At 39.0% G+C, this 266,015-nt stretch overlaps 3 protein-coding genes across 3 annotated transcripts; all 3 read left to right on the top strand.

The window, feature by feature from the left end:
* Nucleotides 1–33,839: 33,839 nt before the first annotated feature.
* LOC131684026 (uncharacterized) lies at nt 33,840–250,033 on the top strand. Its single transcript, XM_058966495.1, has 11 exons — nt 33,840–34,590; nt 61,909–62,450; nt 146,953–147,469; nt 148,129–148,173; nt 189,102–189,266; nt 191,641–191,761; nt 202,503–202,650; nt 202,968–203,401; nt 215,788–215,943; nt 243,444–243,582; nt 243,722–250,033. The coding sequence occupies exons 3-11, from the start codon at nt 147,405–147,407 to the stop codon at nt 244,495–244,497; spliced, it is 2,049 nt and encodes a 682-aa protein (XP_058822478.1). The 5' UTR covers nt 33,840–34,590; nt 61,909–62,450; nt 146,953–147,404; the 3' UTR covers nt 244,498–250,033.
* Nucleotides 90,417–92,003, top strand: LOC131680613 (uncharacterized protein K02A2.6-like). Its single transcript, XM_058961327.1, has one exon. The coding sequence runs from the start codon at nt 90,417–90,419 to the stop codon at nt 92,001–92,003; it is 1,587 nt and encodes a 528-aa protein (XP_058817310.1).
* Nucleotides 250,034–254,369: 4,336 nt separating the features above from the next.
* On the top strand, nt 254,370–258,454 carry LOC131684025 (centrosomal protein of 152 kDa). Its single transcript, XM_058966494.1, has 5 exons — nt 254,370–254,917; nt 254,981–255,781; nt 255,841–256,804; nt 256,861–257,757; nt 257,813–258,454. Exons 1-5 carry the CDS (start codon nt 254,628–254,630, stop codon nt 258,008–258,010), a joined length of 3,150 nt encoding a protein of 1,049 aa, XP_058822477.1. The 5' UTR covers nt 254,370–254,627; the 3' UTR covers nt 258,011–258,454.
* Nucleotides 258,455–266,015: the final 7,561 nt, after the last annotated feature.

Raw genomic sequence — 266,015 nt, 5'->3', positions numbered from 1 at the left:
AACAACTGTACCGCGTAAACGACACATGGAAGTTGTGCTGCACCGGGTAATCGCCAAAATTTGGGAGGAGGAGACTCTTCCGGAGGAGTGGATGGAGGGTGTCGTTTGCCCAATCTACAAAATGGGTGACAAGTTGGATCGCTGCAACTAACGCGCGATCACACTACTTAGCGCTGCCTACGATCACACTACTTAGCGCCGTCGATTGTCACCATTTGAAAAGGAGTTCATTGGGCACTACCAAGCGGGATTCATGGGTTCCCGCGCCACCACGGACCAAATATTCGCGATTTGGCAGGTTCTGCAGAAGTGCTGCGAATACAACGTGCTCACACAACATTTGTTCATCGATTTCAAATGCTGTTCAACATTGCGTTATAAGGTGTAATAGGGAGAGCGGGGATAGACACGAGTGGCGCGATCTTCAGGAAGTCCGCCCAGTTTCTTGGTTTCGCCGACGACATTGATATAATGGTACGACGATGTCGGAAACGTACATCAGACTGAAAGCTGAAGCCAGCAGGATTGGACTTGCCATCAACGTTTCGAATACAAAATACATGAGAGGAAGAGGTTCTAGAGACGACAATGTGAACCTCTCATCCTGAGTTCGAATTGACGGTGACGAAATCGAGATGGTCGACGAATTCCCGTCTTTGGGCTCACTGGTAACCGCTGACAATGATACTAGCAGAGAAATTCAGAGACGGATCTTGGCGGGAAATCGTGCCTACTTTGGACTCCGAAGGACGCTCCGGTCGAACAAAATTCGCCCGCCGCACGAAGTTGATTAACTACAAGACTCTGATTAGACCGGTGGTCCTCTACAGCCACGACTGGACTATGCTCGTGGAGGACCACGAGCATTTGGAGTTTTCGAACGAAAGGTGTTGCGTACCATCTATAGTGGCGTGCAGATGGAAGACAGAACGCAGGCGCAGGCGAATGAACCGTGAGTTGCATCAGCTGCTGTAAGAATCATCCATCGCGTATACCGTAAAAAAGGACGTTTGCGGTGGGCTGGACACGTTGTAAGAATGTCGGACGACGACCCGGTGAAGATGGTTCTTGAGGGCGACGCTACAGGAACAAGAAGACGGAGCGCACAGCGAGCACGGTGGATCGACGGGATAGAGGACGACCTGCGGACCCATCGAAGACTGCGAGGCTAGCGACAAGCAGCAATGGACCGAGTGGAGTGGAGACGGCTTCTGCATACTGCAAGAGACAATAAGGCCTGAGCAGTAAGGTAAGTAAGGCAAGTGACATTGGTGGCTACGGGCCCTTTACGAAAGAGTACAGAGTATATGTACTAACTAACCGGGTTGAAGTGGACGGGGTCGTTTGCGACTCAAGTTTGAATTCCGCGGATTTACTGATACATGGAGTTGGCTGTTTTAAAGACAGCATGCTTCACTCAGTAAAGATACTGGACTGCAAACGTTTGCATTCAGCAAGCCGACGGGAAGTACGCATATGCCAACTCAGATTCTTATCGGGTGACCTTCGCAGGGTCTGCTCTACCCAACTACCTTTGACATGGCCCGTTTGCCTTTTCGCCTTTTTATGCCGCGGGTCATGAACAGTACTAATTGCAAACAAAGGGCACACATGTCCCGCGGACAATCAGGAATCAGTAGCGACTTCCTCAAGTGGCACGTTCCTTGTGTTGATCGGAGATTTGTGCCATGCCGTGATTTGTCTTTTCATCATTTCCTGATAGGAAGGATTGGGGAAGTGGTAAGTTTAGGGATAAGGAAAACAACGACACAGAGAACATACACACCTAGAAAAAATAGTGTAAATTTACGTCTCCTGACCCTGACATATACGAGCATCAAAAATGACTTAGTTTTACGTTTGATTTTAATTTTACATGACGTTTAATTTCGTAAATCATGTAATTTTACTCCACATACAGCGTTTGTTCTGAATGGTAGCAAGTGTAATTTTATGTTATTGCGCATGTAAAGTATATGTTTCGTGTAAAATTAAACGGAACACGGTAATGTTCCGTCATTTCGTAAATTACGGTTTGCTGAATTGTGTCATGTTTGCAATTACGTCAACGATAAAATTCAGATTTTTTTGGTGTGTAGATAATATGGAACTCCCAAGAGAATAAAAGACACTTCTCGATGAGCGAATTTATCAACGCCCCCGAGAAAATATTAAAGAAACAGAATGACAACACCTCCGAAGAGATATTGTCATTCAAATACGGCTTAAACTATAGCTCTTTACCACACTTGGTTAGGACCAATATTTTTAATAAAGTCATGCGTTTCGATTTCGTGTCATCAGAAAACGACACTAACTTGTTGTCGGAATACCATATACTTGAGTTTCAGCTCTCTGTATATACCCGGTCAAAAAATGCGGACGAACATGGTCAGGCGATTTAAACAGTTTGACGTTTGACTTAACTCGGCTGCGCCAATTGCCCCTAGGAACAAATGAAATTTGCGAATGCAATTTAAAGGCAATTTCAACACTTACACAATTTCAGGCGGCTGAAATGGACTTGGTTGTTTTTTGCGATTTTCAGACCTGGCGGTTCATGTTTGGCTTAAGCTTAAAATTGTTTTTTTAAACAATTTTAAGCTTGTTCTCACTTGTATTTTGTTTGTTTAGTGCACTTCATTTCGCCAACGATTGTGGGAAATTGTGGAATCCTGAATCCTGTGTAAGTATAAGTGGAGCAAGATCTCTGACCTAAAAGTCTTAATGAAAGTCAGATTCTGGTAAGTTTTGGTGTGCAATCGATTCTTCCTATAGTTTGGTGGTGATTACCTAGTATACTGATAAGTTAATGTTAGTTTATAATGAATCCGAAAATAAGTATTATTTGTAATTTTCATATTAGTCAATAAAGGGCGATTAAATGGCGCGTTTCCTGGGCGATTTAAGGGCAGGTAGAGCAGCAAAAAATGACAGCGGCAAATCGCCCAAATATTTCATTTAAAATAGCTCCCTAATTTCCAGCAATTTGCTGGCAAATTAAAGGGCAATTAGCGCATCCGAGTTGGCAACTAGGAGGCTGTTAGCCAGCAACTTGCCCTTTTTGACTGGGTAGGTTCATCTATGTATGGAGAACCAAAATCTGGATACGAAAATGCAATCCTACAGAGCTGTTACATATCAAAGCTCCGTAATCGGATTCACAAAGATCACACGATTAATACTCAGCACGCTGAATAGTAACCATATGATAATTAAGTTTTCAATATCCAGACAGTGCCCTGATTAGAATACTGCGATTGTGTTTGGAAAAATACAGCAAATTCGTTGACATTTTCGGACTAACATCCCGCAGAAAAGTCTTTGTTTGAAAGCAAGTTTGCAAGCTACGCCAATGGTCGTCATGTTCGAATGCAGCCCAAGAGCAAATCTTGTGCTTTACCTGACTTATCGAAAGTGGTAGAACTGGTTCTGGACTAACGAAGTCAGTCGCAGCACCCGCTCTAGCTAATTCGTCCCATTCATTTCCAGTAATACCGGAATGCGTACCTACAGAAGGTAGATAGCATTTGAGATGCTAAGTTCTTCGAATTAAGATCGACACGTGATTCCTAATTTCGATCTCAACTCTATCGAACTAAGTGCTTTCAGAGCAGCCTGACTGTCAGAGCAAAAATAGATTCTTTTACCTCAAGTTCCCTGTTGAAGTCCCGATTGTACGCCACAGAAAATCGCAAAAATTTCTGCTTGGAATACTGTGCAGTATCTGTTGTAATGCTTCGTTGCGTGAAAAGTACCATTGATGTTTTATTTGGATTAACTTGAACTAACAACATGAAGATATAATTGCTCAACAACACATAAAGTTTGTTGCATCAAATCAAAAAGTGTGTTAATGCAAATACCGATTATCATTACATGATAATCATCGGTAAAACCATATGCCGGAAACCCAAGCTCAGTTTCCTCAACAAGCCATTGGAAAAAAGATTCCACAGAAGTGGTGACAGCAAACCACCTTGAGGACATCCGCAGGCAATCAATTTCCTTATCTCATCTTAATGAAGAGCGTCGGTTGCTAAGCATTGCGTGTATCCAGTCCGTGGTATATAAAGGTACTCCAAGAGCTCGTGCTGCTTCCAAAGACACTTTATCCAGAGCACCTTCAATATGAATAAAAACTCTTAGGATCGATTGCTTTTCCGAAAAAAAACTTTTTCGATGTTGTAGACAACATTGTGTAACAGGCTGGTAGCAGACTTCCTCCGCTGATATGCATGTCACATTGCACGCAGCGGGAGCTCGCCAAAGATAACAGCCCGAATGTAGTGGTCGATTAAACGTTCCTCTTCTCTTTGTCTCTTCATTAATCACGCGACCTCTTTTGGGAATGAATTTTACAATTACTTCCTGTATGTATCCTATTGCAAGTTTACAAGTAAGATATGCTTGAAGTGTTCATGTCCGCTTCGAAATGGCTCTGGAATGGCGCCCGGAATGTCACCTTGCACTCTTCTCTTGCTGACTCAGGTCTTATTTTCTAAACGCGTCTTCTGGCTTTTCAGCAGGCAGCACGGAGGATGGTGAATACTTTATTTTGCATTTCCGCTCGCCAGTCCTCATTCTCATGTCGTTTTCCATTGAAAAACACCGTGGCAGTGGTTTGCACTAGTTTTACACTTTCTAGCAGTAGTGGGAATGAAACACGTCTAGTGGCCTGCTCTTCTGCTAGAAAATGCAACACCAGTGCAATCCGCCGCCCCGGGGTTTTTCAATGAAAAATCCCATCAGTGTTACAATGCAATTCCGCCGACCAATGGTCTGGTGGATCGACTGGTGGTCGATATGTGTGTACTTTTCACTAACTCGCAAGTTCGTATTATCCATAATATTATTATTATTTTCTATAATCCGCAGAGTGACATTTCTCAGGCAATTTAATATTTACGACTTTATGATTTCTTCCACCCGTAGAAACCTTCAGATATCATTCATCTCACTCTGCTGAAAAGCTAGTGTTGGCTCCCTCTATACGATAACATGTGGAACTAAAATGTTTTAACCAAAACATGACTCGTATTATTTGCTATAATTTTTCTGTACATACTACTCAGCTAATCTAATTATTTCACAAAAAAATTATAGTTCGTGGGAATCGAGTACTGATACACAACCATGCACTGCTAGGCCGCATGCAAAACTAACTCAGACACCACTTCGCAGAAAGTTTAATAACTTCTTTTAACGAAATCGGATTGACTAGCAGTCTTTGGCAAAGTTGTAGACAATTAAATTATCTTTGTAATTTTCGCTACAGTTATAATACGATGCATCCAGTGCCACCTAGCGATGAAAATGCGAGTTAGTGTGTTTTCTCCATGTAAATTGTCAGGAAATCACATACACACTTCAGGTATGTTGGTCCGGTAGCTAGACTTGTCCGATTTGCTTTAAATTTGGTGTAAGTACTGCTGGTAGGACTAGAAATCGACTCAGGAGTGGGTCGATCGAGCTTTAAAAAAAAATTTTTTGGCAGTCTAATGTATACTGTAAAAGCTTTCGTCGGAACTTTAGAACCACAATACAAGAGAGATTTGAAGAATGTGTTATCCATACCATTACTTTATACATAATATTATTTCCAAGTCTCTTTGCCGATCTGCACATAAAGTCTAGATACCGTTCAAGCCTTAGTTGGGGTTGTAGGCTCTGGAAACTGAACTTAAGCTAAATGTGACACATGATAGCTTTCTGAAACGGCAAAAACTTTATCAGCCAATTAGTTGGTCTGCTGCAGAAAAAAAACCGTTGCTCTATCTCGAATGAATTCAGAACGAAATCAAACATAGACCAAATTCTACACATACCACTTTTAACTCAGTTCATAAGCTTGGATAGCGTTCGTTGAAAAAACACCATTCACTGTGCAGAAAGAGTGTCAATCGTAAAACGATTCAATTGCCTGAGTTGAAGAAGTGAATGAATTTGTGGCATATCCTTATGAATTAGTAAGTCTATTACCGAACTGTAGAATGGACTTTTTCGTGCAGTTTGTTGCATTGAAGAGCCACGGGTTGCGTTAAATCGATACTTTTGCCAACAAACTTGTTCCATGATTCAATAGAAGAGAAGAAAAGACTCGTCGAAAGTTTGTTACAGACAGAGAACGAGGCAGAGGAATAAGTTTTTCTATCAACCAATTTGCCATTAGTATAATATTGGTACTTTTTGTGGAACGGGTTTTCCAAGTGTTTACTAAGGGAATCAAACTCACCGAAGTGAAAAATTTCATCAATATTTATGTTCGTTTAGAGTTTTTCTTGCTTCCATCGATCTGCATCCTGTATAAATTGACGAATCGTTTGGCGTAAATATTTCTTAAAACAGGCCTAACCAAACTCTGGTACATCATTGGTTCATCGTGCTCGCAAGGAACTGGATGGTTGTTCTATTTAGTTGTATGTTTGGGACTGAAAGCCTTCTTCATATACTGAGTGGGAACGCAACTTCCCATGTACACGTCATCATTTTGAAATAATCTTCACACAACTCGAGCCGAAAACACATTAGAGTATTGATGTAAGAAGGTTAGATATGTGGTAGCATTAAACAAACTATTCGTCTAAAATAATTTTGAAGTTGTCTGAAGACTATTTCAGTTTAAAATCAATACCGCAAAAGATATAGTAATAAAGTTTTTCTGAGAAACACTATGAAATAACCTAAACCTTGATTTAAAATTGCTTGTAAAATGAAAAGTAGGATAAATAGAGCTTACATGTCTTCAGCAAACTTTTCTAAAATTTGTTGTTATGCAACTTCACTGAAAGTGGTATGGCTCTATATAGAATGATTAAAAATTGATCTTTTGATCTTGGTAAAATTAAGCTATCTTGTTTATTTTCAGTATAAATTTAAAATACCCGCAAAATTAGCTTTGTGGACCACTGTGCAATGATTACGTTGATTTTCTAGTGAAGGGTTAATTCAATAATTACTAAAACCCAATGGAAGAAAAGTGGCCCGGCTTACTTCTACATACATTACTCAATCAATTGCGTACGTTGACATAAGTCCCATATTTTGCTATATATTGTTCAATGCTAACAATCAAAGTACATCATACTAAAGCAGGTGGACAGAAATAGCCACAAGAAAATATGGAGCTTTTCCAGAAATCAGCCATATTAAATCTATTGAAATTAGATTGTAAACAATTCAGAAAAACGAAAAATATGTTTTAATGATTATTCTGACATTTCTTACAAATTCAATTAAAAATTCTTACCTTTTTAATTGCAAAAAATTGATTTTTTTTACTTCATCTGAGAGAGAGAATATTTTCCCATATTTTCATAGAGATACGAGAAATAGATCTACAGTTACAGCGCTTCGAAGTACGCCATGCCTACCAAGAGCAATGGTAACTTTAAACTCAATTAGAGTAATATGCCTATTTCGCCATCATTAGGGAAAGCGCCTACTATTTTTTGAACAACTTTTAAATAAAGCTATATTATCTATAACCTTTCTCAGAATAAAGTATCAATGTACGGTTTCTTAAACATCGATATAAAGCTTATTTAGAAGAAATATCTTTATTCTCAGTACAAATAAAAATATATGTTCTGATCTGTGTATCCATTCTCACTGCAACGATCCAATTATCGCCTTCTAGGTGTGCCAAATTTGACCGCATCACAAAATCTGGTTGAAAGGCAATGCCTTTTATTTCATTTGTGTCGTTTCTAACTAGGTATCCAGATCATGGACGCCAACGCGTAATTTGTAAAACTTTTTTAGCTGATAAAAACAATCGTAAACATCACGTACCTGAATGAACCTCATCAGCTGTTCGCGCCCAGCATTTTGCTCGCAGAAAAAAAATCATGCGAAGGCTTACAACTGATAATGACTACTATGCTATATTTCACCCTAAGGAGGAAAATTTGGTAAAAACCAAAATTTCTCACTAGGGTCATTTTCATATTTGTATTTGGTTTGACGACGTATTAAGTGTTTTTTTTCTTTACTTTTTATGTTAACGAGACGATTTATTTTACCGTCACGAAAATAGATATAGGTTAAAATTTATATGATCTGCTCGATTTCTGGGCTAAATAAAATGTGTCCAATGTTACTCACATATTTCTAAACAAGTTAAGAAAAGCTTTAACTTCTACATATGTCATTTGTTTCTATAATGTTACAATATACAATTCATTTTTGATTTTTGACGTCAATGTCAATACCTTTTTTAAGTTTTTGATAATTTCAAACGGAATAATTAACTTAACTTACTCATATTTCGATTTGTTATTTCGTTGAACATTATCAATAATCTGAATAGTTTACAAATAATTTATATCCCACGAATAATCATAATCATAATAATGCACTTCTTAAGAACCGTCAGTAAAATGATTGCACTGACTCCGAAGTTCTCTGTCCACTTAAATTGATTGCGAAATTTATTGAAACAGAAGATCCCTAAACCTAATCTAAATATAGGCTTGTGTTACACAACGCATTTCGTATTTTTCTTTTTTTAAATTGTTAATCTTTCCTTCTTTACAACATGAACTGTTCTTCAAAGGTCAATGATTTGTTAATTAAATATAACTAAAATATCTCCCCCTGTCTAAGTACAACATTGACCCACCATTTATATTAGTCTGACATTAGATTAACATAAAAATTGTCCCTTAATTTTAAATATAATTAAATTTACAATTGTAACCTTCTACTTTTAAGATATTTAAAATGTATAACGCAAAATTGGCACCGTCAAGCTTCACGGTACCGTGCCTTGCCGAATAAACGGATTGAATAAAAATAAACGTGACTAGTAGAACTTACTAAGTGTTGCCCAAAGCTATAAATTATTCGAGTTATTCCGTCGTGAACGGTGCACAAACCTAAATCAACAAACACTAACTTTAAGTCTTTTTCTAGTTTCGATAATTGCAGTTAGAAGAGTAGCCATCTGAATAGTCGGTACAGGAAAAAAAATCAAACACCACCTGCTCTCACAGTAGCGGACGGACGCGAGAAAACTTTTCCCTTCGAAGTGGGATCAACAAACACCGCCTGTCATCGCCTCCACACGAGACAAAGTTGTCCAAGCAGCGAAAGAGTGACACGCAAATGCGGCGCAAATTGAATGTGTCCTCTTATGAAGCGAAGTACACTCAAGTTCTTTTTTCGCGGGGGATGCAGGCTGCGTAAATGAAAACCGCGTAAATATCAAAATCCGCGTAAATAAAGACCACGTTTATTTAAGAATCCGCGTTAGTGGAAACCTCGTGAATGGATACCGAGTAAATTCAAAAATCCGCGTAAATGAAAACCGCGTAAATTTCAAAATTCGCGTAAATGAAGACCGCGTAAATTCAAAAATCCGCGTAATAAAACCGCGTTAACAAATACCGCACAAAAAACCGCGAAAAAAAACCTGAGTGTGTTGAAGTTGCAAGTCAAGTTCGGCGGATACTTTTCCCGATGAAGATAGACGACTTTAGTGTAACGCAAAACCGATAGTAATGAGGTGATGCTTTCGGAGAATAAAAACAAAGAGTAAGTCAACTTTATGAAACTTTTACCGACGGAACCGCGAATTGTTTTTCAACTATCGATTGGAGTTTCTAGCGCTCTTTCATTCTTCCGATAGGTACATCGTAATACTTTTTAATTCACTGCAAATGATTCATTGAAGTTGATCACCTGTGCAGGAAATGATACAAATGGTGTAAAAACAATGCCGCATTTTAGCTGCTAAGCGGTTTATCGAAGAGATAATCATGCAAGTTTTAACTTATGCTAATTTTGTGCTTGAAAAAAAACGTGCTACCGCCGGTTGTGTAGTGAGCTCATGAACATAGAAAAAGCTATTACTAAACACGTATGAGAAATTATTTGGTCAGAGGTAGAATCTACCTCTGAACAAATCATTTCTATCTATCTATTATGAAAATTATTGCGTAGAGCTACAGGTTAATCAATCAATCAAACAGATTATACGAAGAAAACTGGTCAGATACCTTTCAATGAATTTTGCATTTATTGTAAAAACAAACAAAAACAAATGAACAGCGGTGGTTGTTGTGTAAATTACCTTAAATCATACATTTTCGTACATTTTCAGCTTCATACGCTTGAAAACATCGGCCGCTACCCGCATAAATGTGTACCATATGCCAACCATTGCATCCATCATTTTAAAACCATTTTCAATATGGTTCATTCAACGATAGATTAACCATTGCCTAGTATAATATCGAATATAACCAGTGTCGTTTTTCCATACTCGACCATACAAACAACGGGTTGTTAAGAACAGTCACCATACCAAAATGTGCTGTTTTCCATATACATTTTGACAACATACCATTCAAGAACCATAGGGATTATAGTGACATGCATATTTTAGGTCTAGAGATGCATAAAATAATATTAGCTGGAGAAAAAAATCTCTTCCCCTTCACATTTCAATTCTATCGATTGATGAAATATTATTTTGCACTCGCCATCTTCTGAAGAATGTTTCGTTGACACTAAGTGGACTGACACTTTATCCAATTGAGCTATCTCCGTAATATTGTTAGACGGGGTTTTTGACCATCTTAAACTACAGATTTTTGGAGCAGGGTAAACAGATATACGAATAACAAAGCCCACCAGAGCAATATTAGCCTCTGACGCCAAAGGACAATGTAGTATACAAATCTCCAATATAGGATACACGGAAGGTATTGAAAATTGTAACTAAAATGGATATGGTAGTATAACAGTTCTATTATAATGGTGAAATATATCAGTAGTATTCCCAATATGGTGAGCATTATACGAATAGTTTGGAAATGGTTCCGAAGATTTCTGGAATGGTATTTATTTATACGAGTATTCTCCTCCGGTTGCCACTACGCTGCTGACAGTTCGACACAGATCTTTCATTAGGGCCTAAGTCGCAATGTACTCAAATGGAGAAAAATCAGTTTCAATATTCGGAGATGCTTTTCTAAATGTAATTTTTATTGTTGGTATAAATTACTTTATGACCATGTTTTTCCTGAGGCATCTTTGGTAAAACCTTATGGCAATATAACAAAGAATTTAATTCCTATGTGCTTTTAGTGGGTAAAAACTAAAAAAATGCTTACGCCCAATTTGCATTCCAGTCGTGATTTCGCCCTTCAGCAACTACCATTTGCGAAAGGGCTAATCCGTGAACATAATTTTCAGAAGGGCGCAGTAAATGGGCTAAACTGACTCTGTCTTGCGAGGTTGGGCTGGGTAAATGGGCGAGCTTGACTGTATACTTTTTAATAGGGTTCAGCAAATGGGCGCACAGAAACCCAATGTAAATGAAAGGGCGCGTGCATCTTTTCTTCAAATTTGAAGAAAATATCGAAATATTCGAATGTTTATGTGCAACAACTATCGAGTAGACATGATCATAGTAGATATTGGTTATCATTTATATAATAGAACCGCCGTTTAAAGAATAATTTTGTGAATAATAACCATACGCCCCGGTTCTGTCTAAAAATGTAAGTTTAGCCTTTATATTCCAAATGAGAAGAAGGGCCTAAGTCGAAATCTCGAAGAAAATGCATGTTTCGCCGTTTTGTTTTCGTTAATTATAAATCGAACTAAAAACCATTTTAACTAATTTTCACCTCAATCTTGTAGTATTTTTATCGCATAATGTCATAACAGCGAAAACGCAGTTTGTTTACATTTGCGATTTAAGCCCTAATGAAAGATCTATGTCAAGTTGATTTAACCAGTTTTAACGATTTCGTTAACTCGGCGTCCAAGTACACGCGAGCAAAATTTCGCTGTGTTTCTCCTCTTGCTTGGACGTTTTAAATATTGTGCTTTTCATCGAAGATTAGCACGCGACGGAATCGAACCAAAATACCGAAAGAATTGAAAATATATACTGTTGGCTCCAACCGCAAAGTTTAGAACAAACATCGAGCCCAATAGAGGCCCTGTTGGTCAGAAATGGGACGGTCATGAATTGACAGTTCATGGATTTATTCACCCCTTCACTACCTGCTGATCGAAAATTGGAAAGTATTTATTACAATTTATTTAGTACACATGTAATTTATTGATACTCTATTATTCATCTTTTTTTTATTTCTCACACGATTCCTTTGCATCCTCTTAAACTTTTTTCTTGGGTCAAAACCAATAGTCGTTCGAAAACTGTTCATATATCGATTAATTTTTTTCTGCTTTGCAACATTGCGGAATTGAAAAGGCTAAATATTAAAAGTGGCCGTTTCGAAATCTTATCGCGATCTTGTCGCTATCTTGTTTTTTCACAATTTTTGCTAATTTCCAGTGATAACCACAATATCTCTACGAAATTTGTAGTGGCTTTGAATGATGAGCCGATCTATCAATAATAAATTGTTATTCAGGTTCTTTTTCCGGTTTCACCTAGAATTCGTTAAGGAACACATTCGGCCAAGTCGGTGCCCTACAATATTGCCAACCTCTGAAAATACAACATCTCATTTGTTCGATAGTGTAGCTGACTTTCTTCTGTTTAGGAGAAAACTGATTCCGGTGATTTTTGCGAGTCCTTCATTTATATATTTGGTAGAATAGTATTATAAAACTCATAATTAAAACCTTGTACAAATTGTAAAAATAGTAGCAAAATGAAAATGTAAGGAATTCCTTTTATTTTATAATTTGTAAAAGTTATGTAACGATTTGTGAAAATTTCCAATATTTATATTATTTTTTCGCCATAAAAATGGAACAAATTGACATTTTGCAAATCCCTCTCGACTAAACATAGCGGTATGTTTTCTGAACAATTGGAGAAATTATTTAAATCGGACCAGTACTTCTATGAAAAGTCTTACTTGACCGCTTAAAAAACACTACTTTCCGAAAAAATACGTTTAACGATAAAGTACGGTGTATAGCTCGATAGTAGTAACTTGCTAGATAATCTGCCATACCGGGTCCGCAGAGCTCACCTTCCTCATCACGAAAATGTTCTTGGCTTTGCACATTTTGCTTTCTCTGTTGAATTCGGGCCTGTTTTGCCGCGACACCCACTTTGCGCTCAGAACGAGTGATACGTTCACCGTTGAGGCGAGTAGCACATCTTTCAGCTTCAGTCCCCAAGGTAATTCCCATCGCCTCCATAGCTTGTAAGATCGATGAAAATCCTTGGTTGAAGATACTGACTGCCAAATAAGTCATTGACCACCTGCCTGCCAGAATTTGTGCATGTGTTTTGGCGCTAAGGAACAGCTTCCACTATTCAGAGACACATTGATGTTTTGGGTGTGAGGTCCTAAGCATCTTCCTAATAAATCATTAGATGATAGACTTTCGTAGATCCTGACATGTTCGAAAGTTTCTAAAGTTCCTTTTACTTCAGCCTGACGCCACTTGCACAAACTGTCCTCGCCGGGTTAATACTTTGAGTGTTGGAGATTTTCGTTCGATGACGAGCAGTGTTCGAGGGAAGCCGATTGCATTTCCCATATGTTCTACAGAATTTTAGTTTCTCCAAATCGCCAGCCCTTAAAATTTAGTTAAATGGCCGATTGATTTGTCCTTCAACTTTCCTTTCTCTTTCCCACCGATACCTCTGTTTTCTTTCTTCAGTTTTCGTAATCTCCTCCCCATACGCTTCTCAACATGTCCGACGCATTCTTTTTTCCGTACGATAATCTCGTCAAAAAAAAAACAAGACGCAGACGATCACATATACATAAACCGTCCAGAATGGACCGGTCAATTCTTTAAAAAATGATTTTTCCATAAACAAGCGCCATCGTGGAGCGCCGCGCTTAGTATCTCAGAAACGGCTGGAGATGGGCACCTTTCGGTTCCCAGAAACATGACAAGGAATATGATTTTCACCAAATTCTTTCTGTTGCGTATTCTCAGATACATATAGATTGAAGTTAAACAAAGAAAAAAAATCGATTTTCTGAAACCATGAGAGTAGAAGACCCCCTTAAAGGGCTTATATATGCAGACGACATGAAACTTTTCATGGAAATAAGAAATGTGAAGACACCAAAAAATTCCAAAACGAAATCAATCTCATATTTTCAATAAATATGAAATATGAAATCAATCTATTCTACACGTGGTATAGCAAAAGTCTACTCCAACTTAACGTAAAGAAATGAAACTCAATAACCTTCAGCAGAAAAACTTCAAATGTTCACATAGGCATACACTTAGACAACCAACTTGTAGAAATATTCAAAATTGTACGAGATTTAGGCGTAATCTTAGACTCCAAGCTCACATTTGTGAAACATTACAATACACTTATAAATAAAGCAAGTAGTATACTGGGCTTTATTAAACGTTTAACGCTACAATTTTGAAGATCCTTACACATTGAAATCATTATAAAATACATATGTCAGGCCAATGTTGGAATAGTATAGAACCCATACACTGTCCTGTATGAAGTACGCACTTCGTAAACTAAACTGGACGACATTTCCTCTTCCATCGTATAAAGCACATTGCATGCTCTTCAATATACAAACACTCAAAGAGCGCCGCGAATTTGCCATGCTTGCTCAAAGACATTATTTCTCAACGTGTACAATCAGCATCATTACTTTCGCAAATAAAATTGTATGCACCTAGCCGACAACTAAGAACTCGTTATTTATTCCAAGAATAATCTTTTGGGACAAACTATGCTAAAAATAGCCCCGTCAATAGAATGATGCGTCAATATCAATAATGAAAATTGTGTAATAATTGACATTTCCATGTCTAGAAAAAAAAATTAAATCTGAACTTCTGAACATTTTCGGAATAAGGTTGATGAGTGCATTGTGGAAATACACTTTTGATGAATTCTCTATAACCGGAACAATATGGGCATTTTTGGAATAGGCCAACTATAAAGTAGATATAGATATAGTGATTTACTCAACCCGAGGTTTCTATCTTGGCCTTCAAAATGACGTCATTCAACGATTTCCGTCATTTGCTCGTCAAGCTCATTTAAAAAATAACCTTATGGCTACGTTTATTCATAATTTCGTTCAACTAGATGTCGCCATTATAGATTCCAAAATGGCCCCCAAACTACCATTTCAGTCATCTACTCATCAAGTCCCATTCTGGCGCCATCTTGCATTATAAAATGTCTCCGGGCAGCGATTTTCGTGATGTACTCGTCAATTCCATTTCGAAAATACTGATGTTGAGGTTATGGAAACTTTATCTAAACCGGAGATCGTCATCTTGGATTTCAAAATGGCTTCAGACATCGATTCCCGCCATGTTACTGGTTAGCCCCGTTTGGAAAATACCCATTGTTGAGGTTATAGAGAATTTTTTTAAACCAGAAGTCGCCATCTTTGATCTCAAAATGACTTCAGACATCGATTGCTGTCATGCACTCGTCAACCCCATTGCTAACAAACCCAACTTGTATTAGTAACATTTAGCTATACTGTATAGAAGTTCTTCATACTGTACTGTAGTACTCAAACTTTTATACGAACTTGGTTCGCAAAAAAAAAAGTTTGTTATTTCGAATTTAGTTCGTAAAAAAGTTACGTAAACGAATGTTTCGTAAAAACGAGTTCGTAAATGGAGGTTTCAGTGTAGTCAAAAACCTATTAATAATCGAAATAAAAAAAAACCAAACTGGGGTATTAACAGAAAATGGCCAAAATTAAGACAATGTAGAAGATAAAATTTGAAAGTATGTAAAAAACTGAAAATATCAAAATAAAACAGATTGAATAATTGTAATAAACAAACTAAACGAAAGAAATAAAAAAGGAAACAAAGGACAAAAATTGAAGTAATAGAAATATATTGCAAAATGCTTAAAGCAATGAAAAACGGATAAACATCGGATTGAAAAATAAAATAATATGAACATGGCAAGCACGAAAATTGGTAAAAGGAAGAAAAATGAATAAAACAAAATGTATAAAAACAAAGTTACAAAAAAGCTAACAACTATTGAAATGAACAAAATGGATCTACTGTGTTAGACGTAGAAATAACAATAATACAAAATGCTTGAAATATAAAAAGAAAATTGGGAAATATTTCAAAATAGAAGAAATGAAGGAAAAAACAATAAAGAAAAATAGGAGAATATTGAAAACAAAATACATACAAAAGAAAAACTAAATTCCAAAACTACTAAATTGAGATAGACAGAGAGATTCACAACACAAAAATAGTAAAAATGTTTTCTTTAAGAACCTAAACAGGAAAAAGTAGGGGAAAAGGTGGATATAGAAAATACTAAAATTGAAATTTTATTGAAAAATAAGAAAAATAAAATAAAAAAAACAATATCAATTAAAAGTTAAGTGAAATAAATAAAATTAATGTAATGAAATGAATTGAACAAACGAATGAAAATGAATGAAATAAAACGAGTCATAAAATGAAAAAATGGAATATGAAACAAATGAAAAAATGGGACTATTAAAAAAAATGGGACCAAGTTTAAAAAAGAAGCAAAAATGGTTAAAATAGACAAAATAAAATATGCAGCAGCAGTGAATAAGAATAAACGGAGAAAATATAAAGAATAAAAAACGTGGATGAAATGGAAAAAGAAACAAAAAATCGAAGATGAAACAAAAGAAAAAGAGAAAAAATAGGGAACAATAGAAAATCTATATTATATGAAAAATGTAGAATTTTAAATATTATTTTCCAAGTGAATACGAAAAATTACTATGGATCTTTTCCTTTGTGCATTTTCATGTTCCTTCTTGATTCCGCAGAATGCTAAGTTTCAAATCATTTAGTAAAATACGAATCAAAATAATTTTTTTGAGAGCTCAGAACTCAAAAACTCATGAGAATTCTCTAAATAGTCGAACAACATCCATGAGATAATTATAGTAAAATAAGAAAAAGAAAATGAATTTCAATCTGCTTATACACAATTTTCAGAAAAGATCTTATGTATTTCTGCCCACTGCACGTTATGATCGTTTTGAGTTCTAAGTCTCAAAACTTTCTTTAAATTAGACTTTCATGTGGTATAAATTTTATGATAAAATTTACGATAAACTTTATGTTAGAAATTGGACCATATTTGGTAATTTCTGTTTCTTACCAATATGATCCTTTGGCCACAGTACAGTTTGGCCTTGTCAGTTGCAACACCTTCTTTTTGTTATCGTCCATAAAACCACTTACGACGTCGTCGTCAGGGATGTAATGCACCTCAGAGCAAATAAAGAGAAGAATAAAATACGCTCTTAGTACTTTTCATGCGAACCCCCGCTCTTCTCTTTCACAATAAACCTCTTCACTCCGATGTGTGTTGCTCCCATACGTGCATTCTACTCCATGGCTGAGTAGAATGCACTCTTTAGTGTGAATTTTGATCCCACGCGCACAGAAGCAGAGAATGCAACCAAAAAACATTTTAAAAACGTTCTTCCGATCAAACTTTATATGAATTGTAGTTTGATTAACCTTCCTACCTGCTTGCCAGTGAGGGGAGGCACAAAAAAGTTTTATTTTTATCCCATTTACAAAAAATCAAAATCTAATGATATTTCACCAAATCGCTAACATTGTTCATGAAATGTCTGATCTTTTACATTTGTTTTCCAATATGCTGCAAATAGAATTTATGCATGCTATCCTAATTAAATCCGACCAATTAAATCTCTACTTGCATTTACAAACAAATTGTTATTGAAATAATATTTGTCAGAATTATTCGCCGCGCTCAATCATACTCAATTAGACTTCTTCTAGGTATGTCTATTCTATATTAGAAAAGTAAAAAGGTTCGTCGTTGATTCGTTTAATCTCTTCACCTTGGTCACCGATAATGTATTTAGCCATATTGGTCGATAATCACTCACTACAAAGCCCATGTTTCTATTTCACCGATTCACACACGAAAAGACCTTTCTTTGTAGGATCTATCGCAAATGAATATTGATCCAAAAATAGGTTTTGTGTTGTAGGTTGGTTTGGGTTGTTATTGTTGTCACCGCAGTTGGGGGATGATTTAACCGATTTCATTGGCGCCACCATCTGGTTATATTATAGTTGAGACATAAGCAGTCAGATATTGATAGAAGCGGCGGGAAAAATCTGTTTTTTTCCAAGATAATCTTCCGCAGTTTGCTTCGATAGGCATGTAAATACAGCTTGTCGGCGGAATCTTATTAGGTGAAATAGAGTGGAAGGACTTTGAAAGAAGTACACTTTTGTTTTTGAATCATCTATCATGATTTGTTAAAGGTTGGAGTTCGTATCAATCTTATTTATCCGAACTACGGTTACTTGAATTAAATTAAATTTAGTGCCTCAATTCATCACACCTGTTACTGCGATGGCAATGATGCTGCATTAACCTGACAACGATCTCGTGACGCTTTGACTGGGAGTTTAATTGTTACAGAAGTCAAACTATTTCCCCCTTCCACACTCCGACACCCGAATAGTTAACTAATTCAGCAAAATATATGCCTGGCTAGTCCATAAGGATGCCCCAACACACACAGACATTTGCCAAACTTGTTTAACTGACTCGAATGGTATATGATTCTAGGTCTTCAGGTCTCGTTTACACAGTCGTACTTGAGAGTTATTAAATAACCTAGTTATACGAGAATAGCAAAAAGGTTTGCTAAATATATTATTTGTGCTTTCGGAGACAAACCAGCCAACGACCCATTCAGACTAATTGTGTTTGACATAACGAGCTGTTCGACTCTATGTCACAATCGTCCTAATAACGCTTGACCTATTGGTCTCAAAACTGTATCAGGCATAGCTTAATAGTAGTAACTCGCACAGATTCAAATGTATATTGAATTCTAACTAATGGAATTCATGAGACCACCGCAAGGTATTGTTTCCGAAGTAAATAACCCAAATATTTAAAATGCATAATTTATTAACCGAATCATATTCAGAAGAAGAAAACGCTCAGGAAATTAGTGTTCTGGTCATTAAGTTTCATTTGTACGATTTGAAGAACCAAACCAGAATGTGCACATAACAGCAGCTGCAACACAAAACAAGAATTGCAATCCCAGAGCCAAGGCTTTGTCTACAGATTCCGTTTCCATTATGATATTTGATTGCAATTACATTACGCAAGTACACTGCAGAATTGAATTAATGTACATTCACTCGTCAAACATCTCCAGTGGGCTGAGGATAGAAATCAAACGTACTAACATTTATATGCCATCATCGATCAATCATACCCGCTCTAACCCGAACACTAGCGTGTGCTGCCTCCACCCCAACTGCACTTAGCCGGAGCACACGGTGATTGATTATAACTGCAAACTGCTGGAATAACAACAGGTGAGCATTTTATTGCCAGCTTGTTTAATATTCCATCGTTTCTGTCAGCAAATCATTTCTTTCTGCTCGAACCGCTTCGCACGATACCCGGCGAGTCGTTGACGGTTTTCGGTTCGGTTACCCCCACAGCGCGATGGTTTTGCGTGAATTTCCATCACTTATACATCCACCCTTCCTTCCAAACCCATCCATCCATCCATCCACTAGCACTAATGGAATTGAACCAACATGTGGCAGGCCAGATAGTGCCATAAACACTAAACTCTCATTTTCATTGATGGGAAAAGCTTGGTCTGCTTATCGTCTAAATAGAGAATAGGGACTCGGGAAACTGGGAGCAAAAAGGAGGATGCCCACTTCCAGCCCGAGCAGTGCCAGGTCGATAATGTATACAACTCACGACGAAAGTGTTCCGAAATCCGAAGAAACACGAAAGCAGTCCAAGCAGGGCTGATACTGGTGAGCGGGAAAGCTGATGATGGTGAGAGAATTGGGAAAAGTTTGAGCGAGAGAAATGTGTAGTCGGAATTGTTGGACCGGTGCTAAATATCGAATTCGTATTCTTCGCACTTCGCAGTGAGAATAAGGTTCGTGGGGGATGTCGGTTCTTGCCAGTGCTGAGGAACGCCTGTTGCTATTTGACGTAGTTTGTTGTGATTTTGATGGAATACAAATTTTGAACTACTTCCCAATAATAATTCAGGCACCTGTTTCTTGAATATAATGGTATGGTACATTAACAGCGGAATATTTTGCTCGGGAAATCGCAATTGTATTAGATCTGACAGTTAAAATCAAAAAAAAAAATATCATCTATAATGTTCAACAGAAAAACACATCTATCATTATCTCTTTCACATTCCCATAGAAAGAACTAAGAGCAGAAGGGGGAAATAGCGTGGTTGGCAAGCCGATTTCCTTATACGCAACTCACCTGGGTTCCATTCCCATCTCTGAACATAGGGCAAAAAAGGAGGCGAATGACTTTGAGGTTTAGAATCTCTGTAATCGAGATTAAAAAAAACTTATTCCTCTGGATAAAGGAGATAAGGAGGAATATAAATAGACAAAGTTGAAAATTTTATATTTTATATTGTTTATTGAGAAACAAACACATACATCGTACTATTCTGAAGGAAAATTTAAAGTATAAAGTATTTAAAGTATAAAATTCAGTATTTGGACGCATTCCAACCATAACGCCACCAAACGCGATTGCTTTATCAAAGTTTCATCGATACAAAATACATCTGACTTATTATTACGGATCATTCATAAATTCATAAATTACGTAATACATTTCCCTGTTTTAATACGATTGCCCAAATAAGCAACTTGAACTCCGGATAGTCGACTATGAGGAGCATTGCTTATACAAAATCGGTATCGTTCACGTTTCTATCACTCGACGAGTTTTTCATGGTTTCTGTCATGTTAGTGCTTATTTTACCCGGCGACCGTTTCGTACAACAGGTGTTTGGGTGCGATTTACTTATTTCTTGTGTCAGGTACTATTGTTACAGATAGTTGGAATTGCACATGTAGAATGGTTTTGAAGCAAGAGGGACTTTTATTATTATTGAACTGTAAAAATAATATGAAAAAAGGAATGGAAAACTGCGTTATTCCGGTAGCAATAGTATATTAGAATGGTGATTCTAAGTATGCCGATTTTAATATTGTTCAAAATGACCATTTTCGAAGATTTAAATTGAGTGCCCCCTTAAAGCTACCGATTATAAAGAACCTATTTATTAATTGCTTGTAAGTCTTCCTTTCAAGAAATTAGTTTGCTCGCCTTTGCGTACACAAGGCAAATAAACTGCAGCAATACAAATGATACCACGATCGGGTTCAACTTCTATACCCAAACTCTCGATCACCTTAGTATCAAAAGAGAATTTGATTCTGCGATCCACCGAATCCAACAATTCGATCAAATCGATTAATAACAAAATTAGTGTTGTTCTTCAGTTTAATATTTGGTTTTAAAAAAGATTCGGTCACCACAGATATATGGACATTGTATACCCTCAAGAAGTTGAAAAAATCGTCTTAGTACGTTTTAAATGAACAAATATTTCAATTTAGTAAATCTAAATGATTATTTAAAGAGATTATTAAACTTTAAATTCATTACAATTCTGTTAGCAAATTCTTACCCAGTTTGAAAAGCTGCATACATTGTGGTAGAATTTGGCATTGCAGACATCAATCGAAACATTGATAGCAGCAAAAAAATCAGTTTTCCATTAATCTGAAAAGAGGATTTCACGTCCGGAAGCAACACCGAAATCTCAGTTTGAAAGGCTCTGAAGTGCGACACTTGAGGTTAAATTTTGTTGTACCCTGGAGGTTAAGGTTAAGCGGTCAGGTTTTAGCGAATTTCATAAGAATATCGTGAATTTTTAGCCACAAGTAGCACGTATGTGGAATCATAAGATTATCTCATGAAACGGCATTTATTTGGTCAAAACGGTTTCCTATGATTTCATTTTCCACAAGGAACCTTTAATTTGTCAAAAGACAATATGCATTTCTCTTATATTAAGGAGAATCAGAAGAAAATGCTCGTATGAAATTCAAACGACTGGCATACGCAATACCTTATTAAATGTTGAGATAACCAATCAAGTTGTACGGCTTCTCTAACGGATCGGTTCACGTTTCGGCAAGCTTCGATATTAGCAACAGTAGTGAGTAGACAGCAGATGTCGGTCAGCGGGCTAGCAACGGCAGACAAGGAGGAAAAAACACGAAGTTGGGGAAAATCGGGATATCGTTGTGTAGAGAAATTTTACTGCTGATGATTATTCCTTTGCAGTGGCAGCGAAATGGGCATCGGTTGAGGGTGTAATACTGCCGCCGAAAAGTTCTCAGCACCAGCTCGCAGATAAATAGGAACAACTAGCACCAAGAAGAATAAGAAGCCCGGCGAAGGTGGTTGTACACAGATGTAAATCCTTATGATCGACACCTCCGGATCGGTTCATGTCTCAACAGGTGACGAAATTTACAGCAGATCTGAGCAGGTCAGATCTATCGCGAAAGTAGGTATGGATAAAAACAACTATTAACACAAAACAAAATAAGCAAGAACACAATCCCTACTAAAGCAGTACTTAACGGTTACCTCGGATGGATGAGGATTGCGAGATACATGAGGTTTAGGTTTAGTCGGTTGGCTTAACAACTACTACAAACCAATCCGAATCCACCAGGAGCCAGCAGGCAGCGCCAAAAACGTGAACTTAATTCACTAGAAGCCAAACTATCGAATATATTCACAGGGTGTCTTTGGAGGAATTGTTTATATAAATATTCCCAACAATCTGATAAAAATTAAATTGAGGCATGGCTTACTATGATTGAACTAGAAACATTAACTTTTTATACTGATGAGGTAGAAAGTTGGTGTCTTCGACAAAGTTTTAGAAATGCTCATAATGAAGAATTTTGTTGAACAACTTGAACTTGTAGGACTTAAGATTATCGATCTACAAAGCGTTTTCTAAGGCAACCTCCTTAAATTTAGTTGACTTTTCTTTTTTTTGTGAAATTTTGCAATTAACGGACCACTTCAATGAGATTTGTGATAATACCGCATCTGTATTCTTTCACGTTATCCTCGATTTCGGCAATTTTAATTGCGTTCATCTTACTTTGATACCTAAAATGAAGTAGAAACATTTAGAAACATTCATCGATTCAAAATATTTATCCGTTACGAAGATTTCCTGTCTCAAAAATCCGAATCTCAGTGCAGATCACTGCAGTATGGGTCTCTCTGACACTGCAGTATTCTGGGTCAGTTATCTCCGTTACTAAATAATAGAACACACTCTACATACCCTGATCCCTTCATGGTAAGTATACGAAGCTTTCCTAATTCATGGTTTCGTGAAAAACAGCGCTGGAGCCATAATTTCCTGTCCGAAAGTTTTTTGTAAAAACATGTTTGTTTATATGTCTACCGGCAACACTACAGCATATTACAAAGTTTTAAGGCACTACGCGAAAATGGTTTGATTGTGGTCAAAATTGGATATATAATCTTTCGAAACACATGTATTACGTTATAGTAAAATGAAAATTTGAAATAAGTCTTTGAGAGTAAGTTTTATTTCGGAAAAAGTAACACAGGTGAACGTTTATCTCATTTTTTGCAAATAAGACTATGACTATGCTAGCATAATTAACCATTCATAATCGATCGATTGTCACAGTGTGAAAGCTAGTTTCGTCATAGTTTCGCATGTTTGTTGATACAAATGACTTGACTTGCATTGATGTCAATTTCTACATCTAGGCAGCAAGTTGAAAAGGGTTTATATACATTTTAGGGAATCGATGAGTTTGTTCGCACATTTTACTAAGCACAATGTTTTGTAGTTTACATAAATAGTAATGGTAGAATATAATGCAACTGTATATCTGTTTCGGAGATAAATTGGTATCAGGAATATAATTCGAATGTAAGAAGTCAACATCTATCACGTTGTACGATAAATAAAGGTGACTTTTAAAAGCATTCGGCATAATCAATCGAAACAAATGAGGTAGACTACAGCAATGAAAGCTTGGCTGCTATTTAGATTAGCGAATAAATTGAATATATAGTTTTGGTACGCATTATTACTTTCAACTATTTACGAAAAATGTTTTGAATTTTTTTGTGAACGTATATTACGATTATTTGTGTTGTCAACCCTCATGACTGACTTTTCATTGCTAAACGATATGTTTCGGTTACCTTAGGCTGAAGAACTCTTGTATGTTTGCAGATAGGGATACAGGTACACAACCCTTTTTTCCGTCCAACTTACGGACTACGTGCCTGAGCATGGTGTACGACTACGCTCTTTTGCCCTTTAGCCTAACATTGGAATTTGTGAACTTAGACGTCAATAAGATCAATGAAGAGCCATTTATCCTAGGTTCGACGCGAAACGGAACTTTCTTCATCGACAGGCTTCGCTCGATTCCAGGCGTACAGAACCATCAGAGGACAAGTGAAACGAATCTACCGAATTTATGAATCCTTTTTGGTTGGAACTCAGACGTATGATTACTGTCTTGAAATACCAGCTCTATATTTTTGTGGCCACAGGCCATGCACGTTCTCAGTTTTGGCAACGGAATACTGCAGAGTTTGATCGAGAGTTAGTAAATGAGTAAACAATGTTCTTGTTAGTTATGTTCTAAATAGTTGAGTAATTGTTTTTGAAGCTAGTAACTCTACTAAGACAAGATTTTGAATCAAATCCATGTAAAGGTCTGGATAATGACATTCCTATTCATATGTCCAAGGGGCCGTACACTAATTACGTAAGAATTTTTAAGAGCTTTTTAGCCTCTCCCTCCCCCCAGATAAGAGTTCGTAAGATTTTGGTGAACTCCACCTCCTCCTACATAAGATCTTATCATGATTATCGTAATTAAAAAATCGAATTGGTTATTCATCAAATAATAAGATAACGAAAACGAAATGTATAGAATTATTACAAGAAAACTCATGACAAAATTTAACTGTAATCATCTGCAGAATTCTAATTGCATGCCAATCTCGCCCAGTAGAAAGAATAACTGTTGTCAGATATTCAGTAACTCCAATTTGGTACACATGATCTGCTTTGCTATATTTCACTTCCTTTGAATCTATTTTCTTGTGATGTAGTAATTAAAAGAGTTTATAACCTCTTCTGGCATGAATTTATTCTGAGTTCCAGCTGTGACGCTTATCGTACGCATAGCTCCGTGTTAACCATCGTCGAGTTTTCTTGAATTAAAATACAGTTCACACTCTGGAAATATTCGACATTCAAGATCTTTGACAATCGCATGTTACAACATTTTCCAGATACCTTGCGGGTTTGAATCGAACGTTTGAAAAGAATAAAGTCGGTCTAACAACACGAAGGGTATCAACACTTCTTAACTTGTAAGGCGTATTGTGACTCCAGTTCCCGAACAGAACAATGTACAACCAAGAGCCACTCATATTGTTTGATACATTCGTTTTCGAGCTCTCCATCGAGACAGAGGTTGTTTTTTCTAGTCCGTAGTGCTGTGTGAGGCGATAAAGAATAGTGTTAATCCGCATTCAAGGTTATTTTGCCAGTTCGCTTCGGTCCTCAGTCTTTTGTTCGCGTGTGAGGATTAAACAATAGCCAGCTATATAAGCTGGATAGGTTCGTCGTTGGACACCAGTTTAAAGCTAAGTGGTTTTTGTCTTTTGTAACACATTTATTGCTTTCTTCCGTCTGCGCGGGCGCTGACCCCGTGCGTTGACGTTTTCTATGGTTCCCTCTCCGGATGGTCAAATGGAAGTTGAATCGGGTTCAACTTCAAAGGCTCCCCCCCCCGGCCCAAATGCTATCCAGAACTCTCAACTGGTCCATTTGTGGTCTTCTTTCGGCCCAAGACTAAATTACTGAATCTTCTTCAGATTTCTAGAGACCTGACGGAATGGATCTCGGCTGTGACCGAAATTTCAAAGGTCCGCTCGGACAAGATAAGGGTGTTGCTAGCCAACTCAAAGCAGGCAAACGATATTGCTTGCTGTGAGCACTTTACGCGGGATTATAACGTGTATATTCCGGCGGTAAGAGTACAATCCGAAGGCGTCGTAACCGATGAGAGTTTGACGTGCGAGGATCTGCTGAAGTACGGGGTTGGCCGATTCAGAGACCGCTTACTTCAGCCAGTTAAAATACTTGAGTGCAAACGTTTGCACTCAGTAGTAGTTGCGGGGGATGGTTCAAAAACGTACCCCCAATCAAACTCTTATCGGGTGACCTTCGCTGGTACCGCTTTGCCAAATTTCGTCCTCTTGCACAGGGTTCGTCTGCCTGTGCGTCTGTTTGTGCCGCGGGTCATGAATTGCACAAAGTGTAAACAACTGGGTCACACAGCCACCCATTGTAGCAATAAGGCCCGCTGTGGAAAATGCGGGGAGAATCATCTAGATGATTCGTGCAGTAGGCAAGCCGAAAAGTGTCCTTACTGTACGGAGAGTCTGCACGATATCTCGGCATGTCCCGCGTACAAACTACGCGGGGATAAACTGAAACGTTCCCTTGCGGGACGATCCAAACATTCTTTCGCAGAAATGTTAAAGAATGCTACGCCACCATCCTCAGCAAACATCTATACTCACTTGCCTCCTGACGAGGGCGAGGCTGGTAACCCACAAGAGGGAACATCTACTAGGGTGCCTAGAATTTATAGGAAGAGGAGGAACATTTCCTCTCGTAAAGTTCCTTGTAAAGGCCAGAAGGTGTCCCTTGAGGGGGCTCCGAAAGTCACATCTATTGGAAGTGTTGCAACCAAACCGAAGCAATTAGCTCCTGGTCTCGGAGGATTAAGCTCAGAGAAGGAGTTCCCAGCACTTCCAGGAACATCAAAAATCCCAAGTGTTCCTTTGTTTCAGTTCGAGAGTAATCACAGCACTGGAATTATAAAACTCTCGGACATAATGGAGTGGATAATAAAAACTTTCAATATTACTGATCCTATTAAAAGTCTTATGTTAGCTTTTCTCCCTACAGTGAGAACATTTTTGAAGCAGTTGACTGCTAAATGGCCCCTCCTCTCAGCGATGTATCCTTCGATGGCTAACTCATCGAACGAGGTCACGGATTTGATCACTGTTCTACAGTGGAATTGCAGAAGTATCATCCCGAAAATCGATTCCTTCAAAATTTTAATAAATAATTTGAGTTGCGATGCATTTCCATTATGTGAAACTTGGTTAACTTCCGACATCGATTTCAACTTCCACGACTTTAATATTATTCGCCTGGATCGAGACACCTCCTATGGAGGAGTGCTTTTGGGGATCAAAAAGTGCTATTCCTTCTACAGAATTAACCTTCCCTCGATAACAGGTATTGAAGTTGTCGCTTGTCAAGTAACAACCAAAGGCAAAAGCCTTTGCATAGCTTCCATATATACTCCCCCCAACACCGCGGTTGGGCACCGACGGCTACAAGACATCTTAGAATCCCTGCCAGCATCGCGACTAGTTTTAGGAGACTTTAACTCTCACGGTACAGTATGGGGTTGCCTCTATGATGATAACCGGTCTTCCTTAATTCAGGATCTTTGCGATAACTTCAATTTGACAATTTTAAACACGGGTGAAATGACACGGATTCCTGCTCCTCCAGCGCGCCCGAGCGCCTTAGACTTGTCCCTTTGCTCAACATCGCTGCGGTTAAATTGCACGTGGAAGGTAATTCCTGATCCCCACGGCAGCGACCATCTCAATCAATAACGGTTCAAGGCCATTGAAATCAATCAATATTTCGTATGACCTCACACGAAATATCGATTGGAAGAGCTATGCTGCCGCGATATCCGACAACATCGAATCTACCCAAGAACTTCCTCCGGAGGAAGAGTACAGCTTTTTGGCTGGCTTGATTCTCGACAGCGCGAATCAAGCTCAGACTAGGCCAGTACCCGGCGCGAACATACAAAAACGTTCTCCCAATCCCTGGTGGGATAAAGAGTGCTCAGACGTGTACGCAGAGAAGGCCGCCGCGTTTAAGACCTTCCGGAACGACGGGTTACCCGCTAGTTTTCGACAGTACGCGACGTTAGACAAGCGAATGAAGAGTTTGATGAAAGCCAAAAAACGCGGTTATTGGCGCCGGTTCGTCGACGGATTAACGAGAGAAACATCGATGAGCACTCTTTGGGGAACAGCCCGACGTATGCGAAATCGAAACAGTACTAATGAGAGCGTGGAATATTCAAACCGTTGGATATTCGATTTCGCCAAGAAGGTTTGTCCGGATTCCGCCCCGGCACAGAAGATTTACCGCGCCGCGTCTCCTCACGATAGCGCGAACGAAACACCTTTTTCGATGGTGGAGTTCTCACTTGCTCTCTTGTCGTGTAACAATAAAGCTCCGGGGCCAGACAGAATCAAATTCAACTTGTTGAAGAATCTGCCTGACTCTGCCAAGAGACGCTTGTTGAACTTATTTAATAAGTTTCTCGAGGCTCACATTATCCCACTCGATTGGAGACAAGTGAAGGTCATCGCCATCCAAAAACCAGGAAAACCAGCCTCCGACCACAATTCGTACCGTCCGATCGCAATGCTATCCTGTATCCGGAAGTTGTTCGAGAAAATGATCCTATCCCGCCTCGACAATTGGGTCGAAGCAAATGGCTTACTGTCAGATACACAATTTGGTTTTCGCAAAGGCAAAGGGACGAACGATTGTCTTGCGTTGCTCTCAACTGAAATTCAAATGGCCTATGCTAGCAAAGAGCAGATGGCATCAGTGTTCCTAGATATTAGGGGGCTTTTGATTCAGTTTCGATCAACATTCTTTCAGAGAAGCTGCACCAGCATGGTCTTTCAGCGACTTTAAACAACTTTTTACTAAACTTGTTGTCGGAAAAGCACATGCATTTTTCGCATGGTGACTTATCGACATCACGATTTAGCTACATGGGCCTTCCCCAGGGCTCATGTCTAAGCCCCCTTTTATACAATTTCTATGTCAACGACATTGATGAATGTCTTGACAATTCCTGCACGTTAAGGCAACTTGCAGACGATGGCGTGGTGTCTGTTACGGGACCCAAAGCTGTCGATCTACAAGGACCATTACAGAATACCTTGGACAATTTGTCTGCTTGGGCTATTAAGCTGGGTATCGAATTCTCCACGGAGAAAACTGAGCTAGTTGTATTTTCAAGGAAGCGTGAACCAGCACAACTACAGCTTCTATTAATGGATCAAACTATCGCTCAGGTCTTCACAGTAAAATATCTAGGGGTCTGGTTCGACTCGAAAGGTACTTGGGGATGCCATATTCGGTATCTGAAACAGAAATGCCAGCAAAGGATCAACTTTCTTCGTACAATAACCGGAACATGGTGGGGTGCCCACCCAGGAGACCTAATTAGGTTATATCAAACAACGATACTGTCGGTAATGGAATACGGATGCTTCTGCTTTCGCTCCGCCGCGAACATACATTTCATCAAACTCGAAAGAACTCAGTATCGTTGTTTGCGTATCGCCTTAGGGTGCATGCAGTCGACCCATACGATGAGTCTCGAAGTGCTGTCGGGCGTTCTCCCGTTGAAAAATCGATTTTGGGAACTCTCATATCGATTGCTCATTCGATGCGATATCTTGAACCCGGTCGTGATTGAAAATTTCGAAAGGCTTGTTGAGCTCAATTCTCAGACCCGTTTCATGTCCCTGTACTTTGACTACATGGCGCAGAATATTAACCCTTCTTCTTACAATCCCAACCGTGTGCATTTCATAAATACTTCTGAATCTACTGTTTTCTTCGACACATCCACGAAAGACGAGATTAGTGGAATTCCGGACCACATACGCCCACAATTGGTTCCAAACATTTTTTTTAATAAATTCCGAGAAGTCGACTGTTCTAAGATGTTTTATACTGACGGATCAAAACTCGAATGATCCACTGGCTTCGGTATTTTCAATCAAAAGTTCACCGCCTCCTACAAACTCAGTGACCCTGCTTCAGTTTACGCCGCAGAACTAGCTGCCATTCAGTATACCCTTGGAGTCATTGACACATTACCCGCAGACCATTACTTCATCGTCTCGGATAGTCTGAGTTCTATTGACGCTATTCGCTCGATGAAACATGGAAAGCACTCCTCGTATTTTTTGGGGAAAATACGGGAGCTACTGAGTGCTTTATCTGACAACTCTTTCCAGATTACCTTGGTATGGGTCCCTTCTCATTGCTCCATTCCGGGCAATGAGAAGGCAGACTCCTTAGCTAAGGTGGGTACCTTAGAAGGAGACGTTTACGAAAGACCAATTTGCTTCAGCGAATTTTTCAGTATTACTCATCAGAGAACCCTCGAAAGTTGGCAAACTTCGTGGAGCAGTGGAGAGCTGGGAAGGTCGATAATCCCTAAGGTATCGACGAAACCTTGGTTCAAGGGGATGGATGTGGGTCGTGACTTCATTCGTGTGATGTCCCGACTCATGGCAAACCATTACACGCTGGATGCACATCTCCGGCGTATTGGGCTCGTGGATAGTGGTATCTGCGCTTGTGGCGACGGCTATCACGACATCGAGCACATTGTCTGGGCGTGCACCGAGTACAGTTCCGCTAGGTCTCGGCTAATGGATACCCTGCGGGCCCGAGGAAGACCAACCAACGTCCCGATTCGAGATGTGCTGGCAAGCCGCGATGTCCTCTATATGTCCCTTATATACACCTTTGTGAAAACCATCAATATACAAGTCTAACTGCCCCATGTTATTTTCCTTATCATTCTCAGAACCCTCTTCCACCTGTATCAAAGCATCTGTATCGAATGAGCCAACAAACACGGGACCTACGGCACGAACATAACACGCTTAACTCGAAATGTAGCCGATCCACATCTGAGCCGTACTACGAAATCGTCTGGAAAAACCCCTGCCATCTTGAGGAGGACCACCCGGCGTCCCAGTACATGATTCCCCTGATGAAGGCCACCCGAGTTTGTGATCCATCCGTTGATCTCACGATGCCTGAAACTGAAATAATTTTCTCTCCCTGCCATCTTTGTCTACCCTCCCTCCCCTGACTCTTATACCCAGAAGTAACACCCCTACCACCCCTCCCCCCCAATATCATCACGAAGCATTTAGCTCTTCTTGTCTCTTCTAGTTTTAACTATTATATTATATAATCTCGTTGAAAATGCCCAACTCTACTACCCACAAAAATAACTATCTTTACAAAATTCAATCATGCTCTCTAGTTATTCCTAGTTTTAAGTTAGTCGTAAAAAATTGTCCCCCTTAGTTAAACATTATTTGCTACAATTATCTCACTGATAAAAATGTCAAACCATATTGCCACAAAAACTAAATGACCCCCCCTAATCTTACGAAAATAATATTATCCCCTTGTGTAGATATATAAGATAGCTATAAAATCGCATTAGTTTCATTTTAAAAAAATCAATATGTAATCCGCTAGTTTTAAGCAATTTAAAATGTAAAACAAAACAAAATTGGCACCTCTAAGCTAACGCAACGTGCCTTATCAAATAAACGATTTGAATAAAAAAAATATTGTTTGATATGCAAGGATTATATGGTACAAATGAAAATAGTTCCGTTTTCTTATTAAAAAGAATATTTTTCTTATGGATTTAATTTTTATAACTTGTTTTATGATATTTCGTAAGAAAGGACAAACCCTCCCTCTCCCTCAGATAAGAATTTGTAAGATATTTTGAAACTCCCCCTCTCCCCATATGCCCTTACGTAATTAGTGTATGGCCCCCAAACAGTATGCTGGTATATAGATATTGAACTGACATTTTAATCATTGTACTAGTCAAGTAAATAGCCTGTGCGGTAATTATCGACCAACTGCCATGTGAACTATCGAATCACGGAGAAATGACATTGGCTTTGGTTAGCAATATGCTAGTGCCCTAGAAGGACAAAAGCGGTCTCAGTGTTTCGAGTGGAATATGTTGCGAACCGTTTACTGCGAGTAGCAGATAGAACACAAAACATAAAGACATCGTATGCATCAGGAATTGCGACAACTGCTTGAAGAACATCGCCATCGTTCGTAGAACGATAAATAGATCAGAATAACGTATAACCATCGTGTAAAAAGGTTCCCACTACTGATCTGATCCAGCAAATTCAAGAACAAGAGAGAGAAACTGACTGGAATTGAATTAATTGATTTACTAATATAATTTTTACTTGAAAACCTACTTCGTCCCTTCTAACAGTCGTTTTCAAAGAAACAATAGATTCACGTAATACCAGCGGTGATGAAAACGAATACTGTAATTCAGATTAGACCCCAGTCCGGTTTTGGTTCAATTGAGAAAAAATTGCTAGGCATGACACTGAGTTCAGCTTCATGCAAAATCGACATAATATATTCGCATGTTATTAACTATTGAAGGACCTTTTCAAATGTAACGGTAAATTTATCGCAATACGTATTTTGTCAAAACCCATCAATGTAATCAACAGTGCCCCTAGAATACTTTCAATGACGGTATACATTTTCCATTGAAGTGGTCCCTTAATGGTAAAAAATGTTAAAATCTTCAATAACTTTGAAATGAATGAGTATTTTTACAAACAGTCTTCAATGCTTTTAATGCCTACACATTTGTTTAGAACATGGTTTGCACGAAAAGTCACAGTGGAAAAAGTTATATTAAAAAAAAACTAAATTTAAGGGTGTTGCCATAGAAAACGCTTTATAAATCGATAATTTAAAGTCCTACAAGTTCAAGTTATTCAACCGAATTCTTCATTACGAGTATTGCTATAACTTTGCCGAAGACACCAATATTCTATCTCGTCAGCATATAAAGTTAATTTTTTTGGTTTGATGGTAGTAAGCCATGCCTAATTTTAATTTTTATCAGGCTGTGGGGAATATTCTTACGAACAATTCGTCCAAAGATACCCTGTGAATATATTCAATGCTTTGGCCTCTAGTGAGTTAAGTTCCCGTTTTTAAGGTTTCCGACCACTATGCAGCGATGCTATTTGATGACTCCATTTACCCAATTTTTTGAGCTGAGTCGTTTGGTTCACAAGACTAGGTCCAGGCCGCTAAAAAAATCTTCAAAGTTTGATGGTTTCTGTACGTTTCTTTTAAAATAAACGTTAATAAATCAAACCCCCCTTCCCTTGAGAATTTTCTGCGCACGGGCCTGAGTGAAATGAATATTATTGTACGATATTCTATTGAATAAATAACATGTATTTGTAATGAATATCTCTTCTATTCATCACGAGTCGCATCAGGTTCATTTTCAGCCGCCAAAACAGAGCTTCGATTATTTTAATCTCTGGTCTCCGGTACCCTCTAAGAACGGTTGGTTTCAAAATCGTCCAATGAAGGACGTTCGTTGGACCAATTTGGACAAGGTACAAATAACCGTTCAACAAACGTCCATCGTTGGACCCGTGTTGAACGATTTTGAAACCAGTTGTTGTTCGTCTCAGTGGGTAATATGGCAATTGAACTTTTTACTCCCGTTAACGAGAAACGGTACCGAATTATTTCGTGAGGAAAACAAAAAAAAATTGCGCTGCAAAAACCGTTTGAGGCTAGATATTTCGTGAGGCAAACAAACCAAACTTCTTGGGTTTGACTTTGCATCTGTGGTTGTAAATTAGCTGTCCGAAATCTTATTTGATTTTTTGAAATGACTAGCTATTAATGACAGGAAAAAAAAGTATCTCTCAGGTAATCTAGCTTAAATCTTGCGGGTTATAGTAAAACACCAAACTGCAATTGAGCATAACTCTGCAAAGATTGAGAACATTGTTTTATTCGAAACGACACGTCTACACCTAAATAGAGGTGTCAAATTCGCAACAAGAGCTCCTAAATATAAAACGACACCAAATCCCATCCGACCCCAGCTTCCCACGCCGTTCGTCGTTCGCCGTTGATTCCCGTCGTCAACTTGATTACCGTACCGTCTATATAAAAGATAGGAGCACTGCCTCCGCTTCGGTCAGTCGTTCGGTGGCGTCGGTTCTGTGAAAATCGTCGGGTCGGAAAACCGCGTACAAACGTTCATAACGGCGCGTTTCTCAGCTCCGCTGCTACTCCGGAAAATCTAGAACGGGCGGAAAAGGAGTAAGAGAACCTTTATAAGGGAGAGGATGATGAGGTGCTCCATCGTGTCCCGTACTGCCTTTGTATCAGTATGAGCATCACGCAACCATCAACAAACAAATACCGTCGCTGCTGGCTTGAGGCTGCATAAGGAAGGATCCGCGTTTCGTGAGCGCTTTTCCAAGTAAAACACAGTTTACGGGAAACAATCGGCCACATAGGAACGGTGGGATAGCTAGCGCACAAAGAGATTTTTTTTGTGTTAATTTTTCAGACTGCCTGTTTCAAGGGCTATGGTGAAGGATATAATGTGCACTTTTGGTGCGAAGTGTATATACGAGTTTTAAGGAAGCAACATTTTACGGTGTGCGGATGAGCATTTCTATAAACCCATTTTACGCTCTTGGTGGAAAGTGAAAGTGATGGTTTAGAAGAGTGCTGCCATCCTGCGTAGAAAGAAGAAGGAAAATTGCGTGTAGTGTAGTACGAGTCAAGCCTGTTTGGAATATTTATGTACCATAAAGCATGTGTTTTTTCATTAGTGTCATTTCGGCTGGAATTTAATGCACATCAGGATATTACGCCAGTGTTCACATACGAAAGCATTTCGGTAAAAATAAATTCTTTAATCGTCACTACCGAACCGGATTACGAACAGGTAAGCTAGCTAGCATAAAAGTTGAGTGTAATTATTCATGAGTCAAGTGATAAACTATTCATACCAACACGACTCTCTCTAGTGAACATGAAATTAGAAGCATGTACGGCATTCTAACAGGAAAGGCAGAAGGCAGGTTGGTTCTTGTTATAGCTGCATGAGCAAACTTTCAAATTATGTCCGGACGTTTTACGTTGATACCACAGGCACTTGAATACTATAGACAGAAACGGTATATAAGGTTGTGGTTTGAGCATATCAAACGGTGCACTTGAAGTTTTATATTGGCAATTTGGTTACCAATTTAAAGAGCAAATTTAAAAGAAGTGGAGTAAGCTCGGTAGAGATGCCGCACTCTCTACTTATCGAATAAATTTAGAGTCATTTTACTACGATAATGTGATATTGTGAGTTTGTTCTTCGAAGAATTACAATACTGGAGATGTAAAATAATTATTAGTCTCCTACAAAAAATATTCAGGGGTTACATCACCGTAGAATTTTAAAAAATCGAAAAAAATCCATTAGTCTGAAATGTGGTCCAGAGCAAGCAATTTTCAAATTTTTAATTCTGTTGCAACGGACCTTATGTACAGTACCCCGTAGGGGAGAGTGAGGACATTTGATTCTTGGGGATATTTGATTCCTTGGTCATAACTCATAATCTATACGCATAAAGTTATCACAATATTAAAAGAAAATGAAATATTTGGTCGTTTATGAAGTTTAAAAATACAATCTGATGTATTACATTTGGTATGGAAAAGTTATATAATATTTTAGAAAATATGTGTTCAAATCCATCTCGAAAATCTTTTTACAATTTTTTCAAACGGTTGTATGTGATCATCGATCTAATTATATACGAATATTTGCAAGTACAATTACTTTCTAACGGCTTTTGTCTAGAAAAACACGAATAAAAAGTTTCACAACACACACAAAAAAATTAAATTTTGTTCACCTCATACAATAGGTATCTACACTTTCAAACGTATAGAAATAGAAAAACATCATTTCCATAAAGTACCTAACATCATTAATTGATCTAAAATGTTTTTTTTTCGTGAACAAATATGGTATAAGTTATTTAAGATTGGAAAAGCAAGTTAAACAGCACAGATTTACCGCAAATACTTGTCTTAACTTTCTACTGTGGTTAGAGTTTGTCGTGCATCTAAAAAGGTAGTTTTATTAATTAATTTGTCAAAATAGGTGATTAGCTGAACTTTCGTGCCTATAAGTCGTAGTGTGCTTTGTTTCTTTAGCCCTAATAGGCGGGGGATCAAGTTACCACACGTTTTTGCAAAAACCTCGTTTTGACATGATTTTCAAGACTGTTTATATTACTGACAGGACATAGTATTCGGATTCAATAGGGAGCACCTAGCGACTCAATCAAATACCACGAGGTTATAAATAGAAACGCAGCGTGTTTGTTTGACTCAATCGATGCTTGAATTCCAAACGAGCAACATCATGACTATATCGTGCAGACAGTACAATAACCGGTAGACACCATAGCATTTCTGCAACCCGCACACAGTTAAATTCTGTACAATTTCTTTGTTGTGTGTAAAGTTTCTTTGCTGTGTGTAAAGTTTATTGAGCGCTGTCTGAGTTGAAACTTTGCATACACGAAAATGGAAATGCGATAGGCCCTAGTCATGTACACACAATGATTAGCGATGTGGGTGAGAAGGGTAGGTTGGTAGGGTGAGTTTGGATTGAGTTCAACACTGTAGGATGCGACGTGTGTGTGCTACTGTGTGTTTGCGAATTGGGATAGCTCGATTTATGTCCATGCTTGTGTGCGCATTGGATTGACAGTGTGTTTTCGGCAATTTGTAGTTATGTATGGTAATGAGCCTATTGACACACTCGTTCTATATTTTAAAAATGTGGGATACAGACTCAACTTAATTTGCGCTTACTGAGAGAGGTTGGTTTTTTTTATAGATTTAGGTGGGCGAAGAGATTTAGTTATGTTAGTCTCAGTGTGGATTTGTTTTCAAAATGTTGCGAAACTAATCTAGAACGATTCTTGGTAGTTAACCCAAAAGTAATGCTATCTGACCAAGAGAATGTACTGATTGGTATTTATTGCTATCACAGGTTTTTAGGTAGTCTATATTGGAATTATAATTGGAATGGATACAATCACTTCCCCAGCTGAGCGTTTTGATTTAATACTACGAACAGTTTTGTTTCAAATTTTAAAAATGGTATATGGTACCGTTCTCTTTGCTGCTTTATTTGAAGCACGTTTAGAACTGTGTTTTGAATACAAAAGAGTATTCTGCACATACACTCAGGATCGATAGATTGGGGAACATTATTTCGAATCGAATAACGATTTAATTACACGATCTGGAGTGGTTCATTTTTAGATTGATAATTTTATAATTGATTTTTGTTCTATACCAGAAACGGAAATTTTAAAACTAGAACTTACTCTCCCTAACAGCAGGTTGAACGGGTGTTCTTTTCAGTTTATAGTTTATGCCTAACCTGACCAATTCCGTTATTTTTTCAAAAACGCTAAAATTTAATATAAGTTTGATAAATTAGCGAAAGTTCAGAAACAAAATTAGTGTAACAGATGCCTTTTATAATTTATTTTATATGTCAAAATAGTCAAAGAATGCAAATACAAAGTGCAATTTTAAAGTGGAACAAATGTTCAAAAACTTTTCTAACGATCAAGATCACATAATTTCGAAATCATCAACTTGAAGATTTAACAACTTCGAGGAAGCTTTCCAACATAAAATGCTCATATTTTGATATAATAATTTTGGTGATGAAATCTCTTAGAAGTGATTATGGAGAAGTAATTCTTCAAAAATAGTAAGAGATTCGGTGTCATCAGCAAAGTTGTTGATAATGTCATTTTAACAAGCTTTGTAGAAAATATGAAGGCTATATAAATGCAATATATCGAGATACAAAATAATATTCAAGAAATTTTCTTAAAGCCAGTTCTTTTTAATAAAACTAGACCATCTTGAATAGAATTTGAATTTTATTATTTATACACATCAGAAGAGATTTATCAATTACAGTAAGATCAGAATAATTTGTTTTAAAAGTTTTGTTTTACATATAGCCTAAAATATTTCGATATTCAGAACACGCGGAGTATTTATGTCTTCTTCAAAATTAGTTGTGGAATATCTTCAACAAAGTTTTTTTTTTTCATTTTGATTATAGAGATGTTAACCTTTGGGTTTTTCGTTTTTTACAGGTTAAAAAGTTTTTAACCTTATGTGCGGGGATTGGGAATCGAATCTAGGTGATTCGTACAAAGCTTTTCCCGCCCCACCAAGTTTACTATTACTTTCGAACTAATTTTTGTAGAAGAATATATACTTAATAATTACTTCTAGAAGAATTAACTTCGAAATGTATTTTATTAGAAGATGTGCTGCTTTGCGTTGTAATATACTTCAAAGATACTTTTCCGCACATCAACGTCAGTAGAGCTGTCGGATTGTATGACGAGGGAAAACTGTTCAGTTCACGGTGCAGTAAGAACTCGCGGTCAGTTAAATAAATTCCGTGGGTTATTCAGTAAAACTAGGCACTTATTATAAGCCGAAACTGTTCAGTATAAAACGTGGCACTGTTCTGTATGTAATTCATTTTCTTCTATATTGTGACCTTGTAGTATGATAAGGTCTTTTACAAGTTATTAGGAATAACTATTGATGCTGATCAACTATGAATAATGACTGACTGACTGTCTGATTGCAATTTGTAGGTTACTCCAATTATTAGATGAACACAACTGTTCTGTTCAGGATGTGAGAATCTTCTAGAAAACTGACTGCAGTATGCGCCACTGCTAGTTGGTTGGCTAGTGCGATACCTAACTATCCTGTACTACAATGAACTCTCACTTCCTCGAACTTATGCAATCCTAAAACTGGCGCAAACAGATACTAAACATCCAAAGTTGACAGTGATGATGTGATGATGTAGTGAACCCACCATCAGTGCAAGGGCTACGCCAGTGACTAAACATCCAAAGTTGTCAGTTCCAAAATAATGTGATCGTGACCATAAGCAATTTTTTTCAAGCAGTAATTTTTCTTTTCTTCACTATTAAAGCTCTCTTCTATGAAAAGTTAGTGTTGGCGCCCTCTATTCGGCCACAAGTGGAACTAAAATTTTCTAACCAAAGAATAACTGGTATTACGTACTACAATTCTTCCGAACACACCATGGAGCTAAATCTATCCATTATTTCACAAAAATATGTAGTTCGTGGGAATCGAGTACTGATACACAATCATGCATTGCTAGGCCCCATGCTAAACTGACTCAAACATCTTTTCGTTAAAAGTTTAATAACTTCTTTTAACAAAACCGGATTGATTAGCAGTCTTCGACAAATTTGTCGCCAATTAAATTATCTTTCATATTTTCACTTACAGTAGTAATACGATGCATACAGTGCCACCTAGCGGTGAAAATGCGAGCGAGTGGGTTTTCTCGATGTAAATTGTCGAAAAATTCCATACAAACTTCAGGCACGTTGGTCCGGTAGCTAGACGGATATTGCTTGGGGCTAGTACTCCTGGTGAGACTAGGAATCGACTCAGGGATGGGCCGATTAAGTTTTAAAAAAATTATTATTTTTCTGGGCAGTCTATTGTTTAATCTACTAGTCTCGATGAGACTTGAGATAATTGTGAAGCGGCTTTTCCAATCACTTCGCTTAGAGGATCGAAGGGTATTTCTGTATGTTTCGCGCGCCAACTGAAATGCCTCCGACCCGTCCTTGCATCTGCGATTCTAAGTAATTCTACATAAATTTATGAGTCGAACCAGTTCATATTCTACCAAGCGTTCCTCTAGAAACACACATAACTCGAAGTGGACAAGCTTCTTACTGCTACTTTGAGTGAGTTTGTATGATCCACGACCTCGTCGAAGTCTCTTGGAGATTCAATCGTTGGACGATATCCACGAAACCCAGTCGCCAAGCCCTCTGCGTAGAGATCCAAGTGCGTAGATTTGGAATTACGATATGTGACGATATCTTGCGAAACGTTTAACTGCACACCAAAAAAATATGAATTTCATCGTTGACGTAATTGTAAACATGACACGATTTAACAAACCGTCATTCACGAAACAACGAAACATTACCGTGCTCCGTTTAATTTTTACATGAAACATATACTTTACATGCGCAATAATATAAAATTATACTTATAACCATTCAGAACAAACGCTATATGTGGAGTAAAATTACGTAATTTGAAAAATTCAACGTCATGTAAAATTTAAATCAAACGTAAAACTAAGTCATTTTTGATACTTGTATATGTCAGGGTTAGGAGACGTAAATTTACACTATTTTGCCTTTCTCCTAAAGAAAGGATACGCAATCACTCTGAAGACCGACTTTCTAACCGAGGCCCGGAGGGCCGAGTCTCGTATACCATTCGACTCAGTTCGTCGAAATTGACAAATGTCTGTATGTGTGTATATGTGTGTGTGTTTTCAAATCTCACTCACTTTTCTCAGAGATGGCTGAACCGAATCGCTCAAACTTCACACAAAAAATAATGAAATTTAAACGACATGTAAATCAATACGAATGTAAACATACAAAGATTGAATCAAAACTTTGTTTGAAAATTACGTTAAAATCAATGCACTCAATTAGAGTATCAAAAAGCATACAATTTTACACTTTCATTCGTGTAATACTACATGTCATTCATTTTACAGCAATAAACGTGTAAAAAATACATTGAAGTGCATTGGTTTTCCGTTTGAAGAAACTGTAATTTTCAATCCACATGTAGAATTATAAAAAAATCGTTGAAGAAAGCACGACAAGTCGTGTGGATTTTTGGTGGAACTTAATTTTACATTTATATTCATGCTCCAAATATGCACATGAAAATAAACTTAAAATTACAAAATATTTTTTCTGTGTTGATTTCAAATGAAAGGTATAACGCTCCCATAAGCTGCTATTGATTTTTTTGTCGATCGGACTTCCGGTTCCGGAGTTACGGGTTGAAGAGTGCGGTCACCCAGCAAATTCCCATATAAAATGGTAACACCATGATGTCGAAATGGTGTAATACATACCAAAAAGGGTACAAAGTAACTCGGATTTGCGGGTCTAGATCACTAACCTGGCCACCTATGACGGTTCTTGATGCCACTAGGTACTTTCCAAGTTCATAAGTTAATCTCACACCTTTTTCTTAGGGAATTCTTGACCGATTTTTATAAACTTGTTTTCAAATAAAAGATACAATACTCCCATTGACTGTTATTGAATTTCATTCGTATCTGACATTTGGTTCCGGAGTTACAGGTTGTTTATTGCGACCACATAGGAATTTTCCATATAAACCGGTACAATCGTAATACTTCAATGGTTAAAAATCCATTTCTATTTGCAAGTCTAGATAACATCATTTCTATTTACAAGACTAGATCACTGATGGCCAATCAAATATTCTTTGAATTTAATGTCCACTATCGATAGTTCCGGTATTTTCGGGTTCTGAACGTATTCCAGAATTAGTCACATCAATTACTCGGTAATGACTGAATCACTTTTCATAAACCAAATTTCAAATGGTGGGTATAATATGCGGTTGGGTGTTGCATACTCCATCAGCCCTTTCTCAGCTTCCCCTCACACCATCTCTTTATACATCACCCCCCCCCCCCCCCTCCCCTTTGACATACATTCTCTTCATCCGCCATATACACTTTTTTAGAGAATTTAGTCCCATAGCCATGTATTATAAGTGAATTTGGAGTCGCTCAGCTCAAATTTGATATCGAAAAGATCAGATCAATTCATCTTATAAAGATAAAATGATTTTGTCACACATTTTATGATATAAGTTTTGCCAATAGTTGGTAATGAATACGAATGAGAACATAAATAAACTATCCGATTTCATTATCGTCAATTCGATTCTTGCGGATTGGATTTCACCGTACTTTAGTGAACTGTAACTTATTTTAACAACAAATTATATATTAGATGAGTGAATCTATCGACATTCTTACTATTCTTACTATGACTTTCAGCTATCAACTCGGTATCGTTTGTTGGTTTTAATCGACGATTTTATTAATTTTTTGTTTAGGCTAGCCTCAATTCGGTTGATTTCTTAGCTGTATTTTCGATTTAGGTATAACACTTTTTTACATTTTAACGACATTTAATTAGCTAGAGATTACTGGGTAGGGAAAGTTATGAAAATTTAGAGCCATAGTACTCCAGTGAGAGCAAGTATGTGAAGTATACAGATCGGAAAACTAGAAGTATCTTTAGAAAAAGCGCTTCTGTTATAATCTAGCCAAATATTAAGAGACGCCTTTGTACTACTTATGCACAAATTAATAAGTATTGATGCCTTGTTAGCTTAGTGTCGACTATCAGAGATAGTACTTCATCAGCCTTTAACTTCGCAAATTCTGTAGCATAAGCACTCAAGTTAACTAGCAGAATTTTCATAATAACTTGCATCAACTTTAGACAATTCTAATACAGTGAAAATCCGTTTTTAACAGCCCTTTGGTGAATTTTAGGCTGCCAAAACGGAGGTTTTGCCAAAATCGGGACATATATTTTTCTTTCTTAAAATATTCTTCTTTAGTCCCTAGATATAGCTTCATAACCCTTTCCGATCATTTAGTTTAAATTTCGCTTAATAGGGTCAGACAGCGCAAAATTTAAAATAAAATTAAAATTTGGATTTTTTCATATTAAGGATCTCTAAGATAAGAAAAATATGCGCAAGAAAAAAATTATTCGAATTCGACTTGGTTCGTCAGCTAGAGCTCATCAAACTAACAACTATAAATTTTCATATGAGGCTGACAAAATCGTAGGCTGATGAAATCGGGTCTTCACTATAATCTATCAATCATACAATGTAATGGTACACAACAATGTTCCATAAATGCCTTCTCGTCTCATTGCGACTGTACTCTCCGCAAAATAGATCTTTGTCACACACGTCCATAGCGAATTAGTCCATTGATCACATTGTTCTTTCAAATTGATGTTCTTTGGGTGTTTCAAACAACTCGAATAATTAAAAATCATATTCGATTTTGTTCTGTTTGCTTTCGTCCATTTCTGGACAGCCAGTTTATAAAAGGAGCAAATGAGTTATTTTAACTCTTCAATCTTTTCCTAATACACTAGTTATAACATTATTTGTTACTTGTATGGACTTGTCAGCTTCAGATTCGTCCAAATCTGAAAAAAATCAGATCCGTTCAGATTTCGAAAACATATATGTTAGCTAATAATTTTTGCTGAATTAATACTATCAATGTTAGAAGTATTATTCGAACAGCATCATCTTGAATATAACCAAACATGCTTACCTTGTTCTTGAAAAAATATTTACACAGCTAAACTAAAATGATGAGCAGTCAACCGTTTGGCGAAGCTACAACCAGAATAAAGATTTCACGAACAGTACTACTTTCATTAGTTGATACCTCAAATCAATCGACCTATCAAATACGTCATTACGAAACAAATCTACTCTAATACCGATATGAAATTATTTTGGCTTGGAAATATAAATGATTTTTGACATTCTTATATACATATTAGGATCGCTTCAAAAATCGACCTGCCATTTGAGTCCAAGAGGGCCAAGTGTCACATACTATTCAAAACAAATATTGGCCACCTAGGACGGTTTTTGATACTCTCGGGGAACTATCAAAGTTCGTATGATAATATCACACCTATTTCTCAGCAAATTCTTAACTGATTTTTACAAACTTGGTTTCAAATGATAAATACAATACACCCATTGACTGCTATTGAATTTCATTAAGATCTGACTTTTGATTCCGGAGTTACTACGGTTACATAGGAGTTTAAACCGAAATAAGCTACCGGGTATATTCCAGATTTAAAGTCACATCGGATTCGGTGACTGAATCCATTTTCACCAACCAGGCCTCTCTCAAAATTGTGTTAACACGAAGACAACATTCAATTCATGTTGATTTATCCACTTTAATATTATATTTTTTGTTCCAAGGACGTCATCGTCAACATGTTGCTCATCAGGTTAATGGCACTCGTGCCCTTGTAAATATGTGCAAAGTGTAATAAGAGTGTAATAGACGTTTTCACAAATATATTGAATATAACTTGCTATTGGATAAATGAGAAAGGCACAATTACACCATTAGGTGGATTAAAACAGGTTTTTTCTAGGTGTGTGATCAAAGACGGTCTGCTTAAGTTCAAATAACAACGGTTCGAGCTCGTTTGGTACGAGCTTGTTTGCCAACTCATGCGTAATACCGCCAGAGCAGAGAGTTACATCTGACACCTCTTCTCTGCCAACTCGTGCAAATATTAGGCGATTTCTTACATTAAGCATGTGTAAATTTGTACTACTTAAGTATTTCATCAATGGGGTGTTTCTCAAATTGATATCTCAGCGGCCCCAAAATATGTAGTGCGCATTGGCATCACCACCGATTATGAGAGGAAACTCATTTCAGTAACAGTATGATACAACTCTTTTAAAATTATCAGATTCGGCAAATATGCCGAAAAATAGACGTATTTCTTGTTTATGTTATCAACAGTCATATTGACTGTGACATCACAAATATCGCGAGTTGTGAGGTTGGATATAAGCCCTGCGTCAATGGCACAATTCACAATCGTCTGAACTCTCGATCGAAGCAGATCGTTTTCTTGTGCTGTGCATAGAGTGGATCAATATAAATATATACATTGTGAAGGCCAGTCATTGTTTGTGGCAGGCTTTGTTCGCCGGTGCCTAGGTTGGTGAAGTGAATAGTTCAATAACCGGACAAGCCGCTATATAAGCTAAGTATCTTTTTTTTCTCATTTCCCTTTCCCCCGATCTGTCGCTACTTCTTAGATCCCTTTCCCCTGAATATAAGTTTCATCTCTCGTTTACACCACGTGCTATCCTCGTGCCTAAATGGCCGAGGGCGAAGTAACATTGGATGGGAATGATATTCCCATGGATATACCGGATAAACCCGAAATTACTCCCTCCCCTGATTCCCCCAGTCCTCCTCGTATTAAAACATACCCACCCAGTTCAACTGGGCCCTAGGTGGTCTATTTCCGGCCCATTACGAAATCGCTTAATATTTTAGAGATCTCACGGGAGCTGACTGCTAACTACCCGGCCGTAGCTCAGATAACACGTGTTAGAGCTAATAAGATACGCATATTAGTGAATGACCTCGACCAGGCAAACCAGATTGCTCGCAGCGAGCGCTTTACAAAGCAATTTAAGGTGTATATACCTTGTTTGGCAGTAGAGATCGACGGGGTCGTTGCCGAACCGGGTTTGAAGTGCGAAGACGTGTTGAAGTATGGAGTTGGTTGCTTTAAGGACCCCTCACTTGAACATGTTAAGATTCTGGAATGCAAGCAATTGTATTCAGCAAAAACTGAGAATAATAAGACAACTTATTCATTGTCAGACTCGATTCGGGTGACTTTCTCCGGGTCTTCCCTCCCCAACTATGTCCTCCTGGATAAGGTTCGTCTACCGGTTCGCCTGTTTGTACCGCGGGTAATGAACTGCAGCAATTGCAAGCAGCTGGGCCACACAGCCACCTATTGTGGCAATAAGAAAAGGTGCGGCAAATGCGAGGGAGAACATGAGGATGACGCTTGCAGTGGAGAAACTGAGAAGTGTATTTACTGCGGGGGCCTTCCGCATGATCTTAAATCATGCCCCGCGTACAAACAGCGCGGGGATAAAATGAAGCGCTCCCTTAAGCAACGCTCGAAGCGCTCTTATGCAGAAATTCTTAAGAATTCTTCGCCATCTGTCCCTTCCGAAAATTCCTTTGCTCTTTTGGCTGGCGTTGAGCAAGAATCTGACGACCCACAAGAGGGAACATCTTTGGTTAACCCAGGGGAGTCCAGGAAGAGGAAAAATCAAGCTTCCCCTAGATTGCCTCGTAAGGGTGCCAAGGTGTCGTCCACTCAGAGTGCGCCAACTACAATCAATAAATCCAACGGAAGTGATGCACTAAAGCCGAAGCAATTTGCTCCAGGACTTGGAAATTTTAATTCTAACAAGGAGTATCCACCACTTCCAGGGACACCAAAAACCCCAAGTGTTCCCTTTTTTCAAACAAATACTCAGTCCAGTAGCGGACTAATGAAATTTTCTGACATAGTGGACTTAATTTTCACAGCTTTCAATGTTACTGATCCTCTTAAAAGCATTCTGATACATTTTCTCCCTATGGTGCAAACATTTTTGAAACAGTTGACTGCTAAATGGCCCCTCCTTGCAGCGATCGTATCCTTCGATGGCTAAGTCATCAAACGAGGTCACTGATTCGATCACTGTCCTACAGTGGAATTGCAGAAGTATCCTCCCGAAAATCGATTCCTTTAAATTCTTACTAAACAGTTTAAAATGTGATGTTTTCGCATTATGTGAAACTTGGTTAACTTCCGATATAAATCTCAACTTCCACGACTTTAATATAATCCGTCTGGATCGAGAAAACCCTTATGGAGGAGTACTTTTGGGGATCAAAAAGTGCTATTCTTTCAACCGAATTAACCTCCCTTCGACACCAGGCATTGAAATTGTCGCTTGTCAAGTTCTAATCAAAGGTAAAGACCTTTGCATTGCTTCCATCTACATTCCTCCTAGAGCCTCGGTAGGGCACCGAACGCTTTGTAATATCACGGAATCCTTACCGGCACCGCGGCTAGTTCTGGGAGACTTTAACTCGCACGGTACGGTATGGGGCTGTCTTCATGATGATAATAGATCAACATTAATCCAAGATCTTTGCGACAATTTCAACATGACCATCTTAAACACGGGAGAAATGACGCGGATTCCTACACCACCAGCACGCGCAAGCGCGTTGGATTTATCGCTATGCTCGACATCGCTACAGTTAGATTGGAGGTGGAAGGTGATCCCTGATCCCCACGGTAGCGATCATTTGCCTATCGTGATTTCAATTGCTAACGGTTCAAGACCATCGGAAACAATCAATGTCTCGTATGACCTCACACGGAACATTGATTGGAAGAGTTACGCGACCGCGATATCCGTTAAAATCGAATCCACTCAAGAACTTCCTCCGGAGGAAGAGTACAGGTTTTTGGCTGGCTTGATTCTCGACAGTGCGAATCAAGCTCAGACTAAACCAGTACCCAGCGCGAATACCCATGGACGGTCTCCCACCCTGTGGTGGGATAAAGAGTGCTCAGAGCTGTACGCGGAAAAGTCCACTGCATATAAGGCCTTCCGGGAAGACGGGTTACCCGCTAGCTATCTACAGTACGCGTCGTTAGAAAGGCGAATGAAGAGTCTAATGAAAGCCAAAAAACGCAGTTATTGGCGCCGGTTCGTCGACGGGTTAACGAGAGAAACAGCGATGAGCACTCTTTGGGGTACGGCTCGACGTATGCGTAACCGTAATAGTACCAACGAGAACGTGGAATATTCAAACCGTTGGATATTCGCTTTCGCCAAGAAGATCTGTCCGGACTCTGTCCCGGTACAGAAAACGTGCCGCGCCGCGTCTCCTCACGATACCGCGAACGAAACACCGTTTTCGATGGTGGAGTTCTCACTTGCTCTCTTATCATGCAACAATAACGCCCCAGGGTTAGACAGAATCAAATTCAACTTGCTGAAGAATCTGCCTGACACTGCAAAAAGACGCTTGTTGAATTTATTTAACAAGTTTCTTGAGGGTAACATTGTCCCTCATGACTGGAGGCAAGTGAAGGTCATCGCCATCCAAAAACCAGGAAAACCAGCCTCCGACCACAACTCGTATCGGCCGATTGCAATGCTGTCCTGTATTCGGAAGTTGTTCGAGAAAATGATCTTGTTTCGCCTCGACAATTGGGTTGAAGCAAATGGCTTACTGTCAGATACACAATTTGGCTTCCGCAAAGGCAAAGGGACGAACGATTGCCTTGCGTTGCTTTCTACAGAAATCCAAATGGCCTATGCTAACAAAGAGCAGATGGCATCAGTCTTCTTGGATATTAAGGGGGCTTTTGACTCAGTTTCTATCAACTTTCTGTCAGAGAAGCTGCACCAGCATGGTCTTTCGCCAATTTTAAATAACTTTTTGCTAAACCTGTTGTCTGAAAAGCACATGCACTTTTCGCATGGCGATTTAACAACATTGCGATTTAGCTACATGGGTCTTCCCCAGGGCTCATGTCTAAGTCCCCTGCTCTACAATTTCTACGTGAATGACATTGACGATTGTCTTGCCAATTCATGCACGCTAAGGCAACTTGCAGACGACGGCGTGGTCTCTGTCACAGGGCCCAAAGCTGCCGACTTGCAAGGACCATTACAAAATACCTTGGACAATTTGTCTGCTTGGGCTCTTCAGCTGGGTATTGAGTTCTCCACGGAGAAAACTGAGTTGGTTGTTTTTTCTAGGAAGCGTGAGCCGGCGCAACTCCAGCTTCTATTAATGGGTGTAACGATCAATCAGGTTTTCACATTTAAATATCTCGGGGTATGGTTCGACTCTAAAGGTACCTGGGGATGTCACATTAGGTATCTGAAACAGAAATGCCAACAAAGGATCAATTTTCTCCGAACAATAACTGGAACATGGTGGGGTGCCCACCCAGGAGACCTGATCAGGTTATACCAAACAACGATATTGTCGGTGATGGAGTACGGGTGTTTCAGTTTCCGCTCCGCTGCGAACATACACTTCATCAAACTGGAGAGAATCCAGTATCGTTGCTTGCGCATTGCCTTGGGTTGCATGCACTCGACCCATACGATGAGTCTCGAAGTGCTGGCGGGCGTTCTTCCGCTAAAAAATCGATTTTGGGAACTCTCATATCGATTGCTCATCCGATGCGACATTCTGAACCCGTTGGTGATTGAAAACTTCGAGAGGCTCGTCGAGCTTAATTCTCAAACCCGATTTATGGCCTTGTACTTCGACTACATGGCACAGAACATTAACCCTTCTTCATATACTCCCAACCGTGTTCGTTTCCTAGATACTTCTGATTCTACTGTGTTCTTCGACACATCCATGAAGGAAGAGATTCGTGGAATCCCGGACCATATACGCCCGCAAGTGATCCCCAATATATTTTATAATAAATTCCGAGAAGTCGACTGTGACAAAATGTTCTACACTGACGGATCAAATCTCGATGGGTCCACTGGCTTCGGTATCTTCAACAATACTATCACCGCTTCATTCAAGCTCAATGATCCCGCTTCAGTTTACGTCGCAGAGTTAGCTGCAATTCAGTACACCCTTGGGATCATCGACACTCTGCCCACAGATCACTACTTCATCATTTCGGACAGCCTCAGCTCCATCGAGGCTCTTCGTGCGATGAAGCCCAAAAAGCAATTCCCATATTTCCTGGGGAAGATACGGGAGTCCTTGTGTACGTTATCTGAAAAATCTTATCAAATTACCTTTGTTTGGGTCCCCTCTCATTGCTCTATTCCGGGCAATGAAAAGGCCGACTCATTAGCAAAGGTGGGCGCATTAAATGGTGACATATATGAAAGACCAATCTGCTTCAACGAATTTTTTAGTATTTGTCGTCAGAGGACACTCAGCAGTTGGCAAACCTCGTGGAGCAATAGTGAACTTGGACGATGGCTACATTCCATTATCCCAAAGGTATCAACGAAGCCTTGGTTCAGGGGGATGGATGTGGGTCGGGATTTTATTCGTGTAATGTCCCGACTTATGTCCAACCACTACACCTTGGATGCGCATTTGCGGCGTATTGGGCTTGCGGAGAGTAGTCTGTGCGCTTGTGACGAGGGCTATCACGACATCGAGCACGTTGTCTGGGTATGCGCCGGGTATTTGGACGCCAGGTCTCAGTTAAAGGATTCCCTTCGGGCCCGAGGTAGACCACCCAATGTCCCAGTCCGAGATATGCTGGCAAATCGTGATTTCCCCTATATGTCCCTTATTTATACTTTCATAAAAACGATAAATATCCCAATTTAGCCCCTCTCTTTTTATTTCTCGTTTTAGAAGTTTTCTCCTGCCTTTTGGGACCGATCAGCTCCAGACTGCAACTATGTAACCGCCGTCGCACTTACCACTACGGAAACTGAAGCGAGAGCGACTCGAGGTCCGATGACTTTTGAAGGATTCCCCGCGGGTCCGAAGAATACCATCCGCCAATCCGACCTACTAGACTGAGGCGCTAATTTGTCTCGCTGATCTCCCGTTTGCCCGAAAGTTGCAAGTTTTGCTCTTCTCTCCCGGTCACCATCTACGCTTTCTCTCCCCTGTCCTTGATACAACTGCTTCTACAGCCCCCTCTGAATATCTTGACCAAGCATAAGTCTCCGCTAAAAAAGTTCAAATTTGTATTTTGTATTCCTAGTTTTAAGATAGTTGTAATTTTACCTCTTTGTTAAAACTATTGTCCCCCATCTTGTAAATAGAATTGTATCCCTAGTTTTAAAACACCGGTGAATTTTCTCATAAACATTTGTTCCCCCTTTTGTGTACCAAACTATATTGTTAGTTTTAAGATAACTGTAAATATTTCCTAAAAAACTATTACTATTGAATTCCTTGTTTTAAAATTTTTCATAAAAAAAATCTTTTGCTGCCTCTCTTGTATATAGAATCTTATTTCTAGTCTTAAGATAGCTGTAAAATTTTTCTTTAAAAAAAAAAAAATATTTCACCATTGTAACCTCCTAGTTTTAAAATATCCAAAATGTAAAAACAAAAGAATTTGGCACCGCCAAGCTAACGCATTTGTGCCTATCAAATAAACGAAATGAATTAAAAAAAAAAATGGCACAATTCGCAATCAGCTAAGAGGAGCCTTGGGTCTTTTATATAGTTACAAGATGTAAGCAATAACAATTACAATTATTTTTATTTACTGCCTATAAAATCCCGTGCGCGCAACTTGCCATTGTGAGCGGAGATCTTTTTTCGCGACGGAAAAATGTTTGTTTTCTCGCCAACTTCGGGGTCATCCATATCCAAAGAAGTTTCTCAATGTGTCCTCCGTAATAGATTCCACTTCTCCGACATAAGACATGAATCTTTTAATGGCCACTTTGCAAGTAAGTGGAGCCAATTATTTATATTGACTTCAATATTTCCATTGTCCATATACATAGGGATCTTGATTGTAGCGTTGTTGTGACTTCCGAAAACTGAAGCTGCATTTTCACCATCAGTAGATGTTCCACATTACGAATAATCGTTCTTATGCGAAAAGACCTGAAGTCACCGTTGTAGGCCGAATAATCTCGTTTTGTTGATGAGACTTAGTCATCTATCCCAACGCAAGCAGAAAAGTAACGGTATCCCTTGTTCTTCAGACAATGCACACAAATAACTGTTTTGCCTTTCTCAATAGAAAGGTATTGCAATTGCTCTGAAAACCGACCTTTTAACCGAGTCCCGGAGGGCCGAGTGACATGTACTATTCGAGTCAGTTCGTCGAGTACGGTAAATGGCTGTGTGTATGTGTGTCTGTGTGTGTGACCAAAAATGTCACTCACGTTTCTCAGAGATGGCTGAACCGATTTTGACAAACTTTGTCTCAAAAGGAAGGTATAACGTTTCCATCGGCTGCTATTGAATTTATAATGTATCTGACTTCCAGTTCCGGAATTACAGGGTGATGAGTACGATCACACAGCAAATCCCGATCTTAACGAATTCTGCAATGAATGTAAAAAGGTGAAAATTTTTCCAAAGTGTGACCACAACTCCTTCGATTTTTGGTATTAGGTAACTATTAAAGTCACATCGGTTCTTCGGTGATGACTGAACCAATTTTCTCAAAGCAAGTCTCAATGGAAATCCGCATTCCCTTCATCCATCCCGTATACCGAAATGAAGGATTTCTGACGCATCCTTCACTGTCACACTGCTAACCCTTCCCTCCTCCCTTTCCAAATCCATTTCCTCAGCATTTCAAAATATGATCGCATCAAAATGACATTGAACTCAAGCTTACTGAGCTAATTAAATATTATACTTTTTTGTTTAAAGTGTGTTAGTGTCGACTTTCGCTGTGGGATACGTGCTAAGTATAATAAGAATGTAGTAGACATTTCCACAATTATAACCAGCTAATGAATCATAGTTTGGATAAATGAGAAATGCGCAATCGCACCTAGTGGATTAAAACAGGTTTTTCAATTTAATGTTGCCGTGGCTGTTTCGAAAAAAATTCGTAACAATGTTTGGTGTTTAGACCATTTGTTCATAAGTATCCTTCCTAAACATGGTGCTAACATTAGTCTTCTTCTCCCACCAGCTGATCAAGACGACCAAACTAAGTCTCAAACCGCTGTTTACTGATGGTTAAAGTTTTCATTTTGGCTTTTTTTTCTTTTACAAAATTTTAGAACTCGAATAATGATTTCTTTTCTTGTGTATAGTTGCCATGTCAAGTATAATAAAAATGTAATTTATACATTTGAAAACTTGTAATGAATTTGAACAACGATAAAATTCTCGTGTTCATGATTGAGAAAGGCACTCGGATAGAATCAGAAGCACACTGAGTATCGTGACCAATGTCTCTGGTGATTGGAAATTGACTGATCTTAACACATATTTGGTGGATCGAATTTCTGCGCTACCCTCGACAGGTGTTGCGATCAGAGTCGTTAATGCCTTGAAGGCAGCTAGGACAACCCTGCTTCCTAAAAAAGGAATAACGCCCACCGGTATGCTATATTCGTGTGTCGTTTACAGTAATTTGTGCGCAATGCACTTTCAAGCAGTGATGTGTAGCTACTCACCAGTAGATGTCGCTGTGGGCAGAAAAAAACGGCAACACATTTCACGGTGATGTAAACCCTCAAAAGGCAAGGGGTCTCAGAGGTCCGGCTAGTTACAGTTCTCTAGTTTCAATGAACTTATAATTTGAAATACAAATGATCGAGCGTTTTCCGGCTTTCGATTATCTCACTGATAAAACATCAAAAAAAGAGCTTTTGGATTCATTGGGTCTTGAGAGCGATGATTCTCACAATTTTAGCTTGCCTTTTTAAGTGAATAAAGAGACACACAAATATTCACAATTGCGGAACACGATTTATATCCGTCAAAATTCCCGAAAACTTCAACGAAACAATACGACGATAAAGGAAAAAACTGCAACAGCAAAAACGCGATAGATTTTCTGGGAGCCAGCAACGCACTTCGAAGCGAAATTAGCCATTAAGAAGACCTTGCGAAAATTTCCACAAACGCCAGTACGAGATGGCTGTTCATCGTTTTATCCACTTCGCCTAAGGGCAGCGCTTGGGAGCGGATACTACGCTCCGTGGAACTAGCCTTCTACACGGTTGCAACTACATACGGTAGAGATGTTCCGTATACGTAGGTATACAGTGTATACTGTATTAGTGGAGGCCGAAGGCATTGTCAATTACAGACCTTTTAACTTCCCAACATTGGATGAAAGCAATCAAGAATCTTTAACACCTTTTAACATTTCCTTCTTGGAACACAAATAGAGTTATGCAGACACAGATAAAGATGAATGAGTTGGATACAGTATGTTGGAATGACTGTGTGGTGATAGGTGCCTCATTTTTGGAACCTTCGATTCACGAATGCCTGCCCATAATATTCCGAAGGACAACATGGTTTGGGAAATAAGGCTGGTGAATGATAATTTCGTACTAATCGATGACGATGATTGCCGCCATGGTTGGATGCGAGGACGGTTTTTTAAGGTTCGTAAGAGTCAGGACGACCAAATGCGTCAAGCGTGGGTGCCGACATCAACCGGCGTGCTTTAAAGACCGGGGGCAATACTCCCGGTGCTAGACCCGGTAACCAATGTTACAATCCGGGGGATGTTACGGAGGACACAACAGAACTCGCAAGACCATTGGGGCGTTATCACTGTGAATGATAATGTCATACGATTAAGAGCAAGTCGTGTAGGTAAGAAAAGAAGGGCAGAATAGCAGGTCAAACAAATTAAATATAATTCTATTTCTCACCATATTATTATAGCTCCTGTATGAGGACACACCTACTGTAACAAGTTTATGAATATAACACATCGCCACGGGCTGGTGGATTCCCGAATCCAAAAATTCTTATTGCAATAATCGAGGTACTGTACGACATCTAATGGCATATTCGTTTTTGACAGTGCACTACACCGCACAGTGGTCGCAATGGTACCAAAACGTGCGTTTAATTAATGGTGCTCTAGGAGTTGATTTTAGCGATTTGGTGTGTTAGAAAAACTTTTTCAGAATGGAAGCCCCCTTCTTTTGATGTATACTTGTTGCCGCGCAAATGAGTTAATTATACAATGTCAGCAGTGCATAAGAAATGCATCACTGCTAGGCGTAGGGAAGGTTGATGTTGATCTTAAAATCCCGAAAATGAAATGAAAAGAACACAGAAAAAGGGATCACTGCCTATTTACCAACCTCCCGCGCCTAATATACATAAGCGTGCCATACGCAGTCCGATTAGCTAGCTTTGGTTTTTCCTTCTCACTTACTCTGCGGTTAGGATAGTAATAAAATCTTAGAAAGCGGTACAAATGTAACCGCATATTTTGTGAGCCCTTGCGGGACTGGACTAGGATTGAATAGCAGGAATCCGTATTGTGGTTAAATACGTCAGTCTTGAAGAGGCAGGGCCAAATATATAAGTAAACAAATAGGAATTGCGCCCTTCTAAGGCCATAGGAAATCTACACCGTATCTCAGGAGAATAGGGAAAAACTTAAGGACTAAAAGGGACAAATTTTCCCGTAGCGATATATGAATCGCGCGGGCAACATGTAGCTTTAAGATAACTTTTGTAAATATTTTCTGAATAAACCAAGTTTCAAGTTTCAAAGTGATTCACAGTGCTTCTTTAACTAACGAAAGAAAATCAAGTTTGAAAGTTCTAAAACTCCAGACGTCCTCCTAAGAAAGAAAACCCAACCACGGAAGCAGGACCACAGCCCGAGGAATATTAGGTGAGAAATAAAGTCCACGGCCTCGCTCTGGTAAGCAAAGTGTTGGGAAAATATTCCCGTTGTTTCATGGTGGCTCCAGAGAGGAGCACTGGAGGGTGATAGTTGAAATCTATCACTGAACACTGAAACTTCCGGACAGTCGAAACCTGGCCGATAACCAGAAATAGTGTGATAAGTATAAACGGCGTACAGCATAGAAAAGCATTCTCCCAGGATTAAGTGCGATTAAGGAGGTTGCGAGGATGAAGTGGCAGCTTCTGAGGATACAAATGTAAACTAAAGTTCTAATACAGTGTTACAAGTACAAGATCCATAGAAAGTAAACATACATACCAAGTGTATAGTGACTGTAGTGGAAAGTATAAGAGACGCAGCAGACACCTTAGACAAGGGGAAATTGCTGAACCTTTTGACAGTACGCATATTAACACTGATAGACGTGGGTGCGCGGAATCTACATTTGATGCAGTCTGACATTTGTAGTAGTGTTGTGATAACTATCCGTGAAAACGCAAAAGTTGAGTAGTGTTTCTTCACGGAAAACTGGAGACAAAAGTTATGTTTTACTGCAACTAGTAAATAGGAAGGAAGAACACAGTCGGTCTCGCGCCGGCACCTGCAGATTAGAAGAACACAGTCGGTCTCGCGCCGGCACCTGCAGATTGGAAGAACACCGTCGGTATCGCACCGGCATCTGCGGACTACGAAGGAAGAACCCCATCGGTCCAACACAGAAAGGGGCAGCCCAGGAACAAAAGGAAACAAGTAAGCTAATTTTAAGAGTAGCTATGGAGTATAATTTTGTACAAAATCCAAATGGCAACTGTCGCCTATGTGTTAAAGCTAATGATGTAGACAATATGGTGGCCTGCGACGATTGCGATCGCTGGTTCCACCTGAGTTGCGTAGGGTTGAAACATAAGCCAAAGAAGAGCGAGCTTTGGCTTTGTAGGAAGTGCCAGGCTATTAGAGACTCTCTCGCGGAGAAAGAGAGGCAATTAAGAAAATTTAAAGAGAGAAGTCAATTAGAAAATCCCCAAGCGGAAATTTTTGACTTATTAATTCAAAAAATTAATAAAATCAACGTCGGTAACCAGACTACCGCAAATAAGTACGCCCTAAGGCAGTCCCTAATGGACTTGCCTTATTTTGATGGGTCCTGTAAGATGTGGTCCAGATTTAAACAAACCTTCTACGAAACAACTCGTAAAGGGGAATTCACTGATTTAGAAAACCTGCATCGATTGCAAAGATGTTTGAAGGGAGGCGCACTACAAGCAGTTAACGCGCTGCTTTTAGACTCGCGCAACGTTAACAAAATTATCCAAAAATTAGAGGATCAGTTCGGAAGCATTGAACTGATATATTCAGGCCTGTTACGAGACGTGTTAGAAATTAGGAATCCACGTTTCGAACAACCACAAACCATGGTAGACTTCGTATCTCGAATTGGTAACCTCGTCACCAATATGGACTGTTTGGGACGTAAGGAATATCTCAATGACCAACGTTTAGTCCGTGATTTAGTCAGCAGGTTACCACAGGGATTGCACTTAAAATGGCTAACTCACGTTAATGAGGAAAGGGCGCTTTCAACCACTGCAAATCCCTTTGTCGCTCCAACGGTAAGCGATTTATTTGATTGGTTACAGCCCCAGCAAAAGCTAGCTACCATGTTGATAGCTGAGCGGGGATTACAAGACGATAAACCCGTTAGAATAGAAAAATCTAACAGGATTAATTATCACGCTACAAGCTACCAAAAGTGCTTGTTATGCGAGCTTGACCACAGGATAATAGATTGTGGTAAATTTAGAGAACTCTCTCCCGACCAACGGAGGAAGATCGTTAAGGAGAAGAATTTATGCTTCTCGTGCTGCAGTCCGAATCACTCGGTAAAGAATTGTAGAACCACTAAAATTTGTAACATAGAAGGGTGCAAAAGTAGACATCACCAACTGTTACATGTTATGGCACAGGAAAAAAGGTCTGATGAAAGCGACAATGAAAATATAAATTACCACCATTCTGGTAAAATAATCCATTATCAAATAATTCCCGTCACTCTTAAGAACGGACCGCATGAAGTAGAAACCTTTGCCTTCATGGATACAGGGTCCTCAGTAAGTCTAGTACAAAGTGACATAGTAGAAAAACTACATTTAAAAGGAATTGAACGTCCTATGACATTAGCATGGACGAATGGTAAGACTCAAAAAGAAAAATCGAGTCAAGAAATTCGTATGAAAATAAGAGGTCAGTTTGATAAAACTTATTCGTTAAATGGCTTGAGAACGATAAAGCAATTATCGTTACCTACTCAAACTCAAGCGCGAGACAAACTGATTAACAAATACTCTTACTTAGAAAGTACAGAGTTACCGCATTATGAAAATGCAACTCCTACATTATTACTTGGATTGCCACATGCGTACTTAATGACTGGATTAGAGGAAAAATCCAGAGGGTTCAATGAACCGGTAGCTAAGAAAACTAAATTAGGTTGGGTTCTTCATGGCACAACACAACGTGGAAAGTTTTCGCCAAAGCATGATGTAGGTCCAAAAAGGGAAAACAAAAAAGAAATGATCCTAAGTCATTTCTGTATTGAATCTGTCAGGGTCAAAGAACCTGAGAAGCCGTTCATCTCAAAGGGCGATGAACAGGCAAAGAGAACAAAGTATGACGATACTTCAGGTCGTCTTCAGAAGTCGGAACAAGGGTTAGGTAGAAAGCCCTACCGACAAACAAAGCAGAAAGAATATTTTAAAAACAAATATTCAAATTCTGAGATGAAACAAGTCGTGTCGGGCGTTGACCCACAGCCTTATACTTTATCGACAACACGTGTTTTGCCAACACACCCTAAAAATGTTAAGAATAATAAGGCACATGAAAGATTGAATAGCCATAAAATTGAAGACAGAAAACAAAAGACCAAAGAGCGAGAGAAAACAAAGGCAGACGCTGCCGTAAATAAACAAATTTGGCTGGGTATTGATTCCAGAACTAGATCACATACCAGATCAGCAGTAAAATTAGTGGGATCGAATTTCAATCCTCCACACAAAAATCAGCCGGAACTTATCAGGAATAAAAACCAGGCGCTTAAGCAGGTACTTTTTCCGCAAAACATAAATAACGAAGGGTACAAGAAACACTTTATCGAAACGTTGAATGAAATAAAAGAACCTTATGTCTACCGCACACGCAAGCGGGTAGACATTGGGAAAACTAAACAAATGGTGGAAGGAATACTACCACCAAACCCTAGGAAAATGAAGAGCATAACTAGACCTCGTACAAGGGCCAAAGCACTTCCAAGTAGGTGCGCTGATACTCTTCGTATCAGTAGATCAAGTACCAACCTGACGTTTAATGAACAGTTTCGAAGAACTTGTAGTTAAATAGAATAACGTCATGATTTACACCCGTAAGAATAATACTAAGATTTTTGCGCGGTACAGCGATAATTTGAGTAAACCACTAGGATGATTTACGGGCCCTGGAATGTTGCCGCGCAAATGAGTTAATTATACAATGTCAGCAGTGCATAAGAAATGCATCACTGCTAGGCGTAGGGAAGGTTGATGTTGATCTTAAAATCCCGAAAATGAAATGAAAAGAACACAGAAAAAGGGATCACTGCCTATTTACCAACCTCCCGCGCCTAATATACATAAGCGTGCCATACGCAGTCCGATTAGCTAGCTTTGGTTTTTCCTTCTCACTTACTCTGCGGTTAGGATAGTAATAAAATCTTAGAAAGCGGTACAAATGTAACCGCATATTTTGTGAGCCCTTGCGGGACTGGACTAGGATTGAATAGCAGGAATCCGTATTGTGGTTAAATACGTCAGTCTTGAAGAGGCAGGGCCAAATATATAAGTAAACAAATAGGAATTGCGCCCTTCTAAGGCCATAGGAAATCTACACCGTATCTCAGGAGAATAGGGAAAAACTTAAGGACTAAAAGGGACAAATTTTCCCGTAGCGATATATGAATCGCGCGGGCAACATGTAGCTTTAAGATAACTTTTGTAAATATTTTCTGAATAAACCAAGTTTCAAGTTTCAAAGTGATTCACAGTGCTTCTTTAACTAACGAAAGAAAATCAAGTTTGAAAGTTCTAAAACTCCAGACGTCCTCCTAAGAAAGAAAACCCAACCACGGAAGCAGGACCACAGCCCGAGGAATATTAGGTGAGAAATAAAGTCCACGGCCTCGCTCTGGTAAGCAAAGTGTTGGGAAAATATTCCCGTTGTTTCAATACTGAATTGTGATTAATCCACCTAAAAGTGAGATAGAAAATTTATTTACACTAACTTTTAAGATAGAGGCACGATGTCAATGACAAAGTTATAGTAAATTCTATTGTGAGAAAACTTGTTGAACATGAAAACTCTCCAAAATGTAATGGTGTTGAGATAAAGCACGTTGTTTGTGGGAGGCACCCAAAAAATCATTTTTTTATTATAACTTTTTTCTGAGATTTTTGCAATTCTTCAAATGTTCTATGAAGTTGTTGAAATTAAGAAATTGCAGATATTTGTCGAAGACGTCAACAATTTTTATTTCAAAACTTAAGAGTTATTAAATAAAATGGGTTAAAAATACCGCCATTTTGAATGACAATTACTAAGAGATGTGGAAATATGTGGAAGACATTTCGATTCTATGAGAAAGACAGTGAAAAGTACTATAAGAAAAAATCCTACTCACAGCGGGCATCCACCGGCCTGTATATAAAAATACTTTCCGACAATGCATGTTTTTCATTTTGTAACAAAATAAGTACGACTTTTTCAACATAAATTTTTTTCTATGTGTCGAATATTCTAAAAAATCATTGAGAGTAATAAATACACATATAAATCGTGAACTTTGAATTTCTGTTATCTGAAACTATTCATAAATTAACAGGATTTGTAAAGTGAACACTAGAGACGTCCAAAAAGGTTTACTGTATTTTCATGAGAATGAACCATAGCAAAGAGTATTAGATATCATTTTCACGAAACGACTGTGTAGTCAGAGTTGCTACTTAGGATCCGACTTGCCAGAAAATCTTTAGAAAAATATTTTCACCTATATATTGCATCTCTGTCAAATTTTAACCGTCAAAAAGGCAAGGGGTCTCAGAGGCTCGGCTAGTTACAGTTCCCTAGTTTTAATGAACTTGTAATTGGAAATACAATTGATCGAGCGTTTTCGGGCTTTCGATTCTCTCACCGGTAAAACGACAAAAAAGAGGCTCTTGATTTCATTGCGTCTTAGAAGCGATGCTTTATGAAGTCACAATTTTCGCTTGCCTTTTTGAGGGTTAATTTCAAATATTTAATCATTCAATGCGTGCTTGCAAAAGAATTATTGACAATTACGGCCACGTAATCGTTTCATGAGAACTGCATATAGGGTAGACGAGTCCTTATCCATCTCATTAGTCGGGATGTCACAATATTTCGTTGATAACTCGACTTAGAGTGACTGGATTGCGCTTAAGTAAGTATCACCATCTTTCCTTCGTTCATAAGTAGCAGTACAGTTAGACTTTTTGAGTCAATGCGTTGAATAGAGATAGCAAATACTTATCTAACTAATGAGTTCCAATGGGTGGGATGAATAGAGGAGCTAAGATGAATTAGGGCGCAGTAACCCTAATACTGTTTGTAATGGTTTTTATTCTTGTAAAGACAGCCAAAAATTTTTGCACATTTTTTAGTTGATCACTTCTGTTGTTGTGCTAGTTTAGGAATAATTCGTAAGTTGGAGACTACAGAGCTAAGAGTTTTGGATTCATATGTGTACTTTGACATTTCCAAAGATTTTTTAGAATATTCGTAGAATAGAATAACACATAGAAACAATTGGTATAAAAAGTTATGCTTAAAATGTCATAATTATTTTGTTACAAAATGAAAAACATGCATTGCCGAAAAGTATTTTTTATATATAGGCCAGTGGATGCCCGTTGTGAGTAGGATTTTTTCTTATAGTACTTTTCACTGTCTTTCTCATGGAATCGAAATGTCTTCCACATATTTCCACATCTCATAGTAATTATCATTCAAAATGGCGGTATTTTTAACCCATTTTATTTAATAACTCTTAAGTTTTGAAGTAAAAATTGTTGACGTCTTCGACAAATATATGCAATTTCTTAATTTCAACAACTTCATAGAACATTTGAAGAATTGCAAAAATCTCAGAAAAAAGTTATAATAAAAAAATGATTTTTTGGGTGCCTCCCACAAACAACGTGCTTTATCTCAACACCATTACATTTTGGAGAGTTTGCATGTTCAACAAGTTTTCTCGCAATAGAATTTACTATAACTTTGTCATTGACATCGTGCCTCTATCTTAAAAGTTAGTGGAAATAAATTTTCTATCTCACTTTTAGGTGGATTAATCACAATTCAGTATACATCAAAAGAAGGGGGCTTCCATTCTGAAAAAGTTTTTCTAACACACCAAATCGCTAAAAGCAACTCCTAGAGCACCATTAATTAAACGCACGTTTTGGTACCATTGCGACCACTGTGCACCGGTGTAGTCGGTGCTACACTCATTCAAACTTGGGTGTAATCAGTCTATCTCTTTCTTTGTACTACACCGGTGTAGCACCAAGAAAAAACGAAAACGCCATAAGAACACATCATTGTTGTACACTTTGCCGGTTTCGGATGAATAATTTATCACACTTTTTTTCAAAAACACTGTGCAGATCTGATGATTGCGTAACTTGGTTCTTATGAGGATATCATGAACATCTGTGAAGTTCATTATTGCATTGAACGTTAGGTACTGACCACATTTCTTGGTATAAAGTTTAGGCAAACGGCACCTTCAAGATTAAATAAACGGTATGCATTTATGACAAAATGGAGACGCATGGTTACACATAAATTAAACAGTAACTATGCAGCTCCATCAAAGCTTACTTCAATGACTTGCACCATGATGTGACAATCCAGGTGTCACATATATATATATATATATATATATATATATATATATATATATATATATATATATATATATATATATATATATATATATATATATATATATATATATATATATATATATATATATATATATATATATATATATATATATATATATATATATATATATATATATATATATATATATATATATATATATATATATATATATATATATATATATATATATATATATATATATATATATATATATATATATATATAATTCTTTTCATACATACAAAAAACTTAATAATGAGGGCAGCTACAATGATTCAACATTTTGTCTGTTGCAGGTTGGAAAGCTGCGTCAAACTCCATCCAGCAAAAGTTTCCCCGAGCTCATATTCGTAGCCCATAGGGAACGTGCGGAATCGCATGTTCCTCGCCTACTGCTGCCGGCGAGAAAAAAAAACCAAACCATCACCAGCAGTGAAAAAGTTGGATGATTTAATCTTGATTAATGTGTCACTTCGCGTGTGAATGTGGTTAATCGACCGCCACTCCGAAACGGAACGGTTGGTGCTAGTAGGAAAAAAGAGAACAAATCAAGTGATTATCTGGAGGATAAAAACCGTAGCCAACATAAAAAATCGGTCAGTCGCACTACGTCGACAAACGTTATAATTCCGAAGCCGTCGTAAATACGCTGCCCCCGTTTCTCATCAGTCTCCGGGGCAAAAGGGCGAAAGGCCGATTAATAAACAGCAAAGTTATTCGGATGACCCCCGCGGCAGATGGATGGATGTGATTTACTGGCATCGGCTGCGTGTTTCACGGTCAAAACCAGCTAGAATTTGGCGTTTCATTTTTTTGCTGACGAAAAACAAGTCAATCGGTAAGTGATCTTTGGTTTTTTTGTTCACTGTTTACGAAAAGAAAAATTGTGCATAATCAGCCATTTCCGAGGTGGTTCTGTCCTGGGAGTTCTGACCGGGTGAGGGGGAAATGAACTCAATTAGGTATATTTTAACATTCATTGCTGGCCCCAAAGTGGATGGATTCCAAATGGCCGATGATGATGCAGAACGTCATGCAAATTTTCCGATGGATTTGCTGATGGTAGATATCGCAATAAATTATTCATTGCGATAGATTTGCATTGTCGGGATAAGCTTTGTATTGCCGGTTAACAGTGTGGAAGATTTCGCCGTTTGTGGAAGAAATATTAATTTCACGGTATGAATTATTCTGTTTCTTGTTGTGAAATGTTAATAAAATCTATGAATAAATAAGGCATGTTATTTGTGGAATATTTGACTCAAAGCACGATGTCACATCAATATGAACGGTACTGAGTACTGACCACTGACTAAAAATTCAGCAGTAAATTAAAAAGAACCGTGATCCACCAAAAATCACAATGAATCAACAAAAAAAAGGTTCAGAAAAAGGCAAACATGCAACAAACCTTTCAGCTTACTGGCCACAATACAACCTTCCCGGAAGGGACTATCATTGTTGCCATTATTCTTCTTTAGTGTTTAACCTTTATCACGCACTGAGAAGAACCAAATAGCAAACACCGGGACACCTGCGGGAAAAGTTCGTCTGTTATTCGATAGCACAGTGTTGATGTGTCAGTGAGCACTCTTACATGTAGAGCTTGATTATTAAACTTGGAATATGATACTGCAAAATTTGCCTAGCTTCGGTCGGAGGTATTGTTATCTGAATTGTAGCTACGTATCGAAACAGAATTACGTTATCCCCGTTCGGCATGTCACCTTCTTCAGCCTCTTCCTGTTAAGGCGAAGAAAGTTTCGTCCAAAAGATACGGGAGCAATGCTTGCTCGTTATTATTCTGTACATAACCGTGTTTATGTGTACGGGCGGATGTATCGAGGTTGGTACAGAAAATCACAGATCGTTGAGCTCGCTATTGTCGACAGACGCATTGAAAGAAATGACGATATGCTGGTTCCAAGTTCACGGCTTCGTTTTCAGAGCTTTTGCTGCTTTTCCATGAAATTTGGTTTCTGTTCGGTTCAAAGCATTATTGCGAAACGAAGCGGAACGTGAATTTGCGTTGTGATATTGGTTTGTTCAATTTCCAGTATTGCTTTTGTTTGTTTGGGGAGTGATTGGAAATAAAAACACTAGTTCGAGTACGTATTCATTCGAAAATGGTTGGTTTTGATACAAATTCGATTACCATTTAACCATAATTGGATTGGTTCTCTTCAACCATTCATATTGAACAAAATTAAATTTTCCATTTGGATATTGGATCCGATAATGGTTACATGATTGATGTCATGTTTTTTTGCCCAGGAAATGTGATCTTCGTGGAAACGCAAAAACCATGTTGTTTTTGTTTTTACCAAAAAATCAATGCAATCTTTTTAAATATCATCAGAAAAATGTATTAAAATATCCCTATATTCTGGGGAAGGGCATAGCGTAGTTGGTGAATCGATTGCCTTGTACGCAGCTCACCTGGATTCGATTTCCAACCTCGCACATGGGGTTGGAGATTTTTCCAAAAAGAGATTTCTCTAACCCGAAAAGAGACGAACGTCCATTAAGGTTATAAACCCCTATAACAAAAATAATAATAAAAAAAAACCCGTCTTAATCCACCTAATCCAATTGTGCCTTTCTCATTTGTCCAAACTACGATTCTATGGCTTGTTATGTTTAATATAATGGTGGAAATATCTATTGCATATTCAATGCGATTTACACATACGTACAATGAATCGACAGATACGAACTTGAGTCGCTATATGTCGACGCTGAAACACCTGAAACCAGCGGCGAATCCAGGGGGAGGGTTCGGGGATTTGGACCCGCCAAAAATTTTCAACTTGCTAAGAAATTTTAAATTAGTTTCTCAACTCAAAATCATTTTAAACCAAATTTTGCAATGGTTTTTCAGACCCACTAGGAAAATTTATTCTGGAGAAATTAGAAAATTTCATTCGCGTGGAGGGGTACTTGATGAGGGAAGGGCGGTTAAGGGAAGGGCGGTTTAGGGAAGGGTGGTGAGTGATGTGGGTGGGCCCTCACCGTATCCCCCTAACTACGACCCTGTTAAAATACAGAAAACCTATGCACAGTGGTTTAAAACGCGAAAAACGTGATCGTGTTGAATAACTCCGAAATGGTTTGTTATAGCGATATACTAGCTTCGGTTGAATTTATGATAATGAGATGCCCCATCTTTTTAAATCAATAGTTTGATGATTAATCCTCCTATAAGTGAGATTCAAAATTTATTTCTCGTATAATAAGAGATAGCGAGTTGATGTACTTAATAAAGTTGTAGTAAATTCTTCTACAAGAAACTTCACTAAAGATTCTAATAGTCTATCTTTAATAATCTTTGAGATATAATTATTAGAGAAAACACCAAAAAAAATATTTTTTTTCTTTCCAAGATTTTTCGGAAGATCAAAATGTTCTACAAAATTGTCACAATTAATGGAATACAAAATACGTTGAAGGAAGCAACTTAATATGTTAAGCGGTTTCTGAGATATTTACGATTTTTGTTTAAAAAAGAGCCCACTTCGCACTCAAATAACTCATGAACGGGCAAAAACGGGCAGACCACTCAGTATGCATTTGAAAGTAGAAGAAAGATGCTACAAGGTTCTGTATGAATCCCTTGTATTCGGTTGTATCCATGGCTCTGGTAGCAGGATTTAAAGGACATCATTTAGCAGTCTAAAATATTTATACGAAACATATAGAGGAATTTCAATCTTAAGCTGCCTCCCTAAAATCTTCGAGAGTATGTTGTTAGATGTTATCTACCCCGCGTTAAAACACATCATCACTGTGGACCAGCATGGTTTTGTGAAAAAACGCTCGACAACTACAAATTGATGAGCTACGTGTCGTCGCTAATTGATAAATTGGAAAAACGACAGCAGATCGATGGGGTGTACATCGACTTCTCAAAAACTTTCGACCGTGTTCCTCATCAGCTTGCTGTGGAAATGCTAAGACAGACTGGACTGCCGGACTGGCTGACTAATTGGATCTCCTCGTATCTTGCGAACCGTAGCGCCTCGGTGCGACTTGGAACTACACTCTCGGATCCTTTCCACATTTCATCTGGCGTTCCTCAAGGGAGTCATCTCGAACCTCTTCTATTTGTACTCTTTGTGAACGACCTCTGCAGTGAATTATCGTCTTCTAAAGTCATGGATGCTGATGATCTGAAAATTTACCGTGTCATAACAACTATGGTAGGCTGTTGTGCTTTGCTAATGGACGTCGATAGGATCATTAACTGGAGCGACAGAAACGGAATGAGTGTGAATATTCAAAAATGCAGTACAATCACTTTTACACGAGTACATACTCCAATAAAGTTCGAATACTCAATGTGTTCTGCTCGAACGAGTTGTATCCGTCAAGGACCTTGGTGTCATTCTCGACTGTAAGCTACGCTTTACCGCACATTACTCTTCCGTTATAGCTAAAGCCTACGCTGTACTTGGACTCATCAAACGCAACACTCGTGATTTCAGTGATGTGTATTGTCTAAAAACACTATACATTATACTGGTACGCAGTATTCTAGAATATAGCGTTACCATTTGTATCACACCATACACATTGATCGTATCGAACGGGTACAGAAGAACTTTATCAGGTTTGCACTTCGTCGGTTACCCTGGCAAAACCGTTTCCAGCTTCCTCCATATGAAGATCGCTGTATCCTCACCAATCTCCCTACACTGCGAAACAGACGGATCTTTCTGCAACGACTTTTCATTTTCGACCTTCTAACGGACAACATAGACTCTCCTGCGCTTCTAGCAAAACTCGATTTCAACGTTCCGGGAAGATCTTTCCGGAGAATTGATTTTTTCCGACGCTCAACACATCGCACGCAGTACGGCCAGAATAATCCTTTGGATGTTTGCTGTCAACTCTTCAATAATGTATAACATTTGTTTGATTTTAATATTAGTAGAGAATCGCTTAAATTAAAAATAGGATTAAGTTAGTGTATAGTCTAAGTCTGTGCTATGTAACTTTTTTAAATCGAAGACAATGCAATACAATATAACATTGGATGTTCTAATGAACACCCACTTTCCTGGGTCGGTTGCGAAAGGCGAGGATTCGAGAGGTCAGGATTGTGATGGACTCCGTCTTAACAGGACTTGTGAGGCATCACAAAAACTGGCCTGCCAGATTTTCACACCATCTCTAATTAAATGGGCTATCAACACCTTCGAACCCTACAAATCTCCCGGTCCTGATAACATTCTTCCAATATTTCTCCAAAATCCGGTAGACATAATTCTTCCGAATCTACTAAACATCCTGAGAGCCATCAGTCTTATACTTGGGCACTAGGGCATTGCAAAAAAAAACTTTTTTTTTGAATTCTCAAAGGCCCCCCCTCCCATATTGTGACAAATGTCAAAATAAGCTTAGATGCCAAATTTCAGATCATTTGGACAATTTTAGACTCCCGCAAACTTCGCTTGAAATTTTTGAAATTGGTACTATGGGAAAATATAGAGGAAAAATATACTAAATGCTATAATTTTTGAAGCAGCAATCAGAAAATTACAATTTATACCTATTTTTAAAGGAAATGACCTAAGATATTTAGTGATATCTAGAAAAATAGGGGAAAGTGGGGTACTGGATCATTTTGGCCCCAAAATCCCCTATTTTTCATAATTTTTCTGCTCGAACGGAACCTTTTTGACCTTTGTCCGAATACGGGAAGTTGGGGTTATAGGGCCTTTTGTCATTAATATTAAATTTTATAATTTTCTCGTGCATATATCTCTATGTTTCTTAAATCAATTTTCATCAAATGTAGCTTGTTGAACGCGAAAAATTTTTATGAACACGACAAAAATGAATTCGTTAGCGGTAAAATTCAGAAACATCAAATTTTTGGACATTAACTCTACAAATCACATTTTTTTCGTTAAATGTCCTAATACCTCTACTTCCCCTATTTTTCCAGGATGGAAACTCTTCTCATGCGATCCACAAGCGTATTTTACACTAAAAGTAGTAAATTTAATAAGAATTTTGTTCTTAAGTGGATTTAATATGTGCAAGTTTATGATTAAAATGTGAAATTGAGACTTTATATCAGAAAATTTGATGTTTCTGAATTTTACCGATAACGAATCTATTTTCATTCTGTTCCTAAGGATTTTTCACGTTTAACAAGGTACATTTTATGAGAATTGATTGAAGAGTAATAGATATATGCACGAGAAAATTATAAAATTTAATATTAATAACAAAAGGCCCTATAACCCCAACTTCCCGTATTCGGACAAAGTTCAAAAAGGTTCCGTTCGATTTCTGAGATTTTTTCACATTAGAAAACTCCAAAATATGTATGATTTGCATCACGGAGCAGAAAAATTATTAAAAATAGGGGATTTTGGGACCAAAATGACCCAGTACCCCACTTTCCCCTATTTGTCTAGAAACAGGAATGTCTTCCATCAAATATTAAGGTTATTTACTTTAAAAAGAGGTATAAATTGTAATTTTCTGATTGCTACTTCAAAAGTTATAGCATTTAATATATTTTTCCTCCATATTTTCCCACATTACCAATTTCAAAAATTTCAAGCGAAGTGGACGGGAGTCTAAAATTGTCCAAATGATGTGAAATTTGGCATCTGAGCTTACTTTGACATTTGTCACAATATGAGAGTGGGGGCCTTCGAGAATTCAAAAAAAAAATTTTTTTTCCCTATTGGGCACATACCTATAAGCTGGATAGTTAGAAGTTAGAGTAATATTTATTCCAAAAACGGGTAAAAAAGACTTGACACTACCCAAGGCCATTAGACCTATTAGTTTGACATCAACACTTCTGAAACTGATGGAAAAACTGCTGGAACACTATATTCGAACGGAGTACTTATCAAAAGTTCCGCTAAACAAGTACCAGTTTGCATATCAAAAGGGCAAAGCTACGGAAACAGCCATACATACCTTAGTGACACTCATTGAGAAAACCCTCGATTTCCAGGAAATTAGCAATTTGCGCTTTTCTTGACGTCGAGGGTGCTTTTGATAATACGTCCTACATATCAATTCACAAGGTCGTGACAAAAAGAGGAGTGGAAAAATCGATAGGGGACTGGATTCTTACAATGCTCAGGAGTCGAGAGATCACAGCAACGTTGGGAGACACGAAAGCAATTATAACAACCAATAGAGGCTGTCCTCAGGGAGGTGTGCTATCATCCCTGCTCTGGTCACTACTGGTGGACGATCTTGTCGGTGATCTGACTAAAATTGGTTTCGAGATTCTTGGATATGCAGATGACATTGTCTTAATTGTGAGGGGACAACATGAACCTGTACTACGCGATCGGATTCAATTAGCCCTAAACTTCATCATGACATGGTGTTTCAAAGTGAACCCTGCCAAAACGGTCATTGTGCCGTTTTCCAATAGGAAAAAACTAAAGTTGGTTCCCCAAACTCTCAGTGGAACTACAATCAACTACGCAGAAGAAGCGAAACACCTAGGTGTTATCCTAGACAAAAAACTGAATTGGAGCTCGCACCTGACAAACGCCACTAATAAAGTAACAACGGCACGATGGGCGTGCAGTAAACTCTTCAGGAAAACTTGGGGTCTTAAACAGAAGTTGGCCTAAGGGATTTACACGACCATCGCCAGACCACGCCTAACTTATTCCTCCATCGTATGGTAGCCCAAAGCTAAGCAAAAGACCGCCCAAGCTAAACTAACTAAAGTTCAGAGGCTAGCCTGCTTCTCTATCACAGGCGCTATAAAATCAACATCCACTACAGCTATGGAAGCCATGCTTCATCTACCTTCATTGCACAAATATATTATGAGGGAGGCGGGACTTGGCTCTGAGAGGTTTATCTACGGGACATTGTCCTGCTAAGTATCATCTGAAAAAAATTGACAAAAGTCAAGATGACATTTGTCGATTCTGTAACTACGAGCCCAAGAGCTCGGAACATATTCTCTGTCATTGTGTAGTACTATTTCTTCGAAGGGAGCGATACTTCGGAAGGCATCTTATGACGCCATACCGGTCCCAAACAGATCCTTAGCTACATTAATAATGTACTATCCGGTTGGGACGACACATGTGAACAAACAAACAACTCGCTTCCAACTACATTGGATTCGGGCAATTTGTAACATGTAGAGCAAACAGGGGCAGCCACAAAAGATAACCTGAATGGTGGTCGCAGTGGCAAAGTTTCCCCTAACAAAAAAGCTAGGAATACAGAATACAAATTTAATTTTTTAATGGAGACTTATGCTTGGTTAAGAAATTCAGAGGTTTCCAACATTGGTGTAGCTACAGTTGAATCAAGGACAGGGGAGAGAAGGCGTATATGATGACATGGAAAGAAGAGCAGAACTTGCAACCTTCGGGCACACGGGAGATCAGCGACACAGTGCCTCAGTTTAGTAAATCGTCGAGTACCGGGTTGGCGGATGATATTCATCGTACCCGCGGGAAGTTATCAGACCATCGGGTCGCTCTCGCTTCAGTTTTCTTCTATGTAGGGCGATTGCGGTCGCATAGTGGCACTCTGGCACTGGCCGGGTCTACCAGGTAGGACAGAGAGCGTCTAGAAAAGAGAAATAAAAGAGAGGGGCTAAATTGGGATGTTCATTGTTTTTTTAAAGATGTAAATAAGGGACATATAGGGGAGATGGCGATTTGCCAGTATATCCCGAACTGGGAAATTGGGTAGTCTACCTCGAGCCCGAAGGGAATTCTTTCACTGAGACCTGGCGTCATTATAACCGGCGCACGCCCAGACAACGTGCTCGATGTCGTGATAGCTCTCATCATAAGCGCACAGACTACTCTCTGCAAGCTCAATAGGCCGCAAAAGCGCATCGAATGTGTAGTGGTTAGACATGAGCCGGGATATTACACGAATAAAATCGTGACCCACATCCATCTCCCTGACCCAAGGCTTCGTTGATACCTTCGGGATAATGGAATGTAGCCATCGTCCAAGTTCACCAAGTTGCTTCACGTTTACCAACTGTTGAGTGTCCTCTGATGACAGATATTGAAAAATTCGTTGAAACAAATTGGTCTTTCGTATATGTCACCTTCTAATTCGCCCACCTTTGCTAAAGAGTCGGCCTTTTCATTGCCCGGTATGTTGCAGTGAGAGGGGACCCAAACAAAGGTAATCTAGTAAGATTTTTTTGATAATGTACACAAAAACTTCCGTATCTTCCCCAGAAAATACGAGAATCGTATTTTGGGTTTCACCGCACGAAGAGCCTTGATAGACCTGAGGCTGTCCGAAATGATGAAATAGTGATCTGTGGGCAAAGTGTCGATGATCCCAAGGGTATACTGAATAGCAGCTAATTCTGCGACGTAAACTGAAGCAGGATCATTGAGCTTGTATGAAGCGGTGATATTACCATTGAAGATACCGAAACCAGAGGACCCATCGAGATTTGATCCGTCAATGTAGAACATTTTGTCACAGTCGACTTCTCTGAATTTGTTATAGAATATATTGGGGATCACTTGAGGGCGTATATGATCCGGGATTCCACAAATCTCTTCCTTCATGGATGTATCGAAGAATCTAGGAAACGGACACGGTGGGGATGGTACGAAGAAAGATTGATGCTCTGTGCCATGTAGTCGAAGTACAAGAACATAAATCGGGTTTGAGAATTAAGCTTTAACTTGGCCTTGAGACGGTCAAAATCGCAAGTTGCCCGAATGTAACTTTCCGGTATTTTAGCTCACTCGCGGACAATAGCTTTCTTCAGCGTCTCGTGCAGGCACGTAGTCATAGGGGACGGAAGAGAATTAAAGTTCCACTCCCCCCATTTCCAGATATAAATTTAAGAAAAAAACATATTTTCCACAAAGTTGTATCTTGTTTGGTTTGAACAAATCGATGAGAGAATGGTGAGGGAGAGTATGTGTGAGAAAAACAGTTCCTTTCATACTGTATGACTCGTCGGAAGAACAAAAGAAACTGTTAAATTCATTCTTGCTGTGGTAATCTGTCGAGATGTGAGTCGCAGACACAAGAGGTGGTGCTCCAGCCAAATACGGAGGTGTTTGACACCCGGTCTTTTCGCATAAGACACACAAGGTATTCGTGATGCGAAAAGTTTGCTAAAGGTTAAAATGGAGGTTATGCTTACGGAAGTCATTTTTATCGATTTCGATCATGTCAGGCATTCAATGCTGTGGGGGTATGGAAAATGTCCACGAAGACTGTTCATTTTGTTTTGTCATTTAAAAAAAATGTAACAAATTTGTATCGTCGTTGGTGTGAGCGCTTACCAAAAGGAATCAGAGGGAATGCTACGAAACGAAAGCCCAGAAAAAAATTATGTGTGAATCAGTTGATTCAATCATCTCCAACTAGATCCAATTCCACTAATTTTGGATTTGAAAGCTCGGGGTTGAAATTACGAGCCAATTCAAAAATCCATAGGATACTTTAATTTTTATGTTATTATGATGAAGTTTTAAAACGTAAAATATAAAAGATCATAATGTCGTTCAGAAATGAGATATTTCTATCAAAATTTCACATAAGACTAAAGAAGTGAATAACATTCTGTAGTTGAAGTTTGAACGATTTTCAGTCCCTCTGCATCATAGAAGGAAAATTTTCTGAAAAGCCATCTTTATGAAACTACCCGAATTTTTTTTTCGGAAAGTGCACGTGGACAGCGTAGGGAGGGGGGTAGGGGTACATCAATTGTCCACGCTTGTCCACGGAGGGGGAGGAGGGGTTCAAAACCGAAGGTTTTTTTGTTCACGTGGTATATGAACGGTCCCTTATCGGAAAAAAATCGCAAGCGCCTTCGTACATATTGCTAAGATCATATCATTACCTCTATTATATTCCACGCGGCTTTATCCTGTTACGTAACGCCCCGCGGAAAAGTAATTCTGAAAATGCCTATTCGGCATTCTAAAATGAAAAGACAAAGCGCGTGAGTACTTAGCTAAATCATAATATCTACCAAGATGTATCCTGATTCATTTCCCTACCTACTAACACCAATCCTATCCTGCGACATTTGTGGATGATGCAGAGAATTCTTCGGTCATAATAGTCACAAGTGTTGAACTAACATTCCCTCCCATCCCAAAATTGACCAGCATGGGCGTGGCCATCCACGTTATTCATCACACTAAAATCCCAACCCCTCTAGGTTGCACGTTGAGTTTGATGCACTACTCCCAAGTATCATACAATTGGTTCAATATGCAATTTCAACAGGCTTTTATCAATCACGGGAAACTCACGGGCGATTAACTAAGCTAAGCTAAGCTATTGTATTACATTTGGAATTGTTTTCGTAAAGAACTTCTTCATCACATCAGAATTAATTATTTATGCAATAGTTTTAAAGCCCCTCCCGAAACAAAATCCTGACTACGGGCCTGGCCGTGGCGGTCCGAATTGACCCGTGTCCCCCTACAGCATAACAAATACAACAATCTCGTTTGATGCTGAACCGAACCGAAATTTCACTACAGCAGTCACCCCGTTAGCTAATCTGTATCTTTCTAATCAAAAGACAACATTCCTTAATTGATTGATCCGCTGTAATCGCCAGATAAAGTCAACTCAAATTTCAATCCGGCCCGTCATTGCTCCTCGTTTTCGTTGCCATGATATAATATAATTTCTCCAACCAAACTCGATACGGCGAATCTGGCTTCCTAAGCCAAAAATATAACCCGCTCCGCCACCCCCCCCCCCCCCCCTACAACAGATGCTGCATAATCTAGGTCCCATTTGTATGCGAAGATTTTACCCAAAATAACCACGATGTCAGACAGAAATAAGTTCTTCCACGCAGAAATGACGCGTTTGGAAGAACATACCCACATCATTCGCCGATTTGGCGTCAGCGGGATGAAACGGATTTGGCCTAAGTTCCAGGTTTAGCTAAAAGCATGTATCTTTATTTATGGAGTTCAACTCGGTAAGCAGTAGTATAAAATGTACCGGATGGAGCACACTATGCAACTATTCTTACCTAGTAAACAATGAGAGCAATTACGTATTCATGGTTCGTTTACATTCTGTAATCAATTTCCTATCGGAACAATTATAGGGTAACTGCTCCCTAATTCATCTTAGCTCCTCTATTCATCTCACCCATTTGAACACATTAGTTAGAACAGTATCTGCTATCTCTATTCAACGCATTAGCTCAAATGGTAGGATGAATAAGGGTACGTTGTACTCGACTTTTCACTTCGTTCAAACACGAGCATTTTACATTTGCCAGGCAAAAGTTTTAACTGTTCTGCTTCTTAGGAACGTAGCAAAGATGATGACACCTATTTAACCGCAATCCAGTCACTCTAAGTCGAGTTATCAACGAAATAGTGTGACATACTGACTAATGAGATGAATAAGGGCTCGTCTACCCTACCACGTGATAGTTATGAATAAATCAGTTGAACATAGGGCGTCCCGCACTGGGTGGTTTTCTCACTTGCTTTCAAACGGTGGACGGTGAAGGACTTTGAGCCGTTGACAAACTCATTAATTTTTCAACCCAACTGCGGCCAAAGTCTTGGTACTTTCTTCTTTCTTGTTTCCGTTACCGTTTGAGGTCTATTATGATCCGATTCCTGTGTTTAAATTTTACCTTTAGTACGAAACCTGGTTTACCAGTGCATTTAAACCTGGCTTATGCTTTAAGCGAGGGTGAAGAAATCGGCCCAAAACTATTCTAATCTAAAGCTGGCAACGGTATTTTCATTTTAGAAGGTAGTATTACAAAAGGCTCAACACCCTACTGTTTCGTGTCGTGAATTTAATTATATGTTTTACATTCACTACCTTCTAGGAAGGAAAGTGTGCTACCGAGGAAAATGAAAGTCTCTTTTGAAGCACATTCCTACCAGGGTTAGATGACAGCAGAAAAAAACGAAGCCTTACAACTCGGCTGAGCGGTGATACACATATACGGAAAACGATCGTTGAAAGGAAACAGCGAAATCCATATTGTTTTGTCAATAATTTCAAGAGAAAAATCGAAAGGTTCTTTAACGTTCATCTTATTCAAAAAAAATTTTTTGGCAATTGCCTATCTATACACTTAGAAAAATTGAGAGTTGTAGCGTAGGCCGCCGGTGGCCACTGGTTTTGTACGACGGGAGCAGGGTGGATTTTCCTTACAGACGTAAGCTATTTCGTTTTCTTTCGCACAAATATCGCACAGATTTTCGAATACTTGATATGTCTTTACTTATCCGACTGACCTAACGCGGCCGCGCGAGAACAACTTAAACGACTGACTTATCCGACACGCGCACGCCTGCTATCCGTGCGGTCACTAACTGACTTAATACGACTGACTTATCCGACTTGACGCAAAAGACTTTTATCATTTCGTCTGTGTAGACTGCTCTCTGAGAGAGTCTCAGACCTAAACAAAACATTCTTTCCACGCTCGCGAGAGTAAAGACCCCGGTGGATGAATCAGTAGTTCACTATGACTCATACTCGGAAGCCTTTACTTTCTATAATAGCGTCGCCGTCTGCTGCTGGCAGCAACAAACTGTGTTTAATTAAACAAAGTGTTTATTCTTTTCCGTAAGCGTATGGCTTGGAAAGCGCGAGTGCATCAAAATATCAGCTTAGCTTAAGGCTGTAGCTGGTGATGTAACCCAGGAAATTAGCTTCCATGGTGCACCACTTGGAGAAATTTTCCAGGGTTGATGCTGGCCGAAAACTATGGGCGCTGCAGAGTTAAATTCGGCGTCGTCAATATTGCGACGTGTGGTATCTAGCGGGCTGAAATCTCTCGAAGTATTTCAGCAAAGATTTGACACACTGGGTTTCTGTTCTCATGTCGTAAGAGGCTATTAAGAACAGTTCAAGCTGTGGTCCACTAGGAAGTTGATAACAGATTATCTTTGTTCGGGCAAAACAAGCCGTTAGTTTTAATGTAGGACCCATGTTTTCTCCATCTTGCAGAGAAGAAGTGTTAGATGTAACTCTCTGCTCTGACGATATGAGTTGGAAAACTGGTTCATATCCAACGACATTATGCTATCGCTCTACTTGGCGAGTAGGTTTCATTGGTAGTTTCCAAGGATTGATTAACCGAGTGATTTGGATGAGGTCGTGGATAATCATAGCAGCAGCATATCAAAAGGCTGGTCCACTTTGAGTTTTGCGTGCTTCAATAGACGTTGGTGGAATACCGAAATCAAAAAGTGACCTTTCTCCAACCTTGCTTGCACGCGATAAGTATTGAGACTGGAAGACTCTATAATATACAATGAACCGAAGCATTGTTGAAGAGAACACCTCTGCGGTTGTTCTTCTTTTCTTTGATTTTGATCATTTTTTTCTCATTTTACACCTCTTCTCTGCCAGATCGTGCATATGTTGGGTGATTTGCTATATTAAGTATATGAAAATTTGTGCTGCTTAAACAGTCCCTCAATTCGGTGCCTCTCAAATTGATATCTGAGCTGCCTCAAATTATGTGGTGGGTATGCATCACTGCCGAATATGAGTAGAAACTCATTTCTGCCACAGTATGATACAACCCTTTTCAACTCATCAGAACGTGATGATTCATTATGCGGCGAATATGCCGAACAATAGACGTATTTCCTGTTTATGTTATCAACAGTCACATTGACTGTGACAGCACAGATATCATGAGTTTGAGGTCGGATAAAACATATGTGTCGATAGCACTATTCACAAGTTTACATGCACGAGGCATTCAGCGTGGATTTGTCATGCAATTTTGTTGTAAGCTACGAAGACGGGGTTGAGTAGCTTTCCAACATAGAAGTTTCCTTCATGGAAACACGTTTCTTGGACCTATGAAAGCTTTTGCTTCCTGCAAAAGGCGGGATAGATTCATAGTTGCTGTACGTCTATGCTGAAGATTAATTTGGGCTACTCGAACCATGGTCGATCAGAGCATTGCACGCTTCATCACCGGCACTTATTGTACGGCTACTAGAAGATACCAAACACGTTGGCTTACAATCGCCTATAGGGAACCCCGAAGTGGGTATTAGTGACATGACCATCATTTGAAACTCACGATTTGCGAAGAAACAAACGTCCACTGTGTAAGAGATTCGCTTAACACAGCAAGCACAATACCCACGACACTCCGTGCGCGATGGAGAAACACTTCGACTCGAGGTCTCCTGTTTTCAGTCACTTCTTACGACATGAGATTTGGAACCCAGTGGATCGATTCTTGGTTTATATACTTCAACCCGCCATATGCCACACGGCCTCTAGGCTGGTTTAATCTGGAGAAAGATGATAGACTGTTACTGGACCCCAGCCACAACAGCACGCACGTAGCTGATCTGAAAATGTATCATGTTGTAACAACTATCGTAGTCTGTTGCGCAGTGAAAATGAACCTCGAAAGGGTCACTCATCGCACGCAGTGCGGCCAGAATAATCCACTGAATGTTTGCTGTCAGTTCTTCAACAACGTTTATCATTTATTTGATTTTAATATTAACCACAAGTAGTTCAAATTAATAATAGTCTAATTATAATTTTTTCAGTCTGTGCGATATAATATTTTTAGCTTGAGCGATTCCGTCGTTAATGAGGAATGTAAAATACGCAAAACACACCTTAATCAGCAACAAGGACCAAAACAATATGAATTCGAAAATTTCACACGTGCTTATTATATTATTAGATATTTTGAGCAGGATATGTAGCTCCCTAACGTGACCACGCGAGCGGGAACTCCCCTTTGCCCACCTCGAGCCCCCCGATGGCTTCCATTAATTTGTCACGAAGTTCCAAGTAGAGCCTCAAAGTCTCATTATCGAATGAGACGTTTCATTTCAGAGATACACAATTAAAACCATAGCTTTGCTTGCACCTCGTAACAGTGATTGGATTTCGACAAATTATAAACATAAACCAATATCACGATAACGAACTGTTCTGAAAATCTGTCAATTCTATAATCAGTAGAGCGTAAGTAGCCGTTCCGTTACGCAACACTCAGCTATATTCAATGTCGAATGCACATAATAGGGTTTAGTATGTGATATCGGTAAAAGGAACTAAAAGCACTTGCTCACCTGTCATAAAAGAGACATCCTTCTCAAACGAAGACAAATTGGCTTCATTGGTTTGAAGTCAATATTCATCATTCCACTTCGCATAAACTGATTCCATATCTTCGCAAACCAGCATATTTCCATCCCTTCCATTTGTTCATTCGATTACTCGTCTGTCTATACCGAAGGTAACAGCACTTCCATCAGAACTGAACTCGGTCGATGGTTTAAGTCCAAAGCTGAATTGAAATCCTACACCCACAATAATCCACAAAACTGACATGAGTCAATCAGTCATTCAGAATTTCGCGTCCAGCAACCATTCGTACGGAGGCTTGATGGAGAGGATTCAACACGATGCCGATTGCTGACAGATACACAATATCGAAACGAACAGAACGAACCGGGCAAAGCCCGGGTCGTATGCCGAGCCTATTCCATTGCTAAAAAACAACAAAAATGATTCCTATTTCGCTTCGATGAGAATAATAATATAATAGAATAAAAGGGCCTAGCGGCTTGTGGTAGGCAACGCCAACATTCACAGTGGGCCAGAAAGGAAAATTGAAAGACAACAATACCTCTAACTCTGTAGGTAGGTTAGTGTTGCTTTCTTCAGAAAAGTATCTTGGTTTTACTTATGCATTATTTTGGTGATCTATACCATTTTAAATTTTCAGTTGAATTGGTGGCGCTGCGATACTGAACTTCTTATTTCGCATCTTTAAGATTTGAATTCTTTGGTAAATTTTTAGAACGTTTAAAACTATGAAAAGTTTTTGAAAATAGTTTTATATTTCTATCAGTACTGGTAATATGCCTTTCTTATGAAAGTGATTTCGAATTTTTGACATGTAAAGTATGAGCGAAGAAATGGAAAAATATTTTATTTAAACAATCTCAAAAACTTGCAATGTTTGGCAAGTTCTTAAGGTCATATATGATGGACCTTCGTTAGTCTATCATATATGTCCTACCATACGTGAAAGTGTGTCGGATAGTTATTTAGATATAATTGAAATATATTGACTTGAAACTTCGAAAATAAATCCTCTCTAAACGAGCTGCCGCTAATGCTCAATTTAACATTTAACATTTAATTGATGACTTCAACTCCGTAATAATATTTCAGAAACAGAAGAATGTCCAGAATCCGCCCAAAACCTGCTGAAAAAAGTTAGATGAGCTACGCAAACTGCATTTTATCAAAGAGCTGGCATTGAACATCCTGAAGGACGCTAATTTATTCTTTGAAATATAAAATGTAGCTGTATGTTATTTACACCCCTGCTGACTAAAATTTTGTCAAAGAAACAGTCTCTAAAATTCCAAATAAGAAAGTAGGAATCACTGCACCAGCTATGCAGTGAAAATTCTTACAATTTACATCATCAAAATAAGGCGTACTTGGAACCAAGATACTTCACTGAAGACAGCACTTTAAAAATACAGCCTACCCAAAGAGGTTTGGTCTCACTAATTTCCCTTACTGGTCCACTGTGCATTGAAGATCTTCAATTTTTTAGTCAGTTTTTCATAAATGTGACACTGCTCGTATTGATATGCTTCGATTTCGATTTTCAGTATTTATTAATGCATATGCCAAATATCAGCACACTACTTTACTGGGAAATGGGGGAAGCATTGGAGCATTGGAAATTAGTCCGAAAAGACACATACCCAAAACAAAAACATGTTCAGCAAATGTTGAAAGTTCCCATTTTTTGTTGAGCAATTATATTTTTTTTTTATTCATTTCGTTTATTTGATAGGCACAAATGCGTTAGCTTGGCGGTGCCAAATTCTTTTGTTTTTACATTTTGTATATTTTAAAACTAGGAGGTTACAATGTTGAAATATTTTTTTTAAAAAAGAAAAATTTTACAGCTATCTTAAGACTAGAAATAAGATTCTATATACAAGAGAGGGGGCGAAAGATTTTTTTTATGAAAAAATTTTAAAACAAGGAATTCAATAGTAATAATTTTTAGGAAATATTTACAGTTATCTTAAAACTAACAATATAGTTTGCTACACAAAAGGGGGAACAGATATTTATGAGAAAATTCGCAGGTGTTTTAAGACTAGGGATACAATTCTATTTACAAGATGGGGGACAATAGTTTTAACAAAGAGGTAAAATTACAACCATCTTAAAACTAGGAATACAGAATACAAATTTGAACTTTTTTAGCGGAGACTTATGCTTGGTCAAGATATTCAGAGGGGGGCTGTAGAAGCAGTTGTATCAAGGACAGGGGAGAGAAAGCGTAGATGGTGACCGGGAGAGAAGAGCAAAACTTGCAACTTTCGCTCAAAGGGAGATCAGCGAAAGATTACCGCCTCAGTCTAGTAGGTCGGATTGGCGGATGGTATTCTTCGGACCCGCGGGGAATCTTTCAAAAGTCATCGGACCTTGAGTCGCTCTCGCTTCAGTTTCCGTAGTGGTAAGTGCGACGGCGGTTACATAGTTGCAGTCTGGAGCTGATCGGTCCCACAAGGCAGGAGAAAGCTTCTAAAACGAGAAAGAAAAAGAGAGGGGCTAAATTGGGATATTTGTCGTTTTTATGAAAGTATAAATAAGGGACATATAGGGGAAATCACGATTTGCCAGTATATCTCGGACTGGGACATTGGGTGGTCTACCTCGGGCCCGAAGGGAATCCTTTAACTGAGACCTGGCGTCCAAGTACCCGGCGCATACCCAGACAACGTGCTCGATGTCGTGATAGCCCTCGTCACAAGCGCACAGACTACTCTCCGCAAGCCCAATACGCCGCAGATGCGCATCCAAGGTGTAGTGGCTGGACATAAGTCGGGACATTACACGAATAAAATCCCGACCCACATCCATCCCCCTGAACCAAGGCTTCGTTGATACCTTTGGGATAATGGAATGTAGCCATCGTCCAAGTTCACCATTGCTCCACGAGGTTTGCCAACTGTTGAGTGTCCTCTGACGACAAATACTAAAAAATTCGTTGAAGCAGATTGGTCTTTCGTATATGTCACCATTTAATGCGCCCACCTTTGCTAATGAGTCGGCCTTTTCATTGCCCAGGATAGAGCAATGAGAGGGGACCCAAACAAAGGTAATTTGATAAGATTTTTCAGATAACGTACACAAGGACTCCCGTATCTTCCCCAGGAAATATGGGAATTGCTTTTTGGGCTTCATCGCACGAAGAGCCTCGATGGAGCTGAGGCTGTCCGAAATGATGAAGTAGTGATCTGTGGGCAGAGTGTCGATGATCCCAAAGGTGTACTGAATTGCAGCTAACTCTGCGACGTAAACTGAAGCGGGATCATTGAGCTTGAATGAAGCGGTGATAGTATTGTTGAAGATACCGAAGCCAGTGGACCCATCGAGATTTGATCCGTCAGTGTAGAACATTTTGTCACAGTCGACTTCTCGGAATTTATTATAAAATATATTGGGGATCACTTGCGGGCGTATATGGTCCGGGATTCCACGAATCTCTTCCTTCATGGATGTGTCGAAGAATACAGTAGAATCAGAAGTATCTAGGAAACGAACACGGCTGGGAGTATATGAAGAAGGATTAATGCTCTGTGCCATGTAGTCGAAGTACAAGGCCATAAATCGGGTTTGAGAATTAAGCTCGACGAGCCTCTCGAAGTTTTCAATCACCAACGGGTTCAGAATGTCGCATCGGATGAGCAATCGATATGAGAGTTCCCAAAATCGATTTTTTAGCGGAAGAACGCCCGCCAGCACTTCGAGACTCATCGTATGGGTCGAGTGCATGCAACCCAAGGCAATGCGCAAGCAACGATACTGGATTCTCTCCAGTTTGATGAAGTGTATGTTCGCAGCGGAGCGGAAACAGAAACACCCGTACTCCATCACCGACAATATCGTTGTTTGGTACAACCTGATCAGGTCTCCTGGGTGAGCACCCCACCATGTTCCAGTTATTGTTCGGAGAAAATTGATCCTTTGTTGGCATTTCTGTTTCAGATACCTAATGTGACATCCCCAGGTACCTTTAGAGTCGAACCAGACCCCGAGATATTTAAATGTGAAAACCTGGTTGATCGTTGCACCCATTAATAGAAGCTGGAGTTGCGCCGGCTCACGCTTCCTAGAAAAAACAACCAACTCAGTTTTCTCCGTGGAGAACTCAATACCCAGCTGAAGAGCCCAAGCAGACAAATTGTCCAAGGTATTTTGTAATGGTCCTTGCAAGTCGGCAGCTTTGGGCCCTGTAACAGAGACCACCCCGTCGTCTGCAAGTTGCCTTAGCGTGCATGAATTGGCAAGACAATCGTCAATGTCATTCACGTAAAAATTGTAGAGCAGGGGACTTAGACATGAGCCCTGGGGAAGACCCATGTAGCTAAATCGCGAGGTTGTTAAATCGCCATGCGAAAAGTGCATGTGCTTTTCAGACAACAGGTTTAGCAAAAAGTTATTTAAAATTGGCGAAAGACCATGCTGGTGCAGCTTCTCTGACAGAATGTTGATAGAAACTGAGTCAAAAGCCCCCTTAATATCTAAGAAGACTGATGCCATCTGCTCTTTGTTAGCATAGGCCATTTGGATTTCTGTAGAAAGCAACGCAAGGCAATCGTTCGTCCCTTTGCCTTTGCGGAAGCCAAATTGTGTATCTGACAGTAAGCCATTTGCTTCAACCCAATTGTCGAGGCGAAACAAGATCATTTTCTCGAACAACTTCCGAATACAGGACAGCATTGCAATCGGCCGATATGAGTTGTGGTCGGAGGCTGGTTTTCCTGGTTTTTGGATGGCGATGACCTTCACTTGCCTCCAGTCATGAGGGACAATGTTACCCTCAAGAAACTTGTTAAATAAATTCAACAAGCGCCTTTTTGCAGTGTCAGGTAGATTCTTCAGCAAGTTGAATTTGATTCTGTCTAACCCTGGGGCGTTATTGTTGCATGATAAGAGAGCAAGTGAGAACTCCACCATCGAAAACGGTGTTTCGTTCGCGGTATCGTGAGGAGACGCGGCGCGGTACGTTTTCTGTACCGGGACAGAGTCCGGACAGATCTTCTTGGCGAAAGCAAATATCCAACGGTTTGAATATTCCACGTTCTCGTTGGTACTATTACGGTTACGCATACGTCGAGCCGTACCCCAAAGAGTGCTCATCGCTGTTTCTCTCGTTAACCCGTCGACGAACCGGCGCCAATAACTACGTTTTTTGGCTTTCATTAGACTCTTCATTCGCCTTTCTAACGACGCGTACTGTAGATAGCTAGCGGGTAACCCGTCTTCCCGGAAGGCCTTATATGCAGTGGACTTTTCCGCGTACAGCTCTGAGCACTCTTTATCCCACCACAGGGTGGGAGACCGTCCATAGGTATTCGCGCTGGGTACTGGTTTAGTCTGAGCTTGATTCGCACTGTCGAGAATCAAGCCAGCCAAAAACCTGTACTCTTCCTCCGGAGGAAGTTCTTGAGTGGATTCGATTTTAACGGATATCGCGGTCGCGTAACTCATCCAATCAATGTTCCGTGTGAGGTCATACGATACATTGATTGTTTCCGATGGTCTTGAACCGTTAGCAATTGAAATCACGATAGGCAAATGGTCGCTACCGTGGGGATCAGGGATCACCTTCCACATGCAATCTAACTGTAGCGAAGTCGAGCATAGAGATAAATCCAACGCGCTTGCGCGTGCTGGTGGTGTAGGAATCCGCGTCATTTCTCCCGTGTTTAAGATGGTCATGTTGAAATTATCGCAAAGATCTTGGATTAATGTTGATCTATTATCATCATGAAGACAGCCCCATACCGTACCGTGCGAGTTAAAGTCTCCCAGAACTAGCCGCGGTGCCGGTAAGGATTCCGTGATATTACAAAGCGTTCGGTGCCCTACCGAGGCTCTAGGAGGAATGTAGATGGAAGAAATGCAAAGGTCTTTACCTTTGATTAAAACTTGACAAGCGACAATTTCAATGCCTGGTGTCGAAGGGAGGTTAATTCGGTTGAAAGAATAGCACTTTTTGATCCCCAAAAGTACTCCTCCATAGGGGTTTTCTCGATCCAGACGAATTATATTAAAGTCGTGGAAGTTGAGATTTATATCGGAAGTTAACCAAGTTTCACATAATGCGAAAGCATCACATTTTAAACTATTTAGTAAAAATTTAAAGGAATCGATTTTCGGGAGGATACTTCTGCTGTTCCACTGTAGAACAGTGATCGAATCGGTGACCTCGTTCGCTGACTTAGCCATCGAAGGATACAATCGCTGCAAGGAGGGGCCATTTAGTAGTCAACTGCTTCAAAAATGTTTGCACTATAGGGAGAAAACGTATCAGAAGGCTTTTAAGAGGATCAGTAACATTGAAAGCTGTGAAAATTAAGTCCACTATGTCAGAAAATTTCATTAGTCCGCTACTGGACTGAGTATCTGTTTGAAAAAAGGGGACACTTGGGGTCTTGGATGTCCCTGGAAGTGGTGGGTACTCCTTGTTAGAATTAATATTTCCAAGTCCTGGAGCAAATTGCTTCGGCTTTTGTGCATCACTTCCGTTGGATTTATTGATTGCGGTTGGCGCACTCTGAGTGGACGACACCTTGGCACCCTTACGAGGCAATGTAGGGGAGGCTAGATTTCTCCTCTTCCTGGATTCCCCTGGGTTAACCAATGATTTTCCCTCTTGTGGGTCGTCAGATTCTTGCTCAACGCCAGCCAAGAGAGCAAAGGAATTTTCGGAAGGGACAGATGGCGAAGCATTCTTTAGCATTTCTGCATAAGAGTGCCTCGAGCGATCCTTAAAGGAGCGCTTAATTTTATCCCCGCGCTGCTTGTACGCCGGGCATGACTTAAGAGCATGCGGAGGGCCCCCGCAGTAAATACACTTCTCAGTTTCTCCACCGCAAGCGTCATCCTCATGCTCTCCCTCGCATTTGCCGCACCGTTTTTTATTGCCACAATAAGTGGCTGTGTGGCCCAGTTGCTTGCAATTGCTGCAGTTCATTACCCGCGGTACAAATAGGCGAACAGGTAGGCGAACCTTATCCAGGAGGACATAGTTGGGAAGAGCAGATCCGGAGAAAGTCACCCGAATCGAGTCTGACGGAGAATAAGTTGTCTTATCATCTTCAGTTTTTGCGGAATACAATTGCTTGCATTCCAGAATTTTCACCTTTTGAAGTGAAGGGTCCTTAAAGCAGCCAACCCCGTACTTCAACAGGTCTTCGCACTTTAGACCCGGTTCGGCGACGACCCCATCGATCTCCACAACTCTACAAGGCACATACACTTTGAATTGCTTCGTACAACGCTCGCTGCGAGCAATCTGGTTTGCCTGGTCGAGATCATTTACTATAACGCGTATCTTATTAGCTCGAACACGTGTTATCTGAGCCACGGACGGGTAGTTGGCAGTCAGCTCCCGTGAGATTTCTAGAATATTGGGCGATTTCGTGTTGGGCCGGAAATACACCACCCAGGGTCCAGTCGAACTGGCTGGGTATGTTTTAATACGGGGAGGACTGGGGGAATCAGGGGAGGGAGTAATTTCGGGTTTATCCGGTATATCCATGGGAATATCATTCCCATCCAATGTTACTTCGCCCTCGGCCATTTAGGCACGAGGATAACACGTGGTGTAAACGAGAGATGAAACTTATATTCAGGGGAAAGGGCAGAAGTAGAGACCGATCGGGGAAAGGGAAATGAAAGGAAAAAAAATATTTAGCTTATATAGCGGCGATTCCGGCTATTCTGGTATTCACTTCACCAGCCTGGGCACCGGCGAACAAAGACTGCCTCGAACAATGGTTGACCTTCACTGACAATTTATTCTTGTTCACTTTATGCACAGCACCAGAAAACGAACTGCTTCGATCGAGAGCTCGGAGAGTTATATGTTGAGCAATTATATGTTTCAAAGGCACCTATTCCAATTTCGCTTCCCATTTTGTAAAATTGACCCTAATCCATATTTCGGAACATCCCTTCAAAAGTGAGCTCAATATGATTGTAAATCTGAGGATTATTAGTTTTTGAACTCGGTATGAGTTTCCGTTGGAGTTTTTTTATGCAGGAATTTGATATTGGTTCTATCGTATGCAGAGGGACCAACTTCATATATGACTGGACCATACAGTCTATATTTCCGGAACCATATGTACGAATTTTATAGAAATCTATAATTTGATAATTTGAGGTTAAGTTTGTGAAGGTCGGCCCAACCATCTCCGAGACACTGATATGAGTTTGCTAAATTTAAAAGATGGCCACCGTTCCCGGGCACTTCTGGAACCGTTTATTTTGGTCAATGTTGTCAACGAGACTTCGGTTGGCCGTCAGTACTCGAGAACTGCTATCGCAAGTTGTTTGGCACCCATCTACCTTCTTGCATTAATCGCGGTATCGGTTTGAATTGGAATTGTCAATGTCAATGTAAAACTCCACAACCCGCAACACCGGAGCCGGAAGTCGGTTCGGGATGGAATTTAATAGCCGTTGGCGGGATGCAACACCTTTCATTTGAGATAAGGTTTGGTCAAATCGGTCATGCCGTCGTCGAGAAACCGATATGATTGTTCTTCTAAATTTGGCTTCCGTATTTTCACATATCAATGTGGAATGAAAAAAATTGATCATTGATGCGCATTTTGTTTCAGTAGATTTTCTAATATGATTCACCACAAAATTAATGTGGAACAAATTATGTTGATGAAATATTCAAATATTGTTCTTTGGTAAAGGCTTAGAACCGATGAAGCGCAATTCTTTATACATTATGTATTCGTCCTAATAAGGCCGATTTGCTGGCTCCTATGACTTGTGATTCAGATGGAGAATCCTATGAAACAATTTGAATGTCGGCGGCAGGATGTAAACCAACAATTCGGCATCTCGCTATATCTGTTGTGCCATCCTCGCTTGAGCATACGAACGGCGAAAGCCCTCCACCATACATCGACGAACATTGTGTTAAGAACGTCAGTGTATTAAACAAACCTACCTCATTAAAAATCCACTTCTTTTCCTACTATGAAACTGATTATTCTGTCGATTGTTTCACCAAATCTTATGGGAGTTTAACATTCACCACATCTTATGGGAGTTTAACATGACGCAACAATCGATAAAATATGAACGAAATCGTTTCATTAATCGGTCGACCTCGAAGCACCCCATTTGCTAGGTATACTGAGAAAGTTATGCAATAAAAAAAATACAATCCGTCGCGGGAGATAGCTGTTCTGCATATACTGTGCACAGTGCGTGGTCGGAAACGCCAAAAACGTGAACTTAATGCACTAGAGACCAAACCATCGAACATATTCACAGGGTGTTTTTGGAGGAATTGTTCGTATGAATATTCCCCGAAATCTGATAAAAATAGAATTTTGGCATGGCTTACTATGACCGAACTAAAAAATTAACTTTTTATGCTGACTAGGTAGAAAGTTAGTGTCTTTGACAAAGTTGTAGAAGTACTCGTAGTGCAGAATTTTCTTGAAGAAATGGAGCTTGTAGGACTAAAGATTATCCGTTTGTAAGGCTTTTTATATGGCAACTCCCTTAAAACAAGTTTTTTTAAATATTAAATTTTCCATTGTGACTTTTCGGCAATCGATGTTCTAGACAAAAGTGGAAGTATTAAAACCACATAGTATTGTTAAAGGCTGTATGTTCCACGCGATTCTCATCCAAACACAAAAATTACACTCACAATCTCGAACAACTCTGGGTAAATATTCGTGGCTCCTATACTAATCTCTGTGTGGGTGTTGTAATTATTCCCCCCGATTCCGCAAGTGATGTAGAAATTATTCACAAGCACAAAGACTCCGCACTTGACATCGCCACTTCCATTGAACCCAACACGGCACATCTACTATTTGGTGATTACCACCAACCTGGACTTCTTTTCCCTCCGGGTATGCTTTCCCAGACCCTTCTAAATCAACCTTTTCGAGGGCGAGTACTATCTTACTGGACGGAATGTCTGTACTGAATATGCGACAAATGTCTACAGTGAATAATAGGCGAAATCGAATCCTTGACATCCTGTTTATAAATGAAGAAGCTTCAATGAACTGCACCGTTTCAGAGGCACTTGAGCCTTTAGTTGCTGTAGACGCACATCATCCTCCACTTCTAGTAACGCAGATTTGTCCACACCTGGTTCTCTATGACGAGATGGAGGATTACAGGAAGTTCAACTTTTCGAAGACTGACTTCTCTAGACTTCATAACTCCTACAAACAATCGAATGGGAGACTTTCTTGAATTTCGCCATCGATGTAGATGCTGCCGTAGAAAAACTTTGCTTTTCAGTATACATGTGCCTGCACCTCGTCCCCGAACAAAACCAGTCCAACAACCGTCTACATAAACTGAAAAGATTGCGAGAAGCTGCGCTTTGACATTACCCTACTCGACGAAACCCCATCACAAAAAGGGAGTTCACTCTAGCCAGTAACAGCTACAAAACATATAATCGCTTTCTCTACTCAAGACACGTAGCACAAACCCAATCCAATCTAAAACGAAACCCAAAACAGTTTGGAAGTGTAGGGTTTTGACTAAATATACTTTTGCGTGTAACGAACACATTCTGAAGAGAGCTATCTATGGATGCGAGAGAGAGAGAGAGAATGAGGAGAAGGTACAACTCGCCATGGAAAGCGAGCAGTGAAAAGTAGGATGCCGAACGCGACAGTCGCAACGCAATTTACTTGGGCATAGATTTTAACGAACAATAATAAACGGTGAAATATAAAAATATAAGTGGTGTTTAATTTCCGGTAACAAAGGAGCCTACAATCTGGCGACGAGGAGTGAAATGGTAAGCAGTGGAATTGAGTGGCATTTTTTTTATTGTGAAATCAAAGGAAAAAAATATAATGGAATATGGTGGCGGCAAGAAATGGAAAATATAGCGACTGAATATGGTGGAGAAATGAAGAAACAGATCGTGTGCGAAACGCGGTGAGGTTTAATAATGCTGATTTGATTAAGCTTGTGATCACGATAAGTTTATGTATCGATTCGTTTGGAAATTACAATAGATTAAAGGCCAAAATTAGTGACGCCGTTCACGGTGAAGAAAAACAAACATGAATGTGCTAGTGACGAGTGCAGAAATAACGCCAAACACATACATCTAAGCTGAACTTTACTGTTGTATAACAATACTGTTGCAGCTTCAGGTACGTGCTTGATTATATATTTGTTATCCATTGTATGCATAGCAACAAGTTAGGATTTATATGGATTCACAGACAACAAAAAAATGCGTTACGGAATAGTAAACCTTTGAAACTGAATCAATATTTAGAAAAAACGAATTGTGCCGTTTAAATAGGTGAATCAATAACGTCCATGGAATGATCGAGCCAGTAGCGTTCATGTTTTTTTTTGTGAACCAGTAGCGTTCATGGTATGTGTGAACCAGTAGCGCTCACGATTTATATGGATTAGTTGCGTACATGACCAATGAGAGCAGTTTAGCTCATGAAATGGGTGAACCAGTAGCGTTCATGGTATGTGTGTAGCGTTCATGATTTATATCGATTAGTTGAGTTCTACAAGATGACGACACGAATGAACTCACGATGAATGAAGTTCATGTTTGACAATTCTCGGTGGTTTGTTTACTTTGTCAGTTGCGTGAGTGCGAGTGCAACGGGTGCTCATCTGTTACATTCGAACTCACGTAACTTCCATGTAAACAAACCACCGAGAATTGTCAAAAGAAGTTCATCTGGCTCATTTTGTGGGGTTATGTCGTTTGGTGTAAAACCTAGTTGCGTACCAGTGAGACCAGTTTCGCTCATGGTTTGTGTGAACCAGTAGCGTTCTTAAAGTATTGAACCAGTAGCGTTCATGTTATATATTTGCGATCCAGTAGCGTTCTTGAAGCATCGAACCAGTAGCGTTCATGATACATATCTAAGAACCAGTAGCGTTCAAACTGTATGAAAACCAGTAGCATTTATGAGATTATGGAACAGTAGCGTTCATGATATGCAAGACCAGTACAGTTCACGGTATATGTAAACCAGTAATGATCAAGAAATTTTTTAAATCTGTAGTTAGTGATGTTTAAGTGCATTTAGGATAAAGTGATCGATTGGGAAAATGCGGAATAAGTCAAAGAACCAGAAGCGTTCACCAAAGCTCTACAAAACATGTTGGAATGAAAAAAAAAGGTTTGGAGCATTGAAGCGACTCAATGTGCATTTTGAAACAGGAAAATCAAATATTGACATTTTAATTTATTTGGGAAGATTGGACTAATAATGCTGCCGTCATTTTCCATTTATTTTGTTTTATTCTTTTAATCAATAAAAAAATGAATGCGCATTTTAACCAATATAAAAAAAGTAGCATGCACATATAAAAAAATAATTAAAATAAAAAAAAATTGCAGATGGACGAGTCGCGACCAATCCCACCTTTCAAATGCGAGGCGATTGAGAAGCATAGGCTTTCGCGAGAATGGGAGGTGTGGAAAGGTTCCCTAGAATGTTATTTTGAGGCGTACGGAGTCAAAGATCAGCGAATGAAGAAAGCAAAGTTATTGCACCTCGGAGGAATAGATCTCCAACGCATTTTTAGAAGTTTACCTGATCACAATAAAGTACCAATGGTAACGCTAGAGCCCAAAGTTTACAATTTGGCGATTGAATTGTTAGATGGGTACTTCCAAAGCGGTAGACAAGATATAATCGAGAGAAGAAATTTGAGGAAACTCAAGCAAGAGTAAGGTGAAAAGTTTTCCCATTTTATGATGCGTCTACGTCAACAAGCAATAAATTGTGGATTCGAAAAGCACTCGGTAGAAGTCAGCGAGATTTTGAAGGAGATTTATCTCATCGATGTTGTGGTTGAAAATTGCTATTCAGATGCGCTGAAAAAAAGTATTTTGAAACGAGACAGATCATTGAGAGAGATTGAAGAGCTTGCCGCTACAATCGAGGCTACAGAACAACAGTTAAAAGATTTAAAGGATACTACCGATTCTGTGCGCGACAAAGCAGTCTACGATGTTAGATATACCAGGAGAAGCCAGGCGGCAAACCCTGTTCCTGTGTACAATCCGTACAGATTTGACCAAAGACGACCAGCTCTTAGCAAAACTGGAAAGGATTTTCGCCCGAACACTTGTTTTTCTTGTGGTAAGGACGGGCACATTGCAAGGTCGATTAATTGTCCGGCAAGAGGCCGCACATGTCGTAGGTGCCAACAGCTGGGACATTTTGAAGCAGTGTGTCTAAAACAAGGTTCTAAACGTAGAGGGACAATGCCCGTAGCGTCAAATTTGAAAAGAGCATACAATGTCGAACCACCAAAAGTAGAACAAATTAATAATGTTCCCGAGAGGAACGTTTCAGTAGAAGACAAGGTATATTATGCGTTTTATGGAGGAAACGATATTAATGTACTGCCCACTATGATTGGCGGCATAAGAGTAAGTATGCTGGTTGACTCAGGCGCGGATGCTAATCTCATTACAGTGAAAACATGGGAAGTTTTGAAGCATGAGAAAGTAAACATCATTAGCTCAACTAAAGGTTCAGCCAAAATCCTGAAAGGATATGGAAGCGACAAAGCTTTGAAAATTGTTGGAACTTTTCAAGCGGAAATTGCCATCGGAAAGAGACAAGTGATTGCAGAATTTTTTGTAGTCGATGGTGGACAGAAAGACCTGTTGGGAGACTTCACTGCAAAACAGCTTGGTGTATTGAAGATCGGTATAGAAGTTAATAAAGTTGTTGACAAATCACTTGCTGCATTTAATAAGATATCAGGTGTACAGGCACGCATTCATATGAATCCAGAATATAAACCAGTTTTTCAACCACTGCGCCGAGTGCCTATTCCAATGGAAGATGCAGTTAATAGGAAACTCGAACAACTACTGTTACGAGATATCATTGAAGTAAAACAAGGACCAACTACGTGGGTGTCACCAATAGTTGTTGTTGGGAAAGCATCCGGAGAACCTAGACTTTGTTTAGATTTGAGACGTGTCAATGAGGCTGTGGTACGAGAGCGTTTCCCAATGCCCGTTGTAGAGGAATACATAGCTCGACTGGGCAAAGGAAAGATTTGGAGCAAATTAGATATCCGCGAAGCATTTCATCAGGTCGAGTTAGCACCGGAATCGAGAGATATTACGACGTTCATAACAAGTCGTGGCCTTTTTCGTTTCAAACGACTGCCATTTGGGTTAGTGACGGCTCCTGAGATCTTCCAGCGGATAATGGAAGAATTACTATCAGGATGCGAGGGAACTTTTTATTATTTAGATGATATTATCGTGGAGGGTGAAACGAAGGATATTCATGATGAAAATCTGGAAAAGGTAAAATAAAGTGTTTAGTTTTATAGTTCATGTCATGCATACTGATCTCTTAGAGAGAAATAAAATTTCACTTGATATGGTATATTATGTATTATTGTTATTGTAGGTCTTAAAAATTCTGAAAAATAGAGGTGTGGAATTGAATACTGAAAAATGCTTGATAGGTGTGAAGGAGCTGGAGTTTTTAGGCCATCAAATTTCAGAGCAAGGGATTAGTCCGTCTCGCGCGAAAGTTGACGCTCTCTTGTCATTTCGGTCACCGACGACGGAATCAGAAGTAAGAAGCTTCATGGCACTAGCGAATTACATGAATAAGTTCATTCCCAATCTGGCTACGATTTCAGAACCATTAAGAGAATTGATAAAAAAGGACACAAAATTCGTGTGGGGTCAAGTACAAATAGATGCTTTTGAATTAATTAAGAATTCAATGGCAGCAGTGACTCAGTTGGGGTTTTTCGATGCCAAGGATCAAACTAGTGTCATGGCAGATGCAAGTCCTGTCGGTTTGGGGGCTGTGCTGTTACAAACAAATCAACATGGAGATTCACGTGTGATATGTTTTTCATCCAAATCATTAACAGAAACGGAGTCCCGGTATTGTCAGACCGAGAAGGAAGCATTAGCGTTAGTGTGGAGTGTAGAACGTTTTCATATGTATCTATATGGTAGAAAGTTTGACCTTCTGACAGATTGCAAAGCTCTACAATATCTATTTACACCAAAATCGAAACCGTGCGCTCGAATCGAAAGATGGGTTCTGCGATTGCAGGCATTTGAATATAAAATAGTACATATTCCCGGGCATAAAAACATAGCTGACGCACTTTCTCGATTGTCTACGGTAAACGCTATTCCGTTCGATCCAAATAAAGAAATTGTCATTCGTGAAATAGCTGTTTTTGCTGCAACTTCCGCGGCACTAAAATGGGAAGAAATTGTAGAAGAAAGTCGTAAGGACACGGAAATCATGGAGATCAAAAGCTGTTTGGAAAAAGGAAATTTGGATGATTTGCCACTGGTGTTCAAAGTTATTTCAAATGAATTATGCACCATAGGTGATGTTCTACTGCGAGTGGATCGAATTATTGTACCCAAAAGTTTACGTGCACACGTTTTGAAATTGGCTCACGAAGGGCACCCAGGTAAACGTATGATGAAAGCACATTTAAGAGCAAATGTTTGGTGGCCTAAAATCGACGTACAAGTTGAGTCTTTTGTCAAACAATGCAAAGGGTGTACTCTAGTGTCAGCTCCAAATCCACCAGAACCACTTATTCGAAAAGAATTACCAAATCAACCGTGGATGGATCTTGCAGCTGATTTCCTTGGTCCTCTCCCGGAAGGAGAGCATCTACTTGTAGTGATAGATTACTACAGTAGATATATGGAAGTTTGCGAGATGAGCTCAACTACAGCAGCTGCCACAATATCTGAATTGACAACAATCTTCTCCAGATTTGGACTTCCACTGACATTGCGTGTTGATAATGGACCCCAACTAACTGAAAACTGTGAAGAATTTCGAGAATATTGTGATGTTAATGGCATAAAATTGGTGAATACTATCCCTTACTGGCCAGCTATGAATGGGGAGGTAGAACGGCAGAATAGGTCATTATTGAAACGATTGAGGATTGCGCAAGAACTAGGAAAAGATTGGAGGGAAGAGATGAGACAATATCTTCTAACTTACCATTCTACCAACCATTCTACAACTGGAAAGTCACCAGCAGAATTGATATTCGGTAGAAAGATTAGGAACAAACTGCCACTAGTGCCACCAATGAGACTAGAAGCTGAGGAAATTAGAGACCGTGATAGAATGAACAAGCAGAAGGGGAAATTGTACACCGATAATAAGAGAAATGCTCAAGGAAGTGGCATCGAAATAGGGGATCGTGTAGTAGCTAAACGTATGAGGAGGGATAATAAGCTCGAGACAATATTTGCACCAGAAGAATTTGACGTTGTTCGCAAACAGGGAAGCGACACAACCATACGATCAAACTCTACAGGAAAGGAGTTTCGTCGTAATGTTACACATTTAAAGAAGTTGGAAAACCCGCCTGACGTATCAACCTCAAACTCCCATGAACGTGTCCCAAGGAAGACAACGCGTTCCAGAGCTGAACCAGCTCGACACAAAGATTATATATCATACTAATTCTATAAAAGCTAGGGGGGATTGTAGGGTTTTGACTAAATATACTTTTGCATGTAACGAACACATTCTGAAGAGAGCTATCTATGGATGCGAGAGAGAGAGAGAGAATGAGCAGAAGGTACAACTCGCCATGGAAAGCGAGCAGTGAAAAGTAGGATGCCGAACGCGACAGTCGCAACGCAATTTACTTGGGCATAGATTTTAACGAACAATAATAAACGGTGAAATATAAAAATATAAGTGGTGTTTAATTTCCGGTAACAAAGGAGCCTACAGGAAGTCTAATACTGCCAGCGGTATCTGTAACTTGTTCGCAAAACATTTCTCGAGTGTGTTAAAAAATAAATCGGCTAACTCGACTCATGTGAACTGTGGCCTTCAATATGTCCATCGCGATGTAATCAATTTTGGAAACATTCCATTTGCTGATGAAGATATTCTAGCTGCCATAAGCAAATTAAAGTCCTCCACACCGGTGGGACCAGATGGGATCCCTTCTATTATACTGAAAAGATGTGCAAGCGCATTGTGTACACCTTTACGACTAATTTTCAACCAATCACTGTCGCAATCAGTGTTTCCAGTGTGTTGGAGAAAATCAGTAATGTTTCCCGTTTTAAAAAAGGCGATAAGCAAAATGTTGCGAACTATCGTGGCATAACCCCACTCTGCGCTTTTTGAGATTGTTGTAGGAAATATGCTCTTTCATGAGACCAAAGCATACACATCGAAGGACCAACATGAGTTTTTAGCAGGCAGTTCAACAACCACCAATATAGCTCAATTTACATCGTACTCCATTAAAACCATCGAAGATGGATCACAAGTAAACACTATATACACTGAACTTGAAGCTGCTTTTGACCATGTTGACCACTCTCTTCTTCTGGCAAAGATCGAGCAGCTGGGTGCTCCATCAAATTTTACAGGGTGGCTTAAATCATATCTCGTAGATCGTTCTGTCTGTGAAATTAGGAAGTATCGTGTCATATAGCTTCATCAACTTGTCGAGTGTACCTCAAGGGAGCAATCTCGGACCGTTGCTTTTTTTTTCTTTATTCTTCAATGACGTTTGCTATGTTATACCCCCAGGGTGCAATCTTATATACGCTGGTGATCTAAAACTCTTTCTCATTGTGCGGTCAATAGAAGACTGTATCGAACTTCAGCGACAGCTAGATGCTTTCTCTAATTGGCTCCAAGTGTGTCTAAATGCTATAGAACATCTTTCACGTGCAGAAAAATCTAATTCTCTGGAGTTACAACATCGCCGGCCAATTGCTAGAGAGAGTGTCAATTATCAGAGACCTTGGTGTACTCCTGGACTCGCAACTGACCTTCAGAAACCATTATTCTCACGTTATAGCACAGACAAATAGAAGCCTGGGCTTCGTAATAAGAATCGCCCACGACTTTACTGATCCATTTTATCTCCGGGAATTGTATTTTTCACTTGTTCGGTCTGTCTTAGAAGCTTCCGCAGTCATTTGGTGTCCTTATACGAACATTTGGACTAACAGAATTGAAGCAGTACAAGCAAGATTCCTCCGCTTTGCTCTTAGAACTTTTGCCGTGACATAACCTAACAGAGTTACCACCATACATCGATCGAAGTCGTCTACTCGATATGGAAATTCTGGCAAAAGGCGAAATACATCCAGAGCGGCATTTGTTGGGAAAATATTCGCTGACCAAATGGATGCCCCAGATATTCTCTCACTAATCAACATCAACGTACCCCCAAGAAATCTTAGATCACGTAACTTTTTAAGACTTGACTTTCAGCGCACCGAATACGGTCAGAACGAACCCATAAGGACAATGTGTAATCTTTTCAATAGTGTGTATGATAATTTGGATTTTTATGTTTCTTGTGATGTTTTCAGGAATAGACTTAGGAGATTGACTTAGCTTATAAGATTATGTAAAAATATTTCTGTATTGTTATTGTAATGCTGTAGTTGAACATGGGAAGACTTGACCAAGCGCAAAATTCTATTATTGGGTATGACGTGTTCTATGAGGTTCTTAAAAAATGAGGTTAAATATTTTATGGGGAGACTTGACCAAGTGGAAATAAGCTGAAGAAAGATTAAAAATTTCTAATATTTACTATCCTGTGGTACCTACTGTTAATGTTAATCACGGCACACAAAAAATTCCACCTCAAACGGCAGCCTATATCTTTTAGTACTAGTAAACAAAGTTAGCAGTAATGTTGCTGATTTCGTGATGTGTGAACATGCAATGTAAGAAGTACAATTAATCCTTAAAAAGATATGCATTAAAAACAGTCGAAATTTGTGAAATGCAACCCTTTTATATTTTTTACTGCCGCCTAAGGATCTTGACAATATGACAAAATATGAAGACAGCATGTTTTATGTCATAATTTTTTGTTTTGATTTTTCAAAATTCTCTTGGTCAAGTCTTTGTCAAGTCTCCCCACTATGGGGAGACTTGGCCAAAAAAAAAAACGTTCACAGAAAAACATTTATAACTTGTGAAAAAGTAAACTAAAAATTCGGCAGAAAATTCTTAAAAACGCGCAAAACCTTTGCACATTACATTGACTGAAATTTCAATCTGCCCTCGGAAAATATATTTTTCTTCGCGAACCCCCAGCAACTTCTTCACGGCCCCCTAGGGGTCCCCAGACCCCAGGTTGAGAATCACTTATTTAGACAGTGAAAAAATTGCCTGTTCGTGCATTTTGGTTTGCACCTTTCTTTCTTATACGTAGTCGAAGTTGATGTTAAAAACTACAAGAGGCAGCCCTACGGGGTTGCACGAGCTGTAGACGTAGGACTATACTACTTAATGTAAAATATTTATTTTCTTATAAATGTTATAGTAATAATAAATCAAACATATTTCTTACGTATGGTTTAATCATAAGCAATCAACATCGAATATTACATATTGAACCAAACCTTCATGGTTATCAGGTCATTTCATTTGTAGTAGGTAATCGAATCCGATTAAACTTATTTAAGAAGATCTGAAGAAAGAAGACAGAAAACTGTGACCGAACCAGAGCTGCAAATTTTCACCAGGTTGTTTTGAACTTGAAGGAAGAACAAATCTCAAATCATGCCCTACTATGTTCAATTCGCAGTTATTCGTATACATCATTCATTCAAACAGTCGAGCTGCTCAATCATTTTCCTTTCATTTTCGATTTCATTTACCAAGTGAATATCTCTGTACTGGGATATTGACTAGATTTTTCAAGCAAAACTACTCTGAACATACTTCTTACTGTTCATGTATGCTTGAAAACGTAAAATATGTCAACATTTAACCTAAACTGGCTTTTACAGAGCAGATGACAACTTTGGTTGGTGAATGAAAAAGCATCAATTTTAAATGAAGGCGTACGGTTTGGTTATGAAAATCCCGCCAACTTGAAAGTGAATGATTAAGGGAGGCTTTGAATTTGAATCATGGTTGGGTTTGATTGAGCTGAAAGTTGGCATTTGAAAATGAAAATTTGCACCACTGGACCGAACTAATATCTGGAGCTAAATCTTTATAGCATAAGATAAGCTTGTAAAAACTTTTCGATTGTGTGTGGTAAAAAACCCGGACCAGTGTAGAAAAATCAAATTTTAGACAATATAATCACATTTCATGTATAGACCAAGCATTCTAGTTATATTTTGCCATTATTGTAACTTTCCTAAAGTACGCATACAAATATAGCGAATGCAGTCGTCTTAATCATATATTGAAACCATAAATATACAAGAATCGAAAACAATTTTATATATGGACAAGACGCGTTTTTGCAACGCTTTTTCAAGTGGCAGTGTATTCATTCATAAATAGACTTTGTAGTATGTACCTATTAGTGGAATCAAAATACTATAGGCTGAGTGGAAATGAATCACGTGATGGGGAAATGAATCAATGAATTGATCGAACGTAAATAATAAACTTTCGTTGTGCAATTTAGTAACAAATTAGATCTAACTACTTACACATTCGCCTCAAACATTAAACCCAAGCGTACAAAGCAAAATGAATGAACGCTGATGATGATGGGTAGAGCGAAAGAGACAACTAATACCACGACACTATGTTAACTGTGTTTGCAAATGGAGCTCGCATGTACAAACTATTTTGTGTACGAATAATTATACATAAAAGTGTGCTGGAAACGAGCACAACACAAAAGATAGCATAGTGTTTGAACGGACAAGCTCAGTCGCATTCACTGGGTAGCGTACCTCCACAAGCAGTGTAACGGACTTCTAACTCAGCTACACTGGCTGTGAAAACACACAGCGCAGTGATCTGCTTCGCCTGCCGCTCAACGTTTAAATAGTCGATGATGACGTCATTCATAGAAGCGTAGCGCGCTAGGTACACAAATCTGTCATGCTGGACTAGGGAAGCGCTATCTTCTGTGTGTAAATGCGCGATATTTTGACTAGGTTGTTCATTATTTAAATTTTTAAGGCCATGATATCAAAAATCTTTGGGTTTATCTATTGGAATCTATTCTTAGAAGTATTTCGAGGCGACATGAGAATTTTTTTTTTAATTTATCGTGAGATGGCTGAATTATATGCGTTTGAAATTGGACCACTTTTCGTTACATACCATTTTTGTAGAATTTGCAACGTGCACCCCTATATCGAAAACAAAGACGTAGTCCTACGTCAAAAATGTAGAAATCTTCAATAACTTTGAAACGCATGAGTAATTTTACATACAGTCTTCAAAAATATGATGTGGTTTAATTACCTCCACATTTGTCTAAAACATTATTTGCACGAAAAGTCACAATCGAAAGTTATATTACAAAAAAAACTAGATTTAAGGGGGTTGCCATAAAAAACGCCTTATAAATCGATAACCTTTAGTCCTACAAATTCAGGTTGTTTAACAAAATTCTGCACTACGGGCATTTCTAAAACTTTGTTAAAGACACATACTTTCTACATCGTCAGTTTAATAAGTGATTTTTCTAATTCGATCATAGTAAACCATACCTAATTTCAATTCTTCAATCAATCAGATTCTGGGGAATAACTCGGGAATAGAGTTGGGAGTACCGGCAAATACAAATTAAATACGCCAAGGTCCCATACAAAAGGCTCATCATTTTTTGGTTCACTGAAAACTAGATTTAAAGAACCCTATGCACGAATTTTGCTTGACAAGTAACAAATACTGCAAAATAATATGAAATGGCAACGCGATTAGATAGAACCGATCAAAGCATGTCGTGCATAGATCTGATGTTTGACATTTGTTTATGTTTTGCCGTTAACTTTTTTACATTCGACGGAAACCGCCAGCATCCGGGATAGATAGTATTGTAGGCTTGGTATTACAAGGTAAGGTACTGTTTCTGCACTTGGGAACTTCAACCTCGCTTTCCGGAAATATATTTTATTTCATGGAATGAAAAATATTTAAAAACTTTTTTGTCCTTATTTCAGGAAATCAAACTGCTTCCTTGTGCTTCGCATAGAATCAGTTGAAGGAGGTTCACCACGATAGCTGCTATCATGTCGTAGCATTTGCAACTAAGTACTGCCCAAAGTAATAGTTTCCATCACTTAACACAGTTTTTCTACCACTAGTAGTTTGTATTTGTGATAGATAATATAATGATCTAGAAGAAAATAATACGGTTCAGATACTGCAGGATCATCGCAGCTACGTACGTAAGCTGGGATCTAGATGGTGAATACCTCGCATCTTGTGGGATGATCACATGTGTATCATGTCGAAGTACGAGGAAAATTATTCGAAGGACTCAACTATTTTCTTCGGGTCGGCAGTAGTGTCTACCGAAAACGAAAAAATGCTCTTACTTGATATCAGGTGGTGTTTTTACAAATGAAGAAATAATAATAAATAATTGAAGGGAGTTGAACTCATTAAATTTATTTATTCTAACCATATGTTTTCGACCAATGAGCGTTCTTCCATTTATCTCCAAAGCTCTAAATAAATATTTACCGAATAATTCATTGTACGCAAATAATCAATCAAGGTACAGAAACTAATACGGTACTACAACAGCACCCGCAAAAGTCGTACGCATTTTAATAACAATCTGCTTACTACCAAGGTTCTGGTTACTTTTCTCTAGCGCTCAATAGCGTTTATCATCGGAGACTCGGAATCAAACTGAGTGAAAGTTTTGGTTTCTCAGACTTAGAACGCCGTAAAGATAAATAATGTGAAATACTTTACGCTCGTCCAGGACATGCCGCAGACTCAGGTGATTTCATTTCATTTTTTGGCATTTCAAATGTCAAAAGATCCTGACCCTTGAAGAAGAAGACAAAAGTTTAAAGTCGTCGGGAAACCCTCAGCTTGCTCATATGACCCTTTTCCACGCTTTTCTAAACTTTCTTTTTGTAAATTTATATATTTGGAGGAATTGTAAAAATTGATTGGTTGATCAATGTGGATGGATGGATGGAAACACAAGCGATCATATTTTGCAAGTCTGGAGTGATATGGGCTCAGTCGTAGATCAGTTGTGTTGGTGAGGAGGGCCCAATAACCGAAAGAATGATATATCTTGGCCTTCGAATGGACAAAAATCTTACTTTAAGTAGTCATGTTAACGACACCACTCGAAAAGTTTTTGCCTCCCTACGCACTTTTCGTAAACTTTTAGTTTTAGTGACAACAGTTCATCAAACTGCTTGCACCGTAATTCAAGAAAAGTGGGTAATTGGTATTATGTCAAAATATTGGAATCTAATGACACACAGTGATATTGACATGTTAATAGGCAGAGGTATATTTTGAGTTCTTGCGTCATAAAGTCCATATTTAAATGACCCACCCAAGTTTAAGATATTTTTATATTAAGTTTCAGTCGGCCCATTCAAAATTACAAAAGTCATGTTAACGGTCTCGTTGAAACATCTCTATTGAAGCATCGAGATTGGTAATTAGTAACATAACCCTGTCAACTGCTGCGATACGCACACGCTCATTTGCAATGATATCTGGAAGTGTAAATATTAATTTTAAATATTAATTTTGGAAGAGGAAGCAATGATTTCATACTTGAAATTTTTAAAAAATCACATTTTCTGAAAACCATGGTGGACAATTGAAAGAAATAAGCTTGTTATAATCATTCCATCGTGTTTAAGTAACTGCGTCTTAAAACCTTTCCTTTTACCATTTTTAGTATCTCGTGATTGGAAAAATAAATTTCAAGAACTAGTCTTCTAATAGAATTGAAGCTAAAAATACTCGTTAATTATAGTCCCAACTGGATAGTTAATTATTTGGTTATCGTGAAAACCAAATACATCTTATCATTTATCTTACCAAAATGACCACCATCAAAGTGAAAAAGTTGCTACACTCCATGCAATTGGCCACGAAGACGAACCCCCTGCATCAACATTGTTTCAGGTGCATGGATTGAGACCACATATAGCAGCACTGGCATATCGTTGCATGTGATGTCGAATACTGGAGTTATTGATGCGTTGGTTTCAAAATACTTGGTCAGACCACTTGTTATAAATTTAAATCCTATTCATAGTGAAATGATTACTAGAATTCAATAGCCGCCCGTAGCATATTCGGAACTGTTCCACTAAATCCCATCTAATCCGAGACGTCATTAATGTCTACAAAACAGTTCCGGAGGATTGGAGCAAGTAACATGTTTGAAGGATTCCATTAAAAAAATAAATAAACTAGCTTCGCATTTCCACACAATTTTGGAATTAACGAAAAACGTGAACATTCTGGTGAGTCTTGATGCCTGAAAATAATGTTATAATCAGTAAATTGAACAACACGTAAAAAGCAAAAAATTCTCTTATTCGTTTTCAAATTTCTTTAATAATAAACAGTAGCTATAGAAACGCGAATTTTTGATTTTTCGGTTTTCAGTGCTGCCATTTATAAGATAAGTTCTTCAAGGTACACTGTCAGTTTGACACTGTACCTTTTCAGGTACAGGGTAGCTTAAAACGTGTCCTCGAAAAATCATCAGAGCATTCCGTATTAACATATTTGTATTTGGTACCGGTTTTACCGTTACCGAAAACCGGTAAAACCGTCTAAATATCCTATACCGAAATACCGGTTTTATAAGAATGAAAAACCGGTATTTTCGGTAATTTGTTAGGAAGAAGAATTTAATAAAAGAGTTTTATTGTTGCACAGCTTTGAAACACTTTAAAACGCTTTTCACTTGCTATTGTTTTGAAAAAACTCTTTAATAATTTTTTACGTTTTAACGACATTCAATTAGCTAGAGTTTACTGGGTAGGGAAAGTTATGAAACTTAGAGCCATAGTACTCAAGTGAGAGCAAGGATGTGAAGTAAACAGATCGGAAAACTAGAAGTGGCAGGGTCATTAGAACAGGCTTAATATCGTGCGGGCTTAATTTTTGCCTTCTGATAATGAGAGTCGAGCTTAGGCAGAATAACTACGAATCACTCGAGTTCACTATCATGTGTCCTTGATAAAGGTAGACGTATCTATCTTTACCGTGACAACCGGCAAAAATTAAGCCACGCAAGATCACCACTGAAAACCTGTCGACGATTAGCATCAATCTGAATGATGATTGCTGCTGTTCATCTCTGTATGCCTTTTGAATGCCGGGATAGATTTTTATTAGACTATTGTCACTGTTCTCACAGTCGTGGCGGGTTTGCTACATTGTGTAAGGCAGTGGCTGTGTCTACAGCGGCTACCCACCGCTGCCGATGGAATCCCATCAGTTTCTTTTTCTTTTTTCCCTTTTTTATTTCGACTATGTTAGTCACATTTTCTTTTTTACGTTTTAACGACATTCAATTAGCTAGAGTTTACTGGGTAGGGAAAGTTATGAAACTTAGAGCCATAGTACTCAAGTGAGAGCAAGGATGTGAAGTAAACAGATCGGAAAACTAGAAGTGGCAGGGTCATTAGAACAGGCTTAATATCGTGCGGGCTTAATTTTTGCCTTCTGATAATGAGGGTCGAGCTTAGGCAGAATAACTACGAATCACTCGAGTTAAATGATCAAATGCCCAATTGGCTTTGTATGTTGAGCGATTATTTTGTTAACACAGTTTGTAATTATTTTTAAATACCGGTTTTTGCCAGTTTTACCGGCTTTTTCTTTTCCAATACCGAAAATACCGTTTTTTTTTTAATTCTTCGGTTTTCCCATCCCTACTCGGGAACAACTCCTCCAAAGACACCCTGTGAGTATTCGATGGTGTGGCCTCTAGTGAATTAGGTTTTGAAAAAAAGATTTGTTCCAGTTCCATTTCTGGCTAGCTCAAAAAGCGGTTTCGAGAAAAACGCATTTTATGTTTTCGGTTTGCTCCAGAATTTCTTCATAGGTAAATTCCGTTGTGGCAGAATCCAAAATTTCAACATCTATATATACTTGTTGCCTTCAGTTGTCATTTTTAACATCCTTAAGCACATTCTAAGCTATTAATAATATTTTCATATTTTAACGATGTTACAGTGGTGACACCCCTTAATTACGATAAGCATTTCCATGGATTATTGATTTCTTATGTTCAATAAAAAAATACTTAAACACCATTCAAGTACAATTGAATTTGGTAATCATTCATTCGTGAATTTCAATACGATCTCGAAAGCATTTTCACCGTGTCGTCCCTGCATAACAAATTGTAATACCGCCTGTTTTCCCCCATGTATATACGTCCAGTTTCTGTCGCGCTCAGAATTGTCTACCGGTAATGGCTATCACATCCCAGCTACTCGAAAACAAAAACCAGCATACGAGATGTGAAACTTTCCAAAATTTACGGCTACCCAAGCCCATGCAAAGTAAACTCTTTGGGACCACTCATAAATTACGTAACGCTTTTAGGGGGAGAGGGGGTTCGACAAGTTGTTACATATTGTGACATAGGGGGGAGGGGGAGTAAACTAGATCGTTACGTAACATGTTTTCACCGAAGAAAAAAAATTTTTTCACGGAATTTGTTACGTAATATGGGAGGGGGGGATAAAGAAATTTGTGACAATTTGTTACATGGGGGGAGGGGGGAGTCAATTTTGGGCAATTTTTGCGTTACGTAATTTATGAATGGTCCCTTTCCGATAATATTGAACGGTTCCACCCACCAACCAGTGGTGGAAGGATAAGAGTTGCTAGGAAATTCATGCTGGTGGCTGTTGGAAAATTGTTTATTATTTTCGTGAAATGTGAAGATATATGGGATTCGAAAAACGAAACAGAAAAAAGGTAAATCGTAAATCACGTTGCTTGGCGAAAAAAAAAATCTTGCATTTTAGCTCATAACATGTGCTGACGGAGCTCAGCTTATATAGGCAGATGAGATGATTTATCGGGATCGATTCAGCTCAAATGTTCAATGCGAAATATTTTGTATTTGTCTCAGGTGATTTTCGTAGTTTGATCAAATCTTCGTTGCCGTCAAATGGTAAACATGACAAAAAAGTAACAATTGTAAGCTCGGTAAAATGTGCCAGTGAAAATTGTTGGTTTAGCTCGAACCGCTAACTTTCGAGAGACACTCTTAACTAGGTTAGTTACATACATATATCTGCTTTTCTCTACTCTAAAAAAGAACGATAAATGTTACTCACAGAAAGTTTTGGCCCATCAGATTCAACACAGTGAGCGATTTTCGAGATTTGCTGGAAAGCATACGACTAACTTTCTATCCGTTTCATTCTGATTGTTACAATACATACTAGTTGGTGTCGTAGTACGAAGTTGTAGCTTTACTTTTTCATGTGCCTCGATTTCCTGGTTGCAAACCCGCAAAAACCCAACCTGAATGTGAACCCATATAATCTCATTTATCGAACCATTCGATTTGAACTACGAGTGTGCATGTTGGCAGAGGAATACCTACATAATGTACTAGTAGACCGGTACAAATATTTCGGAATTGTTTGCGGATATATGAAAAATATATCTTGAGACTTCGTTAGAGTTCGTGAAAGAATGTATGGAAAATTTACGTTGAATAATCGAATTACAGTCGCAAATATCAGCAGTGCTCTCCAATCAGCAGCGGCTTTTTAAATAGTCCAGATCTACATTTCTTTAATGTATTATTTGATGCAAAGACTTTATTGATGATTTTTAAATGTATGTTTCTTGTAGCTGTTTCATACGCTTGTTAAGAATATAATTTTTTGGCTCTCGCATACAGAAAGGTGACGTTAACTTCGAAAACAAGCGTTTTTTTCCTTGCAGTGCAAAAAATCATATAACGAACTTTCTTAATTGGTCCGATTCCTTGGTCGGAATCGTTCAACAGGCAACAAGTATGAGAACAGCATTGAATGGTTAGAGAATAGTGGAACTTATTATAATCCAATTTGGCAGAGCTCCAAAAAAACAAAATGTATGTGCCGGTCTAACGTACTGGTCCAAAGCTTTCAAACGCAGCTCTCTAACGTAAATTTTCACAGCATAAAAGGTATAGATAGAGAAGCCTAAATATATAGACAGAATACAAACCTCGATACCGGTTCAATTGAACAGAGCAGGATTCCTACTTCTTACGGGAATTATTCCTCCTTTCTCCCCTCTCGACAAGCTCTTGTGAATTATTTCATCTTCGTCCGTAGATACATACATACATGCTACATGAGAGAGCACCTTGACGATTTGATATCGATTTTTTGTTGTTGTCGAAAGCGTGACGTCAAAGCCGAAAAGAGGCTCAATGATGATTTTTCACAGCGGACGGTCATGGAGCATGACCTTCGTTACTGACTGAACAGCGTTCATATATTGTTTCACGAATAAATAATTAACAGTATCTGAACGTTGCACTATGAAAAAATAATCAATCACATTTGCAATTGTTGAATGGTCGCAAATGAAAATCTGCGCAGCAAATTTTACCAACGGCCAATTAATGTTCAATAAATTACTAAACAATTGACAATATGTATTTCTACCCAGCCACAAATTGTAACCACATGCTAATCCCCTTTCACCCATTTGAATTTGATGCTTGGCATATTGCTATGTACAACATTTTCAGTTGCCCAATAATATGTTAACATATGTAAAACATGAATCGTACTCTTTGAAGATTCTCAGCCACATTTCGCATATCATACAATTCATAATAATACGGGAAAAACATGTGTCTGCATTTCAATTCAGTCACTATACCGAAAAGTATTCCTGATTGCCGTATCATTTTCCAAAGACAACACAGTTTTACATCATGTAGCTATAAGCCTTCCTACTTGCGTTCAAAAAGAAGTGGTGTCGAATTATTTCGTGATGGAAATAAGACACTTTGCATTGCAAAAACCTTTAAATGTATTTTCAAGCCCGACGAGAGGTGGGGGGAGGGTTAGCGTCAGCCGTAAGTTTGGATTGGATCATGGCTATCTTCGCTTCTCCTGTATTACGAACTGAATTATGCATCAAAAATACTTTTCTGAATGTTTCATTCATTATGGTTACGTATCGTAATTTGGAGATATGCTGATTTGTATAAAGTACTAGCTAATACCCATCGCGCGTTGCTGCGATTTTCACCGAAATAGGAGGAAAATACAATTCGTTCCGTAGCGCCATCTGCCGGACAGATAATCCCCAACCAATAGCACACAAACACGCTCCACGATAAATGCCTACTGTGTATAAATTTTTACGGAAATCGGTTAAGCCGTTTGGGAGTCTATAAATCACATAAATACAAACTTTGACTTTTATAGATATAGATAGATAGATAGATAGATAGATAGATAGATAGATAGATAGATAGATAGATAGATAGATAGATAGATAGATAGATAGATAGATGGATAGATAGGGTGATGAGCCTATTTTCACCATACTAAGCAAGGTGCCTCACTAATTCGTTAATTTCTCGCCCTAAAATAAATGGAATACGTAAAAATTGACATCAACAGCTTTGCTTCGTTGTTAAGAATCAATGTAATAACACAAATGCGCTGAAAATAGTGAAATTCTCGTGTTTGAGCGCAACGAAAACTCGAATCGCGTGCCCCTATTGTTGCGCTACCATTTGACTCAATGCGTTGAACAAAGATGGCAGACACTGCTCTAACCAACGGCTTCAAATGGGTAGGGTGATAATAGAAACATGGCGCAAATAAGCTCATCACCCTAGATAGATAGATAGAGGGATAGATATCGACTGAAACAACCGTGAAGTTGGTTAAGATTCCCGTAATTCCGATGTGTATGATCGTGTTGCCGTACACTTGAGGCTACCATTAGAATTACACACACAGTAACGTGACTCATATTCATGATTTTAACGAGCAGAATCGTGGTTTTAGTAAATCTCTTTGCGTTATTGTGATATTTTACTCTTGATCTTATTATCGGATTTCTCATGGGGACTAACAAGACTCGTGTTTATGATATTTGGTGTTTAATCAGGATATTCGTAATTCCATTCGCATTATCTTGGGATCGGATCTATCAGAATTCCACATGAATTGATATGGCAATAAGAACTGGGTTTTGAAAGTGACACCACTCAATAAGTTCTTTGAAAAAGATAGAAAAACATAGTTTTTTTTAGAAATTTATTCTTCTATTTCTCAACATAATCTCTTTTCATTCGTTTTCGAGCTCACGGTCGAGACACAAGTGCTTTTTTCCAGTCCGGACAGTGTATAGCGACAAAGAATAGTGCTCATCCGCGTTCAAGTTTATCTTGCCAGTCAGTTCGGTCCTCAGTCTTTTGTTCGCGTGTGAGAATTAAACAACAGCCAGCTGTATAAGCTGGATCGGTTCTTCGTTGGACACCAGTTTAACGATAAAAGGTTTTTTTAATTTGTTTATTTGACACGGCTCAGTGCGTTAGCTTAGAGCATCCATGGGTCTTTTATATATTTACAAGACGCAAAAAATAAAAATCACAATAAGTTTTATTTTTAGCCTGTAAGATCCCATGCGCGCTACTTGCTATTGCGAGCGGAGATCTTTTTTCGCGTCGGGAAGATGTTCCTTCTCTCGCCAACTTCCGGGTGATCCATGTCTCTTTCGTTGTCGTTAACGTCCGTATCATCATCGTTATTACTGCCTTGAAACTCGCGATCAGATGTTCTTCCTGGCTTCTTGCCCTTGCATGTCACGAATGTGAACGCTCCATCCTTGGTGGTAGCTTCTTCACTGGTGGCATTAGTTGTTGAATTTGAAGTACAATGCAATAATGACAACTGCTTTAGCAGTTGTCATTATTGCCTGAACAGCAGCCATAAATATTGGAGCTTGGGTGTTGTCATTTGTTTCTGCAGCTAAATTTTTCTCAGCAGGTCCTCGGCAGGGTTGTCCGTAGTGTGCCGTTTGTTCACAGAATAGGCACGTATTAGTTTGTCCTTGATATGTACAGAGAGTTCGCTGTGTAATGGTATCACCCCCTTCTGTTTTGTACTGCAGGGTAAGGTAGGAGGGAATAGGTTTGTCTACCCGCCTTCTTACCACAAAGATACCATTTAAAATACCTGGAAAGTAGTTTCTCCATGTGTCCTCCATAATAGATTCCACTGCTACGAAATACGACATGAATCTTTTAATTGCCACTTTGCAAGTAAGTGGAGATAAATCATGTAATTTAACATCAATATTTCCATTATCCATGTTTTTGGGGTCTTAATTTCAGCGTTGTCACAGACAAGTACGTGTTTTAAGTTGTTCTGCCAAATGAATCTTTTAGCCTGGGCGAATTTGGTGAAGTTTATCAGCACCGCATGCCTGACGTGCTGAAGTTGTATGAAGGTGACTTCCGTAAGCCGAAGCTGCATTTTCGCATTCAGCAGATGTTCCACATCACGAATACTTGGTCTTATGCGAAAAGACCTGAAGTCGATGGCCACTGTGTTAGGCCGAATAATAACGTTTTATTAATGAGACTCAGTCATCTTGATAGATCACGCAACAATAAAAATATGGGTATCCTTTGTTCTACAGACAATGCACACAAGTAACTATTTTTTTTTTGATCGCTTAGCACTGGCTCGGACAGAAGCAGTAACACACTGAGTATCGTGACCGCTGTCTTTGATAGTTGAAAATAGACTGATAAAAGGTTTTACATTTCTTATAAAAGAAATGTATAGAATTCGCTCAAACTTTCAAGATTTTTTCCGAGGCCCGGAGGGCCGAGTCTTATATACCATTCGACTCAGCTCGACGATTTGGGACAATGTCTGTGTGTGTGTGTGTGTGTGTGTGTGTGTGTGTGTGTGTGTGTGTGTCTGTGTGTGTGTGTATGTAACGGACAAATTCTCATTCGTGTTTCTCAGCAATGGCTGAACCGATCTTATCCAAACCAATTTTAAATGAAAGAACTAAAAAACAGTATGAACGCTATTAATTTGTTTTTGATTCTGATGTTTAGTTTCCAAGATATGAATGTTTGAATGCGTAAAAATGGCGTTTTTTGCAGTTTTTTTGAATTATCTGCCGAAATTGACAATATTGATTAACAATTTATATGTTTTTAGATAGCTTTAACGAATACCTTTCGAACAAGCTATAGATTGTTGAAATCGGACTATTATCAAAAGAGATATTTAACATTAAATGCGGACGAAAGATTTTTATCATTCCCCATTGCCAGAAATATGACCAAAAACATGTAATCTATTATTAACGCCAAAACGGCTTATTTTAGGTCAATAGTATCTTCGGCGAATATAATGGAGGCGATATGCCCTTTCTTTTGGTATTGTGCTTTTGCTGATTAATCACCCTATGAGTGAGATATTTTCACAAATTTTCTTGGAAGTGATTATATCGAAATGATGTCTTCAGCAAATTTGTAGCTCTTACTTTTGCGAATAACTTTACTAAAGACTTCAAATATCTATTTTGAATACTTTAAAAGTTATGGCTTGTTGTTTGTGGGTTACTCTTTGTCGCCTATTTATTTTCAATATAGTATTAATCCATTTAAATAAGCCAAACAATATTTCGATAAAACGAATTTTGTATTTCATTTTTCTATCTACAACCGCTAGAAATAATCACCGAACACTTCCAAGTTGTCTGGAAGGAACTTGATAACTTATCAGTGCAAAAATGTTCATTTGTACGAACCTTCTGACTGCAATTTTTCTAACTTATAACCATCGGATCGATCTGAAACATATCGGAAAATGAAAGCGAAGTAAATAACTCCAAGCAACGGCGTAGCCAAGAGAAGGTTTTGGGGTTTAACACCATACAACCCCCCCCCCCCCACAACACAAAAGAAATTGGATTGAAGTTGAAAATTTATTGATGCTGACTGATTTAATTCAATATTACAATACTAATTATCTGATCCGTACATTGATAACCTGTTGTTGTAAACATCATGAGGACTTTTGATAAATTGTCGGAATGGGTATGTAACTGATCTATTGGTCTTGATTTCACAGTTGACTAATAGCATCAATATCAAATTCCTGCCTGAAAACATTCCAATAGAAAATTTCAGAGTTCTGTAATCAATCATAATCCTTAGATTTCTTTTCAAATTGAGCTCGCTTTTGTAGAGATGTAGGGTCTTTATTTAATAGAAAGCGAAGTTAAAATTGATTTAATGCCTATGAAACATAGAACTGCTCACCAAAAAAATGCATAACTTTCAACATTTGCTAAAAATGTTTTTGGCTTTCTCATTCACTCTAAAATTCGTCAATCTAATCCCGACCGGGAGGGCCGTGTGTCATATGCCAATCGACTCAGTTCGTCGAGATCGGAAAATGTCTGTGTGTATGTATGTGTGTGTATGTGTGTATGTGGAAAAAATGTGACCTCTGTTAATCAGAGATGGCAGGACCGATTTGCACAAAGTTAGTCTCAAATTAAAGGTACAATCTTCCCATCGGCTGCAATTGAATTTTTTATTGATTGGACTTCCGATTCTGGAGTTATGAGTTGAAGAGTGCAATCACACAGAACATTGCCATATAAACTGAAATGAAAAATTTTCAAAATCAAATTTGTATTTTTGATGCCAAATGACTTTAAAATGCATGAAACATTGAGATTTGATGTAAACTCGAAAAAAATAATGTTTGACAAAAATTGACTTTTTTGGACTTTGGTACATTTTTGCCTTTCTCATATAGAAAGGTTATGCAATCACTCTAAAAATCGTCAATAATACTGGCCCGGAAGAAGTATGCAGTGAGGGGTTGCTACTTTAAATTTGTAACTAGTTTAAAATTTCTTAACAAGTTGAAAATTTTCGGCAGGACCTGGACCTCCGGATCTTTCTCTATGATCCGCCGCTGGTTTCAAGCGATGTTTCAGTATCACATAGTATCTCAAGATCGTGGCTGTCGATCCATTGTATGTATGTGCAAATCGTACTGAACATGTAATATTCATTTCCACCATTGTATTGAACATAACCAGCCATGGCATCGTAGTCTGGACAAATTAGACAAGCACAATTGCACCACTAGGTGGATTAAAACAGGTTTTTATTTTGGGAATGCGTCGAGTTGAGACGAAAACGTAATCTGATTAATATCGAGGATAACACTTTCCGAATGTAGAGAGAAATTTATGAAAAATGACGATTTCCATTCGATTCTAGCAGGTTCTGATCGATTTTGATGAGCTTTTGATTTTTGTTGTATGACCAATTATATGTATAGGTCAAATGTTTAAAAACAGTAATTTAAGGTCAAGATAGCATCATTTTGAAACCGCCAATTTCGGAGGTTTAGTATCTTCGATGAGTTTGAAAAACGTTAAACAGCGCATCATCTGATAAAATAATTTTGATGGTAGTAGAAGTATTTATGGTGAATTTTCTCAGGTTAATATTCATGACTACAATAAAGTCTCAACAAATTCGTTAAAGACACGAACTCTGTTACTATTTTCTGAAAAATAAATTCTGCATAATTTTGAAACTTCAAAAATTACGGTTTCGGAATTATGCCGTTTGGACAGTATGATCGATTTTCACCAAACCCCCACCAAACCGAATTTCTGGCTACGCCGCTGACTTCAAGTAAGTAAAAACAAATTCGTTCTACACTCGTTTACAAGAAACTTCTTCGAATGCTGAATATCTATTATAATGCATTGAAACCCCGATTTTATCAGCCAAATATGAACATAGGTTTGATGGGCTCTAGCAGACGAATAAGACTGAATTCGAGTAAATCCTTTCTTGAGCATGTTTTCCTTATCATGAAGATGGAAATATGCAAAAATGAAAAGTTCATCATAATCAGAAATAGTTATCAGACTACATCAAGGGACGGGAAAAATATTTTAACAGTTTCAGTTCATTATAAAGAAAGAAAAGCCCGATTTAGTCAATGTCCCCATTTTGTCAGCCTAAAACACACCATGAGACTGATAAAAATGGGTCTTTATTGTATGTATTATTCACTGTGTATCACATTAATAGGTACATTTCATTTTTGGGGATTTTTTATTGCAAACTACAACAATTTTTAGGTAGTTTTCAAGGGGTTATTTTATAGATTTGTTCCAAAATTTGGCGAACCTATTCCAATTCGTATACCAATTAATTGGTATACTTAAGGGTTTATATGTTGCAGATAGAGAATATACTTAATTTTTCAGCTTTTTTCCTACATAATATTACGAAAGCTTATTAAACATTTTTTCTTAATAAGTTTGTGAAAATTATAAGCTTTTTGGAATTTTTACATAGTGTTATTTTTTATTTTACCGTGATTTTTTATTAAATAGTAACCATCGCTTCACAACGTAGTCTATTTTTCATGGCTTGCGGTGAGCACGATCTCTCGAAATGCTGAACTGAAAATTATGGAATAGAAATTAATTTTTAGTATTCTTTACAGATTTAACTCGCCGCGCAGATAGCTCTGAACTAGACCCGCTGGTGCCCTAAGACGATTTCGCTAGATTTTCAGAGCACTGTGCACCCAGTGCATTAACGCAAGTGACGTAATGTTATCGCAAAGTTTCGTGAAAATGAAAATTCCAGTAATGATGAGAATTTTCCCAAACGGTTCCTTTTCGTGAGGTTTTTATTTGTTCTTTGGCATTAGGATTAGCGATAATAATTCAAATCAAGGATACTACTGGGAAGTCACCTTTAGAAAAAGTCGATGTCGAAGTAAAATTTGAAACTATGCACGCATGCACTTCAGAGATAGCGTGATATCATTTGATTCTACGATATTGCTTTCTTAAACTACAGCAAAAAATACAACGGACGAAACTGTATTTTTGTTTATTTAAAGTTTCGCCCTCCACGCTCCATGCAAACAAACAGAGCGATACTTTTTTTGCTAGCAGTTTAGAGGCGAAACTGTTATTTTCGTATTTTTTAGGATTATCAAGCTGATACCAGCTGTAAATAGTAACAATGATCTCTATTGAAAAAACACGGACGAAATCGGTGGTGTAAAACGGTAGTTATTGTAAAAGAACGTAAGGGCGATACTTCAATGCTGATAGGTGGAACTGAAAAAGTAAAAAATCGCCAAAGGGGCGATACTATCATTTTGTCAATTTCAATAGCAAAAACAAATTTTAATTTAATAATTTCAAATACTTTATGAAGTTTTGGGTTTCGTTTACTGAATCATGCAATCTAGGATGTAAAAAACACAATAGTTCTTAAATAGGAAATAAAACCAAGTGTGGAAATATTCACTGTTGATTTTCTTTGAATGGTGTCACTGCTAGTATCGCCCTTTTCAAGAAAAAGCGTTGATTTCTTAGTTCTCAGTCGCGTTGGAAATTTGAGTAATGTATAAACTTCAAATCGATTAAAAAAAATTTTTTTTAGCTCAGTACAATATATAACCCCTTTAGGCAAATTCAGTTTTCCCACCACAATGCATTGATTGAGGAATTTAGATATTTTATTAACAGGGCATTAGCAATAATTCGTTTTTATGTCTATTTTACGGGTCATTTTTTCGCTTTCCTATTGATTTGGTTTGAGATTTCTAGCACTGATGTTGTCCTATACTGATTTGAGCGATTCTCTGAGTCCTGCAACTTTCCCATGTAGTATGTGTTATCAAAAACATCGCGAAGCATCAAGTTCTAAATGTTCTCAAACGATATAATATCCGAAGAGAGTGATAAGAGTTATAAGAAATGTCTCATCACACTGTTAGGTGGATTAAAAACGTTTTTATCTTTCGTAACACTTTAATTGCTTTCGCCTGCGCGGCCGCTGACCCCGTGCGTTGGCGTTTTCGATGTTTCCCTCTCCGGATGGTCAAATGGAGGTTGAATCGGGTTCAACTTCTAAGGCTACCACCCAGCCCAAATGCTACCCAGAACTCTCAACTAGTGCATTTGTGGTCTTCTTTCGGCCTCAGACTAATTCACTGAATCTTCTTTAGATTTCTAAAGACCTGACAGAACGGTTCTCGGCTGTGACCGAAATTTCGAAGGTCCGCTCGGACAAGATAAGGGTGTTGTTAGCCCACTCAAATCAGGCAAACGATAATGCTTGCTGTGAGCACTTTACGCGAGATTATAACGTGTATATTACAGCTGTAAAGGTACAGTCTGAAGGTGTCGTCACCGATGGGAATTTTGACGTGCGAGGATCTGCTGCAGTACGGGGTTGGATCGCTTACTTCAGCCAGTGAAAAAAACTTGAGTACAAGCGTTTACACTCAGTAGTAGTTCAAAAACGTACCCCCAATCAAACTCTTATCGGGTGACCTTCGCTGGTACCGCTTTGCCGAACTACATCCTCTTGCGTCTGTTTGTACCGCGGGTCATGAATTGCACAAAGTGTAAACAATTGGGTCACACAGCCACCCATTGTAGCAATAAGGACCGCTGTGGAAAAAGTGGGGAGAATCATCTAGATGATTCGTGCAGTAAGAAAGCCGAAAAGTGTCCTTACTGTGCAGAGAGTCTACATGATATATCGGCATGTCCCGCGTACAAACTACGCGAGGATAAACTTAAACGTTCCCTTGCGGGACGATCCAAATATTCTTTCGCGGAAATGCTAAAGAAAGCTACGCCACACGCAGAGAAGGCCGCCGCGTATCCCGTATTACCCGCTAGCTATCGACAATACGCGACGTTAGAAACGCGAATGAAGAGTTTGATGAAAGCCAAGAAACGTAGTTACTGGCGCCGATTCGTTGACGGACCAACGAGAGAAACATCAATGAGCAGATGGCATCAGTGTTCTTAGATATTAATGGGGCTTTTGATTCAGTTTCTATCAACATTCTTTCAGAGAAGCTACACAAGCATGGTCTTTCAGCGACAAAAAACTTTTTACTAAACTTGTTGTCGGAAAGCACATGCATTTTTCGCATGGTGACTTATCGACATCACGATTTAGTTCCATAGGCCTTCCCGAGGGCTCATGTCTAAGCCCCCTGTTATACAATTTCTATGTCAAAGACATTGTTGAATGTCTTGACAATTCCCGCACGTAGGGGAAACTTGCAGACGATGGCGTGGTTTCTGTTACCGGACCCAAAGCTGTCTATCTGCAAGGACCATTACAGAATACCTTGGACAATTTGCCTGCTTGGGCTGTTAAGCTAGCTATCGAGTTCTCTACGAAGAAAACTGAGCTAGTTGTATTTTCTAGGAAACATGAACCAGCACAACTACAGAATCTAATAATGGGTCAAACTATAGATCAGGTCTTCACAGTAAAATATCTAGAGGTCTGGTTCGACTCGAAAGGTACTTGGGGATGCCACATTAGGTATCTGAAACAGAAATGACAATAAAGGATCAACTTTCTTCGTACAATAACCGGAACATGTGGGAGGGGGGGGGAGCCCATCCAAGAGAACAAATTAGGTTGTATCAAACAACGATACTGTCGGTAATGGAATACGGATGCTTCTGCTTTCGCTCCGCTGCGAACATACATTTCATCAAACTCGAACGAATTCAGTATCGATGTTTGCGTATCGCCTTAGGGTGCTTACGATGAGTCTCGAAGTCCTGTCGGGCGTTTTTCCGTTGAAAAATCGATTTTGGGAACTCTCATATCGATTGCTCATTCGATGCGATCTTGAACCCGGAGGTGATTGAAAATTTCGAAAGGGTTGTTGAGCTCAATTCTCAGAACCGTTTCATGTCCCTGTACTTTGACTACATGGCGCAGAATATTATTCCTTCTTCTTACAATCCCAACCTTGTACATTTCATAAATACTTCTGAATCTACTGTTTTCTTCGACACATCCATGAAAGACGAGATTTGTGGAACTGCGGACCACATATGCCCACTAATGGTTCCAAACATTTTTTATAATAAACTAGCTAATACCCATCGCGCGTTGCTGCGACTTTCAACGAAATATGAGGAAAACACAATTTGATCCGAAGCGCCATCTGGCGGGTAAATAATCCCCAATCAATAGCACACAAACACGCTCCATAACAAATGCCAACTATGTATAAATTTGTACGGCAGTCGGTTCAGCCGTTTGGGAATCCATAAATCATATACATACAAACATTGACTTTTATATGTATAAATTCCGAGAAGTCGAGAACGTTTTATACTGACGGATCAAACCTCGAAGGGTCCACTGGCTTCGGTATTTTCAATCAAAAGTTCACCGCCTCCTACAAATTTAGTGTCCTTGCTTCAGTTTGCGCCGCAGAACTAGCTGCTATTCAGTATACCCTTGGAGTCATTGAAACATGACCCGCAGACCATTATTTCATCGTTACGGATAGCCTCAGTTCTATTAACGCTATTCGCTCGATGAAACATGGAAAGCACTCTTCGTATTTTTAGAGAAAAATACGAAATGCTTTATCTGACAAATATTTCCAGATTAACTTGGTATGGGTCCCTTCTCATTGCTCCATTCCGGACAATGAGACTCCTTAGCTAAGGTGGGTGCCCTAGAAGGTGACGTTTATGAATGACTAATTTGCTTCAGCGAATTTTTCAGTATTACTCATCAGAGAACCCTTGAAAATTGACAAACTTCGTAAAGTAATGGTGAACTAGGAAGGTGGCTACAATCGATAGTCGCTAAGGTATCGACGAAACCTTGGTTCAAGGGGATGGATGTGTTGGCAGCACCCTCTCAGATTTTAATGAAACATTCTGTACATGAGGCGAAAAGGTATTCTAATTCACAAGACAAACCAAAAATATTTGCATGTAGATAGTTTTAAAACAAATGTTATATATAAAAATAAATGAATAATTATCTAAAATTCAATACATAATGTTGTGGTGATTATTTCCTTCCTCAGAACTAAACAAGAAAATATAGAAGCAATAATGGAATATTTGTTTAATGACATAAACTCTTTTCAATGGGATTCATGATTAATAAAAATATACTTAGTTGCTAAATTAGGCAATACCTTCTCACAAACTGAGTTTTATTGGATGCTGAGATGATTATGACTTTCATTGGTTTAGTTTTCGATAAAAATATACTGAAAAGAAAATTTTGTTTGGACAAGGAAAAGATTTTTTCAAATAACTTTTTTTCCTTGAAAGTGCCCAACTTGAATTTTTGACAGTAGATTACCTATCTTGGAACAAAATTGCATCCAAATCAAAGATGAGTTTTTTTAGTAACTCGACTTTAAATTTTTAAAATCGATTTTATCAGTGTAGGAGTCGATGAAGATTTTTTTCAAAATTTTTATTCGAAAACTAGACTAATTTCGTGAAAACGTTTTTTGCAGGATTTGTCATTTTTAAACAATTTAAAAAAATGGTAAAAAAATTGGCCTTTTTCAAAAGACAGTTTAGATTATTTTTGGAAAAACAAAGTATGCAAACTGGGTTTTTGTGACAAAGTCTTCATGTACAGAAACTTTCATTCAAATATGAGAGGGTACTGCCAACTCTGAACTCGATTTAGTGCGAAATTCGTCACTATTTAGTTAAATCATATTTTGATCGCTTTCGTGTAACTTTTAAATTATTTACAATATCGCCTTGGGAAAGTTAACTTATAAAAAGGTCTTAATAAAATAAAATAATTGTGTTGTTAAAACAAAATTTAAAATATCTCGAGAACCATTTCAGAAAATTCTTGTTATAAGCATTTTTAAAATGGCGTTTAGAATCACATTCAAAAATAAAATTATGAATTATAAAAATATGTCAAAATTAGAAAAACTTTTTTACTGAAAGTTTCTCCATGATCCAAATACACTGAAAAAGTTTCAGTTGCGTTTTTAAAACGACAAATATTAAATTGTTGACATTTTATGATGGGGTAATGCAAATAACCTTTAAAAGGGCATGATTACACGAAATAATTGTTTTTGTTGGAGCAAATTATCGCATTTTGAAAGATATTTGTTAAATGCATTTTGATTTAGAAAAAAAATATATTTTGTAATAAAATTACAGTTCTTTGTGTCAAATAGAATGAAATTTAAAAACATGTATAAAATCATTGTAAGAAAAACTTTTTTACCGTTTAGTTCTTCATCATGCAATCACATTCAAAGTGTTTCTTTTCACTTTAAGTTTTTGTTGACAAAATATAAAAAAAAATATAATTTTTTTTTGCGATTTAAATTTTTAGCATAAATTTTTGTTTTTATGAAAAGTGGCACAACATTTTTTTCTGCGCGTATTTTTTCCGTGAAAAAGTATTCATTCCCTGTAACTCGTTCTCGGATAGTTTTGCTGTATAAAATAGAGTAACCGAACAAACAAATTTTGAAATTAATGCACGTAGAAAGGTCTACGCATCTTTAAACAATTACGCCTGAATTAAAATAATCTTATTGACTGTGGAAAATATTTAGTCTTTCATGCCGGTGAAACCTGTAAAGTTTAATCGGAAAATAAGATGGTCGGTCACGAATTCAGAGATTTTCGGATGAATCTTCGTGGAATTCCTCATTAAAGCAAGTAGAAACGGCTGCACCCTTTTGAAAAATTGCTCTTGTATCAAAATATTGCTATTGCCAGAGAAAATCACGAAGATTCATAAACCGAACACAACTGCAAAGTTTCGTTCGAAACGACGATGGTCATATTTTGCCATCGGCTGGTTTCTCAAGGAATTCCTCATGAATTATTCAAGAACACCACAAATCCCTATTCTAAGGATATTTCTTTGGTTTACGCTTTCGGTTGAGCTGTTGGACTGGAACTATAGTCACGGCAATATCTCTTTAAAAAAACTCTTTGCGGATATTGTTATAACTTTGATAATTATTATCTTATGATCTCAAGTTGATTTTGCAAATTGGACGTAGGGTTACTGTGCCCTAATTCCTCTTAGCACCTCTATTCATCCCACCCATTTGAATGCATTAGTTAGAGCACTATCTGCTCTCTCTATTCAACGCATTAGCTCAAATGGTAGGACGAATAAGGGTGCGTCGTACTCGACTTTTCGTTTCGCTCACAGGCGAGATTTTTTATTGTACTGCTTCTTAGGAACAAAGCAAAGATGCTGATACCAATTTAAGAGCGATCCAATTTCTGAAAGCCGAGTTATTAGCGAAAGAGGGTAACATACCGACTAATGAGATGAATAAGGGCTCGTCAACCCCTATTGAATAAAAATTTGGATACATCCCTTAACAAAAATTTGCCTTTTTTTCCTCACCGTAACATGTATAAGACGGCCCTGACACAAATACAAAACCAACATTATTTCATTTTGGCGTTAGATCATGATGACTGTCATAAAAATTGAAGTAAATGCAACGGCATAATATAAATAATAAACTAATATAAGCCGCCTGATTATTTTTATGAAAGTAGGTATCTAAAAATAAGCTTGCGAAGCGAAGCAAAACAAAGCAGGTCAAGGCAAATCTAAGCAAAGCATTGTTAATTTCATCTGACTTGATTAAATATATTAGAGGAAAGATTTTAATTTGGTAGCTGCTCATCGCAATGAATTTTATTTCATAATCCACTAATCCAATTACCGTCTTTTGACCAATTCAACAACTAATAAATATGTAAATCTGACTAAACCTCTTGCACCTAGTAGTTCCACAAAGGATAGCGCTGCCATTTCCCATCGCAAAAGGTCCCAACGTTGGAAAAAGGAAAAACAGTTTTGATTAGTCGAGTTTACGTTTCTGTGGATATTCATGACTGAGCAGGAAATTCCATCTGCGCCCTGCAACTGTCACTGGGGATCGTTCATCGCCCAGACTGGGAGCCCTCAGCAACACCAGCAAGAAGAAGAACAACAACAACCATTCCCGTCTGGTTTCATTTGCTGCTGATCTGGTGAAGGCACTTCAGGTTCGCTTACACACAGTTGACATCCTGCTACTAGTTAGTGGGTGTGGAAGGGATACGAAAATTGTGCTTTTCCCGCCAGGCCGGGTGCGCTCGGAGTTGATTTAAGAAGCTTGCTCTAGAGCGACGATGACGATGAGATGGAAGGTAAACAGTATGTATATATGTATGCTCAGCAAGTCATTCGCCCAGGGCGCCCTTTTGCTGTTAATTTATTGGCCATACGACGGAGATGAGTGTGGGTTTTGCATTCGCACCGTGAAGAGCAATAATACGTGATTATTATTATCACGCTTCAATCGTGGGGGCGTAAAATAGGATACTGTGCTGTGGGCAGTTGAAATCTGAAAATATGACGTTCACCATGAATTCCAGGGAAGCTGAAAGGATTCTATCTATACACATCCTTATATTTCTCAGGTAGTGGATGATGTAAATTTCACCGCAATGAACGTTATCGCGCTCTGCATTCTCATTTCCCAGCAAGATTAATTTATCGGTAGTTCGTTTGGCAGGGGATGTTACAGTGCAGAAAATGATCTTTATATAGATTTATTACCATGCATTATTCCAGAGCTGAACCCTGATATTCTCGGTGAAACCTCTATTTACGAAGTCCATTTTAGGTAAAAATTTACGCAACTTTTTTTTTTTTCAAAGTAAATTCAAAATAATGAACTTATGGGGTTTTTCAGCAGTTTCTAGCAGAAGAGCAGGCCACTAGATGTGCTTCATTCCCACTTTTGTTAGAAAGTGCAAAACCAGTCCACTGCCACGGTGTTTTTCAATGAAAACCAACATGAGTAAAAAAATAAAGGATTTTGTACAAGACACGAACACGGTTATGCATTTCTTTTGTAAGAAATGTAAAACATTAAAATAAATAATAGGGAAACCCGGGGTTAATCGGACCTACGTAAGTAAATCGCCCTTTCAGGTGGTTAGATGTCGGTCAAAGGTCCTTATTGTTAATTTGAAACCTCAGCTTCATTTTGGTGCCATAAAAGCCCATTTGCACCACTCCATGGCAGCACTAGACGACGATTTGCAAAACTCTACGTTTTCTATCCTTTTACAATGTAGGGGTAATTCGGGCCTCCCTACGAGGCAATTCAGACCGTAATTTTTTTTGCGATGGAATTATATTTACTAGACCGGCAACAATTTTGACTTTTTTCCGGAACACTGCCAATTCAATTGGTATTTGGATGCACAAATCATATGCAAAATATGAGCTTTATCCGATAACTCCAGTTCACCCACAAGAGGTTTCAAGTTTCTTTGGGAATATATATGGAAACTCGGAAATAAAAACTTAGAATCCAATTAAAATTTTCATAGTAACTCTTCATACCTCAAAACTTATGGTCGTCTAGCTTATTTTATAACAAATGGTTTTGTTGAAGGTTGCATATTGATTGGAGGTTCCCCAACAAAGTTATATAACTTTGAAGACCAACCAATTTTTTTGAATTTCCTATTCTAAGCATGTGCGAGAAAGAAAGGCAACACATAACTTTATATGAGAATATCTTTTTACTGCAAAGTCGGATCAATTGGCAGTCTTCGGCAATGTTGATCATTACATCTAAAGCTATATATCTGCAGATTTTGGGATGCACAAGATAATGCTGGCATTTTTTTACTGAATTTATGAAATATTTATCGGAGAAACTCCTGCAGAAGCAAAAAAATAAATTGCGTTTCTAAAACTTAATCTGGTTAGTCACAGCTGTATTTTCTTTGCTGTGGCGTATGCAACCGTGTGCGTTGCCGCAAGCCGCTAAACGGTGGTTGATGGAATAGGGGACCCGAATGGCCCCGTACGCTTATTATGCGCAAAAGTGGTGAGCGTCTTGAAAACATCCGTGTTTTCACTCAAACAAAAATCATTCCATAAAATAGGAGCCTCTAGCCTTCTAAACCGTCTACCTGTTATTTGTTTAACTTTCATATGTGACTTTAATCACGATTTTACCACCATAATGAGTTTTGTTTTCAGGATGGCGAAAGAATGAAACACGTTGTACACTGAAGTCTTTTTTTATGCGGTTTTTTTTATGCGGATTTTTTTTATGCGACTTTTTTTATGCGGATTTTCAAAGTTATGCGGTTTTTTTTTTATGCGGATTTTCAAAGTTATGCGGTTTTTTTTTATGCGGATTTTCAAAGTTATGCGGTTTTTTTAATGCGGATTTTCAAAGTTATGCGATTTTTTGTGCGAATTTTCAAAGTTATGCGATTCTTTTTATGCAGCTTCCTTTTAATTTCTAGGGCATCACCTGAAGCGACTTTTATCGAAAGATAGATCCTCGTGAATGCACACGCTTAAACAAAAGACATAAAATATTCATATTTTTATTTTAGGTTATAAATTACTAGTCTTTGGGTTAAGGATATGAGAAGTATTCTTGATGCAGTGAAAATAAAAACAGAAAATGACTGAATACCTTTTTACCTTTCTCATAATAAAACTTATGCAATCGGTCGGAATTTACACTTTTAACCGAGGCCCGCAGAGCCGATTCTCTTATACCATTCGACTCAGTTCGGCGAGATCGGAAAAAAAGTCTCTGAGCGTGTATCTTTTTTTTACTTGGTGATAAAGCTTTTACGCCGACCCGGCACTCGTTCAGTAGTTAGACCATACTACCGATTTCGTCCATCATGTGCCAGAGTGAGGGACTCTGAACAGAGAAGATAACTCTCTATTCCTCTAAACTCCACCAAGAAGTCCGACATTTGCCTGATCCCCCGGATTCCATTTGAAATGACTACTTTGGGGGGAGGCGTGTTAATGCACTTCACTTGATTCCAGGTCTAGCTGGTCGTGCTAGATTTCCCTTGTCTCGTAACCGCCATATCAGTCCTGCACGGCATGATATTCTCCATGCCTTCCTCTCTACGTTGACCAGTTGGATGCCGTGGTCGATCTGGCGATTCCGGTTGGAGGGTGGCTTCCGGTTCACTGGTGCCCCAACGACCAGGGTCTGTCGCGTTCGGTGCTACTCGGCGTAGCTCCCGACGGTGGAGCTAGCCTACCTCGGCGGAGAGTTCCCCGACGAAAGAATGTCTCCTGCAACCGTTGATGGACACGTTATTCTTCCTTAGATGCAGTCCGGCAGAATGCCGAGGTTAGTCCAGCGATTCCCGGTGGAGGATTGCGTCCGGTTCACTGGCGCCCCGATGATTCAAGCCGGCGATTCGCTACGGACTACTCGGAATAGTCCCCGACGGTGGATCTTTCCTACTCCGACGAAAAGTTCCCCGGCAGTGGAAGATCTTCCGAAACCGATACGAACTGCGATTCGGGGTGGAGTGACTTCCAGTTGTCAGGCGCCCCGACGAGCATCTGCCGGCGCTACTTCCCGATCTATTCGAATTAGTCCCCGGCGGGGGCCTAGTCTACTCCGACGGAGAAATTTCCCGACGTTGAAATTTCTCTCGAAATCGTTATCTCGATGCTGGTCGGTTAGGTGCCGAGGTCAGTCTTGCGATTCCAAGAAGTCAAGGTTCCGACAGCATAAGTCATTAAGTGACTTTACGCTAGTCTGGACATGCCGCAGACTCAGGTGATTCGCATTTAATGCCAAAAGATCCTGACTCCTGCGTTGCAGAAGAAAAAGAGCTAAGTAGCCGGAAAACTCTAAGCTTGCTCATATGACCCTACTCCGCGCTTTTTTCTAAACATTTTTACTTCAAATCCTTGCTTTTCCTTGAGTACTATGGCTCTTAATATTGAAAAATATTTCACACCTTATGTGTTTTTTTATGCGGATTTTCAAAGTTATGCGGTTTTATTTTATGCGGATTTTCAAAGTTACGCGGTTTTTTTTTATGCGGATTCTCAAAGTTATGCGGTTTTTTTTATGCGGATTTTCAAAGTTATGCGGTTTTTTTTTATGCGGATTTTTTTTATGCGGTACGTATCCCCCGCATAAAAAAAAACTTCAGTGTATACAGAATGAGATTATTCTGTCAAAATAATGTTTAAGAATAGCAGTTCCACGAATATGTACGACAGTCAGAAAGTCTAACGATTTTCTGAGAAATCAATCCGAATCACTCCGACGGTCTTAATAGCCGGGGTCCCCCTATCTTTCCTAATCTGGGTATGGTGACTCATTGCATCCGACTATTTTTTCATCTTTAAAATTTTTGGATTAAAAATATCACCAGTATTATTTATGCCTATAACAGCAATGCACTTTTTCATGTGCAGTTAAATAAATGCTTTCAGATAACAGATACCGCTATATGTTGATTTTTTATTGTTATCTACTTACAATGTACGATACTGGGAAAAATAACTCATGGTTTGTTTCCGAAAGTTCCCGCTACCCAAGTGAATAGCGTAAGCTAAAACTCAATGTTAAAAAAAAAAGATTGATTACCCTGTACTGTGAATTAGGGTGTGTCAAAAATACACTATATAAGAAAATTTTTGAGTTCACTCTTGCAATGGTATCAAAGGGGGTTATAAACAAACCGTCCGATAAAAAATCTTTAGTGCTAGTCTGTTTTTAGTGGTTTCATCGGCTAAGTGATAACCTCCTTCAAATTTTTATTCTGACTTTTTCAATTTTCAAAAATTACAACAAATTTCCTACCAACAGTGAATTCTGAAAAACGAACAATCATAGAGCTACACTGACTTAATCAAATTATTCGCTATTCAGCTTTCAACCATTTGGTAGGTTTAAGTTGATATTTGATATCCACTTTCAATGGTTTAATTCCACAATGATCCAAAAATAGTTTTTAAGAATTCAAAAGATCAATACTAAAATACGTTTAGTGGGTGAGTATGGCTGAATTGACAGCTGATCACTTGGAGATTTCAATATGGTCGACATAAGTATATCTCTAATTGGGATACGACAATATACTGGCGTCAAAGTTTTAACGACTATTTGTTTAAATGTTTACACAAGTATTATAAACTTAACATGGATGTCTATTCTGCGCATTTCGAAGGAGCACACCAATTTCATGACAAAATACAATTTTGAGACACCCTACTGCGCCTGTGTCGGTACGTGTTCGTGACTTGCAATGTTACAATAAACGAACAAACTTGTAAAATAAGTGGCACACGCATATGAGCAACCCATCGCATCGTTGTGGATACTGCTAATTCCCTCAAGGAGCACACATGAACCATCCATCCAGTCCATCCCCTGATATAGTTAGAGATATTCTATACTCGCGTTGTATTCATCCTTGAAAACGATCAGCAGCTTCCAGCCAAAGCAAGTAAGGGAATATCAATCTTGTGCTGTGTGACAACATTGTCTGCTCCAGAAGATATAAGAGTGTATAAGACTACCACGTAAGTAGCACATCTAAGTGAATGACAGGTCGTGCTAAGGCGACACCCCCTGATTGAGCGATACACGGCAAGGCAATGGATGGCTAATATTGTTATCCGTTCTTGATAGCGTTATGAAGTTATAGATACTGTTTTGTGATATGCAGAAAAAACGACGGCCCGACTAAAACTGTACTATGTTCACCAAATTAGAATGTTAAATAATCAGTTCTTTAGTTAAAACGATTGGCATTACTTTGATCAAATACAAGGTCACCGTGATGAGGAGGTGAGACGGGGAGTTTCCAGCGGCCCCCGCAGTTCTAGAGGGAGCCCGGATTTTTAGAAGAAAACTAAAATTTGGTGAAATACTTTTTTGATAAAAATTTATTCGATCATGCAATAAAAATTCAATCCTATCTTTTGTTTAATGTAACTAGAATAGATAAAATTCTAAACCACAGCATATTTGATATCAAATATATATTTGTAGCCAATCAAAAGGTCAGAGGACGGCGGGAATAACGTTGTTGGCAAATTGATTGCCATATACGCAGCTTACCTGGGTTCGATTCCCAACCCCGCCCATAGGAATAGAGAATTTTGTTAATGGATCAACGGATTATATGCTCCTCATAAATAATCTCGCAAGACCCGCATAATATAACTGGCTGATTTCGACAGTTTCGATCACAATGAAATAACAAGATTATAACAGAATGCAATTTTCGTAGTAAGCTGCGTTATAAATCTGGTCTCGTTAGTATGTTTGTTATGTGTTTCTCATAGGGTTATGATTTCATCTTTCGTCAAAATCTCGAATTTTTCAACTTGTTAAAATCTTTTAGTTGAATAAAAATCTACAACCTTTGATTAGAGTAAAGAATCTACAACTTGTTGATTTGAGTGGCTGGCGAAATCGGTTCATAATGTAACCCGTCAGGGTAACAATTTAGCACTAGGTGGAAATATACCTATTTGTACGTACTCGCTCCGTAGATTGTATTGTTTATGTAACATAATGCTCACTACTGTTCCTTATGATCGTTCACTTTTTCTTGTAAATTTTGTTTGTTTTAGCTTTTGTGAACGATTCTGTTGGTCTAGATAGGTGTAGAAAATTTTATTCCATATTTTTGTATAAATAACATAGGGCTTAGGTAGGTCACCGCTCTCCTCTTGCTGTTGAATTGGTTGCTGGTAATGCTGCAAGGGAGATGACAGCTATGCACCGAGGCGCTGTGTCGATTTGTTTTGGTCGTGTAGAAGGCGGCCATCCCATAAAAGTTAGTGACAGACCACGGTGAAGAAAAGACATCCTCGATTCGCAGTTTCGGAACAGTTGACCGCGTGTGTGACGGAAAGATATCTGTCGGAAAGTGCCGGTCCGTGGTTTGAGCGCTTATAGTGTCTGTGGTGCTGGATCGCTGTCGGGAGAAGCCAGTCAACAAGGAGCTTTCGCTTCCCCGGCTAACCGTAAAGCATCCACCAATCCGCAGGGAAGGATAAGCCGAACGAGGATTGCTCTCCTTCCTAGCTTATAGCCAAGGAGGGCGAAGCAGGGTGGACAGCGGCTCCTCCTGGGAAGAACACTGCGGTGTCTTCTGGGATTCTTTGCGAGGAATAAAGAATCTGGTGATCCGTTGCCACCGTCGCTAGGGAGGTTAAAATTCATAAATTCATTTTTTATAGGATCGCGATGTTATTGAAACCGTAGGGTAATATTCATCCACAATCCATCTTTTTTCCATTTGTTCATATTATGTAATTGTTGTGTTTCTGTAATTTTTACATTCTGCCTTTTTTACCTATTTTCATTGTTGCCATATTTTTGTTTTATCCATCTTTGTTATTTATTACTTTGTTATTTTTTGCATTTTTTTCAATTTAATTGTACCACTTACTACAATTTATGGTCATTTCTCTGTTATTTCATTTTTTGCAAATTTTCGAAGGGTTTGTACATTGCATATTTTTTATTGTTTATTGTCTCATATTTTACTACCTTCCCTTTTTATTCATTCCTTGTATCATATATCAATTTTTAAAATTTGTGTGCTTGCCCAATTTATTCTTATCATAACCATTCCTATTCATAACTCTCCGAGCTCTCGATCGACGCAGTTCGTTTTCTGGTGCTGTGCATAAAGTGAATAAGAATATATATTGTCAGTGAAGGTCAACCATTGTTTGAGGCAGTCTTTGTTCGCCGGTGCCCAGGCTGGTGAAGTGAATACCAGAATAGCCGGAATCGCCGCTATATAAGCTAAGTATTTTTTTTCTTTCTTCCATTTCTCTTTCACCGATCGGTCTCTACTTTTTTCCTTTCACCTGAATATAAGTTTCATCTCTCGTTTACACCACGTGCTATCCTCGTGCCTACATGGCCGAAAGCGAAGGAACATTGGATGGGAATGATATTCCCATGGATTTACCGGATAAGCCCGAAATTACTCCCTCCCCTGATTCCCCCAGTCCTCCTCGTATTAAAACATACCTAGCCAGTTCAAATGGACCCTGGGTGGTGTATTTTCGGCCCAACACGAAATCGCCCAATATTCTAGAAATATCACGGGAGCTGACTGCTAACTACCCGTCCGTAGCTCAGATAACACGTGTTCGAGCTAATAAGATACGCGTTATAGTAAATGACCTCGACCAGGCAAACCAGATTGCTCGCAGCGAACGTTTTACGAAGCAATTCAGGGTGTATGTGCCTTGTAGGGCAGTGGAGATCGATGGGGTCGTCGCCGAACCGGATCTGAAGCGCGAAGACCTGTTGAAGTACGGGGTTGGCTGCTTTAAGGACCCTTCACTTCAACAGGTGAAGATTCTGGAATGCAAGCAATTGTATTCCGCAAAAACTGAATATGATAAGACAACTTATTCTCCGTCAGACTCGATTCGGGTGACTTTCTCCGGGTCTTCTCTTCCCAACTATGTCCTCCTGGATAAGGTTCGCCTACCTGCTCGCCTGTTTGTACCGCGGGTGATGAACTGCAGCAATTGCAAGCAACTGGGCCACACAGCCACCTATTGTGGCAATAAAAAACGGTGCGGCAAATGCGAGGGAGAGCATGAGGATGAGAAACTGAAAAGTGTATTCACTGCGGTGGCCCTCCGCATGCTCTTAAGTCATGCCCGGCGTACAAGCAGCGCGGGGATAAAATTAGGCGCTCCCTTAAGGATCGCTCGAGGCACTCTTATGCAGAAATGCTAAAGAATGCTTCGCCATCTGTTCCTTCCGAAAATTCCTTTGCTCTTTTGGCTCGTGGTGAGCAAGAATCTGACGGTCTACAAGAGGGAACATCTTTTGTTAACCCGGGGGAATCTAGGAAGACGAGAAAGCTAGCCTCCCCTAGACTGCCTCGTAAGGGTGCCAAGGAGTCCTCCTCAGAGAGTGTGCCAGCTACATTTAATAAATCCAACGGAAGTGGTGCCCAAAAGCCGAAGCAAGTTGCTCCAGGACTTGGAAATTTTAATTCTAACAAGGAGTATCCACCACTTCCAGGGACACCAAAAACCCCAAGTGTCCCCTTTTTTCAAACAGACACTCAATCCAGTAATGGACTAATGAAATTTTCTGACATAATGGACCTAATTTTCACAGCCAGGGTTGCACAAAGTCATGAGTATCAATAAATTTTCAAACTGTGTGTAAAAGTTCAGTCACGAACCAAAACGATCGTAATTTTAAGTTGAGAGAACTCAAGCAACCAAAACTGAAGCCCGTGAGTGGCAACAACGTATATGTATGAAGTGAGATAAAACTTGACAGCACTGCCACTAATGCGAATGTAACTCACTTTTCATACTCTCTGCTGTGTGTGCTACGCGCTATTTTATTTGGCTTGTACACTTCTTACCGTGAAGATTGTTCTATTTCGATTTTGAGGTGGATGGAAAAGGCGAAAAAGGCAACAAAGCGTTCGTTTGCATCACTCGAGAATGTGTTAAAATCGCGGAAGGAGTTTTCAAATGTTATATAGACGAGAATGGGAATTGTGGTTATTTTCAGAATAACTATGATGCCGGTAACTTTACTCGACATTTTCGACTAGAGCATCCGGAAGCAGCTAAAGTTAGAGGACTTCTCAACGACTCTGATGGCGTAGCAAAGATGAAGCGTCCAGCTGATGTTATCTCTTGATATAAAAGCCAACCCTGATTAGCAAAAATGCTTTTGAATGAAAAATTGACAATAACGACGATCATTTTTGTAATTGACTGTCTCAGTGAGATGTTGATCGAATTGAACCGAAGAAATATGAGAAAAAGTGCGAAATGAGAGAGCAAATTTCGCAGTGGCACTCACATTGTTTCAACAACAGTGTGTGTTGTCGTCACAGTGAGGGAATATGCATCGAAAGTGAGTCGGTGGTGAGTGCTTGTGTCCGTCTATGAGTGTTTTCTGTTTACAGTTACAGAAAGCAACCCTGTTCACAGCTTTCAATGTTACTGATCCTCTTAAAAGCATTCTAATTCGTTTTCTCCCTATAGTGCAAACATTTTTGAAGCAGTTGACTGCTAAATGGCCCCTCCTTGCAGCGATCGTATCCTTCGATGGCTAAGTCATCAAACGAGGTCACTGATTCGATCACTGTCCTACAGTGGAATTGCAGAAGTATCCTCCCGAAAATCGATTCCTTCAAATTCTTACTAAACAGTTTAAAATGTGATGTTTTCGCATTATGTGAAACTTGGTTAACTTCCGATATAAATCTCAACTTCCACGACTTTAATATAATCCGTCTGGATCGAGAAAACCCTTATGGAGGAGTACTTTTGGGGATCAAAAAGTGCTATTCTTTCAACCAAATTAACCTCCCTTCGACACCAGGCATTGAAATTGTCGCTTGTCAAGTTCTAATCAAAGATAAAGACCTTTGCATTGCTTCCATCTACATTCCTCCTAGAGCCTCGGTAGGGCACCGAACGCTTTGTAATATCACGGAATCCTTACCGGCACCGCGGCTAGTTCTGGGAGATTTTAACTCGCACGGTACGGTATGGGGCTGTCTTCATGATGATAATAGATCAACATTAATCCAAGATCTTTGCGACAATTTCAACATGACCATCTTAAACACGGGAGAAATGACGCGGATTCCTACACCACCAGCACGCGCAAGCGCGTTGGATTTATCGCTATGCTCGACATCGCTACAGTTAGATTGCAGGTGGAAGGTGATCCCTGATCCCCACGGTAGCGATCATTTGCCTATCGTGATTTCAATTGCTAACGGTTCAAGACCATCGGAAACAATCAATGTCTCGTATGACCTCACACGGAACATTGATTGGAAGAGTTACGCGACCGCGATATCCGTTAAAATCGAATCCACTCAAGAACTTCCTCCGGAGGAAGAGTACAGGTTTTTGGCTGGCTTGATTCTCGACAGTGCGAATCAAGCTCAGACTAAACCAGTACCCAGCGCAAATACCCATGGACGGTCTCCCACCCTGTGGTGGGATAAAGAGTGCTCAGAGCTGTACGCGGAGAAGTCCACTGCATATAAGGCCTTCCGGGAAGATGGGTTACCCGCTAGCTATCAGCAGTACGCGTCGCTAGAAAGGTGAATGAAGAGTTTAATGAAAGCCAAAAAACGCAGTTATTGGCGCCGGTTCGTCGACGGGTTAACGAGAGAAACAGCGATGAGCACTCTTTGGGGTACGGCTCGACGTATGCGTAACCGAAACAGTACCAACGAGAACGTGGAATATTCAACCCGTTGGATATTCGCTTTCGCCAAGAAGATCTGTCCGGACTCTGTCCCGGTACAGAAAACGTACCGCGCCGCCTCTCCTCACGATACCGCGAACGAAACACCGTTTTCGATGGTGGAGTTCTCACTTGCTCTCTTATCATGCAACAATAACGCCCCAGGGTTAGACAGAATCAAATTCAACTTGCTGAAGAATCTGCCTGACACTGCAAAAAGGCGCTTGCTGAACTTATTTAACAAGTTTCTTGAGGGTAACATTGTCCCTCATGACTGGAGGCAAGTGAAAGTCATCGCCATTCAAAAACCAGGAAAACCAGCCTCCGACCACAACTCGTGTCGACCGATTGCAGTGCTGTCCTGTATTAGGAAGTTGTTCGATAAAATGATCTTGTTTCGCCTCGACAATTGGGTTGAAGCAAATGGCTTACTGTCAGATACACAATTTGGCTTTCGCAAAGGCAAAGGGACGAACGATTGCCTTGCGTTGCTTTCTACAGAAATCCAAATGGCCTATGCTAACAAAGAGCAGATGGCATCAGTCTTCTTGGATATTAAGGGGGCTTTTGACTCAGTTTCTATCAACATTCTGTCAGAGAAGCTGCACCAGCATGGTCTTTCACCAATTTTAAATAACTTTTTGCTAAACCTGTTGTCTGATAAGCACATGTACTTTTCGCATGGCGATTTAACAACCTCGCGATTTAGCTACATGGGTCTTCCCCAGGGCTCTGCTCTACAATTTTTACGTGAATGACATTGACGATTGTCTTGCCAATTCATGCACGCTAACGCAACTTGCAAACGACGGGGTGGTCTCTGTTACAGGGCCCAAAGCAGCCGATTTGCAAGGACCATTGCAAGATACTTTGGACAATTTGTCTGCTTGGGCTCTCCAGCTGGGTATCGAGTTCTCCACGGATAAAACTGAATTGGTTAACTTTTCTAGGAAGCGTGAGCCGGCACAACTCAAGCTTCTATTAATGGGTGTAACGATCAATCAGGTTTTCACATTTAAATATCTCGGGGTCTGGTTCGACTCTAAAGGTACCTGGGGATGTCACATTAGGTATCTGAACAGAAATGCGAACGAAGGATCAATTTTCTCCGGACAATAACTGGAACATGGTGGGGTGCCCACCCAGGAGACCTGATCAGGTTATACCAAACAACGATATTGTCCGTGATCGAGTACGGGTGTTTCTGTTTCCGATCCGCTGCGAACATACACTTCATCAAACTGGAGAGAATCCAGTATCCTTGCTTGCGCATTGCCTTGGGTTGTATACACTCGACCCATACGATGAGTCTCGAAGTGCTGGCGGGCGTTCTACCGCTAAAAAATCGATTTTGGGAACTCTCATATCGATTACTCATCCGATGCGACATCTTGAACCCGTTGGTGATTGAAAACTTCGAGAGGCTAGTCGAGTTCAATTCTCAAACCCGATTTATGACCTTGTACTTCGACTACATGGCACAGAGCATCAATCCTTCTTCGTATAATCCCAACCGCGTCTGTCTCCTAGATACTTCTGATTCTACTGTGTTCTTCGACACATCCATGAAGGAAGAGATTCGTAGAATCCCGGACCATATACGCTCGCAAGTGATCCCCAATATATTTTATAATAAATTCCGAGAAGTCGACTGCGACAAAATGTTTTACACCGACGGATCAAATTTCGATGGGTCCACTGGCTTCGGTATCTTCAATGATAATGTCACCGCTTCATTCAAGCTCGATGATCCTGCTTCAATTTACGTCGCCGAATTAGCTCCTATTCAGTATGCCCTTGGGATCATCGACACATTGCCCACAGATCACTACTTCATCATTTCGGACAGTCTCAGCTCTATCGAGCCTCTTCGTGCGGTGAAGCCTAAAAAGCAATTCCCGTATTTTCTGGGGAAGATACAGCAGTCTCTGCGCAAGTTATCTGAAAAATCTTACCAGATTACCTTTGTTTGGGTCCCCTCTCATTGCTCTATCCCGGGCAATGAAAAGGCCGACTCATTAGTAAAGGCGGGCGCATTAAATGGTGACGAATACGAAAGACCAATCTGCTTCAACGTATTTTTTAGTATTTGTCGTCAGAGGACACTTAACAGTTGGCAAACCTCGTGGAGCAATGGTGAACTTGGACGATGGCTACATTCGATTATCCCAAAGGTATCAACGAAGCCTTGGTTCAGGGGGATGGATGTGGGTCGGGATTTTATTCGTGTAATGTCCCGACTTATGTCCAATCACTACACCTTGGATGCGCATTTGCGGCGTATTGGGCTTGCGGAAAGTAGTCTGTGCACTTATGACGAGGGCTATCACGACATCGAGCACGCTGGGACACCAGGTCTCAGTTAAAGAATTCCCTTCGGACCCGAGGTAGACCACCCAATGTACCAGTCCGAGATATGCTTGCAACTCGTGATTTCCCCTATATGTCCCTTATTTATACTTTCATAAAAACGATAAATATTCCAATTTAGCCCCTCTCTTTTATTTCTCGTTTTTAGAAGTTTCCTCCTGCCTTGTGGAACCGATCAGCTCCAGAGTGCCACTATGTAACCGCCATCGTCCTTACCACTACGCCTGCATAGAAGGAAACTGAAGCGAGAGCGACTCGAGGTCCGATGACTTTAGAAGGATTCCCCGCAGGTCCGAAGAATACCATCCTCCATTCCGGTACTCGACGACTTACTAGACTGAGGCGCTAATTTGTTTCGCCGATCTCCCGTTTGCATGAAAATTGCAAGTTTTGCTCTTCTTTCCCTGTCACCACCCGACCAGGAGAAAATAACTGGGCAATAACCCGAGCATACTATTTTTTGGTATTCATACCAAAACTTAGTATTGATTATTATTCCTCATTGAGGTATTGAGCAGGTATTGAAGAAACATTTTTCAATACCTGCTTAATACCTCAATGAGGTATAATACTTTATTTTAGTATTATTTATGTATTCCAGTTATTCTCACAAATACCAAACCAATACCTTATTGAATACCTCCATAGAGTGAAGTTTATTATAAGAAGGTCGAAAAATGTTTCATTATTATTCAGGTATTATAATAACTCGTTTCTTTATCAAATAGTTATTTGTAGAAATGTCTGTGTTATTTTTTTGGTATTTTACCTCTTAGGGGCCGTTCATAAACCACGTAGACTCATAGGGGGGACGGCGGGGTCTGGCAAAAGTCTACGTTTGTCTACGAGGGGGGAGGCGGGGTCTTTGAAAAAGTCTACGTAGACTTTTATTTTTTGTTATTCTCGTATTACTAATTATGAATGGGATTTAAAGAGAGTTGTATTCAAAATATCGGTCTATTTAGTATTTATGCAGAAACTTCAGAACTAGTACACTATTGAGGTAATTACTCGTTAAGCGACCACTCAATCCAGAACCCACGATTTTTTTTTGGACAACCTCACACGTTTTTGTTTCTTGCGTATATTTTGATATAGTTTTGATCTGGGAATAATACAAAATGACAGTTCCAAAGACGATCGCCAAAAATTCCTCTCGTCGGAAGATTTTGACTTGAAATCATCTGAAGCACCATTAGTTAGCAGACATGCATGGACCATTAAATGCATGAGCCATAAAAAGTTAAAAAATGTTCCAAGTTAAGCATTGTAACAACAAAACACCCGATTTTTAACAATAAGTAGATTATTTTTTTTATTTTTATTTAATAATTTCGGTGGTTAAAGCAGTAGTGTAGTTAAACTTCTACAACAAAGTGTTTACTCGAGTTAATCAGTTTCTCTTGCAATCATTTACACTGCTTTCAACATCTTTAAACACCCGTTAAATTTTACGTCTTGACCCTATGCAACTCCGTGCAAACCGGCTCTACTATATTTATCTTCGAAAATATTCGGAGTTAAACTTTGATACTTTGCGATAATACTCTGAGGTGATACGGCTATTAGTTACATAAGAAATATAAATATGTTTGGGAAGATTTAAATAGCTTCGTTCCCTTAATCAAATAAGACAATTTAGATTATCTTATTATCTTAGGAATATTGAAATTTGTTCACGAAAAGTTAAATTTGTGTGCATGTTTGGTTTATTATTTTAGTCTAGATGATAGTACACATCGACAGTATTAATTTGTAATTGTTTCTTATAATTTAACAATTTTGAATGCACCAGTAAGGCTTAAAAAGTTTTTAGCAATTCTGCATTGTTGGTGTAGGTCGCACTTCGGCCAAAATTTAAGCTAGTTATAGCATTGTATCTTTTTACATATATTTGAGAGAATAACCTTGAAAAGAAGTATTTCGCTGCACAAACGTTAGAAAGCACCTTGAATTAATTGATTTGATCAATCATAGACAAAAAACCAATGTGAAAAATCTTTCTTTAATATTTAAAAAGCTTGAAATAAATCTGAACGCTTATTTTTAATTGAACGTTATAATGTGCTTCTTGCTAAATACACATTTCCTGCGAATAAAAAAAAATTAAGTCTACGTAGGCCTTTGGCGGGGGGGGGGGGGGGGGGGGGTTGGTAAAAGTCTACTAAGGTCTACTAGGGGGGAGGGGGGGTTAAAAATTCTCAAATTTCGGTCTACGTGGTTTATGAACGGTCCCTTATGTAGAGCTCATTACTACCATATTGTGGTAAACAGTCGTTGGTATTGATACCTAAATTTAGTATTCCGCAGTTATTTTCTTCTGCTCGGGCATCTACGCCTTCTCTCCCCTGTATTTGATACAACTGCTGCTACACTGATGTGGAAATAAGCCCCCCTCTGAATATCTTGACCAAGCATAAGTCTTCATTAAAAAAATCAAATTTGTATTCTGTATTCCTAGTTTTAAGATAGCTGTAATTTTTACTCATTATTGAAACTTACTTCCTCCATCTTGTAAATATAATTGTATCCCTAGTTTTAAGATATCTGTGAAATTTCTCATAAATATTTGTTCCCCCTTTTGTGTACTAAACTATATTGTTAGTTTTAAGATAACTGTAAAATATTTCGTAAAATACTATTACTCCCCCGCTTGTATATCAAACTGAATCCCTTGTTTTAAAATTTTTCATAAAAAAATCTTTTGGCCCTCTCTTGTACATTGAATCTTATTTCTAGTCTTAAGATAGCTGTAAACTTTCTTTTCTCTTGTAAAAAAAATTTCAACATTGTAACCTCCTAGTTTTAAGATATCCAAAATGTAAAAACAAAAGAATTTGGCACCGCCAAGCTAACGCATTTGTGCCTATCCAATAAACAAAATGAATAAAAAAAGATATTGAATTTTGATTAAATTGGCAAATATTTTTTGTCGAAAAAGTATTTGTCCAAATTTTATTTTCTATTAAAAATCCGGGCCCCTTTCAGAACTCCTGGTCCGGAAAGAAACACTCCGTCCCACTCCCCCTTTCGGCGGCCCTGTATATGATATGTTATTTTGGTATTGGCATGAAATATCATTGGTACACCGGCAGTGTTGATAAAAAAAAAGATTTTTGGCATTTAATTCGAACTATCGAACTTTGAACAGCAAAAACTTGTTTTACTACCATCATACATCCTTCGGCAAAGTTGTTCAGCATATCCTAGACTATACCTCTATCTACTTGTTGGAATACTTTAGAAAGAATTGTAGTCTGTAGAATTGAAAAAGCAGGTTTCCGTACAAATTTCAAACGCAATGCGCTACGCCGGGTCAAAACCAATCGACCCCAAAATTTTGCACAATTATTTGGGACCCCAAATGGAACCAACAAAGTGCTGTGCTGAAAAAACGATCATTTTTCTCCATCCTAATATATATGTTCAACCTTTAAAGCTTCAGAATGATTTTAAATTGGTTTTCAAAAAAATGTAAACACGTCTTCGTTTGACACCATCGGTCTTCTTTGATAGTGAATTTAGCCACGTGGGTTAGCATTTTTAATAGTTATCCCAGCGGATCAAAGCAGTTGAATGGAAGGTGTGGTCGTAAAAATTCAATTTCATAAAATAGTTTTAATTTGTTATTTTGCGTCCAAAAATGTAAGAAAAAAGTTAGATAACGTATCTTTAACGTCAGCTGCATCGGAAAAAATCAAAAGCAGTATATGGCTTAATGACCCAATTGATGAGTGGGAAGCACCAATAATAATGCGTCTTCAATAAAAACAGTAGACCAACAAAAAGCTTCAAGACTTTTTGTCGTTTACGGAATAGCACTGTGTAAAGCCGATTGCTGAATTATCGATGAGAAAAAAACTCGAACGGCACCTGCTCCAACCAGCAGTGAATGAGAACGAGAAAACTTTTGCCTCAAAGTAGGATCAACAAACACTGCTAGCCGCCGCAGGACAAAGTTGTCCAGCCCGCAGAGAAAGAACGATGGACGCATGCGGCGGAAGTAAAATGTCTCCTCTTATCAAGTGGAGCATCCGAAGTTTCAAGTCAAGTTAGGTGGAAACTTTTGCCGATAACGATAGATGTTGCAGTATCATGTAGAGCCGATAGCAACGGAGATGACACTTACTCAGCAAAAGAAAAAAAAGAACTAGGAAAAAGCCAATTTAATGCTCGTCTAGTTCTTCTGAGAGCCGACATTTTTTTTAACTTTCGTTTGAAAACTGACTATCTGTACTGACAGTGAGTTGGAAGGTGGCACGTCAAAAAAGTTATTGAATGAGTGTAGCACCGACTACCCCGGTGCAGTGCAATGTCAATGACGAACATGCCAGTAGTGTACTTCATTTCATTCGACAGTCACATCATATTAACAGATTAATTCAATTTTAATGGACTGCTAACGGTTATTTGAAATTGTTTACATAGGTGGAAAATGATACAAATGCAGTGCAAACAATAGAACATTTTAGCTGCTAAGCGGTTTGTCGATTAGATACCGTCCAGCAAATCTTACGCTACGATGATTTTGCGTTTGAAAAATCATGCCACGTGCAGTGATGTGAGTTCTCGTACTTAAACAATGTAATTGATGGCAATATGAGAAATATTCCATTCATAAGCGGATCTTTTATGATAATTATTTTCGCAGGGCTATAGGTTAATCATGTAGCGGAACAACTTATATTACATATAACGACAGGGGCCATCTACATCCTATCAATAATGGCTGTATAACGATCATGAAAAAATAACAATCAAGCTACCTACATGTAAAATTATCATACTCCACACTTGAAAAACTGTCGAAATATCAAATAACGGCCTAAAAATACTTTCACCCCACCCAGAAATTCTCGAAATTCAACAAGTAGCTACTATCATGTGTCCGCCAATATCACGTCAAAGGTACATTTTCAGGGTCATTTTCGAACAGTCACTGCCAGGTGTTCTCTGGAAAGGAGTGCCTGTCATATTTTCGAAATATATACAGCCACTCAGCCTGGATAGATCATGACATATTTTAGCAGCTAAATTGGACTTCTTAAAGGCATTTCAGTTCTGCTCCGAAAGTAAACAGAGGGGTCGCTATTGACTCAGCCACCCTCTGACCAGCAAAAATTGGCCGATAACAGTCGCTAAAATTGTTGCTATTATTCCACCGAAAGTTAAACGTGATAACATCACCGCTTGGACGGATTATTCGTGAACGAAATTCGATCTAAAAATACTGCTGATTGATTTGGGTTGTTATTGTTGTGTCACCAGTTCGGGGAAGATTGTTGGCATTGCCACTTGTAAGCCGCAGGTCGGATTGACAGCAGCCATCTAGAGGGCCGCATTGTCTAACCCGGGGGAAGGGGGTAGTGTTATTTTCCGAGATGTAATCTCCCGCCGCGCCGTTTGTTTCGATAGGATTATTCTTTTAAAAAAAGATTCACGCTGGAAGTAGTAATCTTATTAAGTACATGGACATTAGACCAGCAAAAATTTTGACTTTTTTCGGAATACTGCTAATTCAAATGATCACAGGATGCACAAATCATATGCTGTTTACGATAGCTCTAGTTCACCTACAAGTTTCTATAGTAATATATATGGAAAATCGGAAATGTAAACTTAAAATTAAATAAAAAATTCCACAGTAAGTCTACATACCTCAAAACTTATGGTTATATAGCTTATCTTATAACGAATAACTTTGTTGAAGGTTGCTTATTAATTGGAGGTTCCCCGAGAGAGTTATTTAACTTTGAAAACCGACTGATTTTTTTGAAATTTTCTATTCGAAGCATGTGCTAGAAATAGATGCAACACATAAATTTATATGAGAATATCGTTGTACTGCAAAATCGGATCAATTTACAGTCTTCGGAAATGTTGATCCTTACACACATATTTGACAAATGGTATGTGAAGCTAATTACCGTTTGATTTAACAGTGTTTCGAAAAAAAGTCAAAATTGTTGCCGGTCTAATGGACATTGAGGGGAAGTTTGCTTTTTCTGTTTTACATTAACTAGATATCGAACAAAAAAAAATATTTCTTGGAGATGAAATGTATTTGTACTTGCAAATAAACTGAAAGTCATTCACGAAAACAAATAACACAAGCAATTTTTTGTAGCCTTAGTTGAATTACTCGTTTTTGACAAGGTATCTTTATCAGAAATTAGTAAAATCTATTAGATTTTGAAAATGATCTCTCAGCCGATGGTTGTGAAATTATCATGAGCTCTTTTTTGAAGAGATGCTCCTACATATGGATTAGGGACAATGCTTCGAATGGGAAACGAAGTTTGATCAAATACAAATACGTATTTGTATTTGGTTTGATGTTTATAAACATAAACTTGCTCACCGCATGCATGCAATTCAATATTGGCTAAAAATGTATTTTTCGAAAATGCGTAAAGTTAAGATGAAAACTCAGTGTTAATAAAAAAGACAAAAATATTCTGCAAAGTAGAAGGAAAATGATGAAAAATGACGATTTCCATTTACCTTCAGCAGGTCAGGATCGGTTTTTTGGTTGTCTATTATTATTCATTATATAAATAACCTCTAAGCAGAAGTGGATCTAATAAAAATTTCAAAAATCAAGTTATTACATGCTGTAATAAATTTTTGCATACGATGACTCATTCTGGAGTTGTGAACTTTAATAGTGAAGAAATGAAAAATTAATGCCAGAAAACATTTTTTACGGTCACTATCACATTATTTCGAAACTGTCAACTGTTGGATATTTAGTATTTTTGAAGAATATTACAACGTAAAGCAACACCTTATCTAATAAAATAATTTTAGCGGCCAATCCTCCTAGAAATAATTATAAAGAATGAACTCTTCAAACAAATTTAGTTCGAGATTTAATGCCTTCAAGATGCGCTCCAAAGTGTATCCTTTCGAAGTTATCTTGACCATTAGACTAGTTTTCGAACATTTATTCCACTTAAAAACTGCCTTTTGTATTTTCATACTTTGACTGAGGGGTTACACCACCGTAGAATTTAAAAAAAAATCGAAATTTTTTATAGGTCTAAGAAGAGTTTTAGTGACTTGAAAATGATATACCAAAAATTCAAAGGGGACATCATAGTTAAATGTTCAAATTTTCAATTTTGCCGCAGCGCCTCTTATGTAAGCGCGCGGTGGTTCCCCCATAGGCCAATAATACAAAAAATATTTCGGCAAAATGGTCATGCATTTACAAATCGCACGTCTTTAAAATTTGACATTTTTAACCCTCAAAAAGGCACGCGGGTCTCAGAGGCCCGGCACGTTACATTTTTTTAGTTACAAAAAAATGTGTATGCATTATAAGCTTGGATATGGAAATTTTAATAAGTAGCTTTGAAATCTGTAACAAAAAAAAAGAATTGTGAAATTTTCATCTATTACATGCACAAAAAGGCAAGCCGGGCCTGGCAGGCCCGGTGTGCATGCAATATTTAGTGGGAATACCACGCGTTTTATACATTAATATTTATATAAAAAAACATTTTGATGAGTTCATCATCATATTAGCAGGTTTTTTTTCAAAATTTGATTGATTTTATCTTTTTACCTTTTCTTATAAGAAAAAATAGCATACGATAATCACGAGTGTCATATTTTGTTGGGTAAATACGTTTATTTCACCCACTGTGGTCTACTTGACAATTATTTGGATACAACATAACCTAACTTTGACGTTATTGTCTATTGTCCATTCTTGGTGTTATAGTTGTCGTAATTATTCAAACTGTAGGAAACAACAAAAAATTTAAATGGCTACAAGACGATCTGCCCATGTTTTCAATCGCCTCAAGGAATCTGAAATAATGGAAGAAATTCGAGCAAATTCAACAGCAGATGATGCCGAAGCTGATTTGCAAAGCGAGGAAGAAGATGCGAATGATATTGCTTCCGACGATGAATATGATGCAGACTGGAAAGAAGAATCTGAATATGTACTCCAGTTATGCATCAGAAGAAATTAATACCAACCCAGAAACATTTATTGGTCGTGATCAAACAAAATGGAGCTCAGAACAAATCGACGGTCGACGTGATCTTCCGAATACTCACCTTTTGGAAAAAAAAAAATTTCACCTTTTGACATCCATCGCCTTATACGCTGAAATCGGGATTTGCTGCGTGTTCGTACTCATCATCCTGTAATTCCGGAACTGGAGGTCGGATAAATTAGAAATTCAACAGCAGCCAATGAGAATGCTGTACCTTTCATTTGAAATCAAGTTTGTAAAAATCTGTAAAGAATTTCTCTGAGAAATAGGTATGACATTATCTTAGGAACTTGGTAAGTTCCCCCAGGGCATCAAGAACCGTCATAGCTGGCCAATATGGTCGAAGCGCCTTCGGTGGGTCATTAGTGATCTGGACATGCAAAGCCAAGTAATGTTGCACATAATTTAATATATATTGCATCAGTTCGACATCATGGTCGTACCAGTTTATATGGAAATTTGCTGTGTGATCGTACTCTTCAACCCGTAACTCCAGAACCGAAAGTCCGATGGGAAGGTTGTACCTTTCATTTGAGACAAAATATGTGCAAATCGGTCCAGCCATCTCTGAGAAAAATCGGTGAGATAATTTGCCACATACATATATCCATACATACATACATACATACACACATACACACATACAGACATTCTACGATCTCGACGAACTGAGTCGAATGGTATAAGAGATTTGGCCCAGCGGGTCTCGGTTAAAAAGTCGAAATTTCGACCGATTGCATAACCTTTCTATATAAGAAAGGCAAAAAGGAGCTTGAATTTAAACGGGCCTGAGAAGCCCGGCTTGCCCCATAATGTTAGGATTTTAGCTTGCCTTCACAAGGGTTAAATCCGATTTTTTATATAACTTACAATGTAAAATTATTTCATTTTTTTTCGCTCCCGTCAATTTTTTTAAAAAGGGAAAATCAATAGTTGACAATACTAGTTTTTATAAAATGAGTAGCTTGCAATCAAGTAAAATTATTAATTGAGTGTCGCTAGTGAGATTGGACGATAAAAACTATGCGGACCGTGTATTCGCATTCTGTTGACAATCGGTAATCGTAATCTATTTTTTATTATTGTTTGGCGTTGTCATATTATATTCCTTCAGCTGAAATGTTATCGTACGATAGGGTTCCATTTTTTTTTGAAAGCCACATTTTTTTCTGACACATGAATTACCGATTTTTAGAGTCATTGAAATCTTGTTTTATGGATGCGTTTTCGTGGGATTTTTATTTTTTTTCTATTCTCGGAGTTGTTTGAGGGTTTTTTCGTTTTTATATTACCGTCAAACGGGGTAACTTGCAACACTTCAACATGTTTCTGTTCAGATTAATTTAACAACGCTAATAGTAGTGTTTGCAATTTAGCATTATAGCTGTCAAAAGCCAGCATATGTTAAAAGATAATCATGTACTACCAGTCATTATTTTCGGTTTCTTTAGCGCGACAGGGTAATCTTCTGTATTTTGAGATATTTCAATAAAAAATCAACTGAAATGTCGTGCTTTGGTCCACTTCAATGATAAGAGCATTTCATTTCTATCTCTTACGTACAGATCAAGTTTACAACAACAAACGTTACTGTTTGATACATGTTTGTTTACCCTCTCAAATATATGCAAGATAACGATTTAACTATATTAACTACCCATGTGGGGTAACATGCAACAGTATTTTGTCTAATTACTATTATGACTCTAGCCATCTGGCTGATTGAGCGTTTCAAATAATAGTCTGTATAGCATTTTGAATCAAATTTTAAAGGTATAACCTACAACTAGAATATGAAAATGCTCCTTAAATACAGAACAGTACCAGGAAGTCGTCTTTACGTGAACTTGCTTCTCTAGCAATACTAGAAAATGCTCAATTTCTATCTTCTTATACTCAACTCAGGAGTGGATCCAGAAAAAAATTTCGGAGTGGGTCCGAAATTTCGATTTTGAAATATTCAATGTACAATACGTAATATCTAATACCCCTCTTTTTAAAATCAGTTTTGGAATCTGGTTTGGAATGATTTGGAATTTAGAATGAATTTAAAATAGAAACTATTTTAAAATTTCTCAATGAGATAAAAAAAATTTCGGGAAGGTCCGGACCCCCTGAACCCTTCCCCTGGATCCACCACTGATTCAACTGGATTGTTCTAGCATTTATAATAGTCCGATTGCATGGAAAAGATAGTCGTTGACAGTGTAAATTGATAGGTTATCTGTTATCAATAATATCTGAAGACAACAAAGATGTAGTATAATGTAGTTCTCTCCGTTCACTGATAGTTTCACTGCACTGTTCCAGTGGAATCTAATCACGTTGATTGCGATAGAACTGAAGTTATAGTTCTATGGATAATACTTGTTACTTACTAGTTCTGAAATGCAGGGTTAAAACCCTGTTAGATAGCCTTTCCTACGAATTTCTTGAATGAATCGAATGTTCCCGCTGTTCAAAAACGTTGTTGATTATAAACAACATAGGCATCCAAATTATAGTACATTTGGTCGCTGTTCTTTGTAAATAACATGGGTATCCAAATTATCGTACATTTGGTCAATGTACTAAAGGTAAACAAAAATATACAGCAATAGACTTCAATGAAGTCCATGTGTTGCAAGTTACCCCATATGCGGGGTTACTTGCAACAGGCATAATTTTTGTCCATCGTGAAAACAGGGAATGATGCTTTGATTTGTAAAATACCATTTAGTAGTCTTTATACTCCCATTAGCGCTTGTACATATTGAAAATTATTCTAATGTTACAGCATTTTTAGTTATACCGCTTTGAAGTTGAAAAGTGTTGCAAGTAACCCCGTTTGACGGTACTAATCAACCGATTGCGACAATTTTCTTTATCATTATTCCAGAGAGCGAGTAATGGCGCAATAACCTTGGCTCTATAGGCAGGGCAGGTCTAATAACCTCTGCCCCATCCCTGAAACTGAGGACCAAAGAAGTGGCATTAACCCTCTTGGCCAAGTCACTCCAACGATTTATCAAACATCTATCAAATTGAAACGGTTGTGTACGGTTGTCCACAAATGAAAAATTTGATTGCCGTATTATTTTGAATCATCTTCATTTTGTACGCCGCACAGTTGGCCTGGCCGCTTTAATGATTGTGTCACATAGTATATGCACCAGAAACATAATATTGACAAGAAGTAGGCGAATGTCTGCAATTTTCCAGGATCCCTACATGTATTGGCTGTGTATGTGTAGACTAGACTAGACTAGATAACAATGTAAAATTATTTCAGGATTTTCCAAAAAAAAAATCCGAAATATTGATAGGGGTGACAGGGGCTGGTTGGCCGAAGGGGCAGGTTGGCCGGGAGTCTTTTATGAAAAGACTATTATGCGCAGTAGCGACATCTATAGTGATTTTGGTGTGGTATTAGGTCACTCGTATACCGACGTAATTTAAGGTGTTTTGGTGTTGTCGTTTGTACAAGAGCACGTTTGTTCTTTTTGTCTGAGAGAATATTTTTGGAAATTAAATTAGCTTTCTTTTAATGTAAAATGTAACTAGGGTGATCCTCTCGAACCTTCTTTTCGAAAAATTATTTTTCGAACTAAATGGTATAGGAAGGTACTTACTTCAGCAGTGTTGTAGAAAAATGTTTTTCAAGTAACATTTTCAAATGCATCAAAGTTATAGCACTATCGGTTTTCATATTATAATTATTTGTCTTCTTTAACTTAGGGTGTTTCTAAAAAAGTCAGTTTTTTAACTATAACTTTTTAAATAGTTAGTCTATGTTCATAATCTCTATGAAGCAACTTTAGTACTTTTCATTGCACATATTTCTGCTGAAGAATGTGATTCGATATCATTTTTCGTTATCGAGTTACGGTCATTTTCACATTTCTTAGAAAAGAAATGAATAGAATGCGCTCAAAATTTTAAGACTTTTTCCGAGGCCCGGAGGGCGACTCAGCTCGACGATTTGGGACAATGTCTGTGTGTGCGTGTGTGTCTGTGTGTGTATGTAACGGACAAACTCTCATTCATGTTCCTCAGCAATGGCTGAATCTATCTTATCCAAACCAATTTTTAATGAAAGGCCTATCACCCAGACAGAACGCTATTAAATGGTTTTTGATTCTGATGTTTAGTTTCCAAGATATGAATGTTTGAAGGTGCAAAAATCGCGTTTTTGCAGTTTTTTTAAATTTGCTGCCGTGATTAATATATTTTTAGAAAGCTTATACAAATACCTTTTGAACGAACTATAGATTGCTGAAATCGGACTTTTATCAAAAGAGATATTTAACATTAAATATGGACGAAAGATTTTTATCATTTCCCGTAGCCAGAAATAAGATTAAAAATTTCAATGTATTTTTAGCGCCAACACGAATAATTTTAGGTCAATAGTATCTTCGGAGAATTTAAAGTGTACAATATGCCCTTTCTTTTGACATTGTGATTTTACTGATTAACCTGCCTAAGAGTGAGATATTTTCATATAGAGATGCGCGAAGACTGAAGACAAAAGTTCCAATCGAACCCAAGATAACGGTTCCAAACGAGCAATGTAAACAAATATGGCGGATTTAGGAAGTAAAGCTGGGTAGTATTGTGATTGAAATAAAATGAAATGCATTGAATTATGCTTGTAAACTTTGTATACATACATATTAAATAAATTTTATGATACTAATAAAATACGAGTAAGTTTAATCACATTAAAAATTACAAAGCCAGTGATTGACTGTTTCGTCCATCATTTTATAAAACTGGTAGATGCAACACCTCAACATTATAAACCTATCGACTAGTGTTCTCTTTATATCGTGACATTCGTCAATAATATTAATTTTGAATGGCAACTGTGCAGCAGTATTGCTATTACACATCAACTGCATACTCGACTCTCTAGAGCTACAAAAACATGAACATAAAATCAGTAACGTATATCAATTCGTTTCCGAGTTGCATAATGGAGTATTCTGCGAAATATTTCAAAAAAGCATTCATTAAAACTACAAGTCACTCGCTGTTTACACATAACTCCTTGTTGCCAAAACCAGCAGACAAAATAGCATGGTAAACCGGGCAGCCAAATTTACTGTTTTTCTCTCTGCGTGTCTTTATATTTAAAAAATCGTCTTTGAGTCGAACCTTAAACAGAATCGTTCTTTCAGACCTATGAAATAACTCGCATTTTATTATGTCTCTTCTTTCAGATAAAAGTTTACCCCATAGGATTATACTGGATTACGCTTATCATTATCACCGCTGACACTAATTCAGCCTCGGAAAACAAAGTGCAGACATTTAAGTGATTTATGCGTGAAGGGACAAATCAATTCTACAGCCATCTCAAAACGCAAGTGTTCGGAATAAAACATTTCGTCTGTACCGCACGTGATTGTATCACCGAAGCAGCGAGAAATCCGAATTGCGACAGAAAAACTCGCTTGACACAAGTTGAAACAAGAGGTCGCCGTTCGCTCCGCCGTACCCCTGAACCGCCCTTAGATCTGTAGCGGATAATCCGAAATAAGCATGCCCCATCACCGTCGGTGAGGATTGCGGAGAATTTGATATCTGGGATTTGTGGAAGAAGGTGAAAAGAACATATCGCACCGGTCTCGACGCAACGGGGGGCAGCTCATTTTTTTTTCTCCTGTAAAGCATGCTGAAGGAAAAGGAAGATGAACAGGAAATATGCAAAGCGCCATCACCCACACCGGAGGAAAGGTACGTATCCAGAAAGGAAGCTGAGCTTTTCTGTCCTCCTTGCTAAAGTATATACTATGTGTACTGATAAACAATATTGCTGCCATGAAATAATTCGCAGCTTTGATGTTCAATCACAGGTATATGGAATTTGCCGTTATTAGATCAAATTGGGTTTTATTCGAGACAGTTTGTAGGATATGCAATGAAAGTTGAGCTGTCATACAGATAGACAAATTGATATGATTAATTGTCTACAGCTCTGTCGAAGACTGCGAGTCAATCCGGCATTGATCGAAGAAGCTATTAAACTTTTAACGTAGTGATGTCTGATCAATTTTGTATGGGGCCTAGCAGCGCATGGTTGTATATCAGTACTCGATTCCCATGAACTATACATTTTTGTGAAATAATGGTTAGGATTAACTCAGTAGTATTAGATAAATTTTAGGAAATAATACGAGTCAGGTTTTGGTTACAAAATTTTAGTTCCGGCTGTTACCGCATAGAGGGCGCCAACACTAACTTTTCATTTTAATTCGCTTGTACATATTTTTCATTCTTATTTTAGTAGCATAGTTCCTACTCAATCACTACGAACATACCAATCTATCTTGAAATTTTTTTTGAACAATTTTTATTTCAAAGAATTTATTCATTACTGTTCGCTTCTTTTACAGGAAATATTCTAAGGATTCCGAACTGGACCCAATGGGATCACAAAGGTGAGTATCGCGCTCGTTAAAGTTTGATGAATCGGTGGCTATGACAGTGACTGAATCAAATTGACGCGATGATTACAATTCCTTACGTTTTCTATCGTTCTTATTCATTTTATTCAACCAACGCTTTAGTCATCTAAAAGGAACTTAATTCTTAGCCAGTAATGACGGTCGATTTAACGAGAAGCATAATGTTTACTGCCTTGAAAAGTTAGGTTTACGGTTTTCCTTTGCTCCGTGGAATATTGTAAAAACATGGTTATCGCTCGATCCACGTCAAATTTAATTGCACAAAAGAAACTTCACCTCGGGCTTGCGGGAATAAAAAAAAAAACTAATGTAGAGGAATAAAGATGCTTTACTATGCTTCCAAGAACTTCCATTGAAATTTTATTCTATTGAACTCCGATGGAATACGGGAGCGTTCATAATGTTTTTCACGTTGACTTATAAACAATGCATGCCTTTTCAACCCTGACAACGGTGACCGTCTTTCTAAAGCACTTTCAGGACCAATAGTTTTGAAATTTTTCAAAGTGCATGACTTTTTTTGGTTCAGTGTACTTCACCGATTAGTTGTTTGTATCGATCACTCCAGCTATTTTTCTAATATTTGACGCGATTTGTGCCGTTTAATTGTCGTTCATTGCATCAATCAACTCAGAATTTTATCCTTGTCTTTGTTACTGTGGAGTTCAAAAGTGTTTCCTGTTGGTTTATGTTTCGTGAAAATATCCAGTGAAAAATCCAGATTGTTTACATTACCGCACTTGTGCGTAATTCCCGACAAAAAATGTACGCGCTCATTTCGCCATCAGCACGCGAATAGCGAAAAGTGTTGCCCACATTCCAATTTGGCGCACAGCGAGACGAGATCGAAAAAGGCGGACATAGGGCGGGTTGAAAGCAACCATCATTACGAGTTGCAAGTTATGCGATTCTCTTGTCAATGGAAATAAGAGAATTGCATGCCGAGGCCGTGGCGGATCGGTTTTCCACCGCACTTGTATTCCTGGGTATGCAGCGATCTGCACTAGACTAGTTGTCTACCTTCAACAAGAACCTGTACTGGCTGTGTAACGATTGTGTTTGCTGTTTCAATATATGGGTGCAGCAATCCGATTCCGCTGCTCCTATCGTGGACCCAAACAAGTTCTGTGAGGCAGTAGACAATCTAAACGCGGTAGTCTAAAATCTCTCAAGCCGCATTGAGGCTCACTTTCCGGCTAATTCTGGTTCTGTAGCTCAAACAGCCCCCGTTTGTCAAGCGACTTCCGGGAGACCTGCTCACTCCAAAACAAAGTCGCGAGAATTATGCAACAATTTACGCTACTTCCGCCGCTGTCTGTGGTACTAGAGCCATTCAACGAGAAATCAGAACAGTTCCTGATGAACGGGATTAGTTCTGGGTCTATCTGAGCCGCCTCGACCCGAGCCATACAGTGGAGGAGATTGTTGCTATGACCCAAGAATACCTGGAAATAGGCGACATACCCAAAAAAAATATGTTGGTCAAAATACAGATCTCACGAAACTCAATTTCGTCTCGCTCCGAGTTGAGCTTTCGAGCAAACTAAAGGACACTGCACTGAAAGCGTCTACTTGGCCAGTTGGAGTACTCATTCGGGCATTTAATTTCGACCAACCAAAGCAGGATAGATTTCGCTAATAGGATACCGCGATGCACCGCCGCTTGTATTATGGAAGCCCTCGATCCCCCCGTCGCAGTCCAGCTACTGCAGCCAGCGTTCACCATTCGACCCGGTCCTGTGTGCAGGAGTGGATAAGAGTATTCCAAAATTCCTACCGCGGCAAGTATATATCCATTTCGAATAGTTTAAGCGCTGAAATGTTCCCCGATTCCAGTTCACCGTTAGTTACTTCGTATCAGCACCAAATTCCGCCTTTCCGGTCAGCAAACCACAGCTGTTTACGAGAGATACCTAATCCAGCTGCATTGCATACATCCCACGAAATCTCGTCTCTTCGATCACTAGGACGCATATTTGCCACCAGTTGTGAGGAAGCCCTTAGTCCCCCCCCCATCACAGTCGAGCCCATCCATCCCATCGACCAGCAGCCGTCTGTGGTAGAGTTGGGACGAGGGATCTTCCGCAAACCTGTAAGTATAATGCATCTGTGTGCTCTTCCTTGCCTTAAAGCCCTTCGATTTCCAGCCTTGGTCAACGACAGGAAAAGCTGCTATTATACTACCAAAACGTTGGTGGTATCAATTCAACCGTTGAGGAATATCGCCTTGCAGTCCCCGATACTAGCTTTGACATAATAGTCTTCGTCAAAACGTGGTTAAACGATGACACGCTTTCTAGTCAGGTGTTCGGTACTGGATATGAGGTTTTTCGTTGCAACCGGAAACATATAAATAAGCCGAAAGTCTACTGGAGGTGGTGTATTGGTAGCAGTTAGTCGCAGTTTGAAGGCACGAGTTGTCGAGAAAGCTTGCTGGGATTGTCTCGAGCAGGTCTGGACGATAATCGAGCTTGGTGACCGTAAGTTATACTTGTGTGCGTTGTACGTCCCACCCAATTGAGCCCGTGACATCGAATATGTTGACGCACACTGCAGCTCAGTTTTAACTATCCTCGAAGATGCTAAATCGGTTGACGAGATCATCGTATTAGGAGATTTCAATCTTCCCAGTATTTCGTGGAGATCTTCCCGCAATGGATTTCTTTATCCGTATTCCGATCACTCCGTTCTTCGTTCTTCACTCAGGGACGATGAGGCTTCATGATAGCTACAGCTCAGCAACGTTACTGCAAATTAATTCTATTGCCAACCAGAATAACCGTCAACTTGATCTTCGTTTTGTCAGCGATAAGGATTCTGCTACACCTGTAGTAATGGCTCCCTCTCCTCTAGTGAAACCAGTTGCACATCATCCTCCATTGATCACCACGATAGATCGCACCCTGGCGCATGATTTCGATGTTTGTCCAGTCCTCGTTTCCTACGACTTCCATAAAGCTGATCATCGCAGTATCGCTAACTTTTTCTCTACCCTCGATTGGCTAAATAAACTGGACTCAGAAGATGTTGATAGCGCAGTTCAAACATTTTTTAACGTTTTCAATTATGTAGTTGACAGGCACGTCACAAAGAAAATTCATAATCAACAAACCGGCCCTCCTTGGTAAACGAGCATTAAATGTTCGACGGTTGAAATCTATTAAGAGAGCTGCTCTGCAAAGGTTAACTAAGTATCGTACAATCCCACTTAGAAACTATTACGCCAGTCTCAACCATGCTTATAAAAGAGCCAGTCAAGATTGTTTCTATCGATATCTGCAAAACATTCAGCGCAATCTCAAGTCACACCCTAAACGTTTCTGGAAATACGTGAATGAACAGCGCAAGGAATCTGTATTGCCGTCGTCTATGCCTTTCAATGGTCGCACAGCTACGACATCCCAAGACATGTGCAGACTATTTTAGGAGCAATTCGCGAATATGTTTACAGATGAGACCTTAACGGTTGATCAAATTGAACTCGCTGTTAATCCAGTTCCGGCCGTGAGCCAAACTCAGAGTGCTTTCGATGTCAACGAAACGTGTTAACCAGAGCTTGTTCTCGGTTTGAATCATCCTTCAATCCGGGACCCGACGTACTTTTGAAAAGGCACATCGTTAAGAAGAACCTGTAGAAGTGTAGTTTGTTCGGGTAAATTGTTGCCCTTATGATTGCGCATCTGCAGGAGTATACCGTTCAGTGATTAATTCACATATAAGTAATATACGAAATTTATTTTCCGAACTAATTAAGATGGAGACTTTGTGTCTTCGGCAAAGTTGTAGAAAATGTCACTACAAAAGAAATTGCTGAAGACACCATATACCTAGCTTTAATAGTTTACAAATTATGGAACTTATTATAAGGAAGACCCCTTGAAAATAGTTTTTTTTCGTGATATTTTTTTCGTATATCATTTATAGGTAAATTAGTCATTGAACGGTATACTCCTGTAGATGCGCAATCATAAGGCAACAATTTCTACGAACAAACTGTACTTCTAAAGTTAACGGTTTAGACGCTATTAATTTTTAGCACGAAAACGACGTTTTAAAATACTGTGCATTGGTGCTTTGAATTGCTTGTTGGTGTAATTAAGACAGATACAAATACAAATAGATTCCCAAGGTCCTATCCACGGTTTTTTCTCCTTTTCAATTTTTCGTTGCGTTTGGAAGCCAATAAAAACCGATACTTGCAAAAAATATCATCTAAATGTGATAAATTGAATTCAATGATTTCATAAAAGGCACTAGTTGTTATTTATTAACCTGAAGACTGGATTAAAAACATTTTGTGTACGGATCAAATATGTATAACTTGAGTAAGTCAAGGATTTGCGTTTCGACTTCGTCTCAATAGTATCTGGCTGGCCGACTTGGCCACCCGATCTGGTAGCCCAATTGGTCTGACAAATACTGATAAGATGTTTTCGCAGCGTAAATCCAGAACACACTAAAACAAATTATTTACAACATATTTCATAAACTAACTACTATGTGCGCACCAGTAGATTAAAAAATCTGACTAATTCATGCGGAATATGTTTAGGCATGTTTAGGATTTCTAGATTCATAATTTATTATAGTTCTATAATTTTAAACTTTTTAAATTTACAAAGCTAGATCTTGCTCTCTCCAGCATGTAGTTTTAGCGGGTGCTTTATTTAGTTTAAAACTCATGTCACGTGATTTTTTCAGCGTTACTTGACCCGAAATTGTTTTTCCCAAGTGTATCAAGTTCGAGTGGCTGTGTTGAATGCTCGATAAAACACAGTTCTAAACGTTTTTTAAACTAACTCTCAGGAATTCTGTAAACAGCTCTCTGAACTGACGCCGCTATTGCTTAAAAATGATTTCGCTTGCTTTTCAGAGCGACGTACACTTAGTACACTAGCGCGACTGCCGGAAGTTTAAGCAACAATTACAACGGTAGCGTATTTAAAATTTGAAAACAAAACTGCTCGAACAGTTCTTCTTCGAAACTTCTATAAAAATATAACGCTGCCGAGCATCCCACCAGCACTTGATCCCAACAAAACATGCTTTTCTGCCCACGAGCACGACTCATTTCAGAGCTTAATCTGATGGTCCACGTATAAAACTTCTTGGTATCTGTATACGGAAAAGGTTGAACCGACGAATGGATTTTCATCGCAAGAATTCCCAATCGCCCCATTACTTATCACTATTTTCACCACATCACGTATGTGTATAGTATTCATTATGATAAGCTGAATTTCTGCGGCTGCAAGTGCACGTAGAAATATATAAATATGTAGCTACTAGCAGACCACGGGTTTATGAAATAAGTCCGCTTTGTCTCGTTCTGTTGGAGGTGTTATTTGAATATGCAAATTGAAGAGGGAGAAATGGTTCCATTTGCAGTTTGGCAGCACCTGGTGCTTCCAGACGTACCGTTCGTTTTTCGGTACCTTGATTCAATGGGACGTTTATTGCAGTCAGATTATTCCCCCAAATTAGATGGAAATTTAAGAATTCTTCATGTGTTCTGAGCCAGAGAGCTTCGAATTTTACTTCAAGGGGGTTTTGTGCTTTAGGAAACAAAAAAGAACCTGCATTGTGACCAATAATCTCTATTTATAGTACACTCGAAGTTTGACCTTTGTTTGTGACCCATTAATACTTTTTTGCAACATAACTTCTTAAAAATCGTAGATAAGGCTTCAACATGTTCCAGAAAGTCGTCACTGTTGTGTTATCTTATGACAAGCGCCATTTAGCACATTTTGAGATTTAAAGTATTAAAGTTTGAGATTGATCTTGAAACTTATAAATGGTTGAATTCAAAGAAGACAATTGATGCTTCTATCTATTCTGTATTAATCTCTCAAATAGTACAAAGATCGGTTGACCATGTTGCGAATGTTTACTATAATTAATGTGAAGTAAAGTCGCACTCACACGTGTCATAGGTGTGTATTGATGACAAATGTTTTATGGTGTGTCATAATCGTGCATGGAAAATTTGCCAAAAAATCATCAATTATTAACTTTTAATCATATCTATGGCTTCATTTGGTCTATAAACAATCGGTGAGATGCATTTTGAAGCAAATGAGTCAGGCAATCAAGAAAAAATAGTTATTTTTTGGTTACAGTGTTGGCAAATATGCTATATTTCCAGTTTATAATTTAAGCTGCATGTTGCGGCGCAGCCTCATTTATCGACCATCCCTTCAGCTTGTCATCATCCGCCATCATCGATCGAACTGGACAGGCATCTGTGAGTACAATCTCACTAAGGATGGTGAGATAAACTTATGAGACGTGAGACACGACAGCATACATCGTCCGTGTTGCCAGTCGTGCTGAGAATAATTTTGATTTATAGAAAAGATTTTATATGTTGAACTAAAAATCACGAGTTAGTCGTAGTCTTACCACCGCTCTAGGCGGTTGGTCTTCAACCCTTCTTGGGCTTAGTAGATTGTTACCCGTCTTGGGCTTAGTAGAAAGTCACCCGTCTAGGGCTTAGTTGAATGTTTTACCCGTTACTGGGCTTAATGTGAATAAATGTATTGATCGTCGAAATAAGTGTTTTGCTTCCCTGGAGTGGTTCCTGAAATTTATTGCCAATGAAAGTAGTCGGCCTCTACGCTCGATTAAAACCGAACCTAGAGAACACAACGTAGGGCAGGTATCTGACGAAACACTGCATTTTCCTCACAATTGGCATATTTTTATTTTAAAAATAATTATGCCATTGAGTTTTTCAGATAGTTATACACATAAAAACATATTATGCATCAAGGTAACTTGAGCCATTCCCCAGACACAGTCATTTGAGGCATAAAACTCACAATTTCTCAGCACGTATCTCGCTATATATCAGTAAAAAAGCAGAATGTCAAAATTTTGTAAACGCCACTTTGTAGAGCTTTTTAGACAAGTAATGTGGCATATCTAACTCAGTTTCTCCTATGACTTTTGTCATAGGATGGCACAACAGCGACGACATATCATTCCTGAAGAGATCATCGGTCTTTCTCATGTGACTTAGAAGTTATTGGGTAATTTTTGGTAAAATTTGAACAAAAGTTTTAAAAATAATAACTTTTAAATGGACAAAGCAGGACAGCCAACTCTAGTTACAATTGGAAATGCTGAATAAACACAATAATAAATAATGGTTTGAGAAAAAACTATTGTTTTTTTAAAATGTCCAATATCTTCGAAAATACTCGAAATATGCAAAAAAATTCATAAAAATAGTGTATTTTGATTATTAAAATAACTTCGTAGAATATATGAAACCCGTAGGAATGATAATTGAAAAGATATTGTAGAAAAGTGTTTCTAAGGTCATCCAAATATAACGAGCATTATCTTCTTAAGCATTACAAGAAGAAACTACATGTATTCAGAAAAAAATATTCATGTAAGCAATCTCCCTAACTTTTCAAAGACATTGGCTCATTTCTTTCAGCAGAAAAAGAATTTAGTTGAAAAATCTCACTTATTGGAGGATTAATCACGAAAATCATAACAGCACACAGAAAAAAATATTGGTAAAAGTAAGAGTGTTCCGCTCTTAGCAAAAAACAACCAACGCCTACTATCAGGTTGAAAGTAAAACTTTTAAATAAATCAAGAATAGTAATCAAAACAAAAGTTTTCCTTTTAAGCTAATGAAGAATAGTAATCAAAATAAAAGTTTTATTTTCAAACTAAGAGTATACGTTGGTTGTTTTTTGCTAAGAGTGAAAAACTTTTATTTTTACCAACATTTTTTTTTCTGTGAGCAAATGACAGACCTTGCAATTTTTGATAAGTAGTCTGAAAACACTATGGACGTAAACTCAGCAGTTTCCACGCTAGCATCCAATCACCATTTAAAATACATTATTTTTCAAAAATTGCAAAATGATTTAGTAAATACACGAAATAAACTGTCGTTCTTATCCAATTTGATAATTCAAACCTTTTTACGGAACATACCGAACTTGTCAGAATGATAGTTAAAAGTTATCGTAATGAATTGGCATTAAAATGATCATCCACAAACAACCAGCAATAATGTTGAAGACATTAAAGATGAAGACTTTGTGTCTTCAGCAAAGTTGTTGGTCTACAACTTTGTCGAAGACATAATTTTAATATATGCATATGATAATAAACTATCAGTATTAACAGCGGTATGCGACCTCTAGTAGTTAAATCTCTTTTGACGGAACCGATTTTCTCAAACAAAGTCTCAAAAGGAAGGTATAATATGCAGTTGGGTGCTGCATTGCCCCCCCCCCCCCTTACCCTTGCACCGCCCCTCCTTCATGACGCACCTGGTGTGCTTTATACCTTTCCCAATTCGCTTTGTGATAACTAATCACTGAACTTACAGTAATACAATTACCCGGAACTGTTCTATAGGTATGCGCCCATGACAGGAACTACCTTTCACTTCCTGGAAAACTATCGCCCAGCTAAAACACGTGACACAAAATTCCAGATTAGCGACTATTTGAGGTAGACAGGGTGAAATACACCTTCCCGCCAAAATACATCCTCGCAATGGAGCTAGGATATGATCATATTTCTTTGGATGGTGCATTTTACCTTGTTTTTCCCTACCACACGCGGTAGTTGCTGTTCCTTGTTAGGAGTCATGACCTCCCACTATTCCAGCACTAATTTCCTCGCCCATTAACCGGATGAGAGTGCGGAAGTGCAGGCAATTTGTGTCAAACATCGGTAAAGCGCTGTAGATATTTCTATAAATAGCATCTCGTTCGCAGTAAATCCAGCAGCAAAATGATGACTACTGGGAAAATTAATAATTCTAACCGTGCTACCACTACCACTTCATTGAACTTATATTCGTATATATTGATGTTCATTGCAGCTTATGTGAAGGTTGAAGGTGCGAGTGTTAATCATTGTGGCATTACCGTTGATTGGAGTCGTGAAGGAGTGCGAAGAATTAGCGTCATGCTTGATTTGCGTTTGCAAACGGGAAAACATACCCCAGTGTTAGTTTTATGTAGTAATGAGTAAAAATTTCTGAAGTGCCCCCCCTTCTTTTTCACAAAGTGGTGAATTTTGCAAAACATGTTTTTATTTTATTGTTTAGCTACCCCTAAACATCTTCGTGGAATATTTTGTCATTATTCGAAATATTTCTAATAGTTTTAGTTAATTGGAAATTTATACACCTTTTTATTATAATATTTTTTACAGCCAAAGCTTAATTTCGAATTGCACCGAACTTCACTGGTGGTTTAACAAATGTTTAGTCTTGAAAATGTCAAAAAGGTTTAACAAATGTTAACTATTTCTACTATTTTTTAAACAATTTTTCAATAAAATGCAGTTTTAAATGGTTTCTTCACGCGATATTCATTCCGTTTAAGTTGTAAAATGTTGCATATATTTTCAGCTTTTAATTCCAAGCAAAAAATTTTGAGCAAACATAAGGTTTTTAAAATATTTATTTTTTTGTGCTACGCGGCATGCGAAAAACAACGCGCGAGTGAAACAGTCACTGGTCGCAACGGCATGCTTGGACCAACATTGCACTAGCGAACCTGCCGTATTTTCCGCGACACGTTTAGACAAGTATAAAAATAGGCATTGATGAGTTCCGGTTGACAAATGGCGTGTGACGGATTCAATCAATCATTTTAGGATACCAGGTAGTGCTGTTATACTGGATACATACATACTGTTTATTACTTCATCGTTTTCGATTGTTGAGATAAGTTATAGTTCTGTCTCTGTGGTTGATAGGTCACCCGGAAGAGTGCAGTAATTCTTTGTATAAAATAAAAAAACATAACCAATGTGCGAGGGAAAATCTTTTCGTTGATACGCATAAATTAAAATAAATGAAATTTGGATTGCAAATATACAATCGAATTGATATATACATATGCTAAAGAAATGGTTTTTCTCCTGTGAGCAAGAACAGATCTTCAATGAAGCAATAAATAAACTATCGCGTATAGAGCTAGTTTGTACTGATTATACATTATACTGTTTGTACAATTATAATAAAATTACAATAGTTTGATTGGACGAAGAGTTATTTCTAAAATATTCTCTATTTTTCTCTATTTTGCACTATGAAATTCACGCTTCTCCGCAAAAAAGTTTGTCCTGGAAATGCAATAACAATTGATGAAGGTAAATTAGATGGCAAATTTTCAGATGACACAGGATGTGTTACACTGGGTATTATCGATAAGACTATCGCAACGAAACTCATTCTCTAGCTTTGCATTTGATGTGGTCAGAGACTTGGCGAGCTCCCACCGACTCGCTCATGCGATGTTGGTCCAAGCGTGCCGTGGCGACCAGCGACTGTTTCGTTGGCGCGTTGTTTTTCGCATGCCGGGTAACACAAAAAATCTAATATTTTAAAAACCTTATATTTGCTCAAAAAAAATTTTTCTTGGAATTGAAACCTGATAAAATATGCAACATTTTACAACTTAAACGGTATGAATATTGCGTGTAGAAACCATTTAAAACCGCATTTTTTTGAAAAATTGTTTAAAAAATAGTAGAAATAGTTAACATTTGTTAAAACTTTTTTCGACATTTTCTAGACTAAACATTTTTTAAACCATCAGTGAAGTTTGGTGCAATTCGAAATTAAGCTTTAGCTGTAAAAAATATTATAGTAAAAAGGTGTATAAATTTACAATTAACTAAAACTATTAGAAATATTTCGAATAACGACAAAATATTTCACGAAGATGTTTGGGGGTACCTAAACAATAAAATTAAAACAAGTTTTGCAAAATTTATCACTTTGTGAAAAATGGGGGAGCCACTTCAGAAATTTTTACTCAATGTCAAAGAGAGTTTGCACAGCAACAGAGGAAATTTAAGTTCTTGTTATTTGATTATTTGTTGAAAACTGGGTTATTTGAAACGGCTCAGTGCATGAGTTCAACGGAGTCCTGTGTATTTTGTATTTACAACAAAAAAAACCTTTCTATATTAGAAAAGCAATATCACTTAATGTGTTAACATTTAACTTGTTCACCTAAACTTGCAACTTTATGAGAAAACTGACTGTTGAAATCATTATATTTTTCAATGTTTTGACTCATGTTTTTCTTTCAATGTGCCGAAAATGCGCAAAGTCTTCTATAAAACACGCAAAGTACCTATTTTGATAAAAGTGTAAATTTTTAAGTGAAATATTTAACGAATATAAAGAAAATAGTTAAAAAAAAGTTCATTTCAATCAAATTTTAAAATAATCGCTATTATTTTGTTACTTGAAGAGCTTTACTATCTTCGACAATATATCATCATTTTGGACATTCTAAAACTTTGCTGAAGATACCAAACCCCCGGAATGCGAAATTAAAAAGTGAGAATCGCAGCACCACCTAATTTACATTATCAAACTAAGACGCAGCTAAATTATGACTCTTTTCTGACCACATCACCTAAACAAAGCCGATCATAAACACATAACAAAAAGATTTCAAAACTATATCTCCCGTTGTTACTTGTTATAATTTTCAGTTATTTTAACTACTAAGGAGACCTAATGTAGAACACAATAAGTTACGAAAATTGCATTCTGTTATAGTTTTGTTATTCCGTTTTTTTTCCTTTTTTATTTCGACTATGTTGGTCACATTTTCTTTTTTACATTTTAACGACATTCAATTAGCTAGAGATTACTGGGTAGGGAAAGTTATGAAAACTAAAGCCATAGTACTCAAGTGAGAGCAAGGATGTGAAGTAAACAGATCGGAAAACTAGAAATGGCAGGGTCATTAGAACAGGCTTAATATCGTACGGGCTTAATCTTTGTCTTCTTCTAATGAGGGTCGAGCTTAGGCAGCATAACTACGAATCACCCGAGTTCACTAGCATGTGTCCTGGTATAGATAGACATGTTTATCTTTACCGTGACGTTATTTCATTCTGTTCGGGAATGCACACCAAAAAGGCTAGAGGTCTTGTCCTGCTAATTTTCGTTCCTGCCCCACTGCATTGTGCATTGTCTAATTGAAATGAAAGACATGCTCATCCCGCTAGGGTCCATGTAATGTTATAAAACTTTTGTTACATTCGCAAGTCTATGTAAAATCTTTCATTTTTTCAACCTGAAGTAGGATTGCCACCAGGGCCTAAAATTCTCATACCTATTCAATGAACGACGAAATTCAGAGAATTCATCTTCGTCCTTTCCTTGCCTCTTTTGTCGCTAAATGCATGAAAAAATAAAACAATAAAGGCGATGTCCCCTCCTCTCTCGATTCTACGAAAACGAGTAGCAACAGCAGCGACTTTCGTTTTCCTATGACAATCCGAATTTCAATTTCGTTTTGATGCATGGTCAGTAATTTGCGATTATCATTCATTAAATGAAATTAATGCAATGTGCATCTAATAATGCAACTAGAACATAGTTAAAATGAGAAATATGCGCACCGATCAGGCTTCCGTCTTACAATACCATCATTAGCTCGTAAATCTACAGAATCGAGCATCGACAAATAAATATCATTGCTAGTGTATTTTCGTTTCCCCAGCAGTAAGGTCAATATCGAAGTTACCAATATCATTATGAATTTCAAAGCGAAAACGAGCATGCGGAGAGAATAATGAAAACGCTCTGCTACATGCTTGCTTTGTCCTAGCCCGTTCTCTCATTTTCGATTTCGCAAAGTGGTAGTGGTATGGAAAGAAGCTTCGTTCTTTCGTCAGTTTCGCCTGATTTCGGCAAATGAAAAAAACATTTTCCGACTCTGGTTGCCACTCCTCCGTGTTTGACCCGGACTTTCCAGAGGTGGCAACCCTATACCCAACTCTGTATAATACCTACGGTAAAACTAAATTCTTCCCGTACACGGTAAACTGCATTGCCAAATGAATTGTAAATATAACTATCGATTATCGAATTTCGGTAAATCCGTTTGTTCATGAAAATTAACTGTCAAATTGCGGCCATTTGTAATCATATAAAGTGATTTAGAGTGTTGATATGTGTATTGTATAATAAAATTTCAGTGAGTAAGAAATATCTGTATAACAACTTGAAAAAGATGAACGCCTTATTGAAGTTAAATAGAGAGATAAATTGCATCCTAGCGTTGTTTAAATAAAAATTCGAAATGCTTTTTAACGTGTTATATTCTATACACAAATTGATAATACCGAAAACATAACTTTTTTACTACAATTACCGAATGATTCGGTAACACTAGTTTACAGCATTTCTGAACTAAATAAGCTAGTGGTCATTTTCAATGTAAATTCGTGTGCTGAATCCGAAAATGAGGTCCAAAAAATTTACAGTAGAACAGTTTTCGAGTTACAGCGAAAAAATCAATTTTACCTTTAAATTTAAAAGTACGTTCAGTAAAATCCAAATATCTTCGGTTGTAGTGCATCGATATGAAGTATTATTATGTTGAATTAAAGGTAACTGAATGCACTTCCGATCGTTAGGACATTTTATTTTAGTGCGACTACTGGTTCTGACGTTATTTACGAATCTATTGATCTTTTTCTTAATTTTTCGTTGTTTTTTGAACAAAAATGAGCGTGTGGTCAATATTTTCGGCAAGATAAAGCAATCCCAAAAATTATATTTTTATGGGAAATTAAAGCCAGCTAATAACCAATGAAAATAAGCACTTGTTAATAACCAATGAAAATAAGCACAAATCTGATGAAAATTGCGAAAGTTATTCAATTTTTTTGTAAAATGGCAATTTTTGTGTTTCTTATTGAACCGTCTCGATTCCAATTTTTTTAGGGCTTGTTTATTAATATATGAAGGACTCTCTATCAGAATTCTGTTATACAAGTAAAAGGAAGAATTTTGAAAGAATTTGTTGGGTAATATTCGAACTCGTTTATCCAAATGATTAAGGACTTCTGATAACAATAATTTCAGCCTCAGTGGAGTAATGTCATCAAAAATTAGGCATTAAAAAATACTCGTAATATTTACATGTACAGAATCGTATATGTACAAAACACGTTGTAAACTGCACGCTCCACAATGCCTTGATATCATAACAGTTTTTGCAACCGGCCGAGACGGTTGTGCCTCCAGGTGGAAGGTTTTGTTCTCGAGAGAGTGACGGAGTGCGAGACGCTGTATGCGTTTTTGTGGGAGAGAGAGAGAGAGACCAGTTTGTTAAGTGTGAGTCGACAGTTGATACGTCGGAGGCATGGTCAACGGCATCCTCGGTGTTTTGACAGCAAACCGCGGGTAGACGAATTTGCCTACCGCGGTGGCAGAAATCGACAGTGATCGTGCCTGTACACACAGAAAAAATATATTGTATTGGTGTCGTCGGGCAATTCTAATCGACGAGAGGGGAAGCGTCACAGGTAGACCCATTTGCTCTATTCGTCTACCGCAGAAGTGGTACGACGAATAAGGAAAACAAGTGGCACCGAAAAGTGCCGCATCGACAGTGGGATTTTCGCAGCAAGCCACAGGTAGCCACATTTGTTTACCGCGGCGGTGGAAACGGAGAGAGCGCACTTGTGGTGGTGATACCGACGAGCAGCTTAACCGGAGAGAGTTTTGAAGTGTTGCAGGTAGGCCTATTTCTCTACTGAAGAAGCAACGCGACGAAGAAGGACATCAAGTGTCACATTGTCAAACAACGGGCACCGAGTTTACAACGTAACACATGAGGTGTGTTCTATAGGTATAACAGGTATATTTTTCATTCCTTTTTGTGATAGTTTTTCTTGCTAGGTAAAATGGATGAAGAGATGGGAGAACGAGTAACAGACCCTCCCCCTAAGCCTTATGCTGAAAATGTAAATCCGACTAGAATTAAAATTTACCCAGAGTCGTCAACGGGACCATGGATTGTATTTATTAGGCGTAAAGTAAAGGCGCTAAATATTATTCAAATTTCTAAAGATTTGACTTCGCGATTCTCGGATGTAAAAGAGATCGTCAAAGTCAATAAAGATAAAATACGCATTGTCGTTGGTAGTCTCAAACAAGCCAATGCAATTGCTTCTTGCGAGCTTTTTACGCGTGAGTATAGAGCGAAATTGAAATTGATGGGGTCATCACAGAATCGAGTTTGACTGTTGATGACATAATTAAGCATGGGGTTGGTCGTTTCAAAGACACCATACTTAAAGACGTAAAGATACTTGAATGCAAGCAATTGCATTCAGTATCACACGAAGAAGATAAAAAAGTTTATCGACTGTCAGACTCATTTCGAGTGACTTTCGCAGGTCTGCGCTGCCCAACTATGTCATTATCGATAAGATTCGTCTCCCTGTTCGCCTTTTTATCCCTCGTGTAATGAATTGCCTCAATTGCAAACAGCTTGGCCACACAGCCACTTACTGTTCCAATAAGGCACGGTGTGGCAAATGTGGGGGTTCTCATCAAGAGGATATATGCAATGAAAATTCAGAAAAATGTTTAATGTGCGGAGAAAACTCGCATGAGCTCCCTGCATGCCCCATTTATAAATTGCGCGAGGATAAAATTAAACGATCCTTGAAAGAGAGGTCTAAGCGCTCCTATGCAGAAATGTTGAAAAATGCTACCCCTAAACCCATCTTCTTAGAAAACACTTACACATCTCTATTTTCGGAACAGTCTGACTCTGACGGAGCGTGCGAAGGTACATCATTTGTTTTACCCGGAAATTCCAGAAAAAGAAAACAGTCTTCTTTTCCCAAGCTGCCAAGAAAGGGCCTTAAAATTTCTCCACCAATAGATAAACTGCGCCCAAAACCGAAAAATTCCGATTCAAAACCGAAATCAATTCCGCCCGGTTTTGGGAACGTACAATATAAACAGAACACCATTACTGGAAATAATAAAATTTCGACTTCCTCTGAGCCTCAGCCGGGGGTAGGATTATTGAAATTTTCTGAAATTGTTGATTGGATTTTTAAAGCATTCAATATTTCTGAACCACTAAAGAGTATACTTTCAGCTTTCCTCCCAACAATTAGAACATTTTTAGAGCAGCTGATTGCTCAATGGCCCATCCTTGCAGCGATTGTATCTTTCAATGGGTAATTCACCTCCTCCAATGAAAGATTCCATCACTGTTTTTCAGTGGAATTGCAGAAGTATCATACCTAAAATTGATTCCTTAAAAATTTTACTGCATAATTTAAAATGCGATGCTTTTGCTCTATGTGAAACATGGCTTACCTCAAACATTAATTTCAACTTAAATGATTTCAACATTATTCGCCTAGACCGAGACACCCCGTATGGAGGAGTGCTTCTAGGAATTAAAAAGTGCTATTCTTTCTATAGAATTAACATCCCCTTGTTTGCGGGCATTGAGGCTGTAGCTGTCCAAACGAACATTAAAGGCAAAGACATGTCTATCGCTTCTATATATATACCTCCCAAAGTTCAAATTGGACAACATCAAATTTTTGAGGTAGTGGAATCCATGGCTGCTCCGCGTCTGATACTGGGAGACTTCAACTCGCACGGAGTATTGTGGGGTTCCCTCTACAATGATAATCGATCCTCCTTGATATACAATGTTTGTGACGAATTTAATATGACAGTTTTAAATACTGGCGAAACAACACGCATCCCCAGACCTCCTGCACGTCCAAGTGCATTAGATCTATCTCTGTGCTCGACATCACTTCGGTTAGATTGCACGTGGAAGGTTGTACCTGATCCTCACGGTAGCGATCATTTGCCAATCGTTGTTTCAATTAACAGTGAATTAGGCCTCACGAATTCAATCAATGTTCCTTATGACTTAACACGAAATATTGATTGGAAAACATACGAAACATTAATTTCCACTTCTCTTGCTTCGACAGAAGAGCTACCCCCTACCGAAGAATATGAATTCCTAGCGGGTTTAATTATTGAAGCAGCAGAACAAGCCCAAACGAAATGCAATCCTGGAATGACAATAAATAGACGGCCCCCTAATCCTTGGTGGGACAAAGAGTGCTCTGATGCATATGAAGCTAAACAAGTTGCCTACAAAGAAATTATGAAACAGAAAGGGGGTATACGTGAGAACTTTGAAAATTATTTCATTTTGCAAAACAAATTTGACAGTATACGTCGTGCCAAAAAATCTAGTTATTGGAGACACTTCGTTAATGGCTTGTCAAGAGAAACATCAATGAGTACTCTTTGGAACACAGCCAGAAGACTGAGGAATCGAAACGTGACTAATGAAAGCGAAGATTTTTCGAATCGTTGGATATTTAATTTTGCCAAGAAAATTTGTCCCGATTCTGCTCCTGCGCAGAAAATCACTCGCGATGCTCCCACAAGTAACGATTTCATAGATTCGCCTTTGACAATGATGGAGTTCTCAATTGCACTCCTCTCATGCAACAATAATGCTCCGGGACTAGACAGAATTAAATTCAACTTGGTGAAGAATCTGCCTGACCTAGCAAAAAGACGCTTGTTGAATTTATTCAATAAGCTTCTTGAGCAGAACATTGTCCCGCACGACTGGAGACAAGTGAGAGTTATCGCTATTCCAAAACCGGGAAAGCCAGCCTCCGATCATAACTCGTATCGACCGATTGCAATGCTATCCTGCATCAGGAAATTGTTGGAAAAAATTATCCTACGACGTCTCGACAATTGGGTTGAGGCGAACGGCTTGCTATCAGATACCCAGTTTGGTTTTCGGAGGGGAAAGGGAACGAATGATTGTCTGGCGCTACTTTCGTCAGAAATCCAACTCGCTTACGCAAAAAAAGAACAAATGGCGTCTGTGTTCTTAGACATAAAAGGAGCATTCGACTCAGTCTCCATTGATGTTCTCTCGGAGAAGCTACATCAATGTGGTCTTTCACCGATATTAAATAATTATTTATACAATTTATTGTCAGAAAAGCACATGCATTTTTCATATGGCGATTTGGCGACACTCAGAATAAGTTACATGGGCCTCCCACAAGGCTCTTGTCTAAGCCCCCTTCTCTATAATTTTTACGTGAATGACATTGATAATTGTATTGTCAGCCCATGCACTTTAAGACAACTTGCAGATGATGGGGTGGTTTCTGCCACAGGACCAAAAGCTATAAATTTACAACAACCATTGCAAGATAGCTTGGATAATTTATCAATTTGGGCTTTAAAGCTGGGCATCGATTATTAAGTACATGCAGCTCTCAAAACTAGGCGTAAGGCCCTGCGAAAATTTAAGAAAACTCCAATTAATCACCCAGAAAGGGAAACATACGCCGCAACATTTCGAGAACTCCGCAACGCAAGTAGGAAAGCTATTCGTGAAGCCAAAGACAAAAGTTGGTCTGACTTTCTGGACGGGATCCATCCGGATTCGACTACTACAGAGCTATGGCGACGTGTAAACGCTTTTAGCGGGAAACGTAGACAGAGCGGCTTCAACATATTGACCACGAACGGCCCACTTGACGACCCCCTACAAATTGCCAATGAGCTGGGGCAATATTTCGCTGAACTATCCTCGGTTAACGCGTATTGTGAACCCTTCCGTCGGCGTAAAGTAAATACAACGAGCATTCCTATCACGTTTCCTCCAGATCACAATACTCAGTACAACCAACCATTTTCACCAACTGAACTGGCCTACGCACTGGCCAGTGCACGTGGTAAATCCGCCGGCTTAGATGAAATCGGATACCCCATGTTGCGACATCTTCCTGCTCGAGGTAAACGTGCCCTTCTCGATAGCCTAAACCAAATCTGGAAAAGTGGACGCTTCCCAGACTCGTGGAAGGAAGCACTCGTGATACCCATACCGAAAAGAACCACAGGACGACGATCGGTCCAGGACTTTCGTCCCATTAGCCTCCTGAGTTGCATCAGTAAAGTTCTCGAGAAATTGGTCAACCGCCGACTAGTTACCTACCTAGAGGAGAAACAATTACTAGATGACAGACAATTTGCGTTTCGCCAAGGAAGAGGTACCGGTATTTACTTTGGTTCACTGGCAGAAACAATCACTCAAGCCCGGGCCGAAGGACAACATATAGACATTGCAGCAATTGATCTGGCTAAAGCATACAATACTGTATGGCGAAACGGCGTCCTCGAACAACTTCGTGACTGGGGAATTCGAGGAAGTTTAGGTATTTACATCCAACAGTTTCTAACCAACCGACGATTCAGAGTTGCCATCGGTGGTACGTTTTCCAATTTCTTCTCCGAAGACACCGGAGTTCCCCAGGGCTCAGTTTTGTCGGTAACGCTCTTCCTCATTGCAATGAACTCCATTTACCGATATCTGCCAAAAGGGATACATATCTTCGTATATGCCGATGATATCCTATTAGTGGTAACCGGTCTCCACCCTAAACGGGTTCGGCGAAAATTGCAAGCCGCAGTTAATGCAATCGGTCGCTGGGCCGAGCAGAATGGATTCAACGTATCGACGAGTAAAAGCGAAATTACACATCTCTGTGGGACACATCATCGTGCCACTGACCGACCGGTCACCCTAAATGGTTATACGCTACGCTACCGAAAGGAGCCTGTCATACTAGGTGTTTCAATCGACCGTACTGGCACTTTCGGACCACACTTTCGCAGGGTTAAGAATGACTGCAAAAGTCGTCGCAGATTGGTTCGTGCGATAAGTAACCGACACCGCAGGACTAATCGACACACAATCCTTAATATAAGTCAGAGCTTAATAACCAGCAAAATTCTATACGGAATCGAGCTCACAAGCTCTTCCTCCGACTTGCTTGTACGCACGCTTGCTCCGGTATACAACGGATCCATCCGTTCCGCTTCTAGTCTCCTACCCAGCTCACCTACGGAAGCTTCGTGCGTCGAATCGGGCCTGCTTCCATTCCCCTGGTTCGTAGCCTCCAGCATCATCAAACGAGCTGTTGCGTTCTTAGAGAAAACCACTGGAAACGATTGTTGCTTGTTGAACACTGCCAGGAACGTTTACAATCAGTTCACCGGAGAAGACTTACCAGAAATCGCCAATGTGCCTCGAGTTTTCCGACGAAACTGGTACGATCGAGGTCCAAACATCAACCTTTCCTTAACTAAAAAGATCAAGGCTGGAGATCCACCTGGCGTAATTCTCGCGCAGTTCAACAAACTAGCTAGCAAATACGGCAACCATCTAAAACTGTACACCGACGGATCCAAATTGGATGATCAAGTCGGCTTTGGAGTACATGGTCTTGATATTGACATCGCCCGCAAACTTCCAGCGAGCTGCTCAGTTTTTTCAGCTGAGGCAGCCGCTATCTTGTTAGCTACTCTCAAGAAGCCCCCTGATATTCCAGTAGTCATCTTTTCTGACTCGCTTTCAGTGCTCAACGCACTTGACAAAGGGATATCCCGTCATCCCTTCGTCCAGGCAATTGAAGACGCCTTGGATCCTCTAACCACGTTATGTTGGATCCCCGGACATAGCGGGATTAACGGCAACACCCAAGCCGACCGGCTGGCATGCCAAGGCCGCAACTGCACAATTTATTTTACAAAAGAGGTCCCAGGAGCCGATATCCACCGATTGATCGACGAAAAAATGATAGAACATTTCGCGCATTACTGGCGAACCACCAGAGGACATTGTCGCAAAATTAAACCAACCATTGGAAAATGGACCGACAGAGAATCCCGCCTTGAACAACGTGTACTCTCCCGCCTTAGAACCGGACACACTAAAATAACCCACGCCCACCTCCTGACCGGCGGGGATCCACCGACATGTCATACCTGTCATTCCAGACTCACAGTTGAACACCTACTAATCGAATGCCGCGAACTGGAGGATCTCCGCCGATCCCATGACATCGATTCGATTGAAGACGCTCTGTCAAATGACCCAGCCCGAGAGCAAGCTCTTCTCAACTTTCTGAAGGACACCGACCTATTTAAACAGATCTGAATGTTGTATCAGCACACCAACGATCTCCTAGCGAGCTCCAGCACGGCATTATTTTCCATGAAACATACCCGTTGTTTACTTTCTTTTTTTCTTACAGCCTGGAACACTCTTTCTGGAGATCGATTAATGGAAGTTCTTTCGGCCGAAGTTTGAGTGACGAACGCAAAAACAATAGCAATATAATTTTCTTTTTTTTTGTAAAATAATTGTAATTAATTTGAAAAATTAGGTGAATGACCCTCGGGGTTAAAACCTAACAATAAACAACAACAACAACAACAACAGCTTGGATAATTTATCAATTTGGGCTTTAAAGCTGGGCTCTACGGAGAAAACAGAGTTGGTCGTTTTCTCAAGGAAGCGTGATCCAGCTCAGCTTCAGCTTCAGTTGGTTGGTAGAACGATAGCCCAAGTCCTGACTTTTAAATACCTTGGAATTTGGTTCGATTCTAAAGGCACGTGGGGAGGCCACATTAGGTATCTAATAACGAAATGCCAACAAAGGATAAATTTTCTGCGAACAATAACTGGATCATGGTGGGGTTCTCATCCAAGTGACATGATAAGATTGTATCAAACAACAATACTTTCAGTAATGGAATATGGGTGCATCTGTTTCCGTTCAGCTGCGAACACTCACATTATTAAACTGGAACGGATACAGTATCGCTGTTTACGAATTGCCTTAGGTTGCATGCAGTCGACCCATACAATGAGTCTTGAAGTACTAGCGGGAGTTCTTCCTTTAAAAGACCGATTCTGGGATCTCTCTTCTCGTTTACTTATTCGATGTGAGGTTATGAACCCACTGGTAATTGAAAATTTTGAAAGACTTGTCGAGCTTCAACCCCAAACCAGATTCATGACAGTGTACTTCAATCACATGTCACAAGAAATAACACCTGCTAGGTATGTTCCCACATACGTCAATATACTAGATATTCCTGAATCCACTTTATTCTTCGCCACGTCCATGCAAGCAGAGATTCGTGGAATTCCGGATCATCTACGCTCGCGGGAGATCCCTAAAATATTCACAAGTAAATATCAACACATAGACTGCCTTAAAATGTTTTACACTGATGGGTCACGAATCAGTGAGGCCACTGGTTTCGGTATTTTCAACAATAATTTTTCAATTTCTCTCAAACTTGCAGAACCCGCCTCTGTTTATATAGCGGAACTAGCAGCAGTTCACTATAGTTTGCAAATAATTAATACTTTACCCCCGAACCATTACTTTATCCTCACTGATAGTCTCAGCACAATTGCAGCTCTACGCTCAAAGAGGATTGATAATCACGATCCATTCTTTTTGGGGAAGATACGAGAATCTCTGAGTAACCTGACAAGAAAATGTTATAAATTTACCCTAGTGTGGCTCCCCGCCCATTGCTCTATTGCGGGCAATGAGAAAGCTGATAATTTAGCCAAGATTGGTGCACTAGACGGTGAAATATATGAAAGACCCATCGCTTACAATGAATTTTATAGCGCTTCTCGACAGAGGACACTTGCTAGTTGGCAAACATCTTGGGACAATGGAGATATGGGACGATGGCTACACTCAATTATCCCTAAAGTATCAACGAAGGCATGGTTCAAAGGATTGGATGTAAGTCGGGACTTCATCCGTGTGATGTCTAGGCTCATGTCCAATCATTATACTTTAGATGCGCATCTCCGTCGTATTGGGCTCGCTGAGGGTAATCATTGTGCTTGTGGAGAAGGTTACCATGACATTGAGCATGTTGTTTGGTCCTGCACTGAATATCGTGAAGCCAGATCACAATTAGTAGATTCTTTACAAGTCCGAGGAAGACCAATCCATGTTCCTGTTAGAGACATCCTGGCGTATCGCGATCCTCTATACATGGAACTTATCTATCATTTTCTAAAAACAGCGTCTGTCAAAATTTAATTAAAATAATCTCCTCATACTCTCATCCAAGGCTAATCATTCACCAATTAAAGTGTCCTAGAATATTTAGTTTTTAAATTTAGACAATAACAGAAAAAAAGTAAATAAATACACCCGAAAATACTAGATCATTATGAAATACAACAATGTAAGGAAAAAAGCAAACAATAAAGTGATTTCAGTGTTAGTTTTAGACAAAGTACTAGTATAGTTAAAATTAGTCTTAAGGATTTTTGTAACGTGCTATGTAAAAAAAAGAAACTGGCGTAAAAAGCTTTGGCAAATGCCGTGTCAAATAAACGTATGAAAAAAAAATGCCTTGATACACACATCGGAAGCTTATGACTGTGCACAATGCTAAATTCGGGCACTAGCCTCACAAATGATGACTTATCCATCTATTTCGTCACGTTTTGTTCTACTAACAATTTTTTTACGTTATTGAAACGTCTAGAAGTTTATAATTTGAAAAAATATTTGATTCATACTGGCTTCTATGATGTACCGATTTGACTGTACTAGGTCACAAAACTTCAACATACTACAATATATTGCGTAAAACATCTAAGTGCAATTACAAAATATTCTACGTTCTTCAAATCATTCTTAAGTTCAGAATTTGAGATTTTAAACCTAAAATAAGTCTTGTTCGATGTCCTACATAGTTTCAAAACACAAACTGCTAGATGTTCTAGGAAGGCACACAAATTAAAAGTTTTACAAATTATTAATGTTATAATACTTGACGTATGTAGTGTCACATATTTCTACGGATTCGTATAGTTTGTATTAACATTGTACAAAACCCAATTGAGCAGCTAGCGTTTCAAAATACAAATTTTATAACGTGTGCGGGTTTAGTTTACAACCAATTTTGTATCATACGAGTGTTTATGTAATTTTATGTAATACACTTGTAAATATTACACGCAGTATTGCATACCAACCATTTTCATTGAGCCTGAAATTATTGTTATAAGAAGTCTTTATTCATTTGGATAAGCGAGTTCGAATATTACCCCTCATTAAATTCTTTCAAAATTCTTCCATAACAGAATTCTGACAGAAAGTTCCTTGTATATTATTAAACAAGCCCTAGAAAAATTGGAATCGAGACGGTTCAATAAGTTGACCCAGAGAAACACAAAAATTGGCATTTTACAAAAAATTTAATAACTTCCGCAATTTTCATCGGATTCAAATTAACAAGTGCTTTTTTTATTGGTTATTGGCAGGTTTTAATTTCCCATAAAAATATATCTTTTAAGATTGCTTTATCTTGCCGAAAAGATTGATCACACACTCATTTTTCCTTAAAAAATGACAAAAAATTAAGAAAAAGTTCAATAGATTTGTAAATGACGTCAGAACCAGTAGTCGCTTTAAAACAAAATGTTCTAACGATCGAAAATGCATTCAATTACCTTTAATTCAACATAAAAATATTTCATATCGATGCACGACAACCGAAGATATTTGGATTTTACTGAATGTACTTTTAGTTTTAAAGGTAAAATTCATTTTTTCACTGTAACTCGAAAACTGTTCTACTGTAAATTTTTTGGACATCATTTTCGGATTCAGCACGCAATTTTATATTAGAAATGGTGTTCGAATATTGAAGTTCAGATTTTTATTTTTATTTTGTAAACTAGTGTAATCTTTTGACAGATCTCGAAAAGATTACTAACCGAACGATCTGTAATACATTCAATTACCAATGTTTGAATGTTCAGTAAAAGTTATCAGAAACCTCAAAATTTTCTAAAAGTGTGAACAGCCAATACATGTAGGGATCCTGGAAAATTGCAAACGTTCGCCTAGAAATTTTTCTTACAGGCATTATTATTTTTTTTTTTTGACTCAACCATTAAAGGTCATCATTTGAGCCTTTCAAATGTGTGTACACATATTCCTAAATTTTCAAAAATCTGGGCAGGTTCCCTTCCAAAAAATCGCTAGAAGCTGCTTCTTTTTCGATTCCCACAGCAGGCCACCCACTTATTATTTGATTAAGATAATATTCATATAAACAATATAGCTAAGCATAATAAGCACAATACGTTATTTCAATCCGTTTCGTGCAGGCTTTAACATTTTCGTTATTAATTTTTGTAATACTTCGTCTTGCCTATTATCGGAGACACAATGACGAATGTTACTCGTCGGAACAAGTAACTGAAATGAATACAAATGATTTGGTAAGAATGCTTTATAATTTATAGGTTACAGATTGCCACGACGAATAGGTGGTATAGCACAATCCCATACAGTGTGCATATCATGTTTTCGCAAGACTGACTTCCAATACCTAGGGAGCACATCAACTTTCTATAGGTACACCATAAAGCTGTCATGCATTCTGTCACAATATCTGAGTGAGTGTGCTAATCCGCTTTCACGGAATTTCCTCTATTGATGGTACAGAAAGCAAGTACCTACACAGTCCACAACACTCTGCTCCTTTGTCCTACCTTCTCCGTTAGTTGCACGTTATTGCATTCCCGCAGGTGGTATTATTCTCATCTCTGAAAATATTGAATCAGGCAATCTCGTTTGGCTTGGTGTAGTGGTCGTCATGATAAGAGTAAGTCGTCACATTTTTGTAGCTCCAACCAGGAAGAATTGAAAGTACCATTAATGACCTTACAATGATCCCGTCCACTGGGAATTTATTGCGAAGTTTGTGAAACAGAAAATCATATCCCGGGTTGAAGTCTAATACCTGGACTCTGCTTTTATTGTGGTACAATATAGTTTAAAAATGAACCTTGCGGTTTCCACCGTTGCTGCACTTTACTTGAGTGGAATTGGCCTGTACAATTCCCTTCGGCGCTATCGGTATGACTGATGCCAGCAGAAGAGCGTCACATCTATGATGCCATGCATAATTCAATTCACCCCCGGAAATTACATCAAGTAGCAATTGCATGGTTCTAGAGGAGCGGAAAACAACCGCGAAGGTTACCCTGACTCTGTGTTGCTCTCGGAGGATTTCATTGCATTTCACACGAGGCTAATAGTTGGCAGTGTCCAACTCAGCACCACAATGAATAACCACTCAGTTAATTAACCCTTTCATGCCCAACTGTTTTCTAGCGCATGTAGGGTTTTAAAACTATTTTTCCTTGAAAACGGTGGGATCAAGAAACACTAAAAGCCTTTTTCATAAAGATAGGTGCTTCCCTTGCAGTGCTAGAAGTTGCTCAATTTTTACCTTTTAATGCTCAATACAATTCTCCTAGAATATTTACAATAGTCCAATTGCGTGAAAAACATAGCCAAAGACAGCCCAAATTGATAAGCTTTATCAGTTTTCAATAATATTGCACCATACCGAAGATATAGAAAAATTCATTTTTCATCATCAACGTAAACTGTCCCTGGCAGCACTGCTCCATCGGAATCCAATCAGACTAATTGCAATAACTTCGTTTCTAGAGCTAATCCTGGTAACTGTTAATGCTCAAATGAAAGGCAACAGTCACATTTATTAGTCTTACTTGTTTTTGTGAGCAAATCTAGCCCCAATGAAAAGTTATAGCTGTTGAAAAACGTTGTTGTCTTGTACAAAAAAGCACATTATTTTTTGCACATGTTCAACAAAGAATGATTTTAAACCAGCAAGATTTCGTATAATTTTGTACTGCATCGTTACTTTTTATTGGTTGGTGTCGCTTCATCATAAGTTGTTTGCCATACTTTAGTTAAAGCAGTGTCTGCAAACCGCGTTCAACGCATTATCTCAAATGGTAGTGCGATAATTGGAGCATTCGATTCGAGTGTTCGATGCGCTCAAACAAATATTTCACATGTCACTGGCCATTTCTGGTATAATATTGGTTGTTTGTAATGAGATAAATATGCTAACGCCTATTTATACGCATTCCATCGATTGTAGGCCGTACTCAAGATAGAGCAATATTGACTTTTTTATTTAGCTTCCGATATAGGGAAAGATGGGGTAAAACGCACCCCCGGGGCAAAATGCACCCCTTGTTTATATCGAAAACTGTTGAATATTTCTACAAAAGGGTAACACCAGTCGGAAGTCCGTCATAGTTAACTTACGCTGTCAAAGTTTGATAACCGTACACCAATAGCAACTCCAGAAATAAACAAAAAACAATAACGTGCTCTTCTCATGTAATTATTGTGGCTCGTGCAACAAGGATTTTCAGCTCTTATAAATGCTGTTTTATTATTATATCAGTGCATTCCAGCTCTATTTATACCGTCGCTCATTATTCTGTCGCACCACAGACTAACAGACACAACACTATGAGGGAATTCCCACAAAACACATCGATCCGTCAATTTTCCCAGAACACTAGCTCCACCTTTTATTCACAGTCCCAAACACTCATTTACTAATGGGTTACAAACAGTCCCAACTACAAATATATTTAAAATGACCGTTAAAGCGGGCGAAGCATTGTTTTCGAGTGTTATGTCTGTTAGTCTGTGGTCGCACTATATATGAAAAATCTAATAAATAGTTCACTTTTTGCTAAATTTATATCTCTGCTCCTTCGGGGGAAAAATGCCCTCTTCTTTGATTTTGCTGATTTTTTAATCGAAAACAGAAAAATTGTTCTGGAAACATGCTAATTGCATAACCTAAGTCTATTTAATGGCACACTTTTGTGAAATCCCGTCAGAAAACAAAACTACTTGCTTGGTCACCGAGCATTCTGCCCCGTTGCTGCGGTGCATGCTGCCTCGTTGTTGTAGTGCATTATGCCCCATTGTTGTGGTGCATTTTGCTCCCGCACAGGTGCGTTTTGCCCCGCTTATTTTTGAAAAGGTAATTTTCAATGATTTTGAAAAATGAATATTTTTTATATTTTTGAATACTTTGCAAAGCGTTATGATTGCGATTGCAGAGGAATATGTTGGCGAGACGATATCATTAATTAAATTCTCCCAATTGATGTTCCATAGCTGAGTTATGATCATATTTCCTTAGGGGGTGCGTTTTACCCCATCTTCCCCTAGCTATTATTTTAGAATTCGTTTAATTGGCATGGCTCATTGTATTAGCCTACCGGAGCCGTGGGTCTTTTATATAATTGTCTGATGTGAGCAACATGAGAATTAAAAACATATTTTAATCCACCTAGTGGTGCAATTGAACCTTTCTCATATACCCAAACTACGATTCCATAGCTGGTTATATTCAATATACTAGTGGAAGTGTAAAGTACATATTCAGTACGATTTGCACATACATACAATGGATCGACAGACACGAACTTGAGATGCTATGTGTTGACGCTGAAACACTTAAAACCAGCGGCGGATTCAATGGGAGGTTCCGAGGGGTTCGTATAATATTTAATTAGCTCAATTAGCATTAGCTCAATGTTGTCTTTTTGTCAAACTGATTTTAACATATGGGTATGTATGTGTGTGTGAAGGGGATGAATAACCCACAACCAAACCACCCCCAGTCTATCTTGGTATGCATACTAGGTGAAGGTTATTGGGATGCGAGAGGGGTGGGTCTGGAGAGGGTGCATGAGGTGGTCGTTTGAGAAGGATCTGATGAGAGACTTTGAGGGGAGGTAGCTTGATGGAAGGAGTGGCCTGATGGGAGTAAGAGGGTTTCGCAAAGGGTGGTGTTTAATGTGGGGAGGGGGACAACCTCTCACCGCATACCACTAGCCCCTGTTAAAATACAAAACATACATAAGTCAAAAAAAATTCCGGGATTAGGTTGATGATTTTCAGAGTCGGTTGCACAACCTTTTTATATGAGATAGGCAAACATGTGCCAAAGTCCAAAAAATGTAATTTTTCGTCAATTTTTTTGTGATTACATCAAATCTTGACGTTTCATACATTTTAAAGTCATTTGGCATCAAAAATACAAATACAAATTTTCCTTTACTCCCCCCTTTGAGCATTATACAGTTCGGTTTATATGGGAATTTGCTGGTTGGCCGCACTCTTCAACCCGTAACTCTGGAACCAGAAGTCCAATCAATAAATAAATAGCAGCCGATGAGAAGGTTGCACCTTTCATTTAAGACTAAGATTGTGCAAATCGGTCCAGCTATATCTGAGAAACAGAGGTGACATTTTTTTCCACATCCACACATACATACATTCACACACCGACATTAAGGGGCAGCAGGGATAGGAAGGACAGGAGTCTAGGGGGTTAACGAATCCCCTCCCCCAGTCCTACTGCGAGTTGGGGAGCTTTGCTAGGATGTGGTGAGGTTTGGATTGGGCTCTGCTGAACCTCTAAAAAAAGCCACAACTCCGAAACCAGCTCCGACGAAGTGAGCCTGTGCCGCTTCTGCTAAGATGCTAAGATTCCAATAATCTAATATCTTAGCAATAAAAGCACTCTAGCCCAACATCAGAATAGACGCGAGTAACATCCTGAGTATGGCATACTGGCCATGGCAAACGTCAATGGACAGGATACGGATCACGGGTTGAACGGCGACTTTGGGCTGACAGGTATGCAGTGCTACTCCCTTAGTAAGGAAGGATGATACCGATTTGAAATGGCGAGTGGGCTAACAGCATGGCTGCCTCTGTCCCAACAAAACCCTGGCAGGTCTCCGGGTACGTTCGAAACTCGTCATCATTTCGTTGGTGGTACTAGGTTCGGTTGGAACATTCCCGATATTACGCCGATCCTGCTCTGAACACTACTCCCCATGAAGGATAGTGATGCTATCCCTGATGCTAAGATTTTGGTAGCATAGATCATGATGGGATCACAAGAGGCGACTATGTGCAACGAGTGGAGGTAGCGGCTCGGAATTTGGACCCAATAAAATGTAGCAAAACAATGCAACCAATACATACGGAACAGCCGCGGCGAGCCGTCCGTCAGAGGTGGTTTGGTGAGCTCACCACCACCAATAGTAGCTGAAACCATTCAGCAAGAGCAAGAGGAGGAGAAACTGCTGCAACAGCAACAACAGCCAGAGCAGAACGGAATAAGTTACACCCCACAGACGCCAAAAGTAATGGCAGCGAAGTGCTTGGTGGAGGAGCTCCACAAGTTTGGGGACGCAGGAAACAATGGCCATAAGGACATTAAGAAGATGATTTTTAAAATCCGTAAGGCGCTTCTTTCTGCCGTGAAGGAGTATGACACGGCAACGCGGAGGGCAGATGTAGCTGAGAGAGCATTGACGTCGGCTGAGGCTACTATCCTCCTAGCTCCTCCGAAACCGGGTAAGGAGAAACAGATTGTAGTGGAGAACAGGCCAGTTCCCATAACTCCAAAGAGGACAAGATCCTCGCCAGGAGACGAAAGACCAGGCGGGCCAAAGAGGCAGACACTCGAGGACGTCGTTGTTGCTGAAGGAAAGGAGGCACAGGGAGAAAGCTGGGTACCGTTGTAGGTCGGAAGGAGAAATACGGGAAGCAGCAAATAAAAAGAAGGAGGAGCGAAAAGGGGAGCATATGAGGAAAGGAAAATTCGCGGCTCGTCAGAAGGCGCCAACGGGAGAAGCCATGCTCGTCAATGCCAATGACGAACATGGATTGGAGAGTATGCGAAACGTATACGCATAGTGACCACCAGGCGATTCGCTACCGTTTCGGTCAACGGAACCCTCCTGCAGTACGGAGAAGGATGACCAGTGAGCGAAAGTGGAAGACGAAAGCCTTCAACAAAGACCTCTTCGTTGAAGTATTTCGGTCGGACAGCGGAACTGAGAACGTGGATGCGGCTGATCTAACAAGAAGGACTGTGGCGGCTTGTGACACCACAATACCGCGAAAATTGGAACCACTCTATAGACGGCGTCTAGCTTACTGGTAGATCGAGACGCTTAGTACGCTATGCGTTGCTTATCTCAAAGCCAGAAGGCGGACTCAAAGAGTAATATCGGAACCAGAAAAAGAAGAGCGCAAGGCAGCGTTTCGGGAAGTTAGGGACGCTTTAAAACGGGAGATCAGACTTTGCAAGTCAGACTGCCACAAGGAGCTGTGCCGAGAAGTAGACGGCAATCACTGGGGCGATGCTTACCGAGTCGTGGTGGCGAAAATGAAGGGCTGGACGACGACAGTCGAAATGTGTCCGGGTAAGCTAAAGATAATCGTTGATGGTCTGTCCACGAAGCACGATCCAACTACCTGTTCACCGACACCGTACGGCGAAGAAGAAGGAGCAAACAGAGCAATCGGCACGATAAGCTCGCAGAAGCATCGAAGCACCTGAAATCAAAGAAAACCCCCGGTCGAGATGGAATACTGGATAGTGCTGAAAACTGTGATCCTGGTATATTCGGACATGTGCAGGATAGTGCTGCAGAAGTGTTTAAATGAAGGTAACTTCCCCGAAATGTGGAAGGTACAGCTATTGCTGCAGAAACCAGGGAAACAACCGGACAATCCGGCATAGCATAGGCCCATATGTCTGCTGGATATACTTGGAAAATTTCTGGAAATAATCATTCTTAACAAGCTGACAAAATGCACAGAGGGCGCGCGTGGACTATCCAAGATGCTGTTCGGAGTATCGACAGTGAAGGCAAGTCGGACAGTGCTCGAAAGTGCTAAAAAGGCATCTAAACAGAAGCGAAAAGGAGATCGATACTGCGCTGTGGTTACGATAGATGTGAGGAATGCATTTAACAGCTCCAGCTAGGAAGCCATCAATGCAGCGCTGTACAAAATGAGGGTTGACGACTATCTAACCAGAGCTACTTCCAGAGCAGAGTTCTGCTGTTCGAGACGAGCGAAGGGCAAGTCAAAGCGGACGTTCCTCATTGCTCCATTCTCGGGCCAACTCTTTGGAACGGGATGTACGGTGGGATCTTAACACTGCAGCTGCCCAGGAAAGTGAAAATCGTGAGTTTCGCGGACGATGAGTTACTAACGGTGATAGGTGAGACATTTGAAGAAGTGGAGTTGTCAGTGACGTAGACAACAAACGAGATCAAGACCTGGATGAACGGGGTTAAACTGCAAATAGCTCACCACAACACGGAGGTGTTGATAGTCAGCAACTCCAAATCGGTTCAGCGGATGCAGATCGAAGTCTAAGGGCACGTGATTGTATCGAAGCGTTCACTGAAGCAGTTGGGGAGTGATAATCGGAGACCAATTTAGCTTCAACGACTATGCCTGCGAAAAGTCAAATGTCGACGGACCGAGGAGCAGCACGAGACGTCTGCTATCTACTGTTTCATGATCGATACTGCGATATTGGATTCCTGCAGAACCGTAAAAAACTGAACAGGACATTCCAGCTGATGGTCGTATGGTACGAGTCACGCGTGTGTCGAGACAATATCGTCGGAGGCAGTATGCATTATCGCCGGGATGATCCCCATCTGCATCACCCTGGCGGACGATATCGAGTGCTACAATTGAAAAAAAACACCAGAAACGTAAGGAAGATGGTGAATATCGATTCGATGGCGAAATGGCAGCAGGAATGGGACAGTAAGGAAATTAAAAGTGGACCTACTGCCTCATTTCAAAACTGTCGACGTCGGTCAATAGAAAGCAAGGAGATGTGAACTTCCACTTGAAACAGCTCCTGTCGACCCACGGCGGCCTCAGGAAGTTCGCGCACGCAACGTCACCGTTGTGCCCGGAGTGTGAGAACGTAGAGGAGATACCGGATCATGTGGTCTATGAATGTCCGAGGTTCGAAGCGAAACGGGAGGGCCGGACGTCAACCCAGATAATATCATCTACAGAATGATAAGCAACATGACCACGAGGAACGCAGTCAACAGAGTGGTGGCGCAGATCATGGCTGCCTTACAGCGGAAATGGCGCGATCACTGGCGAGTGACGAACGGTTTCGGGAGAGCAACCACTGTCGGGAAGCTCTTCGCCAGAGTAGACTAGATTCACCGCCGGGAACTAGTCGAGTAGACCGCGATAAAACACTGAGCAGCAGCCTGTGTTCCTTTTGAAGGAACTAACTACTAAGTAGTTGAATTAAAGTGGGGCTGTGCACATAAAAACCCCTCCCCGAAGAAATGCCGTAAGGTAGTGCCGGAAAGGAATCAGATTCTGGAAAAGCAGTGGTTTTTAGCGGGTCGGGTGGCAGCCCAAACCCGTTCTCTGAGACTTTGGGTTTTCTACATTTTTTCCTGCCTTCTCTGGGCTATTTTTGACTTTTCTACTTCCTAAAAAAAGGAAACACACACACATACAGACATTCTACCAACTTGTCGAGCCGAATCGATTGGCATATGATACTCGGCCTTCCGGATCTCGAAAAAAAGGTTTCAAAGTTTGAGCGACTGCTTTACATTTCTTTTGTAAGAAATGTATAAAATTATTTTTGGAACTTTCAAGCGATTTTCTATTTTAATTGTTCTAGAAATGAAAAGAATAGACCTTTCCAAATGTATACTATGTTATGTTCTTTTGTTTAAAATACTATACGATTTCAGGACAACAATATTGAAATAACCATTGTTTTGCGATTTGTTTTATGAAAAATATTAAATTTGCTCAACATTTTTATAAAAAAAACAAATTTGTTTTAAGGGGACGTTTGATGTAGGAGGCAAAAAGAAATCGATTTAAAAAAAAATAAATTTTTAGTATTGAACCTCTAGAATAGTCTCCCGCAATCTCTGTGTCCACGTTGAACTTTTTTTGTTTTAAACAGCCATGCATTCCTCGCGCATATTTGCTATAACACACACACACAGATTTCAATCTATCGGTAAAATTTTTCGAAAAACTGACAGCGTAAAAATACAGTGTAAACAATACACTATAAACTATTTCTACCAAAATTTTCAATAGAATATCCCAATGGGTTATTTTCTACAGTGTTTTTTCCGAGATGCAATTTGTTGTAATAGCGTTTTTCTCGAAACCGCGTTTTTCAAATTGACGAACACGATAACATAACAATTTTCTTCCTATTATTTTGAAGAAAAATAAGCGAATTTTACAGTAAGATTTTTTAGTTTCCATGAAGCCATTTTCCGAAACTCGTACTTTTTTCCATTTTTTGTGGTTCATCGACTAACTACAAGTCTAAGTTTTACAAAACTTATTGAATTTCCCGTATCAGATAATTTTATCTAGAGTTATAGTGTTCGCCGCGGCGCTCCCCGACGTGTAGATGGTTCCCAAACAACCAGAAATCGCATAAAGTTGCATAGATTACATCGTACAAAGAGCTGTTTAAAATCATTATCGTATATCTGTATGGGTCATGTATATATTTTTTCGCATATAATGATATTGTATGAACTTATTGCGATTGATATCACAGAATCGCATAACCATGCAGATGAATTCATGTTATGTATGCTGAAACTCGTCAGAATTCCTCAAACTGATCTATATTCGTGAGTTCCAACAGTTTCCTTTATCACACTGTATTGTGTAGGTAATTCGTCGTACAAACTGATAGTTGATAACAATAAAAATATTCGCTTGAAGTCGGATTATATGTTGCATCATTGTAGCAATGTGTAAATAAATTCAACCACTCCTAAAGTTTTCACATTTGTAGCATGAAGTGAGACATACAAAATAATGTGTGATTATTTCAATAATAAACGATTTATAAAAGCTTGGAAAAGTGAGACATGCATGATTGCAGCGAAATAGGAAAAAATGGAAACTTGTGGATAATGTAACAATTGAAAACCCCGAACTTGATGGAAAGCAGAATACAGTGCTTTCCACTGAAAATTAGTACGAAAGTTACTTAAAGTATCTACGAACATTGAATTAACAGCCATTGTTAATGAACATCGGGTTGTTATTCAAAACAGCAGCCATAATACTCATTTATATTCAATATTGCATGATTATTTACAAGGCAAACATTTGCAGCTGACAGGACGAATCTTGCTGCTGACATTCGGTACTAGTCCACGGAGTTCCACATCACTCAAACCGCAGTGTAATCTATTGTAGGAATCCTCAACTCCTACTAGAATTGTAATCTGCCGAGTAACGCTCGTACCATTATGATGACCCCTAGAAACATACACATAGTAGAAATGTCGGGAAATGGACAATATTGGCACCAGGGATTTGAAAACTACTTAAATAAAGCATTGGAACAGCTTGACCGACCTTTGTCAATATCGTTGACTATTAACATTGACGGTTCACCAGTTTACAAAAGTAGTACTAAAAACTTTTGGCCAATTCTCTTCAAGGTACACGAGTTTCCTATAATTCCCCCCTATGGCCATAGGAACCAGCAAACCCAAAAGTGCTACTGAATTTCTAAATCCATTTATAGATGAGCATAGGTTGGTGATTAATGGTAATCATGTTGCAGTCAGAATACGTTGTTTTATTTGTGACTCTCCTGCTCGTTCTTTCGTCAAATGTGTGATAAACTTTAACGGTAAACATGGTTGTCTAAAATCCACGACAAAAGGTATAAACGGTCATATAGCTAGTGGTGTCCGTCCATTAGGCCGAAGGTCATTCGGCCGAAGGGCATTAGGCCGAATGATCATTGGGCCGAATGGACTTTAGGTCGGGTGCTTAATAGAGAGGAGGGATAGGGATCCGAAAAAAGGGAACCGAAGCTTATCCCGTACAGCTTTCGGAGCTTCACGGTATGAGCTAAATTTTCGTATCTCGATTGAACGAATCTCGTATTGTTTTCATTGTCTGGATATCATAAATATATTTTTTTTTTCATTTGAGGTCCGAGCCCACGGATTGAAGCGATGCGGGGTAGCCACGTTAGGCGCTATTATAATTTATTTATTACATTACGTCGGCAACAATGTCCGGCCATTAGGCAGAAGGATGCTAAGCACATAAAATCTGTCTGTAATTAAAATAATCTGTGCTATGACAATTTAATCAATAATGCATTATAAAGTCTTGTTGAATGGAAACAATCCAACTTTCTTCTTTCATATTCCTTCTCTACCATTTTGTCTCACCCTCTTCCACTATCTCTTACTTTTCTATTTTGTTCTACATTCTCTCTCAAAATCTCTAATTATTTCCCTAACTCAATTAATTTAAATCACTGATGTTTTATCCTTCTTTTTAATGTGAGCTGTTCTTTCAAATTATATCCTGTGCATTCCACGACTTCTATCCAGCTAGTCAAATTACGGAAGTTGAACTGAGGCCAAAGATCCGAAGCAGCGTAAAGCTGCTGAGGATCCGCCGGACGAGGTGGCCGCCGACCCGCCGTCGGAAGTGGCGGCCCCTCGCAAGCGAACTTGTGATCTACTCGTTTGCCCGTATTATTCAAACATATGGGCTAGCAATTAGTTTAAGTCCGACGGAGCGGTAGCGATATCGGACATCACCCGGATTGATTGGCGTATTGGCATTAGGCGTCCATTTTATTTTTTATTCCATGCAGTCAATAAATCAGTAGCGAGAAATGGGGTGTAAATATGCTAAACGTTATAATTTTAAGTTAAAAAAATCTAAATAAATCACCCTTCATTGAAAACTGACCATTCTTTTCCGTTCCAACCACTGCATCTATCACTCTCTTTGATTTATTTGTTCTAATGGCCATTCAGCCTTTTGCATTCGGATGAATGACCATTCGGCCTAATGACCATTCGGCCTAATGACCATTCGGCCTAATGACCTTTCGGCTTAATGACTATTCGGCCTAATGACCATTCGGCCTAATGCCCTTCGGCCTAATGACTTTCGGCCTAACGGGCTTCGGCCTAATGACCCAGCATCATCGCTAGTACAGTGCACTGAGCCAAAAAATCACATACGTTTCATGTGAAAAAACACCTAAATTTTAAAAAACGATTATGCACATCAAATTCATATGCATCAAATAAAACTTATACAGTCACCGATGAATTTCAAATACAAAATGAATAACTTTCAAGCGTGGCCCACATACATGTTATGTGTCTTCACATACTTCTAGGTTTATGTGTAAAACACATTATTATTACGGGAATATATAATGTGAAAAAATCATACACATTCAACATGGCGTCAAGGAACAGTACGGCGGCGAATACATTGCTCCTGGACTTGTGATTTTTCTAATTAAACGTGAAGATGTTAGAAATACATATATATCCGCTATAACTGCTCCAGATTGAAGATTCCAAGATGGTATAGAATGCATTACAAATCAATGATCAACACAGACCTGTAAGTCCAGCCGGAAAATGTGCCAAAGTTCTGGCTGGCTCTAGTTAGTAGCTGGTTCCAGTGATTGTTTTGTAACTGGAATCGGTTATTAACTAGAGCCAGTCAGAGTACCGGCTCAATTTCCAGCTGGACTTTACTAGGATTATCCGCACATTTATTCAACCAAGCTACATTACCTAACAAAACATTTGAATACTATTATACACGCAACTAACAATCACATGAATATCAGATAAACCCACTTCACGTAACATGATTGCTATTATACATTCAGTTAACAATCATCTGAATATCATATAAAAGGTATATAAGTTTCAAATAGAAAATATGTGGCATTCCGATAGCAAGTAACTGAACCTCACGTAAAATATATCTGTAATCAATACTAGTTTTTATAGGGCGGAAGAGAGAACAGATTATGTGTGAAAATAATAACATTCATGTGAAAAGTATTATGGAAAATATTTACATGTTTTTGCATATGAAATGTAAGTGATATTTTGGTTGAGTGTGGTATATCCGCGAATCAGTAGTTTAAGCTTTACGAATTTCGTTTGTTTTCGATGTCGGACACTTCTTGCTTTGGTAGGTCTTCTGCGGATTGCAGGCTTTTATATTTTCTACGCACTATAACCAGGTTTTGCTTTGTAGCACCCTTCCGTTCTTTATTTCTCTAGCTTTTCGTTGGAAGAAAGTTTCGGTCACATCAAAAATCCGTCTCGAACTCACGAAACCGGAACAGCAAGAACACGTAGTTGTTGCTTTTCGAAAAATTGTGCAACAATAAACATCTGTGAATAGATTTGAATCTTTATTAAAATTTTATATTCTTTGCATAAATCTACATATATTTTGAACTTACCTTTATAGATTTACGGGATTTTTATATTTTCTTGAAAATTGAAGCCACAATTTTTCAAGTCTTTTGTTTGGTTTGGCCTCTTTGACATATGTTGCCTTTGTGCCAGAAATATCTGCACAGATATACTTTTATAAGTTCATGAGATAGAAAGAAAAAATCCTTTTACTACGTCAGATGTATAAATAATGTAATTTCTAAAGCACAACTTACCAAATACACGAGTTAGTTCAGTTAATGTCGTGCCCTATCGAGAGAATATATTGATTTCAGTAAATTTTGTGAGAAAATATTGTTTATATGTACCCCTTTAAGATACCACATGCATGAATGGTTATTGACTATAAATTCAAAGTTTATGTCAACCAGAATATTAAGTACCCAATTTCGCCAGCTAATTTAGTCTTGATTTAGTAATATTCAGTCTAAAAAGAGTTGGTAACCATGCTGTGATGTATGTAGGTAATGTCTGCCTGTAAAAAATTTCAAATTAACTCGCGATATGAGATACAATGAAATTGGAATTAAGCGATATATCGTGACCAAACATATGCATATATAAGCAATATTTTCCTCGTACAATGTAGCAAATTATATCACGTAATGACATCCGCAAGTAAATTGCAATTATACGAAATATTTTGGTTAAATATATGTTGAAAGAAGAATGTCATCGCCAAAAATCGGCATTTCTGATAAGTAGGAAATATATCAGAGTAGAGAGTGCCGCTTGACGACTAAGAAGTTCAAGGTTAGAGTCTGGATGAAAGACTAAATATGTCGGATATAAGACGAACAAATACAAAAATAATGTGTACACAGCTTCCAAGGTAATGACAAGAAAACCGCGCCATGGATAGCAATATTGGTTTTGGAACTAATTTAGTTCATTTTTTCGTATTTTTGGCATTGAAAAGAAATACAGTGTAAATCGTATATAACAACCAAAAAAATCGTAATTATAAGAGACACACATCGCATATATTGGTAAAGTAATTCGTTCATAATGTTCCTTTATATCGCAAATATGAGGTTTTAAAGTCGCAATGAGTATTTAAATTACTCGACATGTAGTACATAATTCGCATATACTTATTTTTTACATCTCATATGGTAGAATTTTTTTTCATAATCCATATATATCGCCTCCACTTTTGCACGCATATGGCGCATTTGAAGCACCTTGTGCGATTTAATGTTCACGCATGAATGTACACACAATGCAATCATAGATTGTGATATAAGTGTAAAATGGTTGTCTGGGTTGGACGTCTACTCTTGGAACACTCGTCATCTTTGTAGTTTGTTTTCATACACAATGAATGTATAAATAAATCTGAACATTATATAAAAGATCCACTGTTACCTTGCGTAAATCAAACAAACCTTCGGTTTGAGCACTTTACTCCAGACTTAAGGAAAATTTTGAGAGAATATTTAGTTACTCATATAACGACCTATTTATCATCACAATCGGTTGAAGATGCCAGTTATTTTTTCCGAATTCGAAATTAGCTTGCATGAACTTTAAAAGGGACGATTTAAAAATCATTTTTTGTTTTGCATGATTCCGCTTACCTTAAAAAATGTATGTGAACCTATAGGTTAACATTTGAAGATTAAAACGAAAGATATAATTATTGAATCCCACTGAACGCCACAATATCTCACTAACCCCTTAAGAGTTCATACAAGCTGGTTTCCAGAAAATTCCACCCTAATTTAATATATTATAGTCGATCTCACCAGCTCTGAATGAATAAATTGATGTGATTTCTGTAAAGAATTCTCCATCTTTGAAATTGTTGCATCAGCTACTCAGGTCCAGATGACGCTGTAGGCGTTAAGCTGAAAGAACGCCCGTAATTTTCGGCGGCTTGCTTCACATACTTCAATCGCAAAGTTGTGACCGTAAATCTCCATGCAAAATCACACTTTCCTCGCGATATTTCAACCTACTAACTCGTACCTACTAAACAATTGACTTCATTTTCCTGCTGAATATACTGTATATCACTGAAAAACTTTGAAAAATATTGAAAGTTAACAACAACACGTCCGGGCGGTTCGCCAGTGCTGCCACTTCTGCCATATTATAGTCATATAAATCGTCGAAAAATCTGGAATTCAGCACGCTCGAAGCACTTCTCTTTGAAAAACGCTTAAGAGATGCTAATAATAAGGCCGATGACATGCTTACGCGATTTGCGAAGCGGTAGCGGTAAGCGAAGCGAATGCGTTTGACCTATCTCTTTGGTGTGTGCATGTAGAACGCGCAATACTGTCATAGTAAAAGCGGGGCGAACGCGGCAAAAATACTCAGACGCGTCCACAAACGCTTCGCTTTCCGCTTCAGCTTGTCATCGGCCTAAGACTTTTCCGCCACACATGCGTTACATGACAGATTTAGTTCAAACCAAGTTCTGGGTAACACAAACAACGCAAACAGTTTATTTAAATATTTGGTTGGCGGCATATCATGTCACCCATTTTAAAAAATTGTGTTTTTGTCACAAACCAACATCAAGAAATGTCAAAACTTCAGCAAAGAACTTTCGTTGTACAATTTCGAAGCATAATAATTGTTTAATTACGACGATGTGAGTACAGTCGTGATTCGCTGGTTGGACACTTTTTAACTGGACCGCTTTTTAGTTAGACCTCCGCTAGTTGGACCATTGTCCAACTAAAAAGTATCTGAATGTCAAAGTATTATGTCAAATTTACTTTGACAATCAATCTGACAATTATTAGAGATGTGAATAGATGCAATTACACTACTAACGTTTCCTTTGGAGAGTTTTTGACATCTTTCAGTCGGTCCAACTAACGAATTAAATTCGTTAGTTGGACAGAGGTGTGGCCCAACCAGCGAATCACGACTGTATTTTATTCTATTTGACGACAGAATAACTGATTTTTATTCACTTTTTATGTTTTTGTGTGATACACTCCAACCATCTGTGCTTGTACATGGTGAATCTTCAAAAAACTACAGAAAATATTTCCTATAGTAGGAAAATAAGAGTTCTGTTGAGAAGTAACAAAATAGAACGACGAATATAAAGTAATGCTTTCATTTCTTAATTTAATTATAATAATATGGCCAGGGACTGTAAAATAGTCATCAATCGCCTGATAGTGATTGGCAGAAACGACTTCACTCAACTGTTTCCCTTCCATTTCTTCCTTCCAACAGAGTCTACAAAAAAACATCATCAAACCAACTTCTGACGCTGTACCTGGGCAGCCGGGAGCTGGTAGCCCGCAAAGGCGTCATCGAGCCACTAAGGGGTGTCCTCTACATCGATCCGAAAATCATCAACGATGCCAAAATCTACGGCCAGCTGACACTGACCTTTCGGTAAGCAAACAAGCGAGATTAATTAGCAGAAAGAATGGTTACAACAGTTATGAGGGTCGTCCTGCTCTAATGACGGTTTCCATCGACCAGTACATTATTGATGCGGGAAAAGGCAGGTTTGCTTTAATCGGATTTTGATCCCAACATTCCATTAGCTAGAGACTACAGAAATAGTGTTTGTAATTTTACAATAATTTCAATATGGTATTGTGCATTCAACTTCAAAGGAAGATCAAACATAAAACAGAGATTAATTAACTGTTTTTAGAGTAGATGGGGGTGGTACATTGGTGCGTCATATTTCACCAGGGCGTATCCAAAGGAGTGGGCATAATTTTACATCTTCATTTTCAAACCAATCTTTTCACTGATTTTCACTAAATGAGATTATCTAAAATTCGGTACATATTTGCAAAAAAAGTATAGCCACGTACTACACGATTAACGTATACCGTATAATGTTCGAATTGAAACCCCCGTCTACAACTTTGTTTCCGGATTCTCCCCTGTGTTTTAGAATTGTTGGCCCTCCTTCGTAAAGATGTCGTCAATTGAAGAATCAAAGCAAAACTAAAACGTGTTGTGAGACACCTGTCTGTCAGGCCTGCAATTACAAAAAGGATGATGGGTTAATTTTATAGAGGAAGCGAATTTCTAAACGATATTCTTACAGGTAAATACAAACATTATTTTGATAGGAAATATAAAAGTGATGGTAAGAAATTATTTTTACTTTATTGCGCAATTTGGTAAAGTTAGAGTTCATGAAGTTTTGAAGCATTGCAAAACCTACTCTGAATTATAAAAGGTTATATTATTTTTGTCATATTGCGATCATGAACGTCCTGCATTACGTCGGAGAATCCGTCCGTCCAATAAAGGAAGGATATGCGGTTTTCGCAGCTTTTCTTACTTGCAATAATATCCGCGGAAGTAAAATGAGCTGAACATATAATTTCGGCGCTTACCGGAGAAGTGCAAGAGCTGCTTTCATTTATGAAACACTCAATAGGGAATTTTGAAAAAGGTGGTAAAACTTCTGGATGGACCAAAATAGCTCAGGCACGCGTGAACAACACATTTTTTCTTTTCTGAAAAATAACCAATGCTAGCGGTTATTAAAACAGAAAACTATTTACGTAACGACAGATTTTTGCAATTATATCTTTGATAGATTACTATAACTTACCTAACGTTTTTCTTGTCGTTTTGGATTCCGTGTTGAATATATTAGAGAAGGTTTCGTAAATACCAAAAAAAATCACCGTAGTGTGACGGATGTCAAATTTCCCATCATCATTTTTACATATTTGTCATCTGTGAATCAATCACGCTTTGATTCGCCAATTGCAAGATGTCTTTGGGATGTTCCTAATAGTTTTTCACCAATGACACCATTGCACAGTGGTCCAGAATCTAGGGGCAGATCACTCTAAGAATGTATAACAAATTTGCATCAAATTAGAAAAAATGCATTTAATTTCCATTTTTGCATCAACTTTGCACTCCCTCGCAGAAAAGTTTGTTTAACAAACGTCCTACGCTGATCCACTTTGTTCGACTTTTTGTTAAATGTAGGGCTAGTTTTTCTGTAAGGTTTCGACGTCTTATACGCAACGCAAACAACATTGCAGGCAACGCAAAAACATTGCACGCAACGCAAAATACATTATGAATTTCTATTTTGATGGAAAGAAATGCATTTAATTTCGCTGATTTTTAAAAATGCATCACAAGTGATCTGCCCCTAGCCCAGAATACAAATTAGGCTGGAATAATTTCTTTTTTGATAAAATAAATCAATTTAATCTTATAATAGGTTTGTAAATGCGTTTTACCATAAAAACGTCTTCTGTTAAGGGTGTTCTATTTTTACCCAGATCTGAAAATTAGCCTTTTAAATGTTGTAGATAGAGCGACACTATTTTCAATGAAGTTGTGGAACTAAGCTTGCTAAAGGTTTGTAAGGTCTATCGTTCATGCTTCTTATTTTACAAAAAAAAATTACAAATATGGTCTGGACTGTTCGATTAAAATAGTTTGTTTCATAGAATTGATGCAGTTTGTATTCTACACTACCCTTTAAGAATTTTCATTTTGAACCACTGTGCATTGTTTACGAACAGCGACAGCCACAACACTTGACATTCATCGGGGGAAAACCTAACCGACTTTACATTATTACGCCCCGTTCTGTTTACCAACAGAAATACCAACTACTTCACAGTTTATTCACCGCGCTATCAACCTTCCGTTCCGTTCCCTTCCAACTAGTCTGGTGACGGAATATTACTATATAAATGAGCTATCTAACCAAAGCAATTAATTAAGGATAATTTCTATTTTCTTCCCACAATTACTACCTCTCGAACAGCTACGGACGCGAAGACGAGGAGGTGATGGGTCTCAAGTTTTGCAATGAAGCCGTCATCGCCTTACAACATATTTGGCCTAAAGCTGTGAGCACCGAGCCGGAAGTACTAACACCGTTACAGGTAAATATTAAGATATTTATGCAGTAAAATCCGCAATCCCCATCGACTACGAACTGCACCTCGTCCAGAAACAATTTCCTCACACAATTTCCAGACAGCTGATTAGGTACGTGACCTTCAAAACGGCACTGCTGTGGCGTGATGGTCTATGGATGGCGTGATTAATTCCGGCACCCTCAAGGCTCTCAACGCCTATTTAGTTGGTAAAGCGTAAAGCAAGCAAGCGTCTATAGTCGGTGAAAAATCAGACCCACCCACTTGTGATTAGAAACGTGGCCTCTCCTGTATTTCTGTTGAAGAGTAATTGATTGTTGTTCAGGAAAGCGAAAGGTATCTAGCCCGCAACATGACGGGAAATATGAATACAAATCCTCGTGCTTGCATTCAATCCATCTTGGCAGAAGCTTTTGCTTCAGCGGATATGATGAAAAGAAGGATATTGTAGTTTCATTTGAAAGTTTTATCACGATGTGTGCACTTTTCTGCCCACTTTGTTACTAGTGCATACGGTTTCTAGGTCAAATTGATTGCAAGTTATTTGATCGAATAGGCAGGGCCGGCGGAACACGTGGGTAGTATCCCGATCAGAATGAAATAACAAGATTATAACAGAATTCAATTTTCGTGGTAACCTGTGCTATAAATCTGGTTTCGCTAGTAGTTCAAATAACAGAAAACTATAACAAGATATAATTTTGAAATATTTCTGTTATGTGCTTCTGATAGGGAATTGCGAAAAATTGCCGAGGGGGGAATTACCCACTCGAATGTTTGAAACAAACCAAAACCTAAGATTAACCCTCCGGCACTCGCGCCGTTGTATTTTGTGCAACACCTTCCGAAATTCTAGAAAAATCTTCCAGCATCAGCGGCTGCTCATTCGGAGAGTGCCGGAGGGTTATCCACATATGCGTCTCGCGCACAAAAATTCTCGATGAACAACAATTTCATATTTTTAATCAAATAATTTTTTTTACAATTGAAATTTCTTGAAAATATGAGATAATACTTAAGATTTGTTTGAAATTTGAAATTATATCTAATATTCATACTAAAGGGAATACATTTTGACACATCTACATTTTAAAACAAAGAGTTCAGATCGATATATAAATATGGTAATTTTATTCAAACTAAAGGATGCAGTTAGAAATATTTTAAAAGGCTAAATACGCAATTTGTAATTTTTTAACAAGAACATTTATTTGATTGAAAATTGAAACAAGAAGAAACACTAGTAGGCTTTTCATAAGGAAGACAAAAGGCATACATAAAGGGATTGATTCCAACATCAGTAGAAAAGACCGTACCAGGGGAAGTGAGGAAAGGGCGGACAACAATGACAGGAAAGAAAAGAAATTAAACCTGCAGCTTTTTGGCCAACAGAAGATCACTGTCAGTCAGATTATACATCATATTAACATGATTTAATCTGTTCCACAATATTCCGCCACGTCACTCGGTCAGTTGCTGCTTTTCTGCAACCTCTCAGGTGCCGGATACTCGCCAGGTTCTGCTCCACTTGGTCCAGCCACCGGGAACGCTGCGCTCCTCTCCTCCTTGTACCTGCCGGGTTGGAGTTGAAAAACAACTTGGTGGGGTTGTTGTTCGGCATCCTCACAACATGCCCCGCCCACCGTACCCTTCCAGCTTGAGCTACTTTCCGGATACTTGGCTCACTATCGAGTCGCGCAAGTTCGTGGTTCGTCCTTCTCCTCCACACGCCATCCTCCTGCACACCACCGAAGATCGTTCTCAGCACCCTTCTTTCGAAGACTTCGAGTGCTTGCAGATCCTCCTCGAGCATTGTCCACGTTTCGTGCCCGTAGAGAACCACTGGTCTGATCAGTGTGTTGTACATGGCGCATTTCGTGCGGTGGTGAAGCTTCCCGGATCTCAAAGTTTTGTGGAGCCCGCAGTAAGCACGACTTCCAGAGATAGTACGCCTTCTGATCTCCCGGATGGTGTTATTGTCCGCAGTCACCAAAGAGCCTTGATAGATGAACTCGTCAACCGCCTCGAACTCGTCGCCATCGATCGTAATCCTACTGCCCAAGCGGTTCCTATCGCGATCGGTCGCGCCAGCCAGCATGTACTTCGTTTTAGACACATTTATCTTCAGTCTTACTCGTGCTGCTTCGCGCTTCAGTTGGGTATACAGATCTGCTATCGTCTCCTTATTTCTGCCGATTATGTCCACGTCGTCAGCGAAGCACACGAACTGTCCGGACCTCGTGAAAATCGTGCCCCGCATGTTGAACCCCGCTCTTCACATTACACTTTCCAGCGCTCTATTGAACAGCAGGCAGGACAACCCATCGCCTTGTCTTAGTCCCCTTTTGACACAACACCTTACACCATCCATCGTAGCCTTAATCAGTCTTGTCAGCTTCCCAGGGAAGCCGTTCTCGTCCATCATTCTACATAGCTCTGCACGGTCCAGCGTGTCATGTGCGGCTTTAAAGTCGATGAACAGGTGATGTGTCGGGACCTGGTATTCACGGCATTTTTGGAGGATTTGCCGTATAGTAAAAATTTGGTCGATTGTTAATCTGCCGTTGATGAAACCGGCCTGATAACTCCCGACAAATCCATTTACCAGCGGTGATAGGCGCCGGAACAGAATCTGGGATAGCACTTTATAAGCGGCATTTGTCACTGTGATCGCTCTGTAGTTGTCACAGTCCAATTTGTCGCCTTTCTTGTATATCGGGGTGATGACCCATTCCTTCCACTCCTCCGGTAGCTGTTCTCTGTCCTAGATTCTTTAGATTATTCGGTGCATACTTTTCGTCAGTTTCTCCGGACCCACCTTGAAGAGTTCCGCTCCTAGACCATCCTTACCAGCTGCCTCATTCATAGTGGGCACCGGTACATCTCCGTCAGCTGTGACACTGACATAATCGTCCTCCTCGAACGCCCGATTGTCCGCCTGCACACCATTCAGATGTCCATTGTAGTACTGCCTCCACCTTTCGACCATCTCACGTTCGTCCGTCAAGATGCACCCTTCCTTGTCTCTACACATTTCGGCCCGCGGCACAAAACCGTTGCGAGAGTCATTCAGCTTCTTGAAGAACGCCCGCATTTCCTGAGAGCGATACAGCAGCTCCATCTCTTCTCTCTCAGACTCTTCCAGGCGGCGCTTTTTGTCCTGAAAAAGACGAGTCTGATTGTTTCGCTTCCGTCGATATGACTCCACGTCCTGACGAGCGTCTTGAAGCAACATCGCTGCACGTGCTGCATTCTTCTCGCCCAATATCTCTTGGCACTCGCCATCGTACCAATCGTTCCGTCGACTCCTTTGTACGTATCCGAGGACGCTCTCCGCAGTGCTGCTTATGTCTGCTTTAGTCCTGGTCCAGCAGTCCTCAAGGGGAGCATCGATGAGCTCCTCCTCCGGTAGCAGCGCTGCTTCAAGATGCTTCAGATGCGGTGGGCACCGGTATCTTACACTGTTCACTACGGATAGTTTTAGACGCAGTGTAACCATCACCAGATAGTGGTCCGAGTCGATGTTATCGCCCCGATAGGTCCTTACGTCGATAATGTCCGAGAAGTGCCATCCATCAATCAGAACATGATCAATTTGCGTCTCTGTTTGTTGCGGTGATCTCCAGGTGTATCGGTGCAGGAGGCAGTGCTGGAAGAAGATGCTCCTTATGGCTATGTTCTTGGAGGTGGCGAAATCGATTAGTCTTAGGCCGTTCTCGTTCGTCTGCTGGTGGGCGTTGAACCTTCCAATTACCAAAAACTTCCTGAGCATGCTATTTTTATGGGCGGCTAGCTAGGCCTGCGCCAACCTGAAGGATCACGGGAGGAGAGAGATTTGGGCTAAGCGCTTATTTAGCGTTTTTCCACCACCACGGGGCCCGGGATAGTCAGCATATCTTAGACTGGAACGAGACCAAAGCGAGTCGTTGAACGTAGACGCAAGAACACTAGGCGCACGACCAGACAACATGTTTAATGTCGCGATAACCGTCACCACAAGCGCAGAGACCGCTCTCCACGACCCCAATATGCCGGAGATGCGCATTCAACGTATTATGGTTGGACATAACTCGAGGTATCACCCGAAGGAAGGTCGTGACTGACCTTCATCCATCCTCTTTAACCAAGGTTTATTAATAGCTTTTGAATTCCTAAACATCCATTGTCCCACGAAATTTGCCAATTTTCGAGCGTCCACTGCAAAGAAATACTGGAAAACTTATTGAAGCTACGCGATCTTTCATAAATAGCATCTTATAATGTCTAATTGCCCGCCTTCTTATTGCCATTCCAAGTGCCCCTTTCTCATAACCCGGAATGGAGCAATGTGAAAGAACTCAAACGAAATAATTGTATCTGGTAATCTGGCAAGATTTTTCAGATAAAACACACTCTCCCATATTTTCTCCAGGAAAAACAACTTTCCATGCCCAAATAAAACGGAGAGCCTCCTTGGAACTGTAACGATGTGGGCATGGTAAATATATAACCATAAGTTTTGTGGTGTGAATGTTTGCAGCGCAGCGTCTATTTTGATCACCCTCACCACTGCTACCATCATAATTAGAAGCTATGCATAGCTGTCATCGTCCGACGAACGTTTCTGTGATATCCCCACTACAATGCTAAGCACGGGCATCTTTGCTGTCAGATAAATTTGTGTGTTTAAATTACAATCATTACTCTTATATATATTATCATTTCATCACGAAACGTCTATCGTTTGAATGGAATGCTGTTGTCACCGAAAAAATATTCTTGGTTCCGTGTATTCCGAATCAAAAGTTGAATCGAACACACAACGTAGAGCCTAGCGACCAGACGAAATATTGATTCTCTCCTTAATTTGTCGACGAACCGGTGCCAATAACAGCTTTTTTCAACTTTCATAAAAATTTTCATTTGCGTTTCTAACCTTGAGTATATTTGGAAAAATTCGGGCGGCCCGACGTTCAAAAAGTCTTTATAGGATCTTTTCGTGCACAATTCTCAGCACTCTCTGCCCAGTACAAAGAGAGGCCGCCCACGGTTTTTCGCGCTGGGTACTTGTTTCGTCCGACCTTTAATCGCAGTGTAGAGAATCGAGCCAGTCAAATCCGTTTGATTGTTTCGGATATGGTTGAAAAGCGACAACTTCAATGCCCGGTACTGAGCAAAAACTAATTCGATTAAAATAGTAGCACTTTTTGATCCCCAAAAACGCTCTTCAATCGTGTTTCTCGGCCCTGGCGAATAATATTATAATTGTGAATGATCTACGTTAGATATTCACCGGGTTTTACACAATGCATTTGCATTTGCATAGGATATTAATAAGACTAAAATATAGAAAGGAGTTTTGGATATCCCATGTGGACTTTTAACTTACTTCGGTTTTGTAACAGCACCCATCAAGAGACAATCTAAGGCCGAGGAAGCTTAGGCGAGAAAATGATTCTCCTCTTTCAAAAAATTGTACGCGCATTAGAAGATGTTTCTTCAATGAGATTGTCAGAATCTCACGACGTAGCTCTCATTAGCTTTTCTTGTCGAAGCATTCCTCAAAAGAATGCTTAAATTTTCCTTGTAAGATTTATATGCGGGACTCCGCATTTTCCACACCGTGCCTTGTTTCTACAATGGGTAACTCCAAGGCCCATTATTTGCAACGACGGCAGTTCATGCCCCGCGGTACAAAAATGCGAATAGTTAGACGAGTCCCGTTCAAAAGAACAAAGATTGGAAGAACAGATCCGATGAAAGGTGCGAAGTGAGGCTGATAAAAATGAAGTTGTTTTCTTATACTCCTTGATTTTTGCTGAGCGCAATTGCTTTGATACCAGAATATTCGCTGACTGAAGCGAGGGGTTCTAAAAGGAGCCAATCCCGTATTTCGCGACTAAAACCCCCTCTCGGAGATTACACCATCAATCTTTACTTTCCGGGCGGGAACGTAGACAAAATACTTCTTCGTACATGCCCGAGTGTAGTTTAGTTAGATCAAGCGCTATATCGATGATGTTAAATGGCTTATCTTTGGTCTGGAAGTAGACCATGCAGTGGCCGGTTGTATTAGATGAATCTGGTTTGTATTGAAAAAGAGACTTATCGCCATTATTTTTGTCTCCGGTATTCAAATCGACCTCCATTAAGCCTGGAAGGATGTCGGTCGTCGGATGTCGGATACTTTCCCATTAGTCAACACTATCATGGGGGCATCAGTACCCACCAAAGAACCGAGTAATTGGAGTAGCTGTACAAATGCCCCATGTAGTATCAGCAATCAACAAACAAATTTTCGCTGAGCCGTCGGTCATACAGCCCGTTAACAAAGGGTGTTTCCAAATGGCCACCAGCTATTATCAGGAAATTTTCGTTTTCATTTACACACGCCATGTCTGAACTTTCGCCAGTACGGGTGGAAATCACTCCGAATCTTACTACACACTCAGAAAAAAGTGTTCCGCCGGCCCTGCGAATAAGTAACGGTTTTTTTTATTTATTTGCAATATATTTTTATTCCCACTAAACTCTTAATATTGCACACTACACGCTCAATTGGACTGTAGAGTTCAAAAGATAAAGATAGAGTGATTAGAGTTTTCGCAAACGTTTGCAGTCCAGTATCTTCACTGGATGAAGAATGAGATCTTTGAAACAGCCAATCTCGTGTGTCAGCAGATCTGCGCAATTCAGACTCGAATCGGAGAAGATTTTTCGATATTTCAGCCACATCCAAATATCGCTTCGTCAGAACTCGAGAAATCTACAGAATTTTTTTTGTCTTTTGTCCGGAAAAGAATCACTTTTTCCGGGCCAAAGACAAAGAAAACATATTTCTTTTTAAGGCTCACTTGCGGAGGATGGGTACAATATCATCCGGGGAGTCGATTTTATTTCGTGCAAGTTTAATTATTAGAGACAGCGATGGGTAATGTGAAGGGTGGCCCACATCAAATTGTATCAGGGAAAAACGCTGTAGAATATAACCCATTGGGTATTCTCTTGAAAATTTGGGTAGAAGTAGTTTAGAGTGTATTATTTACACTGTGTTTGTATCGCTGTTTGTTTTTCGAAAATTGCAAAAATGGCGTAACCCGAAAAGCAACGTCGCGAATTGATTTTACGCAAGCAACCGAAAAATCCTCAACTGTCTCATCGGGACATCAGAAAACAACTTGGAATCGTGCAGAAAACGGTAAGTCGTGTGATTAAATGTTACCACAAAACTCTCAGCCTCGAACGGAAGGAAGATCAGAGTGGATAGTGATCAGAATCACAAGAGTGTAGTGAAGGCATTCAAGCGGAATCCCAATGCTTCGTGTCAGGGATGTAGCCATAAAGTTGGATCTGTCTAAGTCTTTCGTCCAGAGAGTCAAGGACCGGGAGGCACTACATACGTACAAAGTGCTGAAAGCCTCTAAATCGTGGCGAATGGCAAAATACGGTGGGATAGTCACGGGCCCGGAAACTGTACACCCAGATACGAAGCCTCATTGTCTCGTCATGGATGATGAAACTTACGCCAAGGCGGACTTCCGGCAGGTTCCGGGGCTACTGTTCTTTACAGCCCTTCATAAGTTTGATGTTCCAGAGGAAGTAAGGAACTTTCAAAGTTTGCTAATAAAATAAATGATTTGGCAAGCGATGTGCTCAAGTGGCAAATGGAGTGCGCCGTTTGTGACTACCAGGACTGTAAACGGGGGTTCTATCTCAAGAAGTTCTATCTCAAGAAGTGTCTACAGAAGCGTCTGCTTCTGTCTGTTGAAGCAACGCAAGGGCCCTACGATCTTCTGGCCGAATCTAGCTTCGTGACACTATTGAAATGTTGTCCTGAAGTACTAAGAAGCCAATGTGATCACTTTCGTGCCCAAGAACATGATACACCCAACCTGAGTAATCATTTGCCGGTCCTTACAACATCAAGTTTAGCTTTCAATTTATTATCAGACTTTGCTCGGGTACCCTAACTTCTCTCCAGCCTATAGGTATATGCCCAAGCATAAAACTGGATCTCAGGATGTTTAGTAGATCCGGAAGAATTATGTCTGCCGATTTTTGTAGAAATATTGGAAGAATGCTATCAGGGCCGGGTGATTTGTAGGGTTTGAAGGTGTTGACAGCCCATTTAATCAGAGATGGTGTAAAAATCTGACAGGCCAGTTTCTGTGATGCTTCACAAGTTATGTTAGGAAGGACACTTCATCACAATCACTGACGTGTCGAATTCTCGTCTTTCGCAACCGACCCAAGAAAGTGGGTGTTCAATAGAATATCCAATGTTTCACAATTGCCAATTGTGAGAGAAGCGTCGCCCTAGACCATTTGATCCTTTGATAAGGCTTTTTGAAGGCGAACTGCCTCTGGAATGTTTTCACAAAACTCGCGTTTAAAACTTTTTAGCCTTTCTCAACGCAGTGTTGTATTGGTAAGAGCGGTCCTGTAGTTTGCCCAGTTACCAGTAATCTTCTCTTTATTGAACAGGCGCCTAGCTTCCTTCGTAAATGTTGCTAGATTTTCTTTCCACCAGGGAACATCACGACATAAAGACCTCATTAAAAGAGGGCAACTGGCATTGTAGGCGGTTATGATCCTATTTTGTAGGTCGTTTTCCGCATTATCCAGATCTGCAGGATATTGGATTTTACTCCCCGTTCTTTCCGACTGTTCCAGGTGTGAGTGAAAAACACTCCAATTTGTTTTCCTTATTTCCCTGTGTTTTTGCATTGCTTTTACAGTCCATGCTTACCTAGAACTTCCACGTTCGGCGAACACCGGGACTCCCTTCAACAGCCTCTCCGAATACGTAGTTCGGTTGGTTAGGTTGGTCCGTTTCACTGGAGCCTCATCTATCGCCAACAGGAGCTCTACCGTTTTGAGGACCGTAGTTCTCTTCACGACACTCCAGCATTCTGTGCAGAAATTTCTGATTCTGCACCAGGCGGATGATGTTCCCATCGAACCTTTCGATGCTGTCGGGAAATACCCGATGTAAAGCACTTGTGTTGGAATCAGCGACGCTTCAGTGGATTCCAATGAAGCGCCTACCCAGCGCTTGATCGCAGCTGTTGCATCCTGCAGCCACTTTGCTGTATCTTTGTCTACACAGGCGATTTCGAGATACCCTTGTTTGTAGGTGCACTTCCCAAACTTGGGTCTCGTATTGTTCGAGCTCTGCTCCATGACGCTATCGATCAGCGCGCATCGAATAGCATTCAGCTGTTCATGGCTGAGGGTATTCGTAAGGTACCCAACCGGAATGAGAGCCATCAAGTACGACTTGGCCATTTCGTTGAAGGCTGGGCGCTGCTCAGTTTTAAGTGCCTATCTAGGAGCCTGACTCTTGATCTTTTTCGGTTGCGGTTCCTTCCTACACCCATTATTGTCCGGCGACGCCGTGTCCGCCGAACGCTGTTGCTTGGATGGTACCTTCGCTATTGGGATTTACGCCAACTCTAGCGCTTCAGCGGGTTTGTGGCCGTTTCTCAGCAGCCACCCATAGCGTTTCTTTGCCGCTCCGCTTAAGTGACGAGTTCTTCCTGTTCCTCTTGTTTTATTCTCGGAGCCCTCCAACCCGCCGGTTACTCCGCCGTACTGGTCTGTGTCCACTCTGGTCACTGTCCGAGCCCCGCTTGACAGGGTAAGAGCAAAAATACTGGGGGGTGCCCCCTGGTGCCCCACAGGCTCCGTGCGCGGCTTGGTATTTGTCAACACTTTGGATCCCAGTCCTAGTTTTACGTAAAGTTCTCACCATTTGACGGCACAGCTGTTGTTAGTCGCCTCTTACGACCTGGGGAACAGAAACCCAAGGGGTAGTCCTTTGCTACAATACTGCGAGAGATTCCAGCCACCACCGGACACCACACGGCTGATCCAGACGGTTAACAAGAAAAAAACACTGCTGCTTCACTGCTCTGTTGGCTGAATAACGGTAAACGCACGCACACCAAAGAAGAGGAAAGGCCGAAATCTCAACGAAGCGGAGTACACACCTCGAAAGCGAATTGGGGTTTTTAATTTCAAAAATCAGTAAAAACAAAATTTCAAAAATCCTTGACAAATCAATTACGAACCAAACTGTATACTGTAATTCAAATGTCAAACGCAGACGAAATAAGGTTAACAACGTAGTACCTAATACAAGACTAACAAAAAAGTGCAAAAATTAAATGAAAGTCTCCACTAACTCCGCTGTAATAATAATTCGTAATAGGGTATCATACAGGACTCCCCCTCGTTAAACCATCATAAGCACCTTCAAAGGAAATCATAGAGATAATTTTTAAATGGTCTGGGAAAGTTACTACAATCACTGTTCCGACGCAACATCACATGAAAGTGCCTGTTGTTAATGAAATTATTATAATTACTGAATTTTGAAACACAAACATGTATGGAAACCATTAAAATCCCCCATAACCTCAAAGGCTACGAACAGCTACTTCCGGCACTGTACTACCATTATTCACCGACATCGCTAACCACAGCAAAAAAATAATTAATTACCTTCCATCATGTGTACGCACCACAGTTCGTAGTCAAAGGGAACGGTAAATCATGAGGACATTCGCTGACATAATTTCTCCCTTTAATATCCGTGCCGCCCCATTAAATGGCATCCCTCCTATTGTCGCTGGTCGCGCACCTGCACCTGCTGCTGCTGCTGCTGGATGGTACTTATATTCTTGCTCGACGGATGTTTTATTAAAAAATCCACCGGCACGGCTGCTTTTTTTCTCGAAACCATTGGACACCGCCGCCTCTATAGGAAGCTTTACTCGATAGACTGGGAAAAAATGCAGTTCCTTTTTCGCTGGAAATTGGCACCGTAGCTCCACCGAGTGTTCAACTACTGCCAGCGAAGCGCTACACCGGAGCTCCGATTGGTACCAGCTACGACGTGCGGGTCTATACGGGTGAGTAGAGTGTCCTAAGAATCCATTATTTCCGACAAACATCAGCTCGAGAGGATTAGGCGCTTTTTTATTTTCACAGAAAGAAACTGAAAATGGTGCGAAATCAATTTACTTGATGTACGAAGTGGTTAGCCAATGCAACGAATGCACCAAGATTGATTAAATTTTTATGTTTACGCTTTAGCAAGACAATTTATCTACCTTTTATTAGACAACCCGAGACAAATGCTACAGCCTTAATCAATTATGCACCCAACTAAACGAGCGCGAGAACTAATTACCTTGCATTCTCTTTCCCAACCTTCTTATCGTTCCAGCGGAGGCCTCAGCGGACGAACGTGTCCAACGCCGCTCGACTGTGAGATTAGGTATAAGGTTAATTCATAAGATTTGTCCAGAGTCTACGAAAGCATCGGCACTGGAAACGGCCACCGTTAACTCGTTCTCCGGCAGTGGTGGCGGCCTGCTTGGTCCGAAATCACCTCCCATTACGGTGGACTCTCCCAGCAATAGCAGTAGCACCGTCACCAACCCTACCACCCCCACCAGCTCGGCAAACTGTGCCATCCTTCCATCCGGTAGCGCTAGCAGCAATAACAGCACAATGCCCCGCTCGCTTCGATTGCGGCTCTCGCCAAAGTCCCTTAAGCTATCATCGCTTCATCGCCACAGCAGCAGCGTCGATAGCACGAATGGTGGCATCAAATCCTATGGAGACCATGGAATCATCGAGCTAACGGATGTGAACAAGGTGAGTGGGTTGATTTTGTGAAAGAAATACTTGTGACTTGTGAGCCTTTCACCGTTGGGTAAACATTGTTATACTTACAATTCCAACAAAGCGCAATCTATGGGGTTCTTTAATTTTAAATTAAAGCCCCGAAAATTATATGAAATAGGGTGTATAAATATTTGATACGTGAATTCTTTGCTTCCACAAAGAAATTTTCCAAACCGGGTATCACATCGTAGCTCTACTTGCAAATATATTGAATTATGCCTGAACGTCTGCATTTTCCCATGCGCTCAAACAGACCTCTCATAAATTAGCGTCCCGCCAGATATGCATAATAATCTATGCAAACATTTGGTCGATGTATGCTTCTATTTTTTCCCTTTAACATACATACACTCACTAAAAGCCCCGATGGCCCCGGCGCTGTTATCTATTGTACTTACCACGTTGACACAAGAGCATCGGATAGCCGCTAGCAATGCAATGGCTTGAATCGGTTCGAGTGGTGGCGCACGAAAAACGAAATGGTCTGATATGTAAATTTTGCGATAGGATAAAAAGAACGTTGCGGCAATTTACAATGCTAACAAAGTAACGGGAATGTTTGAACAAATCATCAAAAACAATGGATGGATGGACGGATTGAATCACTAAACTTCTGCAAATTGTTGCAGTTCAGTATTCCCTTTCCGCTTATGGCGTTTTATTTAGTTTTTTTTTATTTCATTGGCACAACACCAAAGTAACACCGCCTACACGGTGTTGAAAGTAAATCTCTTTTGCTCACTACACTGTTGTAGCACCGATGCAAAAAATAAAACCTTATTTGAAGGATTGTTTCAATACCCGGAAAAACTGGGAGTGCTCTAGGGCAAACAGGGTGAGAGTATTCGCTACTTTTCTTTATTCTTCCTCAGATGACCAATCGAAGTAAATTGAAGTGCTTTCGCTTGCCCTGAAGAACATGAAAGCAAAAAGTGAGTACCGTGAACCAGGGTTAACCTGAGTAGTCTACCAAATCTTTTATATTTCAAATGAGCTTTACTCTAAACAGATAAAATACTGATTTGTTTTACTTTCTGAGTATACATTTTTCTATTTAAAAAACTACAAAAAAAACCAAAATTTCTCTTTATTTTTTTGGAAGTTTCTTAAAGTATTTATTTTTAGCACAGCAAACATTTTTTTTAATTTTCATTATATGTTTTAACCTTAGGGTGATTTGCCTCTTTTCGGGTTAGAGAAATCTCTTTTGGAAAAATCTATAACCCTATGTGCGGGATTGGGAATCGAACCCAGGTGAGCTGCGTACAAGGCAATTGATTTGCCAACCAGGCTATGCCCGTCCCTCACTAGAAACAATTTGTTGATTTCAGTAAAGTAATAAATTGCCAAATTTACTCTTAAGAGCTTACTAGCTTTCTAAACAGTATTTTGTGAGAAAAGTTCGCAATTCAAAGTATATAAAACATGAACTTGCAATATTTTATTTATATTCAATATTCCAACTTCTAGAAGTGATTAATGTCACCTTGGTTTACGGTACTGGAACAAACCGAGGGGCCGTCCATAAACCACGTAAACTCATTGGGGGACGGGAGGGGGGGGGGGGTTTGACTGGCAAAAGTCTACGTGTGTTTACAAGGGGGGGAGTTATTGCGAAAGTCTAAATGGACTTTTATTTTTTTGTTTTTCTCGTATTACTAATTATAAATTAGTAATTAGGGATTCTAAAAGAGTTGTGTTCAATATACTAGTCGATTCAGCTAGATGTATTTGTGCAGACACTTCGAAACTAGTACACTATTGGCGCAACTACTCTTTAGGCGACCACTAAACCCAGAATCCACGTAATTTTATGGACAAAGCAACAACCCGACACGTTGTTGTTTTTTGCGTGTTTAGAAATAATTTTGATCTTATGAAAAAATCTAGGAATGCACAATTACACCATTCGACGTCACAAGGCATTAAATACAATCAGAGTTAAAAATATTCAAATTCATTGAATGAAAATTGATCATATTCAGCCGCATTCATTTTCAATATTCAGTGACGCAGCTGAAAATGTCAAACGAACAAACCGCCCATTCATCCATGCAGATTTTCATTTGGCTCCGATTATTACACGAAGCGACTGTGCAGCAACGAATCAAACGCATCAAAGTAGGCCCTGGCACGTTGTGAGCGATGATGATTGTTGTTTCATATGCTTTATCGACATTTGAAAACATTTTCCTAGATAATTAGTGGAATGAATATATTGTACGATATTCAACTGAATGAATAAGATGGATAGTTGAATGAATATTTTTTCTATTCACTGCGAGTCGCAACAGGTTCATTTTCAGCCGTCAACAAAGAGCTTCGATTATTTTTAACTCTGAATACAATATGCTCGTGTTGAGAAAATGGCGTCTGAAAAATTACCTCGTTTCTCATGTTCCCATTTATGAACAGGAGCTTGATATAAGGACTAAATAACGTAATACCGTGCTAAATTAACCATTTTTTCCGAATAATATACCAGATTTTTTTAAAAAAATGTATTTTGAACGATTTTTGCAGATAAATGTTTTGGTCCCTTTTGACACATTGCACTGGTTTTGTGCCCTCTCCCATAAACCCTTTTTGGCGAGACGTTGGCTTATAGTTCATGCGGCTGAACCCTTATATTTACAGCAGATGATTATTTTGATCCCTTTTTGTGTGTTGAGATGTTTTTAGACCCTAGTATAGTCTTTTTCACTAACAAAAGGGCCCATAAACATTTTTTTCCGTTTGGTTGTTTGGTGTATATGAACCGTCAATTTTTGAAGGGAAGTGAAAGGGAAAATAGACAAAACAAGTTATTTTGCTTATGTGCCTTTTCGATAATCTATTATTTCGCGAACAGCCAGGCTTCAGAATTGCCTTATATAAGGTGTGTATAAAGCTCTGTTAGTGTCCATTTGCAGTCAGTATTAACCGAAATTGTTAAGTTTTGATTATGTGCCCATTTGAAATGTTCTCGTTTATTCTAAAGACGATCTCCCGAAATTCCTCTCCGCGGAAAATTTTGACTGTAAAATCCTGCAGTCGCGAATTATTAGCTGAGGCATTATTGGTTAGCAGCCATGCATGGACCATTAAGGGGTTATATATGTTGAGATGCGCAAAAAAAGGCAAAAGTTTGAATTTTTGTAAATTATGTAGCTATATTTTTATGAAATATTTGTTATGCTTCTAGCGTAGTACAATGTCCAATTTGCAAAATCCACTTGAGAACATGAAACAATATTAAAAATTGCCGAAGTTATAACAATATCCGCAAAACACGTTTTTTCAAAGAGGTTTGCCGTGACTGCGATTCCAATCCAACAGCTCAAGTGAAAGCATAAAACTAAAAAAAATACATTAGTATAGATACATGTGGTGTCCTCTCTAAAAATGGAGACAATGCATCAAACACTTTAAAAAAAATCAGAGATGTTGCCAACAGTCTGTTCTTTCATGCCGCGTGTTCTATTTTGTAAGATCTACCTACATCAAAGCGGTGAAAATTGAAAACTGAAAACACCTAGGCCCGGTCACCACTACTATACATGTTCAAACTTTTTTACGAACTTGATTCGTAAAAAAGCGTTCGCTATTTCGAATTTAGTTCGTAAACAATGTTACGTAAATCGAATATTACGTAAAAAAGAGTTCGTAAATGGAGGTTTCAGTGTATTATTTTACATATTACACAGTGTTTGTATAAGTCCAACTAATAGTCTAGTGAAATTAAAACGGAAACCTTTCTCAAAGTTGTAAGTCATTAAAAAAAATCTAAATGCGAGGTAATGCGATCGATGTTTGTTTTTTACCAATACGAAAAGCATTATTGATCGATGTTTGTTTTTGTCCTTAATATTTCAAAAACGTAGAATAAATTTGAGCACCTAGCGTTTTATTTTTATTTTTTGCCAATTTCACATTTGCCACAAATAAAAAAATCGAAAAGTCTGCGTACACTTTTGACTAGGGGGTGGGGTGGTATGATTAAAGTGTACTAATGTTTACTAGGGGGGGGGGGTCCAAAAAAAATCCAAATTTAGGTCTACGTGGTTTATGAATGGTCCCTAGTAGTTCTTCATTAGAGTGGTTAAAAAAAGTGTTTCGTGCAATAATGCCTCAACCGGATTTTAAAATTAAAAACAAAAACAACAAATTTAAGCTGAATTTACACCAAAACGTTTCTGAACTAAAAACATTCCATTGTTTTGCTTGAAAACAGGAATTTCACATCAATATCCATCGATATGCATCATAAATGTACAAATTAAAGGTCAAACTTCCTCAATGATGGATTCTTAATACATTTAAAAGATAGTCACTATCAGAAAAAATATTTCAACTTTCTCACTATTGGTAATATATAAACATATTTTTTTCAAGAGTTTTTCTAGTGGATCTGTAGAGAAAAGCTCTCGGAAGGGCTCCCCGTCAGAATCACTCACCACAATTGCAGACGAGACGGGAAATGTCACTCGCTAAAACACTGCTTACGGTTCAGATATGTGTGGGCATAGGAACTTCGCGATCGCGTGTATCATCGCGAAGGGCTCGAGCGTTTGTATATAAACGTTTTTGAACGCGTGTGCGCGTTTGCATATCGCGTGTACTAACGTGTATGTAACTTCGCGTGTATAAATTCTATTTTATAACCGTGTGTCCATTCGCATTATCGCGTGTTTTCGTAGATGATCGCACGCGGACCGTGAAACTGATACCTAATTTTCGGTGTACGAGTCAGATGCTAGAAGAATGTGAGTTCTTCCATATCACTAGAGATCCCGGTCATGTCGCCATGTAACAAGGATTCAGAGGGTGTCGCCTTTACGGTGTCGATATTAGGCGTTCGGTACGGAAAGAGACCGACGAAAAAATTTGAATGGTAACAATAATTTGTATTTTCATCATTCGAATGTGCAAATGTTCAATAACTTAATTGATGCGTGAAGTTTGTTTAAAAATGCTTCTACAACGAAACACCGAAATTTCATTTCAATGCCAGTTATGCAAAATAGTTGAAATAGAGAACATATCAAGTGCACGTCGCCAGACTTTGATTGAGAACACGATACAAGAATATTCATGAAATTTTTGTTCATAGCAAAAATATTTGGATAAATTGAAAAAAATTGTCCACACAAAAGTCACCAAATGTCCGAGGTTTCTTTAAATAGCATTAGCCTTGACTCCTTCTATCATATTTAGGGCAAAGGTTTGGTCGATTTTTTCAATCACACTTTCACAAGGGCTTAAATATATATATATATATATATATATATATATATATATATATATATATATATATATATATATATATATATATATATATATATATATATATATATATATATATATATATATATATATATATATATATATATATATATATATATATATATATATATATATATATATATATATATATATATATATATATATATATATATATATATATATATATATATATATATATATATATATATATATATATATATATATATATATATATATATATATATATATATATATATATATATATATATATATATATATATATATATATATATATATATATATATATATATATATATATATATATATATACAAAAATAACATAATTGCTTCTGTACCAGTCTAAGACGACATAATTAAAGATGCTAAATCCAGGAGAGAAAGTATCGAGACTTCGTGAGACCTCGAAAAGTGCAGAAGTCACTTTTGAAGGCTTCCATGTACATTCGTCTGTTGATTGTCCAGATGTGAAGATGAACTAAATATTTGCTACATATGCGGATCGCTTGCCTAACAAGGATTTTATAGCGAATTTCGACATCTTCTGCTTTCCGTATAGCTTCCTTGTGCAAGTTTTGTCACAGTGTTCTAGTTATCGGTCCTGTTCAGTACCTTTCGAACTTTGCTACTGATCCATTGTTACCCACACGCTAAAAAGTTATAAACAATTTAGTGTGGCTGTTTTTTAGAATATAGTCTTTAGAGTGTTTTTATTTTTATCATTAGTTCTGGCCCGAAAAATCCCGGGACCCCTAGCCCTGGCCCAGTGTGCCCATGCGTAAAGATGCATGGCTTCTAAAGATGAGCTGTGGCACCACCATACTGAGTGCGGCGTTTCCGGACCCTAACGTATTTGTAAAATAACTGTTTTCAACGTGACCGATGCTGAGTTTTAGAGTGTTGTTTAGATTGTTTGTCTGTAGCTATCGTACCAGACGTTGAATGCTGAAGAGCATTCGCGGTCTGCTAATCGAATCGTACGACTGTCGGCCGAAAACTGTAATCGGTCTTCATAACCTCCATTCCTTTGCTTCAATTGAAGCAAACATCATAGTTGCAGTAGATCCAATCGCAGATCGCTGCAAACTCAGCCAATGACGCTTATTTCCAGAATATCCATCTCAAGGCCCTTCAACCGATGAAACAGCTAGAGAGAAAGGAGTCTAAATTATTAGATGATCAAAAGCCATTGGAAGCTAGAACTCGTCATCAGCCAAAAAATAAAAAAAAATAGAAAATTTTAATTTCGGCGTTTCCGAATCATCCCATCAGTAACTGATACCAACTTGGAATCAGATAGATGATAAAGTCAAACTAGTACCAAATTGGCACCACATGGACATGCATTCACTTTCCTCCTTGTGAACAAGCGAGGACGGCTTCTTATTTCAAGTTTAATTCAACAAATGTTTTACCCTTCACTGATGATCTGTACTCCGATTTATCTTCGTCCCAGATGTTTTGTGGAATATATTTTGTACAACAGTACAATTCAATTCAATTTGTCTACATACAAACGCGATCTCTCGTGATGCTCTTGCTGATCCTTGATTTCAATGCAATTTGAGAATGAAACGATGAAATGTACAAAAAAATTCTAATCGGAAAAAGTTGAATATACAAATGACAAAGAAACAATCTTCTTGACCTTATCTAAGGCAAAGACGCTAACTGGCTATTGTCACAAATATACATACAAACACAACTTAACTTCGAATAGGCAATTAATTTTAAGAAAACATTAATTCGCGTGATGAACGTCTACACTCTGTGGTAAGCTCCATGAGTAGCTTCAGTTGGATGTTTGCTGGCTCCTGGAGGTTGATATGCAAACTTCACTATTAATTTACGATTTTCTGTGAATTAATTATTTCCGTACTTCTCTTACACAATTCAGAACATTTGATCCGGAACCCGTCAGTATGTATAATCCAGTCACTTCTTCGGAATGCCAACCCGGAAATGAAATACAGTGTGCTACCGCACTGCTTCAAACCATTTCCTACTATAATTGCAAGCTTCGCATGAAATGGGCTAGTATTTGGAAGTCAGCACTACCGGATTGCACACTAACGAGTTTGCGTTTACCATCGGAATTTAAATAGGGGCTTTCCGAGCTCTACTTTCTGTCAACAATGGAATCCATTGAAGCCACCTGTGTTAGTGGTGAAATTGTGCGTGGGATTGCGGTTTTTGTTTTCCTGCTCGGTCAATTCCAACCGAAACAAACGGAGGTAAAAGCATGCTCAACCCAACCCTGGGATGATGCCTTTGTGCCTCATTACGTGCTGAAGGATATCGATTGAAAAGTCACAGTTCACTACGAAGTAACAAATTACTCTAATGAAGTATTGCAGGGTGATGGGACTGAATCCGTATCGTCCGTATCGTCATTATTGATGCAGAAGTTCAAACCTTGTTTCTGTAATTTTATTTAATTCAAAAAGTAATATTTTCGGAGGAGATGATCTTAAACTGAATTGACACTTCAGCTTAATAATCGTTATTCATTCGATGTCATATTCGTAATGAAGCTGTTTGTCATTGTATGTTTAACACAAAGATTGTGATGCAAATGTGAGTGATTGTAGAAAGATATTATTTATGGATCTCATTATTTTAGCTAAACGATCATATGTTAGTATAAAGCCCTTTTTAACAAGAAATTAAGGTATATTTCTTCTCCGAAGTGCTATTGTATATCCAAGAAAATACATGGACATTCCTTGATAACTGTTTGTATTACACCTCCACTAGGTTGTTTGGAAAATTCAACAAAAACATTCAACAAAACATGTTTAGGCTTGTTCAGCCGATTCAAAATAGAAATACAACTTCGCTACCTATCAAGAATCTTAGTCATACCATACTAAAATGGTGCGCCATATTATGCTTCAGTGGCACGACATAAAGTCGATGACAACCACGCCTCCAATTTTACCTACACACAACGCTTCCTTTATCCAGTATATCTAGATAGCATCAATGAAGCGAAACTTTTTTGCAGCAATCAATGTTTCAATTGATGACTGCAATGCTAAATTCTATCTCAATATTTGAAACTTTTCAAACTGGCTGGAATTTGTTAAAAAAATGTAATAAAAAATTGTAAAAAAAATTGTAATAAAATGTAATTAATAATTGACACCACAGTGATCGAGAGTTTGGGTATCAAAGTTAAAACCGCTTTTGGTATCATTTTTATTACTGCAGATTATTTGCCTTTTCAATGCACTGGCCAGCGAACTAACTTTTTGAAAAGGAGACTTACAAAAACTTACAAGAAATCGGTCTAAATTGTTTATAATCCGTGATTTTAATGCTAAACGCCGATCCTGGAATAATGTTCAAAGCAATTCCAACGGCAAACTATTGCTGTGTTGGTTATTATGTGTTGGTTATTATGCAATGTTGTTCACAAAAAACAACAATTTTGCCTCAGAAATGAGGTCTGATATCTGTGGTATCTTAGAAGAAGTTATTCAAAGCATAATATTCTACAACTTTGTCGAAGACATCGACCCTCTAAAAAATGCTTGAAAAAATTTTTTTGCTCGGGTTATCTACTTTATTCTATTGAAAAAGTTGTAGAATAATATTGTGTTCATATCCTACGAAGAAATACTTGCCCTAAAATGACATATAAGGACCTCAAATAGGTTTTGTCCCAACTTTTTTGGATTGGTCCCACTGTGTGTTGTATCGAAGATTATCTGTATTCCCTAGACCTACAACATTTAACAGATCACTTTGCAAGTACTTTAAATTTTTTTAGTTTGTGGCACAGTGTTATTCAAATTATCGGTAAATAACAAACGACCCTAGGTATTCTTCTATATACCAAAAAAACAGTTCCATGTTGGCAAAATCAAGTTTGAAACAATAAAATATACATCCATAACCATATAATCGCGAAATAAAAAAAAACGCTTGTTCAGAAATATTTTTGTTGACCTAGGGGGGCCCACTGTGCTGTGATACAAGAAAAAGTGACATATTTCGGGAATTCTTCTTGACGCAATAGAGAGGTGAGAATGGAGATCTTGTAAAATGGGATTTATAAAACTAACTGCGAAAAAAAATTCAAATTATTCTGTCACAAGATGGCGGCTGTGCTGCATGTTCCCGAAGGGAAGATTTTTTGGAAAGAGTCAACGACCGGAAATCTATGTCGCGCAATTTTTAACCTACAGTTTATAACTTTTTTTCGATTCCTTCTTGCAATAGCAATCGAAGTACTTGAGATTTTTTTTTCGATATTTCTATTTTTCGCGAAATGACGCTCTTTTTAGTAAAATAAACGCAAAAAAGCCATAAAAATCGACACAAAATAGTAAATTAAAATATTAACTAATAAAAAAAATGTTGTACATTCGTCGCTGGAGAAATCAATTTTGAATATGCTGTGAAAATTTCAAAACGATCAAAAATCATTTGTTCAAGTTAAGTTTCCGGTCAGCTCAAAACGCAGTTAAAGTTTTCAGCACGCTCGAGGTATACATAGTAAACGTAACGGCAGAATTGAAAATTTGAACGTTTATTAATTAATGTCGTCTTGGTATATCATTTTCAAGACTTTAAAGCACATTTTAGACCAATACTTGGGTGTAATCAATCTGTCTCTTTTTGCACTACATCGGTGTAGCACCAGGTAATAACGGAAACGCTATAAGAACAGCATACCACCAGATATTCCATGCTCTTAAACTTACCTACATATATTTTCATTTTATCACAGATTTGCCATGACATCTTACATGGATTAGCACTTGACATTCTATCTTGAGCGACCCATTTTAACGTCTATTGTTGGGTGTTGAAGCGCATCATACTGTGCGGAAAATTCTACCGTCGAAGGATGCCAAGAGTCTTTTACATTCCAACACTGACAAACATAAATGACGAAATGACAATGATCAAATTGCCAGAAGATTTTACAACTGCCACTCTCGTCGTTTAGAAATGCTTGTCATAGTTTGGCAGTGGAATGTCTTTGACTAGTTGAAAACTGTTCTCTCTGGAAAGAAACCCCCGCTTGCTCCAATTGTACAGCCTGCAAGATACATTATCCAAATTCTTTTGTTCTTGCCTTGCCAATTCAACAACATTCTTCATATTCTAAATGCCAACATTTACTGCTATCTTAAAACCGATCTTTAACATGCGCAAACGTACTCCATACCGAAGGTTTGTGAGTCCAGTGAACTGGCGGATTCTGAGGAAGTATATAAAGTAGAACAATTTCCTCCCATTCCTTACAATAATAAAACGAATAATGGCCCCCTGGCGTATTTTCGACTCTACTTACGTCCAGCGAAGACAGCTAGGATCGCGTGCTTTACGGTTGCAGCAGCTTTTTAACAAGACACGGACTAATGGAAACGAAAGCAGGAAAATAAAACTACACTTTCGACAGTTTTCAATTTCATACCTGCACAACGGCACGCCAAACCTCCGCGACTCCACGTACGTTTTTGATGGGGTGGTGGTCCTTATTCCGTACATTTCTTGGTTTAACTTTATAAAATGAAGCGTTTAAATTGAGTTTTGTCAAATATAAATTCTTGAAATTCCCAAAATATTTTTAGAGCTAGTATTTCGGATAACTGCACTTTAATTTTCTCTCATGCTATGAAGTAAAGTCGTGTTTTCTGATAGTTTTTTCGTACTAAGCAACTTCTCAATATTTACGAAAATTAGCTCGTTTGACCTTTAGAAGTGTGTTATACACGGTTAGAAATGTGTTAAACACGGTTTCACCATACAAGGAATACGGTTCTCAGGTTCAGAGAAAAATTTCATCATGCAAAGAACTTCTTCCCAGATATTTTCAACTGTTGAAGAAAACTCATCTACTGTAACCAATACCATCGTACAAACCCTACATGGCTGACCATCCAATGATTGATTGGTATGTGATTGAGTGAATTTGGCGCGATAAAATACAATAAAAGAACTTAAGACCTTGTGAAATATTTACAGGAGATTAATATTTTCTCATAAACTCATAAATACATTGTAGGTTTTAAATACAAACCCCCGTGTGACTTGGCACCCCCGTTCCTATTCTTAAAGGCAACAGATTAAACCACAACAGTAACTAAACCGCTTCGAAAGGGAACCCATGGTTATGCACGTTAACGTGCAGTACCAAGCGTCCCCGTTCAAGCATCTTCAAAGCAAAATTCTCTGGCAACAAATTTAAATGCCGATGACACGTTCGAATTGACAACGTTAAAGTAACAAACTCGTCTGCTTATTTTTAGCCGCGCCGCTGTCGGCATTTAACTCAGCTCAGCAAACACCGGGACGGCTTTCCAGCTCATCGCTGTCTGTAGACAGTTGATTTAATGACATTTTAATGATGCATCGCATCGCTGCTGTCTGTGAAACGGAAACGGGGCGGAAAGTAAATCACCCGGGAAAAGGAAAAATCATCGCTTTACAGTTTGGTCCACACCGATGGACACTGAGAGGGTGTGTACATACATAGAATAAGGGAAAATCAACTGTCTGCAGATCAGGCAGATGTGCCATAGTAAGAGGTGCGGTGCGGTCTGCGGTTGGGATAAATCCATCAAAGCCCCTGGGTGTAATAATAATTGCAATGTAATCACAACTGGACAGACTGGCCGGCTTAATTTGTTATTTTGCTGATCCCTGACGCGGATGATTGAGTTTGTCTCTCGACACGAAACCAGGCAACGCTGGTTAATTTCGATGGAAGCGAGAATATTAGAACAACTGTCGGTTGTTGGCTTCAGATCTCGATAAAAACATATTTTATTAAATGCACATGTTTATAGCTTACATTAAACTTTTTGCGAAGATGTCAAAACCATTGTGATTTTGCATAATTACAAAAACAGTGCTGAAATTAAAAGTCCGTTAAAATACTGAAAATTACTAAAACTACAATACGACGGTTGCTATTGAAATCAGACGCGAGCGAAAACAAAACCTATTCATGTGACATTTCTATGAATTCAGTGCCACTCAACCGACACCAGCCGAAATGTAAAATAGTGATGTTTGTTTCTTTCTTTTTTTTTCCTTTCCTCCAACACCATCAGGGTCCTCAGGTGTCCGTGGACAAACCGTTCCTGTGGGCTGACGGACGGGTCAACCTGAAAGCCTCACTCAACAAGGCGGCCTTTGTGCACGGCGAGAACGTCACCGTGACACTGGACATCAAAAACGATAGCCGGAAAGTTGTTCGCAAAATACGGGTAAGGCTTATATACTTCAAAGTGTGTGTGTGGGTTTTCCTCCAGAAAGTTTTTATGGGCCAGCGAACAACTTAAAACTATGGTTGTGTTTTAATTACTTTGGTTCAAGGTGAATGTTCTTCAGACCTTAGAAAAAAACTCTTGCTCTTGTCTAGTTTTTATTTGAAAGAAGTTTTCATATCTATATTTATTTATTTATTTATAATTAATTAATATCAACAGACACAGTGTGGTCCTAATGATAATTTCTTAATCTATTTAAAAAGTCAACATGTAATCTGCTACGTGGAATGTGAAGATCGAACTCGGATGACACTCTGTTGAAGGTCCGCTGCAAACCAATGATGGCACCGTTTACTCCATAGTTAGTCCGGCGAAGAGGTAATCGGAGGAATAAATTATTGCGAAGGGCGCGAGGGCGAACATTCATATTTATCGCACTGAGAAGCTCGGGGCAGTCAATTCGATCTTGCAAAATATCCGAAATCGTCATAGCACGGAATAGATCCCGTCGCACTTGCAATGTATCGAGTCCAATAAGCAAACCCCGGCTTTCATAACTTGGCAGCTGGTGAGGATTGCTCCAAGGCAATCGACGAAGGGCAAACCGAACAAATCTGCGCTGTACTGTCTCAATTCGATGGACACCGTTGAGATAATGAGGGTTCCACACAACTGAACAATATTCCAGAGTTGATCGAACGAGTGAGCAGTAGAGAGATTTCAAGCAGTAAATATCTGAAAAGTGCTTAGATATTCTCATTATGAACCCCAAACAGCGTGATGCCTTTGCGACAATATAGCTGATATGCTGTTTAAACGTCAGTTGTTCATCGAGAAAAACTCCGAGATCTTTGACGCAATTCGCTCTGTCAATTGTGGATTCAGCTAGACAGTAATTGAATCGAATTGGCGTTTTTTTCCTCGAGAACGTAATGACCGTACATTTCTTGGGGTTTAGGGTCATTCGGTTGATCTCGCACCATTCCGCAAAGGTTTCCAGTTGGCGTTGAAGGAAAGCTGCATCATCAGTATTCCGTATTCTATGGTATAACTTGAGGTCGTCGGCGAAAGACAACCGTGGTCCTTCTAAACAAAAGTTAACGTCGTTGAAATACAGAAGAAAAATCAATGGACCGAGATGGCTGCCTTGCGGAATACCAGATGAAGCAAAGAACTCTTCGGATACACAATCACCTATCTTGACTGCTAGACGACGATCACTGAGATACGATTGCATCCAACGGAGAATATTAGTACCAAAGCCAAGTCTATCCAATTTTGCCACTGCAATAGCGTGATTTATCTTGTCAAAAGCAGCTGAAAGATCCGTGTAGATAACATCAGTTTGAAGGCCGTCCGACATAGCATCTGTAACATATGTTGTGAACGACAGAAGATTCGTAGATGTTGAACGTTTCGGCATAAATCCATGCTGAGTCTCGGAGATATACTGTTTGCAGTGGCTGGAGATGGGTTCCAACACAGCCATTTCAAACAGCTTAGGAATTGCGCTTAGCGTTGTAATACCACGGTAATTGTCAACTACCTTTTTATCACCTTTTTTGTGAACTGGAAACATGAAGGAGGATTTCCAGAGTTCGGGAAATACTCCGGTTGATAGCGACAATTGAAACAGATGACAAAGAGGTTCAATTAGACCGGCAGAGCATTTTTTTAGAATAATAGTTGGTATACCATCTGGGCCTGCCGAGGTTGAAGCCTTCATTTTGCTAATCGCCAGTTGTACCATATTATTGTCGATATTGATAGAGTTCAAAGACTGGTATGATTGAGGTACATTGAGAGCCGCGCGTGAAGCCTGGGTCGGTGTCAGTTTCTCGTTGGAGAAAACACTCGCGAACTTTTCAGAGAATAGTTGGCAGATCTCCTGTAAACTAGAGCTCATACGTCCTCCATAGCTCATCGTTGAAGGCAACCCGGATTCCTTTCTTTGCTCGTTTACATGCTTCCAGAATGTTTTAGGTTCGGACTTCAACTTATGTTGCACGTTTCGCAAGTAATCGGCATGGCAACGCTTCGATGTCTTTTTATAGACTTGGTTAACATGAACGTAGTGTTGTCGCAGCACGTAGCCCCCAAACTTGGAGTACTTCTTCAGAGCGGCTCTTTTAGTCGCTTTTAACCGTCTCAGCTCGGCAGTGTACCACGCTGGGTGCTTAGATTGAAGGCCACTTCTTTTGGGTACATAGCGATCGATAGCATAGCTCATAACATTGGAGAAGGTCTGCACTGCAACGTTGACATCATCATTGTCGAGAATTTCAGTCCAGTGGATATTCGACAGGAAGTCAATAATGCTATTATAGTTGGATTTTCTAAAATTATAGCTGACGGTGTCAGAAGCATTGCAGTCATGCTTCACTCGAATCGCTTCAAGCAATATATGCAGGGGAGGGTGATGTCTAACAGTCTATCTTCATTTGTCTGACTTTTTATTACTCTTGTACGTTAATACCATCTATCGGGTGATGACCGACGTGAGTGACGAGATCATTTTAAAGCATGATTGAGTTGAACCATCGGGATCCATTAGTCATCTATCCTACTCAAGAAGCTACTGAACTACCGTATGCGTGATATGTATTGGACCATCATACAACTGTATCATTTCAGTGGCTCGTCATATGCCATTTTCCAGCACTTTTTGAATTCTTTCTATAGTCACCGCACTTCAGAGCCGTAGCAATCCTGTTTTGCGTGAGGAGGCAATTTTTTTTTTGATTATATGTACCTAACGTATATTTAAACCAAGGGACTGAAGGAAAAGGTATTTTTAATATTAAAAGCTACGGTACTCAAGACGGTCCTGACTCCTGCGGTAGAACACAAAGAGTTACGTCGTCGGCAAACTCTAAGCTTGCTCATATGACTTTATTCCACGTTGTTCTAAAATTTCTTCCCTCATCGTCTCGCTCGTTACAAGATAAAAACAACAAATTGACTCACTCCTAGTCGTTAGGAAAAAGGAAAAAAATCGTTGCCAGAACGCCCACCTTTTGATCGGCAGCAACTACGCGATTTAGTTTTTAATGTGGATGAAGCGGTTGTACAATGTCGCGACACGGATCCAATGTCGCGCACCAGGATCCTGAAACTTCTTTTAAGTTGACCTGTGAACTTCAGGTCATGAACGGTTACATGCTTCCAGTTCACCTAGAATTTGTGCAGAACCTGGAAGTATTCTGTGCTGCAGTGGCAACCATAAGATGTTTAGGATACTGACTTACACCTAGAGGCGATCCGTCTCAACATCACCGGAAAAAACTAGCGCATCCAAACTTGCAGAAATTGGAGAGTAGGATCTCGTGCCGCTATTGGAAGGCTGACCGCGTACAGAGACGGTAAAAATCGGCGAAATTATGTGCGATCATTGCACCTACTGAACTTCGCATGCTAGGAGCTCACCCGCTGACGAAAAAGCACGACATACTAATACAGCAATAGACACTCGTCTAATCAAAATGACTAAGGCGTTACACTTCTATGACCAATCAGCTACAAGAAACCCAATATAAGCGAAGGTCTACCAAATATCAGCGATATCACTAGCTTTCGAACCAGTATTTGTGAGGCCCCCAGACAATATCGCAATGGTAACCGTGACTAAGGCGGAGAAATGAGCAGGCGCAGAAATCGACGAGTTGCCAGCTGTCTCCGTAGAAACCAATGATGTACGCGAGAGTACGCAGTACCTTAGGAATTGGGCGTTACGCAAACCCCGCTTATCGCCGGATTTCATCACCCGTGGTACCCCAAGGACATACCAATTACTTGTCTAACAAGTCTCCACAAGATCATAAGCACCCTCATCACTACATGCGTAAGGGCCAACTGTGAGAAGAATATCATCCTGACAGAGGAGCAGAAGGGATGCAAGAAAAAACCCACAAGACTGGAAAGATCAACCCATCATCGATGCAGTCATTGTTGGAGAAGTACTGTGTAACCAACGGATCCTTAGTATGGCCTATAGGGACCATTCATAAATTACGTAACGCAAAAATTGCCCAAAATTGACTCCCTCCTCCCCCCATGTAACAAATTGTCACAAATTTCTCCATCCCCCCCCCCCTCCCCTATTACGTAACAAATTCCCAGAAATTTTTTTTTTCTTCGGTGAAAACATGTTACGTAACAATCTAGCTAACTCCCCCTCCCCCCTATGTCACAACATGTCACAACTTGTTGTACCCCCCCCCCCCCCTAAAAGCGTTACGTAATTTATGAATGGTGCCATATCAATTACAAGAAGGCATACAACTCTTTCTGCACTCGCTCCTCATTAAGGTGTTGAAGATGTATAAAGTTGATCCTGTAGACTGAGGTTCCTGCGGCAGGTTATGGAGATGGGGATCACTAGCCAAAAGAATTAGTGGCGACATCGGCATGGTGTTTGGTCTAGAGAAATGCCGATCTGTTCAGCTACTATCAGGGCGATTGGTCGACACAAGTGGCTGCGAGATCGACGAAGGCGAAATGATTCAGGACACAGTTCGTGGCGATTCGTATAAGTATATCGGATTCCTGCAGCTCCCTGGGATTCGCCATACCGACATCAAGCTGAAACTCCGAAATAACGTTCTTGAGTCAAGTGGGCTGTATCTTGAAATATTCCCTGAACGCGGGGAATAAAGTAAGAGCAATCAATATATTTGCTGTCCCCGGATTGACCTACAGTTTCGGCGTCATCAAATAGTGGAAGGCGTTTGGAACTAGCGGTAATGCGCCATTCTCGACGCTGGAAAGATTCACATTACCACAGGGTGAAGGAAGACAAGGAATACGACATCCAGGCACTATGTGTAGCGCAGGTGCTACGACTGCAAGAATACTTTGTGAAAAATGCCAACCGACATGAAGTATACCAAGCAACCTTTACTTCAATTTACAAACTACTGCACGGACTGTGCACGGTTCCCATCCACACCAGCTGGAGCAGCCGTACGTCGAGAGAGCTTCATCTAACCTGTGGTTCAAGCGAGGTAAGCTCTCTTTAGTGATCAAGTCCGACATGACTGCCATTCACGACAGGATAATGCCGTCGAGGAATTGCAGGAAATATATTTGCCACCAATATATACCGCATGTGCCATTCACCACACAAGACCTACGACCACATTAATGCAGGTTGCTGCGTATTAGTCAACCGAGCGTCACAACAGCGTTGCTAAGATTTTGCACAGAAGTCCGAATCCACAAATTAGAAGGACAAAAATATTTCTTGTTTATTTGTTGTATCTTCACCATAGTTGGAACTTGTGTACATTTTTCGCGACTTGTCAAGCCACCCGTACATTCACGCTCTGTTGAAAAATGTCATGTCTCAAACAGGTTAGCTTCCAAGCCTCGATGGTTGGTCTAGTGACATGCCGGTCTTGAGACTGGTCATGAGGATAATTTACCTGTCGCGCGTAAGGCGATACCAGTCACAAAGTTTACGAACCTGTACCCGAGCAGAAGAAAAAACCGCGGAATACTAAATTTAGGTATCAATACCAACGACTGTTTACCACAATATAGTATTAATGAGCTCTACATAAGAGGTAAAATACCAAAATAAATAACACAGACATGTTCTACAAATAACTATTTGATAATGAAACGAGTTATTATAATACCTGAATAATAATGAAACATTTTTCAAACTTCCAATAATAAAATTCACTCTACGGAGATATTCAATAAGGTATTGGTTCGGTATTTGTAAAAATAACTGAAATACATAAATAATACTAAAATAAAGTATTATACCTCATTGAGGTATTAAGCAGTTATTGAAAAATGTTTCTTCAATACCTGCTTAATACCTCAATGAGGTATAATAATCAATTAATACTAAGTTTTGGTATGAATACCAAAAAATAGTATGCTCGGGTTATTGCTCAGTTATTTTCTCCTGGTCGGGTACAAAGATGGACATTTTGTTATGGTTTGCTAGTTTGACCTAGGAATGGTAGACGCTATATAAATTCAATTATTTTGAACTTTTTTCAACTTTTTGATAATAAATGTTGCGAGTTACTAGGAGTTGAAAATCAATAGTTTTAGACATTTTAAACGCAAACTGGGAAGTAAATGCGTCAAAATCGAAAAATTTTCAAGTTTTCACAAACAAATATTTTTTATTATTGCGAGTTATTAGGAGTTGAAAATCAATAGTTTTAGACATTTTAAACGCACACTGGGAAGTAAATGCGTCAAAATCGAAAAATTTGCAACTTTTCACAGACAAATATTGTTTGTTATTGCGAGTTATTAGGAGTTGAAAATCAATAGTTTTAGACATTTTAAACGCACAAGCGGAAGTAAATGCGTCAAAATCGAAAAATTTTCAACTTTTCACAGATAAATATTGTTCGTTATTGCAAGTTACGAAGAGTTGAAAATCAATTGTTTTAGACATTTTAAACGCACACTGGGAAGTAAATGCGTCAAAATCGAAAAATTTTCAAGTTTTCACAAATAAATATTGTTTGTTATTGCGAGTTACGAGGATTTTAAAATCAATAGTTTTAGACATTTTAAACGCACACTGGGAAGTAAATGCGTCAAAATCGAAAATTTTTCAACTTTTCACAGATAGGGTAAGGTGGGGCAAATCCGACCTAGTAAATGGTTTTGGCTGTAAAATACTCATTTTACATCGGATCAAGTCGTTTTATATATCAAATTAAAGGTTAGACTCCTTCTATATATAGCATTTTATTTGGATCTTGGGAATATTTTGTGATACAAGCGTTTTACAAAAATGTTCATTTTTGCTGTTTTCAAAAATGGTGGGGTAAACCCGACCCCCTATGTTTTTGGTTGATTTAGTGCAGCTATTATCCAAATTTTATGGTTTTTCAATGATAAATCAATGAATGTTGTGTTATTAAATTGTAACATGAAGAAAATGGAGTTCAATGTCAATCTTGGAATGCTAAAATCACGAGCAGTAGCACGTAATGATATTCCAATTTGCATCGGAGCAATTGCTCGACGAATATTATAATCATCATGTTTTTGTGTCTTTCGTTTGTAATTATGAACCACTTTGCATAAAAATAATAAATAATAACAATAAAAATATATTCCAATCTGAAAAATAAAAATTTTCTTAGCAAAAAAGCGGTCGGATTTACCCCACTATTTAGTGGTCGGATTTGCCCCACCGCGTCATTTTTCATTACGATGCAATTAAAAAAAATATGAAAAAGGTTGAACTAAATTCTTCTACGCACTTCGTAGGACTTTATTCAAAGAATTTAAATCTACTTACATTTATTATGCAATCACTTTAACAACCAGACATATCCTGTAGTCAATGATGCACAAAAGTCAAATCAAAAGTTCTAAAAACACACTTTTTGTCGTTTGAGCATCTCAATGTAGACTGATGAAATGCTGTCATACCACCATTATGATTATTTTCGATGCTCTACACGACAACATTGATATTAGTTCGCGTAGTGCTGCTGATTTTCGGTAACAGAGGGGGGTCGGGTTTACCCAACGGTCGGATTTGCCCCACCTTACCCTAAATATTGTTTGTTATTGCTAGCTACGAGAAGTTGAAAATCAATAGTTTTGGACTTTTTAGACACACATTAGTAAGTAAATGCGTCAAAATGGAAATTTTTTCAACCTTTCGCTATTTTTTTTTGTTTTTCGAGTTACAGTAAGATTCCGTTTTTGGCACGTTCCGTTTTTGGCATGCTCCCATTTTGGCACACTCCGATTTTGGCAACAAATGGGTTCTGTTTTTGTCAACATTCTTGTTGTACATAATAAATCTTTTAAAAATGTGCAATAGATATTTTTTGTATCAATTGACATTACATTTGACTTTATTTCCAAACATGAGAGTCATATTAATCCTCAAAAGCCCAAATCATTTTTTTTTCAAATTTTGTTAAAATTGTCTCATAGTCAATACTTTACTGTGATAATTTTGCGATGTTTTTCGCAATGTTGTTTGAAAAAAGCGTTATGCATGTAAAGGTTAACTATATTTTACACTATATATGTCGTATTTAATGATAACAATAAGTATAGAAATGTATTGTTTATGTATAATACAACTGGTAGCAGTGTAACTAGTGTTAGACGGAATCAATTTTTAAAGTCGAATGCAGATGAATGCGCTACACCGCATAATACAACGTCACTACAAAACTTGGCACTAAATTAGCAGTACATATCGAAAGCCCGTATTTAGGAATACAAACCTGATAGCTCCCAAATAGTTTACGATGTCTTTGGTAAATTTGTTAATTTTTTGGCGATTTTTTCAAATGATTGGAATTAGGGTGGTCCTTGTGGTTAGGGTGTTCAAAGTATCGACTGTTTAGATGTGTGAAGTTTACCTTCGCAACGTACTACAATATAACACAAATAAATTAAAGCAAGTTTGCTGAATAAACCAGACTATCTATAACGGTTAAATTGTTATGATTTTTTAAAAAGATTTGAGGTAGGGTGGCTCTTGAAAAATCGGGTTGCTTATATTATCTTGCCCCAGGAGCGAAATCAACACTACCATGCAGTGAATTGTTTGAGTTTTGACGTCCAGTGGGCCGAAGAAAAGCGATTCGAATTAAATGATATGTTATACCTTCGTAATGAGGAGCATTGTACTCGAGAAGTGCGCGAAGACTGTGAGAATTCTATTGGACGATGCACAATGTCGCCTAGCCTTACAAAACCTCAAAATGTTATTTTGGATTTTTCCTGATTTAACCTTTTTCTCTGTTTGTAAACGGGTTGAATATAGAGGTGTGCGCCACGCAGCCGCCGCCACGCCGCGCCGTCGATTGCATGTAAAAATAGTAAGCACATTGGCTTTACCTGAAATCGGCGGCGCGGCGCACGCCTCTAGTTGAATAGAGTCTTCTCAAAATATTACGTCTTGAGGACAAAAGATAGATATTTTACAGAACTTCAAAGGTGAAATAGATTATCAATTCTGAAAAAAATGTGTTCCAACCTTTGTTATTCAAATGAATATATCGTTTTAGTTAAGATTACGATTAGGATCGAACTGATTTCATTAGTAAGGTTATTTGCTGGACTTATATTTACCATTCGATTTAGTCGCTAAAGGGTCTTTTCGCACTCAGAACTAATAATAAATCGTGCATTAAATTAAAATTATAAAGTTCAAGTAGCTGTACTTTCTGCCCCGACGTATAGAAAAGGTGATTTTTCATGATATGTCTGAAGGAAACGCATGGTAGTGTTTGATTACCCAGGGTTCGCAATATAATTTATAAATGTCTCTTAGCATTATCAACAATTGAAAAACAGTGTATTCTGCTGAAAATTCACTAAACCAAGTTTTTTGAAAATGAATTCTCAGATATAGTGCACTTTATATTCGTAAATGTTGGATTTGCAAACCTCCCTAGGTGCCAAAATTTTCTGGGAAAAAGAAATAATAAATTAACACCAAATATGAATTCAACGAAGTAAAATTACCCCAATGTGAAGTTTTCATCAAATTCGGATCCCTTTTGAGGTTTTGACCGACTTTTGTATGGAAGGTGATCACTGAATTTGATAAACATATAAATAAAATTGAATTTTCTTATTTTTTCTTCCATCTAATTCCATTTCACACAAGATTAAAAATCCTTGAAACATTTTTGAAGTCGTAAATTGAAAATCCAATCTTTAAAAATAGGATTCAATTTTTGGCACGGTTCCGGTTTTGGCAACTGCAAAAATTAAGTTGTTGCCAAAAACGGAATCCTACTGTACTAGGATATGAAAATCACTAGTTTTGAACATTTTAAACGCACATGGGGAAGTAAATGCGTCAAAATCGCAAAATTCAATTTTTCTTTTTACAGATGAATGTTGCTTGTTTTTCCGAGTTATTAGGACTTGAAAATCAAAAGTTTTGAACATTTGAAATGCACAACGGGAAGTAATTTCGACAAAATGGAAATTTAAAAATGTGTTTAAAATTAGAGGTGTGCCCAGCGACGCCGCGCCGGGCCGCGCCGACGGTTGCAGCTAAAAATAGTAAGCAGATTTTTACCTGGAATCGGCAACGCGTCGCATACCTCTATTTAAAATGTCCAAAACTATTGATTTTCAACACCTCGTAACTCGTAATAACAAACAATGTTTATCTGCGAAAAGTTGAATTTTTTTCGATTTCGACGCATTTACTTCCCAATGTGCGTCTAAAATGTCTAAAACTATTGATTTTCAACACCTCTAAACCGCAATAACAAACAATATTTATTTGTGAAATGTTGAAAGAAATAAAATTATCTCATTTTCTATATTTCCAATTATCCGCCAAAGTACGGTATTCAATATTTTACCCATTTTCAAAACCGGTTCTTTGTCGACATGTCACATAACAAGCAAACCTGTTTTTCTATTGTCGTGACCATTCGCAAACGAACATACATGTCACAGTTCAGTAAATGTACAGCCGCTTGACAAACCAGTTTTGTTTTGAAATATGTACAAATTTTATGACATGTCACCGGGAAAATGTATCGTGTCATAGTACACGCGCTTGTGTCACATGTCGCAAGAATCCGCAACTTGTACATTAGAGTGGGACATGGTTATATGAAAAAAATAAAATTTGGCTCCGAGTAACTTTTTGGGTTCCATTTAGCTCCCAGAACAACTCTGCAAATTTTTAACTCAATCGGTGAAACTATATTTTTGCGCCCACGGTTTAAAGTTTACATGGGATTTTGTATGGGAAAATTGTCTTTTGCAAATAAATTCTTCCAAGAGTCGCCCGTTATCTCCTAAAAATAAACAGATGTCTGATTTTTTTAAGAAATTTGTCAAGGAAACAAAGTCTAGAAGACTGCAAAACGATCTGATGCTTGTGGAAAAAGTTATTAAGCAAAAACCGATTGATGCCCTGAAGATTGATGAAAATTTCACTTTTCATAGCATCACTGCTTCTGACAGTTTTATTATATACAAAATTTTTAACTTTCTTTTATTATGTACAAAAAAAGCCTCAATTTATAACTCAAAACCTTGCGAAGTGGCCAAATAGTATAGATTTAGATACGTTAAGAGAGGATTAAAACAAAATTGCGTATAATTGGACAACCAACAGCAGTGGTGCTAGAAAAAATGAATATTTTTTCAATCGTCAGAGCATCAATTGGTTTTTGCTTAATAACTTTTTCCACAAGCATCAGATCGTTTCGTGGTTTTCGAGACTTTTTTTCTTTGTTAAATTTCCTATACAAGCCACATAAAGATTTATTTTTAGGAAGTAATGGGCGACTTCTGGAGGAATTATTTTGTAAAAGTTAACTTTCCCATACAAAATCCCATGTAAACTTTAAACAGTGGGCGCAAAAATATAGTTTCACCGATCGAGCTAAGAATTTGCACAGTTGTTCTAGGACCCAAATGGTACCTAAAAAGTTGCTCGGAGCTGGAATCTATTTTTTGTCCCACCCTATTGTACATGTCACGAGCAAACTTGCGACCAGTCACCAGATGACTGGTCATAACTATGACATTTTCCAGCTATGATCTTCACCAACAGACCCCTTGGCTCTAATGGTGGTTGCTTAAACTAATTACATTGAGGATGGAAAATACTTTAGCTTTTATCGATACGAACAGAGCTCGGCAGCAGTCCCTCCCATTACCTAGAGTGTCGAGCTGTACTAATTATTTAGCAACGGTTTTCGTGCAATCTGTTTTGACAAGGAATATGTCAGAGTGCAAAGCGTATGAACCGGCTATGTACGGCCTCGATTCTGTCAACGCCGCACAGTGGCACGACGAGTGACAAAACCCCAAAAATCAATGTCTTGTAATTCTTTTGTAAAGATTTATTTTATTTTTCTCTCATTTTGAATAAAGGTAAATATCTCAAAATTTTACTATAATCGGATGAAAAATGAACTTTTAACATGTCGTTGAAGCAAATGATGTCGAGGATTTCTGTTCAATTCAATTAATTAGAATTTTTATTACCTCGCAAATGGCGATATCTCAAGAACTACACAGCTGATTGGATTTTAGGATCATTGAAAAGAAGAATGAATATGCTAAACTATAAATGGGAGATTTGTGTGCAAAACTGGTTTACGATTGTTCTGCATAAAAAAAATCCAATTAAAAAGTTTCATATCATATCAGTAATTTATCTTTATACGTCTTCCAATTTTTGAGATGGTCTCCCATGGGTCACTTATCATGAATCTGACTCAATATTTAGTGTAGTTTCAAGATATATATGGCTCATCTTGCGCATTTTTGCGCCGAAGTTGGTATATCTATGTTTTTGAAAATACCCATAGGGAGACGCCCTATAGCTCATAAATCTCCTTACAAATTAATTGCCTAAACAACATCATATTACAGAAAAATTAGTGATTTTTACTAGTTTTGTCAACCATTTCTGCTATCCGATGAGATTGGCTACTATGATTAATGTTTATATTAACCCTTTAACGATCAACGCATTCCAATGGGTTTAAAAAAAGTAGTTGAAAAAATGAAATATGAAATATCAAAACTGTTAGCAGAAATGGATTCAGCGACCCAAAATTAGTTAAAACCCCAAGTTTTAGCCACATAGACCAATTTTTATAATTTTGTCAAAACTTTGTATGAACAGGTGCCACTGTGCGCCGTTCTGCTAGCTTTTAATTGTTTGAGAACGGTTGATTGCCAGGGAGGGTATTGATTAGCACTAATTGTTCGTTTTGTCACATGTCGGTCGATTGGGTAGTTAAGAATATTAGTTAGTAGTCAGTTCTCAATCTCTTGGATCCACGGGAGCTGGGATATGCCAGCTTCGATTTCTGATAGACAACTAGCCGAATCTGACATTATTAGCAGGTCTCTGGACGTGTGGTACGCAGTTAGCGCTGTTCTTATTGCGAAAGCCTCGGTGTAGAAGACACTACATTGCGGCGGAAGACCAACCGATTATTGATAGTGTTCTCCAAACACTCCCGCACCTACTGTGTAATCGTCTTTGGAACCATCGGTATAGACGACAATTGAGCGGCTGAAACGATCTATCAGGATCCCCTGAACAACTGAACGTACAATTTCCGAAGGGTCTTCAGCTTTCACGTGCTTCTTTACGTCCCACACGATCTAGGGTTCCGGTTCGTACCACTTCCGAGCGGTTAACAGCGCGCGAGGACAAATGTTGGGAAGGGGCGCTCCAACCACTTCTGTCAAACGACCGGAGGCTCGGTGCACCAAGGCAAGATCACCATTATCCTTGCTTTTTGCCATCATGCGGATAGTCAATCGTGCAATGGTTTGAAGAACGAGCAGATCGAACGGCAGAGTATCTGCTTCAGCCGTAATGGCTAGGATTGGGCTCGTGACATATGCTCCGGATGCGAACCTATTCATCCTGTCATATGCAGGTGCGAGAGTTTGAATGACGGCATCTCCTCCTCTGTTTACGAGCCCCATGCCGTAGAGCAGTCTAGAGGTAACAATTGATGACCCGATTTCCAGTAGAGACGCACGACAACCACAATGTAACTTGGCACCGACCATCTTCAGGATACGCAGCCTGGATTTGCACGCCTTCTTCGTCATTTTACAATGCGCTTCAAAGTTGAGTGATCGGTCTAGAGTAACACCGTGGGTTTTCAACAGCGTTTGTGTCGGAACGGATGCACCATCTACTTTTATCGCTTGCGTTGGTTCACGGCGTGCATTCGGGCTGCAATAGGAGATGCTGGATTTCGTTGCAGATATCGTAAATCCAACACTTCTCGACCATTTATCGACGGCTTCCACTGCGGATTGAAATTTCCGAAGGAGCGACTGGTCTTTCTTCCCCCATACTAGAAGCAGAATGTCGTCAGCATACAGCAAGATCTGTACGGAATTCGGAACCACGCGAAAGATGGGTTGAATAGCCACGAGAAACAGCGTAACCGAGAGCACTGAGCCCTGTGGCACACAATTTTCCAGCGGATGTGCTGGCGACAAATGCCCCTCCACGTTGACCTGAAACGTGCTTTCGGCCAGAAAACTGTACAGGATGTTTATCATTCTTCCAGGTATCTGCCATGTCCGTAGTATTCGTAGGATGCCATATATCCAGGTGGTTTCGTATGCTTTAGATAAATCTAGCGAAGCAATTAGGCAGTGCTCATCACGATCCGGTAATGACCTCTCCAACTCCGTAAAGTATGGGTCAGGGCCCCGGCCAGACCTAAATGCCGTTTGTCGAGACGCCCGTTCGAGTCTAGTTCGGTGGTCAACCATCGGCTTACTATTCGTTCGAAAACCTTCGCCATACAGCTCGTTAAAGTGATTGGACGGAAGGTTGCTGGACGCGCGTCCCTCGAGTTTGGCTTTGGAATTGGTACGATTATTCCAGTTCGCCAAAAGCGTGGGAATACTGCACTACGCCATATTCTGTTGAAGAGTTCTAACATGGCAGTTTTCACCGACAATGGCAGTCGCTGAAGCATTGGATAACCGATGCAGTCCGGTCCTGAAAAGCTACTTTTTTCTCTGTCAAGCGCCCACAGTAGCTCATTCCGAGAGAAGTCAGAATCATCGGTATCTGGCGAGAAGTTTATGCGGTTTCGTTCGGCCTTTTCCTTCTCCCTCTGGAAGAATGACGACTAGCCGGAGTTTGCGGATCCGTCGCTGTAGTGTTGTGTCAGTTCTTCACCTATTTCTTCTGGCTTATCCGTGCAGCCACTGGACCGTTTAATGACACTTGGACGATGCTTTCCCTCTCAACGTGTTCAGTGTCTACCACATCTCCGACGTAGTTGAACTTGGCGATATCTTCGCGACGAAGTCTTCCCATGATCTTTCTTTGGCGTCATGGATAAACAATCTCGCAGCCGCCCGTAATTCTTGAAAATTTTACAGTGCATTCGCTTTTCGTGAGTCCTCTGCTGATATACGCTTCAGTGCTTTAAGTGCTTTTCTCCGTTTCTTTGATAGCTGCTTTCACCTCCGGACACCAACACGGAACCGCTTTTGGATCGACTCTTCCGGTAGTGCGAGGTATCGCGGTGTTTGTTGCTCTTATGAACCGGTCAGCGAAACAATTGATTGATATTTCGACGCCCGGTCGAATAGCGTTGGCGATCAATCGCTCGTAGGTTGTCCAATCTGCTTGGTCGAAAATCCATTTCTGTCTTTTCGTTGGGATAGTCAACAGTCCGGAAATGGAAACGAGAATGGGGAAGTGATCATATCTGTGGGTGTTAGGAAGTGTTCGCCAAAGAAATTTCGAGGCCACTGATTCGGAGCAGATCGAGAGGTCAATAGCCGAAGTGATACTGGTAGCTGGATCAACCCTGTGTGCGATCCGTTATTGAGGATGAGTAATCTTTCCGATAGCGTTTTTTCGACGATGAAGTGGCCTAATGCGGTAGTATGAATTTATAATTAAATATGTTAAAATTTGTTGTTAGGAATAATTTTCTATTAATAGTTCTCCATGAAACAAATACACAAAACAAATCTATTTTACGTTTAATACGATAAACATAATATACACGCGAACGGCGGTCTTAGTGGAATGTACGTAATGTTTCAAAGGTTTGAAACACTACGATAAACATGATGGAGATGTGAATAACAGAGAAATTCCATAACTTAGGCGTAAGTCTTTTAATTCATTGTTTCCGTTGAAACATAATTCCACATATAGATTGAAAAATGTAAAGTTAAAAGCCTTTTGATTTGAAATAACATTTACAATCATATTCTATAATAAAATTATAATTTTGTCTGTCAATTAGTATGCAATTTAAAAGCATTGACGGTAATCGTTAGAAAATATTTTTTTAGTGTAATTTCATGTCACTGCGCATGGAAAATATGTATATGTTTCATGTGAATTAAACGGGACACGGATACATTTCGTGAATTACTCTTATTTTTTAATTGTGCCATGTTTAAAATTAAGTCAACACAAATATATGTATATTTTGGTGTGCACTTTTTAGTAGAAATTATGTCAATTCGGCTTTCCGTGCTCAAAACTGTGACGATACAAACTTACGGCCTTTCAAAGTTACAGCAATAATCCTTTTAAAAAATCCTAAGCCAATCAATAGCTCGCACAATCAACTTGATCAAAGTAGGCCAACCCGGAAAAGCGTAGTAAAGGTTGAAAGCATTTTCCTGTATACTTAATTGCCCGCATGCACACACATGTGCACTACCTAGCACTGCTGGTGAGTGGCGGGGCAAACTTGCAAAAGCGCAACACTCTACTACCGGTAGGCACCCGTTACATATGTGGGAGTCACCGCAGGAATAAAAATAGAACAAGCTTTCGCTTTGCTTTGTGCTATGTCGCACCGTAGGTGGTCGCCGGGAAAGAAAATCCTTTTCCTTTCGTAAGAAGGCTATGTGAAAACATTACTTCAAGTGCTCCCAGCAGGGGATGAATGCACTATTATAGTGATTTCAGTTACTTTTCTACCAATGCTGAACAAATAGAGGTTAATAGCGTATGCAACGGTTTCCTGCGCTTGTACCGTGCTGGATCGGGCGCTTTTGAGAGATGCTATTCAGGAAACAGCTCAGAATGGCAAGGACGATACAATAAAAAACACACGAAAGCTTAAGTAGAAAAATACATTCAATTTATATGGGTAGTGCGCTTTCCTCTATGAAACAATTCTATTTGACAGCTGGATGCACTTATGTATTGGAAGCGATCGTGAGAGTTCTTGTTGTTTTGCTTCGACACTTACATGGATTATCGAAGGAAAATAGACAAAATTTAAACAGTTACTTTTAATACGAAACGAACCCGATTAATATTTCAACTCAACTTAACTTGAACATCGATATTGAGTGTAATTATGCTACTTCTGAATAGGGTTTTGGTTGTCCCGTCCCGTCAATTTAATTCCATACGACTTTGAAAAATATTTAACATTTCACTTGAATGGTTGATGTTCCAAAAAGAAAAAAATGAAATATGTTGAAGGGCTTATAACATAAGCGCTCTCGTCTTGAAACTCAATTTCAGCAAATAAACATTACCCACTTAGTGCTCTAACTTAAATATTTTATACATTCCTATTGAAGTCTTTTATGTTCTGTCGTGTTCCTTCAAAAATGCCAACCTTGCACAGGAATCTTAGCGACTGTTACGAATCGCCCGAGTCCATTGTAGTTGAAAGCGAGTTGTTTGTTTATTCACATGTGCCGTCTCCGATGTACTGCACTGCCAATATGACTTAGGATTTGCTTAAGACAGATATGCAACAGGGTGGGGCGCGGTTGTTTGGAATAACCAAAACTTGGTCGCATCAAGCCAGTATAATTTTTTTTTTGTTCCATTTGGGCTGACAAACAACTGTGCAAAATTTGGGACCCATTGATTATGACCCAGCGTAGCGCATTGCGTTTCGGAATTGTATGGAAAATTGTATGGGAAATCCTACCTTTTTGCATTTTCATTTCTAGAGTCCCCAAATTTACCTAAAGAATGCAACCTATAATGTAAATGTATAGTCCAGGATAAGCCTAAGAACTTTACTGAAGGAATTATGGTGCCAACTATTCCTTAAAAATGTTATAGTTGCTCAAAATTCGATGGTTCGAACTGAATGCGAAATCTCAGCTTTTTGGCAACACTGCCAATGTCCCAATTGAAGATCGATTTCATTGTGAAATTACACCGTAGTTTGTTTGTTTTACCGGGTTTTTTTTTCAGATTACGTTCAGATCAATTATTCAAAGCAATTGCCAAATTTTAAAAACGTAGCATTGCAATCGGTCGATACGAGTTGTGGTCGGAGGTTGGCTTTCCTGGTTTTTGGATGGCGATGACTTTCACTTGCCTCCAGTCATGAGGGACAATATTATCCTCAAAAAACTTATTAAATAAATTCAACAAGCGTCTCTTGGCAGAGTCTGGCAGATTCTTTAACAAGTTAAATTTGATTCTGTCTAGCCCTGGGGCTTTATTGTTACATGATCAAAGAGCAAGTGAGAACTCCATCATCAAAAACGGTGTTTCGTTTTCGTGCGGGGACGCGGCGTGGTAGATCTTCCGGCCAAACCTTCTTGGCAAAATCGAATATCCAACGGTTTGAATATTCCACGCTCTTGTTAGTACTGTTTCGGTTTCGTAAACGCCGGGTCGTGTCCCAAAGATGTTTCTCTCGTTAGCCCGTCAACGAACCGGCGACAGTAGCTACGTTTTTGACTTTCATTAAACTCTTAATGCGCGTTTCTGCCATCGCGTACTGTCGGTAGCTGGCTGGTAGTCAGTCGTCCTGGACGGTCTTATACGCGGTGATCTTCTCCGCGTACACGTCTGAGCACTCCGCGAGAGTTCGCGTCTGGTACGCGTTTAGTCTGAGCTTGAATCGCGGTATCGAGAATCAAGTCAGTCAGGAACCCGTACTCTTCCTCCGGAGGAAGCTTTTGTATCGACTCTACTTTTCCGGATATTGCGGACGCGTAGCTCTTCCAGTCAATATTTCGTGTGAGGTCATACGAAACATTGATTGTAATCAGTGGCCCTGAACCGTTAGCAATATTAATTACGATTGGCAGATGGACGCTGCCGTGGGGATCAGAGACTACCTTCCACATGCCATCTAACCGCAGCGATGTCAAGCAGAGTGACAGGTCTAAGGTGCTCGGACGCGCTGGAGGAGCAGGAATCCGTGTCATTTCACCCATATTCAGAATGGTCATATTGAAGTTGTTGCAAACTCTTGGGGTTTTTGGTGTTCCTGGAAGTGCTGGGAACTCCTTTTCTTCCTGAGACCTGGAGCAACTTGCCTCGGTTTTGCACTAGTACTTCCTTGAGTTATTATATTAGGGGGGGGGGGGCATTAAGAGACACCTTCTGACCTTTACGACGAAGCTTGGGAGAGCAAATGTTCCTCTTCCAAGTATATTGCTGTATATTGCTTCTAGGCACAGCAGAAGATGTTCCCTCCTGGGGTTCATCAAAGTCGCCTTCGTCAGTAGACAAGTTGATATAGATGTTCATAGAGGCCGATGGCATAGCTATCTTAAGCATTTCTGCAAAAGATCGCTTAGAGCGTGCCAGAAGGGAACGCTTAAGATTCTCCTCGCGCTGTTCGTACGCGGGACATGCCGGAAGATCATGTGGGTTTCCCCCACAGTACAGACACTTTTCGATATCCCTTCCACAGGAATCATCCGCACGTTTGCACTCCACTATCTTCACTGGCTTAAGCATGGGGTCTTTAAAACAGCCAGTCCCATGTTTAAGCAGGTCCTCGCAACTCAGACTTGAATCGGAGACTACCCCGCATACTTCAACCCTGTTAGCTGGAATATACACCCTCTACTCCTTCGTAAAAAGGCCGTAGCCAGCAATATCATTTACCAGTTTTAAACTGTTTACCACCACTCAGGGGCAAATTTTCGATATTTTTGTCACGACCGAATACCGATCCGTCAGAACTCGAGAAATCTGCAATAGATGCAAACGCTTTTTGTCTTTGGTCCGAAAGAAGATCACGAAGGTTCCGGTAGCCGAGCTTGGACATACTTTGAGGCGGGGAGCCGATTTTGTCTCGACGTCCATCTCACCGTGCGATAAACCGCCAGCAGGGGAAATCATTTTTACACGGGCCTATTGTCCAGTGCACGTTAGTAGGAGAACCAAGAAAGGGAAACGTAAAATAATACTTAAGTTGTGTATGTAACGGTATCCGGACGGATTACTAAAAGAACACTGCTTCACTGGTCACTGGCCCGCTAACGGTACTCAGAAACACAAAAAAAGGGAAAAATACTAAAACCTTGACCTTAGCGGAGAGTGCGCAAGATAATCTTGAACGCGGATTAGCACTATTCTTTGTCGCTATAAACTGCACGGACTGGCAACAAAACACTTGTGTCTCGACCAAGCGCTCGAAAACGAATGGTGTAACATCATTTTCAACTTTACTATCATTGATCTAGGTGAAGGTGGAGGAGATACATTATGACGCTATTCTTCTTTGTTATTGCGCATATGAGATTGAGCTAATGTGATTGAATAATTCCCCTGAAGAAACCAACTCGACAATATTTGAGCTATTTTAGCCAGAACCTGATTAAGTGCATAATACATCCCAACATACTAAACCGTCCACCCCTTTCATCATCTAATTACGTCTATGAAGTTGGGTTAATGCTTTTGAATCATTTATCCGAGCATACCAATTCAGTAAAACAACATTAAAAAAAAACAAATACAAAAACCTGCGAAATTATTAAAATTAATTGTTGGCCTACATGGTTTCCCTTTGCAATGGGACCATTTCAACATCTCAGAGAGTTTTCAATTTTATTACACTAATAGCAGAAATTGTTATCTATTTGATGACGCAGTGCAAATTTTCTACTTTCGATCTTATAAAAGTTTATAGTGGAGAAAAAACAGTTTTTGCCTAAATTTTTGTTCACTAATGAGAAATACAGCATAGTGTATATTGCATTGGATTGCTAAGCTAAACCAAGTTTCGAGTTCTTTAGATCAGATGAGAATTAATCAGAAATCCTTTTCTTGCGGAACATCACGCAGGACTAGGGATTTGCTCCTCAGAAACACAAAAGCACAGAGAACAGACATCCATGATCGAACAAAAATATTTAAAAAACGTGTAAGCATTTGAATTAATATACTAAAAACACTAGCGCCGCCACACCAACCTATCCCAACTATCCGTCAAATCGATTCCGGAACCGGTTCGAAATCCTGGATGGATTCAGCATGGAATCTAGCTCAAAGAAAACAACCGATTCCGACTCTATCGGTTGACGCATTTGAGCTGGAATTCATGCTGGAAGTCCGAATCGGTTCCGGACTAGTTTGACTGGGTAGAGGAATAACCGCTGTCAATTCTGTCGCACTCAGCCACAAAAAAACATGACAGTAGCGCACCTGGTTTAGATATCCAAACTACCTTCGAAACCGTTAGAGATTTTACACAAGTTGAATGCTGAAGATGGACGTCTGTTCTCTGTGACAAAAGTGTTTTCGTTTTTGAAGCTAGCGTTAATCTGGCGATAGTCCTGTCATTAAGTTACTGTCGAATTCTAATGAGACGAATTGGAAACGCAAATTCCAAAGCTAATTTAATTAAAGTAGTCTTGAGAAAGAATGTAGTTGTTAATTTTTTTTGGTTAGTCCAGGAGTTATCAAGTGCTTTAGATTAAACCGGACTTCTATAATATTTAATTAGAAGTTAAAAAGCACGAGTAATGGTAATTGTTCCGAATCGCGGCTTTTTCGAAAAGAGGGTTAATTTCTATTGGAAATGGTTCCAAATGGCCTATTTTATAACAAGCAATGAAAAAAAATTGGGGGGAAAGCTTTAAAGTAGTTTAAACTGGAAAAATAAGTTATTCCCACTTACCTTTCTAACAGTGGCATTGCTCGTGAGAAAGTGACGTTAAGGATGAAGGTAGTGCGATGCGGCTTTGCCGCATAGTCGAGTCCAAGGATTCGAAGCGGCGCAAAGCCGAAGGATGCAATCAATCCTGTAATCCACTCGTTTGCCCGGTATACTCAAACATAGGGGCTATCCCTAGTTTAAGCAGCATGGCAAAAAGCGATGTGGCGTAGCCACATTAGGCATTAACAATGTTTTACATTTCTTACAAAAGAAATGTATAGGATTCGCTCAAACTTTGACAACTTTTCCCGAGGCCCGGAGGGCCAAGTCTCATATACCAATCGACTCAACTCGACAAATTGAGACAATGTCTGTATGTGTGTGTGTATGTGTGTATGTATGTATGTACAAAATGTCATGTAATTATCTCAGCAATGGCTGAACCGATCTTAATGAAATTAGTTTCAAATGAAAGGCCTAACGTTGCCATTTCACACTATTATTTTTGATTTTCGATATGTTGTTTACTTTCTGAGATATGGGCGATTTTGTCAAAACACAGCAGGTTTTTCGCAAATAACTTTTGAACAATACAATATTGTCCCACAAACTGCACATAAATAGAAAACTTGTAAAAATACCTTTCTAACAAGCTATAGATTGTCTAAATCCGTGCACGAGCGACGGAGATATTAGACATTTTGTATTTTTAGTTCTCGCTTACCAATTTCCACCAATTAAAAATGAGATTGTTTCATACAGAGTATTGCTTTACTGGTGTTTTAGGGGCAAAACTAAACCGATTTTGAATATCGGGGTATGAAAACACATCTACGTGATTCAAGGAATTCGATGTTGAGAACATTTTGTGAATTATCTTTATAATAAAAGAACTATTTCTCAAAAATCAATATATAAGTTCACTTCAAAGACAAAATAATGCGTTGATAAAGAAACAGTGAGTTCTAGTATTTATTCCTTGGATTAGGCATTGCGTTCAATCATGAGGTAAATGTTGGATGGTATATCAATACACAGATCAACAAGTAATTCACCTAGTAGTGAGATAAAAGATTTCTAATATAATTATACTTGTGGCGTCACCGAAAGCAACTGTATGTTTGAAGCCCAAAAATCTAGCGAAAATTTAGCTCTTTTGCAAGATTTAGGTTATACTGGTTATGGAGCAAAAATTACTACTTACATTATTTATGATAAGAATGTAAGAATCAATATATCATAATAATATACTATAAAAATAATGTCACTGCATTAACCATCATTTGCCGTTTCTCACACGCCCCCCCCCATCTCTCTCTCTCACTCTCTCTCTCTCTCTCTCTTTCTCTCTCTCTCTCTCTTTCTCTCTCTGTCTCTCTTCTATCGCATCTATCTAGCTATTTCTGTATGCATTTCTAAGTTGTGTGATAAGATCTTCTGCCAATCTGAAATATTTATTAATTGTAATTGCGAAGGTTTGAGAAAACAAAACTATTTTTTGTCTGCTGCTACATCAACTCAACTTTAATTCAATTGTATTCAAAGCCTGTATCTACACTATAATTAAGGAAATTCATGGCTATATCAGAAAAATATTTGGCTTAACTGGGTAATATGAAAGTTTGACAATGGAAATTTTCAAAAGAGACATTCCACGTGCGATATTTAAACTATTCGTATCTCTATTGAATTTTGAATGAAATATATGCTCAAAGACTTAAAGCTGAAGCCAGGATTTCGAAGACAAAATACATGAGAGGAAGAGGTTCTAGAGACGACAATGTGAACCTCCCACCCGAGTTCGGATTGACGGTGACGAAATCGAGATGGTCGACGAATTCATGTATTTGGGCTCACTGGTAACCGACGACAATGATAACAGCAGAGAAATTCAGAGACGGATCATAGCGGGAAATCGTGCCTACTTTGGACTCCAGAGGACGCTCCGGTCGAACAAAATTCGCCGCCGCACGAAGTTGATTATCTTCAAGACGCTGATTAGATCGGTGGTCCTCTACGGCCACGAGATCTGGACTATGCTCGTGGAGGACCAACGCGCCCTTGGAGTTTTCGAACGAAAAGTGTTGCGTACCATCTATGGTGGCGTGCAGATGGAAGACGGAACGTTGCGCAGGCGAATGAACCATGAGTTGTATCAGCTGCACATTCGTTGTATTGGTACGAACTTTCATGAAAAATAACGGATCAAAGACCAAAAATATCCACAAATTAGATCCAGGAAAAGAAGTCCCCAAAGTACCCACTCTCGATGGGGGATGCAACTACAATGTGTCTTCTAACTTATCGTCGTCCATATTTGGATATACTGAGTAGTTTGAACCATTTATTTTTCACAATATTGGTCTGTATAGGACTTATTTATCCATATTTCCTACACGAGAATTCCGAACGAAACAATACAAACACGGCTTTTATGCAATCGACATAGCCTAGACATTTCACACTATTTACTTCAATGCAAATAAAAATATTGAAATATCTACCTGTCTCGTCCACGAATCGCATTCTCCCTCTGTCGTTCTCTGTTCAAGGGGCTTGAAAGCACATGTGACCTTGTCTCACTTTACTATATTCAATTGCGCGTTAAAATACTGGACCAGTAAATTCTGTTCTGCACATAAATCTTTTTTCGGGAATATGTGACCAAAAAGTAAACTTTGAATTCGTCAAGTAAAGAAGCATGAAAACAAAAAGGAGAAAACCAAAAAAAGATGGAAGCCCTAGAAAGTCCATTGCATATTTATTAGCCTTTTCTCAGAAGATGGGATTTTCAAAAACATTTCAAAACTTTCTGATGCAATGGTTTTCATATTCCGGTATCCGGTTTATTCATTATCTTTATTCAAAAATGTGTTTGGCTTCAAATATATGACCATTTCATTTTAATTAATAATTTCATTCCGCATCTTTTTATTCGTTTTGTTCATCTGCGTTCATTTTACTAATTTTATTCGTTTCATTCTTTGGATTCACTCTGATCAGTTTATTCTTTTTGTGCATTTTACTCATATCATTCATTGTTTTCATTGTATGCATTTTATTATTTTTTTCCAGTTTATTCATTTTGTTCAGTTTCTTCATTTTAATAATCTGACTACTTTTTCAGTTTTAATCATTTCATCCAAATAATTTATTTGATTCAATTTATTTCTTTATATTAATTTATAACCTTTTACTGTTGTTCAATTTTTCATTTCAATCAATGCATTTAATTCTGCTCATTTTCTTCTTTTTATTCATTTTATCACTCCAGCTCATTTTATTTATTTGATTCGTTTGTTTAATGCATTTCATTTATTTTTTACTTTATTCATTTTGTTGATCCATTCTTTTTATTCATTTGATCCATTTCATTAATTTGATTTATTGTATTCACTGGATGAATTAAATCAATTTGATTCATTTAATTCATTTGATTCATGTGATTCGTGTGATTCATGTGATTCATTTGATTCATATGATTCATTTGATTTATTTGATGCATTTCATTTGATTCATTTGATTCATTTGAATCATTTGAATCATTTGAATCATTTGAATCATTTGAATCATTTGAATCATTTGAATCATTTGAATCATTTGAATCATTTGAATCATTTGATTCATTTGATTTATTTGATTTATTTGATTTATTTGATTTATTTGATTGATTTAATTCATTTGATTCATTTGATTCATTTGATTCATTTGATTCATTTGATTCATTTGATTCATTTGATTCATTTGATTCATTTGATTCATTTGATTCATTTGATTCATTTGATTCATTTGATTCATTTGATTCATTTGATTCATTTGATTCATTTGATTCATTTGATTCATTTGATTCATTTGATTCATATGATTTATTTGATTCATTTGATTCATTTGATTCATTTGATTCATTTGATTCATTTGATTCATTTGATTCATTTGATTCATTTGATTCATTTGATTCATTTGATTCATTTGATTCATTTGATTCATTTGATTCATTTGATTCATTTGATTCATTTGATTCATTTGATTCATTTGATTCATTTGATTCATTTGATTCATATGATTCATTTGATTCATTTGATTCATTTGATTCATTTGATTTATCTGATTCATTTTATTCGTATCTTTAATTTTTATGCATTTCATGTTCAGTCATTCGTTTTATTTCATTCAATTTGTTAGTATGAGTCAATTTATTTTATTAATCTTATAACTATTTCTAAATATAATCTTAATTTTTATGTAATAACCTAATCTAATTTGATTCGTGTATTTGGATCAAAATTATAATGATTTCCATTAATTTTTCTACTTATTTTATGAATTTAAAAACCTATTGTTTCATTTTTTGCTTTACTTTCTTATTTCGGTCGTTTTGTTTATTTCTATAATTTATTCAGTTTATTCGAGATTTTATTCGTGTAAGACTAGAAACTGTTTTCATCCCACCTCTAATTGGGTGCCTACTTCTCGTGAGTTCTGCAAACTAATCCAATAGTGAAATGTGTAAGAAATGTCTCATCTCACTGCTAGGTGGATTAAATCGGTTTTATTTAGTAACAATAGGATAGTATTTATTTACAAAAATAAAATGTCAGTGCCGAATGTAGCCACATCGCTTCATTCAAGTGCTGTCCGACTTCGCTGCCGCTCAGTCGGACTTAACCTAGGGATTGCCCCTATGTTTGAGTATACCGGGCAAACGAGTGGATTACAGGTTTGATTGCACCCTTCGATAGCAAGATCAAAACCACTTCGTCCGTCGGTTTCTCAGCGGCTTTGCGCCGCTTCGAATCCTTGAACTCAACTATGCGGCAAAGCCGAATCACTCTACCTTCACCCTTAACGTCATTTTCTCATGAACAATGCCATTGTTAGTAAAGTAAGTGGGAATAACTTATTTTTCCACACGATAAAAAATCTTCACGTTAATGGAAAGTGATTTGCAGTTGATTTCGCACTACTTGCTGAACATTTCAATGCGATGTGTCAATCTATTGGAATGGATCATTTCAAAGCACTACGAAATCAACAGCAAATCACTTCCATTTGAAATGTGTTGCACATTGCTTCTAATAGATCTTGCATTTAACTATATAGGGTGATGAGCCCATTATCGCTATGTTTCTATTATCACGCTACCCATTTGAAGCCGTTGGTTAGAGCAGTGTCTGCCATCTTTGTTTAACGCATTGAGTCAAATGGTAGCGCAACAATAGGGGCACTCGATTCATGTTTTCGTTGCGCTCAAACACGAGAATTTCACTGTTTTCAGCGTATGTATGTTATTATCTTGGTACTTAACAACGAAGCAAAGCTATTGATGCCAATTTGTACGCATTCCATTGTTTGTAGGCCGAGTAATTAATGAATCAGTGAGGCGCCCTGCTTAGTATGGTGAAAATAGGCACTTCACCCTACGTATTTTTTACGGTATATCCCATTATGGATTACCTGAGAACAAATTACATAATAAATTAACCACTAGTAAAATATACAATACACACGTTCTACATTACTTTGGAAATGCAAGTTTTCCATTTTTACTCCTATTTCCGAGCATACGTTTGTAGTCGATTAAAGACTTTAGTGTTTTGACTCTTTTGACACTTGTAATTAAAGATGGAACCACTCAAATTCAATAGATTGGTACAGTGGTGCGAATTCATCGGATATTCATTTCAATTTAAAGATCATTTCTATTAAATAGCTTTCAAAGACCAGGTCATTCTGATACGAGTTATAAATCCTTAGAAAATCAATGCTAAATCACTTCAATTGTTAGTGATACATGATAAACTGATTCAAGTGCAACATCATTTGAATTAGACGTGACATTTTTTACCATGTGCAGTTTAAACTACTTTAAAGCTTTCCCCCCGAATTTTTTTCATTGCTTGTTATAAAATAGACCATTTAGAACCATTTCCAAAAGAAATTAACCCTCTTTTTGAAAAAGCCCTGATTCGGAACAATTACCCGAGTAATTTTACTCGAAATAGATAAACACATTATGATACCTTCTTACTGCCACGAGTGCAATATAATTGCGATGCTAAGAGTGCATCATTGTTTAAAATTTCCCATTATCAACAACATGCATTTTAAATCCCGAAATAATGTTCCTCTTGCTCTTCTAATTTTTATCCCCAGCTGGTTGCCGTCCAACACGTTGATGTTTGCATGTTCAGCAATGGAAAGTTCAAAAACATCGTTGCCGAGGTTGACGTTAGCAAACACATCGGACAGGGAGACACACTCCACGCCTCGTATTCGCTGCTTCCGGTTAGAGGTAGGTTCTGAAACTGGTTATATATGCAACTAGCTATATTTGACACGTAAGGAAGCTAACTCGAGGACAGAGAGTAAACTTTTAGTTGGATTATGTGTCAGACCAGCTAATCGATTGTTTTCTACTTTTTTTGTTCCAGGCACTACTAAAAACTGGATCGCAGTCGAGGGTGCTCTGTTCAGCAGTAACTACAACGATCCCAGCTCATCGGCTTACAACTCAAAGCTGGCCACAAGCGCCCCTCGGGGCCTCATGATGGCATCCTCCTCCGCATCGGAGGAGAAAAACGTATTCGCAATTTATGTTTCCTACTATGTTAAGGTTAAGATAATACTCAGCAGCATGGGCGGTGAGGTTTCACTAAAGCTTCCCTTTGTACTGGGAAATTTGGAGTTGAACGAGCCGAGCGATGTTCCCACGACACTCAGCGGTCTAAGGAAGCAGCGCGAATTGAGTCGTAAAACCAGCTCTGCGACAAGCAATGGTGGCAGCAGTGTGGATCTTGGTCCAGTGTCCCCACTGACGAGGGAGATGAGCGTACGAGACACGGATAACGATCCCAACGATAGAGATCGGATAAACCGAGTCACTGAACTGAACAACCAGAATAAACGAATGCCAATCCGGTCAGCCTCCGAGTCGTCTCCGAGGCGGAAGCCGCAGCCAGCGAAGGACAACGGAACCAGCACTCGAAGGGAAATGTTCAAAAATTCTAAATTTAACGAAAACCTCAACAGTACAATCGATGTGATCACCGAAGACTTCCAAACAATCACGGCCAACATTAGCAATCTGGTCAAGTCGGACTCGAGCAAGTCGAACCTGAACGATTCCGAACCGTGCCAGCAGGAAATCAGCGTCGAGGCACAAATCCATTGTCCCCAGACGACGGACGATAGCGGTGCCCAGCATTGATAATCACTCCACAGGAAACCAAAGAACTAACCCTAGGGTGGTACCTACATACTGGAAAAGTAAATTCTACTTTTTACTCTCAACCTGCTGGCTAGCGTTGAATGTTTATACACAGAAGAGAACAGAGCAGACCTAAACGACACTAGGATATATTTATAGACAGACTGTAGCATGAGACTCACTCTTTAGGTAATCATTCGCCACTATTTTATACAGAAGCACCCTATTTGTGATGTTAATTAAAATTGAGCATACTACTGTGTCTATTTTGTAATAATTGTCGGTATAGTAGCTAATTGTTATTGATGGTAAAAAACATGTAAGGCGCACACATTGTGCATAGTAAGTAAAAACTTTACACTCATTAAATGACAACGTTTACAAGATTCTAGGTTTTGAACGGCAAGATTGTAATTTGTATTGTATCGCTGCCACGCTCCATATTTCCGTGCAATGTAGTTAAACCTGATTCATCGTCGTTGTTAAAAAGAAGAATAAAATTAATCATATTAAGCTTTAAATTGAAACTACATTTAGAAATTGACATGTTAGCAGAAACGAGTGCTAGAACTTACGTCGTGAATCGATCAGACTGGTCAACGATGCGTAAGAAATGAATCATATTGTTGACATCTTATTTACAACTACCTGAAATGATTTTTTCCCTTTTTTATTTCGACTATGTTAGTCACATTTTCTTTTTTACATTTTAACAACATTCAATTAGCTAGAGATTACTGGGTAGGAAAAGTTATGAAAATTAGAGCCATAGTACTCAAGTGAGAGCAAGGATGTGAAGTAAACAGAAATGATTTACCTACTTTGGTCCCACTGGCGAGTACCATTCCTTTAATTAGTTGACCTGGTTGTATTTAAATCGATATCAATGGTGTTGCTTCATTCCTGATAAGTTTTATTTAAATCTTGCACAGCGAAACGATTCCAATTTTCATCCTAAAATTTGAGCCATAGCGTTTAGCTGAAAGGTCTGAGAAAAGCCTAAACAACTGAAGGTGAGCTGATGTCCCGTTACAAAATAAAATGTTCGTGAAAGTCTACTTTGATATTTTGTAACAACCCAAGCAAGCCAAAGATCTTCAATGTATGGGAAAGATGGTGTTTTAAGATTGTTTATTAGTTATTTTATTTAACACGCCTGACATGGAAAAAATTCTCCCAAATTCGTGAATAACTTGCCATGAATTCTGGGACAACCATGTTTGTACGTTACAAAAAAGACCGCGAATAAAAACCAAATATTTTTGTTTTTGTAATTGCGTTAATTTTTTCTTCCGTAACGCCTGCATAACGCTTTTATTAGTGTAGAGCTATTTTATGTTTTTTTAGTGAACTTCAAACATTTTTCATTCAGTGAACCAGTCCACCACGAACACTTAGCTTAGCTTAGTTGACCACCCCTGAGTTTCCCGTGATGGATTAAAGCCTGTTGAAACTGCATGTTGAAGCAATTGTATGATTTTTGGGAGTAGCAGGTACATCATACTCGACGTGCAACCTATAATGGGTCCTTACACGAACAATGAAAGTGCCATTACTAAGTAGTGACGTTACTGAAATCGTATGGGAATTCCGCTCAGCTTACACGATCATTAAAAATGACATTACTGCTTAGTAATGACATTACTAGCGCCTCTTGTAAGGGGCCCTTATGGGAATTCCGTCATTACTCAGCTTACACGATCATTAAAAGTGACATTACTGCTCAGTAATGACATTACTGGCACCTCGTGTAAGGGGCCCTAAAGAGACTAAGATTATGTATTATCAATAACGGCCACGCCCATGTAGGCCAATTTTAGGATGGGAAGGAATGTTAGTACAACACTTGTAACTATTACGATCGAGGAATTCTCTGCTTCATCCACAGGTGTCCACGCCTTCTTTGGAGCCGTGTGAAGACATTTATCGACCTGGGACCCTAGCCATAATTCAATTTAGAGTTCCTAGTAAGAGTAGGAAAAAGTGTTATAGCCAGTTTGCTTATCAATCAAAATACGCTGTGTTACAAGCGTTACGTTCTGAGCCCCAGCTCAACCGGAATGACATTTCGTGCGCCCTTTGTTTACTTGGCTGATCAGCTGTTCTTTAGAAAACCTATGAACAGCTGATCAGCCAAGTAAACAATAAGAATGCACCAAATGCCATTCCGGTCGAGCGGGGGCTCGGAAAGTACCGCTATGTAACGCAGCGTGTACTGGTTCATAGCCTCCATGGAAGCATGTGTCAAGGTTGGCATGGGGTACATTTGTACCCCATTGCACGGTTGCCGTTAGCATTTCGCCAGGTTTTGTGCTGACAGTGGAATGTGACTGGTGACAATACCTGCTTAAATACTGGTTGTTTTACTACGTAAGTAACAATTAGTATTATAAAATCGTTTTTAAGCATTCATTCAATTAATTTAATTTAATTTTGAAGTAGAAAAAATCGTTCTCATTTTTGCTGAGTTTTATTGATGTATTGATTATTTTTTATAGTTCTACAAAACAATGGCTCGCAAGTATAATTTGCGCATAGTAACCGCTGTAACAGTCTGGTCAGATTTCTTTTTTTTTTCAATTCAATTTCCACCCCATTTCGTGGTATTTTCCAAAACCCGATTTTTAAACTTTCACTCTTCCAAATAATTGCAAAAATATCAAAAATTCATTTTGCACCGTTTCTAGACCATTCTTTTAACATTTAGAATAATTTGATTTTTTTCAAATCGGTTGAAAATTCGCAAAGTTATAGTCATTTTTGTAAAAAAAAAGCCAAAACCGCGATTTTTTCACTTTTTTTTGTTCAAACCAATTTATGTATCACTTTCACTTGCACAGCTGTTTTCGCAATTGAAAAACGAAAAAAAAAATAATGTAGGTACTATACATTGTTTTCAAACAAATAGTTCGCGCAAAACTGTACATGGCGTTACATTGCAATGTTACTGTGATTGTTCCCTAGACATGTTTAGTTTTTGTTGTGATTTTTGTTCATACCTTTGAGGATAGATTTGTATGCAGTATATCAGCTGAGAACCAACATTTAAACTTTATTTTTTTTTATAAAATTCGAAACTTTTTGAGCGACTTAGTGGAATTCACAATCAATCCTGTTACGACAGATGCTTTCCGTTTAAGGTCATCTGGTGTAAAGTGCTCAAAACGAAAGTTATTTTGACTACCGTGATTTTGAAGGCAAGGCAACAATTGAAACATTTGTATAATGTTAGGATCGCTTTATACATTCATTGTGTACAAAAAAAAATTTCAGTCACACAGAGCCACACATACGAGCGTTCCATGAGTAGACGTCCAACCATTTCCAAGTCGAGGAGCGACGCGGCGATAAAATTGTGTGATACGGGAAATTCAAAAGGTTTGTAAAGCTTAAACTTGTAGTTAGTCGATGAACCACAAAAAAATTTCGAATTTCGGAAAATGACTTCATGAAAATCTCATATTTTACTGTAAATTTCGCTCATTTTTCTTCAAAATAATAGGGAGAAAATTTTTTTGTTCAGTTTTCTGTGGTTCATCGACAGTGTAGTGTGGGCATCCTCATAAAAAATCAAGTCAATTCGTTGAGTAGTTTTCGAGTTATCGTATTCGCCGATTTGAAAAACGCGAGTTCGAGAAAAGCGCTATCAAAGGGTGTGCCACATCAAATTGCATCACGGTAAAAAAAAACGCTGTAGCAAAGGACCCATTGGGTATTTGCTCTTGAAAATTTGGGTAGAAGTAGTTTAGAGCGTATTGTTAACACTGTATTTTCATCACTGTCAGTTTTTCGCAGAGATGCCAGATTTGCAGACATGTCTGCAAATTCGCAGACTTAATTTTAGCTGCAGATTTTTTCGACCACCTATTACTAGCTGCCAGAAGCTGGTCATAACTATTAGACATGTCAACTATTAGAAGCTGGACATAACTATTAGACATGTAACCCTCAAAAAGAAAATGGGTCTCAGATGCCCATCTAGTTACATTGCTTCAGTTTCAATGAACATGTAATTTGAAATACAAATGATCGAACGTTTTTGGGCTTTGGAATCTCTCACTGATAAAATGACAAAAATGGGGCTTTTGATTTCATTGAATCTTAGGAGCGATGCTCCTTGAAGTCACAATTATAGCTTGTCCATTTGAGGGTTAACACCATGTGTAGATTTTCATAAAATTGCAAACGATTACGGTACGAATAATATTTTATGATTTTGTGAACTATTTCGCGACGACTGGTCAGTCGTCAAACTTATACTAGGAATCATGAACCAGTTCACAAACCCATGAGCGATATTCATCGAAAATAAGTAATAACTGTACCAAAAGCATTACTTTATATGACGGATACATTAACAGTTCCACACTCGCGTCGTTTGCTCCCCTTTCTTGTCAGCATACTACCCACAGATCTTCGCTAATGCAGCTCATGCCCGAAGCAAAACTGAGTCAGGCTCCAACCCCAATCGCTGTCAAAATGTATGCGATTGGGGCCTGGTATGCTAGGTACACAGATTAATCTGTTTTTCATAGATTTTCAATGTTATGCACAGATTTCCGCAGTTCTCTGTTTTAATACACAGATTTGCACAGTTTTATATTACAGTGCACAGACTAACGCAGATTGCTGAATTTTTGACCTCGTGCTCAATTTGTACCTCGACTTGTTTACGTTGCGACGAGAATGAATCAAGCGAAGACTCAGCGAAAAACATTGCTTTTGGCATAGAGGAGAAATACCTAGATATATTGAGCATTTTTCTCGAAGTTCCAGGACACCTTCGCACTAGGGGCAGATCACTCTAGGAATGTATCACAAATTTGCATCAACTTAGAAAAAATGCATTTAATTTCCATTTTTGCATCAACTTTGCACTCCCTCGCAGAAAAGATTACTTAACAATCGTCCTACGCTGATCCACTTTGTTCGATGTTTTGTTGAATGTAGGGCTGTTTTTTGTAGGGTTTTGACGTCTTGCGCGCAACGCAAAATACATTGCACGCACCGTAAAATACATTACGAATTTCTATTTTGATGGAAAGAAATGCATTTAATTTCGCTGATTTTTAAAAATGCATCACAAGTGATCTGCCCCTAGCCTTCGCACCACTACCAACTCATGCTTTTCGCAGTTGTCAATTCTAAAAAACTATCCAAATGTCAACATTGGATATATTTCGATTTGTCAAATTTTAACTTTCGGTTTTCATTTTTTTTAATTCTGCGCTGGTGAAACCCCTTACTCATTTGAATTCTTGGTCAGAATTTTATTTGTAGAATATCAGTTCTTAGTTTTCGGGGCTTCGTCTCGGTCTAACTATTAATGTAGCCATTCCAAAAGAGTTGTAAGAGTTCCTCCCCAAACAACTACACAGTTATGAAAACGCCAGTACCATAGTTTCACTAATTTAGGCAACTTAGTAGATTCTCGATGGAAGAATGGTAAAACAAAGGAGTATCGCATGATCAAGAAATTTAATAAAAAAATGAAAAATTTAAAATATGTTTTAAATAAATTTGTGTTTTCTGAAAATTGTGGACAGCCTGTATTACCTTATCCGAAAATACCGAAAACAAATTGCACACCAAATTATTTATTAATATGATTTTCCATCATTGTCTATAATAGGGTGCAGTTATCATTTTTATACATATTGGAATGAGTTCCACACTAATGCCATACTCTACAATTTGTAATCGCTGGGCCCGAACCCATGACCCTTAAATTAAGCGTCGCATACTCGACCGACTGAGCTGGCCGGATTGTTTCAAAAGAGCCATTTCGATGCAAGTTCCAACTATTTTCCTAGAAGCATTTGAACCAATTAAAAGAGTCGGATTTGGTAAACCTATTTCGAGCAACTTATCTTATGGAATATTTGTTTTTACCTGGTGCTACACCGATGTAGTGCAACAAATAAATAGACTGATTACACCCAACTTTGAAGACTGTAGCACCGACTACACCGATGTAGTGCAATGTCAAAAACGAAAATGCCATTAGTTTTCGGAATGGCTTAAAACTATGCGTGTGTGTAGAATTATTAGCACAACTGCAAAGTAACTTTTATGTCAAATTAAGTTAAATTGAAGATTGTGGAAGATAATTGTTGATCATATATAAAAAATCGTTTTTTTAAGTTCTATCCAGCTTCTTCCGTGCCATAATAGTGGTCTACATCGTCTTGTTCGTAATTCGTTTAATGGCCCTTTTTTGACAATAGTTGTTTACGTCAGCTTGACAGTAACGCCCAGTTGCGGATATCGAGGGTTCATTGAACAAACATCCAGCCAAAATACAAATATGTTAATACGGAATGCTCTGACGATTTTTCGAGGACACATTTTATAACCCTGGTACACCGATAAAGGTACACCACAGATAACAGAGTTTAAGCTCGATTTGAATCGTGTGTAAATACCCGCTACTGAAATTCCAAATAAATTAGATGTCTGAAACACGTTTGGCAAACGTTTGCAGATGGCGCAGTGATCGATACAATGCAATTAGAGTGCAGCTATCAAACACGTGTAGCAAACAGTTGCGCAGATGTCAATAGTAAAATACGGATTTCCAACGTTTATCGATTTGAAAGTTTACACAGGTTTTTGAAGAAATTTTGTTCTAGCCTAAACGTCTGTTATCTGTGTGTACACTGTCAAAGTGACAATGTACTTTGATAAAATATTTAGAAAATTGGCAGCCCTGTATCTAAAAAAAGAAAATCACCGTTACCATAGAATACTTGACAATCTGTAACTGTATTAGTGTGTTCAACGATTTGTTTTCCTCCACCTGTCATAGGTGGAGGACAACAAATCGAAAATAACTTTTCGGTCAGATTATTTTCATGATGGAACCTGACCAACCGGTAATGTTGGTCTCCGCAATAAGTTTTACAGCGACATAGAGCATTTCAACACCATTATAAATACTATAGACGAGCTATTTCAAATGTTCAAATTGGATGACAGTTTTATATATGACAGCTGGAGGAAAGCGACCAACCGCCGAGTCTATCACTTACTTAATTCTGATTGTATTAACCGAAACCAAAATTCAGATTCGCCTCCCTCATATTTAACTTCCCAACTGACTGAAGCTTCATGCAGAATGGAATGCTTCAGTGCAGAGGAAATATAAATTCCTTCACCAACCAAAGCATTTATTTGTTTTTATGTGGACAGTTTGAAGGCAGAAGCTGGCATTTTCTACATTTTCGAGCAAAGGTGAACTGCATAATCTATATCTGCTGCACTTTTGCTCAATAATCCCTCTCATAGGTAGAATGGAAACAAAATTCAGTTTGCTTCTGAAACCGAACATGTTCAGACCTGAATGCGATGTGTCGGGAGAACGAATGACGAGAGAAACGAACCAAACATTTCATTAATCGCGACGAGCATGAATTGAATTTTGTTTTCTTTTAGGTTCACGCAGGGATCTCAATTTTTTCAAGCTCGAGCTCAAACTGATATTATTTACACCACGCTATTCGCCAGTTTTCATATCACAATCGATTAAACGGAGAAATTTTTGGTAACAACGGTAGGTTTTGCAGCTCTCAAATCGAGAGATAATGGTTGTCATTGGAGATTGCCAGGCATAGTGCAGGGAAGCTACTTGGGATCGCTGATGTTTCTGATTTGCGTCAATGTCGTGTTTTTAGTACTGAAAAATCCTCGCCGGTCCTGCACAGACCATCTCAGCATGAAACGTTTGTTGAGGGTGGTGTAGCAAGAACTGCCTTTGTGTAAATCCAAAAAAGTTCTTGGTGATCGAATTCCGATGAAAGACTTTCTGGCAGAGCTCTTCCTCCCAGACTCCCAGAACTTGTTTACTGTCGAAGCTCTGCCAGACAGACCCCAGAGCTTTTTAACTGCCGAAAACATGCGAAAAAGGCAATGTCGATTGAGAGGTATCGGGGGGAAGCAGTACCCTTTCGACTGCCCTGGTTTTTTACTGGTCTGATATGGTCACCCTACGTAGATGTATTACTAGTGTAAGAAAGCTCAATATCCTTTTAAGAAACGCTACCATAGAAGGCCCTAATTTCGTAACTTTATTCATCCTGACAAACGGCTGAGACACTAAACGATGATCCATTCGGTAGCATCATTTTCAAACGAGTTGTCCGTCCGCCAAATCCCTGGTGTCAACACCCCCTGTAACCACCCAGTATGATTATTTAATCGTCGCTGTTTTCCAGCAGAAATCCGGGTTCGTACATGTTCCGATCTATTATTCAGCACTGATCAAATCGTTTCATTTCGACCAGTGCAGCTAGTCGGTTTTGATCGAATTAGACACGATTTTGGTAAATACGCGATGCATAGCAAAACCAAAATTGTGATATTCAGTTTAACGGGACGATTAGAGAATTGAACTTCTTGAGAAGCATTCGCAAGATCAGAGGAACAACGGTAGCAATAACAACAACAATATGAATTTGATTAACAATTTTATATATTTTCATATAACCGACAAATCTTTTGAGAATTTCAATAATTTCAGTAGCCTTTTCAAATACTACATAGATTCTTAGAGTTAATCACAACTTTCTGCGGATCTCAATATGCCAAATAAAATTCAAGCCGTGATAAGATAGAGCTCTAGAATTCCAGCCAACTAATTATCGAACCTATCATATCTGACAAAATATGCATCCTTAAGCAGAAATTAATGCGTGAGAGATGAGCGCAGCTTGATAAGAACAGTTGGATCCAAAAGCGACCATGTATTCTTGAAATTGTTTATTGTTTATTGTAACAAATTAATAATTTGTATTTGATCCAGCGCATTGGACTGATGTGCGATGACTTTCTCTTACTGGGTGGATGACGTAAACAACTACAGTCGTGATTTGTTGTTTGGTCACTTTTTAACTGGACTGCTTTTTTGTTGGACCTCCGCTAGTTGGACCATTAGGTTCTTTACTGGCACAGTTAACCTCACTTTTCTTGACAGTTCGCTTGTACTGTTTACATGGACTTATAAAAATTTTTGGACGACTAGATTCGCTCGAAGAAAATCGTAAAGAATTTTTCTAAGTCCATGTAAACAGTACAAGCGAACTGTCAAAAATGAACACTCAGTTCATTTGTGACGTCAGCGTAAAGTATTCAATTGCCCAACTAAAAAGCATCTTTATGTCAAAATCCCGTGTCAAAATCACCTTGATCATCAAGCTGACAATGTGAACAAAAGTATTTATACTACTGACGTCTCCTTTGGAGAGTTTTTGACGCCTGTCAGTTCGTTAGTTGGACAGGCTGTGAGTCAACCAGCGAATCACAACTGTATTGTCAATATAAGGACTGTTGACATATTATGAACAGGACGATATTGGCCGCCATTGTGGCACATATAAAGCTGGATACATATTGACTAATCCATGTGCAGTAAGACTTAAGAACCTAGTAAACAATGATGTTGTCAATTTCGCCCGTATACACTACTTTAGAAATGCAGAGGCGTAACCCGCCTGGCGGTTTGTTTACAGTTGAAAGTCGGATCCGCCGTTTTATTTTTTATTGATTTTCATGAAGTGTGAAACATTTATAAATGAGTATTCATATTTATTATGAAGTATTTTTACTTCTCTTTAAGATATAATTCATATCTCCGTTTGTGTATATTTGTTATTTAGGCCCATTTGTCGGTTCACGATCGAATTAAGCAAGGACGCACAGTCCCAGATTCAAACCTTTGCAATATAGCTGTAACTTCACAGCAAATTTCACAGCGTTTCATGGCATGTTTCGTGTGCCCGTCATAGGAGTGCGCTCATGCCCACCAATCGCGTCTCCGATAAACTGTCACTATATTCAAGGTCGGGAAAACCGTTTGTTTACAGTTTTCCTCGCACCGCGTCCACTACACATCTGCCGCCGGCAAAACAAAAACGACTGTGCGAAATTCCTTTTACATTCTTTACGCTTTTGCTCGCGCATATTTCCAAATCCATCACGGTGCGAGAGTGAAAATCCTTGAAAATCGCAAGATGAAATCATCGACGGTGAAGTGAAGAGGTGAAAAAAGTGTGCGTGTTGGGTGAATATAGTGAGCACAGTCGGTAGTGTTGTAGAAAATTAAGATTGCGGAAAAGCTGCTGGCCGACGGAAAAATGAACGGTAATCCGGGAACAACACTGTTCAATGACGGCGGAAGCATTCAAGTGAACAATGCTAGTGCATTGCAGCGCGCCGAGGAAGAGGAAGCGCTGGAAGATCAGCAACGCCGTAATGCCGAACTGGCCAAGGAAATGGAGAACGCCTTTGACGATCTAATCGACGATGATGACCAGAATGATACATTGAATTCGCTTAATTACTTGTCGAACTATTCGGAACAGCTGGCTGAGTCGCCGCCTCCGCCACCACTGCCCATGGTTGGTGTCGATGCACCGAAGCAAAAGTAAGTAGCTAAATGGATCGTCTCTATTAGACGAGTATTTTTAGGATTGTTATAATTTTGCAGGTTTCTGGAGGAGGTTGGTGTAAAAAACGGTCCGCATGCGGGAGGCGGTGACGGTCGGTACAATCCAGAAGTTTCACACTGGAAAAAGATGTTTGAGTTCAAATGTCGCGAGTTTGAACATGTTACTCGGTTGCTGCATGACAAGAGCAAAGAATTCGAACAGGAAAAGGGTGAACTGCGGAAGCGTTTGATGTTGGCCGAAGGCGAACGAGATCGTGCGAATATGACTCGTACCCAGACGCATGATTTATTGGTGGCTAGTAAAACGAAAGTCTCCGAACAGGAGGATGCCATCAACAAGCTTAAAACGAAAATTAAAACGCTTGAAGAAAAGAATCTCGAACTTGAGGCCGAGTTGGAAAACAAGAAAACGGTACTTCAGGACACTCTGCACAAATATCGCATGGTTGAGCAAAATGTTGGGCTTAAAGCTGACCGGCACACGGATCAGCTTTTGAAGCAAGCGGAAGAGAAACACAACGCTAAAGTGACAATGATGCAGCAACAAATTGACAACCTACGATCGGATCTAGATGATCGTGTTCAGGAAGTGCGCCGACTGGAAGTTCGGTATAAAGAGTTGCAATCACTGCGGGATACGTTGCTGGTTGAAAAATCTGAAACGATACAACGACTGCAGGACAAACTGGAGGAATCGCAGAGGCAGTGTGAAAATCTTATGGGAAAAACGATGAATTTGACCGGTTTCACCCATGATAATTTGAGACTTAAAACGAAAGTGAACGCGCTGGAACAACAGACGCAGGATATGCAGCGAACCATCAACACACTTACCCAAAGGTAGGAATTTGCTTTTTCGTTTCATTGTAGCGAATGTTATAATTCTTGTAACCTTTCAGACTCGAATCGAGCAACGCCGAGCTGGAGCTGATGGACAGTTTAGTTTGCGCGAAAGATGAAACCGGTGAGCTAGCCGGCGAATCCGGTTGCACCTTTGGTGCTACCCGGAAGAACCTGATCGGTAGTACACCCATCAATCCGAACATGAAAAACACCGAAGAACGGGTCACCAAACTGAAGCACGAGCTGTTGATTTGCATGAACGGTCAAAAGGAGAAGCGCGAAGCGATCAAGCGCCTGGAGGCAGATCTGGCGGCACGGGATCAAGAGATTAACCAACTCAAGAAAGATGAGAGCTCAGCTCTGGTTCAAATGAATCAATACAAGGAGGAAGCTTTCCGCGTTAATTCAAAGCTGAAAATTTTGGAAAATGAGCTGGAAAAGTTTTACAAAAAGGAACAGCACTCCTCCAAGCAGGTTCGGAGATCCAGCTACGACAAACAGGATGCTTTGGAGGATAAAATATTTACCTTACAGCAGGAAAAGATTGAACTGGAGGAAAAGGTGTCGAGCTTAGAGAACGAAAACCGCCAGCTGGAAGAGAGAGGTAAAAAGTCGGAAGCAGACTCCAAGACTCTTGACGAAGTCAAACTCGACTTGGAAAAACAAAAGTTTCTTCTGAAGGACGCTCAAAGTGAATGTGAGCGAGTGAAAAATCTCTACATTGAAATGTCCAGTTGTAAGGATGCTGTCTGCAGGGAACTGGATGCCCTTAAGCACAAGGATACGGAAAAGGAGCTTTCGATTCTACACGAAAAGGTAGCGTCTCTGGAACGTGCACTGCAATTGGCAGAGTTAAAGTCTTCCGAACTGAGTAAAATGCTAGAGAAAGAGAAGCTTGAACATGAGAAGTTGTTGAAGGATCTTCGCGAACGGCGGGAGAGCAGTCGTGAGGTGAAGGAGCATAGTCAAAGCATAAATAGTTGCGCAAGGTGTGTCGAGAATTTAACGGAAATGTCAAAGGTAAATTCTACCAAATCTACGTATTCTATCCAATTTATTTTTCTCCGCTCTTTCAGGTTGAGATTCAAAATCTGCAACTTCAGAACACATGCGCCTCACACCTTCGGCAGATCAACGAATTGAAGAACGCCTTGCATAAGTCTCGCGCCACCATCAACGATCTAAACCAAAAGCTTGATCTGAAGGCTGAACGAGATTATCTGATTGATGAGCTGAAGCAAAAGGCTGCCCAGTTCGAGGAATTCATGCGAAATCAACACGGCAATAATAGCAACAGCAGTGGCCATAGTTCAACAAAGGACTGCGCCACATCACCACTTCCGCAGCATCAGTCACGTGACCAAAGTGTCGGTACATCTCCGGAACTGCTGGAAAGAACCGAGATGCAAGATCGGAAGATAGCTCGTGAACAGGAAAACCGTATACGGGAAGAAATGGCACGGGCCTTCGCTGCCGAGATTAAAATCATCGAGGAAAAGTTCAAGGTGCAATTTTCGAAATTTGAAGGGAACATCACGGAGCTGAAGAACGAACTGCATGACCGAGTGAACGAACTGCTGATACGCAGCAAGGAAGTCGAGGTGTTGAAGTTTGCCATCAAAGCCGAGCGGGAAAAGGTCACGGAAATGCTGGCCAAGAAGGACAACGATGCGCGGGCGCTGTTCGACAAGCAGGCAGAGGTGATGAAAAAGTACAAATCTGAACTGAACAACGCCCAGCAGAAGATACACTTCCTCGAGGGTGAACTGCAAGAAAAACGAGAATTGATCCAAGCTGAACGCGAGTCGATGACGATGCTGACGAAACAGATCACCGAAGAGCGCAAGATGTTTCACGAGCGCGAAATTGAGGTGATTGAAAAATTCAAAGAAATTGAAGAGGAGTACAACAAAAGCCTGGCGATGGTGACCGAAAAGTATAACTCGGTGAAGAAGACGGCCCTCAACTATAAGGTAAGTCCGCTACGAGGTCTGTTCATTTTCATTGAATCAATCATGTTTTTTACAGAAATACGCAGAGGACAAGGAACAGCACATGATGAAGGAGTACGATCGCATCAAGGAGGGCTACAATACCGCCCTTCTGAAAGTACAAAACCGCATGAAGGAAGTACTGGAAAGCAAAGATCGCAGTATGAAAGAGCAAATCTCCAAACTGGAGTCCGATTATCGATCCAAGTTGAGTGCGCTCAAAGAAAATGCCTAAATACCTCATCATAACTCCGATAGCGTATCAAATGTGTACTGCTACTGCCTATTGACACTCCATTCTTAGTTTCATTTGAGATTGTCAGCGTACTCCAGAACGAGAGTATTAATAGTAGTAGTAGTGTTACTGCCCAAATGCGGTACTTAAGCAAAAAAAAACTTGCAAACTGTAGCCAATTAATTCTGAAAATGCCTTCAATGTGTTATTAGTGGTTAGTGTTCCCCTCTACACATATCTGCCAGATTATCGTTGATATGAAACTGCCCTAACTTCTGCCATTTCTGTTCAATCACTGTTCGTTGTGTCTGCAGAAATCTTTATTACAATTGTTGACCATAGTGAATTTATAATGTGGATCAATTGAATCATATATAAGTATTAACAATAGGATATCGTAGGCTGATATATACAAATTAAATGTTAGTGTTGTGAGAATGTTCATTCGTTAGTCCTCTACTCTATTTTAAACATCCGAAAAACCGTGTTCACCAGTGATGAAACAGAGTCGCCAAATGGTAAGTATTTGCAGTATTTACAACCTCCTGTAAGACGCTCGGCTATCAGTGTACTATCGAATTCTACACACTCACAACTTTAAGGGTCGTAGCACTGCAAGAACTTTGCTTGGCGTGACAGAAGATGGGGATACATGGGCATCGAACAGTTATATGCGTCACGTCTCCTAGTGACGAAAAGAAAATTTCCTTCTAGTCACTAGGTGACGTGACTGTGAGAATAGGGTACGCGATCAGTGTGGAGATGATTGTCGAGTTTAGTCGATTCTACAGCGCTTATCATTTTTTTAAAAAGCATTACTCGTGACTAAGATTGAAAAAGTCCACTGCGCGCAATTGTGAATGATTTGAAACAGGCCAACGATATTGCTGGCGATCACGATAAAGTATTGCGGCTACATCCCCTCTCGAATTGTGGAGATTAGCGGTGTTGTAAGTCATGCGGGTTTAACTGTCGATTTTCTGAAGAATTGGGTTGGCTGCTTTAAGAACCCTAGTCCCTAATCTACAGCAGCAACAAGCAGCGGTGCGGCAAATGCGGAGAACGGCATGCAGATGATGCTTACAGGAGGCCCGCTGAGAAGTTTGTTTACTATGGGAAGAATCCGCGTGCACTTTTGACATGCCCAACGTACAAACTTCGCGCGGATAAACTGAAGCGGTCCGCCAAAGATCGCTCCAGACGCTCTTACGCAGAAATGCTTAAAAGAGCTTCTCCAATTATCTCTGAAAACCCATACTGTTGTATCGCGTCCTTCTCGCTCGCTGGTTTTCACTCGAATCCCCGATCGTTCTCCGTGTTTTCACTATACCACACTCTCGTTAAAGCCATGATTTATTATCTCAGAGGTCTCAAGACTGTTGATAGAAGTGTGTCTAATATGCTACCATCCTCCCTTTAGAATAAAAACGTGTTGTGGGTTACCAATGTCGTTATTTACTTGTATCATCAATCTTTTTATTTAATATCAACTCTACCGTTAATGTGAGTTTTAATTCTCATATTTGCTGAGTTTTTTTCTGTTTTTTCTATTACATTTTTGGTCTGATGTAGTATCGGTCGTCAAACGGTGGGATAAAAAAATTCTCACAAGTTTCCTATCTCATGCCTCCACGCGAGTCTAAGTCTATTGATGACATTTGGTCCTTAGACCGGCGACGACTGGGTGCTATCAGCCTTCTGCCGATAGTAGCAGAATGAGAGGGCGCGAACAGATCTAGTCGAGAAAACATTGCCATAAAAATGAATAGTTGATCGGAAATTAGCCCCAATAAGACTTTAATCTGACTAGTGTCGATGATCACACGTATTGAAAATTCGCCGCGTCTGTTTTTATGAACCTAATTTCAAGCTCCGTTATTGCTAACAAGCCCGTGCATCAGGTTAACAATCCTTTATATTTCCCTTCAGTGTTCGTTATTATCGCTCGTGTACTTGTATTTCACAAACAATCCGATATGGAAAATAATAAATACTTTCCTTGATTTATAACATCTCGTGCTATCATAACTCTTTGCCTGTGTCATCACTAGATAGTTTTCAACCCAATAAATACATCGTAGAGAAGAAGTAGCGAATTCTGTCTAAATACTGTTGCAATAAATAGTGATCCGGCCCATTACGTAGATAAGATTAGCTTTTCTAGGCAATACTCCCACGGTCGGCCGTGTGAAGTTCAAATTGCTTTTGTTTAGAGAACATAGGATACTCTAGGTGACCGGCTGCCCAGAGTTTAAAAAGAACCAAAAACTAAACAAGATCGTGTACTCGACGACAAACTAAACAACTACCTAATAAAATATGCTTTACAGGTCGCATCGCTTGCTTGAAGCGAATCCTAGACCTTATACCCTTCCAAACCATCACCTCCGTGACACCGATAGAAGAGTCTTCCCGTCTACCTTATCCTTTATCCTTCCCCGTGAACGATGGAGATGGGGGCGGCCGGCAATGATGGCTATCATGTTGTTGAGGTTTTAATACTAATTAAATTAATCGGATTGGTATGAATTCCTACTTACCATTTTCTAAGCAACTCTTATTAGCTAATCAGCAGTCAAACATGATGAAGTCAGTGTGCAATCCGCCAAAATCATCGTCACCAAGGATGCAAAATGCCTACCTTTTCTGCGGCTATAATTTTTCTGCCTACATTCTCATTTCTCTTTTGACGCTACTGTCGTTCGCTACTGCAGGACGCCCAGCGCTGTACGGCAGTCTGTAAGCAAAGCAGTAACATGACAAAGAAATACTGCCCCCAGTACAGCCACCAGACGCGAGCGGTACAGCTTCCCTTTCCTTATTTTACACTTTTTAATATTTTTAATCTATTCAATATTTTCAATAACGAACGATGGTAATAAATGCGGTTCGTTTACGCCACGACCGGTATCATCGCTTTCGTGTGCGGGCCTCTCCCTTTGACTACGCAGAGAAAAGTGTACAAAACGAGAGAACAAACTTTACAACGTCACACTCTCACCGAGCAGTCGGAGTACAGCAGCAAAACAAAAATGTATTCTACTTCTCTACGGGAAAATGTACTCGATTTGACTACCGTTCTGGCACGAGCTGTAGTGATGTGTCGCTGTAGCGGGCTGTACGGCTTGTGCAAATGTAAATATACCGAAAAAAATGTAGTTTACCAGTACCTTTAGCATCCCTGATCGTCACAACGCAACGCAACTCAACGCAACATTTCTGGTCTGATGTAGTTCTCTTCCATCTTGGATCTTTGGAAGAACTATTTTAGAAGCAAAGTCACTTGGAGAATGACCAAGGTTATCCTGAACTCGCTCAAAAGTAGAGATGGTCGGGTTTAAATTTTTTCAAACCCGAACCAGAGAATAAAAATTTTGTAAAACTCGAACCCGACCCGAACACGACAATTTCAAAATTTAAAAACCCGAACCCGCTTCGAATGACATTTCTTTACAACATGAATTTTTCACTTTTCGGACCCTTCCACACTAATTTGGACAGCGTTCCAAGCATATTTTGGACACACTGAATGTGACTGAATATATTTTGGAAACAGTGAACATTTTTCTACTAAACTGACTCGTTCTCTTTGCAGTATATTTAATGCGTGAAAGAAGAACATAAGCAAATCAGTGACTGCCAATCAAAAATGGTACATTAATCTTTATATGGAAGTCAGCCTTCCATGACGCATGACGTATTTTTTTAGTTCTATCATTTTGAGAAATAGGAAAATTTTCGGTACAATTACGTTACTGCAGACTTAACAAAGTAGCATTAAATGTTATGCAATAGAGTTACCAATAATATATTTCGTGTAACAATTTATCTGCAACAGTATCATGGAGTAACATCCTCAAGTGGATAATAAATCAAAGTTCGTCTAAAATACTTGTACTAAATATTAATTTTTAATTCTTTTGTTTACGAGGTGGTTTCTTGTTATTCTTTCTAAGCTCGGTTTTTCTTTGTTTCTCTTCCTTTACTTTCCTTTTTTCTTCAGTTTTCGCCTTGTGGTATTCAACTGTTCGGCGCAATGTTAAAACAGCAGGACTACGTCGCTTGAATCGTGATGTTCCTGTTTGTGTGAGTGTTTCAGGCGATTCTAGGAATTCAGCAAGCACACTCTTATTATCATTATTTAGCTGTGATATGTCTCTTAGATTTGTCAACATATAGCTCGTCGAATTCAACAAATTCGAACTACAAATGTTCTTCAACATGGATTTCCTCTTTATTCGTATTATGGTCTTCAATGAAATGTTCCTCAATCGTTTGATTTTCGACATCCATTTGTTTGAACATTTTTAAATAATTTGACCAAAAAGAGCAGGCGACCGAATTTTTTAACTGTTTTGATTATTCTAACTCGATAAACTCGACAAATAGCTGTGAAGAAAGAAAATCAAGGGGTGTCCAAAATAAGTTGATATCAATTTTTTAAGACATATTGTGGACGCCATTTATTTAAGATTTTTTAGATAAAACTTTACGAAGAAACCTTTTCAAACACATAACATGCATAATACCAAATTAGACAAACTAATTAAATCGATAAAAAAATTATAATTGTGCATTTAAATCCAATTTGAAAATTCATTTCCACCGGTTCCTCTTGGCTATCGTTGAAACATGAAACGTTTTCGGTGATATTTTTGAAAACTATGGATTCTGTTTAATTTTAAACAATTAGAGATGAACTAATGCTATTGAAACTTAATAGACAACCCAAGGAATGTAATTGCTGCATCAAACCAAACAAATGCAGAGAAACTTGGCAGTGTAGGAGGCAAATACATTAACAGGGTCCAAAATATGTAGGGGTCCAAATTAGGTTGGTTACCCTAGTATCACCATCTTTGGAAGAACTATTTTAGAAGCAAAGCCACTTGGAGAATGGCCAAGGTTATCCTGAACTTGCTCCAACATAGAGATGGTCGGGTTTCAATTTTTTCGAACCGGAACCCGAGAATAAAAATTTAGTAAAACCCGACCCGAACCCGATAATTTCAACATTTAAAAAACCCGAACCCGATTCGAACCAGAAAATTTACAATTTGAGAAAACCGATCTGAACCGGACTTGTTAATATGGAGATTGGAGAATCAACCGAAGATTCCGAAGATATTTAATTCTATGCACCCGAGCTGAATCCAAGGCTCACCTAAGAATTATAGCAATTTTCGAACCTGAAGTAGCACCATATGCGTCCAGTTATATCTGCCTATGGTAAAACTGGCGAGAGGAATTCGCATTTATATATACTATTATTGAATGCAGAATTTGTAATGTTACCATCACATCCCTGTGTGAACTTGAAAGAAAACGAAATTCAATTCATGCCCGGCGCGATGAATGAAATGTTTGGTTGGTCACTCGTTCTCCCGACACAGCGCATCCAGGTTCGGACAGGTTCGGTTTCAGAAGCAAACTGAATTTTGTTTCTATGCCGGCTCTGAGACGGCAAAACTGCACCAGATATAGATTACGCAGTTAACTTATGCTCGAAAATGTAGAAGATGCCAGTTTCTGCCTTCAAACTGTCCACATAATAATAAATGAATGTTTTGGTTGGCGAATGAATTTATAATTTTTTTTCTTCTGCACTCAATCACCCGCTTCTGCATGAAATTTCAGTCGGTCGGAAAGTTAATAAATGAGGAAGGCGGTGAATCTGAATGTTGGTTTCGGTAAATGCAAGCAGAAATAGGTAACTGATTTTGATATTTCGAAGCACTAATTCTGACAAAAAGTGCTTGTTTTATACATGTAACACTGATTTGATAGTAGCGCTAGTATGCTATTACCAAATACAAATTTGTATTTGCTATTACCATATGAGCTATTTTTAAGAAATTGTTCGCAAAAGTACTGCGTGCTCTGCTCAAACAATTGGCGGATTTTGTATTGCCGTTTCCATATGTTGCTCAAAGTGCTAGTTAAAACTTAATTTACGATTGTAATTCAATATGTATCAAAAAGCATTACTATTCAGAGCAGGATCAATAGATAGTTTTGTATTGTCTCTTCTTCCCGTAGATTTCTACTCGCTTGAACCAATATTTTCAGACAAATTTTCTTTGATTTCGTTTTGTTGAGGATTATCATGAAAAATAAATCGCATAGAGATTTTAGATACGTAACACTTATTGATGAATGCTCTCACATGAGTGCCTGTTTAAAAAATAAAATAACTCGGGTACTTTGCGAATCTAAAGAGAAGAAATTTTATACATGAATATCAAAATACAATATTTGAGAACCAGAAAATATGACGAATTTTAGCGATTCAAAGGTGGTAAAATTTAGTACGGTCATCCATTCGTATCACGAAGTAAAGTTAATTACTGAAAAAAGAGACTGAATGATGTGTATAGACGTAAAAACGCCAATAAATGTTTGGTTTTGATCAAAGAGAATAGGGATCCCTATTCTCTCTGGTTTTGATCTATTCAAAACCCGAACCCGACCCGAATCCAAAAATTCCAAATTCGAAAAACCCGATTTGAGGATTGTGTCAGCCCTACTTTGTTTGCACGATGTACTCCTCGTTACTGAAATTTGTGTCTAATTTATTCTTCTTTCGTGTTCGTTTGGCCAATACAGCATCACCCTCTCGTATTTCGGAATGTTTGGCCTTTCGCTTTCTATCTCCATTCTCTTTCCCCATTTGTTTCACAACAGCATCACGATCCCGTACTGAACCATCTTCGTGGAATTCTGGGAAATGGCTTTCTAGGGAATCGTATACAACCGAATTTATTTAATAAATTTCTTGAGGGTAACATTGTCCCTCATGACTGGGGGCAAATGAAGATTATCGCCATCCAAAAACCAGGAAAAAAAATCCAGAGGCTGACCAAAACTCGTATCGACCGATTGCAATGCTGTCCTGTAACCGTAAGTTGTCCGAAAGAATGATCCCACCCCACCTCAACAATTGGGTCGAAGCAAATGGCTTACTGTTAGATAAATAATTTGGCTTCCGCAAAGGCAAAGGGACGAACGTTTGTCTTGCGTTGATCTCAAGAGAAATTCAAATGACCTATGCTAGCGAAGAGCATATTTGGCAATGTTCTTAGATATTAACCAGGTATCTGTTACGCCGCCATGATTTCTATGCCAACATCTAAAACGTCGCGTTAGGGTCGATCCACAATAAACAGAATCGATTTCATTCGACACAATTTTGTGATAGTCGATTTCGTTTAATTTGGTGGTGCACCATGGTCTAAAGTTTTTGTTATTCACCGACATGTCCAAAACAACACATTTCTTCAATTAGCTATCCAATATTTTCGCTTTTTAACAAATGTCTAAAAATTTAGTCATGCCGTACGGTATCTGGCAAGTGAAAATCGAGCTTGTAGCAAAACAAGCAGAAAATTTGAACTGTCACTGGGGCCCATAATTTGTGTGCCCGCTGAGATGTTGACTTATGTCAGTTCAATGCAAATGGGATAGGGGTGCCATATACGTGATATTAACACTCGGAATACCAAGGGAGTCAAAAAGGGAACGCTTACTTTGACCGGCTATCTAAATTGGAGAATAGAGTTGCCTACCGTAAGTTACAGTATAAAGAATAAAACGAGAACAAATAGGAACGCCACTTTGACTTGTCATATCATAGCTGTTTGTTCATCGATTTCAAATTTCTCTGCGCCATATGATAGATATGATAATTTAGGGAGAGATGCCGCACATTTCTAAAAATCGATCCTGCATCAAAGTAAACCATTCAATAATTGATGAAACCATTTTTGTGAATTGCAACAAGTTTCTAAAATACTGTGATATGGTTACTGTCATGAAAAAAAATTCATCAAATTTCCACGAACATTTTACAAAAAAGGTCATTGCGGGAGAGATGCCGCATGTGCGGGTGAGACGCCGCACCGTTTTTGCGTTGCGTTGCGAAGCACGGTGCTATTCGTAGATTGCATACTAACGATTATCATGTTGCCTATAGGTAGCTCAACTCATCTTGCTTGTGAGATAAATG

Source organism: Topomyia yanbarensis, chromosome 2, assembly GCF_030247195.1.
Source record: "Topomyia yanbarensis strain Yona2022 chromosome 2, ASM3024719v1, whole genome shotgun sequence".
NCBI classification, from domain to species: domain Eukaryota; kingdom Metazoa; phylum Arthropoda; class Insecta; order Diptera; family Culicidae; genus Topomyia; species Topomyia yanbarensis.
Note: the sequence above shows the minus strand (reverse complement) of the source record. Positions and strands in the feature narration are given on the sequence as shown.

Excerpts from the sequence above, each read along its gene's own strand:
- LOC131680613 (XM_058961327.1), top strand. The coding sequence starts at position 90,417 with ATGCGTCTACGTCAACAAGCAATAAATTGTGGATTCGAAAAGCACTCG.
- LOC131684025 (XM_058966494.1), top strand. The coding sequence starts at position 254,628 with ATGAACGGTAATCCGGGAACAACACTGTTCAATGACGGCGGAAGCATT. Across the intron at positions 254,918-254,980 it reads GTCGATGCACCGAAGCAAAA|GTTTCTGGAGGAGGTTGGTG; the intron begins GTAAGTAGCTAA and ends ATAATTTTGCAG. Across the intron at positions 255,782-255,840 it reads ATCAACACACTTACCCAAAG|ACTCGAATCGAGCAACGCCG; the intron begins GTAGGAATTTGC and ends GTAACCTTTCAG.
- LOC131684026 (XM_058966495.1), top strand. The coding sequence starts at position 147,405 with ATGCTGAAGGAAAAGGAAGATGAACAGGAAATATGCAAAGCGCCATCA. Across the intron at positions 148,174-189,101 it reads GACCCAATGGGATCACAAAG|AGTCTACAAAAAAACATCAT; the intron begins GTGAGTATCGCG and ends TCCTTCCAACAG. Across the intron at positions 203,402-215,787 it reads AGCTAACGGATGTGAACAAG|GGTCCTCAGGTGTCCGTGGA; the intron begins GTGAGTGGGTTG and ends CAACACCATCAG.